At 45.8% G+C, this 288358-nt stretch overlaps 2 protein-coding genes across 2 annotated transcripts; both read right to left on the bottom strand.

Annotated features, from left to right (window-relative positions):
• Positions 1-71066: 71066 nt before the first annotated feature.
• LOC144754218 (E3 ubiquitin-protein ligase TRIM39-like) lies at positions 71067-235988 on the bottom strand. Its single transcript, XM_078641805.1, has 6 exons — positions 235532-235988; positions 222771-222866; positions 221010-221240; positions 186605-186627; positions 115141-115190; positions 71067-72848 (listed from the first exon to the last, which is right to left on the bottom strand). The coding sequence occupies exons 1-6, from the start codon at positions 235946-235948 to the stop codon at positions 72337-72339; spliced, it is 1329 nt and encodes a 442-aa protein (XP_078497931.1). The 5' UTR covers positions 235949-235988; the 3' UTR covers positions 71067-72336.
• Positions 235989-237523: 1535 nt separating this feature from the next.
• LOC144752404 (uncharacterized) lies at positions 237524-264428 on the bottom strand. Its single transcript, XM_078640336.1, has 3 exons — positions 263735-264428; positions 241623-242399; positions 237524-238125 (listed from the first exon to the last, which is right to left on the bottom strand). The coding sequence occupies exons 1-3, from the start codon at positions 264426-264428 to the stop codon at positions 237524-237526; spliced, it is 2073 nt and encodes a 690-aa protein (XP_078496462.1).
• Between the last annotated feature and the right edge of the window lie 23930 nt (positions 264429-288358).

Here is a 288358-nt window from a genome sequence, read left to right as displayed (position 1 = left end):
ATTTAATTGGTATTATTAAAAATTCTGACAAAGCTTCTACCCAAAAAAAAGAAAAAACAACAGCACTTTTGCATACCATATACGCTTCTCTTAGCCAAAAAAAAAAACACAGATATATTTATACTCATGATGCATTTTTTTGTTTTTTCCCCTCCCCCATTTCCCACCCAATAGCTACCTTCTGGTCCCCCCATTCGGTTGACTGCCGTTCCCTTGGCAGTCAGTGAGCGGATAGAACGCTGATAAGATCCAGGCATAAGATACTAATCGTAGTAACACAAAAAGAAAAGAAAGAGGCCCATGCTACCCAATGCTCGTTCATAGGAGCAATCGCTTAATTACCACAGAAAACTTTTATAGCTATCTAAAATATAACTATAACTGACGAGTCTACAAAACCGTATGTGTAGAGCATTAGACACTAACTTAGTTATTAGCTTAATCATTTCCCCTGTCGCCAGGAAGCAATAGCGCTTTCAGCCTCATTTGCTTCCAAGAAAAAATAGGATCGGCCGTTTTTAATCACTTTCAGTTTTGCAGGTTCCTGCAAATAGACTTGATATCCAAGTTCTTTAATCGGATCGATGAATTGCTTCAATTTCCATCGTCTTTCTAGCGAAAGCTTGCTTAGGTCAGATCTCACAAAAAAAATAGTAGAATCAATGGTGACTTGAGTGTTAGGCCTTGCTTTTAAAGAAATAGCTTGTCGGAGCAGGTAGTTACCTATGTAAATCAAAATCGGTCGTGGGAATTTACCACTCTTATCTTTTTGAACTAGGGGTTGAACTGGATCTGAGAGTCCCAATCCCAGTCTGAGAGGTCGGGAAAGGCCTTTTGGAATAGTTGGGTAATATATGCTCTCGGGTCCGCCCCCTCCGCTCCTTCAGCAATTCCAAAAACACGGAGATTCTGTCTTCTCTGTCTATTTTCCAAGTCTTCCAGCTTATTTTGCATCTGAAGTAATTGAGAAGCATGTTTATTCACCGCTATTTCCGAGCGCTGTGATTTCTCCTCTGTCACCACTACTCTTTGTTGTAGTTCCTCTATATCTTGAGACACTGCCCCCAATTTGCACGCCATCTCTTGCAGAGAGGTTTGAGTTCTGTTGTTGTCCTCCCTCATTTGCTGGTAATGATTTTTAGCTTCTTGTTTCTGTTCATGTAGGAGTTGTAAAATTGTCTGGAAAGAAGCAGACACCTCCCCTTGTGGAATCCATTCAGTTGGCCCGCTAGATAGAGAAGAAGCGATATTTTCCGGATGTATTTCTTGTATAGCCTCTTCTATCGGAGTAGTTGCTGCCTCACCTGTAGACCCATTTGGGGTATCCGGCAAATCTTGGGTTATGCTGCCACTACTGTTATTATTGCTTTTGTCACTGCTGCAGCTAATTGACAAAGAAGCGGAGTTGTCTTCCGTGAGTATCGTATTAGGTACAGGGGGGTGTGGCTGGTCCAATAGACTCTTCCCCAAAGACTCTGCTGGTTCCTTACTCAAGCCAGCTTTATCAAAACTATCGGTCTTTGCTTTTATCACCTTTGTCACACTAGAATGAGTAGGGCTGAGTGGTACCGTAATCTGCTTTAAGTCTTTGGAAATAGTGTTTTGATCATTAGGGCTATTACCAGACAGTCTCATTGCCATAGATTTAACACCACCCTTAGCCTGTACCCATTGTCTGATTGGACTATTCTCAGCAATCAATTTCATAACATTTGTTTTGGATTTGCTTGTGATTTTAGTAACTTTATTTTTATTTTTGCCCTTTGATTTCTTAGTAGTGAGGGTTTTATTTTTGTTTTTAGTCGCATTACTTCCTATATCGTTAAGATCCACATATTCTTCATCTGTCTCAGCGATATCTGTATTGTCAGTGTTTTCAGCTCTCTCGCTTTCTTCCACACCTTCAGCGCTCCCCTTGTCTGCAGGCATGCTAGTCGTGTTAATTATTTCAGTATGAGGGGTGCTCACATTAGTATTGGTATCAGTGTCAATATCAAGGTTAATCACCTTGTTCAGAGCTTCTGAGGGTTCGATCTCTCCTTTAGCTAGAGTAGTAGATAGATTAATCACCTCTTCCTCTACACCAACCAGCTCCGCAGTGTCTAATGTAGATAGCATAGTTACATTATTTAAAATATCATCGTTCTGTGCTGTAACACTACTGCTTTGAAGAGAGTCCTCTGTTCTCATTTGAGCGCCCTCGTTTAATAATGGACTTTGTGCTGTGTCATCAACCGTGCTATCTGCTGCATTATCTTTCAAACGAGTTGGGTTTTTCTCCCCAAGTTTACCTGAATTCAGTTGCTCCGCATCTGAAGCTGCACTCCTCGCGTTATTGAAGCAAAAGGATTTTTTGCTTGTTGTAAAAGCATTAGTGACCGTAGCTGAGACTGGCAGGGTGACCGGTGTAACCGTCGCTCTCCCGCTAGCCGCTGTTGTGCGGGTTGTCCGTGTAGGAGGTTTCGGCGCCATCCTGCCGCTGCTCCCGCTGACGCTCGTCTCCTCTGGCTGTGCTGTTGCCGGTGTTGCGGGGGAACGCAGGCCAAACCAGCTGACTGCCGTCAATCTCGATTTCGTCCACCGCGTCAGACTCAACCAGCTCGGCCTGCCACTCAAGGGTTCCCGACGTGGTGAAGCCGCAGGTTTCTTTGTGCTAGCAGACTGTAGCAGGCTCCGGATACGGATCCCAATCCGCTGTAGCTGTAGCTGCAGCATTCAGAACACCCTCCTCTGTCCTCGATCCTTGTAATGCGAGTAAGTCTTCATTCGATTTTCTCCTTACAAGGCGAATAATTCAAACAGCAACGTAGGCTTACAACTTCGCCGCTCCAGTTTGTATTGCTATTTTCAGGCCATTAGCTTAGTATCCGCCTGGACCCGTTTCAGTGCTCTCCACTCCGGCGGTGTCAATCCGCCATCTTGGACCGGCCAAAAAAAAAAAACGCCCCGATGAGTATGTATCTGCCCGTCCTTACACAATTTAAGGAAGATCCCCCTGAGGCCAGTTTTGAGGAAAACACAAGTTAGGACCTGCAGAGTGGCCGTGATAAAATGCCTCAGTGGGTCTTCGATCAAACTTTCCTGCAAAACAATTAAATTCCTGACATTTGCAGCTCAAGAGCTCGAAAAAAAAGGCTGCAGCAAAACAGGAGCAGGGTCATGTGGACATTTTGCAGCTGGACCCAGATTTTTCTTGATGGTTCTTGCAGCCTCCTCCCCTTTTATTATAAGTCACTTTAAGCACTTTATTTGAGACAGGGGGACAGACACACTTAATCAAGCACAAGTTCTAACGAGTGCTGCATCCTTGTTATAACAGTCGCTGGTTGGCCCCAATCTTCTAATGTGAGGGCCATCCTTCCCCTTTTTAAAACAGTTTTTCTGGTTTTTACTTAGCATGTACACCTGCGTAATGCTGTCAAGCACATGTGGGTATGTCTGGTCTTTGTAAAGTGCTTTTCCTGTTTTTACTCATGTACATTTGTGCAGTGCTGCCCAGCACGTGGGGGGCATGCTTTACTCTATATGTTTTTGTTTACCACATGGTTGTACGTTCCACTTTTTTATGATTTTAACAAATAAAATAAAATAATTTCTTCTTCCCAGGTGAAAGCGTATGTTCCAGGACTTAGCAGTGAGGGGTTGTATGGCAGAAAAAGGCATGCTTTTACCACTCATGCCATTACTCCATAGTCTTTACAACAAATGCGTCTTTGCCACACATTCCTTTACCACACATTTTGTAACAGCGGCATGCCTTAGGGAAAATTCTGGACTTTGGAGCGGTATAATTTACTATTACAAATTCAGTCTGCACAACAGTAGGGAAAGCGCTGGACTTTACAGTCCAACACCGCTTTCCCTAAGGCATGTCATTTTAACGATATGCGCCATAAAGGAATGTGTGGTAAAGACACATTCATTGTAACGGCCGCATTGTAACTGCAGCGTGTGGTTTGGCCATCAGGGTAAAGGCTGTTTACGGCAGAGAGGTTGAAGAAGGAGCGTCCTCCACTGTTCCTTTGGCGGATGCGAGTGAGAGGGATGGGGAGTACAGGTGTCTGGAGGGTGGTGGAAGTTCATGCAGTGGTTGATGTACATAGGTCCTTGGATGTGAAGGGCGTTGTGGGTGTGGATCAGCATCTTGAATTAGCATCCCTTCTTAATGGGGAGCCAGTGGAGCTTCTTGCCTGGGGGGGGGGTGGTTGGTGGAAGGGGGAGGGGGGACGGTGGGGGGGGAGGGGGGGCCCGTTTGGGGAGATCGAGGATGAGTGACCATTTTGTTTGTTTACCCTCTGCCTAGTCTTGAACATTCAGGGGTACACACATGACACTGTAATGCTATTCAAGTGTCTTAGATAACTAGATAATGTATGGTTTTTCTCTCTGGCAGCATCACAGACTGGAGGAGGGCTGTCATTAACCAACATGGATTTTCAGGTCTGGCTTGATATTTCGGTCGACTATCAAACCTATTTTCCGAATGAATGTACCACAGGCAATTTTGGCTTTGTGTAAACTTTTCAGATTGCCAACAAATATTTTGCGAAAAGGTGTTTACAATTGTAACCATGAAGACTATCTAATCCTGTGTAACTTTTACTTCTGGCTACATTGTGTTGATTTTCATTTTTGTACCCTTGGTAACCAATGATTTTTAATCAATATAAAAAAAATCTGATTTTTTTGAACATACACACCCATGTTTCGCTTATCTGTTCTCTAACTTTAATATACTTACACAAATGATTGATTCATTGATTAACAGAATTGTTTTTGGATTACTCCAATTGGAAGCCACTTTCATAGAGCTTACCTGAATGTAATTTTGTAATTGTCAAAAAAATGCATTTGAACAAATCCCTTGTAGGCACACTTACCTGCTCAGTTGATTGCCCAAGCCTCCAAGGGTGTATTGGGTTTCCCATTTTCTGTGATTGCGTTATGAGAAAGCCTGTAGGCAAGTACTTGTTATATGGAATTCAGAGGTTACTGTAGTAGGCTAGGGCTTGTGTTAGTGATCTACATGGACAAACGGGGTGATAGATATGCACTTTAAGAATAATCCTGATCAGGCTCTCTTAGGAGCTTAGGATGTCATTTTATGACTGTACGTCCGATGGTTGCCTGGTGGGAAAGCTTCTGCTCTGAAGGAGGCCTCAGTTGGTTACGGTGATAATTCATTGAGAACGGCAATTGGCCCGATTGGTTCATTAGGTAAAAATAATTTGGCCAATACCTGTGTATTATGAAAAGTTAAGATAAATACAATAGGCTCGACATACTGATTATACAAAGCATACATTGAAATCAAAAGGCATTTAAGAGTGGATTGCTATTTCTCTGTATTAAAGCTACAGACAGGTATTTTGACAATCAATATGCCAGATTAACTTTACAGGGATGATTTTGCTGCTGGTTACTGCCTCTGACAAACGCTAGGGAGAGAAGATTTGCACTGTAACAATTCTTGCTATAATCTCTTCTTAGATGTCTGACAGCATCTTACAATAAAAAGTCCTTAAATAATACATCCATTTATATAAATATATATCCATATAGATACATTGGGTCAGCTCTGTTCTGCCGCTGGGCTGTCTGTCATTTAGACTCTGCTTCCATCCATGACAGTGTACTGCATGGGGTAATGGATTGGCCGGTTTCAGTCATTGGCTCTTTTGCCCTGTGACTGAGGGTATTTTCTGATCACGCGTACACATCCGCTTGGAAATGAGTGCCCGTCAGAATCAGGGCTGGTTGTTCAGTCCTTTAGTTTAGAATTTTTTCCTTTTATAGTTTAATTTTCACTTCTTTGCTTCCCCTCTTTTCATTTCATTGTTTCTTAAGAGGACATTACAGCTCTCCAGGCAGTGCTAACAAGTTGCTTGTTTGCCGCTCATTTTATATGCTGAGCGCCACATTCCACGTGGCCACCTTCTTTAAACCAGTTCATTATGGAATGATACTGCCTACATTATATAATTATTTTAACATTCCAATGTGGCCAATGTATCGGTTCTAAATGTGACAGCCACGCATAAACTTTAAAACAAGGAAATACTATTTACAATACCTTTGCAAGATGGACTCCCGCTGCTATGTTTAGTTTTGCTATTACAAACATACGCCACCGTATATAGAAGGCAGTGTGTTTTCCTTTTTTACGTGTATTCTTTTACTTTATCTTGTGAATGTTCTGGAGTTTGTGTGTCTTTTTTGTGGTTGTGTAATAGGGTGAATGGAAGGATGAGTCCGTGGATTGATGGATGGATGCTTGAGTGCCAAGAATAGCAACAGAGTGCATGTATGGTGAATTATTGGGTCTACAGGCATCAGTGACCCATTGCTAGTGCTAATGCTGGCTTAAGAAGTCCTTTCACCTTTCTTCTATTCTCCACTTCCTGTGACTTCATTTGGGCTAAGATGCCTCTGCGTGAACTTTGGACTTAATTCTTGTATCACCTCCCAGGTGACAACATGAGATCTATTAGCAAGTAAATGAGCAATTACATTTATAACATACACAGTACTACTAGTTAGTCGCTGAGTGATATGGACAGCGTAGTCAAGAGGATTTATGAGCATCACTGAGGATGGGGATGCCGAGAAAGACACTGTGATGATGCAATCAGACTGAGTCTAGGGTTCCAGATTCCCAGGGCTTCCTTTGTCCTCATGTCTTACTTGAATCCTTGCTGTGCTCAGGCTGATCATCACTGCTAGGAATACAGCTCTGTGGTAATCAGTATTCTCCTTAGGAATGCAAAGTGCTTTGTGGGACACGTAGTTTTCTTTTTACAATTTGCTATTGTCAAAAAATCCTACCATGCAAAGTCCTGGTGGGTAAAAAGGCAGATAGGACGTTGGCTCAATGGGTCACACATGACACTTGTGGACCTATCAGCTGTGAACTTTGCATGCTAGGATTGTTAAAATTAGAAAGTTGAAAATGTTATCAAAGTCTCACAATGAACCTCATTGTCGCCTAAACAGTCAGAGGCGCCTGATGGTGGAGCCCATGACATGGAGATGCTTGGCAGCTCTGAAAAGGTGACACAGTCTGTGCTCAAAGATTATTCTGGCTGCGGTGATTCTGTTGCTTCCATAAACATCGCTGTCGTCATCCATGGGCACACAGCCCTGCCGCTTCTGGATGAAGATAGTGATGACATGTGTACATTGGATGGTAATTCTTGTTTGTCATGTACAGAGGCTCAAGATAGGGTTGTAAGAATCCTCATGCATAATAAATAAGGCTAGTTTTGGAGAAACTAATCGACATCTGTCACGCATGTAACTGCAAAAGGTCAGCACTGGAAAAGCTATTATGGAAAAGGCAGGACAATCTAGGCAAGAAGCCACTTTTGTACATGGGTCTAACTTAGGGAATAGAACAAAAGCAGCGCTAGGATCACATTTAATCACTTTGAATGTGATGCTGTGTCTCTACCTTCTTTTACAAAGAATGCAATGACTTCTCACTTGTAATGAGGAGGACGTGCAGCATCAGTCAATCACTTTGTGCTCTTGTAATATAGAGATAGCTGTTTTTGGTGCCCCTCCCCCCATGACTGTCTTCTATAAAGATTCCCTCACTATCACATTCCAACAGAGGCACTCCTCTCTACACAGCCCCGGTCTCACACACAATACTTTTGTTTTATAGCGCTGCTCATGCCAACGCTAGGGAGTCCCAGCACTTTACCTCACACACATGTTATACAAAGGCTGGTAAATTTGGGGGTCTCTAGTTGGCAGAGGTAGCTACCTTTGTACAAATAGGGACCCTTGTGTCTAGTCAGGGTAAGAGGGTACACTCCTAAAATAACCCCTGCTCACCCCCTTGTTAGCTTGGCACGAGCAGGCAGGCTCATCTCAGAGTCAGTGCGTAAAGCATTTGTGAACACATACAGTAACCCAGTGACAACACTACAGATGGACACCACACAAGCTGTAGTATGAAAATAAGTATTTATATATAGACTTAACAGAAGACCGCAAACGACAAAAATCCACAATACTGTTCTTTTAAAATGGTAGAAATAGCTTAGTTCTCTTAAGATGGTAAATGCAACACTGAGTTCAATGTACCTTTGGATGCGTAACGCCATACAACAAAAGTGTTGCAGGGAATGTGATGCGTCGGTTCCTTACACGGAAGAAAGGGGATGCGTCCGGTCCCTACTGCTGCGTAGGGGATGCGTCGCTTCTTCTCTGCAAGGGGAGGTGATGTGTCTGTTTTATACTGCATTTCTGTGGCAATGCAACCAGCAGCACCGTGATGCAGTGAAGATCCGGTGCAATGAAATAACAAGCATTTGCAATGCAAAAGGTCTTGCATTATTAAAGTTTGAGCTATTGGCGTTGCTAATAATAATGGAACACCAATAGCTCAAACATTCACTAATGCGAGACCTATTGCATTGCAAATGCTTGTTTTATAAGCGGAGACACTGAAGTTGTAAAGATACTACAAGTAAAATACTGTGCGTTTAATCCCTGTGTTACACATAGGGATTAAAAAATTCCATCCAGAGTGTTTTTCTGTTAAAGGCACGTACATCACTGTTTTAGCATTTCCAACATAGGCTAGTTATAGAATTGCCTCAGATAAGTGGCTAAAGTAGAATTGTTGCGATCAGGACGTACCAGAACTCATTGGGGGAGAAAGAAAGAAGGAGTATGTGACCCTAGAAAGCTACAGACTTAAAACATGCAGGTATAAATGTCAGGTGTGTCGCATGGTCTGATTCGCACATTTGTTCTTTGCTTTAACTAACATGAAATCAAGAGTACTGTAAGATAATACAAAAAAGTCAGATATACAAATTGTGTATGTCAGTTACCTTATCCCTTCCCTGTAGATCACCAAGTTCTCCCCGGTCATCCGGTCAAAAGTACTCTACATTTCAAAAGCTATCTGCCCCCAGCTCAAGATCCAGAGGCGACAACCCAGCCAAGTTAACCATACGCTTAGCCATTTACCTTCCATTTATCTAGCAAAAACATTCTTTTAAGAAAGGTTGGTGAGTAAAACATGTAATGCATTGGCTGAAAGGTTGGCAGGTTTGGGTGTTCAAGTGTAGAATCCACTGTGCTTTGCAGCTTGCATGGTAGCTTTGTGAAACATTGATTTTTGAAATATTTCCATCAGCACTACCGTGGAAAATAGATGTAAATCAAGTGCTAAGAGGGACTATTTGACTTGTCTGCATTTGTTGGCGTTTCCTAGTGAAAACGATATGCCGCATGCGTGAATGCTACACTGGTTACGTGGTGGACATAGGCCAAACTGTCTTGAGGATTTAGAGACCACATTTGTTATTCAATTTTTACAAGAGGCGGTTCGTGTCTGTTACAGGGAGTCCAACAGAGTGGAATCTTAGCAACACTATATATTGCTGCTAAGCAGAATACAGTGAAGGGTTGCTGAGGCCTGCCCTACACATGAAGATCTACAAGCACAAGGCAGCATCATTTGAGAAAAGCAAAAGTAAATCAGCACAGGTCTACTAAGAGTGCCTTGAGTGACCTCCACAGCGCCACATGCTCCAGTCAAATCGCAGTCTAGGAGGTCTGGGACTACCCATAGAACAGGAAGGACAGAAGTGCAAAGGTGTCAAAGACATGTGTGCAAAACAATAATGACTGAATCAACACGCAAGAAGGGGGTTTACTTCCAGATTTTCAGTATTAAAGCCTACAAATAAGTTAGTGTAGAAACATCTTCTCTATGTAAAACTTTTTAATGCTGAAAAATGATGGTTCTCGTGGTCCTAATACTTGAATATAGCAATAATGCTGAAGAGTACTGGTGCGAGTCATCCAAAGACGGTCCTGAATACAATGTTTTAATGATGAACTGTACTAGTATGGATACTCCTAGGACGAACTAGAATACACTTCTTTTTAATAAAACAATTTATTTAATTAGAGAAGGGCTGCACCACGAAAAAATAAGAGCAAATGGTCATGGCATTGTCGTCAACATCCTTTCTTATATGAAGTTACCTACACAAATTATAAGGCAAGAAACATTAGTTTAGTGGCGAGTTGTTCCGCTGCACGTGGCCGGACACAAGGACGTCATTGTATTGCACTGCGGGCGCACGTGTCTAGAATGCATAGTTCTGATGCAGCGCTGATGCTCGGGATCTTGATTGCAAAATCCTACTTCTAAACTGACAGTGGGGTCATCTCCTCTGAACCGCACGGTCACCCCATGGGACTGTCTGGGCATTGGGGTGCGGACTCAGTCGAGGGAAACAGCAGGAGGAAGGAAACGGCGGGAAGAGGGAAGAAACGAGCGGCAGAGGGAAGAAACGAGCGGGAGAGGGAAGAAACGAGCGGAAGAGGGAAGAAACGAGCGGGGGAGGGAAGAAACGAGCAGAAAGGCAAAACAGAGCATGACACGAAGCAGAGAAGGCACAGAGCAGAGAAGGCACAGAGGGTTGCAGGTGCAAGCAAGCTGGACAGGAAAACACTGGCAGGGGGAGCTGGCATGAGGACGTGATGTGGCCACGGACAGGCAAAGGATGAAAGATGCTCTCATTCTTGGTAAACTGAGGGCCAGTCCCCAGCAGGACGAGCACAACACACAACAAACCACAAGACCGACAAATACAAGTGGCGAGTTAACCTTACTCTGCAGATCCAACTTTGCACAAGAGACTCAGAGACACTGGAGCACACTGTGGTGATGTCAATAATGCATCCTTGCTTTCCATCTAGGCTGGCGCTACAGAAATACTGCAACATTCACACATGCATATAGGGCTGAATATTAGTCACTCTTTCCTCTTGTTCATTAGGCACACAGAATCTGACCCCACGAGGGTCCTGGAGACCTGTAATCAAGGCAAAAGATGTGCAGTTGGTCACTTGAAGAGCAGTGCAAAAAGGACAGCGGTCTTTAAATCATGGGAGCGAGGCTTGTACTCAACATCGCAACGTAATGAACAACTACAGTCATAACGCCACTCTCCCAGACGGCAGACTTTTAAACACAGATTACAACTCGTTCCAATATAGAACTTTCACACATTTATTCCAGTTGATGGGCCTCATTACAAATGACATGGATCGAAATTAATTCATGTTTTAATGCATTAATTTCGCTCAATCTGATTAGGACTTGTTTGGGGGTTTCCACATCCAATTTTACTATATGTGGGGAAGACTGGTCATACAATACTCCCTTGCTAGAAAAAAAGCTTCCCTTTCTTAGTCCCCCAAAAACCTACCTCCCCCCGCTGCACTCACAAGTCCGCACATACATTTACAACCGGATCAGAGCTGCTGGTACATGCAGGCGGTAAAATCCCATAACATGGCAAATTAAGTGTAGTTGGACAACCACAAAGGCTGACTCCATGCAATAATGTAACATTTCATGGAGTTCAACTCCTAATTGCATGGCATTAAGGTCACTTACATTTCAACAGAGCTCCAGTAGTTCAAGTTCAAATATCTTTATTCGAGTATACATTATCCATAAAAGTACAGACATACACATAATCACGTACATAGTCCATCATTATTAAAAATCAGCGTTAAAATATTCAAATAAAATATTACTAGGTTATCCATATCTTTGATGACGACGACGGTATTAAAGTGACAGTGTGCAAGGTGCGATATTTCCCTTTGGAGCAGCTAGGAATGAACGAATCACAATCTCAGATAGATTACAATTAGCAGCATCAGATAAAGTGCAACTGTGCACAGTGCAAGATGTAAGTGCAAGCAATACAAAAAACAATAAATACATATGGTACAGCCTAATCCGACAATCATCAATTCATAGAAGAACATGAACGAATGGCCATTTTCAGAAAGGTACACACTCGATATATAATGTCATCATCTTCAAGCTGGAGAATAGTTTTGTATGCTACCTTAAAATCCTTTATGCCTTTGGCTCTGAAAAACGGTATCAGTAGCTGCATGCTGTAATTTTGATAAAAAGAGCAAAAGAACAAAAAATGTAACAAGGACTGTTTCCCTAGGTTGCCACATGGGCAGGCCAAATTCTCAATATTGGGTTGATAGCCTATAGGGAAACACAGCAAATACTTTATTGATCCCGATCTGAGACGAAAAAGATGGCTACGCTCCCAGCGTGTAATATCTTTTAAAAGGTAACTAATGGGTAAGCACGAAGGGGGTCCGCCATCACCGGTCATTAAAATATACTGTTTCACGGATACTTTGGATGATCCCTGGGCGTATCTTGCATCCCCATAGTGTTTGTATAACATTTTGTGAATAATCTTTCCGTCAATTCCATCTAATTGGTCAGGATTATTAAAGATATCCTCAAGATTAACCGCAATCAAATTCGCCGGTACTAGGGCCAGCCAGGGGATATCACTACCCTTATCGTATTTTAGGCAATCAGCCAAGATTTCCCTAGTCAGGGTGGCTGCTGGGTTTTTCCAAACCTTTAGCCAGAACAGGACAGGGCGTGACCTAATATGGTCCTCCAGGTAAGACATTCTTAGCTCATTATGGCATACAAAGGTGGGCGATGAGATTGGTAAGCCCAAGAGCCTCCTACAAAATCTATTTTCCTCGACCTGAACGCTTTTCAAGTTTATGTGGCCCCAGATTTTAGCCCCATAGGTCATGGTGGGTACACATTGTGTCCTATAGGTTTTAAGTAGGGACAGTACCACCTCAATTCTTTTTGGTTTGGGGAGATTTAATACTGAGTTTATAGCTTTTAGAAATTTTGTCCGTCCATAGGCCAGATGTGGAGTCCAGGACCCATTGTCCGAAAATTGTATGCCTAGGTAAGGAAAAGTGCGAGTGCATATCAAAGAATCTTGGCCCAAAGTAATGCTATAATTAGAACGTTTCTTGGGGCCACAGCACATTAAAAAATATTTTTTTAAATTTGTGCAGAGATCCAAACTGTTCATAAAATCAGCAAATTCCCCAACTAAAACTCTCAAAGCATTCGGTGTACGACCCATTAAAACAGCATCATCTGCATATAATAAGGCAGGCAATTTATTACCATTAATTATGGTGACGTCGGGGGTTTGGTTAGACAGAGCATTGTGAAGTTCATTAATATATAAAATGAATAAAAGTGGGGCGAGAACGCACCCTTGTGTAACACCTCTACCGACCGCTATGTCTCCTGACACTGCTCCCTCCATACTTCTCCTTATCCGAGCCTTTAAATCTCTATGCAGATATGCTAGAAAGTACACCAAATCTTTGTCTAGACCATAATCCAAAAGACATTGCCAAAGCCTCGATCTATTAACAAAATCAAAGGCGGACGAGAGGTCCATAAATGCCAGGTAGAGCGGACTGTGTCGAGCGATGGTATACTTCCCTATTATTAAATTAAGGTTCAAACACTGTTCCACAGTACCCAGGTGACTTCGAAACCCCAACTGACATTTATTTAATATATTTTCGTCCTCTGCCCGGTTCCTGATCTTATTAAATAAAACTGTCCCCAATATTTTAAGAGTATTGTAAATTAACGAGATAGGCCTATAGCAGCTTGGATCAGATCTATTTCCTTTTTTAAAAATTGGGATAATTACAGAGGTTGACCATGTACTATGAATTTTTGTTGTGATTAAGTTGTTAAAAACATTTAATAACAAAGGGGCCCAGAACTCCGGCTTGAATTTTATAAGGTCGATGGGCAGCCCGTCCGGGCCTGGGGCTTTATTTTCCGCACTCTGAAGTATTGCCTCCTCGACCTCACTTAAGGACATTTGGATTTGGGTGGGCATAACATTTTCCAAAATGTCTTCACATTGGGGCGGGGAAGCATATATTTTTGAGAAATGGGCGACCCAAGCTTCACTAGTAATATTACAGGTTAGGGAGGTGGATGGATTCCCAAAAGCTCTCAGGGACTTAGTGGCAGACCAAAAATTATTTATGTTATTATGTTTAGCAGCGCAGGCCAGTTTGTTCCAATATTCCTTTAAGACCGTGTCACGCCTAAGTTTTATTACACATTTATAATTACACCTTAAAGTTCGAATAAGGGTAGGATCTCTAGGGGAAAACGGACAAGGCTGCTCTCAGGTCCCTATTGGCTCTGGAGCAGATATTGTCAAACCACCTAGGGTCAGATTTGTGTGCGGCTGCCGGTCTAGAAATCAATTCTTTAATGCCTGCGCATAGTAGAATAAAAGTGGAAACTGCCTCTGGATTTGGGGTCTGCCAGGGTAAGACAAGTCTCACAGAGAGAAGGATACGTTTTTACCATCTTCAGGAAGGTCTCCCTGTAATCCATACTCTTCCATTTGACTCTTAGGTTGTCGGTTGAGAGCTCTAAGTTTCCCGCTCCCAGTTCTCTTCTAATGTTAGGACGCGGGGCTACCCTTAATGAGACCGCGATGGGGTTATGGTCTCCAAAGGTAGATGACCTAACCTTCGCCCGAGTATGTGATCTTGTAGTGAGGGGGATATGAAGACAGTCTATGGTTGAGGCTCGTCCTAGACCTCTATAGGTGGGAAGTGGGTTATCAATGGTATTTATGGCTGCAATATCCATCACATTTAAAAAACTGCAGCTTGATCTCGTAGCTCATAACCTCTCTTACATGGATTGTATGGAATAAACTGGGGGGGAACTCCCAGTAATTCCTTTTCCTATCTTTGCGTTGAAGTCGCCCCCAGGCATATCCCTGCCGGTTTATACTTTCCCAGTAAATTATCCGGGTCCTGAATGAAGTTAAAAAGGTGAACAAAATTAACATTTGGTGTAGTTAAAAAATCATTATTATAAAAATTAATAAAACAAATGGAGGCGCCCCGTGTATAGATTAAAACTTGGAAGTTAATATTCCCAGACGGAATTGATTTAACTCTACCACCTGCGGCAATACTGACCCATGTTGATAAACCCCCAGATGGTCTACCATATTTGGAATTAGGGGGGATGATGTTAAAACACTCGTACCCTTCAAAGTATAGCTCTTTGGTTGCCCAGGTTTCTTAGAACATAAGGATGTTGAATTTGTTTATCATGTTAGCCCAATCTTCTATGTTTAATTTTGAAGCCAAGCCTGCCACGTTCCAGCTTAGGACCTTCAATGTTGAGTCAGAACAGTCAATTAGATGGGACTGTTTTTCCCCGGGGCTATTGATAAAAACCTCCTCCGCTACCGTGGTGGCCAATCTGGTAGAGTGAATTTTGAGTAAGGGTCAATCGAGGGTGTCTAGGTCAGAGATAGCCGAAAATCGATTTACCCACTGATAGGAAGGGCTAAAGAGTGGATGCTGAATAGGTGGTGGTTTATAAAAGAACCCTAGGGGTAAGGCACAAATGTTTGTTGAAAAAAGGCTATTGGTTTCTTTGATTGCCAGTATGGATCCAACAGTCCTAGGCCGCGAAAAAATAATAACAATGAAGTCCCCCCCTAATGGTTTTCACCGCGGGTCCCACCCAACCCACCCTACATACCATAAAAATGTTGTGCATGTCAGACCTCCTATACTCTTTGTGTTTAGCCATCCAGTCCACACATTTATTCCGCAGTTGTTCCCAAGATTCTGATGTATTTTTCTCTAGTGGGGGTGCCCCTGCGAGAGTTGATACGTATGGGCAGGATGCAGGTGGTAAATTTAAAACATCCTTATTTGGTTCGTTTTGCCCCTTGAAACCAGTATCGACAATACTCGTGCTGTCGGTCCACTTTGTACATCATCAGGGTTTACATTTTGGGTGGTACCAGGTTGTGTTGTTTTATTAGAATCAATTAAAGTTGGCAGCGACTTTACAGCTTGGGGCACTTGACGAACCAGTGGCATGTTAAGAGGGGGATTTACCGGGATGTTAACCTGTCGATTTGCCTCGTTATATTCCCTACACGATGGTGTAGCCTTGGTAGTTAAGGATTCCAGGCGATCTAGTCGCTTCCATAACTTATCAAAACTTTTGTCCACAAGCCCTTTAACACGATCGTACAATGTATCAACAATGATATCTATGGCAGTGCCCCCAAGTGTGAAGTTTTGAAAAAACAGTTTGCGTAGACTTCGTCTGGGTGGAATTACTTTGGGTGACCACATGAACTAAATCAATAGGATCACTACTTGTGACTGGATCTACAGAGTTCGTGGTACCCCTAATCCACGTGTTTAGCGTTGTACGTTGAGAGTTCAAACGTGGGGGTTGTCTTCGTTTGGGTTTGGGGCAGATTGGTTTCAACACCTTCCTCTTCTTTCTTGTCCCACATACTTCTGGGTTAGGGGATGAGGCCTGGTTGGCTGTAATCAGAGGTTCAATTGGGCTACATCCAGTTTCAAGATCGTCAATTGATCCTATAGAGCCATGACCTTCCTTGTCCAGCAAATTCTCTCCTATTAAAATTTGTGGCGTTCAGTCGCTCTATGTCTCGCTGTCTGTGCCTCACTTATTTCTGTAGTATCAATATGATCACAAAAAGGGGGTGCTGATGGACAGAGTATCTGAGTTAATCAGAACACTCCTACCCAGTCAACAGATCAGGGCTTGATCCATCACCGTTTTTTTAGCTCACTGCACCATCCCAGTTCAGAACCTGGCTACATGCAAATTAGTCTGTCCCTGGCCCAGTGCATCATGGGAACAGGGCAGACCAAACTACCAAGCCAATTCTTCACTGGAAAGGAAACAAGCTTCCGGTTCTGAACTGGGATGGTGCAGTGAGCTAAAAAACGGTGATGGATCAAGCCCTGATCTTTTGACTGGGTAGGAGTGTTCTGCTTAATTCAGATACTCTGTCCATCACCACCCCCCTTTTTGAATCGTTTTGGCCACCACAAGTGTGGAAGGGTATGCTCAGATGTGAGTCCCTTGCTCACTGCACCATCAGGATTCAAGCAAGCCGGGCCGAAGACGGCTGTTATGCCAGAAACCGGTCCCCGGAAGCTTGTTTCCTTTCCAGTAAAGAATTGGCTTGGTAGTTTGGTCTGCCCTGTTCCCATGATGCACTGGGCCAGGGACAGACTAATTTGCATGTAGCCAGGTTCTGAACTGGGATGGTGCAGTGAGCTAAAAAACGGTGATGGATCAAGCCCTGATCTTTTGACTGGGTAGGAGTGTTCTGCTTAATTCAGATACTCTGTCCATCACCACCCCCCTTTTTGAATCGTTTTGGCCACCACAAGTGTGGAAGGGTATGCTCAGATGTGAGTCCCTTGCTCACTGCACCATCAGGATTCAAGCAAGCCGGGCCGAAGACTGCTGTAATGCCAGAAACCGGTCCCCGGAAGCTTGTTTCCTTTCCAGTAAAGAATTGGCTTGGTAGTTTGGTCTGCCCTGTTCCCATGATGCACTGGGCCAGGGACAGACTAATTTGCATGTAGCCAGGTTCTGAACTGGGATGGTGCAGTGAGCTAAAAAACGGTGATGGATCAAGCCCTGATCTTTTGACTGGGTAGGAGTGTTCTGCTTAATTCAGATACTCTGTCCATCACCACCCCCCTTTTTGAATCGTTTTGGCCACCACAAGTGTGGAAGGGTATGCTCAGATGTGAGTCCCTTGCTCACTGCACCATCAGGATTCAAGCAAGCCGGGCCGAAGACGGCTGTAATGCCAGAAACCGCTGCCCGGAAGCTTGTTTCCTTTCCAGTAAAGAATTGGCTTGGTAGTTTGGTCTGCCCTGTTCCCATGATGCACTGGGCCAGGGACAGACTAATTTGCATGTAGCCAGGTTCTGAACTGGGATGGTGCAGTGAGCTAAAAAACGATGATGGATCAAGCCCTGATCTTTTGACTGGGTAGGAGTGTTCTGCTTAATTCAGATATTCTGTCCATCACCACCCCCCTTTTTGAATCGTTTTGGCCACCACAAGTGTGGAAGGGTATGCTCAGATGTGAGTCCCTTGCTCACTGCACCATCAGGATTCAAGCAAGCCGGGCCGAAGACGGCTGTAATGCCAGAAACCGGTCCCCGGAAGCTGGTTTCCTTTCCAGTAAAGAATTGGCTTGGTAGTTTGGTCTGCCCTGTTCCCATGATGCAATGGGCCAGGGACAGACTAATTTGCATGTAGCCAGGTTCTGAACTGGGATGGTGCAGTGAGCTAAAAAACGGTGATGGATCAAGCCCTGATCTTTTGACTGGGTAGGAGTGTTCTGCTTAATTCAGATACTCTGTCCATCACCACCCCCCTTTTTGAATCATTTTGGCCACCACAAGTGTGGAAGGGTATGCTCAGATGTGAGTCCCTTGCTCACTGCACCATCAGGATTCAAGCAAGCCGGGCCGAAGACGGCTGTAATGCCAGAAACCGGTCCCCGGAAGCTTGTTTCCTTTCCAGTAAAGAATTGGCTTGGTAGTTTGGTCTGCCCTGTTCCCATGATGCACTGGGCCAGGGACAGACTAATTTGCATGTAGCCAGGTTCTGAACTGGGATGGTGCAGTGAGCTAAAAAACGGTGATGGATCAAGCCCTGATCTTTTGACTGGGTAGGAGTGTTCTGCTTAATTCAGATACTCTGTCCATCACCACCCCCCTTTTTGAATCGTTTTGGCCACCACAAGTGTGGAAGGGTATGCTCAGATGTGAGTCCCTTGCTCACTGCACCATCAGGATTCAAGCAATCCGGGCTGAAGACGGCTGTAATGCCAGAAACCGGTCCCCGGAAGCTTGTTTCCTTTCCAGTAAAGAATTGGCTTGGTAGTTTGGTCTGCCCTGTTCCCATGATGCACTGGGCCAGGGACAGACTAATTTGCATGTAGCCAGGTTCTGAACTGGGATGGTGCAGTGAGCTAAAAAACGGTGATGGATCAAGCCCTGATCTTTTGACTGGGTAGGAGTGTTCTGCTTAATTCAGATACTCTGTCCATCACCACCCCCCTTTTTGAATCGTTTTGGCCACCACAAGTGTGGAAGGGTATGCTCAGATGTGAGTCCCTTGCTCACTGCACCATCAGGATTCAAGCAAGCCGGGCCGAAGACGGCTGTAATGCCAGAAACCGGTCCCCGGAAGCTTGTTTCCTTTCCAGTAAAGAATTGGCTTGGTAGTTTGGTCTGCCCTGTTCCCATGATGCACTGGGCCAGGGACAGACTAATTTGCATGTAGCCAGGTTCTGAACTGGGATGGTGCAGTGAGCTAAAAAACGGTGATGGATCAAGCCCTGATCTTTTGACTGGGTAGGAGTGTTCTGCTTAATTCAGATACTCTGTCCATCACCACCACCCTTTTTGAATCGTTTTGGCCACCACAAGTGTGGAAGGGTATGCTCAGATGTGAGTCCCTTGCTCACTGCACCATCAGGATACAAGCAAGCCGGGCTGAAGACGGCTGTAATGCCAGAAACCGCTGCCCGGAAGCTTGTTTCCTTTCCAGTAAAGAATTGGCTTGGTAGTTTGGTCTGCCCTGTTCCCATGATGCACTGGGCCAGGGACAGACTAATTTGCATGTAGCCAGGTTCTGAACTGGGATGGTGCAGTGAGCTAAAAAACGGTGATGGATCAAGCCCTGATCTTTTGACTGGGTAGGAGTGTTCTGCTTAATTCAGATACTCTGTCCATCACCACCCCCCTTTTTGAATCGTATCAATATGATCTGCACATTGAGGTTTTAAGGGGCCCAAGGACAGTCTTCTCTCAGCTAGCTCGATTTCACTGCTAACCAAGTTCATTGCCTGTACCAGCATGGTATTTAGGGATATTATTTTGCGCGCTGGGGTGGTGGCGCTGCGTTTGCCCATAATGTCACAGCTTAATTTCAGATAATTGTCAAATAGTAAAGCACGCCACTCACCGCTTATAGTCCAATTGAAGGTTGCGCTCCGATTGTTACAGGGTTGGCCCAGCCCAGCCCCGACCGGCCCCGGACGGCCACAGACGGCCCGCCCTTTGCCAGGCTTAGCCCAGCGTCTCCAGTAACCTTCAGAAAGAGTTAAGAAACGGACCTATTCGAACTACACATGGATATTACAAGCATTTGCAATGAAATAGGTCAAGCATTTACGTGAGTTCGAGCTATTGACATAGTTTTTAAAACATAAATAAAAGGCAGTCATTTGCAATCTCAATAGCTCAAACTCGCATAAATGCTAGACCTAATTGCATTGCAAATGCTAACAGCTGTCCTGCAGTTCCCCCGGGGCACAAGCAGGCATCCACTTCTGTCAGGACAGCTGATCGGAGCAAAAAGACAGAAGTGGATGCCTGCTTGTGCCCCGGGGGGACGACATTAAAAAACCAGGTTAGACTAGCCTTCCGCGAAACACACGGACTGCGCCACAAAGTCACATGTACACAGCAGGCAGATTCATGGGCATCTGCAGAAATTTTTCGGGGGGGGCCTAACCTGGCAAACGAAGGGGCGTGGCTGTTAATCAATAGGGGCGGGGCTAAAATGGCAGACAATCAGGATCGGGTAATGCTCAGGCCAAGCTGAGAAAAAAAAGTGGTGAATTCTGCATTTGAAACTGGACAACAATTAGAGCACACTTATGAACCTTAATATTACCTCCCCCCCCCCCCCGGCCGCTAAAAACTCATACATTCCCAGATCCCTAAAATGAGCCCCCTGACACCCCAAAACCCATACCCACCTGGAACCCTAAAATTAGCCCCCTGGTACCCCAAATACCCACCCTGAACCCTAAAATTACCCCTGCCCCCAAAAACTCATACCCGCCATGTACCCTAACATTACCCCTACCCCCAAAAACTCGTAATCGCCCTGAACCCTAAAATTACCCCTGGCTCCCCAAAACTCATACCCACCTTGAAACCTAAAATTATCACTGCCACCCCAAAACCCATACCCAACCTGAACCCTAAAATTACCCCACTGGCATCCCAGAAGCTGAACGCAACAGGGCCGATTTACAAGCCCCTTGCACCACTTTTGCGTCACTTTTAACATGGGAAAAGTGACGCAAAAGTGGCCCAAGGGGCTTGTAAATCTGCCCCTACAAGCTTACACTACATTTGCATATTCGTAGGGGGCTGTCCTCCTTGACGTTTCCATGCATGCAAGTCTAAAACACCGTAACCTAGATATGCAGCCTGTAGGTAATGCTGGTGATGCTGTAGAATGCATTAAAGTTACTGGAACTTACTTAACAACTGCTGCCTGTTCTTCTGATACTATTCAGTGGAGTCGGGCTGATCAGCAGCACTGTCGTCCTGGCATCCAGCCCCTCCCGAAGGTCTCACTTTCTAGATAGGTATGGGTCAAACGTCTCCTGGATTCTCCTTGCCTGGGTCTCCTCTGCTTCTTCGTCAGTGCCCTTGGATGCAAAAAAAGACAGATCCCTGGCCCTGTTCACCATTTATCTGGTGAGCAGCGCCGTGGATGTGTATTCCATACAAGTGCACAGACAGCAAGGTGAAAGGGATGGCAGTGCAGGTGACACTTTTCCTTTGTAAAGTAATTCCTGCTGGCTTCATAGCCCAGGGTGTGCTGTCTGTGCACTAGTATGGAATACACAACTATACAAGTGCACAGACAGCGAACCCTGGGCTATGATGCCAGCAGAAGGAATATGCTACTTACCAGTATGCATCTGTTCTTGGCATGTAGAGCTGCAGAGTTGTACACTTAGCAATAGATCGCCACCTGGTGTTGGGCTCGGATGATTGCAGGTTGTTGTGTTCTTGGAAGAAGTCTTTGTAGTCACGAGATAGGTGACTCCTCCCTTGGACAATACTGCGCATGGTCATCGACTCCATCCTCAGATTGTTTTTCGCCATGATGGGAAATGATGGAGTTAGTAGAAGTAAAGAGAAAGGATGTCCATGCGTGTGCATCTAAGTAAGATGAGTACTGGAACGGATACAAGTCCCGGGGAGGCGGGAGGGCGTGTACAACTCTGCAGATCTACATGCGAAGAACAGATGCATACTGGTAAGTAGCATATTCTGTTCGAGGCATATGAGCTGCAGATTGTACACTTAGCAACGATTGTGCAGCAGTGTCTCCCCTAGCGGTGGTCGCTTGTATCCGTTGCAGCATACTGAAATAGTGTTTTAAAGACAGCTTGGCCTACTGCAGCTTGCTGCTTGGCTTGCATGTCAACACAATAGTGTTTAGTGAAGGTGTGTATGGTAGACCATGTTGCTTCTTACATATGTCCTCTAGTGGTAGGTTTCCTAAGAAAGCCATAGAGGCTCCTAGTTTGCGAGTGTAGTGCGCTCTAGGAGGAACTGTTAGTGTACGTTTAGCTTTTTGATAGCATATTTGAATACACTTTACAATCCATCTGGCAATTCCTCCTTTAGAGATGGGATTGCCTTTGTGTGGGGAAGAGAAAGATACAAATAGTTCTTTTGTCTTTCTCATTTAGTCCTGTCTGTTTAGTATAAAAGAGCTCTTCTAACATCTAAGGTGTGTAAAGCCCTTTCCGCAACAGAGTCTGTTTTTTGAAAAAACACTGGTAACTTTACTGATTGGTTAAGGTGAAAAGGAGTAATCACTTTTGGCAGGAATTTTGGATTGGGTCTAAGAACCACTTTGTTAGGATGTATCTGAAAGAATGGTTCTTCTATTGTGAATGCTTGTATTTCACTAACTCTTCTGAGAGAGGTGATAGCAACAAGGAAGGCAGTCTTCCATGTTAGGAATTGCAGTTCACACTTGTGTAAAGGCTCAAAAGGGGGACCCATAAGTCTTGTAAGGACCTCGTTTAGGTTCCATACTGGTGCTGGTGCAGGTGGTAACCTCGGTGGGATTATTAGTTTTAATCCTTTCATAAATGCTTTTATCGCAGGTACTCCAAAGAGAGATAGATGCTGTCTATTTTGTAAATAGGCTGCAATTGCTGCTAGGTGCAGTCGTATGGAAGAATAAGCCAAGTTGGACCTTTGTAGGTGTAGAAGGTAGCAAATAATATTTTGGATGGAAACATCCAATGGATCAATGTGATTGTTGTTACAGTATATTGCAAATCTTTTCCACTTAGCAGCATAACATGCTCTAGTGGTGGGTCTTCTAGCTTCTTTAATTATATTCATACAGTCTGGTGGTAAGTTTAAGTAGCCAAACTCTAAGACCTCAGGAGCCAGATCACCAAATTCAGTTGGCTTGGTTCTGGGTGCCTTATTTCTCCATGGTTCTATGTTAACAGGGATGGCGTGAGCCGTAATTTCTGATGTGGAACCAGTGAGAGATCTAGTAGCGTGGTGAACCACGGCTGACGTGCCCATGTGGGGGCCACTAGTATTAGTTTGAGAGACTGTTGTCTGAGCTTGCGTACTACTAGTGGAATGAGTAGGAGAGGCGGAAAAGCGTACGCAAATCTGCCTGACCAGTTCATCCACATTGCATTCCCCTCCGACCGTGGGTGTGGAAACCTGGCGGCGAAGGTTGGGCATTTTGCGTTTTCATGTGTAGCAAACAGATCTATTTGTGGCTGCCCCCACCTTTGGAAAAATGGTTAGAGAACCTGTGGGTGCAACTCCCATTCGTGAATCTGTTGTGACTGACGACTCAACAGATCTGCTATTTGATTGTGAATTCCTGGAAGGTGTTCTACAGTCAGGTGTATGTTTTGAGGGATGGCCCATCTCCAAATGTTCTGTGCAAGCTGGGACAGTTGCAGAGAGTGCGTCCCCCCCTGTTTTTGTATATAATACATAGCTGTCATATTGTCCGTCCGGATTAGAACAGCTTTGTTTTGTACTTGTACTTGAAAAGTCTTAAGTGCTAGGAAAATCGCTAGCAACTCTAAATGATTGATGTGGAACAGTTTTTGTTGGCTGTTCCATTGGCCTTGAGTGGTATAGTGCAGGAGATGGGCTCCCCATCCTGTGAGGGATGCATCTGTTGTGAGCACTATTTGTGGAACAGGGTCTAGGAACGGCCGTCCCTTTGTCAAGTTTTTGGTGTTCCACCATTGCAGAGAGCGATATGTACAGCTGTCCACCAACACCAGGTCTGTGAGCTGACCTTGAGCCTGATTCCATTGTTGTGCTAGTCATTCTTGTAGTGGGCGCATTTGCAGTCTTGCGTGAGGAACTATGAAGATGCAAGATGCCATCATGCCTATTAGTTTCATGAACACTCTGGCTTGGAGAGTGCTGGCATTGAAAAAGGGAGACTAAGCTCTGAATGCTTTGAATCCTGGCTTAACTGGGATACGCTAGAGCTGCCGATGTGTCTATGGTAGCTCCTAGATATTGGTGAACGTGCGAAGGCTCTAGGTGCGACTTGGTGTAGTTTATTGTAAACCCTAAGTCGTGTAATGTTTGTATTGTTTGTTTTGTGTGGTGTACACACTGGTTGAACGATCTTGCTTTTATGAGCCGATCGTCGAGATAAGGGAAGACATGTATTTGTTGTCTCCTGAGATGTGCTGCTACTACTGCTAAGCACTTTGTAAACACTCATAGTGCTGTTGTGACCCCGAATGGAAGGGCTTTGAACTGATAGTGTTGTCCTTGTATGACAAATCTTAGATACTTCCTGAACGCAGGATGTATAGGAACATGGAAATAGGCGTCCTTTAGGTCTAGTGTTGTAAGAAAGTCTCCCTGTTCTAGTAATGGGAGTACTTGTTGTAAAGTGATCATGTGAAAATGATCCGACTGTATGTAGTGATTTAGGGGCCTGAGGTCGAGAATAGGTCTTAATGTCCTGTCCTTTTTGGGTATTAGGAAATACAGGGAGTAGACTCCTGTTCCTTGTTCCTGTAAGGGGACCACTTGAATAGCATCTTTTTCTAGAAGTGCTAGAACTTCCTGTTGAAGCAGTGTTATGTGTTCTGTGGACATTGGACGCTGCCTGGGTGGTATGTTTGGGGGGGTTGCTGTGAGTTGTAGGCAGTAACCATGTTGGATAATTTGACTTACTCACTTGTCTGTTGTGATGAAATTCCAGACAGGTAGGAACTGTGATAGTCTGCCCCCCACAGGAGTGGAATGCTGTAGGGGAGGCAGAGGGAAGTCACTGTTTGGGAGTGGAAGAGGAGCGGTTGTTATTACCTCTACCTCTTCCCTTATTGTTGTTGCCTCTGTACCCTCCTCTAAAGTAGCCTTTATTAGAGGGGGTTTGTGTATGTGTTTTAAAAGATGATGTGTTATCTGCGCCGGTTTGCTTGGAGCCTCCTCTATAAGAGGAGCGGCGAAAAGAACTTCTAGTCTGGGTGGATTGTAATGCACACATAGACTTGGCAGTGTCTGTGTCCTTTTTCATCTTCTCTAGTGTGTTATCTACTTCATGCCCGAACAACTGGTTCTGATTGAAGGGCTGGTTTAGGATGGTAGTTTGTACTTCTGGTTTGAAACCTGAAATGCGTAACCATGCATAACGCCTGAGAATGACACTAGTATTAACTGCTCTGGATGCTGTGTCAGCTACATCTAGTGCGCATTTAATTGAGGCATTCGATATTAGTTTGCCTTCTTGTAAAAGCTCTGCTGCCTGATCTTTGTATTGATCTGGTAGGTGTTCCATTCATTTTTCTAGTTGGTTGCAGAGAGCCCTGTTGTAGCGTGAGAGTAAGGCTTGTGTGTTTGCTATGCGCCATATGTTTGTTGCTTGCGCAGCAATCCGTTTCCCTGACGCATTAATAATCTTTGATTCTTTGTCAGGTGGGGGGGGGGGTGTCACCAGAAGTCTGAGAGTTGGCTCTTTTACATGCATTTGACACTACCAAAGAGTCTAATGGCAGATGTCCCTTAATGTAGACTGGATCAGCTGGTGTTGGTCTATACTTTTTCTCTATTCTGGGATTTAGTACCCTACACCTTACTGGAAAAATCTCTGGTGCATGTTTAATGACCCCTTTGATCATAGGTAGTATTTGAGTAGACCTTTGTGACTGCTCAAAAGTGTCTAATAAGAAATCCTCCTCAATGGCATCAGAGTGCATTGGAACCCCGTGGTAAAGTGCAGCTCTGTTTAAAAGATGATTGAACCCAATACTATCCTCTGGGATATTCTGGGATGACATCATCTTCATCTAAAGGGTATGTATGTGGCTCTGTTACATCATCCCCCCCACCTAAGTCATACTCTTCGTCAGTGTGGTGTGATGATGCAGGAGATTGAGCAGGAGAAGTTATAGGCTCAGTATAGGGAGTGATAGGAGAGGAAGAAGGTGAAGGAGAGGAAGGGTGCATTGGAGAAGTTGCACAATCCTTTTTGGCAGGAACCACAGTTGGGAGTGGTGTGTCTGCTGGTCTTTTCTTATGAGGAATTGCTTCCACATGTCCAGTTTTTGGATTAATATAGACTTTTTTCTGTTTAGGATCTGGTCTAAACAGATCTTCCTCTTCTATAATTTTCCTCTGCGTCGATTTCTTCGGTGCCGATAGTGGTTGTTTAGTGTTTTTTACCTTAGGAGGAGTGATTGAGTCCTGTGGCAATTTCTTCGGTGCCGAAGGTGGTTTAGGCTTGTCTGTATCAGGCCTTGGAGTCTTTGGTACCGCTATCGAAGATTTCGGCGTGGAGACAGGTTTTGTTGGGCCTGCAGCGCCGGAATCTAGCTTCCCTTCTTTATTTTTGGAACCGGATGGTTTCGGAGTCTAAGCTTTCAGGTCCGTTACAGTTTTTGGTTTTGGCACCGATGTCTGTTTAGGTTTGGGTGCCGAAGAGTCTTTGGGCGCCGAAGGGCGTGTTAGTTTCGGTGCCGAAGAGTCCTTCGGTGTCGAAGGATGTTTCGGTGCCAATGGAGGAGGTGGAATTGGCACATGTGGTTTTTTTCAGTGCCGAGGCGCCGGAAGGCGTAGTCTTTTTCCTCGGAGCCGAGCCCGAAGGCCGGGCGTCGGAGGGTAAATTTCGGTCTCGACTGGGCCCCATGTGCGGAGTGCTGACCGTTGCCTTTGGTTTGGGCAGTGTCTGTTGTGCAGGGGCAGAGGTACTCACGGGTTGTCGAGATGGAATCGAATCGTCCGAGTCCTCTGCTCCCGATATGATCTGGAGATCAGGCGAGTCTTCCTCGGCGACGAGTGGAGCCTCGTCCTCGGAGAATCTTCGAGTGGGTTCTCGTCCTCGGAGACGTCTTCTTCGACGATCTCCTCCTCAAAGATGCCCTCTGGTGCTGGCGCTGATCTTCTCATCTCGTGTCGACGGGCCCTCCGATCCCGAATGGTCTTCTATGATCGGAAGGAGCTACAGGCTGTGCAGGTCGACTCGTCGTGTTTCGGCGATAGACAGAGGTTGCAAACCTCGTGATGGTCGCTATGAGGGAATTTTGCTCGACATACCGGGCATCTTTTGAATGGAGTTCTGTCCATGAGGCGTAGGCCGTACGGCGCCGATAGGCCCAACGGCCCGCGTCGACGCACCGCAATGTAGCTGGTGATGTTGAAAAGTTTATTCGATGTCGAAAGTTGTTTGTCTAAAGTTTCACGCTTCGAAAATGCCGAAAAGAGTCTTTTCTAGCCGGAGCGGAAAACTATTATCTGGACCCAGTGGCGGAAAAAACCAATCTGAGGATGGAGTCGATGACCATGCGCAGTATTGTCCAAGGGAGGAGTCACCTATCTCGTGACTACAAAGACTTCTTCCAAGAAGACAACAACCTGCAATCATCCGAGCTCAACACCAGGTGGCGATCTATTGCTAAGTGTACAATCTGCAGCTCATATGCCTCGAACATTCCTATACAAAAGAAAAGCGTCACCTGCACTGGCCATCCCTTTGCTCCTGCTGTGCACATCTTCCCACTCCCACGATGAGGCAGCTAGAAGTGGTGATTTGTCATTCTGAGGGGTGTGAATGTTACAAGAATGTGTGTGCCTGTCAGACAGCTTCCCGGCATAGCACACACACACAGCCGCACCAGAGTACTTCACAAAGGTCTTTAAAAGACCATTTACTTGGTATTGAGGCTTTGTTGGGTTTTCACCCCTACTTCGAGCCCCTGCATCTTCACTCTGCACAAGGCTTTGGCTGGATGAATTAGCCCATCCTCCCGAAATTTGAGGGAGACAAGTTGACGTGATGTTTAAAAGAGGGGTGAACGAGTGTTTGAAGACGCAGAGTGGTGACCGTGATGGGGCAGACATTTAATGCAGTTTCATTTTCAAATGGGTTTATTGTACAAATCTTATTTGACAGACTCGCAGACAACAAATGCTGCTGCCTCTCCATGGCATCTGAAAGTTTTTTTCTGGAAGTTGGGTCGACGAGCTGATCGGGTTCTTTTCTTCCTTCATGTGATGGTGATGAGTAGGTTGCAGGGCGCCTGCACTTGTCGCCTCTGCTATTGGTAGGCCCCTGTTTCCATCTGAACACCGAGGATCACCCTTTTACTCATCCATCCATCCACCCTTTCACCCTATCCATCCATCCACTCTTCGACACATAAATCCATTAACTCATGCATCCAGCCATTCACCCGTTCAGTCCTACATTTACCCATCCCCCTTCCTCTTTCAATTCCCCTTTCACTTAGCCATCCTTCCATCCACCCACCCACCCATCTACTCATCCACTCATGAATCCATCCATTGAACCGATCATCCATCCATCCCTTCACTCATCCATCCACCGTTTCACTAATCTATCCATCCTTTTGTCCAGGTACCCGCCCTTTCACTCACTCATCCCAACCTTACATCCACCCTTTCATTCATCCATTCATTGTTACAGGGGCGTAACGCAGGCCCCTGCAGCCCCCGCGGTGCGGAGGGGCCCTCACACTCCAGGAGCCCCCGTCAGCTGGGGGGCACTAGATTGAGCCTGGAGGGGGCCCCTTCACGTACCCTGCAGGGGGGCCCCCTCAAGGTTCGTTACTCCACTGCATTGTTACAGTTTAAAATTTCTGGTTTGACCTGCCTTTGATTGCATATTTTATCACCTGTTTTGTGTTTTAAACTTGTGGGTTTCCCTGCCCATGATTGCTTGCATTTAACCTGTTGAATTGTGGGATTTGCAGTCCAACCTCTGTAGTTTGTCCCTCTCATTCCTTGGTGACAAATCTGTTTAACCTCCAAATGTCTCCTTTGCTCTGTGCTAAGGCCTGTGTGTTAACACAGTTCAGACCGGAAAACATGACGGCCGGCTAGAAGCGGGTCGCGGGTGTCAGGGGTCGTGACGATGTGAGGAAGGAGTGCTGGGGCAGAGACCGGCTGGATAAGGAACGGAGGATCAGAATTGTTTGTTAGCTCACCTTTGTATTATGTTGTGAGCGGATATCTGGTTTTCTGTATTCTTGTGGACATCTTCTGCTGCGTTTTTGAAACGTATGGCGGATGAAGCTGGAGGGACCGGACTGAGTTGCGTGGAGGCGGAGGAGGAGCCTGAATCTGCAACAGAGCCGGGGAGTGGTAGTTGCAGCAGAGCGGCGCTGGAGCTTGGTAGAGGGCGTCGAGCGGCGACAAGGATTCCCTTGAGAGGTGCCGGGGGTCATGGGAGAGGAGAGGAGCCTCTGGCGGTGGTTTCGACTGGGGTAAAGGGAGCAAGGGGAATTGTGAAAGGATCCCCCCACCCTCATGTTCGGTTGCTAAATCGGAGATTAGGAATATAGCAATAGCTGCAGAACACCCCAGATACACGCTAAGAAGCACGAGGAAGGGGGGAGGCGACACATCGCTGTGTAAGCTGAAAGCCCCAGCTAAGAAAAACTGGAAGTTTTGCTCTGTCAAAGAAGGGAAAAACCTGTAAAGGAGGGGAGGCAGACACTAAAAAAGGAAAACAGAAGGATCTGGAATATAAGTTAAAGACGACCGCGTCTCTGAATTCCTATTTCAAACCTATTCCAAAAGTACTAATATTGAAGGCACACCCTACACTGTCTAATCAGGATACTGACATTGAAAAGGGTAAAAGGGGTACAGACGGCGGCTTGAAGAATTCAGAAGTGCGGGATTGGTCTTTGCCTTTAACCCCTAATCGGTTTCAAGCTTTGACGATAGAGATGGAGGAAGAGGGGGAGAATGCACAGAATAATGGCGAAGTGGGTATTACAGGCACCCCACCGCAGTTGGATGCAGTGTCGCTTGTTGAGGGTCTCCCAGAGGTGGGGAACTGGGGGGGGGGGGTGGAGAGGCCCTGGTGATAGCATGCAGCCCAATGAGAGATCAGAAGCTTCTGGGAGAATCTGGGGTCGATCCCGAGTTAGATAGTTCTGATTCTTCAGTTTTAGCCCTTCTTAAAAAATTGGAGAAGGATATTCATCAGGGTTTTGAGGCTTCCAATAAAAACCAAGAGAGTATAAGAGCTTCTTGCAGTTTATTGGAGGCTAAGTTTGACAAATTAAGTGCCCGTACTGAATTGTTGGAGTCTGAAGTGATGCGTGAGAGGGTTTTAGATAATCATAAAGAGATTGAGGCCATTAAATTTAAAGAGCGAGAGAGCGATGATCGAGTCGATAGGCTTGAAAATATGCAAAGGCGAAATAATCTAAAAAGTCTGAAGTTACCGGAAGGAAAGGAGGGATCTGATATAAAAAAATATGTAGTGCAATTGCTTAAGGCAGAGTTACAGCTAGAAGAAGCAGAAGAAGTGTTATTGCGTGATATTCAGAGGATTCATCGAGATACTTTCAGGCTGAACCCAAACCGCTCTAAACCCAGAAAGATACTGATTAATTTCTTGACATATAATTTGAAGGAAAAAATGTTGGCTACCGCTCTTAAGAAGAAGAGTATAATGGTTGACGGAATTTCAGTGGAAGTAAGGTCAGATTTATCACCGGCTACAGCCAACAGGCAATGGGAGTTGGGGAAGCGCATGGAACCATTAAGAGCATTGGGGGCTAGGGTCCAATTAAAATTCCCAGCTTTCCTAAAAATTATGTGGCAAAACAAAATGTATTCGTTCCGGGCGGTTGAGGAAGTGGGTGCCTTTTTGGAACAATGTCAAGGGGAGTAATTGGTAAGGCAGAGGGGGAGCAGATTAGTGAAGGTCGGTTCTCTGCTCGGTAGTAGTATTGATGTGTAGGGAGAGTTAGGTAAGGTGTTGTGCACCGCCACTACCGACACCCACAAGGCCAAGGCCATGGGTGTTTTGGTTGGGTTTTCCAAGGGTGGGGGGTGGCAGGGGGGAGATGGGGGGGAGGGCAAGGGGTAGGGAGGTGAGATTGGAGGGGGAAAGGAGGGAGGGGGAGGGGGAAAATAATGAAAATATCCTCAGAAGCATTCTTGCCACCATAAGGTGGGAGTTGTATGTCAGCTGTTATGAGTGGGGTTAACTCCATGGAATTAAGGTTTCTCACATGGAATGTTAATGGCTTACGAGTAAAATCCAGGAGGCAATTAATTTTAAAATATTTGGAAGATTCCTCTGCGCATGTTATTATTTTACAGGAGACGCATTTGACCAATAAGGAAAGTAAGGAGATTTTTTCAGTTCAACATTGGATTGCTAGCGCATTTTTTACACCTCAGGAAATAGTTACAAAGGGGGTGGCAATTCTGATTAGGAAGGGGGTCAAGGTTGTTATAGAAGGTAAGGCAGTAGATAAGAGGGGCAGATGGGTGATTGTGAAATTAAAGGTGGCAGGGGAAATGCTGGTGGTTGTCGGATATTATGGGCCGAATTTAGATGATGTGACCCCCTTGGATGAGTTGGCTGGGGAATTATTAGGTTTTTCAGGAAAAATAGTTATGGCCGGAGATTTTAACGCAGTGTTGGACGGTAAGCTGGATCGTTCAGAAAAAAGTAGAGCTATGGTAAATGGTAAAATGTCTGCCAGAATAAAAATGCTTATGGCACATCCAGGATTGTGTGATATATGGAGAATAAAAGCAGGTCTGCAGCCAGGATACACGTACTACAATAAAAAATACAACCATAGGTCTCGTATAGATTACTTTCTGACTGACGTAAGGCTAAAAGATCGGGTTACGAAGGTGGAACATCTCGGCGCCCATATTTCAGACCATTCAGCCGTTCTAATGAATTTAAAACTGGGAGCAGAAGGTTTGACTTCAACTTGGAGGCTGGATTGCACAATCCTCTTAGATAGGGCCTACTTAGAAGTTCTTAGTGGTGAAGTACAGGTGTTTTAGAGAAAAACGAAGGGTCAGCTAAAGTGGAGATTGTGTGGGACACCTGTAAGGCCTTTTTGAGAGGGAGACTGGGCGCTCAGGGTGCTAAGAAGAGAAGGTTATATCATAGGAAGGTTTTGGACTTGGAGGAGGAAATTCGTTCATGGGAGGCTAAAATATTAAGACAGGGGAACCACAAGATGAAAGAGGAGGCAACAAATAAGTTGCTTGCATTAAAGGTAGAATTAACAACAGTGTTGTTTCAGAGAGTTAAGGAAAAGTGGGAAGTTAGTCAGTTGGCTCATTTTTCCTATGGAGAAGGGTGCAGCAAACTTCTAGCATGGAAAGCTAAAAGAGACCAGGTACGGAATCAGATAAAAGAATTTTAAAAAGTTGATTCTGGTGTCACTATAACGGATAGCAGGGGGATAGCGGAAGCTTTTATTGAGTTTTTTCTGAATGTATATAGGGAAGATTTATGCCCAAGACACTCGGAGATTGAGGGATGGTTACAACATATGGAACCTCTTTCAGGTAATCTAATGGGGGTGTTAAATAATGTAATATCCCAAGCAGAGGTGGTAAGGGTTATTAAAGAGAGCAAGAGAGGAAAGGCACCAGGGCCTGGTGGTCTTCCGGTAGAGGTATATAAAGTGCTGGCAGATGTCATTGCTCCTATATTGTGCCAATTGTTTAATCAGATATTTACTGGTAATGCTGCTATACCTAGCTCCTGGAATGAGGCAACAATCTCTCTAATACCTAAGCCAGGAAAGTCACCTAGATATATGGATTCATATAGACCGATATCACTACTAAATTGCGATTATAAGCTTTTTTAAAAAAATATGGCAGATAGATTAAGTAGGGTTATCCCAAAGCTGATCCACCAAGACCAAAAAGGTTTTAAGGGGCGCTTTTTAAAAGAGTTACCTTTTTCTCTCATTGGTATTATAGATATGGCCTCTGCTCATAAATCTCCCTTGGCGGTGATTGCTTTGGACACCGCCAAGGCTTTTGACCGGGTAAACTGGGTTTTCTTAAAGGCACTCCTGCAACATCTTAAGTTAGGGAAAAACTTTACTGAGTCTCTCCTGTCCTTATATTGTTCTCCGACATCGCGTGTTCTGGTGAAGGGGATATTAACCCAGCCTGTTAAAATAATGCGTGGGACAAGACAAGGGTGTCCTTTATCACCCTTGCTATTTAATTTATACATAGAACCTTTAGCCTGTAGAATTAGGAGTTCGGATAGGATACCCCCATTTGTGTTCAGGGACTGGTCAAAAAAAATGGGCTTGTATGCAGATGATCTTATTTATTCTTCTAATTTGTACCAGTCTTTGGAGGGTCTTGTAGAATTAACTAAAGAATTCGGAGCAGTTTCAGGTTATGAGATAAATCAGGACAAAACTGAGATTATGACCTGGAACTTGAATGCAGAAGGGATAGCCGATAAGAAAGAAATGAGATATTTAGGGGTTAGGATCACCCAAAATATTGAGGATCTTACTAAAGTGAATTTCTTCAAGATAAAAAAAGAAATTTTGTCCACTCTTAGGGGTTGGATGCACTTGCCACCGTCTTTGTATGGCCGTACTAATTTAATTAAGATGGTCATCCTGCCGAAGGTTACGTTTTTGTCTGAGACTATCCCCCTTGGGTTTAAGAATGAGTGGCTGGCAAAATTGCAGAGTGAGATAGCCTCATTTATATGGGCGTCAAAGGGGTTGCGTCTCTCCTGGAAAAAACTAAGGAGGATAGTAAGCAAGGGAGGTTTGACGGCCCCGGACTTGCAAATTTACTCGTGGGCCTTCTGTTTAAAAAACTGTAGGATGTTGCTGGGTACCCTGACCTCATCGACGATTGGAGGACTGTTTGGTGTAATGTTAAAGGGCTGCGACTATAAGGATTTTGATTTTCTTTATAAATTTGCAGACCCTACATTTTTAAAAAAAGGTTAGACTTAAGGTCCTTCGGGATTTCGCGGAGATCTGGTACAAGATAAGGAAGTTATTAAAACTACCGTATTATAGTTATATGGCTCCGTTGTGGGAGTCTCCGGGGTCTCCGCAGTGGACAAAGGATGCTTTGGCTCTCCCGCTAAAGAGGGCGGGCCTAATCCAGAGATGGAAGGACTTGTTCCAGGAGGGCAAGTTGGTGTCTTGGGGCCAGTGTCAGCAAATGTGGGGGCATGTTTTTTCAAGATATAAGTATTTGCAGATTCAGAGTTGGGCCAATAACTCTGACAATACAGTTGGTGTTCAAAATGACTTTGAAGTAAAGCTTGGTTCAGAGGGGGTCTTCAAGAAGGAGGTGGCCATGTGGTATTGGATGATACTGGATTTGGAAGATGGTCCTTTTCTGCTTCCGGAGGTTTTGTGAAAGGAATGCTTGCCGAAGATAGCGACGGAGAAACAATGGCAAGTAACAATGGCTATGCTTTACAAAATTGTTAAACCTGCAAACTTAAGGCGAAACCATTTGTTTACGATCCACAGGGCGTACTGGTCCCCCCGCAGACTTTCGAAATTTAAAGCCGGCGGTATGGTGGAATGTCCAAAGTGCAAGACCCCCAACGCAGATGACCTACATATGTTCGTGTTTTGTCTGAATATATGACAATTTTGGCTGGATGTAAGTAGCTGTCTGTCTCAAGCCCTGAACCTTCAGATTGAGGTAAGCCCCGAATTAGTAATAACGGGGAGATATGATTTAGAGAGAAAAAGCATGAATGATAATGCGAAACTTATTTTTTATGCTATTTTGTTAGCCCATAGAGAGTTGTGCAAATTGTGGGTTTCGCCGCTCTCCCCCAAAGTAATGGACTGGATATTGGCCATGAGATACACTGCAAAGTTGGACATTTCAGATCACACCAAGAAAAGACAAGGTTTTTGGCTACCCTTTACTTTTCGTTTTGGGTGAAGTAGCAGTTGGAGAGGGTGGGAAATAATGTAAATAACAAAGGAGGAGGAAAAAAAATAGAAGTCCGATGATTAAGCCTCCGTCTATCTCGCTGGTAGTTATTTCTTTTTAATCCAGGTCGATACTAGAGGATGAGGTGGGCACGCTTGTTGGGTCAGTTGGCTCGGAGTGGATGGGTATTTTTGGAGCGGGAAGCTGACTCAATAACAGGTGAGGCTTATGCTTCTTTCCTCCTACCAGCATATGAGATAAAAAGCCCAGTGGTGGTTCCGTTGGTAGAAATGGGTGGCGAGTAGACGAATGAAGATTTAAAAAAAAAAAAAAAAAACACACAAACACAGTTCACCCCCAGCCACCATTTTGTGTTCACAAGCCAGTGAGGCCAGCCCCCTTGCCCCCCCCCCAGCTACTGGTAGGGCTAAGGCCTTTATTGAACGTAGAGATCAGGGTTTTTGAACTGATTGGGTGCTTGAACTAGGGCTAAGATTGGCTGTAATGTTCTGGTCTCCAATTGGTTCTAGATTTTTAGGCCTAGTGTTGTGATTGGATAGTGTTAGGGCTAGGGTTCCCATTGGCTGAAGGGGTCACCCGATTACTGGGGCTATAAAAAAGGCCAGGCTTAGGGCGTCTCCGCCCGGGCGTCGAGGGTAAGGGTAGTTGCCTGTTTGAGCCTGGTTGGTACTAGGGCCAGAAATGCTGCCCTTTATCTCATTTAGCTAGGTTCTCAACATTTTGGAGCAAGTGTGGCATGTTGTTTATTTTTTTTGCGTGTGTTTAAGGCGGAAGGTGTATGAGTCAGGGGAGGTGGTGCAGCATGTGGGTGATGTCGTAGGTGCTGAATTGCTGTATCTGTGTTAGGTGTGGTGGAACAGTAAAAGCTTGGCATTGGAGTTTGTTCCTTTGTGTGGTTTGAAAGGTGGGTATATGTATGTATTTTGTGATGGTAAGTATTATGAGGTGTTGTGCTCTGATGATCTTGTTGTGCTGGTGTTTGTGATATGTTTTGCTTTTGAGGTGTAGTGAAAAGGGGTGCCGATGTATATGTTTCATGCACTGGATTTGGTTGTGTAGTATGGTTTGTGAGAGGAGGTTGTGATGTAGAGGGGGTGGTGATGTGTTTATGAGTAGAGTGTATGTTGTGTGTAGGAGGGAATGAAGTAGAGGTGAGAGTGTTTATCTTAGACTGGTTTGTTGCAAGAGTTACAAAGTGTGGTGGTGTGCAGTGTGTGTGTGTTGTGTGTTAGTGTTATTATTGTAGAAGGGAGAGGAGGGTGTTTGTTGGACAACTGATGGAAGGATCATTAGGTTTGTTAGTGATAAAAGGTGGTCAGATAGGTGGAATTACAGCAGGGAGAGTGTGTCTGAATAGGATGTAGTTATGTATGGTGTTGATTGGTGTTGTGTTAGTGAGGAGTGTATTGGTTAGTGGTATAGGATAGAGTTGTGTACTGTTTGTGGGTTATGGTGGATATGTGGGATAGTAGGGTGTGTAGATGTGGTTTGGTTTGTGGTGCATGCTGGTCCATTAATCTGTGCATAGTGTTGTGCATGGTGTACATTTGGTGTGTGTGTTGCTCTGTTTGTAGATGTGGATGGTGTGGGCTGGGTTGTCAAGGCTGTTCTTACAACTGGTTTACCACACAGGAGCAGAATGACGCTAAGTCCCAATGCCCCTCTCAGAACCCCCTGCTAGGTATGTTTTTTTTATATTCCTTCGCAAGGTAAGTACTAAGGGGATAAAGGGGTTGGGATTGAGAAGAGACTGCTCCAAAACTCCGCCTGTACTGCTTCGTCTGTTCTTCTTGTTCAGGCTAAAAACATTTACTTATGTCAACTATAACTGTTTACAATGAACTTACCTTATTTTGGGTGAATGAATAACTTATCTTACCAGGAAATAGTTTTGGGCTTGCCTCTCTTCTTACTTCTGTTTAATTATTAGTGTTTAATCTAGAGAAGTCTTCACTCTATTCACTTGTTCATTTCCTTAGAGGTTGTTCAGCTGCTACTTTGTTCTGTTTGGTCATAAGAGAAAACAAGGTACGGTGTGTTAACTTTCTTTTCTATTAGTTACTACTAATTTGGATTTTCTTCCCTATGATATACTCACAAAAACAAGTAGAAGTGAAGACTTTAATTGAGGGGGGTCTGTGATTCTGTGCCAAGTCTTCCGTTTCTCTCCTTATTAACCTTTGATATCACCAGCCTTTATATTGATGTTTAGTTAGAATGAAGGGCTATAAATATCTTGATTAAATGTTGCCTTTTAGAAGGGAACAGGGTCTGCAAATGTGCTTTAGATTCTTGACAGATTTTCAGTGGCACTCAAGAGCTGCCTGCTCCTAAAGAGTTGAACACTGTGCGAAATGAAAGATGCACGCGTAAACTCTTCTCATTAAGATTTAGACAAACTTGGCTCTTGGAACTGCAGAGCCCAAGTCTGTCTACTGCTAATAAATCTTTCTGCCTTCAAACTTAACGAGCGGCACGAAAGAAAATGTGTGCAAGTATTTATTTTAATTTCCTGAAGTGAAAACCCATATCAGCACAGAAACGAGTTGAGCTGACGTTGGGCATTCTAATATTTATTCTGTTCAGAGATGCTTTGGAATATTAACTCCGACACGGTGTGTAGAAAGGTCATGTAGAGTCGCCGCTCTAGTGTTCACGCTACGTAACGACTTAGCGTGAGCAGCGGCCATTTTGGAGTCGCGCGCCCTGTAGCGCGATCAGTCAGGCGCCGGAGAGGTGCATAGGTAGCACGCTCGGCGCTCTGTGTGCCCAGTTAATATTGCCTAATAAATAACGCAATTACCCTCACTAAGGTGCCTGTCCTTATTTCAAGCAAGATATTTACAATGGCGACGAGGGAGTAAGGAAAAAAAAAAACGAGTTTGAGACGGGGACCCACAGGGAACAGTGGGAAGTGAGGAAGATACACGGACCCTGGCCATCTCTCCTCACCACTGCCAGAGGACAGAGAGACCTACCCGTCGGACAGCACACTGGATAGTGGGGAAGCACACAGAGCGTGGCAGAAGCGGCTGCACACCGCTGCAACAAGCATTGATAGTCGTATAAAGGTACGAGGCACACCAATTAAGCTCGCCAAGCGCTAGAAGGACTGCAGGGTGGCACAGGAATCCAGTCCTGGATGAGAACCCGGCCGGATAGTAGCACTGGCGGACCCAAGGGACGTAGAGAGTGGTGAACAGGGAGACACCCAGCTCCAACCAGGCGTAGTGGAGGAGAACAGCGCACCAGGCAGCCCCAAATCCCAGAGTGGCACGCCGCAAAGGCGGGAAACCATGTGCACCCAATCGTCCTCGGCGCCGATTCCCTTCCTGCCAAAACCGGGTGAGCCCCTAATGAAGTGGGAGGACTAGAAGGAATACATCACTAATTACATTGAAGTCCTGGAGGATGAGAATGAAGAAGCCTTCACAAGCGTCAGGAAAAGAAGAATCTTACTACCGATTTGGGCCCGGAGGGGATCAGGGTGTTCAAGAACCTGGTACCCAAGCAGAGACAATCTAGTGACGACTATGTATATGCGCACGTCCTGGAAAAGATCGATGAACATTACCGACCGGCGGTTTGCGTATCAATAGGCCGATACAATTTCCAACAGCGGAAGCAAGAGCAGGGCGAATCTATCGATGAGTATGTAGCGGTCTTAAAAAAGTTGGCGTCCACGTGTCAATTTGGAGGACTTCATGATGACTTTATCAAAGACCAAATAGTGATGCATACGACGATGAAATCAGTACAGGACAAGCTGTGGTCCAGTGGGGACACCACGTTGAAAGAGGCGATTGCGATGGTGAAGAAGGCCGAATTGGCACGGAGATGTGCAGATGCGGCGAAAAGAGAAATGGCAGCAAAGCCTATGGTCAACAGAATAGAGGACTAAGAGCAAAAAGGCGGGAACAGGAACACAGGTTCGACCTACAAAGGACCCAACAAATGGCAAGGAAAGCCGGGACCACCGGGAAAGCAGACCAAAGGAAACAAGACCTCGTGTTACCAGTGCGGCAGTTGGGCCCATGAGGCGAATGACAAAAGATGCCCGGCCTTCTGGGCTAAGTGCATGTTCTGTGGAGTAATGGGACATTATGAAAAGGTTTGTCGGAGGAAAATGGCCCGCAACACGGTGAAATTCGTCGACGGAGACCAGGAAGAAGGGGAAGGGGAATGCATTGAAGAACAAGTCTTGAGCGTAGGTGCCAGGAGATCGAACAAACCCGCGCTGAACATGTTGATAGGTGGAGTGATGATTAGCATCGTGGCGGACTCAGGATCACCGTACACGTTAGTACAAAGAGCGGTGTGGACGGAAAAATTCTTACCCCATTTAGGCCCACATCTAGAACCACCGGACATCAGACCAGTCACGTACCTGGGAAACCGCATCCCCATAGCAGGCTATCGACCCCTAACGTTCGAATTCAGAGGACGCAGTGCAGATTGCAAACTATATGTGACAGAGAAAGGCCCATCGGTATTGGGCTGGATGGACCAAGGAGACCTGGGCATCAAGCTGGACGCTGGCGGAGCAGTGCAGGTACTATGGACAGAACCTGAAACGTGGCCAGACATGGAAAAGTGGAAAAGAGACTTCCCCAAGGTATTCGGGGGAAGAGTTGGAAAATTGGAGAAGTTTTCGCACAAGATTATCCTCAAGATGGATGCCACACCAGTGTCACATAAAGTGAGGAATGTACCGATAGCAGTGAGGGAGGCGGTACAGCAAAAGCTGCACGACTTGGAAAGAAACGGCATAATTGAACCAATCACATGTGCAGAGTGGCTTGCCCCCTTGGTGGTGGTGATGAAACCAAACTGCAAGGTCCAGCTGTGTGTGGACCTGCGCGAACTTAACAAAAACATAGTTGTAGAAAAGTTCCCGCTACCCCGCATAGAGGAAATGCTGGCGAAAACCAAAGGAAAGAAATGGTACTCCACCATCGACTTGACGTCGGCGTACCACCAGATAGCGTTACATCCAGAGAGCAAGAGGTTAACGTCGTTCATCACCCCGTTCAGGTGTTACCAATTCTGCAGGATGCCCTTCGGGCTAGCGTCGGCAGCCGCAGTCTTCCAAAAGCTGATGCACCGTCTCTTCAAGGACTTGGAAGGGGTCCAATACTTCAAAGACGACATCCTGGTCATGGGAGCTGACCAACGAGACCACGACGCCAAGTTGACCAAGGTACTGAGGGTGCTAGAAGACAAGGGACTGACTGCTGAGTGGGTGAAATGCCACCTAGGCATGGCATCTGTCACCTACTTAGGGCACGAAATAGGTGAACGAGGGATCACACCGAAGGAAAACGTAAGAGCAATATGTGATGCCCCACCGCCCGCCAGCCAGCAAGGAAGAGGTCAGGTCCTTCCTGGGCATGGCTGAGTATTATAGCAAATTCATACAGCATTTCGCTTCCAAAACCCATCACATGCGGATGTTGACAAGAGAAAAAACGGCGTTTGCATGGACAGAAGAAACTCAGAGGGAATTTGAAGGCATCAAGGAAGATGTGACCCACGCCATACCCCTCCGAGGGTACGATCCACAGGGGCGGACAGTGGTACAACAGACGCCAGTGACAAAGGACTCGGTACGGTCCTTATGCAAGACAGAGGTGGAGGAGTGATGGAGACCCTCAGTTTTGCGTCCAGGGCCCTGACAGACACTGAGAAGAAGTTCAGTGTTATTGGAAAAGAGATGTTGGCGGTGGTTTGGGCCTTCGGAAGATTTCGCCAGTTCCTATGGGGCACAAGGTTCCAGCTAAGAACAGACCACAAGCCATTGGTGCGGGCCCTCACGTCCAGCGGGCACGCGAGTGCCACCCCGAGAATAGCGAAAATGACTAAAACTACTGGAGCATCGTTATGACGTGGAGTACATCCCGGGCAGTAGAAACAAAGTCGCTGATTATTTGAGCAGGGCAGCAGCCATGGAGTCAGCGGAAGAAGAGAAGGAAGAAGGGGATGAAATGGTGGCATTGATGGAGGACCCGGAGAAAGTAATAAGCAACCAAGAATGGAAGGAGGCATACCAAGCAGACAAGAATATCCAAGAAGTGAAAGGGTACATCACCGGGGGATGGCCAGAAAAGAGACATCTCAACGGAGAGACGAGGAAGTACTTTGAAGTGAGAGAGGAGCTCTCACTTGGCGACAAGGGAATTTTTATGTACCGAGGGGACAAAGTGGTACCCCCGGAAGGACTCGTCCCCAGACTTCTAGCCATACTACATGAAGGACTGGGAAAAGGAAACGTTACATATGATATGGGCGTATCGCATCACCCCCACAGAAACCGGGTACAGCCCCTTACAAATTCTTAGAGGTAGAGACCCATTTACGAAGGACAGTTTGGCGTGGAAAGACAAAACGGTGACCAGCAAGTGGTCTCCGGCTGTGGTGCAAGCCAATTTAGAAAGAGCCCAGAGGATATATTCGGAGCACTACAATAAGAGAAGGAATGTAAAAGACCCGCAGTTGGAGGAAGGAGAATGGGTGAGAGTCAAACTGGCTACACTCCAACACAAAGGGGACAGTAAGTACAGCAGACCGCTCCAAGTCAAAGAGGTATTTGGCAGAGCAGCAAGGTTGAGTGACGGGAACGTGTGGTCTCAGGATCGCATGGCTCGATGCAACAAGATAGTGCAATGGCCCCGGAGGGGCGAGAAAATGAAGTGACAGATCAGAGCACATCAGAGAATGAAACAAGCAATCATGAAGGAGAGTTGGAAAGCATGGAACCAGGGTTGGAGCAAGAAGGTGGAGAAAACCCAGGTGCAAACATGACAAGGCGAGAAGGGAGAGAGCCAGTGGACGGTGAGAGATCGTATGCCCACAAAGGTAAAGAGGTGGAGTCCCCGACCAAGGAGGAGAAGGAGGCTACATCCACTCCGGTAAGGTGCACCAGAGGTGGGCGATTGGTGGTGAGACCCTCCAGGTTTCGGGACTATGATATGAGTGATGGACACTGAGGCTGCCACAGACTAAGTTACTTGGTTGGATTAAAAAGGGGAGATATGTAGAGTCGCCGCTCTAGTGTTCACGCTACGTAACGACGTAGCGTGAGCAGCGGCCATTTTGGAGTCGCGCGCCCTGCAGCGCGATCAGTCAGGCGCCGGAGCGGTGCACAGGTAGCACGCTCGGCGCTCTGTGTGCCCAGTTAATATTGCCTAATAAATAACGCAATTACCCTCACTAAGGTGCCTGTCCTTATTTCAAGCAAGATCTTTACAGGTCACGCCCGGGTCTAATTAACTCGGAAGTTCTTTACTAGGAATTATTTCAAGTCAAGGAAATTCCTTTTAGGTTCAAAGATTTACCAATCCCTCATTGAAAACGAACTCTTTTGCCTAATTAAAGTTACATAAACTGTCACTTGAATTAGGAAATTATTATCAGTCTTTTGTTGAACTTTAGAAATACATTATTTTCAACACTAACCTTGTTCTAGGGGAAACACCCATTACATCGATGTAAATACATCGCGGTGCTATCGCACCGCGACGTTTACATCGCATGGTCGTTCACATCGCAGCCTATTAGTCCGCATGGTGCAACGGCGCGATGGCATTAACATCGCATGCAATTACAATGCATGCGATGTTAGAATGCCATTACATCGCAAACGAAAATGGGCTAAATGGGCTTGAGACGTGCTGAGACTAGTAAAAACGGGCGAATGGTGCAACTTTAAAATGATGCAAGTTGTTATTATTTTAACAGAAACGAGCGAATGATAACAGTGTGGCCATGCAAAGGCTTTCGAAGCACTGTTTATGCCCCAGCACTCCTGCCAGAAAATAGAGAAGGCCACAAAAAACGAGGGAAACAGAGGAGGAGAAGCGCGCATTGACTGGAATAAGACGCACTCCCACTGAGCCCAGCGCGCCTAGTTAAAGGCACTGCCTGGGGCAGCAGGCACTTGTATAATTCGCAGGATAGATAGGATAGTTGGGAAATAAATGCGCTGGAAAAAACTATTATTGCCTCTTGACGTCTCTGCCCGACCTTGGCTGGTTTTACCTTCCAAATCCATGTTTCAGAAGTTGGAATGTGGACTAACTTGCAATTAAATTGCATGCAGTGTAAAACACACCGGTAATTCCATGTATTCTTTCCAGCTTCTTTACATGCACAGATTCTGCCGCGTAGTTTCTGGGGTGGGGGATAAGGGCACCAAGAGACCAATCGTTATTTGCTCCCAGCTCGGACCGAGCCAGTGAATCTTTTCTTGCAGCCTGCAGGCACTGCCCCCTAGGAACAGATTTCTGGCACTTCGCTACACAATTGGCAGGAGTAACCATCTTGCCAACCTATTTTTAGTTTCTCTGCCACTAAAATATACGCCCAGTAAAATAGTCAGATCACAACACCCCTCCCCTCAACGAAAGACCATATCCCTCAACAACTTTGAGGAAATCTGACCCTCACAGCGCCTGATATTAAGCATGTTTCTGGCACTGAACCAAGTGTTGCCAGAGTGGAGGCATGATTCACCGAGGCCATTGATTCTCTCATATCACTCTGTCCTGGCTCTGATAAGGGGTTCAACAGAGAACTGTCTTCCATGAAACGAGAAACAGGGTTTAGGAAATGCGTAGGTGCAAGAAAACTAACCAGGCAAGGTACTTTAGCTCCAACACACCAGCCTTCATTAGGAAAACAAAAAGGGGCTTCTGGCCACGCCACATTCCGGAAGCCACTTTATCTAAGCAACTTTTCATAACCAGGGACCCCTCGAGCACCTGTCCAAGCTCCACAGCTGTCATCAACTCTGGGGCACGGGGTTTCGAATCAGCCTCCCAATTATCGTTATTAATTAAATTATTTCAACAAAGCGAGCCGATGTGCACTCTCACAATATTTAAATGTCTCCCTGAGCTATCTGTTGGTTATTGCCTGTTGCATCCGAACTGCTCGGCTCGCAGAGTCCAAATATTAGGGCAGTCAGCCGCCTAAATGCTGATTCCGGAAAGTACAGTACATGCATTTCTGTCCAATATTTTCCAATTTGCGATTGTCCGATAATTGCACTTGCATTGTGCGCGTATTTACTGAACAGTTTTCTGCTAAAATCTACCGCATTGTGTTACTTGTCCTCAGCATTTCCAGTGCCCGTCGTGATGGGAAGGGTGTTCGTTCGGCCACATGGAACTAAAATTCAAGTAGAAATGCACTCTTTTATTGTGAAAATGTGCCAAGTTTTAGGTCTAAAAGCTAATGTTTTTACGTTAGGATCCAAAGCAGGCCTTATTACATTTCTCAACATGCTCAGGTAAATGGCAGAGGGATAAAAGTATGAAGTTTCCCCATTGGTATTGCTTTAGTAATGAAATTGTTAGGCGCTGGCTTGTTCCCTTTGGGCCACTTGAAACTTAAGAGTCTTTGAAACACAGGTTCCTCATGTAAATAACTGTAAAGGTAGAGAGGTTGCTAACTAGGAAGTCCGAGGTGTCAAAATTTTGCACAATGTTTTTGTAGTATCCTGCTAAGAGCTCCAACAGCCTGACCCACCCTTCTTTTGTGAGTTCAGGGGCGGGTTCAGGCAGCAAATAACAAAGACCGCGTTGTTTTGGACTGAGACGTGAGGTTCTGCGGGGTGATGTTCGGGCCAATAGGAAGCAATGCAATCGCGTTGCAAAGGGCTGCGATGTGTTGGCTGACGATATAATGGTCAGGCCGATGTCTTAGACGCGATGTTAATGCTCGCGATCAGTGTGCCCGCGATGTAACGTCATACATCCTTGTTCTAGTGTCTTAAAATAACCGATGAAACTAAACCCGGATATTTCGAGACTACCCTGACTATCTTCCACGACGCTTTGATTTTCAGGTGCTCTTCTAGTAGATTCCTCAGTGAAGTGCACAGTAGAACGTTGGAGCACACCTCACCAGACTGTAATTTCCTAAAAGACTAGACTGCTAAACAGCAGTAAGCTGTTGCAGTGTCAGAATGTTGGCAGCCATGCTGGAGTTTCTACGATGCCAACTAGCGCTCCAGCTTAAAGGATTAATTACTCTTTAAGTTTGGAATGAGAGGGTAGTAGCCACCGAGGAGGTATGAGGGGGAAACCTCCTGTGTCTCCTGACATGGGTATTGCTAAATGAGAAACCTTTCTAAACTCTAACCTCTGACTCCTCCCCTCAAAAACTCTTTTACTCATCCAAAAGCCTCTTCCTACTGCTAAGACCTAACAATCATTTACAATGCAATGGTCTCCGCATTGTTAAAGTTAGAGCTATTGGCATTGCTCATGACATTATTTTGTTTTTTGTTTTTAAAACATAAATAAATGACATTTTTATTTACAATGCCAATCGCTTAATCGCTCGCAAATGCGAGACCTATTGCATTTGCACCCACACACACACACACAGAACCACCCACACAGAGTCTCACACAGAGCCACACAGAGCCACCCACACATACATACACAGACCCACCCACACACACACACACACAGAAGTGCAGCCTACGCAGGCCGAGACCTAAAAACATACATGTGGCATACATTGGAAACGTGAATTATGCATAGCAGATGTGTATTTTTTTTTTTAACAATTATGATGTAGATCCTGGTTTGATGCAAAAACGCACTGAGTTCTTTCTCAGTGTGCAACACGAGCATTTTTAAGCTAAAACTACAATTAGTTTAAATTTAATGTATTTCCTATTCTTCCAATATATGACTGTGACAAGACATAAATTGAATGTTTATTTATAATGTAGGATTTCACATTTATTCTGCAGAACTGAACCTATATGAAATGTTGCCAGGTGGGAGGGCATGGACTGACTGTATGTTAAGCACATCTACCATATGTAAAAGAGGATATTGAAAGTAACTTTGCACTTCCATAAATCAATATAGGAATACTTCCCGCTGTCCGGTTCTTTAATTATATTTGGTAGAACCCCTTTGTGACTTGCAGTACTTATTCAAAATATTTTTATTTTGTAAAACCTCCACACTCTACTCAGCCTAGAAGCATCAAGAGGCAAGGGTGTCACGTTGGGTAGTAAAAGGCGGGTATAATTATTTTGCGTTAAAGGCGGCTTTAATTATGTGGCGTTAAGGAATGCAGCAGGTGCACTTTGATTTGAAAGGCTTCATTAGAACAGACTTTGTACATTGAATCGACCTGGACAGGAAAGTAACTTTCAAGAATGCAGGATGTGCAGTCGCACCACGGCGCAAGAATTATGCGGCACAGTTGTCACGCTGTGTCGAGAAGTCACAAAGAATATGCGCCCTGTTTGTGGGCGTTTAGATCTCCTGCAGTCAGTGGGCACAAGAGCCTATGAGCTCTCACCAATCCCGAGGATGACACGCTGTGTGTAGGTCTGATGGATATTGTTAACTAGAAACTGGCCGGTGTCAAGGGTGGCACTCTGCCAACCCTGGTCTTGGCTCAATAACAATCGCCACGCTGTGACACGCAGGCTACGCCTGTAATTTAAAAGGAAAACCCGAAACCTGTTAGTCCCACAACGTTAAATACGGCTGTATGGAAAGCCAGGAATGGATTTAGATGACAAACGCCCAAGACTGGATGTCACCACAAGACAAGTTATTGACCACTTGGCAGTTAAGTAAAATGTATGCGGTACACAGGGGCTTATTTAAAAGTCCGTTGTGCCGCCGGCGCGTCACTTTTAACGGGTGGGGGGGGAGGGAAATGACATAACGGGTGCGCAAAGGGCTTGTAAATAAGCCCCACAGTTTTTAAAGGACTGCCCTAATTTCACATTCCCCGCGTCTTTTGTATTGCATCCTGCAATGACCACGTAGGCGCCAATCAACCAACACAAGATCACACAATTCAGTTCACGGTGCAACGCTGTGCTTCACGCGTTGCTCGTGGCTTGCTAATGCGGTGTTAAGCCTCTCGTGCCCAGGCCTCTTTACCTGATGTGTGTCGTGGGGAAGGCAGAGAAGGTTTTTGAGGAATGAGTGGCGCTAGATGGAAAACAAGCACTTCAGGGCTGGCCGCTGCCAGCCGCTGAGTAATGATTTTCAGTTCCTTCTAATTGGCGCAGAGCTGAGGCCCTAATGGACGGAAAGCCTCTCTTCCCCGCTGTATTTCCGCCATCTTCCTCGATCGATCGCATCGCAGGGGCTGGCACTGCGGAGCTGCTGAAAGCCGCTTCGCTGGTAATGGATGGCTGCGGGTTCGAGCGGACGAGGCCACCTGCCAGTTCCCCGCAGCCTGCCGGCTGTGTAGTGTAGTTCCTATATTCCCAATAGGCTCTGCGCATTGGAATAATATATTCAGCAGTGTAGACGTAGGACTAAGGTCGACTAGGTCTCTACTGACTATATTAGACTTAAGGTTTGCCAACTAGCTCAGAGGTCACTAGAAACTTTCTCGAATAAACAAGGAGGAGTTTAACCTCCCTGGATAGACAAGAAGGAGTAGTTTCTGTCCTGTAACTCCAGTTCTGTAGTAGGGGTATCTCTGTTATAGTCATAATCTAGTGAATAGTCCCGCCCATGTGCGTGGACTCCGGAGCAATCAAAAATAATCTTAGTGTCAAAAAATGCAGAAATGCATAGACACTTAAGAGAGAATTTAAAGACAGATAATGCAGCCAAAAAAGGCTACACTGTCCAGTACTTCAACTAGAAATTCCACCACAAAATCCACAAAACAGCAAAGCCTGTACCGATTTCCCTTGCTTAACAGCAAAAACCCTCAGGAATGATAGAGAGAAGAACCTGGACAGACAAGCCCCATAGGCTGCCATTATGTGGCTTAAATAGGATACTGTGCCTTTAAGGAACCTTCCAGAACCTTCTCCCAGTATCCCAGAATGCATAGCAGGTCCAACTTAGTTTCAGTTCTTTTTGAAGGCGTAAAAAACGCCAGACCTGTAGCATTATGCACCTGAACAAATCTCCACCGGGGAGGCGGGAGGGCGCTTATGACTATAACAGAGATACCCCTACTACAGAACTGGAGTTACAGGACAGAAACTACTCCTTCTGTAGTAGGGGATCTCTGTGTATAGTCATAATCTAGTGAATAGAATGGCAAGCCCATCCCCACATCAAACGGCGGTGGAGAGTATGAAATCACGCCACTATTGTGCGAACAGATTCCGCAGCGAAGCCTGCCCAACCTGAGCGTCTGTCCTGGCATCAGTGTCCAGGCAGTAATGCTTAGCAAAGGTATGAACCGACTTCCAAGTGGCCGCCTTGCAGATCTCTGCAAAGGGAACATTACGAAGCATAGCTGTCGTGGCAGCTTTGCCTCTGGTGGAATGAGCCTTAGGTTTACCCCCTAAGGTCTTATTAGCTTTGCAGTAACACAATTGTATGCAGGACACAATCCACCTCGAGATGGACTGTTTAGAGGTAGCAAGACCTGTCCTGACTGAGCCATAATTAATGAACAATTGGCCTGACCTACGAATATCTTTAGTCTTATCAAGATAAAACTTCAGCACCCTCCTCACATCCAGGGAATGTAAAGACCTTTCCGCTGGAGATGACGGATTCTGAAAGAACGTAGGCAAAGTGATAGTCTGATTAATATGAAAATCAGAAACAACCTTGGGAAGAAACTTAGGGTGAGTACGCATAACAACCTTAGCAGCATGAAACACAGTATAAGGTTCTTGGCAACACAACGCCTGAATTTCACTCACCCTGCGGGCCGATGTAATGGCCACGAGGAACGCCGCCTTCCAGGACAGGTGCTGCAACGAAGCCTTATGAATAGGTTCAAAAGGCTCCTTCATCAGTCTGGACAGCACCACATTCAAGTCCCACGAAGGCGAAGGAAGCCTGACAGGAGGGAATACTTTCTTCAAGCCTTCCAAAAAATCCTTGATCACAGGGATCTGGAAGAAGGAAGTCTGTGAAGGGCCTTTCCTGTAGGCAGTCAAAGCAGCCAGATGAACCTTAATGGAATGGACATTAAGGCCCGACTGCGCCAGATGCAGTAGATATGGAAGGATGACATCTTCCTTGCATGTCGTAGGGTCAAAGTTCTTAGACTTGCACCAGATGCAAAACCTCTTCCACTTGTAAGCATAAGAAGTCCTAGTGGAAGGGCGTTCAGCCTCCTTCAGTATGTCCATACAATCCTCTGGGAGATTCAGATAGCCATATTGCACTATTTCAGGAGCCATGCCGTCAAACTCAAAGACGAGAGGTTGGGGTGCACCATCCGCCCCCCGAACTTCGTGAGAAGGTCCGGCCTGCACGGCAGCTTCATGTGAGGAAGGAGAGATGGGTGAAGCAGGTCCGTGAACCACCACTGTCTGGGCCATTCCGGGGCAATCAGAATCATTCTCGCCCTGGATTGGGACAGCTTGATGAGAACCGCCGGAATCAGGGGAATTGGTGGAAAAGCGTACAGAAAGCTGTTCGACCAGTTGATCCATAACGCGTTCCCCAGCGTCCCCGGCTAGTAGTACCTGGAGGCGAAGCCTCGGCATTTTCTGTTTTCGGCGGTGGCGAACAGATCTACGTCTGGAGTCCCCCACCTTGCGAAGACTTTTCCCAGAACTTCGTCGCGTAGGACCCATTCGTGGTTTTCCTGAATGAGTCTGCTCAGTTCGTCTGCCTGAACATTCTGCACACCTGGCAGGTGGGTGGCCGTAATCGACAGTCCTCGAGCCAGAAGCCAGTGCCAGATCGCCTGCGCCTCCTGCGACAGAGTGCGCGATCTCGAGCCCCCCTGCTTGTTGAGGTAATACATCGTTGTCGTGTTGTCTGTCTGAACAAGCAGAGAGTTGGTCTGAAAGGACGGGTGAAAATCCTTCAGCGCCAAGTGCACAGCCCTGAGTTCCAGGAATATGATGTGGTACGTGGCCTCCGTCTGGGACCACGTCCCTTGAATCTGCAGGTCTCCGGAGTGCGCTCCCCAGCCCTGGAGAGAAGCATCCGTCACGATAGTCTGTGTGGGAATGTCCTTGTGGAAGGGAACCCCTCTGAGAAGATTCTCCTTCGAGCACCACCACTTCAGAGACTGAAGAGCATGTAGAGACAGTCGTATCTTGTCGTCCCAAGATACTCTCCTCTGGTCCCATTGATCCTCCAAGCACTCCTGCAGCGGTCTCATGTGCAGCCGCGCATGTGGCGTCAGGAAGATACACGAGGCCATCGATCCCAGCAGAGAAGACACCGTCCTCACTGTCGTGGATGGAGTAGACATGAGAGCCTGAGCCTTCCGAAGGAGTGATAAACGTCGCTCCTCCGAAGGAGACACGCTTGCTGACAGCGTATTGATGGAGGCTCCCAAGTACTGGATGCACTGGACCGGAGTCGGAACAGACTTGGACATGTTGATGTGCAACCCCAGCTTGTTCAAGAGAACGCACGTCTTCTGGAAGTGTGCTTGAGCTTCCGAGAAGGAGGAGGCCTTGATCAACCAATCGTCCAGGTACGGGTAGACAAACACCTTGTTCTTCCTCAGGTGTGCCGCTACCACTGCCATGCACTTCGAGAACGTCCTGGGTGCAGACTTCAGCCCGAAGGGAAGCACCGTGTACTGATAGTGATTGGTGCCGACTTGAAAGCGCAGAAACTTCCTGTGTTTGCATGCAATAGGCACATGGAAGTATGCATCCTGTAGATCTATGGCACACATCCAATCTCCTCGTTGCAGCTGAGGGTAGATCTGATGCAACGACAGCATGTGAAACTTTTCTCTGCGAATCCACTTGTTTGCCTGTCGCAAGTCCAGAATGGGCCTGAACTCGTTCTTGTCCTTCTTGCGGACGAGAAAGAACCGAGAGTAAAGACCTCTTCCTCTTTGTGACAGAGGTACGTCCTCTATCGCCCTTTTTCTCAGCAGGATGTCTGCCTCCGCCTGGAGCTCGCGCAGCTGGAACTGCGAGCTGACCGGAGGGATCGATGGAGGAGGGCTGATGAACCGAAGACTGTATCCATTGCAAACAATATTCAGCACCCACTTGTCCTGAGTAATTTTTCTCCACTCTGCCAGAAAAAATTGAACGCTTCCCCCCACCGGAGCGGGTAACGGACGAGGGGGAAGTAACCGCTCAGGGTCGAGACCCGTCCGGGCCCTTGGTCGCGGTAGAGGACTGCTGTCTACCTCTACCCCCCCTGGCATTTCTGGAAGGGCCTTCTGTACTGCTGCTGTTGTGGCTGCTGCTGATGCTGCCCAGAAGACTGTCCCCTTCCTCGACCCTGCGACCCGAACCGTCGCTGGAACATGCGGTAGGGTTTCTTCTCCTTGGGCTTCTCCAGGCCCACCGCCGTCAGGGTCTCAGCCTCGGCTTTCATCCTGGCCATTTCATCATCCGCGTGTTTCCCGAAGAGGGTATCTCCGGAAAACGGCAGATTCGCCACACGTTGTTGCGCTTCAGGCTTAAGGGACGTCAACCTGAGCCAAGCATGGCGCCTCTGGTTTATACCGTGGCAGTATCCATGCGCGGACAGCAGGGAGATATCTGCCGCGGCACTAATGGCCTGGTTAGAGACCAGCATCCCCTCCTGGACGATCTCCATGAAGTCCTCTCTGCGGTCGCGAGGAACGAGGTCCGCAAACTGCTTCATCGAGTCCCACAACGAACGGTCATATCATCCCAACAGAGCCGAGTCACTGGCGGCCTTCATCGTTGTGGAGGACGTCCCACACTCCTTCCGTCCAGCCGAGTCCATCCAGCGGCTCTCCTTATCAGGAGGCACAGTGGAGGCAGGGGAGGTGGCATGGAGCTTCCGAGCCGCTGTCACGATCACCGAGTCCGGTGTCGGGTACTTTCTCAAGAAAGCTGGGTCCGACTCTGGAGCTCTGTATTTCTTGATGAGCCTGGAGGGCGCAGACTTCACCACCGCCGGTGTTAGGAAGAGCTGTTCCGCAGGCTCAAGGAGCCCTGGCACCAAAGGCAGTAGGGGGCGAGACAGGTGCTTCTTATGTAATGTCTCAAAGATCACCGAAGTTGAAGGCGTAGGAGCTGTAACCTTGATCCCCAACTTCGCCGCCCCACGCAGGAGAACCTCCTGAAACGTACCAATGTCATCTACTGGGGACACCCTCGTCTCCGGTGAATCAGACAACGTTGGCGAGTAGGAACGGGTCCCCGAGGTAGAACGGGACCGGGACCTATGCCTCCTATGGCGATGCCTGGATCTCGATGAAGACCCGCGACCACTCCTAGATCTGTCTCGTTTACCCGAGCGAGACCTAGATCTCTTGGGCCTGGGCCTGTCCGTAGGCCTCTCCGGGTCAGACGCCTTAGGCTTCGGAGGAACCTTCGACTTAGGAGTCTTCTTCGGGGGTGTCGGGTACTTGGGTATCGACACCGATCTCGGCGGAACCGGTGGAGGAGGCGTAACCGGAACCGGGACCTTCGGAGCCGGCAGGGGAGGCAACGGGGGAGGGGTCGGAGCCCTCGGAGGCGGACCCCTGGGTAAAGGAGGCGGAGTAGGCTTCTTCGGGGTATACACCGCGGAATACGCCGTTCCCGGCGAGCCATCACCATGTCCAGACTGAGGGGAGCCCCCCACAGTCCTGGGCCTGTCCGTATGACCTCCTGACGCCGAAGACCGGTGCCCAGACATCGAATGCGGGCCCTTCGATGGCCATCTGCCCTTCGTCGTCGACCGTTCCACACTCCTCGACGTCGACCGGTGTCTATGCCTAGACGTCGACCCCGACCAGATGTAGGAACCGCGGAATCTCGACGACGAGCGGTGGCGTCTCGACGGCGACCTCGACCTCTTAGATCGCCTCGACTTCGACCTCTTAGACCGCCTCGACGTCGATCTCTTAGACCGTCTCGACGTCGACCTCTTAGACCGTCTCGACGTCGACTTCTTCGGCGCCGGAGACCTCTTCCGTCTCGACGGCGACCTCGACGACGAGGATCCCCTCGACGGCGATGACTTCGACGGCGAACGGCTGTGTCGCCTCGACGGCGAGCGCCGACGCCGGGTCCTCCGATGTCGTCCACTCGACGCCGACGAAATCGACACCGGCTTCGACGGCGGCCGGAAAACGTCCCTCGACGTCGACGGGCGACGTTTTCTCAACCCAGAGCCCTGGGGAGACCGGGGACTGGCCGTGGACCTTCCTCTCGACATCGTGGTCAGAGCAACTGACCCAGACGGAGAATCTGGACGAGAGCTGGACTTCCTGCCCCTGGGGAGCCCCCCAGAGGCCTCAGCATGGGCAGAAGGAGCCCCTCCTGACCCACCTCGAGCCTTCAATCTTCTTTCTTCAAGTCCCTGAAGTCTGATTTTTCTCCTGTCCTTCAGGGTCCTTCCAGAGAAGCCTCTACAGATCACACACTCCTCAGGGATGTGGGAAGAGGGAAGGCAGAGGATACAGACCTCATGGGGGTCTGATTTGGCCTTCTTCCTGGAGCACTCCGGGCATTTATCAAACAATGCAGGCATTATTGACAATAAAAGAGTGCAGAAACCCAAGAAGAAAGTCACCAAAGTACTCTGAAAGCACAAAAATCGAATTTAGTGCAAATAACACCAACAAAACCCTTGAAAAGGGAGAGCACAATGCTCCAGGGTCCTGCTTGCAGGAGCCGGAAAAAAGAACTGAAACTAAGTTGGACCTGCTATGCATTCTGGGATACTGGGAGAAGGTTCTGGAAGGTTCCTTAAAGGCACAGTATCCTATTTAAGCCACATAATGGCAGCCTATGGGGCTTGTCTGTCCAGGTTCTTCTCTCTATCATTCCTGAGGGTTTTTGCTGTTAAGCAAGGGAAATCTGTACAGGCTTTGCTGTTTTGTGGATTTTGTGGTGGAATTTCTAGTTGAAGTACTGGACAATGTAGCCTTTTTTGGCTGCATTATCTGTCTTTAAATTCTCTCTTAAGTGTCTATGCATTTCTGCATTTTTTGACACTAAGATTATTTTTGATTGCTCCGGAGTCCACGCACATGGGCGGGACTATTCACTAGATTATGACTATACACAGAGATCCCCTACTACAGAAGGGATTAGCTTCTGACAACCATAAAACATGACAACTTTGCTCTCCCTGAATAAGAGTGTATCTCTAGAGTCGTGTGAAAACAAAAGACAGCTATTTCACTCAGTCAAATGTGCGTACTTAGTTTCACCAGATTGCAGAGAAAAGAGAGACTGGCGTTTTCAATAAAAGGTGTAATTTATTGAGCAGTCTTCTTCCTCATGCAAGATTGTAATACTCATGGTAAAGTAAAGTGCGTACAGTAAAAGTAGGATTATAAAATAATACTGTAAAAGCATTGATATGGTTTCTTAGCCATATGATACTTTAAAATAGATAAAATATATACATACATACATACATATATACATTGACTAATCGTACTCAACTGGTGCTTCTAAATATGCCTACCCCGGTGTACCTGACCGAAGCCTAATACGTGGGAAGGAGTAAGTAAGTAGCAGTTTAAGTTAAGTTTGTTTTGCTAAGAATCTGACTCAAGAATTCTCTTTAAGGGTTTAGTCAGCTCCGTACCTGGGTAAATAGAAAGCAGGAGGTCTGGTATCTCTCTCTCAGGACTCTATATCCCAGTAACCCACAAGGGTAGGCTGGAAACGCCGGAGCTGGATTTTCTCGGCAGGAGAAAAGACAGTGTCTTCCTCAGCGCGTCAAAAGGGAGGGGCAGCGTCCGTGGGCTCTCGCATCAGCTGGGCTCTTGGGCAAGTAGATAGCTGCTCCAGAAACCACCACCGCGTGTTTGCTTAAGGCAACGTTGGTATATTTATATCTGAAAGGTGCCGGGTTTGACGTAAGGTTGGACATAAGACATCAATAAAGATGTCACTAAGAACTGGCCGTTCTTACAGTGCTTTACAGGAGTTCTAGGACGAAATCAAAACAAAAGCAATGGGGATTTCCCAGGTTGCTGGAGGCTTGGTGTGTTTAGAGAACTCGGTGTGCTTTCTAGGGGGCCGGGGAAGTAGTCTTGCTTAATGTGACAGCATGTGCTACGACTGAATTATGGATATGATTACTATACAGTTGTATGGATATTATGGATTATAACCGGACAAGGGCATATAATAGAAATATCGATTCTGGTTTCTAGATAAAAACACTACACCCACTCCACGAATTAATGTCCATCATTACTAAAACTAAGCAATAGTAAACATTTTTAAAGGTGCATGTGTATTCCAACCCACCCGAAAATACATATTTGCATTTGAAATGGTGTATGCAAAATACATGAAAATGATTATAGGTACTGTACGCTTTTCAAGCAGTGTAATCATTCTTTAAAAAAGGATGCATATATATATTAGCTGAATTATAATGCGAAAATTACACATGAAATGGCTCTTAATACAGAAAAGAAGTGCAAGACCATTCCATCACATATAAATACAGTTATTTTGTAAATATGCTAGAGGCTGAGGTAATGTATTGTCTCTAGAGTTCCTAGAAATAGAAGCTCTGTTCTCTAAGAATAGTTCTACTTTAAGCAGAGTACAAGTGCCAAAAAAAAGGTAAATATTTTGGAAGGGAAGGGAAGGGAAGAAAAAAGTTTGTTTTTTTGTGGAAGGAAAAAAAAAACAATTTCGCTTTCAGGGCAAAAAATAGTTCCAAATATTTTCAGTAGCTTTTTGTTTATCAAAGCTGAAGGCCGAATTCAGAGTTCATGGAACGCTGTGTGCTTGTTTGCTCTAAAGTTATTCTTTCTGTTCAGGGGAGAACATCATTTCAGACAGACTTTCAAAAAAGCAGTATAACGCTTCAGGTGAAAGTTCGACCAAGTTGGAAAATGCCGCAACTGTGCAGTCGTGAGAATGATTGCCATCATCGATGTCTTGATCAGCATTGCTCACAGAAGGTCGTACCTGGGTGATGCTGCTCTCATCTCGTTCTTCACCACCCTTTAATCGTAGTGGTGAAGTCTCAACGAATGCCGTCATCAGGATTGGTAACCGCTGGGGACAACACGATGCATGAGCCGTTACAGGACTTAGCAAAGTATCTGTATCCAATGGTACTGCTGATGGTAGTGTAAGACAGACGTCCAACACGCATTCTTCTCCGCATAGCATACATCGAAGCACAGGTAAGATACAATTCTGCCAGATGGGTCTGAATGAAAGAAACCAGGTCATATTCAGATCTTAGCCGGGCTAATCCAAGGACTTTAGTTATGCGGTCCCAATAGCGTATAGCTAGGATCGTTTCTTCCATTGTTGCTGGAATCTTGTCTGCGATTTGGCTTGCCATAACGAAGCAGGAGAATCAAAAATAAAATGCCTGCTACGAGTCCCAACAGGAGTGGTAGGCCGCCAACGAAAGAATGGACAAAATTAGGAAAAATGCCCAGAACTGTTTTGAAGGGTGTTAACAGTCCCGAAAAAATTGTCTTAAATACATGTGGGATACCACTGGTATCAGACATATTTAGTATTTGGCTTAACATTTCTGCGAAATGCAGAGGGCAATTTGTTGATAAAAGTGTATGTATCTCTGCCGTTGTCCTTGCAACTTGTAGATCATACGTTTCTTTTGATGACGTCAAGGGCACAGTTGTCTATAAAAGAACAGACTTCATTCTGCTTAAAGTATCAATTCGAATAGAAGAGATATTCAGAAAAGGGCCACATTTTTTCCTCCCTGTCTGGAGTGCTGTTTGGATCCAATACTTGCATACAGCAAGTGACCATGGAACTAACGCTCACTAGATAAGCTTTTCCTGGCACCATGCCACAACATCTGTGGTCCACTATTAGAATGTAGCTCCCGTTAGAAAGCCGTCTAAAGAATGGCTCTATTCGAGTTGCAGGTGTGCCATGCTGGTGACATGAAAGGTTATTTGAAGTCCCCTCACAGGCCCCATGTAGGTTAATACCTGGACACAGAAGTATACCACGTAATGATCTTTTACAATTATTACCACTAAGAAATACATTCTGTTCCTTTTCACTATAACATGTATGTGTGTAAGGTAATTTCCATGATGACTTAATGTACCCTTTACCCAACCTTTCATACTGGCCTTCAGGTATATACTCTTAACAGTATTTAAATTGGAAAGTCGTTATCGGAATAGTTATGATTCCGTGTATTATCCATTCAATGACAGGTCGTTCTGACATTGTCAATGGTAATCTCTCAAGTTTTTCAATGCTCAGAATTGTATATTCCGCTCCTTTTTGTGCCAAGCTGATTTGTGTATCAGTAAGGTTAAAGATAGAGAATAATGACGTTGTGTTGATTAAACGCCAGGGCACGTAGCCTGAACGCAGATTTTGTAACGTCCAGCCAAGCTGTACAATAGAACCTAGTTGGGACTGACCGTGTTGTAACATTAGTAAGTCCTGTTCTATTATATCTATAGCAGATGATACAATACTGTCCAGTGAATATATTCTGGAAGACAGAGTCATTAACCCATTGTCCACAACAGAAAGTGATTTTTCCAAATTAATACGGTCAATTTCCCGTATTTTTTCTGCTGTTTCAATTTGCGTTTCTTTCCAAGCTTCGTTGTAAGCTGCGTATATACCGGCCGCTATGAAACGTTTTTGACGCTGTTTGCGTGGTCCCATTATGAAATCACGCAAGTCAGCACAGTCTTTAAGTAAAGTCAAGTGTTGCTTAATTTCTGCCAGTGTGGGTTTCTGTAGCCATTCGAGGCAGAGTTTCCCTACACTGTATGTTGTAACTATCCCTGGATGTTGTCTCTGGGAGTATCTAGGGTCTGGCCTGGTCAATTTGAACCCCTGTATTTTGTTCAGGAATCTATCTTGACAGTTATTTGTGTCTGTGGGCCAGATCAACCATTTTTTCCAATCAGGATGTGTTCTGTTTTGGTTAAGAATATGAGATACGTCTATCTCAACATCTGTAGTGCTATTACTGTCAGGTGTTGGTTTTGGAATAGACGGTTTGTTTAAATCTTTAATTTTGGCTAGGCCAAGACAGGTTGTCTGTTGAATGGTGTCATTCAAGAATATAATTTGTTCTGGGATCATGCAGACTCTAAATAATGATTCTATACCTTGGACCTGCCAATCTTTAGTACCCCAGATGGTTTTTGTTTCAATGTTGTTTTTCCAAAAATCAAAACCAAATGTAGTCATTTTTTCATAAAATGCTTCTGAATAGATTAATTTAGTGTTTGTCAGCATTGTTTTTATTCCTGTCTTATTTAACATTTTGAAATAAAATGTTTCTGCATCACTTGTGTTAAACCCTGAGAAGTATGGGAATTTCTCATAAAATGTTTTTGAACTGCCTTTTGGTGGAGTTGCACAATGTTCCCATTGATTATAATTAAAAACATTTCTAGATTGAGCAGATTTATGCAAATAGTGGTGTGCAAAGTGGTTGTAGCAGTACATTTCTTCATAATTAGACGAACCTTGCAAGTAATCATGTTCTGTAAATTTAGCTGACATTACTAAATCTGACATCATATCATTAATACTTTCAAAGTCCCAATCATCAGAGAATGTGCTCGGTTTTACAAAGTCACTTAATGAAACCTTGAATTGGTGTGGATACTTTAAGAGCTCGACCAGGCCATACATTTCATAATCTGTTTTGTCCCAAGCTACCCCACCGGGTATTGGATTGGCTGTGACATTCACTGGTAATAGTTCTCTTTTCTCGATGTGAGATGACTTGTGTGGCTTTAGGACCAAGTTGATGTTCTGACTTGCTGTGTCCATTGTACTGTATATTCCCTCAATGAATTTTCCCAAACAAAGTACCATGATGAGCCAAAGCAGGAGGAAAAGTACACCTAACACAATCCAAAATTCAATCCATGGAGAAATCAGATAGGTTTCTTTGAGTTGATGAAAGAGTTCTGTTGCTTTGTCTTTAAAAGTTTTTGTTGTTGGCTGTTCTTCAGGTTCACTCGGATCCTCAGAAAAGTCATCGAAGTTGATGAAGTAGCCAAGTGCAGTTCTGTCAATTGTTGAAATCGCTTCAGGATTTTTATTTGCTTTTGGAATTTTCTTTGTTTCATTAGCATAGTCTGAGGCTACATCGTTGTAGACAGGTGTTTCTTGACGAACTGTTGCAATTTGGGTTTCAAGAGGCACAAGTTCCATGGCATTGTTGCATAGTACTTTTTTATTCACTGCAGGTTTATCAAATGTGATTAGTCTCTCAGTTTGAACCTCTTGTATTGTAGCAAGTTTTCGTGTTCTGCTACATCTTGGGAGTCCACTGGGCCTACTACTTATTATTGGCCACATGATTGTGGTTTTACCAGGTCGATGGATACAACTCGGTTCTCCTTTTTACCAGCAAGGGGCGGTAGTACAACTGATCTTGTTCCGTTGACAGCTAAGACAGGTACTGCTTTTCTGTAAGAAGGCCCAAATTCCTTCTTCACCGCGATTTTCTCTCTGACCAGATCCCCAATCTTTGGAATCCAGACAGGCCTTGCTGGGACAGGAGGTTTATCTTCAGTGGCTGTTGGCTGCAGTTTTAACTTTATGTTGCTCAGGTCTTTTCTTTTTTCATTTAAGTCCTGTAAAATAGCCAAACGATCTTTGATATCAAAGCATTTTTTTTTTTTTTTTACCACTGAAGTCTGACTATCAAGGTCCTGAATATGCATTCTAGTCCCGAATAATAGTTCGTACGGACTGAAACCTTTTAGAGAATTTCTTAGCAGATTGTTAAGACTACGTTGGACACTTGTTAAATGTTTGACCCACCCATCACCCGAACCTAATACCCTCGCCGTTATAGATTGCTTTATGTCTCGGTTTTTTCAATCCACCATCCCGTTTCCCTCAGGAAGGAAGTGACAAGAGTACCGCAATGCAATGCCCATGCTGGTCATGGCCTCCTTATAAGCTCGAGAGCTAAAATCAGGACCGTGGTCAGAATGTAGCAGGCCAATTGCGTATGTGCCGATATAGACTCGCAAATCTTTTATAACAGTTCTGGCGTCAGCCGAGCGCTGTGGCCTACATTTTAAGTGAATCTTGTCTTAAATAATATACATTGGGACACATTTTTCCTGTTTGATTATGCGTATAGATCGCCTTATGCTTTCTAACAGGGGTCCTGGCACTACTGTGGCCGGTTCACTACTGCGATCTCGATTGCAGTTTGGACAATCCTTTGCAAATTTGTAATTTTGCAGGCTCATCCCACCAGTATTCTGATTGTAATTCTTTCAGAGATTCCTTGATCGTCTGGTGTCTTAGACCCTCACCCATGTGTGCTTCTTGAATCAAGAAGTGTCTCCTGTTCGTGTTTAGAATTACTCTATCCCCCACTCCAGGGATTCAAGCAAAAGGAACGGAGTTTGCATCGATTATGTATGTATAATTGAGTGGATAGTTCACCGGTAATGCTGCACAGTCGCCTTTTGAAGATGTTTTTACCGTCAGCATGGTTTCCCCGTCTATGTATTTTTCTGAACGCTTTTTTGTGGCTACGGAAGCCGGTTTAGTTGCTTCCGCTGTGGCTGTCTCAGCCAATGAATTCCCTGCAACGTGAACGCCATCACGCTGATGACTCAGTGTATGTATCACGTGAGTCTTTTGTAGTTCTTTCTGTAAAAGAACTTCTTGTTCCCAAAGCGATTTTTGCTTGATTGTGGCACCTGTGTCATCTTTGGAACCGTTTTGAACCCATTTCTGCAAGTCATTATTGTAGGATTTGACGCAGAATTCGCGATCGGCAATATCAAGCGCCATTTTTAAAGCTATTAATTCAGTTTGTTGACATGAATTGTCTTTTACAGATTGTGACATTGTTACCAGTAGTCTCAATTTACCTCGCAGGTAGCATTATAAGCTTGTTTTCCCCAAACTGAGGGTTGTGCATATCAGTCTGTATATATTACACAGGCGTACTGTTGTAGGGGCAGAATTTCGATTGGCAGAGGATATTCTTTTTCATATGTTAGATTTTTCAGTTTTTTCATGTTCGGGTCAAAATATTATTTCACTTTGTCTGTAGCAAGAGAATTTTCCCATTGTATCCATTTTGGATCTAATGCCACGGTAGTTAAATTGCGTGGGCTTGTTAATGCCTCAAAGGCTGATTCTGCTGTTAAAACAGTAATCCGTCTGCCTTGGGCTCTTTTTGCTACAGCTGTTTGAACCGCATTTACAATGTTTTCCGCAAGACTGAATGTTTTTTCAGCTTCTGTGTACAAATGTGATTTGTAAGCTATTGGTACCGTTTCTCCCTCATTAGAGGTCAGGTACGTGAATCCGCATCTTCCTGGGATGACTCGGATTACAAGGTTGCGTGTGTTATCGCGAGTTTGTAATTTTGTTTTAGCTAACATGTCTGTTTGTAATGATCTCAAAATTTCTGTGTGTTTTTGAGTCCAATTGATTGGTTTAAAATCAGGTTTTATTAGTTCATAGAGAGGTTTAACCCTCTCTGCATAATTTAGAATGTAAGTTCTTCCGAAATTCAGGAAACCTAGAATTGATTGCAAGTTTTTCAGCGTTTTTGGTGCTTGGATTACAGCGCATTTCTCTAAGAAATTGTCTGCTAGGCTTTTGCCTTCACTTGATAATTCATATCCTAAAAACAGGACTGTTAGATGGGCAATTCGTGACTTTTTAAAGTTGAATTTGTAGCCCTCTGCAGCAAACCCAAGTATTATGGTGTTCACTCTTTTCAAGTGAGTATCCAAGTCATCATCTGTTAGATAGATGTCATCGACATAAGATAATGCCTCATCATCATATATTTGTAGTAACTCTGTTACCCTTGCTGAGAATAAACCTGGGCTATTCTTGAACCCCTGTGGGAGTCGACACATTTTTCTGCGAACCCATTATTGAGAAAGCGGTCAAATACCTGCTTTGAGGTGCTATGTTTTGACAAAAGAACCCATTAGAGATGTCTAATGTCGTTTTGTATTTTTTCCGCCAGATGTTATTCATTAGTGCTGCACTGTGTGAGTTTTGTACTGCAAAAGTTTTGCAACATGAATTTAGGTGTCTGTAGTCCAAAACTAGACGGTATGAATCGTCTGGCTTGGAGACAGGAAACAAAGGATTGTTCAGTTGTAGGAGGTGCATGTTTCAATCACCCCCTGGTATTCAAGTTGATCTAAGATCTCCCTGACCTGTTGTTTTGCTTCTTGCTTAATAGGGTACTGCTTTGTGCAGTTGGTTGACATCTTAACTGGATTTTGTGAGAAGGAGAGTCCTCATCCCATCCTACATGATTTTTATATAATGCAGGAGCTTGGGCTACCGCCCACTTTCTTGCAAGTGTATATTTTTTATGAATTGGAATGTGATTTGAGAAGGCAGGCATAATCATTTCTTCGCCATGAGGGCACTCCCTGACAAACTCTGGTGGCCAGTCTTTTTCAGCTGAAAGGATATCATAGCCTTTGGAAAGGTTATCCCAAAATAGACCCCTTACTTTCCTAGTCTTATCTCCCTCTATACGTAATGTTATTTTGTATATCTTGTGGGGTTTGCTAACTCTGGTATCAGCAGTTTCCACCTGAATGTATTCATTCGTGTCCACTGTCTCCAGATGTTTCATCAGGATCTAGCGAGCTATGGTCACTTCTGCTGCGCTGTCTAGCACTGTCTGGGCCCACTCTCCGTTTTTCAGCTGTGTCCTCAGTATCCTCGGCATTCTTGATTACTTTAATACTGGCTACCTTCTTTTTTGCAAATTGTAATTTTTTACTTTGATGAGCACGTTCCTTGTCTTTGGACTTGACAAGCTCTTCCCTGTGTTCTGACCGTCCTCTTCTTTCTGATTTCTGCGAGGAAGTCTGAAAAGATCGAGAGGGCCGTGTATCAATATCTTGATATCTATCAGGTTTCTTCAAATTATCCCTATTTCTAAGGTTGTATCTTTTCTCAGAGGGCTCCCTCTGGGGAGACTTGTGTCCTTGGTCCGGAGATCTTTCTCTCCGCCGAGGAGACCTTCCTCTGGACTGGAATCTTTTTTCTTTGGGAGTGGATTGTTTATTTCCATCCCAGCTCTTTTTTGGAGTGTTTAGATTATTTTTAATAAATATCTTTTCAGGATTTTCAGTTAGTTGGGGTTTTACTGGTTTCACACCCACACCTTCCTAGTTCTTCATATGATTTTTCTATGATTCTGGCAAGTTCAAATGGTTGTTCTGCTATGTCTGTTTCTTTCAATTTCTGGAGGAAAGTTATATCCTCCGTTGCCAATTGAACTAACTCTCTATATGCCTGTGTTAATTCTTTTATTTTAACTAAGAGTTCTTCGCTTGACATTTTATCGATGTCATGATGTGGTGTGTAGCTGGCTAGAACCGGCCACGTTGCTCCTGGTCTACCTAGTGGACCGAGCCTGGTGATGTGATTATTATGTTTTAGGGCACCTTTAAACCAGAGCAGGTGCTCTTGGTATTTTAATGGGATTTCCACCTCCTTGAAAGGAATGTACTCATCCGGAGGTTCCTCTATTTTGTAATAGTGGAATTCGTGTGTGACAGCGTTTGCTGCTGGAAAGTTTATCCATGAATAGAATACCTCGGTCTGCCGATATTCATGTGCCTCAATTACGAATATGACTGTACCACCTCTCGATGTTAGTCCATTTTCTATAAGTTTAAGTGTTATAGTTTTTCTTATGTTGACCGGAATGAGTATAACATTCGGGTCATTCTGTAGGAGACTTGTGTCATCCTCTAGGAGTCGAGCTGCTATTCTAGCTGTCTCCCTTTCGTCTTCACTTTCTGTCATTTTTACTAGCAGAAAGGTTTTTGTTGCAGATCAAGTTTCAAGGAAACAAAGATTAGGTGCACAATATTTTGGAACACTGTATCCTTCAACGTTGAATAAACCAAAAACTATACATAGAAATCTCTTCCTACTAAGTTCCGGCGGATGTTAACCTTTTACCCACTCCAGACGTCTTTTGGAGTATTTACGGGAAAAAGGGTCTGTGTGAAAAAGCACGACTGAGTTACTCTAACGTCTTGCGTTAGATTTATCGCCTTACCAAACGTTGGGCGCCATGTAGTGTAGTTCCTATATTCCCAATAGGCTCTGCGCATTGGAATAATATATTCAGCAGTGTAGACGTAGGACTGAGGTCGACTAGGTCTCTACTGACTATATTAGACCTAAGGTTTGCCAGCTAGCTCAGAGGTCACTAGAAACTTGCTCGAATAAACGAGGAGGAGTTTAACCTCCCTGGATAGACAAGAAGGGATTAGCTTCTGACAACCATAAAACATGACAACTTTGCTCTCCCTGAGTAAGAGTGTATCTCTAGAGTCGTGTGAAAACAAAAGACAGCTATTTCACTCAGTCAAATGTGCGTACTTAGTTTCACCAGATTGCAGAGAAAAGAGACGGGCGTTTTCAATAAAAGGTGTAATTTATTGAGCAGTCTTCTTCCTCATGCAAGAGAAATGAATTGCCACGATTGTAATACTCATGGTAAAGTGCGTACAGTAAAAGTAGGATTATAAAATAATACTGTAAAATCATTGATATGGTTTCTTAGCCATATGATACTTTAAAATAGATAAAATATATACATACATATATACATTGACTAATCGTACTCAACTGGTGCTTCTAAATACGCCTACCCCGGTGTACCTGACCTAAGCCTAATACGTGGGAAGGAGTAAGTAAGTAGCAGTTTAAGTTAAGTTTGTTTTGCCAAGAATCTGACTCAAGAATTCTCTTTAAGGGTTTAGTCAGCTCCGTACCTGGGTAAATAGAAAGCAGGAGGTCTGGTATCTCTCTCTCAGGACTCGATATCCCAGTAAACCGCAAGGGTAGGCTGGAAACGCCGGAGCTGGATTTTCTCGGCAGGAGAAAAGACAGCGTCTTCCTCAGCGCGTCAAAAGGGAGGGGCAGCGTCCGTGGGCTCTCGCATCAGCTGGGCTCTCGGGCAAGTAGATAGCTGCTCCAAAACCACCACCGTGTGTTTGCTTAAGGCAACGTTGGTATATTTATACCTGAAAGGTGCCGGGTTTGACGTAAGGTTGGACATAAGAAGTCAATAAAGATGTCACTAAGAACTGGCCGTTCTTACAGTGCTTTACAGGAGTTCTAGGACGATATCAAAACAAAAGCAATGGGGATTTCCCAGGTTGCTGGAGGCTTGGTTTTGTTTAGAGAACTCGGTGTGCTTTCTGGGGGGCCGGGGAAGTAGTCTTGCTTAATGGTACAGCATGTGCTACGACTGAATTATGGATATGATTACTATGCCATTGTATGGATATTATTGATTACAACCGGACAAGGGCATATAATAGAAAGATCGATTCTGGTTCCTAGATAAAAACACTACAGCTGTGCTCAGTGACTGTGCAGCCAGGGAGGCCTGCCGAGGGGTGGCCACCAGCCGCCACCCTCCTCCAGCAGATGACAGACGCCTGCAGGAGACCGAGGCAGCGCGGCTTCCGTCGGAGCTCTGTGGAGGCAGACCAGGCCCATCCATGGACAGCTGTGGTGCTTCGCCTCAGAGCCCGGCGCGAGCTTCCTTTGAGGTTTGCACTATCCAAGGGCACGCACGTAACTCGGAATTTCAGGAGATAATGTGTGAACTACATAGAGGGAATTACTGCCAACTCCAACTTGAGCAGTCTGCACTTCATGCATTAACTGATGAATTTGCACAACGAGGGGGCGGTACGAGGGAACAGACGCACAACGAGGGAGGGCAGGAAAGCAAGCACAACAAGGGGGGGGGGAAACTTACCGGCTCAGGGGGTGGGTGGGGGAGTCTCTGTCTGTTGCGCAAGCCTCTCGGTCAGACAACGCCATGCACACCACCATCTTTCTCTGAGGCGAGGCAGGAATGCCTCGGAGAAAGCACAGTCATTTTCGTATTCGGGGCGTGGTTTTCGTTCTCTCCTCTTCCCGTTGCCTAGAAAGAACCCCAAAAACACCCCCCCCCCCAATCCCGTCTTGAACTGAGTGACGCCCCTCTCCTCCAATGGCTGGCCTCCGTTTAGGAAGCTAGCCAATGGAGAGGAGGGGCAGGTTCAAGCCCTCATACTGTAAACATAAAATCTCAGTGTACGCTAGGCCGAGACCTAAAAAACAAACAAACAAAAAAAAACGTCACTCTTTTATCCCTCCACTATCCTTTTCAATCAAAATTAACAGACTAACATGTTCACTTCTCAAATTCCATATTCAACTATACTAATATACTGCCCAAATAACTGAATAACATTTCTACTACTCAAATTACTTCATATTTATAGTACACAAATTTTCAATACTAATCCTTTATGGGTTCCGCAGTGCATGCTACTCGCCAGAAAAGTGCTTCAACACCCATCAGGGGTAACAAGTGCTATATGAATGCAAATCTCTCTTCCCCTTTTATCCCTCCGCTATCCTTCTCACTCCAAGTAACAGACTAATAAATTACTCCATATTTCACCATATTAATTCACCAATAATCCTTTATAGGCTTCCTGAATTACGTGCGTCAACAAACGATAAATAAATACAAACCTTTGTCCTCCTCTATCCTTCTACTATCATTCCAAATAACTGACTAACCTATCCACCACTTAAAATGTACTTGCATGTTTCACTATACTAATTCAACACTAATACTCTATGGGTCCCAGAGTAGTGTGCTACTCGCCGAAAAAGCACTTCGACGCCTCGTCAGGGGTAGTAAGCGCTATATAAATGCAATTACAATACATTACAATTCATCAATCCACCCTTTCACTTATCAATTCTTCAATCCATCCATCATTTCACTCATCCGTCCACTCATCCCTTCGCCCGTCATCCACCCTTTCACTCATCCATCCACCCTTTCACTCATCAATCCATCATTTCACTCCTCTATCCAGCCATCCATCCACCCATCCCTTCACTTACTTACTCACTCACCTTTTTACATTAATTATGAGACCCATCAAGAACTCCACCCTCGCTGTAGTTCCTAAAGCAAGGGGTGGGTTGGAGCAGGGTTCACTATGCCCCAGCACATAGGCAATCTGAAAAAGTGGAAGTTATGAGTCATGCATGATGCACAGTACCTTGACGTGGGGTGACCTGGTGTTGTTTCCAGAGCTAAGTGGGATGAAAAACTAGGGGGGGTCTCTCCAAAAGGGTGTTTGATGTAATAAAATGCGAGGCTTAAAACACATAAGCTAAAAATCTGTGCTTAATATAATGTGCCGCTCGACTGGTATTTTTGTTGCTGCTGTCATTGCATCGTGCACATGAGCGTGCGCAGGAGGGGCAAGGGGAGGCACTCCAGGGGGGCAAGTGCCCCTCCTTGCCCCCCCCCCCCCTGCAGACGCCCATGGGCAGATTGTCTAAGCGAGCACTGGAACAGCAGGGCCCACGCCCTTCCCGATCAGTAAAAAGTCCAGCAGTCTGTTAGCCTACACCGTGCACCTGACGATGGATGGGCTCTGTCCGGGGGCGACTTACCAGCACTCCGGCTATTTAACACAACGCAGCAACTTGAGTTATTCGTAGGGCACGCAACAAGTCACTGTCGCGCTCATAAACGTCACACCTTTAATCTGATAAATTTGCGGAGGGCTATGCCAGGATGGTGTATGGAGGAATTCTGTTAGTAAGCGACTCGGGGAAAACCGGATGGATTTCAGGGCTGTGCCCGATGGCAAAATGGTCAAATGCCATGTTGAAGATTGGTTTACTAAGCAGAAAGTGCATCAACTGCCGACCGACTGGTCTCAAAAGTCTATGGTGCAAGTGGTCTAAAGGCCAACTTCCTCCATGATGGCGCGGTAACTGCTCTAGTAGGCAACCCCCCTCCGCTCCCCCCAACACCGCTCACGGATTCTGAAAAGCTCACATTGCGGCCCTTGGGGATTTAAGACGCAATTGTGAAGCGACGGATGGATCATTAAGATACCAGGGCAGTTTAATTCATGCAGGGAAACCAGGACGGACCTATCTGCAATTCGGCATATACCACCCAGGGACATCAAGCTCCCAGGTACAGCACATTTACATCTCAGAAATCCTGCTTCGCCAGTACACCAGCCAGACGATTGAGCCAAACCTCTTCCAGTTACAAAACACTAATCATGCATTGGCATACTCTGCACACTCAATAGGTAAAGCAGCACAGCATTTGCAGTGGAAAAGATCAAGGTTCTCAACCGTGCGGTAAAGGAATCAGAGAGCTTGCGTATATTTCAAGGCAAGTTAGGGAATCGCAGAACCACAGGAATACTGGGTCGCCTCTCGGTGTCTGCACGTAAAAACAAAACCCACTCCAATGTACAACCCGAAGAGGGGTTTACTCCCATCCCATTAAACACACCTTTTTGTACTTCGAAGATTAGAAAGGTGTCCGATCTCAAGGCTGGAACTGTAATACCCTGCAGTCACCATGGCCAGCGTTGTCTGGCTAAGCTACCCGTGTCTGCCATTGCCGATGGTGTGGATAGCTACTGCTGTAAAACCCGCTCCATGTTTTCTCTACAAGGGAAATCGGATTGTATTTGGATGCAAGGAGGCTTACAGGCTGCAGACGCCTGTTTTCAGAAATCAAGGGGGCCGGGCAGGCCGAGAAGAGCACAGGTTCAGCTTCTACCCGTAAGTGCGCTGTGCACCTGGTGCTCCGTTGCTGCTTGCGAGTGGTGCGCGCGCGCCACAGAAGACGTGCTTTCAATTATCGCGCCCGTGTCTGGGCACGATAATTGAAACCACGTGACAGCCTATTAATGTCTATTACGCGCACTAAGCGTGTAATAGACACCAATAGGCCGTGGGCGGAGCAATGCGCCCAACTTTGGCCAATAGCGTGCAGTCTTTCATTAACAGACGCAGGCTAAGGCCAATGGGGTAGCTGAAAAGGAAACGCACAAGCGTGTGCGATTTCTAGGTAAGCTCAGATTCCATTTTTCACCCACAAAATGTCTTGCGCTGCACAAGTACTGCTGCGCAGTGTACGGCTAGGCGCTAGACCTAAAAATGGAGTCTTCTTGATGCGACACGATGCGTGCACGCCCGATGGCCATGCGGCGACTCGACGATTCTTCTGAGCCGCGACACGCTTCTCCGGTGATGTGACGGCGTCTTCTGCGACAGCTACACTCTTCTCCGGTGATGCGAGATGCTTCGGCGCTGCAACAGCGGCGACACCCTTCTTCAGTGATGCGGCGACAGGCTTCTCCGGTGATGCAACGGCATCTGCTGTGATGGCAACACTCTTCTCCAGCGATGCAAGGCGCTTCAGCGAAGCAGACAGCCGCGATACCCTTCTTCAGTGATGCGACGACAGCTGCTGCGGCTGAGACACGCTTCTTTTTCAAGAGTCGCGCTTCCAGCTCCTTGCGGCATGCAGTCCCTCAGGAGGCCCAGCACAATAGTAGGCACTTCAAAAGAACTCTGGGGAACTGGTTGGTGAAGTCTGTTGTCCCTGAGACTTCAGAAGAAGGTTAGCTCCATCTCAAGCCCTTGGAGGTCCTCTACAAGTTTTTTTGAAAGTAGCACAAAGTCCTTTCTCCATTCTTTGGCAGTCAGGCAACCACTGCAGGCCAATCACCCAAACAGCACTCAGCTTAGGCATAGCCTCCTCCTCAATTTCTCTGGTTCCTCTCCTCAGCAAAGGTTCTTCTTGTTTCCCAAAAGTGATCTATACTTCTGGGGTTTGGGTCCCCTCTTTTATACAAATGTGCCCTTTGTTCTCTGAAGGCAGAGCAGCCTTTGCCTAATCCAAACCTGCTCTGGTCAGTCCTGGAGCACTTTGTTGACATGATTCCTTCTTTCCTTTCACAGTGTAGGCCAGGGACATCAGACGCACCACAGGAGGTGGAGCCAGCATTGTGGAGGGAAGGCACAGCCCTTTTCTGGTCCCAGGTGCAACTCTTCCACCCATCTACATGCAGATCTCTTTATTCAGCCCTGTGCTGACTCACCCTGTCTCCTGGAATCCCCCAGCCCCTGTCACTCAAACTTGAGACAAGGAATACACAACCTAGCAGAGGCAGGCTTGGATAGTTAGGCAAGGATATATCTACTTTGTAAAAGTTGTATTTTCAAACACAGAATGCTAGAAACTTCACTAAAAGATGTATGTTATCATTCTGAGTTCAGGCATACTTAACTCAAATTTCTACCTGGTTTCCTGTGTCAGTTAGGATTATAAGATGTAATAATCAAACTGCCCATTCCGGCCTATGGGGAACAGGTAGCCTTGCAATAGTGATTAACGAATATGGCTGTAATTCACTATTAGGACATGCCACACACACACACCAGGGCATGTCCTACCTTTTACCTACAATGCACCCTAGCCTTCGGCCTACCATAGGGGTGATTAATATGAAGAAAAGGGGAGGTTTAGGGACTGGCAAATGGGTGCACTTACCCAGTGAGCATGGCAGTGTCAGACTGCACACAGGCTCTGCAATGGCAGAGCAGAGACACTTTTGCAGGCTGCTTCTGTGGATGGCACAACCAGTGTTGCAAGCCCACCAGGAGCATTTGATTTAAAAGCCCTGAGCACACTCAGTGCACTGTACTAGGGTCTGACAAATAAACCAAATCAACCAATCATGGAATCACTAATCCATACATCAATTTACTATAGGGAGAGCATATGCACTTTAGCACTGATCAGCAGTGGTAAAGTGCCCAAACAGTTCAGTAATGTCCAAGAGAAGCAATGAATCTTGTGTGTGCAAATCACTCTATAGGAAATGTTACACAAACTAATGAGGATTACTGTTCTGTGATCAGCATGTACTCTTTCTTTGCAGCAGGTATTCAAAACCTCTGTGCTACTTTATGACGAGTCAAAACTGTGACGAGATAAAACTCCCATCTCTCTCTCCAGCAGAAACATTAATCACCTGGGTTATCTTGGCATTCTTATTGTTGCATGGAACCTGCTAGACACAAGTAAAGATCAGATGCTTATAAAATAAAAAGTTATTTCTGAACACAACGCCTCTCCCGGGTCATCGTAGGTGCAGCTGCACCGGTCGCACTCTCCTATAGCTGCCCTGAATCTGGGTTACATACAGGGTTCATTTGACAACTGACTTGTCTCTTAGTTCACTAATAATAGCACTGTCACAGGGGCAGGAATGGTTTCTAAGGTTATGTATACAAACAATCACTTTTAGTAGGTACTTGTCAATGCAGCGCAATAATGTGACCTATTATTGTCGAAGCTACATGGTGTGAAAGAAAAAAAAATTTGAATTCTGCAGAGACTTTATCATATCTTACATGACATCTTACGGTTGGTGTGTGATTCACATGGCACACATTGTCTGGGCTTGTATAAAAAAAAAGTGTATAGGGAAAGATATGTAGGGGTCAGTTTCACAAGAGGCTTCTGGTTGTCATGGCAATAGATGACACATGCAGGTATTGGTGATAGGTATTTATTAGGAGCAAGAAATGCCTACCTACAACTAAATACACGAAAATACTTCTGCCGTGTAACCTGCAAAGTGATTCCCAACAAGACAGTTACTACTACCTAATAACATAGCAGAGCTGAGGAATAAGAGGGCTAATGTTCCCCAATGACTCAGAAAATCCAGTTATTATATGTAATACAGTTAGCATATAACATAATAAAGTGTGCGAGTCACCGTGGATGTGCACTAGCCGTATGCTGGAATATAAATATGGTACTGTAATTATGCAGTCATTAGGTGTACAAATCACCCCGACGCACACTTTAGCATACCTCTCTCAGCCCCATGGTGTGCGAATCACCGACATAGGGCACACCCTTTTCAAAACATGCCGCTTGTAGTTCACAAAGTGTGAATCAGTGACGATGCACATTTCTTTACTCATGATTCAGCTGCCGACACTGCCTCCTCCGCTCCTGGCCTTTCCAAGATCATGATGCATTAATGGAACATGCGTGCACACGTAGCACGTGCGTCATTGACTCGCCCGCAGGCTGCACTACGGAGGCAGCAGTTCAGCGCCACGTGCACAGAGCATGCACCGTTTAGATGCACGAGCCTTGACGCCAGACCTGCACTCCTTCAATTATGCAGCATGTGAACCTTTACTGCTTGTAGACGTCCTGCTACACTATGCCAAGGACATTCACTACTGGAACGCACAGAAGGGTCCTCTTTTCTGAAACCCGCAATGTCTCAATACTGTTTACTCTCAACGCTCAATGCTGCAGGCATCCAGAATACGAATGAAATTACAGGCTCCCAGACATCGCCAGCTTGTAGAAGAGGACACAAGCAGGTATTGGGGTGATAGGCATTTATTAGGAGCAACTGTATGGAGTAATCACACAAACAAACAACCTTCCAATTGTTGCACCCACACCCAAATTCCATTCTAGAACAGGTGGCATCATGTTACCAAGGTGTTGGTAACTAAAATACCACAATTGTGAAGAAGATTCTTCGGTAACTTGGTGTTTAAACTAGGGATCGACAGTTGAGGTGTGGGCTCTTCACATCGGAGGTTGGCTGACATCTATACATTCATAAATCTACATGAAAGAAACCTTTTTTTCCAGACACTAGAATTACTACCCTCTCCCAAGAGACTGATCCCCAAAGGGAGACTTATTTTTATAAGAGTCTCTGTGCTCCTGGTCACATGTTATCACTGCAAAAGGGGGCGGGAGGGAAGGATGAGGGGCTGAAGCTCCCTGCAGCTCACAGTAGCCTAAGCTCAGTTTTTCTCCAAAGACACAAGTACGGGTAAAGCCTTTCTGTGAAGCGGGCCTGCGGGAAGGTGTAGAGAATCTCCATGGAGTCAGCATTGTACAGGGACAGCCGCCCCCCCTCGTAGTCCAGAAACACTCCCAGCTTCTGGGGCTTCTTACAAGGGGATAGATAGGTCTCTGGAGTGGTGAGAGCCTTGTACTGACCATTACACACCTGCACAGCCCAGACTCCCGTCTCAGGAGACCGTGTGAAGAACCCCTTCCTGTTCACAGACTCTGCCGCGACCCCCGCATGCCACCCTCCTCCCTCCTGCAGCAGCTGCACCTCCCAGTAATATCTGCCGGAAGTGAACCCCTCGCTCCCCAGCACACAGTGGTAGTAGGTGAATCTCTTGGGGGTGTCTGGCAGAGTCTGTGCTGTGCCTCTGAATCTCACACGTCTCCGCTCCTCAGACAGTAGGAGCTGTTGATAAGCTGTGTCAGGATCCAGAGTCACCATCACTGCAGAGAAAAGATTCATAATTAGAGATTAGACAGAAAAAAAGGCTATAATTACTGCTTTCTGTTTTACATATGATTAATATAAGCCACATCCGGAAGGAGCAAGTAGCGCTAGAGAGCGCACTGCACTAGACTGTTCACTACACTAAAGCGTACATTTATCTAAAGCGCACACTTCACCAAACAGCACTACATAGACAGGACATTATCCTACACACTACACTGCACCATGCAGAGTACAACACTACAAGACACAGGGCTAGACTGTACACTGTACTACACAAACACTGCAGCGGATAGGACACTGTACTACGCAGTACACTATCAGATGGTACAGAGTAAGAGAGCTAATGGAAGGTATACTGTACTAGTCAGTACACTGCATGAGATGGCACAGAGTAACACATACTAGAACGTATACTGTACTTGTCAGTAAACTGCATTCAATGGTGCAGAGTGACAGAGCTACTAGAAGGTCTGCTGTACAAGTTAGTACACTGCATTAGATGGTAAGGTGTGACAGAGCTACTACACTGTATACCGTACTAGTCCGTACACTGTATTATATGGTACAGATTGACAGAGCTACTGGAATGTATCATAGAATAGTCAGTACACTATATTAGATTGTACAGAGTCACTCTACTTGGGGGCTAACAAGTTGGAGATTATGAGACTGCAGAGGGTCCAAAATGCAGCCGCTAGAACTCTTCTTTCATGCCTACTACTTCTAGTGCTATGCGCAGATTACATTGGTTGCCAGTGGCTAGACGTGTGGAGTTTAAGTCCCCTTGTACTGCTTTCAGGATTTTGAATTCTTCCCCTGCTGGGATCCTAGCTGGCTTGCTCTCTTCCTACACCCCCACCCACCATCTACGCTCGATGGACCAACACCTGGTAGTTGTTCCCGGGGTTAGTAGAGTTTGCGCCGGTGGGTGTTCTTTCGCTCACGGGAAGCTAAACACTGGAACCTCTTCTCCCTGAGCCCATCAGACGCATAGACAATTATCTGGCTTTCCACGAGGATCTCAAGACTCATCTTATCCCTTCACTGTAGACCGCTCTTGCAGTTCTCTCCCGTTCTGTTTACCAGTTGATTTTATTTTTTTTAGCTTATCAGTCTTCACTCTTTTAAAAAAAAGTTTTTGCCATCAGTTGCCTTTTGTTGCTTTTAGGGCTGGGATGCTCTTTTGCTGGGGCAGCAATGCGCTCTTTAAAATTACCTAACATAACATAACATAACAGAGCCACTTGAAGGTATACTGCACTAGTCAGTACACTGTATTAGATGGTACAAAGTAACAGCTATACTATAAGATATACAGAACTAGTCAGCAATCTGCATAAGATGGTACATAGCTACTTTATGGTATAATGTACTAGTCAGTACACTGCATTAGATGGTACAGAGTGACAACGCTACACCAAGGCACATTGTACTAGCCAGTAACTAAGGGGTTCTTGATTGTTTAATTAGTTAAAATCGTTACAATATGCTTCATTTTCATGTATCGGGTAAGAAAAACAAAAGAAGGAAAAAGAGGATAAAATTAAGATTTTAAGTTCGTAGCCAAAGTGCGTGTTCTAGGTCAGATATCTGGGTTAGCTAAAATCTATGAAATCGTAAAAGCAGCAGTCCAGGCTGAATCTAAAGTGCTAGTGCATAGGGAAAACAACTGCGTCTATGGACCAAATTTTCTCATATGAGTGGTGTGGTTCTGAAATTCAGGGCCCTACTGTTGTCCCGGTATCGAGGTCTGATACCCGTGTCCCGAAACATCAACGTACCATGACGAATTTGGTGTCGACGAACCGATAATGATTAGGACATCATTCCTATGCATTTGCGTCATGATCGAGGTATGCTAACGCCCCTGAATCGTAGTTTCCGTCCCTCTTGTCTTGTGTCTTGCCCTCATGATAAGTCAATTAAAGGTCGAGCTTGATCTAAAAGGACACGTCCACCTTCCCTGACTTCCCCCTGACCTGTCCCAACTGACTCCCTTGCCTCCAGCCAAACCTGTTTGGGCAGCTCCTCGCCCAGTGGCCAAACACGATAGCATCAATGCACAACATACCACAAACCATTCACCGCGTACAGATCATGTTTTCTACACACATACACACCTGTCCACGCTCCCTGTTTATGGCCAGTTTTATGACTAGGAGGTGCCTTCTTTTATTGGGGCTTCACCGATATCTGATGGGAGTTCCGGGCCTGGCTAGGTAATCTATCACGAATTGGACATCTAAAATACGGGCTTGCCTACATGACTTCGCTCTTTTGTATTATTGTAGAAATATGTGTATAGCCATATCATAAACTCAAGAATTCTTGCTTGCAGCTATTATTTCTGTATATAAGGAGAAGGCTGGTTCTGTAAAAACGAACAGTCTCCTGAGAACACATGACCCGTGCTTGTCGTGCTTCTAGGACACCTGTTACTTGGTAGCTGCCAATAAAACTTGATCTCTGACTCGACTAGAAGACTCCGTGTTTCTGTGGTCCGGAACAGGGAGAACTCAGAGGCCTTCGGGTGTTATCCCCTGGCACCAAACGGGTTCCTAAAAACCCGTTACCTCAGTTGGCGCCCAACTCGGGGCGGTATCAAGCGGCAACGGTCCAAGCCAGATGTTTGTGAGGAGCTTCGTGTGAAAATTCCAGAGGACGGCCAGCCACTTCAGCGACCCCTGTATGTCGACGTGGTTCCGAAGGTCTTTGCTGCGAGGTTCCCCGCGTCCCGACGGCTACGAAGGACTGCTGCCCTGACTATCGCCTTGTTTTGGACCCAGTGATCCTTGGTAGAGCGAAACGATAGACGAGTCTTCTAGCGACCTCACCGATCTTCAAATACTTCAGTTCTTAGTTTGTCCTTAGTTTTTGGTATCCTTGAGATACGCTTTGATTTGGTACTTGCAAGCCCCAAAGCCGAAGGACTTGTGTATTCACGAGAAATATCGTAACAGATAATCCTTTGAAGTTTGAAGCTAGACTAGTGAGCAAAGATGCCTGGTTTTAGCAGACTTGGAAACTTGTTTTGTCTTGGTTATAGTAAGGACTCCCGATTAGAGGATTCCTGTCCGGTTCCTCCGATTGGAACTCCAACATATGAGCTCTATGTAAAGCACGGCGTAGGTCCTATCACATATAATGAAGTGTGGATAAAATACACCCGCAAGGATGGTGTTTTAAAATGGCCCCAATATGGTAGTTTCGACTCAGAAATATTAGATAACCTAGAGGTCAAATTATTTAAGAGAAAAGCCCGGCCGGCGATGTTTGACTCTTTCCGCTTATGGCGCAAAGAAGCCAAACAGAAAGAAATAAAATTAGCAAAAAGGAATAAAAGAGGTATGTCAATGGTGCAAGCTGCCGTTGCATACAGGGATAACGAGGAAGAGCAGGAAAACGAACAAATACTTAGGAGCAAGAAACTAGCAGTAGATAAATGCTACCCGATGTTACCAAATAAGGGACAAGGTCAAGAGGAGAGATCCGAGAAAGATCCATTAATGTCCCACTTATTAAGCTCACCTCCACCGTATGCGTTAGACGCTACTACAACGCCAAAGCATTTTACTATACCGCGCCCCGGCGCACGTAACCCAGCTCTTGCACGAACGCCAGCTCCTCTTCAGCTGGTTTCTACTTCTCCGGCGCAGCCTTCTCAAGGGCCGCCATCTTTGCTACCTACTCCATCTACTTCTACGACTTTGCCTACAGCTCCAGCTATTGTCTATGATACTACGTCTGCTCCTACTTCAACTTCCTCTGCTATTGCCTCTACTTCTTCTCTGCCTCAGCCTGTTTTTTCCGATGCACTTGCTCCTCCGCAAGGTTCTCCTTCTATCAGACAAAGAGTGACAGGTACCGTCACTGGTCTGCTTTCACCTTTCTTCGGGTCGCCTAAAACGACCCCTAATACAGAACATAGACAGTCCCGTAGTCAACTGCCTGATTACGAGGAAAGAAAAGTGCTGAATGAACTAGCCCGTAAATGGATTACGGATACTGTTAGATATGATGTTCAGTCTGTTATGGAAGTTTTCCGTCAATGGAACGCACCCACTCAGAGATACGTATTCGAAGAAATGTGTGTATATCTGGGCGAAGATGTGAAGACAAATGATCCCAAATACACAATGAACGAACTATGGCGTACACGCTTCAAGTTCTATGAAGGTATGATTATAGGTGCAGATGTTGAGAAAGCGATAGAGTTATTGCTCTCTTATAGGAGTAAGGGAAACGTCTCTAGATCATGTCACGAAGACGATGCACCAGACGGGAAAAGAGCGAGACAGTACCCCATAAGAGAGGTTCCTCCGGTTTGGAGGGAAGGTGATGCGAATGCGAATCCACCAATTCTGCCTCATTTCCAGCGTGTATGGGTACATGTCCCCTGGAAAAGATCCGATGTTTTAGCACTCAAGCAGACACTGCCTGATCCTCGTAAAAACCCGACTGGGTATTATAAGGAGTTATCACAAACTGCAAGCTCATGTATAATGAATTTAGCGGATATCGACATGTTGTTTGGGAACGTTGTTCCACATCCTCTATGGAGCAAAATACGTCATACGAACCATGACCAAGAACTAGGTGACTCATGGGCGAACATTGCCGCTATAGATGCTAGACAAATTGGTGGTTCTAAACCTGAGCCGTTAATAGCTGAACTTCCCGGTAGAATTATTGCGTACATGAAAACGATAATGCCTGAAGTACGCGTAAACTGGGACAAGCTATCTGCGTGCAAGCAGAAGAAGGATGAGAATGTGTCTGACTTTTTCACAAGATTTGAGGAGACTTTCACCGATCATAGTGGTCAGGATATGGCTACCGAGGGTGGTCAAAGATTGTTTGTAGACAAATTCGTACATAATTTAATCCCTGAACTGTGTAATAAACTGAAAGATTCAGAGAGTGCTTGGGCTGTCTCTACGTCAGCGCAAATTTTAGCTACAGCCCAGTACTACGAAAATAGGCGCAAAGACGAGCTAGATAAAGTCGACAAAAAGACAAAAGATTTAAAAACTAAAGTTCTTCTCCAGCAAGCCTATCCGCCTCGTACGACTAGTCAGCCCAATTACCAACAACAACAGCAGTATTCGAGAAACGCGCAAGGAAACGAGTTTTCCCATCAGCGTATTGCTTATGGCCCGAATCAATGTGCGTATTGCAAAGAAGAGGGTCACTTTAAAGGTAATTGTCCGGCTCTTGCGCGACGTTTGAGCGGTGCTTCAGGTGTAAGGGGAAGAGGTGTTCAACATGCCCCTAGAGGTAGGGGCGTGGAAATTTCACCCAGAATACAACTTCTTTTCCGCCTCAGAATTCGATGAACAGCTTTGACCAACAGAATAATGCGTCGTCCAGGTCAGCTCAGAACTATGCTGACGACTATTACACCGAACACGAAAATGAGGGTAACGATTGCTAGGACAGCCATGGACAAAGAGAGGGAGTTGTTTCAGTTCCAGTAGATCAGAATGGACCTTATGTCAAGGTAATTACCTCAGGAGTGTCAGAGCCATTTCTGCTGGATACTGGTGCTACAAAAAGTTCTATCATGCACTCGAAACTTCCTGGCGCACCTTTGTCTGGCGAAATGAATGTTTCAGTAGGTTTCTCTGGCGCCCCTGTTAGAAACCCGATCTCCAGTCCTATATCTCTTTCTATTGGCCCGTGCGAATTAGAAGCACCCCTCATTCTTACAACAGGTTGCGGTGAAAATTTGTTAGGTTTGGATTTGCTAAAAAGGTTATATGCGACTTTGTACTGTTCCCCCTTGGGAGTACAACTTACTTTAGGTAAGAAAGTCATTTCTCCAATGTATTTGTCAAAGGACAATATTCCGACTGAATTGTTATCACTTCCTGATATACTTTGGGCTAATGGCTCTAATGATGTAGGTCGTTTGGAGATAGCACCGTATGTCATAACATTGAAAGCCAACGTTAGGTTGCCACGTATTCCCCAATACAAAATATCTAGCGAATGTGAAAAGGCATTATTGACGATTGTTTATGACCTGATTGATAAAGACGTCATCGAAGAAACAACAGGAAATGTTTGTAACAGTCCAGTTCTGCCCGTCTTAAAGCGTACTGATCCTTTACAACCGCCTGTGTACAGGTTCGTGATCGACCTCAGAGAAGTGAACAAGATAGTTATCCCACAGTTTCCAGTTGTCCCCGACATTACTGCTTTATTGACGATGGTTCCAGCTTCAGCAAATTGGTTCTCGGTGATCGACCTGAAGAACGCTTTCTTCAGCATCCCGATTGCCGAGGAGAGTAGATATTTTTGGATTCCATTTAGGAGGACGAAGCTTCCGCTTCAAGTGCGCTCCTCAAGGCTACTGCGAAAGCCCATCAATATTCAGTCAGGCCCTGAAAACACAACTAGACACGATTGTTCTACCGAATGGTTCAACTCTGATTCAGTACGTAGACGATCTGCTGATCGCTGCAGACACTGAAGAAATTTGCAAACGAGCTACGCTGTCATTATTGCATCACTTATGTAACATGAAACACAAAGTCTCTCTTTCCAAACTACAATTTTGCCGACAAGAAGTAACCTACTTAGGTCACATCTTGTCGAAGGAGGGAAGGAGACTGACACCAGAAAGAATACAGGCAATTGCAGAACTGAGTGCCCCAAGGACACAGAGAGAGGTTCGAGCCTTCTTGGGCATTACATCGTACTGTAGACAATGGATACCGAATTTCTCACTACTAGCTAAACCCTTGCTGGCACTACTCTGCAAAGACACGCCAAATCCTATGCCTTGGTCTGAAGATTGCCAGACGAGTTTCCACGAGTTGCGTGATGCATTATGTTCGGCTCCTGTGTTGGGAAACCCCAACTACAGTAAGCCTTTTACATTATATGTCCATGAGAAGGAAGGTTGTGCATTATCAGTTTTAACACAACATTTTGGGGACAGACAGCGCCCATGCGCGTATTTTTCGGCAACTCTAGACCCTGTGGCTAAAGCCCTACCAAGTTGTCTGAGGGCTACCGCCGCAGCAGCTGTCTGCATCCGACAATCCGCTGGATTAGTCATGAACAATACTCTGATCGTTATGGTTCCGCATGCAGTAGACATTTTACTAAACAGGACGAAGACACAACACCTTACTAGCGCTCGACTATCCAGTTACGAACTTACACTGCTAGCAAGTCACATCCACATAAAGAGGTGTGATACACTGAATCCCGCAACGTTATTACCCATTCCGACAGAAACAGACAAGATTGATAACCATGACTGCTGTTTTAGGACAGAAGAAGAGACAAAAGGGAGAGTAGACTTACAGGACACTCCCCTTCCTGAATGCAACGATACTTTATGGGTTGATGGTTCATGTTTCAAGCTGCCGAATGGTGATACGACTGCAGCATATGCCGTAACGACATTACACACCATTATAGAGACCGCGCGCATTTCCCATAATTCTGCACAAGCTGCAGAGCTAATTGCGCTTACCAGAGCATGTGTGTTGGCGAAAGGAAAGCGAGTGAATGTGTACACTGACAGCCAATACGCCTTTGGTGTGGCTCACAGTTTTGGGAGATTGTGGCGTGAACGTGGGTTTCTTACGTCACATGGAGCAAAGATACAACATGGTCAGTTAGTTAATGAACTCCTCGAGTCACTGACCTTGCCACTACAAGTTGCCATTGTAAAATGCAGTGCACACAAAAAGATTCAGGATGATGTTGGCCGCGGGAATGCATTTGCAGACGAGGTTGAGAAAGAGACTGCAAGGAACACAATGAGTCGGATGTATGTTGTAGGTCCCGCTAGATGGATTACTGATGTGGGAATGTGTGAGGACACCATCGAAAGCGTGAAATCTATACAAGCCGAGGCAACTGAGAAAGAGGTGAATGAATGGAGAGAAAGTAAGGGTAGGTTAGATGCGAATGGTTGTTGGGTCGAATTGTCAGAACACCAGCGATGGCTATTACCTAACGCCTATGTACTTGCAGTAGTAACAATGGCTCATGGATTTGCGCACATCAGTTCGAAAGGAATCTGTAAGGTATTGGCCCAAGTATGGCAAAATAGCAATATCCCGAAATATGCAGAGAATGTGGTCAGAAACTGTATGGTGTGTTTGAAGTACAATCCCGGTAGGGGAACCCCAACTCCAGCTGGTCATTTTGCGCCTCCAACGTATCCGTTCGAGGTTTTGCAGCTCGATTTCATTCACATGGAGAGATGCAACAATCTGAAGTATGTGCTCGTTGTTGTTTGCGCTTTCTCCAGGTGGGTGGAAGCATACCCCCTTAAGGACAATACTGCCTTGTCAACTGCCAAAGCTCTTGTCAAAGAGTTCTTCCCGAGATTCGGCATGCCTAGAATCGTCTGGAGTGATAATGGAAGTGAATTCGTAGGACGCGTGATGAAGAGAGTGTGTGAATGTTTAGGCATACAACAAAAGTTCCACTCGGCGAATCACCCCCAATCAGCTGGATTAGTAGAGTGCTACAATGGCACTTTAAAGCTCAAATTAGCCAAGATCCAAGCCTGTACAGGACTTAAATGGCCTGACGCCTTGCCCCTAGCACTCTTGTCAACCAGAATGACAGTCCATTCCAGGTTAGGACTTAGCCCCCATGAGATAGTGTTTGGCCGCCCAGCCAACGCCTGGGGCGTGCCAAGGCCAAAGAAACTCCGCGAAATAGAGCACCCCGTACTGCTTGACTATTTGTGCGAATTAACAACTAAATTGCGTGTTTTACACCAACAGGTTCACAGTTCCTCTCCGCCAGCCTCTGACGATCCAGGTCACTCCATCGCACCCGGCACATGGGTCTTGGTGCGGAATTTCCAGCGCACAAACAACGGACAGCCGAGGTGGACCGGACCATACCTGGTACTTCTTTCCACGAGATCAGCTGTTCGGGTGGAAGGCAAAAAGAACTGGGTGCACGGGACCCATTGTAAACGGGTCCCTCTGCCCCTTCCATACGACCGGTGGGTCAACGAAGGAATTGCCGACTCCGAGACAGAATCCATACCTCGCTTCATCCCTTTCAGCGATGCACGTTTAAAAGAAACTGGTACCGAAAAGGAGAGTGATCATATTTTACAAGGACTTGTGCCACCGTCTATGCAGTTGGACACTACCGAACCTGAGACATTGTTTGAAGACCACACCGTACCTGGGAAACAACAATATAATCTAAGGTCAAGACAAAGAGACAAATAAAAAGCAAACCAATGTGATTTCCCTTCCCCCAAGAACTATTTTTGATTTTTTCAGCTCTCTCACTCTCAGGAAACTTGCTCAATTTTGATTTTCGAACCGCCATCCGGTTCTGCTGCTAGGGTCGCGGTTGAAGTCTGGGGAGTGCAACTGGGGACGTTTAGGTCAACGGTTCTGGTTGGTCCAAGGGAGTTACCCCGGACTGAACAGAGCGCACTCCCTGGCAGAACCAACCTACCACCACGGGCAGCAACTAGAGGATGGAGTTTCCTAGGGTAAAGAGACCTACCAGACTCACGAACTTTGAAAGACAATTATGCACTGTACTAGCCAAAAGAAGGTTTTTGATAACATGTATTTTAATGTTGTGTAGCATGACGATGTTTTTGACTGGTTACACTCTATTCGTATTCCAAGTTACTTTTTCAAATGACACCCGGCCACCAACTCCTCCTACTATCTCTCCACACTACTTTCACCCTCTACCTGAACACGAGTCTGCCAGAAGACTCGAATTTGTAAATAACTCATTCATTCAACTTCTACACCAACACCAGTCCATAATGAACACATCGAACTGTTGGGTATGCTGACTCATGCCGCACACGACGGATAAGGGTATCCCATACTTCATCCTGCCATTCAGTTATTATGGTTCTCTGTGGGCTTTCCAGACCATGTTCCTATTCACCCTAGAACCATACCCGACCCGTTCTACTGAGAGTGATTCCAGTAACAAGGCACTAGTAGCAGGGATAAGAAATATGAGTAGAGAGTTTGACACCTATCTTACGATTCCCAAAGATGAACTCACTCCGTACACTCGTTGGAACGTAACTAAATATGGGGTTTACCTGAGTAAGAGCCAGACAGCAAAGAAATCCCGCCCAGTTTGGATAGTACCCAACCAAGGTCACTTATGTTTACAAGGTATCGGCAGGGATCCCAAAGCACAATTAGGAAAGAGTATATGCACGGAAACCTATGTGTTCGCTTCCCGAACTTCCCCTATACTATTAGCAGCCAAAGGCACGTATTTCGTCTGCCATGACCAAGCCTACACCTGGTTGCCCCCTGACTTCTCAGGTACATGTTTTATCTCATTTCTGCTGCCTCCCACCTACACGGCCAGAGCAGATTACCATCGGACAAGGACAGCTAGAGGTGTCGTGAGTAAAGACGACACCGCGGGTCAGGAATTCGCAGACTTCGCAAAGGGTTTTCTGCCATTTTGGGGGCCTATGGTGAACAGCAGGAATATTCGCCAGTTATCGAGGATAGTTGAATCCGCCGTGATTACAACGGCCGGAGCCCTTGGCAATTTGACGACCGAACTTCAGTCGGATCGACTTATGACCCTTCAGAACCGAGTTGCCCTAGATATCATACTCGCCGATCGTGGTGGTGTGTGTAGAGTGATCCAATCCAGTTGTTGCATTTTCATCCCTGATAACGCACCGACAGTGTACCAGGCCATCTCTAAGCTACACGAGATATCTGGTTCCCTTCACGTAGAAAAAGGGGACTGGTCCTTACTAGGGTGGTTCTGGGAACTGATCGCTACCTGGGGATGGAAAACACTGATCTTCATTGGGATGATCTTAGCACTTCTGTTTATGTTCTGTCTGTGTGTACAGTGCGCTCCTGCACTATGTGGCCTTTGTGCTACCTCATGTGTACGGAAGCCTGTGTCAAGGGACGAACTGAGCAACAGAATGATGCTACAGCAGCATCTCCACGAATTCCTTCATACAGACTTAGACTCGGATTAACATGAATTATTGCCTTATATGAGGGCAAAAGGAGGGTCTGTGGTTCTGAAATTCTGGACCCTACCACAAACCATTCACCGCGTACAGATCATGTTTTCTACACACATACACACCTGTCCACGCTCCCTGTTTATGGGCAGTTTTATGACTAGGAGGTGCCTTCTTTTATTGGGGCTTCACCGATATCTGATGGGAGTTCCGGGCCTGGCTAGGTAATCTATCACGAATTGGACATCTAAAATACGGGCTTGCCTACATGACTTCGCTCTTTTGTATTATTGTAGAAATATGTGTATAGCCATATCATAAACTCAAGAATTCTTGCTTGCAGCTATTATTTCTGTATATAAGGAGAAGGCTGGTTCTGTAAAAACGAACAGTCTCCTGAGAACACATGACCCGTGCTTGTCGTGCTTCTAGGACACCTGTTACTTGGTAGCTGCCAATAAAACTTGATCTCTGACTCGACTAGAAGACTCCGTGTTTCTGTGGTCCGGAACAGGGAGAACTCCGAGGTCTTCGGGTGTTATCCCCTGGCACCAAACGGGTTCTTAAAAACCCGTTACCTCAGTGGGTCCTTTAACCTAGTATTTATTTATTTTTATTTATATTTAAGTTTATAAAGCGCGCAGCTACCCGGAGGTTTTCCGGCGCTAGAACCAGATGAGAGAGAGCAAGCTGAGAAGCAGCCAGGCAATTACAGGTTAAACACCAAGTTTTCACCTCTCTACGGAACTTAAGGTAGCAAAGTTCGATGCGCAAAAAGAGGGGAAGGGAATTCCAAAGGGAGGGAGCGAGCCAGGAGAAAGAGCGGCCACCCATTCTAGCGCTCTTAATTCTGGGAACTAGGAACCTGTGCTGATTAGATGAGCGAAGAGTACCGGGAGGACAGTAATGCTGAACCAAGGAGTTAAGGTAGGGTGGGGCTCGGCCAGCATTCATTCTGTGCATTAAGCAGAGGGCCTTAAATTTCGTACAGCTTTCAATACGAAGCCAATGCAGATTACGTAGGGAATTAGAGGTAGAGGATGTATTGGGCAGTTTACAGAGCAGCCGAGCCGCCATGTTCTGGACTGTCTGTAATTTACGGATCACCTCTTTGCAGGCCCCCAGGAGAAGAATATTACCGTAGTCTAGTCTAGAAGTGATTAAGGCCTGGACTACGGTTTTCTGTGTTTCCTGGGGGAGCATCCAAATGATCTTTCTCAACCATTTTATGATGGTAATACAAGTAGAGGAAGTTTTAACTACATGGTGCTTCATGGATAACTGGTCGTCAATAATGACGCCAAGGTTACGGGCTGTTCTAGAGGGAACGGGGAGAGTGCCCATTTGCGAGGGCCAATGTTGGGGCCCCCACAGAGTAGTGTTATGGCCAAACAGAAGAAGCTCTGTTTTCCCACTGTTCAATTTATTAACGTGCATCCACGCAGCGATGTTACTAAGTCCTACACAGAGGGAAAAAGAGGAAGAGGGAAATCCTATCGAGAGAGAATAAATGATCTGGGTATCATCGGCGTAGGAATAAATAGTGAGCCCAGCTTGCTCCGCAATGGTAGCCAAAGATCTGACATACAGATTAAAAAGCAAGGGGCTCAAAATGGAGCCCTGCAGGACACCATAGGCCGATTTATAGGTTTGAGAAACAGATGAAGAGGAAGAGACTTGAAAAGTGCGGTCTGAAAGGAAACTAGCAAGCCAGTTGAGGGCTGAGCCGGTAATGCCAGATGATTTAAGGGCATTAATGAGGATGGGGTGGGAAACCGTATCAAATGCGGCACTCAAATCAAGCAAAATGAGTGCCACGGTTTCCTCCCTATCCACTCTGCTTCGGATGGTTTCAGAAACCCCCAACAGAGTAGATTCCGTCGAGAAGCCGGACCTAAAACCTGATTGAGATGGATGTAAAATGTTCCTAGATTCAACATGTGAGGTGAGTTGTGTGTTAATAGGTTTTTCCAAAATTTTTGAAAAAACAGGAAGGAGTGAAATGGGGCGGAAGTTAGATGGATTATTTGAATCAGCATTTGCCTTTTTTAGCAGAGGCACTATCATTGCATGTTTCCATGCAGAAGGTACTATGGTTTCTCTAAGGGAGGTGTTAAGTAAGTCCAAGATGAGTTTAAGGGAAGAGTTGTCCAGCATTTTTAGAATTTGAGGGGGAAGTGGATTAATGTTCCTTTATAGTGATAGGTTAAAACCTTTGTGTTAACTGTCCCAGCATTAATTGTGTGTAAATACGGTTCAACACAGCGTTTGCAGGTATTTTCCTTGACTCAGGATGCGGGAGTTGGCTAGTCTGACGTGCACGGTTGGTCTTCTAGTCTTGGTCGGTTGAGTTTCCTTCCTTGCTATGCAGGCCATTAAATCATTGTAGCTCTGGCTTGGCGGCCAGCTAGTTGCTGCTGGTAGTTTTAGTAGTATCTGTAAGAACGACCCGAATGGCGTCAGTGAATTTCTCTAGTCTGGCCTTGGTTTGTGCTGTGTTGGCGGGGAAACACAGGTCTGAGACTTCTCTGCAGTGTCTAAGGCCATGAGCCCTGCAAACTGGGATTACCAAGCATTGTCGCTCACTTGCCATCTTTGGACAACAGCACAGTAAGTGAAGGCAGGATTTGCGTTGGTATCTACATAGACAACAAGCGATTGAGTTGTCCTGCTGAGCCCAGGATAGAAGTCCACGATAAGTAGTGTAAGAAGTCTCATGTATGAGATTCTCTTCTAAACTTGAATTGTCAAGGCTTGATCATAATAAGGCGGAGGTTTTCCCAGGATATAGGAGGCAACCAGTTTAGAGAAATTAGGTTGGAGGCTTAAGCTTTCCAGGCCCCTTTTAAATGAAATGTTCTTAACCTGTGCATTCACTGACTTTTTCCAGGCTGTGACCGGGATGTCCTGGATTTGCAAGTTTTTAACTTCTATTTCAAGTAAACTTGTGGCCGCTGCCAACTGGGCCTGCCATGGGGAGCCTGCCTCTTCGAAGATTGTTTTGATTTGAGCTTTCAATGAGGGTGCTGAGGCATGCAGAATGCTGTTGTAATATTTTATTGTGTCCCCATAACATAGGAGATCCGGACGAGCGAGTCCCAGCTCCAGTCTCACTCTGGCTCTCCTGGCCTGTCAGGGAAGCATTAGAACTTTCTTGTAAGCAGAAATATGGAAATACATGAGGAACCAGTTGAATGCGCCAGGAAAAGGGAGGGGAAGAGTTTGTCTCTCAAGACTTTCAGGATGGGTTCTGCGGTTTGACTATGTAGCTGCTGGTTTAAACATTTTAAACTGTAAATGATGCCGACCCCCTTGCTTATTAGATGCTTGAGATGGGCCACTGGTTTTACCCTGTCTGCTAGCCTGACTCCAAGATACTTGTAACTCGTGCATGTTTTAATTTGCTTATCACCTAGGCGCCATTGGGCAGTTTTCTTTCAAGGGTACTTCCCAAAGATGAGTATCTTGGTCTTCTCCTGGTTCGCCATGAAATTGTTCTTTTGATTGTACCTGTGGAGTGAATTAAGGGCTTTCTGTAGGCCGGTCTGCATATGGTCCATTATTGCGATGTCATCGGCATACTGAAGAATTTGTAGCCACACTATCCCCAACTTTGGTGTTACTAGACATGCACCTTCCCAGGCTTTGCTGAGGTCTGCTGTATAAAGATTAAAAAATAGGGTGTGTATGGGGGAGGAACAGCCTTTTGTTTCAGATCATTGTTGGTTAGCACCTTTGCTGTTGCAGTAGATGATCTGGTCTTTATGTGGACCCAGGTTCCCTGATGTAGTGCTGTTATTGCGTTTAGTAACTGTCTGGGGATTCCCCAGTAGTCTAGGTTTTCCCCCAGTTTTCCTCGATCCACCCAGTCAAGCTGTAGTCCACAAAACCGCAAATGAGAGGTGGTTGATCGGCTGTGTGTTGCTTGATGTGCCAGGTAACCAAGTGCTAGGATGTTATCCGCGGTAGAACCTTTGGGCCTAAATCTTGACTGAAAGAGGGGAAGGCTGTTATTTACCAAGGCTTCTAGTTCTTTCAGTAGTATTCTTGCATACGCTTTAGCTTCTAGGTCTGATAAAGCAATGAGGCGATAGTTTCCCGGTTTCGTGTAGTCCCCTTTTTTGTAAATTGGGAAGAGGATGGAAGCTTTCCATGACGATGGAATTATTAAGGTGGCGTAGGCGTGCTTGAAAAATGGTGTAAGCTGTCCCAATCAGTACTCATGTGAGGCTTTGAACACTGATGCAGGGACCCCGTTAGGTCCTGGGGCTCCATCGGTCATCATTTGTTTGATTAAATCAGTTACCTCAGCAGTGTTAGGTGTTTTGGGGACCTTGGCCTGTTACTAAAGAAGATTGTTGTGGGTTGGTGTATGGTGTATTCTAAAAGTTAAAGTATAGCTGTTTTGCGTACTTAACCCACTCGTCGGCTGCCACTCCATTCTCTTTTGTCTGACTGGTGATACTGTGTTAGTTGATGTATTTCTAAAGTTGAATGTGTCCCCTTTCTTTGAGGAGAGTGAATATTTTCAGCCATTCGGACTCAGTCTTCTACGATCTTATCTGCCAAACTTCCTTACTGTGCTCTGCGCGAAGGGCTGAGATTGTGTGTGCGCGCAAGTTTTTGTTCAATTTTTTCCTTGCTTTCAGGGCCTTTGAAAGGCTACGTTTGAGAAGGTACAATTCCCTTGGTTTGATATGTAGGTTAGTGGGTGGACGTGGGTGGCCTGCGTCTGGATGATTCCAGAGCTACCACATAGGACTTGTTTTAGGAGTGCTTCCCAATGCCCTGGGAGGTGGACGGTACATATTGCGGTTGAATTTGACTCTTGGGCAAGCGATCTGAAATGACGATGTAATCAATTGTGGACTTGCCCCTAAAAGAGTTGAGTGGGAACCAGAGGGGTTCCTCAACCGCTTTAATGGCATGCACCGAACCCAGGCTGCAACTTTGAAAGAGGCCCTGCAAGAGGGCAGACTCTATGGAAGACAGGGGGTGGGTTTGCGAGTTCCCCAGCTCCTGAGTTCAGGTCACTGACAATAACTTGAAAATGTGAAACGTATTTGTTTAATAAGTGATACATTTTTGTTGACAATGCTGGTTTTCTTTTTTTGATGAGTGGCAGGGTTAACATAACAGTTAATTAAAAGTAGACAGAATGAGTTGTTGTTGCTATTTAGCCCACTGATGAGGGCTGCTTGCAGATATGTGGTGCTGGTTGCAATTGAAGTAATCTATTCTGTGAGCTTGGTTTATGAAAGGCAGCCAGATGCTTGCCCAAAGCTATTGCGTTTTATGGCTGCGGTGTGAAGTTCATGTAAACCTAGAAGAATTAAAGGTTCAGTAGCCCAGGTCTCTGGTAAACAAAGGATGTCATTGTTTGAGGGTATTTATTTGCTGAGTTTGAACTGAGGATTTTTTAAGACCAGCTACGTTCTAGCATATGATTGATAGTTGCGAGTTGATCTCAAGAGTTCTGGTGCTGATCTAGTTGCAGTCAGCCTTTGTGATTTTAATGTTGCCGTCGTGAGAGCAGGCCTTCAGATCGGGTCAGATTGCACTGTCCAAGAGTTTGCATCGGCTCATGGGAGGAAACTGTCCTATAATCAAGTATGCTTGTTATCCTGTATGCGTTGTAGGATGTTCGCTTTGCTGTCAATTTGTTCCCTGGATCGCTGCCAGACGTTTCTCTTAGAATGGAGTACACTACGTTCATTGGCAGGAGTACTTTAAACATGTAAAGATATTTCTCTGGTGCGGGGAGTGCGGTGTCTATGCCCCATTCCACCATGACCGATATCTCTTCTGGCATTATCCCTTCCCGGATATTGCGGTTCAGTCCGATCGAGGTCGATTCCCCATGAATACTGCCAGGTAGGTCAGGAACTTGACCCAGGCTAGTTCGTCAGATTGTATTTGGGCCAATGTGGGTATATGCGTAAATAAACCAAGTATATTGCCCATTTAAAATGTTATAGTGGCCCTCGATGCAATATCTGGAGGTGAAGATTACCTCGTGAGTAGGTTTGCTGGCTTGATTCTCCATGAGTGCAGCTCTTGGTCCAGTCTGAGCAAAACTTGAGTTGGGATTCGAACCGACGTCTTGATAACTTACTTCTGGGCTGAGAGTGGGGCTTTGGAATGGTAGGCCAGAGATGATGGATCCAGAGTAATGGGTGTCCTGGTAGTTGGATTTTGTTCCCTGGACAGGCATGATTGAATGGTTTGCTCAGGCTTCGTGTTAGTTGCCTGGCCTTTTAGGCTGTACAATTACCGCGTTCAGAATTGGGTAAGATGAAGTGTCCGTCACATCTTTTACATCGGGTGTAGTTGGTACTGGTGATATTGGTTTGTTTGGGACAGACGTTTTGGCAAAAATTGGGTAGGTCCTAGCTATATCGTTGTTAGCTTGTGATGTTTGATTCAGAGTTATTGTAGGAAGGCAACTCGAGGGCTTTGGCATTTTTCTGCTGTTTCTTAAGTATTTTCCTTGGCCCTTCGAGAGAGGCTCTTCTTGCTTGTTCTGGTTAGGGGAATTGTCCTAGATTTCATCTCTTAGGTGTAGAATGCACGGGCTTAGGCTTTATCGTGATGGGCCGGTGGAAGGGTTAATGGCCAAGGGTGGGACATGAATTCTGGGCTCCAATGTGGGGCAGCCAGGAAGGGTTGTTGTGGAGTTGGTTTGGGAGCCAGCTCGTGATTTTGTTAGCTTGGAGCTACTATTGAACAGCGGATTAATGGTACTCCCTGTACCGACTAGTGGGACCTATATGGCTCATTTTCTGCCACAGCCTAGTGTGGCTGCGGAGCCAGTGCATGTTGAGTGGGGGGTGGGGTGCGAGTAGAGCTCCCATCAGTCTCAGGCTGCTAGTTTCTGCCTACCCGACAGGAGCTCACCCCCACCCGAACAGGGGCAGGGAATCTAGGACTAATGGGCCGCGGAGATACACACCACACTCCATTTACCTCTGCGCCGGTCGCTGACAGTTATAGTTCGATGCAGGGCTTGTAGTCCCTTGCGCGATCCCAGAGATAGATAGATAAATAGATAGATATGTATGTTCGCTCCAATTCCTTTACTGCCTCGTAAAAGACCAGACTGCAGTCATCGGTTGTAGAAATTGTGGTTTATTCACCACACAACATTCTTCAAACTGTAACCATATGTGTTCAAATTATAAATAAAGTTCAACAACAGAAACATGGTTGTCCAATTACGTCATTCCCTCTAGATTCAATGACATCAATGATGCACTCACTTAGTTTATAATGCGGCAGCCATCTTAACAGTTCATTACTATCATTTAAAAAGGCACTGTATACCGGCATAATTCATTTAAAATGCATGAATTTTCAGAAATAATTAAGCCCTGTATGGGCAAACTCACAGCTATTATTATTACTTGGTCACATTTCTATTAATTTCTAATTAAAGAGGACATATATCTTCTACACCATCTCAATATTGAAATTTTACGAAAATAAGATAAGATTGAAAATAAGATTATATTCATATATACACTTTTATGCGATTCATTATCGCTGAGTATGTCGGGTGTCTATACACTTATCTTCTTGCCTAATGTGTTCGCTCAGTGTTGCTAAATTTTTTCCAACTTTTTCATCTTCTATTTTAGTGGTTTTAAAGAACAATTTAGCCTTGAATAGGCATGTGTACTATTCAATAAATATGTGACCAACACAATTTTAGTTTAGAAAATTCATCCAGACAAGTTTGAGTAAAATTAATCAAAAATGCGGAATGTATTGGGTCTGCAGGCTATTTTCCTAAATGTATAGCTAGTTCTTCCTCAGTGTTGAGACTGAAAGGTGTTCTGGTTTTCAGATCAATTATGAATCTTGATTCAAGTCTCCTTAGTTGAATCTCTCTGTCCCCTCCACGATCTTTAACGGGGACATGATCAAGGCAGAAAAAACTGAGCAGACTGCGGTCACTATGGTGTTCTTTGGCAAAGTGTCTCGCAACAGGATAGGATGGGTCATTGTGTTCAATTGCTCTGGCATGTTCAAGGATTCTACGTTCTGCCAATATAGTGAAGATTGCAGGGGCATATTAGACAGTATACACAGTATGGTGTAGTGCATGTGAAGAATTTAGTGATATTTTTACTGTGCATCTTTGCCCGGTATTTTATATGTTGTAATTTTGGAACTTGTGCTACACGCTTTACAGTGAGTGCATGGGAAGAATCCAGTTTGATTTCCCAATCTAGGTGTTCTCGGGACTGAGTAAAAATGGTTATGTATTAGGTGATCTTAGTGATCTACATCTTTTATATGTTATCCTGGGATAATCGGATATATCACCCCCAATTATTCCATCTGCCTTCAAGATATGCCAATTGTGTGATAGTGCACTTTAGATTGGTTTCAAATCACATGTGAAATATCACTTATCACTATTGCTCTGTTTGCATTTGTCTTTCAATAGACTGTGTATGGGTATTCTTTGGACCTTATCAAATTTCTTTTGCAGAACCTGATCTGAGTAGCCCCTCACTTTGAATCTTTGCATTGACTCCTGGGCAGCCGCTTCGAAGTCTTGTTCTAATGTGCAATTTCTTTTGAGGCGTAGCAGCTCGCTATATGGAATGCTGTTTATTAGGTGTTTAGGGTGACAACTACTTGCTTCCAGAATAGAGTTCCCTGCAGTAGTTTTACGAAACAGTGAGGTACATATTTTAACCTCCTGTATAAAGACTTTGAGATCTAAGAAGTCAACTTCAGTTGCACTTTTATTACCGCTGAAGTGTAAGTTCACAGTGTTGTTTTTCAGTTGTCTAATATAGGCTTGAGCCTCAGTCCGAGAGCCTTTCCAAAAAATAAACAGATCATCATTATATCAGTGCCACCCGATGATTGAAGAGACCCATTTCTGATTCTCATCAGCCCAGGCGACCTGCATCTCACACCAGCTGACGAACAAGTTTGCATAGCTGGGGGCGAAGCAGGTCCCCATCGCTGTCCCTCTGATTTGCCTGTAATATTGTTTCTGGAACAAAAAAATATTGTTGTTCAAACAGAAAGTCATGAACTCAATTAACATGATGTTATGTGATGAGAACTGTAGAGGGTGACTTTTCAGGAAGTATTGCACTGCTTGGATACCTTGGTGGTTGGAGATATATGTGTACAATCCTGTTACATCGAACACAATCATCAGCATATCATATCAGCATATCAGGTTCCCATTCAAAATTTGAGATAATCCTAATAAAATCGGATGCATCTCGAATGTAAGAGGACAAAGTTTTAATAAAATCAATCAAAAAGAAATGAAGGTATTGGGACATAGACTCGGTGAGACTCCTTTTGATGAGATAATGGGTCTGCCCAGAGGTGATATTGCATTCTTATGTATTTTGGGCAAGTGATAAAATGTTGGAGTCACTGGTTGCTGACATGTCAGAAATGTATGTTCGTTGTTGTCAATCATCCCTTTTGATGCCCATTTATTAAGCAGTTCATGATATTCATTTATGATTTCGTGATAGTCCTCTTTGCTGATTTTTCGGTGAAAATCAGGACATTTGGTCAAATGACTGGTGGCCATCATCCCTTGGAACCTGCCCATCACGAACTCAGCACGTAACTTGGGCGTGATGATCGACCCCTCACTTTCTATGACACAGCAGGTGAACAGGACTGTCGCCACTTGCTGGGGTGTTATTAGGACTCTCAGGAAAATTACCCACTACCTCTCCCTGCAAGAATGCAAACAGATCGTGGTTGCCTTAGTCGCCTCGCGGCTGGACTATTGTAACACGCTATACTCAGGCGTAAATAAAGGCCTTATACAACGCCTGCAGTCTGTCCAGAACGCGGCGGCCAGATTTGTGCTCGATGCCCCTAGGCTTTCGTCCTCTACAGCTGCTAGGAAGAGCCTTCATTGGCTCCCGATCCAGTCCAGGATCTCTTTTAAGATCATGTGCCTGGTCTATGGGGCCCTGTCCGGCGAATGCGCTGGGAGCTGAAGGCTCTGCTGGCTCCCTATGTCCCTTGCAGGAGCCTTCGCTCCTCCAGCAAGAACCTCCTATTGGTACCTCGATTTCGCAGAGCCAAATGGGGAGGAAGGGCCTTCTCCTCCTTGGCCCCTAAACTGTAGAACACCCTGCCCTCTGAATTAAAAACTCAACCGTCCATCTCGCTGTTCAGGAAGGCATTAAAGACATGGCTATTTGCCGAGGCATATCTGTAACCTGGTTCCCGGCTTCTACTGCACTCTTTCTGTTAGGCGCCTTGATGCCCACCGGGCTAAGTTTGCGCGGTACAAGATTGTTTTCATTTAATTTAATTTCATTTTACTGTAGCAGGTCGTATCTCATAGTGACTCAGTGCAATTAAATTCTATGGAGATATATACACACACACACATATATACACACACAATTATATATATATACATATGCATATACATATATATACATATATACACATACATATACATACATATACATATACATATACATACATATACATATACATACATATATATATATACATATACACACATACATATATATATATACACATATATACATACATATATACATATACACATATATATATATACATATACATATACATATTACCTACTGGCGGTCGCCAGTAGGTATATATAGTTAGGATTTTTTCCCTATGGGATTTTTGAAAATTCTATGTCTAATAACTTTGGCGTTTGTGGACGGAATTGGCTGAAATTTTCAGGAAAATGGCACATTTTGTTTCTGAGCAGCCCTTGAAAATTTGGGGGGGGTTCGTCAAGGGGGGGCCGAGAAAAAAGGGGGGTCCCAAAACGTGTTTTTAACATTGAGTTTTCCATAGGGCGGTTGGCCTCACTTTTAGCCCGAAGGGCTGAATGGATTTGCACGAAACTTGGCAAAATTGTAGGGACTGGTAGCCCGATGTGCCTTTTGTAGGTCTCAATATATGTGCTTCAGTGGATTTTGAGAAATTAACGTTCAAAAAAAGATATATATCTGTAACAGCGGACCGGGCAGCGCTCCAGTTCGCGTACTTTTCGCGCAACGGAGCTTTGTGAAGCGAAGCGGATTGGTTCTCCGGCGTCTGTAAACATTCCAAACAGTCCGTAGCGGCCGCCATCTTGTCTCTCGGTAGGATCGAGAGACAAGAGGAGGCCAAAGCGAAGGGGCAAATGACCATAAGGGGGCATAGTAGATTCTCGCTGACCCCCTAGGTTTGATGTGGAGGTTTTAAAAGGGCCGCGCGGGGCAAAAAAAAAAAATAATAATAATAAAACGGCTGAATGGATTTGCACGAAACTTGGCAAAATTGTAGGGACTGGTAGCCCGATGTGCCTTTGCTAGGTCTCAATATATGTGCTCCAGTGGATTTTGAGAAATTAACGTTAAAAAAAAGATATATATCTGTAACAGCGCTCCGCTTCGGAGCTTTGCGAAGCTGATTGGTTCTTCGGCGTCTGTAAACATTCCAAACAGTCCGTAGCGGCCGCCATCTTGTCTCTCGGTAGGATCGAGAGACAAGAGGAGGCCAAAGCGAAGGGGCAAATGACCATAAGGGGGCATAGTAGATCGTCCCTGACCCCCTAGGTTTGATGTGGAGGCTTTAAAAGGGTCTCGCAGGGCAAAAAAAAAATATATCGTTTTTTTAGTTTTTTTGCGTGGAGTGCGCCCGGTTCGCGAACCGGGAAGCGTTCTGGGGAGCGTACTTTCTTGAAAATTAGTGAAAAAAGTTAGAGTAAAATAATAATTGTGAGTGATCAGATGTAGGGTAGCTCTGAGAAGAGCTTTTGGGTTTATGGTACATTTAGGTACTTATAAGTAGGTACCAATGCACAGTCTTAAATTCAGAGTGAAAATTCTGTTGCCCTCATCTGAGAAGTGAACTCCATCTCCTCTGTAGATATCTTGCATGTAGTAACGCAAGTTATTGTTGTACAGGGAGCCCATTCCATGGTCTCTCATGTAAGCTGAAACAGATTTGTCTACATGCTTCCTCGATTTCTCAATTTGTGGACAAAATTGGTTCGACCACCTCCATTTTTGTCTTTGGCATATATTTGAATATACCAAGGCAGTCTGAGGAAAAAGTGCCATCAATTGCTCAAAGGTGTCCTTTAAAAGCATTTCCAGACCTACCCCAGTCAAAGTGCCCAAATCATTACCTCCACAGTGCACAATTAACAGGTCAGGTTTTGGCAAATGCATAAAGGTTTTCACCAATGGTATCAATTGGTGACATTTTAATCCTCTGTGGCCAAACCACTTAATTTCCACATCTTGTAAATTGAGGTTAGGTAAATTCCTGTTTTCAGCGTACCTCTGAGCCCAATAGATGTAACTATGTCAAACAATCCAGACAGAAAACATGGCGAGAGAAGGTTCTCCTGCAGTCAGATGAAGTGTGGCAATGAAATGGCAGTTGAAAAAATGAGAGTGTAAAATGAAAAAAACTGAGGAGTTTCTGTGTTAATGAAGCAGTAAGAGTGATTGGTGGATTTTGATTGCTGAAAACAGAAAGTTAGGGTGCATGGATGAGTTCGTTGAAAGATGTATTTTGAGTGGCGAAGAAAAAATCATTAAATGAAAGATTGCACTGGATATGCAGGTGCACTGAGAGTTCAGAGTTCAATTGCAACATTGTTGTGTGAACTTGGAAACACCAGAGGTCTTGCAAGAGGTGGTTGCTATGCAGAAAAAGCAGAGAGGGGGAAGAGGGGGGAAGGGTTTTGATTTGAAAAAAAGTGAGGGAAGAGTTTTGATTGGGTGACATGAGAGATATGTGTGAAGAATTACAGCATTTCTGTGCTTTTGATAGCTGCAGACTCTGGAGTGCATACCTTTTGCTCTGCTGAAGACAAATTGGTGTGTTTCTGAGACTGTTTTGAAACTCAAAGTATTTGCTAAGGTGAGAAAAGATTTCTTTAATTTAGATAGAAAATAGTGTGCTTTAAGGAGAAAATTATGAAGAAAGTTGTGTTTTTCAAATGTTGCTTTGTCTCAAGTGTTTTACAAATAGATTTTGTTTCTTTGAGAAATTGTAATTGGAGAAAATGTGAAGTATTAGTACTGACAGGGTTTTTATGTGCATAGGAGCTGTGGAGTGTTTTCAAATTATGACTTGTAAATCGTTTTTGAGAAAAAGCAATGGTTTTAATATTGATGACAAGGACATAATGGTGTCTGCTTCTTTATAAGGTAATTGAGAGTCTCTGATGTTATTTTTCCCATTTCAATGTAAGAAGTTTGTCTGTGGAGCAAATTGCTTGTAAATATGCTCCCACCTGTGCATGGCAAATTTAGATTTTGAATGTTTGCGTTACATAGGCATGTTAAAGGTGACTGAAACATGCTGCAAAGGCAATCAAAAAACGCTTTTATGTGTCTTAAGGACATTTTAAGTCATTTCCCCATGTGCAGTGTTTTCAAATTATGAGTTGAAAATCGTTTTTGAGGTAAAGGAATGTTTTCAAAATTTATGTGCGCCATATGCCCCCAAATTTCTTTTTCAGGGGTGCAGCAGGGTGTTCTTGAGACACCCCTGCACCCTCGGAAAAATTCGTAATTTGCGATGAGGTAATTGCTAATCGCAAATTGCACCTTCATTCCTATGGGCCTCCTGCTGCATGGAAATGAATGGGTAATTTGTAATTAGCAAATAGCTCATCGCAAACTAGGAATGGTAAAGAATCGCTATTTATTCCTTAAAGTTCGCTATTTAGGAAATGCAAAAAACTTTGATGATACATATGGCGGTTCATCTCTAACAAGATAAGAAGCATAGGGATAGATTTATGATGACTGGCGCATCACCAGGGATGTGTTAGTCATTCTGTGCCGCTGTTCCGTCACCTATGGTGTGCTGCATTTACAATGCGGCGCATCATGGGGCAAAAACAGCACAGATGCGTGATGTATCTGTGCCGTAAAGGTGGCGCATTGCTGGAGTTGTATCGCAAGTGTGATGAAGCTCCAGCAAGGGTCGGGGGTGCCCCTGTCGCAGGGTTTCTGTTCTCACACAGAACTGTGGACAGAGGATTGGAACCTCGGCGAATTAGGGTGCCCCAAAACTCACCTTAGTAATCAAAAACCCCTTAGCAAGCTAGGTACAGTGTCACATTGGATATAACAAACTCTCAATGTTTAGACAATCCAGAATATGAACTTATAGTACCTCAGGATACGTGGAATTCATGAACAGTCGGTCGTTATATATTTCTTAGAAACCAGAACATGGAGTTAAGAAGAACACATGTGTATTTGAAATGTTTATTTACTAATGCCGTCTTCTCAGGCGTAGTATCTTAGATAATACAAGTACACATATTATCAGTAGCAAAATTACCAGCATAGTTACTAGTACATAAAAAGCGAATGGTGACAGTATGTTAACATGCTGTAAATGAATAAGAGTTAGCAAGACTTATAAGCAGCCACGGGCCGTGGAGGGAGTTACGGTGGGGCAGGGAGGCGGGGAGGGGGAGGGGCAGGGTGGAGAGGGCTCCACCCTGCCCCTCCCCCTCCCCGCCTCCCTGCCCCACCGTAACTCCCTCCACGGCCCGCGGCTGCTTATATCTCACCCTCCCTAATACACATATTATATTATTTGCTAAGAAGGTCTGTTTGTGTTGGTTTAGGGCGTGCCCATACTTTAGTGTCTTAGATTTGAAGGAATCACATCAGCATACACCAGCTCTCTCTTCATGTGAACCGCATCAACTGTTGTGTATGTGTGTTCGGCAAAGCAATATAAAACCCGCCTCATGCCCAGAATTGGCAGAAGTTGCACTTATGTTATGAGTATGAAGTCGTGGAGATCAGACCTCATAACAATTCTGTATCGTGTTGTTCTTGAAACTTCAGCACTCGCTGTACAGATATAGTTTAACAAGCAAAGCAGATAGTAGAGCAATAACATATTATTCTCATGTAAACCACGATGAACTACTAGGTTGAAAGCTAAAGCAACAACTAAGTGTCGTGTGCAGAAGTTGCAAAAAAGGAAAAATGGCGTTTAAACCGGTAATGAGCCCATGCTAACTTAACACGGTGTAAAGATATCCAGGACCTAGATGACACCTCCCCATGATCCGGAAACGAACTGAATAAGATAATAGAAGTGCCATCTCATGAGAGCAGATTGCAAGGTTATATGTGGACGGTCCGCAAGGTAAAGCATTAAAAACTAGGAAAATTTAATGCTAAAGAAAAATAAAACAGCCAAGTACTTTATCGAGTCTTAAGCCAATAGGCAAGCTAAATAATAAAAACTTGACAAATAAGTCAATGAATTGTCAATGAAATGCTAGTACTCAGCATATCAAACATGAAAAAGGTCTATGACATAACTGTGTATGCAAAATAAGCTGCAACAGCCTCCAATAGGAAGTCACCGTCTTCATCCGAAAAGAGTTCAGCCATCCAATTTAAAAGCGGAAAAGAACATACGTGCTCTCCCAGCACCGGATCCTCTATCACCATCAGAGGACAGCTCGGTGGGTTTTCAAGAAAGCTCTGTTCCAAGAAAGACTGTGTTGCCGCCAGTAAATTCCAGGGACCAATTAGTCCATGCATCAATGCCACAGCCATAATCCTTTCGCCAGGACAAACCAACTCGTGAGTAATGATAGGAGTCATCAGCTGATTAAAGTCGACGTCAGGAGAAACCGGTCCGCAGAGACACAAATCAATGGCCCAATCGAAATCACAGGTCAGGCAGTGAAATACAGGCTGGACACAGGTGAAGTAGGAGAATCGAAAAGATAATCCATATGCCGTGCTTAATATCGCCAACGGCATTGTGCCATAATATTCTAGCATGCGATTGCGGAACAGTGTCAGCAGCTGCAGGGCGGGAGCTTGCACAGGAGGGACATCCATATTTAAAAATGTAAAAAAGCACTAGAGCGTCCGCTGGTAATGCAAGTAAAAATGGGAATCCACGAAGCAGAGTGGAAAAAATAGAATGAAAGAAAGCAGGGATGACTCCAAAGATTTTCTCAAATGAAGTCACGAGACCACTGGTAACAACTTTAAAAAAGTGCGCCAGGGCCTTTGTGGAGGACGCGTTAAAGATAGTCCGAACCATCTTGCTGAAATGGAAAGGCAAATCTGTATTGAAAAGGGTCTGCACCTCTGTACGGGTGTTCGCTATGTGAAGCACGAAAGTTTCATGGGCCGAACTCAAGGCCACCTCTCTCTGAGACAAAAGAGCTCTTATTCTTGCCATGCCGTTGAAATCTGCTCCCAAGGTTGGTATTTGTGGCGAGATTGAAAACTCCCTATGTTCATGTGTGGGAGGAAATAGAACATTTCTGCAGCAAATAACCCGTTCACTTACTGTTACGATAAAAGGAATACTTTTAATTAACCCAGAACAATCTTCATTATTGAGCATCAAATAACTACCATTTTCCAACAACTTGAACGTGGGGATGATAGCAGGAACTGGCGTGCCTTGCAACACGCAAGCCATATTTGGTCGGTGTTTGTTGCATGAACCGTGTAACTGTATGTGCCTACACATTAGTGAATGATGTGGCGTCTCAGTGCATTCCTCTCCATTCAGATAAACTTCTTGATCATCTTTGAAACATCTGTATGTGTATGGAAGCGACCAGACCTCATGAAGAAAAGCACTACCTAAAGGTTCATAACGACCTATTGGTATATATTTCATACAATTTGAAAACTTATATAAAGCAAAAGGCAGCGTTATTAAACCGTGGATAAGGCACGTTGCCAAAAAACCCGCAATCCTCTGCTGATGATGTCACTGAGCATGTCATGAATGATGTAATATGTGACATCATCAGCAGTGGATTACGGGTAATAGTATCTCTAGTTTACTCCCTTATAGCTGTCTTTCTTTTAACATAAGTGTCTGTTTCCTTCCCTTATACTTACTGTTCTTTTTTTAAAAAAAAAATTTTGGTTCACTTCCGGTTCGCATACCGGCGAGCGAACTGGGAAGCGAACTACGAGAAATAGGAGGTTGGCACAGTTCCAAATATTGTACCAATTTTTTAATAACGGGGAGGTAGTTCTGAAAAGAACTTTTTTTTTGTTGTTTTATATTTTTTTTATTATTTTTCTGAATTTTTTTTTACTTTTTTTGAATTTTTCTGAACAGTTTTATATTTTTTTGGGTTTTTCTTGGAGGGGGCAATGAAAACGATTCATTGTAAAGGGCTCAACAGGAGCAACAAAACAAAAAAAAAGTATTTATTATTTTGGGCGTTTCGTACAAACTTGCATATGATAGTCAATAGCTCTGTTGATCAGAGTGATGCTTCTTTCTCCGTAGCAAATGAATCCATCCCAATGTACGCAGACATGTTTTACTTCACCAAATCTCATTTGTATATTTGGCACTATCTCCCTGCCCTCTGGTCCCGTTACTACCGGTACAACAGATCTTCTGGCCATAATAGGGAGATTATCTAGGTCGTTCCGAAACTGTGCAGCACTGTAGTTGTTAGGATGCCACCTAGTCATATGGCGATGCATTGTGTAGTTTCCGAAACTGTATTTTTTCTCGGTCCCTCTGGACAGTCTATCTTGACATATAAGGCAAGTTACGTATCTTGCATTTACTTTTTTCTGACCTTTGGGAATTTTAAAAAATTGCCAAATGAAGTTTTCTTTCCGGTGAGACGTCCTGGGCTCCTCAGGCAAAAACTGCCTCTCTTCGTGCTCGTCGTCCTGTTCCTCTTCTTCCTCTTCTTGTTGAATTATAACTTGAGCAGGTGGTCCACTCTTCCTTGGATGTGGTGGAGGTGGTGGGGAAGCACCAGCTGAAGCTACTAAAGAAGCCATTGCTCACTGGTAACAAAGGGTCTTTCTCTCACAATGATGAAAGTCAGAGTGAGGAAAGAAGGAGGGATTTTCATCATTTGGGAAAAACAAGAGTTCTCAACCAATGAAAAGTGTTCACTTTAGATTATATGACCTAGTCTTACATCATTAGGAAACCAAAAGTGAAATGAACCAATGAAAAGTGTTATTACCAAGTCACATGACCTGCTGTGTTTACGTTAAGCGCTTTGCAGGGCCTCCCGGTTTGCTTCCAGAAACCTGCGCTTTGCGACTCGCTTCGCGTACCAGTTCGCTAACGTAGCACGTCATATGACGTATCACGCGACAACGTGAAACGTCATGCGGACGGGAGGCGTCACGATGTTGTTTTCTAACGCGGCAGTTGCGGTAAAGAAACGTTTACCGGCTCGCGGTCTATTTCGCGGCATCAAGGTCAGCTAACGGGAAGCTTCCCGATTCGCGAAGCGGGAACGAAGAAAAAAAAAATATTTAAAAAAAAAATTATTCATAAACATAAAATATATTTTTGGATTTAAAGAAGAATACATTTTACAGCTACAGATATTAGCTGTTAAAAAACCAATGAAATTCACTGAAAAAACCATAGGTTATAGACCATATATAGTTAGGAATTAGCATTTACAAAACCTTGAAAATTCACTGAAAAAACCATAGGTTATAGACCATATATAGTTAGGAATTAGCATTTACAAAACCTTATTTTACTCACACAAAACCATTGAAATTCCATATATAGTTAGTTGCACTAACTATATATCGCGCACCCGCAATCCACTGCTGATGATGTCACATATTACATCATTCATGACATGGTCAGTGACATCACTGATGACATCTCAAATGACATCACTGATGACATCACTGATGACATCTCATTTGACATCAATGACCACATCACTGATGATATCATTCATGTGACAATACAATGCATCTCCTCACATTTTAATATAACCTCTGTTTCACCCAGTGTTAAATACAGAGTATAATTTTTGAAACCATTGACACACCAATACTAGTTACTACATACGCACTCACTGATTCCTATGTCTACACACACATTCACTCATTCACCCATACAATCATGACTTAGTCATGACTAAGGTGCTCCGGCACTGAAACGCGTCGGGTGATGTTTGCTTGTAAGACCATGATTTAAATAAATCTTCGTCTGCTGCTGAAATAAGTCGGGTCTGTGTTCGTTTCTGCCGTGCAAGTTGGAAAAGCACGGCTCGGGTGCGATATATATATATATATATATATATATATATATATATATATATATATATATATATCACGCAGTTTCCGTATCCAGAGCAGAAAACCACAATCCAAGTAATCAAAAAGATACGGACACGGACCACCATATTAGTGCGTCTTGTTTATTTCAGTGCTGAAGCGTCACGACGCGTTTCGGTCCCACCTTGGACCTTGATCATATATATATATATATATATATATATATATATATATATATATATATATATATATGGAAAATAATTATAATAGCCAGCTGGCAGTCGATGTGAACCCACCGGAGAGAAAGAATTGCTGCAGCGCGCACTACAATTCCCAGGATCCAAAATTGAGGACACTTACCTATGAGGCTCACCGGAGGGCAATAAAAGGATTATGTAAATCAGTGAAAGTGCATGCTGCAGAGACCCGTGACTGTCACGCTTCCCTCAGATGAAGGAGCAGGAGCTCTGAAACGCGTAAGGGATTACTGAAATAATTGGGATGTGAAAGCCGGTTTTAAAATAAAGAGTTCTGTCGAACTTTCCTTTGAGGAGTGGCGTCTTCAAGCTTCAGGGCAAACTTTGTATTATATTATAATATATATATATATATTCACTGAAAAAACCATAGGTTATAGACCATATATAGTTAGGAATTAGCATTTAAAAAACCTTATTTTACTCACACAAAACCATTGAAATTCCATATATAGTTAGTTGCACTAACTATATATTGCGCACCCGCAATCCACTGCTGATCATGTCACATATTACATCATTCATGACATGGTCAGTGACATCACTGATGACATCACTGATGACATCTCAAATGACATCACTGATGACATCACTGATGACAACATCCAGTGACAGTATGTTTCTGTAAAGTTAAAATATGTCTTACATATTGAAGAATGAGTGGATGTATAAGTGTCTGGATGAAGAATTTAGTAGGTGCGTGACTGACTGTATGAGTGAGTGATTAAATGTGTCTCACTGAATGCATGGGTTAGTAACTAAACTGTCTTAATTTGTGCATCATTATGTCTGTTGTTCTGTAAACTGCTGCATGTGTTGATCATTAGCTATACGAGAGGCTATATGTGTTATTAATTGGTTGCCCAAGTATTTCTATGGGAGATTGAGTTTGTGTGGGGGTGGCTGGAAGGTGTGTGACTCTATGCATAGATGTGTGAGCAGTTTATTCACTAGGTGTATGAGTTCAAGAGTGCATGTGGAAACAGCTACATGGGCAGTTGACTGTGTGCATGAGTGTATTGATGAGTGAATGGATATCTCAATGCTACATGTCATAGTAAGTACATATGTAAAACACAGTACATGTGAGAGTTGGCATATATAAATAACTGTGCATGAGAGCCACTGAATGAGTGAGTGGTTGTATCGATCATTGTGAACTTGTATCAGGGATTGTATAAGAGAGTAAATATGTGTTAGTATATGTTTCAATAAGTAAGGTGTGTTTAACTGTATAGTTGAAGAAATGGAGGTGAGATTGTTTCTTTGCATGACTGACTGGGTGTGTGAGTAACTCCATGGATGAGTGGCAGTGTGTGAGTGTCTGTATACACTGAGTGTATCTAAGGTTATATTAGAGTCTGAAGAGGTTTATCGTATTAGCACAAGAATGATGTCAAATGAGATGTCATCAGTGATGTCATCAGTGATGTCACTGACCATGTCATGAATGATGTAATATGTGACATGATCAGCAGTGGATTGCGGGTGCGCAATATATAGTTAGTGCAACTAACTATATATGGAATTTCAATGGTTTTGTGTGAGTAAAATAAGGTTTTTTAAATGCTAATTCCTAACTATATATGGTCTATAACCTATGGTTTTTTCAGTGAATTTTCAAGGTTTTGTAAATGCTAATTCCTAACTATATATGGTCTATAACCTATGGTTTTTTCAGTGAATTTCAATGGTTTTTTAATAGCAAATATCATAAGCTGTCGAATGTCAAGTACGTGGTAAGTGAAAACATTTTCGTGTTTATGCACACTGATCTGCTTTGAATGGTGCCCCCCCCCCTCATTTCTATTAGGAGTACTCTCTCTTTGCAGATAGTGAAAGGTAGTTAACGCAGGCCTTTGCCCCCGTTGTAATCCGTCGTGCCTGCTTCTCTCTCCATTTGATTGATTGTTATCCAAGTATTTACTGTTTTAGAATTAGTTCTCTTTGGTTCATTCTCTATTTACAAACAAACACAGAGTCGCAATACTCTGTTTAGTCTTTGCAGATAACGAAAAATCGTGTAAAAAAAAAAAAGAAAAGGAATCGAGCAAAATCAGTAGGCCACTAATGGGATCTCTTTTTGACCTCGCTAAAATAGAAACATTAGGAACAACCCCTCATGACAAATACAAAACTAGTGAGATGAACTGAACTCCACACAATGATGGCTGCAAAACAGCTCGGCTCCGCCACCCACCCCGCCCAAAATAACGATAAAGAACGGCTGCCATGATTGGTTGCGGAATGACCACGACGGAGCTACGAAATGGTGCTGCTCTCATGCTAACCCCAGCTTCAGTCTGAAACATCCAGAAACACTGTAGACTACCAATTCGATCAGTTCCGGTAGCGCCCCAATGTAACCCGGTAGAGAAGAACTAGCCCTCCCCTCTTTGACTGATGGTTCTTGTTGCCTGTCCCTTCTGTTGTCATTTAACAGAACTATTTAGCCTGCTGAAAGGGGTTGTGTTCCGACCGCTGGTTGGTGGAGACATTTTGACTATATTCTGGACCTGCGTTGTCGCGTAATGCGTCATATGACGCGCCGCGTTAGCGCATCCGGAAGTCATCCGGGGCGCGCAGCGCGTAACGTAAGCATAACAAGTCATGTGACTTATTAATAAAACTTTTCATTGGTTCATTTTACTTTTCTTATTGTAATGATGAAAGGCTTGGTCATATGACCTAAAAATTACGCTTTTCATTACTTCCGAACATTATTTTTTCTTAAATATATGTTATAATGTTCCAGGCTAATGTACTTTCCCGGAAATTTTACAACTGTCCTGCAAGTAAAATATATAATTTTTTCGAGAAAAAGAGCGTTTCTTCGTCCCATGACGGAGCCGTTGAGCAAAAGAGGGTCGACCTGATGTCTTAGTCGCCGATACGCCTGAATATGAGATTCTTATCGATCACTTTATGTTGCAGGAATAGAAAACACAACAGCCCTTGACCATTTATCTTTACTGCGTTCCTTCGTATTATACCTTTTACCCTTCATGTAATTGGTCTGCTTTATTTCACTTGCCTTTTAATGATTCTAAAACAGTCACTATTATTAAAAACTTTACCAATGTATATACTACTACCATGTTTTCTTTTAAAAACCTTTATTGTGAAAATTTCATTATACAAATACGAGCCTATAACCACGTGGGCCTGCCACAGAGCAAACTGTAATCGTATATGATGAATAGACATTTACACTGTAGAGGAACGTAACGGGCGGGCCATTAGGTTGCAAGAACTAAGGTGTCTAACAGTTACGGAATCGGTGGACGTACATTTTATAATTAAAATACGACAGGGCCAGTTACAATAAAATTATCTAGATATACATTTGCGGGCAAGTACCATGGGTGACGTTAATTCGAATTTTCAACAGTACAGTAATCAATAACACATCAGAACTTAATATCAATAGGGATGTCGAAATAGTCAATCAATTCTCGTCCCCGCCCGCCATGTGCTTCAAAACTGCATACGTATCTCGTGATTTCAAGGTTCTGCAACCAGTACACAACAAGGAGTTACGAGTCCCATTTATTCCGGCGCCATTTTGGGCGAGGACGGGCAGGTCCAGGATATAGTCAAAATGTCTCTACCAACCATCGACTATGATGATGTTTATATGCTGTATTTATTAGAGTAACACTCATCTGTCCACATGAAATTAATTTGCCACAATCTAAACATGTCATTTTAATCTTTCCAAAGTTCTTCTAAATATTTGGGACCGTTTCCCTTGCCTCTGAAGCTCTCAGTGCCACTTCTTTGATGAATGTACTAGCAGGTCAGGGGTTCTCCTCCAAATCTCTCTTTTATGCAGCACTATAATTAATTGGTGCCACCTCTCCATATGACGATGCATGGTATAGTTACCACAACTAGATTTTTTTTCGGTTCCTCTGGAGAGTTCATCGTGGCAGATGAAGCGTGTAACGTACTGGGCATTTACCTTTTTTTGCATGTACAGGAAAGGAAAAAAAAAATCGAGCGTCCGAGTTCTAAGGTGTCCCAGGGCCATTTTAGTGGACCAGGCCCAAATCCAAAGAACAGGCCGCCATTTTGAGAGTCCTCTTGCAGCCGCCTGTCGCTGTAGCATCAAGAGCAGCCGAAACTCAGCTGAATGGCAACTGAAACGGTAAAGGGCCCCCTACTACAGCAGACGAGCCTCCACCTAGGAAGGCCCATTCACGCCGGCTCCCCCCCCCTTCGGGCACCCCACGCCGTTATTCGGAGCAGTATTGTAGGATGGCCACACCAGTGCGGCAACTTGCTAGACATCACCTCGGTGGTAACCGAATCTCAACGCCTTGTGGTGTCTTCTATTCAAAAAACATTGTTATGCTGCCTTCGACCTATTCGCCGCAAGTGCGCACACAACTCAACTGCATAGCTTGCTAGACACCACCTCGGTGCCATCCGGATCTTGGAATCTCAGCACCTTTTGGTGTCTTCTCTTCAGAAAATATTGTTGCGCTGCCTTTGGCCCCATTCGCACATCAGTCCGCTACTGACGCCATCTCACAGGCTAATGGGGCGCCCCACGCCGACTTTCAGCATTGTAGAATGACCACACCAGTACAGCAACTTGCTAGACATCACCTCGGTGCCATCCGGATCTCGGCGCCCCACTGCAGATGAAGTGCCTCTCAACTATGAAACCACCACGGTGACATCCGGATCTTGGCACGTTGTGCTGCCTTCGGCCTATTCGCACATCGGTCCGCTACTGACGCCATCTCACAGGCTAATGGGGCGACCCACGCCGAGTTTCAGCATTGTAGGATGACCACACCAGTACAGCAACTTGCTAGACATCACCTCGGTGCCATCCGAATCTTGGCATCTCAACGCCTAGTGGTATCTTCCATACAAAAAATATTGTTACGCTGCCTTTGGCCCCACTCGCACATCAGTCCGCAACTTAGACATCACCTCGGTGCCATCCGGATCTTGGCATCTCAGCGCCTTGTGGTGTCAGTCAGAAAATATTGTTGCGCTGCCTTTGGCCCCATTCGCACATCGGTCCGCTACTGACGCCATCTCACAGGCCAACGGGGCGCCCCACGCCGACTTTCAACATTGTAGGATGGCCACAGAAGTGCGACAACTTACTAGACACCACCTCGGTGCCATCCGGATCTTGGCGCGTTGTGCTGCCTTCGGCCTATTCGCACATCGGTCCGCTACTGACGCCATCTCACAGGCCAACGGGGCGCCCCACGCCGACTTTCAGCATTGTTGGATGGCCACACCAGTGCGGCAACTTACTAGACACCACCTCGGTGCCATCCGGATCTTGGCGCGTTGTGCTGCCTTCGGCCTATTCGCACATCGGTCCGCTACTGACGCAAACTCACAGGCCAACGGGGCGCCCCACGCCGACTTTCAGCATTGTAGGATGGCCACACCAGTGCTGCAACTTGCTGGACACCACCTCGGTGCCATCCGGATCTTGGCGCGTTGTATTGCCTTCGGCCTATTCGCACATCGGTCCGCTACTGACGCCGCCTCACGTGCCAACGTATTTTCTCCGCATTTTATACCCTATGCCGCATAACAGGTCATGTGACTTGTTTATAAAACTTTTCATTGGTTCATTTTACTTTTGGTTTCCTAATGATGGAAGGCTTGATCATATGACCTAAAAATAACACTTTTCATTGGATGAAAACTTTTTTTTTTCCCAAACGATGAAAGCCCCACCTTGTTTCTGGATGTTTCAGACTAAACTGGCGTCAGCATGAGAGCACCACCATCTCGTAGCTCCGTCGTGGTCATTCCGCGAGCAATCATGGCAGCCGCTCCCCACCAGAAGCCTGCAGGAGTCGGGGCCCCCAAAACTTTTGATGAATTCTCAAGGCGGAGGGGACGCTTTCGAGAATGGGGTCCAAGACCTAGCAGACAAGCGTCCGATTTCCAAGGTGTCCCAGGGCCATTTCAGTGGACCAGGCCCAAAAATGAAAGAGCCTGCCGCCATTTTGAGAGTCCTGTGACAGCCGCCTATCGCTGCACCGCAAGAGTGGGCGCAACTCAGCTGAATTGCGGCTTTTGACACAGTGGACCAAAAACGGACGGAATGGCAACTGAAACGGTAAAGGGGCGCCCCACTACAACAGATGACACTCCACCTGGAGAGGCCCGTTCACGCCGCCTCCCCCGGGGCGCCCCACGCCGTTATTCGGAGCAGCATTGTAGGATACCAAAACCAGTGCGGCAACTTACTGGACATCACCTTGGTGCCATCGTTCTGCTGCCTTGGAACTATTCGCACAACAGTTTGCTACTGATGACCCACCCCCCGCGACGCCCCACGCCGTTATTTGCTGGGTGGCAACTTACTAGACATCACTTTCGTGTCATCTAGATTTCGGCGCGTTCTGCTGCCTTGGAACTATTCGCACAACAGTTTGCTACTGATGACCCACCCCCCGCGACGCCCCACGCCGGAAATCTGGACGTTGTGCTGCATTGGGACTATTCGCACAGCCGACCGCTACTTCGTTGTTTTTCCCTAAAAATGTTTATATGTTATTACTATTTTTGTTTTCTTGTATATATTTATAAATTATTAAAGTTTTATAATCTTACTACTTTGTCGGAGTGCTATATATTTTTAATGTGACACATAATTGTAAAAACTTTGATGTACAAAGAGTCATCCCTGGAATCTTCCGCTTCACGCTCGGTCCCCTCCCCAATCACAATACAGGATGGTTTTCAGATAATAGCAACGCTTCTGCTGTGACGGATCTCATCGAGTGTGGGCCTTGATCTACTATAACTCCTTTGAAGAGGGGTGATTCTTTACAGCTGTGGCCATAAACTACATCTGCAGGGCTAGCTGATAGCCTAGGACCGGCCTGGACAATCGGACACAGAGGAAAAGGAGTGTCAGAGGGTGCGGTAGTGAATAGGGCGAAAGGGAGGTGTCGGGCGGGCACAGGGTGTGATTCTCAGGGAAGAGCAGCGCAGATGGGGGGAGGTTTATTACCCATGCATAAGACAGAGAGCGGGGGTGACCACTGCCTGGGTGAGATGCTTGCGAGGGTGGGGAGCCATGCTAAGGATCGACAGCGTGCACAGAGTGGGTCTGGTCAAGGCATCTAAAATGGCTGCCGTGCACGACAAAAGTGTGGCATTGGAAAAAAGACAAGATGGCGCAGACAATGTTTTTCAACACTTCCTGATTTCCTTCGAATCGAACGTTAACAGACGTTGGGGCATATTACCAAAGTTAAGCGATATTTATCCCTAACGATGCATTGCAAAGATTTTTTTACCGTCAGAAATTATCGCAGATAAACCTTGCTATTATCAAGGTTTATCGCAAATACGATAAAAAACGACCGCAATGCATTAATATCGCTGAAAACTCAGCGATATTCATGCATTACCGAGCTAATGCTCTTAGCCATGTTATCCACCTCCCATTGCATAACATGGCTAAGAACTGCTCAGGGCAGCTGTTACTTTTTGGAGATATTCGCGCTTATCTCGAATATTTCCAAAAGTTGATAATAGGAGATAGCGATGTTAGCGACTGTTTCCAGTCGCTAACATCTTGGCATGCCCACTTTGCATGTCATTAGTGATAAATATCACTCACATGCAAAGTGGGGCCCAAGATGGTCGCTATCTCCTACTAGCCGTCGCTAACTGGTGTTAGCAACAGCTAGGTAATACAGATATAATTTTATCTCCGCGAAGCGGAGCGCTGTTACAGATATATATCTTGTTTTTGAACGTTAATTTCTCAAAATGCACTGAAGCACATATATTGAGACCTAGCAAAGGCACATCGGGCTACCAGTCCCTAATATTTTACCAAGTTTCGTGCAAATCCATTCAGCCGTTCGATTATTATTATTATTTTTTTTTTTTGCCCCGCGGGGCCCTTTTTAAGCCTCCACATCAACCTAGGGGGTCAGCGAGGATCTACTATGCCCCCTTATGGTCATTTGCCCCTTCGCTTTGGCCTCCTCTTGTCTCTCGATCCTACCGAGAGACAAGATGGCGGCCGCTACGTACTGTTTGGAATGTTTTCAGACACCGGAGAGCCAATCAGCTTCGCTTCGCAAAGCTCCGTAACGCGAAAAGTACGCGAAGCGGTGCGCTGTTACAGATATATATCTTTTTTTGAACGTTAATTTCTCAAAATCCACTGAAGCACATATATTGAGACCTAGCAAAGGCACATCGGGCTACCAGTCCCTACAATTTTGCCAAGTTTCGTGCAAATCCATTCAGCTGTTCGATTATTATTATTATATTTTTTTTTTGCCCCGCGGGGCCCTTTTAAAACCTCCACATCAAACCTAGGGGGTCAGCGAGGATCTACTATTCCCCCTTATGGTCATTTGCCCCTTCGCTTTGGCCTCCTCTTGTCTCTCGATCCTACCGAGAGACAAGATGGCGGCCGCTACGGACTGTTTGGAATGTTGACAGACGCCGGAGAACCAATCAGCTTCGCTTCACAAAGCTCCGTTGCGCGCAAAGTACGCGTCCTGGGACGCTGCCCGGTCCGCTGTTACAGATATATATCTTTTTTTAAACGTTAATTTCTCAAAATCCACTGGAGCACATATATTGAGACCTACAAAAGGCACATCGGGCTACCAGTCCCTACAATTTTGCCAAGTTTCGTGCAAATCCATTCAGCCGTTCGGGCTAAAAGTGAGGCCAACCGCCCTATGGAAAACTCAATGTTAAAAACACGTTTTGGGACCCCCCTTTTTTCTCGGCCCCCCCTTGACGAACCCCCCCCAAATTTTCGAGGGCTGCTCAGAAACAAAATGTGCCATTTTCCTGAAAATTTCAGCCAATTCCGTCCACAAACGCCAAAGTTATTAGACATAGAATTTTCAAAAATCCCATAGAGAAAAAATCCTAACTATATATACCTACTGGCGACCGCCAGTAGGTAATATATATATATATATATATATATATATATATATATACACACATATATACACATATATACACACACACATATACCCACACACAATACACATCTGTACCTGTCTCGCTGTCTCTCTCTGGAAGTCGAAGTGATGAATGTCAGTAGCATTACTCTGAATTCGATGGTACAAAGCTACTAGAAGTAAACAGTACTACAATGGAACATAGGAACAGAGATTCTCCATGGTAAACTGTACATGTTCCGTGAAGTAAATTAGTTCCCGATTGTGGAAAAATGTAGTGTTTGCTACTGGTTAAATGCACCTTGACTTTAAAATGCTATTGGGGCAGAATTAACTGTTCTTATATTGATCAATTATCCACTATTTTTAGGTAACGGTTTTAAATATATGTGAGACTCTGGGGTGTAGATTGTATTGAGTCTGGGTAGGGAAAAGTTTTAATGTTTATATAGTTGAAATTGCACCACCTACAAGTAGTCGTGGTGGAATGATACAACCATGAAATGTTGTTTTAGTTTACTAAAATGGTCTGTTATCTATGCTTTTTCTTTTTATGAACTACAAATGTGTGTAATATTTAAGAATACATTTCTTGGAAAAATGTTTCGGCAGCCATTTTATGAAGCAGAGCCAGTCCGGGGAAATGATTTACCCATTTAGAAGCATAGAAGGGGTCAGGGTTGGAGTAACTTGACCCCACGGATGTTTTGTAGAGGAGTATTAGACCTTCCTTATGAGTTTTAGAAAGCCTAGATTCGTTTTTTTCCCCACGTGGGTGGAGTCACAACCCATCACAGTGCACAGCGCGGCCCCCAATGTAACATCGCGATGAAGGCGTGAATCCCACATGAACAAATAATTAGGACCCAAAATAAATAAAAAAAATATATATATATACATTCAAAGTCTCACTCATACATTAATGCATGTACTCACAGACTTGCACATCCACTCACAGAGCCATACATCCACTCAGAGAACCACTGAGAGTCCCTCACCCGCTCAGCAACCCACTCAAAGTCATACTCACTCACACAGACCCACTCAGACTCATGCACTCATTCACACAACTACTCAGAGACCCACTCAGATACTCAAGCCATATAGAGACTCACATCTAGTCACAGTGCCACTCAGACGCATGCACCCACTCACAGTCACCCACCCATTTAGAGACCCACTCAGAGACTGAAGCATCCACTCCTAGATCTACTGTAACACTCAAGCATTCACTCACAGACCACTCAGACTCATGCACCCACTGACAGACCCACTAAGACTATTATGTAGTCACTGACAGATTCAGTCAGACTCCTACACCCACTTACAAATCCACTCAGACTTACACTACCAGTCACAGACCCATTCAGTCTCATGCACCCACTGACAGACCTACTGAGACACTCATGCACCCGCTCAAAGAAGCACTCAGAGAGCTATGCACCCAGACCCATTTACGAAGTTATGCTCCCACTCATACAGTGATGCACCAAGGCAGAGACACACTCAGAGACTCCTGCATTCACTGACAAACCTCTTCAGACTCCTACATCTATACACTCACCCACTCAGATACACATGCACAAACTAAAATACCCACTCAGAGACTTATGCACCCAGTCGGAGACCCACTTAGAAACTCACAGAGTGTGTGAGTGTGTGAGTGAGTGAGTGAGTGAGTGAGTGAGTGAGTGAGTGAGTGAGTGAGTGAGTGAGTGAGTGAGTGAGTGTGTGTGTGTGTGTGTGTGTGTGTGTGTGTGTGTGTGTGTGTGTGTGTGTGTGTGTGTGTGTGGGTGTGTGTGTGTGTGTGTGTGTGTGTGTGTGTGTGTGTGTGTGTGTGTGTGTGTGTGTGTCTCTCTAAATGGCCACGCCCAGATGCATCGATGCTGCGCTTACCAGAAAATGATTTGGTGCGGTCCACTGGGCTTGAAGTGACTAAAATAGCAGACATGGATTTAGAGACGTGAAGGAGTCATGGAAAAAGACAACGATAATGTAGACATCGTCGTTGCCCAAGAGTGTGGAGGGGAACAATAAAACTGGCAGCTATCTACAAGGTGTGGCAGGAGGTGAACAGAGCGGTGTCTGTATATTGTAAGGCGCAGGGGGTAGCAGTAGTGAAGTATGTGGGCATTGTGTAGGAGTACTCACAGCTATTTATACATGTTAGTGTCCATTCACCTATGCTGGGAAATACACTTTAGTTAAAGCGGGTGACAGAGGTGCAGAGAAGGCGTCGGATGGGCAGGCCAGACAACCAATAGGTTGGGGGTGGGCACAAGTACCATCTCAGGGTTCTTTCGGGTGTTGGACTCAGGGGAGCTAAGGAAGAGGCTGCACTGCCTTTAAGCTATGTCTGCAATATAGTAATACAATATACAGCATATATATATAAAATCATATTAGTAGGTCCGGCAAGAAGACGAAGGTGTGCCCAGCTCGCTCTTAAATAAAGTGACTATGACAAAAATAAGGTGTTCATAATGATTCGCTCTAAAACAAACAACTTCTGAGTAAATTTTCTCCTCCATAGGGAACATCTCAGAATACAGCAGTAATGGTGTAACCTGAAATTACCATTCCCCACAGTATCAGTATTTCTAAGAGTAAAATCACGGCAGTAGAATTTCTTAAGATTCTAGGAAGGAAGCAAGAGTCATGCGTGAAACACGTCAGTAGATCTATCAACTGTGGAGATGTTCAATGTTGAAAAAAACTCACCATAATTCACAGTCATGCAATCCCAAAACGTCTTTTAAAACTTCTAGAAAAGTTAGAAAGTAGAGCTACAAACCAAGCAATTGGACTCTGATTTGAGAACTAGTGCATATTCTCATTAAAAAAATAACATAATTTATTTTGCTTGTACAATTTTGAGTTGAACTGATTAATAGTTGATCTTGGGCTGTGTGTATAGTTCGACGTTTTGCTGTATTGCCATGTTATGAGCAGTATTTCAAGTATATAACTATAACAAACGATGTCATTTTCATCAACTAGTATCAAACATCTATAATAAGGCCAATTATATTTACCTTTATAAATCTTGAACACCTCTGGGCACTGAGGATTCACATTATTACACCTGAAACAGCACATAAATCATGTTGGTCTTACAAAACAAACACTGTATTTAGGATAACATAAGTAACACCACGTACACCCAGTTATTTGAAATATATAATACTGTAATCACAGGCGCACCTGTGGACCAGAGCACAGTGTGTGTTAATATTACACACAACAATCAAAGCACCAGTGATACATGGAAACCCAGTTACAACCTGCAGGGAAGTGACTGGGTGAGAATAACAGGTGAAAAACCAACTAAAAGTGCAAGACACCACAAACCAGGCCCAAGCGGATTGCAATGATGAAGGGCAATAGACTGGTAGCCAATATAGTCTGTCCACTGTTAAAAATACTATTTCGCAAAGCTCAATTCAAACTGGTCCAAGCTCATTATCGCCACACGAACTGCCTGACGGCACTTAAAATAAACAGGGTGCATACAGGGAGTTCTCTACAATGACAAGATGCCATGAAACAGCTGAATTTATGAGTAGGAGGTGGTACTGTCCTTCAGAACAAACATACTAGTCTGAGTTAGAGACAAGGTTGCCTCGGTGCACTGGAAGGCTTCCTGAGACTATGTCCAGTGCTCGCGGCAGATGAAAGAAAGGGCAAGATGAAAAGAAAGTTCACTCCACTGGGAAATAAACTAGCAGTACTTTAAAATGTCTTTATTTCTGTGTCTTGTTATTAATATCTAGAGTCCTTGGACTTTTTCCAAGTTATGCACCTTGGAATCCCTCAAGTCCTGCACCTTGGAACATCTGTAGTACTGGACCTTGGAATCTCTGGTCCTGCACCTGGGAATCTCTCAAGTCCTGAAGCTTGGAATCAGTGTTTTCCTGTACCCTGGAGTCTCTGAATTACTGTAACAAACAATATCTGAAGTTATGCACCTGGAATCCATTAGGTTGTTGTTAAGATGAGCATCAATTGCATGTCCCAGCTCATGAAACACAGGAAGCAGTAAAGGTAAGGTTTCTTTTTTTTTAGTTACAGGAGCTTCATAAGTGCAGGATCATACACATACCAGTTATAGTTGACTGCCGTTACGGCATAACAAATCGCACTATATTCCCACATACATATCCAAAGATAACCCCCGCGAGCACACAACAGGAGGTTTTCCAAGGCAAACAAAGACCCGGGAAAGGCATGTCTGAACTTAACAGCCTTCACATGTAAACATAAATTAACATACTCGCAACCTCATGAGGAACACCTCGCGCGCTCGCATGGAACACACCTTCCCCCTTGAAAGAAAATATTATACACCACCAAGTCCTGTCCACACCAAAATTCTGCAACACTTGATCAGCGATGCTTTCTCAACATGACGCGTTTCGACCGGGTCTTCCTGGTCTTGATCACATAAATTCCAACTAAGAACAAACTTAGCAGGTGGACTAAGTTCTTTGGGACTTTCTCAAGTTGATGACATCAAAAGGCATACTCACACTTTGTTTAGCTGCATCCAAAAATACATTGCTCTTAAAATGTCACAACTTGCAACATTACCCTTGAACGAAGGAACTCTGTTGAGGTTTCATACACTACCCCCCTCAACACGCACAGCATTCCTAAACGTTTGTATGACACGGATGGGGTCCGACCAAACACTCTCTTTCCATCGGTTTTGGATCTTTTAATGCGCACATCACCCCAAACGTTTACTTTTTACTTGTTGAGAGAACCCCTTCTGCCACCCATGTCTTGCTTCATTTAGGATTTATAATCCTCCATTTTGCATCGGATTTCATTAAAATTCAACTCAACATCATCAACAGTAGGGCTACGCTTGTTAAACCACCGTGGCACTAATTTCAACCCGGGTTTACGCCCCCTAAGCAGTTCCAAAGGACTAACTGAAGTAATTGCATTGGGAGCTGTTCTATAAGCCAGACGCATAGAAAGTAACACAATTTTCCACATCATACTACTTTTGGCACTCGATTGGACTGCTTTCTCAACAACACTGTTAAATTGTTCCACTTGACCATTGGTATCAAGATGGAACACAGTGATTCTCCTATTATGACACACCACACTTCGAAAGATAATCTTCAAAAAATCTGCTGACAAAGTGTGGTCCATGGTCGGTGACCAACTCTTGGGGAATTCCCTCCCTGCAAAATACACTGTCCAGAAATTCAACTACAACCTCAGAGGTAACATCCTTCATAATTTTGACCTCAGGCCACTTAGAATAGTAGACAATAAGAACCAAACCATAAGACTTTTGTTTAGGCAAAACAGCAAACGGAAGAATAATATCAAGATCTAATTTTCGCCAAAGACTATCAGGTAACTGAACCGGTTGCGTCTCAGTACAAAGAGCTTTTGCAGATTTATCACTCATTGCACACTGTTGACGCACCCTTACATGCTGCTCAACACAAGCATCAATACCTGGCCACCACAAACATTCTTTGACCCTTCTTCTTGAACTGAAAATTCCTAAAAGTCCTTCATGTGCTGGACCAATAATAGAGTTTCTTAATCTGAATGGATCCGCCCCCTGACAACTATGCCATTTTCAACCGCCAACTCCTCACGCACTTTAAAATACCCAGACAAATTATTTTGAATTTTCCTTTCTTCTGGCCATCCCTGAACAATAAACTCAGCGACAGTTTTGAGTTCAATATCTTTCTCCATTTCAACTAACCATTTATACTCTTGAACAATAATTTCCAAACAAACTAATATCCTTGTATGTGAATGCTACTTCACAGTCTACTTTGTCATCTCTCTCAGAAGGAGCAGTGGCTAACGGCAACCTCGACATGCAATCAGCGTGTACATTATTTTTCCCACTCACCTACTCCAATCGATAGCGAAAGGTTTGCAATCTGGAAGCTAACCTTGCCAAACTAGCGGACATTGTACTATCTACACCTGGTGCCATCATGTATACGAGAGGTTTGTGGTCTGTTTTTATAATAAACTTGGTTCCCCATAGGAAAGTTCTGAAATGTTCAGCACCCCAAACACATGCTAAAATGTCTTTTACAATTACGGAGTAATTATTTTTAGCATCACGCAAATCTCTAGATGCATAGGCAACTACACATTCCCTGCCGTGGTCTCTTTGGAGGAGCACACCACCCAGACCACTATTGCTGGCGTCAACCATTACAATACTTTGTTTGCCTATCACAAAGCGTTTTAAACAAGTGCATTGATAACACATGCTTTCAACTGGGAAAAAGCAGTGCTCATCTCTTGGGTCCACTTAAAAACAGCATTTTTCTTTAACAAACTCCTGAAAGGATCCACCTTTGAAACATAGATTAAGATACATTTTGCATAGAATTCAGTTAAGCCAAGAAACACCACCAATTGTTCTTTAGTACTAGGGGTAGGTGCATTGAGTATGCAGTCAACATGGCTCTTATTGGGTTTAATACCTTCCCCACTAAGGTTGTGCTCAAGATACTCTACTTAAATTGTTTTTAAATCTGCACATCAGGGCGTAACATGAGACCTTTAGATGACAAAGCAGAAATTACTTAAGATTGAAATCATGTACCTCGTGGTCTTTACCAAAGACTAGAATATCATCTTGGAATGCAACCGCACCAGATAAGCCTTTCAAAGTTTCCTTCATAAGTCTCTGGAACACTGAAGCTGCACTTGCCAACCCAAATGGCATTCTACAGAACCTAAATAATCCTTCTGGTGTAATGAAGGCAGTATAATTCTTTGATTCATCATCCATGACAACTTGATGATATGCACTAGTAAAGGTCTAAACATGAAAAAACATTTGCACCAGCCAGGGTTGAGACCATTTCATGTAAATTTGGGAGAGGATGAGCATCTACCCAAACGGCACTATTTAGACTGCGCAAGTCCACACAATCGCAATTCCTTAGAATGTTTGACCGAAATCACAATGGGAGAAACTCATGGTGAAGATTCTACAGGTTCAATAATGTTTTTACTACATAAATCTTACAACATATCTTTAAGCTGGTTTCTGCAAGAAAGAGGAACATTGTTCACTATGATGCACAGGAATCGCACCTTCCATGATTTTAATGGAATGTCTAAATCCTTGGCAAGTCCCCAACTTGTCATCAAACATGCTAGGAGATAACTCTTAATTCTTGTATGACTTTAGTGGAATCACAATTGCCAGAATTGGAGTTTCCTATATTAAATACTTGGGGGCAGCATTAGGATCCAAGATCCTAAGGTTGGCCCATCTCTTCTTGATATGGCCAACCTAAAAGTGATTGCCCCTTCTTGGATACATAAACTTTACCATGTGAGGAATGACCAGAGAAAACTAAATCTGCCCAAATGAAACCAACCAAAATCAAATTTGTGCCCAGTATTGCCACGTGGCTGATGGGGACATTAGCGACATTGTTACCTTTGCATGAGCTTAGGCGCCATGATGCTGCTTTTTGCGCACAACACTACATGCTTGTGTTTATCATGAATCCGTTTGTCTTTGACCTAAGAACACGTTGATGTGCACATCTTTCTGTTCCTGGAGTTTAGTCTGAACATTGTGGACATGGTTAATAAACACTGCCACTTGTTATTCTGTTCTGGTCAGGCCCTAGCACCTAGACCGAACATACCGGTGCAGCTGCTATAGGCGGGAACTCATATTTTGCTATTATGGGAATGCGCGCTTAGGTGGGACACATTTAGAGTGTCAGGATCTAGCCCAGCCGCGCCTGCCTGACCATTGAACTACAATTCCCATGAGGCCATGGCAAGTGGCACTCTATGTATAGAGGGCGGGTCTGGCCTGGCGTTGTGCGTGATACTGAACTGTTTGTTCCCTCGAGGAGTCGAGTTTCCAGATTATGTGGATCGGATGGCTGGTCCTTTAGCGCATCAAAGACTCTGGGGCGCTGTACGCTGTGAAGGTACGGTGAACTACGCGCATGTTGCTTAATGTGCGCTCCTATTATTGCTGGCGGCTCGCGTCGCTTCGTTGAGTGCCGCGTTCGGCATTCAGAACGAGATCGGGACAGTATTAAGAGTGGGCACAGTAGTGGAGAGGCTTCTCCAGCTCGTCTTAGTGTTCGTTCCTGATTATCCTGGGTACCACCTATTCGAACCCTGATTAGGTCAAGAGAGCGGAATGCAGTGTAGATCCACGCATTACCGTTACGAACATATGCATGAAGGAATGCGTGTTTAAAGAACCTGTGGAATACAGATACCAGAGCGGAAGGCAGTAGTGTTCTAGCTACACTTTACCGTATTTGGGGGATTTTGTTGAGAGTTTTGTATTGGAAACCTTGAGGATTACAAGTGCCAAAGCCGAAGACAGTAGTGTGGTTTACTACGTCTTGCCGTATTTGGAGCACACAAGTAAAAACCCTTGACTTAAGACTCTTGTGGTCGATGTGGTGATTGAAACCCTTTGACTCTGATACTTTTTGTTTTACGTTCAAAGAAGGAAGGATCTGCTTGTGTTTCTTGTTCACTTCACTGATTATAGCATCAGGGCCTCTGATGTTATTTCTAGAGGTTGTCAGCGCTCTGATGAATGGGGCCTGATGACGGAAAGTTCTTGTTTAAGGTTGTTTCTCTAAGAACAGTGGGTACGTTCTAGTTTGCATTCAGCAGATATAGAGAAAAGTATACCGGTAGAGCTCACTAACCTATGTTTTATGTTGATTAGGAGTGGACGAGAATATCTCACTATTGAACCCTCTGCTGAGAGACAGGAGTCATAGTCAGCTTGCTCAAGGTGAATAGAGATACCATTAGTGAGAATTGATGAGAGTAGAATGCATACTTGAATGTAATAATTTGTGTGCTTTCTGTTACAGGTTTCCCTTCCCTGCTGTCCCCTTCCTTCCTTCCCTTGCCCGACCACTCGAACACCCTGTGTATATCTGTACGTCAGTGTGTTGGGGAGGTCCGGAGGTGGAACATACTTGCTACTACCGGATTCCGCGGAGTGTGACCTGACAGAATTACGCACCCAAGAATTTTACTCCGCCTAGTTCGGTTGTGGCAAGCATGGCTTCCATGGAGGATGTATTACATGCCTTGGTTCTGGTTCAGCAAGAGCTGGCCTCATCTAAGGCTGAGACAGAGGCTCTAAAAGATAAGGTAGAACAGCTTACGAAAATCCATTCAATGCATCTTCTCCAGCCTCGCAGATTCAGGTTAATGTACCTCCTCCCATTCCTTTAGCTAACCCCGAGAGATATGCAGGGGATCCTCGTAAAATACAGGTGTTTTTGACACAAGTACTGCTACATTTCTCTTGCAAACCCGCGTCATTCCCGACCAATCATTCCCGTGTAGCGCTTGCTATTTCTTATCTTGTGGGAGATGCGGCCAATTGGGTGGTACCGTTGGTTAAGAACAATGATGCGATACTGTCCGATTGGTCTGCCTTTAGATCTGAATTCGAACAAGTATTTGACAGACGTGCCACTATGTTCAGTGTTGATAGAGAGCTGCTTGATCTGAGGCAGGGAAAAGGGGATTTGATAACATATCACTACTTTTAATCGTTTGGTGGCTGAGGCTGAATGGCCTGAGGAGAAACGTATGTCTTTGTTCTACCAAGGGCTGCGTGATGAATTGAAGGATGTTGTGGCCCAGATCAATCCTCAACCCACTTCATGTGTGGATATGATTAATCTGGCTTTGAGACTTGATAGTCGTATGACAAAGAAGGGGGGACAAGGGAAAATGGGAGAGAGGTTCCTATAGATATGACAGTTTTCCTCGCAAAGTCCTTGGCACTCCCGAGACCAGTACAGAACCAATGGAGATAGGAGCCCTCAGAGCACCTCTATCCAGAGAAGAAAGAGAAACTAGAAAGGGTGCAGGGGTTATGCATGTACTGCAGGAAAAAAGGGCATTATGTAAGGGAGTGCCCAACTAAACCCAAAAACTCCAATAATTGGAATAGGAATAAAAGAGTGGCAGTTTCCACCACGATTAGTGATTCAGAAAAAGATGGGTATCAGACAAAAGGGGATGATAACAGTCTGGATTGGAAGCTCACTTCTCTGTCTACGAATGGGGTAGAAGAAAATGAGTCACACATTGTGGTCTCAATGAATTTGGAATGCATGCATCAGAACCATCCAGTACTGGTTATGTTGGATTCAGGGGCAACGGGTAATTTTATAGCCGATGGGTTAGTGACCCGTCTGGCGTTGCCCCGAGTACCGAGAGAGAATCCTGGAGAGGTGTCAGCGGTAGATGGCCAGCCCTTAGTTCAAGTTCAAGTTCAAGCATTTATAAAGCGCACTACTCACCCAGAGGGTCTCAAGGCGCTGGAGGGAGGGGTTTACTGTTTATCGAATAGCCATGTTTTCAGTTCTTTTCTGAAGGAGATGTGATTCTGAGTAAGGCGGAGGTGGGTGGGGAGTGAGTTCCAGGTCTTGGCAGCCAGGAAGGAGAAGGATCTGCCACCCATGGTGGTTTTTCGGATGCGCGGGACTGCGGCGAGGGCTTGATTGGATGATCTTAGTTGGCGGGTGGGATAGTAGAAGGACAGTCGGGTGTTGAGGCATTCGGGTCCTAGATTATAGAGGGCCTTGTGTGCGTGGGTAAGAAGGCGGTAGGTAATTATTTTGTTGACGGGAAGCCAGTGGAGGTTTTTTAAGTGACCAGTGGTGTGCTCTTGGTGTGGGATGTCTAATATGAGTCTCGCTGATGCGTTTTGGATGCGCTGGAGCTTTTTCTGCAATTTTGTTGTAATTCCGGCGTAGAGTGTGTTGCCATAGTCCAGTCGACTCGTGACCAGTGCATGGGTGACAGTCTTTCTTGTTTCGAGGGGGATCCAGCGGAAGATCTTTTTGAGAATGCGAAGGACGTTGAAGCAGGAGGACGATACGGCGTTGACTTGTCTGGACATTGAGAGGGAGGAGTCTAGAATGAAGCCAAGGTTACGTGCATGGTCTGTGGGTGTGGGCGCAGATCCCAAAGCGGAAGGCCACCAGGAGTCGTCCCAAGCTGAGGGGGAGGATCCTAGGATGAGCACCTCCGTTTTGTCTGAGTTGAGTTTTAAGCGGCTCCGTTTCATCCATTCGGCTACTTCTTTCATCCCTTCGTGAAGGTTGTTTTTGGCGGTGTTGGGGTCTTTGGTGAGGGAAAGGATTAGCTGGGTGTCGTCGGCGTAGGAGATGATGTTGAGATTGTGTTGACGTGCGATGGAGGCGAGGGGACTCATGTAGACGTTGAAGAGGGTGGGACTGAGTGAGGAGCCTTGAGGTACGCCGCAGATGACTTCGGTGGGCTCTAAGTAGAAAGGGGGAGTCGGACTCTCTGGGTTCTTCCGGCTAGGAACGAGATGATCCAGTCCAAGGCTTTTCCTTGTATGCCGATGTTGTTGAGGCGTTGTATGAGGGTGTTGTGACAGACAGTGTCGAAGGCGGCGGAGAGGTCGAGTAGAATGAGGGCCACTGTTTCACCGTTGTCCAGGAGTGCTCGGATGTCGTCGGTTGCCGCAATGAGGGCGGTTTCGGTGCTGTGTTTGGCTCGAAAGCCGTTCTGTGAGGGATCCAGGGAGTTGTTGGATTCAAGGAAGGCTGCGAGTTGGCTATTGACGGCTTTCTCGATGACTTTGGCCGGGAAAGGGAGGAGGGAAATGGGTCGGTAGTTTTTCAGTTCTGAGGGGTCTGCTGTTGGTTTTTTCAGAAGGGCGCTGAGTTCGGCGTGTTTCCATATTTCTGGAAAGGTGGCGGAGTTGAAGGAGCAGTTGATGACATCGCGGAGTTGGGGAGCGATGATGGAGTCAGCTTTGTTGAAGATGTAGTGGGGACAGGGGTCAGAAGGTGAGCCAGAGTGGATTGAGTTCATGAGGCGAATGGTGTCTTCAATGGTGATTGGGTTCCAGGAGTTGAGGTAGTTAGTTGGAGGGGTGGGATCTGAAGGGGGTGGGGTGAGTTGGTCATTGGGAGTATTCTTGAAGCTGTTGTGGATGTCGGCAATTTTGTTGTAGAAGGAGGATAGCGCATCGCAGAGGTCTTGGGAGTTAGTGATGTCGTTGGATGCTGCGGGAGGGTTGGTGAATTCTTTGACGATATTGAAGAGTTCCTTGCTGTTATGAGAATTGTTGTCGAGACGGTCCTTTAATACTGATTTCTTGGCGGATCGAATCAGTTGGTGGTGTTTGCGGGTGGCTGTCTTGAGGGAGGCCATGTTGTCTGAGGTTGGTTCTTTTCTCCAATTCTTCTCCAGGGTGCGGCATGTCTTCTTGGATTTTTTAAGGTCATCATTGAACCAGGGAGCTTTTTTGCCGGATGATTTCGACTGGTGTTTTTTCAGGGGTGCTAGTTCGTCCGCACTGTGGGTAATCCATTGCCTGAGGTTGGTGGCCGCTAGGTCTGGGTCCGTTGCTAGGGTGGGAGTGTTTTGGCTGAGTGATGTGAGGAGTTGGTCGGTGGTGATTTTGTTCCATTTTCTTCGGGGAATGGGTTGTGGACGGTTGTTGGTCAGAGTTGTTTTGTAGCTGAAGTGAACACAGCTGTGATCCGTCCAGTGGAGAGCTGTAGTGTGATCGAAGGAGATGTGCTTGCTGGAGGTGAAGATAGGGTCGAGCGTGTGTCCGGCTATGTGAGTGGGGGTGTCAACAAGTTGTTTGAGTCCGAGATTGGACAGGTTGTCCAGAAGGGTGGTGGTGTTGTTGTCGAGAATGTTGTCAAGGTGGTAGTTGAGGTCTCCTAGAAGAATGTAGTTCTCGGAGGCGAGGGCGTGCGGGCTGACGAAGTCAGTGATGTCGTCGCTGAATTGAGATCGGGTGCCTGGGGGCCTGTAAATGAGGGTTCCTCTAAGTGTGGTCCTGGGGTCGGTGTGGATCTGAAAGTGGAGGTGTTCGGCGGTTGCAAGATTGTCGTCAGAGCTGGATGTAATTTTGATGGTGTTTCTATGGACGATGGCGATGCCTCCTCCAGTTTGATCGGTGCGGTCTTTTCGAATGATCTTGTAAGTGTCCGGTATGGCTATGGCGATGTCGGGGGCAGAAGATGTATTCATCCATGTTTCAGTAAGGAAGGCGATGTCAGGTGACGCAGTGTCGATTAGGTCCCAGAGTTCGGTTGCATGTCTGTGGACCGAGCGGGTGTTCAGTAGGATGCATTTCAAGTCGTTGGGTTCGGAGCTGTGCGTGGAGGAAGTGTGTTTGGTGAGGGTCCTGGGGCAGTTGAACTTACAGGAGAGGCAGGAGAATGGGCCGTGGGTACGTCCTGGGGTAGCTTCGCAGCAAAGTGGGGTGCGTCCGGCATTGAGGGCGAGGAGAGTAGCGGCATCATAAGTTACTCTGGGGGGTTGGGAGCGGCATAGAGCAGGGGGACGGGCGCTGGGCGCGGTCCAGGCGCGGACGGGCGCAGACGGGCTTACCTTTGGCGCACCTTCGGCGCGACTGGGGCGCGATTGCTGCGCGTGAACGCTGCGCGCTACGGCATCTGTCATAAGTGGGTGGGGAGGGGGGAGGGGCGAGGGAGGATCAGATGGGAGGCGGGTGCGTGGTGGAGGGGGCGGGCTCAGGGCAAAACAACAACAACACAGCAAATGGCGGCAATAACGCGAGTGCAGACCGGGTTGGAGGAAAGAGCAGAGGTTTTTACCAAAATGATTAAAGCAGTGAACAAATGCAGCTTTGAAGCAAAAATATTACAAACATTCAACTAATGTAGGCACAGTCGAGCGCACAAGCAGGCAGGCACGTTCAAGCGCTTAATGAGGGCAGCAGCGCTATGCAGGCAAAAGTTAAAGTACAGTGCAGCAAGCCACTTAAAGCGTCAGGAAAGCTCAGCAGCGCAATGCACACGATACCAGGCAGCTCTGGGCAGGAGTCAGCGAGGGCAGGAGGAAGCGACCGTTCTCAACGAAGTCGAGGCGGTCACTAGCCCTTAAAATCCGGTCGCATCACTGAAACAACAGGTGAAGTAGTTTTATCAGCAGACACCATGGGCGAGAGACACTCAGAGGTATTGATGTTAAATATCATAGACGCTCCTCAATATGAGGTTATTTTAGGAATGCCTTGGCTGTGCTAACATAACCCTACCATAGACTGGAAAACCAAAACTTTTCAGTTCTTGTCTGAGACTTGCCAAGACCACTTTGTCACCTGTCTTGCATCACATGTGGCGGTTCCTTTTTTGGCAGCTACTGCTGTTGAGAAAGAAGTATTGATTACTGATGAATATACTGCATACAATGATGTATTTAGCGAAACTAAGGTGAAACATTTGCCCCCTCATAGGGAGTATGATTGCCGCATAGACCTGGTGGACGGTGCTACCATACCCACCTGTAGAGTGTACGCTTTGTCCATGCCCGAAACCAGACATCTGAAGGAGTACTTAGACCATTATTTGGACATCGGGTTAATTAGGCCTTCCCGTTCCCCGGCAGCCTCTCCTTTGTTTTTTATTGCGAAAGCCAATGGGGACCTAAGGGCTTGTGTGGACTACTGCATGCTGAACAAAAACACCTTCCGCAACAGGTATCCTCTTCCCCTCATTCCTGTTCTCCTGGATCAAGTAAGGAAAGCTAAGATCTATACCCGGTTAGACCTGAGGGGAGCATATCACTTGGTCAGGGTACGTGAGGGGGATGAGTGGAAGACTGCGTTTAAGACACAATATGGCCTATATGAGTACTTGTTTATGCCGTTCGGCCTTTGCAACGCCCCGGCGGCATTCCAATTTTTCATCAACGATGTCTTGAAGGAGTATGTAGATCATTTCGTAGTGGTCTACATAGACGATATCCAGATTTATTCCATAGAGGAATCGTGTCACACAGAGCATGTTTGTCGAGTGTTGGATAAACTGCGCGAGCATCGATTGTTTGTAAAATTGAGCAAGTGTGAATTTAGGGTGTATGAGGTGGAGTTCCTGGGGGTGATGCTCAGTCCAGGGGGCCTGCAGATGTCTGAGCGGAAGGTACAAGCTGTGCAGGACTGGCCCGTTCCGAAGAACGTGAGGGAAGTCCAGAGTTTCCTGGGTTTTGCGAATTACTATCGCAGGTTTATACTCCATTTCTCACAAGTGGCAGTCCCCATTACTAGGCTACTGAGGAAGGGGACACCTTTTGTTTGGGCCGATGAGGCTGGGGAGGCATTTGACTATTTGAAAAAGGCATTCATTACTGGTCCTGTGCTCTCCCATCCTAACTTGGAGCATCCATTTGTGGTAGAAGCGGATGCTTCGGATGAAGCCATTGGGGCTGTTTTATCACAGAGGGACCAGCATACAGGACAGCTGCACCCTGTAGCCTACTTGTCAAATAAGTTAAGCCCTGCTGAGACTAACTATACAATAGCTGAAAAAGAACTCCTAGCTATTAAGAAGGCCTTCCAGGAATGGAGACACTACTTGTGGGGGGCATGTCATACAATCACAGTGTATACGGATCACCGTAACCGTCAGTATATGAAGTCGGCCAGGCATCTTAAGCAGAGACAAATGCGTTGGATGCTCTTTTTTGCAGAATTCCACTTTGTGGTAACTTTTAGGCCTGGCTGTGAGAATCGTAAGGCGGACGCCTTGTCTCGGCAGGAATTGCCGGCCGTGCCAAGGAATGAGGATACCCATGCCATTATACAACCATCTAGAGTGGTGTGTGTTGTACGTGCTGAATCCTTCTTAGCGGATGTAAAGGAGTGTAAAACCCCGGATGCATGGGAATCCTGGGCTGCCCGGAAACTAGGGCAAGTGTTGAGGAAGGGCTTGCCGTTTCATGACAACAAACTGTATCTTCCCACAGTTGAGCTACAGAAAAAGGCTTTTACATGGTGTCATGTGGTACCCATGGCTGGACATCCTGGTATACGCAAGACTATCTGTCTAATTCAGAGGCATTTTTAGTGAGACTTTGACTAAGGATGTTGCCTTGTGGGTATCTCGTTGTGAGGAATGTACAAGAGCCAAGGGAGAAAACACACAGAAGAAAGGTGTACTTATGCCCTTGCCTACCCCCCCAACGTCCTTGGCAGAACATCAGTTTAGACTTTATAACTGGGCTTCCAACGGATACTCGGCCATTTTAGTGGTGGTGGACAGCCTTACGAAAATGGGACATTTCATCCCTTGTAAAAATCTCCCCACTGCTGGACAGACTGCTCAATTGTTGGCTAGTAACATCATCCGATGACATGGTATCCCCAAGGTAATAGTGTCAGACCGAGGCCCTCAGTTCATAGCACGCTTATGGCGGATGTGGTGTAGGGCTTTGGGTATAGATTCAACTCTTTCCACTAGTTTCCATCCTCAGACCGATGGTCAAACGGAGCGGTTGAATCAGACTCTGAAAAAATATCTCAGGTGTGATTCCAAGGGGGCTCATGAGTCATGGGTTGAGCTGTTATGGATGGCTGAACTGGCCTACAATAATGCCTGGCATTGTTCTACGGGGATGTCTCCTTTCAAAGCCAATTTGGGATATGATGCAAATACTCTGCCGGTTGATCTGCCTGAGGATATCAGAAACCAGCCCTCTGTTATGACACAGGTACAATTACTGCGGAGGGTGCATAAGGAAGTCAGATCACATTTGGTGAAAGCAAAACAGGTGTACAAGCGGTGGGAGGATCATCGTCGACTGCAAGGGCCCCAGTTTGTGGTGGGGGACAAGGTCTGGCTGCCCACTAGGAACATTCGGTTCAAGCTCCTTAGTGTATTTCATCCAAGATACATTGGTCCCTACCGTGTTGTTCGGCAAATCAACCCTGTGACCTACAGGCTGAAGTTGCCTGGGTCGTTGCGCATACACCCTGTAATCCATGTCCATCTGCTGAAACCGGCCCTCGCGTTCAGGAGGAGGGTGCCTCCGCCTGTGTGTGTGATGGTGGCCTTGAGTATGAGGCGAAATGCATTCGGCACTCCAAGTTGCGTAGGGGAGTGCTATGGTACTTGGTGTCTTGGAAGGGGTATTCGGCGGAGGATGATTCGTGGGAGCTGTGGAGTAATGTTCATACTCCGAGAGCTGTTCGGTCTTTCCACCTGGGATTCCCTGCCAAGCCTGGTCCTAGGAGGCGCTTGGGAGGGGGCATTCCGTCAGGATCTAGCCCAGCCGCGCCTGCCTGACAATTGAACTACAATTCCCATGAGGCCATGGCAAGTGGCACTCTATGTATAGAGGGCGGGTCTGGCCTGGCGTTGTGCGTGATACTGAACTGTTTGTTCCCTCGAGGAGTCGAGTTTCCGGATTATGTGGATCGGATGGCTGGTCCTTTAGCGCATCAAAGACTCTGGGGCGCTGTACGCTGTGAAGGTACGGTGAACTACGCGCATGTTGCTTAATGTGCGCTCCTATTATTGCTGGCGGCTCGCGTCGCTTCGTTGTGTGCCGCGTTCGACATTCAGAACGAGATCGGGACAGTATTAAGAGTGGGCACAGTAGTGGAGAGGCTTCTCCAGCTCGTCTTAGTGTTCGTTCCTAATTATCCTGGGTACCACCTATTCGAACCCTGATTAGGTCAGGGGAGAGCGGAATGCAGTGGAGGTCCACGCATTACCGTTACGAACATGCGCATGAAGGAATGGGTGTTTATAGAACCTGTGGAATACAGATACCAGAGCGGAAGGCAGTAGTGTTCTAGCTACACTTTACCGTATTTGGGGGATTTTGTTGAGAGTTTTGTATTGGAAACCTTGAGGATTACAAGTGCCAAAGCCGAAGACAGTAGTGTGGTTTACTACGTCTTGCCGTATTTGGAGCACACAAGTAAAAACCCTTGACTTAAGACTCTTGTGGTCGATGTGGTGATTGAAACCCTTTGACTGATACTTTTTGTTTTACATTCAAACAAGGAAGGATCTGCTTGTGTTTCTTGTTCATTTCACTGAATATAGCATCAGTGCCTGTGATGTTATTTCTAGAGGTTGTCAGCGCTCTGATGAATGGGGCCTGATGACGGAAAGTGCTTGTTTAAGGTTGTTTCTCTAAGAACAGTGGGTACGTTCTAGTTTGCATTCAGCAGATGTAGAGAAAAGTATACCGGTAGAGCTCACTAACCTATGTTTTATGTTGATTAGGAGTGGACGAGAATATCTCACTATTGAACCCTCTGCTAAGAGACAGGAGTCATAGTCAGCTTGCTCAAGGTGAATAGAGATACCATTAGTGAGAATTGATGAGAGTAGAATGCATACTTGAATGTAATAATTTGTGTGCTTTCTGTTACAGGTTTCCCTTCCCTGCTGTCCCCTTCCCTTCCTTCCCTCGCCCGACCACTCGAACACCCTGTGTATATGTGTACGTCCGTGTGTTGGGGAGGTCCGGAGGTGGAACATACTTGCTACAACCGGATTCCGCGGAGTGTGACCTGACAGAGAGGGAACTTTCCATGGAGAAGAGCTATATGCACCTGTGATGTAGAAATACAATTTATGTCCTGAGGTATGGGGTCTGCTGACCAGAGTTTTTCTCTTTTATAATAATAATTCTAATTACCATGGGGGGCAGAAGCTTAGGCACTGTAGTCCTTTCTCTGCAGTCAATATAAAATTACTTTACCCTTCATGATTTATGGGCTAACTGCTAGGCTAACCGTATTGGTATTAGGCATCTTTCTGCTCGTTGTGGCTCGTATACTGCATTTAAGAGCATGTTAGTTGAAATAAACATTTTAAAATAATTTCGTGTCTCCGTTTGATCTTATTGTGAACAAGTACAAGTAGGTGTACGAAAAGGTGTGTCTTGGTTGCACGATTCCTGAGAGATCAGGGAGTGTTGTGTTCTGGGTTGTCCAATCATTTGTTACTCCTGTTATGTGTAGGAGAGTGAGTGAGACACTATAGCTAGTCGGTCTAGGGCTTGTGGGTACTAAGGTGTTAGGAAGGCACAGCCCCTATGCACTAAGGTCCCATAATCTGGCGCATAGTTCTGCGGATGTGCAGAATCCACGCAACATGGCACCACCAACGTTTGGTCTGGTACTTATCTGCGAGAGCTGCTGAGTAGTGCTTGTGATCGTCCACAATACCCTCTCGCCGGTATCCGGAGATGTCCAGTGTGCATTAGGTTATCCTCCTGTATTTCAGATTATAGATTTTTCAAGCTTGGATTTTAAAAGATTTTAGTTCTTTGTTCTATTCCAGATATTGCGCTACCGTTTCTTCCTTATCTTTGATAGAATAGCTGTAGCACTAGCAGATCCCAATCATGCTGCTCTTACTACGCACTGACTCAAAATGGAGTCGCAGGAGCTACTATTATCTTTGTAGTGGAGGCGAACGCTGCGTATCGCTTCAAGGTTTTTTATTCTTGGGTGACCTTTCCTGCGGTTAATCCCAATGACGGCTTCTTTCATAAATATACTCATGCCCAGATTCCCCAAGTATATACACCATTTCGGTCAATTGAAGTTCCGTTGTCAGATTGGGAACATACTATATGGTTTAATGGTGCCCTACCTCACCCGGTTACATTGGTCCATTTAGGTTCTGTATCGGTTGACGGGGCCAGATGGCCCATTTTGGCGGGATTTACACCACGTGTAACAACAAAAAGGGAGAGTAAGGGATTAACCACTAATTGGAGGGCAGTCCTCCTGGTCCCCTATTCTGTATAAACACTGTAGTCAGGTGTCGCAGCACACCCAGATGGCACTCGGCTGTCCGGGTGGGACCCCGATGATGAAGCAGGTCAACAACCAAGTTGGTGACTGAGGGGTCTTCTAACAAAAGAACAATTTTCTTTTGATTTCTCCATCTCCTCACACGCCAATAGGACCTACGCCTTGGTCCGATGGTTATACTCCTTTTGTTTATAGGGATTTACACCACACCCTAATTTTTGTGGTGTTACACACGCAGAGCTAACTGAACTTTATGCCTCTATAACCCATGTCCATCAGAGTGTGATACAATATGTTCTCAAACTACACAAGCGGCTCCGATTGGAGCCCCTCAACAACAACATTCACATGGTGGCTTGGTGATAAGTCCCCTCATGATTAATTCAGTGATGGGCAAATGTCCTTAAAATAGGGACGACCTGCCGTTCTGGGTTGGTGAAAAGTTTGAGCAACTTGAAGCTGTTTTCCCTAACACAACACCGGTTGAAAAGGAATATGTTACCAGTATGCATCTGTTCTTGGCATGTAGTGCTGCAGAGTCGTACACTATGCATTAGATCGCCACATGGTGTTGGGCTCGGATGATTGCATGTTGTTGTCTTCTTGGAAGAAGTCTTTGTAGTCACGAGATAGGTGACTCCTCCCTTGGACAATAGTGCGCATGAGCATCCACTCCATCCTCAGATTGTTTTTCACCATGATGGAAATGATGGAGTTCTAGAAGTAAAGAAAAAGAAAGGATGTTCATGCGTATGCATCTAAGTAAGATAATACTGGAACAGATACAGTTTCCGGGGAGGAGGGAGGGTGTGTACGACTCTGCAGCTCTACATGCCAAGAACAGATGCATACTGGTAAGTAGCATATTCCGTTCGAGGCATATGAGCTGCAGATCGTACACTATGCATCGATTGTGCAGCAGTGTCTCCTCTAGCGGTGGTCACTTGTATCTGTTGCAGTAGTTTGAAATAGAGTTTTAAGTACAGCTTGGCCCACTGCAGCTTGCTGCTTGGCTTGCACATCCACACAGTAGTGTTTTGTGAAAGTGTGTATGGTAGACCATGTCGCTGCCTTACATATGTCTTCTAGGGGGATGTTCCCTAAGAAAGCCATAGAGGCTCCTAGTTTTCGTGTGGAATGCGCTCTAGGAGGAACTGGTAATGTGCGTATTGCTTTCTGGTAGCATATTTGTATACATTTTACAATCCACCTTGCAATCCCCCTTTAGAGATGGGGTTGCCCTTATGAGGTGAAGAGAAAGATACAAACAATTGTTTTGTTTTCCGAAAAGATTTAGTTCTATGTAGTAGAGAAGAGCTCTTTTAACATCAAGGGTGTGTAAAGCTCTTTCAGCTACCGAATTAGGGTTTTGAAAAAACACTGGTAACTCCACGGATTGGTTTAAATGAAAAGGAGTAATGACTTTTGGTAGGAATTTAGGATTAGTCCTTAGATGTAGTTGTAAAAATGGTTCTTGTATTATAAAAGCTTGTATCTCGCTTACTCTTCTAAGAGAGGTAACGGCAATAAGAAAAGCTGTTTTCCATGTGAGAAATTGCAGTTCACATTTGTGTAGAGGCACAAAAGGTGGTCCCATGAGTCTTGTAAGAACATTGTTTAGGTTCCACACTGGTGAAGGTGGTAACCTAGGAGGAATTATTCTCTTTAATCCTTCCATAAATGCTTTAAAAGCAGGTAGGTTCCAGACTGGTGAAGGTGGTAACCTAGGAGGAATTATTCTCCTTAATCCTTCCATAAATGCTTTAATAGCAGGTAGTCTAAAAAGAGATAGATGTCTGTTTTGTAAATATGCTGCAATTGCTGCAAGGTGCAGGCGTATGGATGAATATGCCAAATTACATATTTGCAAATGTAAAAGGTAGCAAATGATATTCTGGATGGAAGCATCCAGTGGATCATTTTCATTATTGTTGCAATAAATGGCAAATCTCTTCCATTTAGCAGCATAACAAGCTCTGGTAGTAGGTCTTCTAGCCTCTTTAATGATATTCATACAGTCTGGGGGCAGGTTAAGATAACCAAACTCTAAGATTTCAGGAGCCAGATCGCCAGATTCAGTTGATTTGGGTCTGGGTGTCTGATTTCTCCATGGTTCTGTGTTAACAGGGAAGGTGTTATGCGTAACTTCTGATGTGGAACTAGAGAGAGCTCTAGAAGCGTGGTGAACCATGGTTGTCGTGCCCATGTGGGAGCCACTAGTATTAGTCTGAGAGACTGTTGCCTGAGCTTGCGTACTACTAATGGTATTAGTGGTAGTGGTGTAAAAGCGTATGCAAATTTGCTTGACCAGTTTATCCATATCGCATTGCCCTTTGACAGCTGGTGTGGGAACCTGGCAGCGAAGGTTGGGCATTTTGCGTTTTCGTGTGTGGCAAACAGACCTATGTCTGGGTGACCCCATTTGTGAAAGAATGGTTGAAGAACTTGCTGTTGTCGTTCCCATTCGTGAATCTGTTGTGTCTGCCGACTCAACAGATCTGCTATCTGATTGTGAACTCCTGGAAGGTGTTCTGCTAACAGATATATCTTTTGAGGAATGGTCCATCTCCAAATGTTCTGTGCGAGCTGGGACAGTTGTAGAAAGTGTGTGTCCCCCTGTTTTTGTATATAATGCATGGCTGTCATGTTGTCAGTCCGGATCAAGACAGCTTTGTTTTGTACTTGGCGATACAAAAGGGGATGATGGACAGAGCGTTTGAACAAATCAAACACTCACCCCCAGTCAACTGATCTGGGTTTAATCCATCACCATTCTTTAGTTCACTCAGCCACCCCAGTTCAGACATGGCTATATGCAAATCAGTCTGACCCTGTGCCTTATGGGAACAGTCCAGCCCGAACTGCCAAGCCATGTCTTCCCTGGACCGGAAACAAGCATCCTGGGACCGGTTTCGGATTCATAATCATTATCAGCCAGGCTATCTTGAATCCAGTGGCCAAGTGAACAAGGGACTCACGTCTGAGTATACCCAGCCAAACTTAGGGCGAACAAAGCGATACAAAAGGGGATGATGGACGGAGCGTTTGAACAAATCAAACACTCACCCCCAGTCAACTGATCTGGGTTTAATCCATCACCATTCTTTAGTTCACTCAGCCACCCCAGTTCAGACATGGCTATATGCAAATCAGTCTGACCCTGTGCCTTATGGGAACAGTCCAGCCCGAACTGACAAGCCATGTCTTCCCTGGACCGGAAACAAGCATCCTGGGACCGGTTTCGGATTCATAATCCTCATCAGCCAGGCTATCTTGGATCCAGTGGCCAAGTGAACAAGGGACTCACGTCTGAGTATACCCTGCCAAACTTAGGGCGAACAAAGCGATACAAAAGGGGATGATGGACGGCTGTAATGCCAGAAACCGGTCCCCGGAAGCTTGTTTCCTTTCCAGTGAAGAATTGGCTTGGTAGTTTGGTCTGCCCTGTTCCCATGATGCACTGGGCCAGGGACAGACTAGTTTGTATATAGCCAGGTTCTGAACTGGGATGGTGCAGTGAGCTAAAAAACGGTGATGGATCAAGCCCTGATCTGTTGACTGGGTAGGAGTGTTCTGATTAACTCAGATACTCTGTCCATCACCACCCCCTTTTGAAAATATTGTTTTGTACTTGAACTTGGAAAGTTTTGAGTGCCAAGAAAATTGCTAGAAAATCGAGGTGGTTGATATGGAGCAGTCTTTGTTGAGTGGTCCATTGGCCTTGAGTTGTATAATGTAATAGATGCGTTCCCCATCCAGTGAGAGATGCGTCTGTTAGTACTATTTGTGGAACAGGTTCGAGGAACGGCCGCCCTCAAGTCAAGTTTTTGGTGTTCCACCATTGCAGAGAGCGATATGTGCGGCTGTCTATCAACAGCAGGTCGGTTAGTTGCCCTTGAGCCGGATTCCATTGTTGTGCTAGACATTCCTGCAATGGACGCATCTGCAGTCTTGCATATGGTATTATGAAGATGCAAGATGCCATCATGCCTATTAGTCTCATGAACACTCTGGCTTGCAGAGATTGTTGATGTTGGAAGGCTGTGACTAAGGCTTGAATGCTCTGTATCCTTGCTGGACTGGGATACGCTAGAGCTGTAGACTTTTTTATTGTGGCTCCTAGATACTGATGTATGTAAGAGGGTTGCAGGTGCGACTTGGTGTAGTTTATTGTGAACCCCAAGTTGTGTAACGTTTGAATCGTCTGAAGTGTGTATTGAACACACTGATTGAATGATTTGGCTTTTATCAGCCAATCGTCCAGGTATGGAAAGACATGTATTTGTGTCTCCTGAGATGTGCTGCTACTACTGCTAGGCACTTTGTGAATACTCTTGGTGCTGTAGTAACTCCGAATGGAAGGACTTTGAACTGGTAATGTTGTCCTTCTAGTACAAACCTTAGATGCTTCCTGTGGGCAGGATGCATAGGAATGTGAAAGTAGGCGTCCTTTAGGTCTAGTGTTGTAAGGAAATCGCCTTGTTGCAACAGTGGGAGTACTTGTTGCAAAGTGATCATATGGAAATGATCTGATAGAATGTAGTAATTGAGGGGCCTGAGGTCCAAAATTGGCCTTAGGGTCCCGTCTTTCTTGGGTATTATAAAATACAGCGAGTACACCCCTGTTCCTTTTTGTTGTAAAGGAACTATTTCTATTGCGTCCTTTTGAAGAAGTGCAAGGACTTTTTGTTTGAGCAGAGTAAGGTGTTCTGCTGACATTGGACGCTGTCTGGGTGGTCTATGTGGAGGAGTTGCTGTAAGTTCCAGGCAGTAGCCATGCTGGATAATTTGTCTTACCCACTTGTCTGTTGTGATTAAATCCCAGACAGGTAGGAACTGTGTTAATCTGCCCCCCACAGGAGTGGAGTGCTGTTGGGGGAGCAGAGGTGAGTCACTGTTTTGTGGTGGAAGAGGTTCTGTTATTGTTGTTACCACGACCTCTTCCCTTGTTATTGTTTCCTCTGTAACCTCCTCTATAATAACCCTTGTTTGAGGAGGTTTGTGTATTTGACTTGAAGGATGTTGTGTTGTCTGCCCCGGTTTGTTTGGAGCCTCCCCTATAAAAGGAGCCACGAAAATAACTTTTAGTTTGTGTAGACTGTAAAGCTCCCGTAAATTTGGCAGTATCTGCATCCTTCTTCATTTTCTCAAGTGTTGCATCTACTTCTGGACCAAATAATTGGTCTTGATTAAATGGCTGATTTAAAATGGTAGTTTGTACTTCCTGTTTAAATCTTGAAATGCGCAGCCACGCATGTCTTCTAAGTATAACTAGTATTTACGGCTCTTGATGCAGTGTCTGCTACATAAAGTGCACACTTTATTGATGCATTTGAAATTAGCTTACCTTCTTGTATAAGGTCATTTGCTTGAGCCCTGTGTTGGTCAGGTAGATGTTCCAGTAATTTCTCTAACTGATCATAGTGAGCTCGGTCGTATCTTGAAAGCAGGGCTTGTGTGTTGGCTATACGCCATATATTAGTAGCTTGCGCAGCTATTCTTTTGCCTGATGCATCAATTACTTTCGATTCTTTGTCTGGTGGGGGCCCCTCACCTGACGTCTGTGAATTAGCACTTTTTCTAGCATTGGATACTACTAATGAATTTAATGGTAGTTGTCCTCTAATGTAGGCTGGATCTGCTGGTGCAGGCCTATATTTTTTCTCAATTCTAGAATTTAAAATCCTTGTACGCACTGGGTCTTTAAATATTTCAGGTGTGTGTTTGATGACTCCTTTAATCATAGGGAGAATTTGGACAGATCTCTGGGATTGTTCAAATGTATCTAACAGAAAATCTTCCTCAGTCTCATCAGAATGCATAGCGACCCCATGGTACATTGCAGCTCTGTTCAACAGATGCCCAAAACTAATGTTATCTTCTGGATGAGAAGGTTTTGACGGGTATAACTGCGGGTCAGGAATATCTGGTGCATCCTGTGTTTCCCAATCTACATCATCTGTAGGATATGGGTAAGTGTCCTCTGGGTCTATCCCTCCGCCTAAACTATACTCATCATCGTTTTGAGGTGAGTGTGGAGGTATAAAAGGAGAATTTTGACGAGAAATATGTGGCAAATTAGATGGAGAAGGAGGAAGTATAGGAGAAGAAGGGTGCATCGGAGTCTTTCTTCTTCTTGGCAGGTACTACAGGTGTAGGTATCGTATCTGCCTTCCTCTTCTTGTATGGTGTAGTGGATACAGCACCAGTCTTTGGGTCAATGTAGATCTTCTTTTGTAGAGGATCAGGATGGAAAAGTTCATTCTCCCTTGGAACCTTTGTCGGTGTAGATTTCTTCTGGTCCGAACGAGGTTTCTGTTTGTCTCTCGCCTTAGGAGGTATTACAGTGACCTGTGGCGTATTTTGCGCCACCGACGGTGTTGTTTTCGGTGTCGTAGGCTTTGAGGGCTTGGGCACATCGGAATCAGGCCTTATCGGTTTCGGTACCGAAGACGATGGCTTCGGCGTCGAAGCTGGTCTCGTCTGCTTCGAGGCGGACGCTGGCTTCGTTCCTTTGTCCTTAGAAGTCGACGGTTTCGGGGCAGAGACTTCTTTCGGTTTCGGTGCCGTTGGAACTGGTGGGATCGGCACTCGCGGCTTACTCTGTAAGGAGCTGCAGGAAGGCTTACGTATTTTCTTCATAGCCGGGCTTGATGGCGGGGCTGTAGAAGTGTCTTTTCGGTCGCGACTGGGCCCAAGAGGCGGAGAGTTGACCTTTGCCTTCGGTGTGGGTGTTGTATGTTGTGCAGGGGCAGTAGTACTCATGCGCTGACCCCATGGTATGGAGTTGTCGGAGTCGTCTGCCCCTGATACGATCTCGAGATCATATGAATCTTCTTCTGGAACGAGCGGAACCTCCTCGTCGAAGATGTCCACCGGTTCCGGAGCTGATCTCTGCATTCCGTGTCTACGGGCCCTCCGATCCCTGATTGTCTTCGTGGATCGAAATGACGCTCAGGCTATACAGCTGGAGTCGTCGTGGTCTGTCGGTAAACACACATTACAGACCTCGTGGTGGTCACTGCGTGGAAACTTTGCTCCACACGTAGGGCATTTTTTGAATGGCATCCTTTCCATGAGGTGTAGGCCTCAAGGCGTGGCTCGGCCCAACAGCCCGCGTCGACGACCGGAATAGAGCTGATGGAGTCGAAACAATGTTATTCGATATCGAAGGTCCTTTACCAAATGTCGTAAATAGTACCACATGGGGTACAGTTTTTGAGGCGTTGTATTCCCTTTGTTTTGGCACACCCTCTATGGCAGTCCTACCTACCGTTAGGAAGAAGGTACCGGATGAACACAGGGCTGAGGCAGCCTTGAAGTAAAGGATGAGACTGATAGGAGTTCTCTATCATCTCTGACATGATTCTAGTGGATATTAAAGGGGGGGTGCTGTGAGTCTACAAATTAGCAAAAATTCGAATTAGCTGCGAATGCCAATAAGCAGCACAAGTTGCCAAAAAATTATAGCTAAAGTCTCGAAATCTTTGCCACGCAATAATTTGGGTGTCCAACCCTTTGTACAGCCACAAACGCAACTTAAAGCTCCCCCTGACAAGGAGGAGGTCCCTTCTTTCCTAATAAGAATAAAAATAAACAACAAAAAACAGCAGCCGAAGCAGGGGTCGCGTGCTAGTTCACCGACACCTTTGGCTTCTGAACGTACATATGATTTGCGTGATCATTCCTGACTCTAGTGTTCCTTGCAGGAATCATCGGATCAAAAACTTCAGAATGGAAAACCAGGCAAGACCACGCAACAGCGACGTGAATTGCCATGCCAGTTTGACATTAAAGCCAAACCGGAGGGACAGCCACCTTTTTGTGGCCAATTTCAAAAGAAAAAGGTTGCCGCTGTAACAGCAAAATATGCCCCAGTCGGTGAGGACCCGTCTCCTGGATTGGAGATGGGCTGTGACACTCCTCGACAGCACGGCGGAAGTTACCATAGTGCGGGAGACACTGCGTCCTCGTCTGGAAGCGAATGCAACGGACACATTCATCACTGTAGAAACAGCTGATACTAGAGTTGCACCCCCCGGACAGACTATATGAAATTGGTTTACAGACTGAGGGAGATATTGAGCGTAAAATGAAGGGTATCTTTTGGGATAACCTTACTTCCTCATATGACATTTTATTGGCAGCAGCGGACTGGCCTCCTTCGTTTGTTTTGACTTCTTCAAGAGGGGAGGATGTTATACTACTGAGCTTTTAGAAGTAAGTTCCTGAAGAGACAAAACCCGCATATGCAGAGGCTTGGGCTTTGGCAATTGCGCCAGCCGTCTACCGTAATCAGGTGCGTTGGGATAGATTTTCACCTGCTGAAGAAATTCCGTTGCGGTCAATCGCACAGCCGCAGGCGCAATACCCAATCAAACGGGAGGTGAAGGCCACCGTTCGTGATATTTTAACAGAGTTAGAGTATCAAGGTGTAATTAAACCCTGTGTATCGCCCATAAATAATCCTCTTTTTCCGATATTGAAACCGGATGGTTCTTATCGGATAGTTCTGGATTACAGAAATGTAAACAGTCATGTTCGTACATTTGCAATGCAGAACACTCCCAGCTTGGCGTTGATAAACAATATAGTCCGTAAAAAGTATAAAACAACTTTGGACATTACAAATGGTTTTTACAGTCACAATGTGGCTCCTGAGAGCGAAAGCTGGACAGCATTTACCGCTGTTGGCAATCTGAAAAAATTCACAAGGTTGCTAATTGTCTATAGGAATAGCCCAGGTGCATTCTTCGTGCGCGCGGTGTCTTTTACAAGGGATTGATCCGGATGCTCTCTTTTACGTCTGACATTTATTTGACTGATGACGAGTTGATTCCGCATCAGGTGAATGTTGACCGCATTGTTGTGTCGTTTTCTGACATAGGCTACAAATTTAATTTTGCAAAGTCCCACATTGCCTTTTTGGCTGTTCTCTTTTTGGGTTAAGAGCTCAATCACGAAGGAAGGGGGTTAGCCACCCCCTTTCTGGAGAAATGTGCGCAATTGCAACCATCTTCTACATTAAAGAAATTACAATCTTTGTTGGGCTTCTTGAATTTCGGAAGAACATATATTCCAGATTATGCTCCGTGTATCAAACTGCTTTATGCATTGATACAACTAACATTCTTCCAGCTGGCTTCCGGAACATACTTCAATTCTTCGGTCGTTGCAGTCAGACATGCTGGAGACCAATTTTCTGTTAACTCGTGATAACACTAGTAACTTAGTTATACAGATTGTGCCTGTAACTTTGGGTTTTTCTTACCGGACGTTTAATGAGGGGGATACAATCCCCATTGCATACAAATCACATTTGTACACTCCTGCTGAATTGCGGTTTGCACCAATTGAGAAAATTCTTACGTCTGTGCAGATCGTGATCCTAAAGGAGCACTCCCTTGCACAGGGAAAACACATTTTGATGGTTTCACCAATTCAAGCGATGGAGGCGGTGACCAAAGCAAGTGTACCGAATTAAAAAGCTTTGCACCCACGGTGGATTCAGTGGGCAAGTTCTTTGATGTCTTCTGAAGTCACTTTCATCTTTGACCCTTATTTGCAGATCCAGGAATGTTTACAGTACGAGCAAGTACAACCTGCGTCGCAGTTTCTTCTTCCACTTGAACAGTATAAAATAGTAATCTACACAGATGGTTCGGCTTAACCGGCCGTAGGTTCATAGCATGATTACCCGGCTACAGGTGCCATTGTGGCAGGTTCTATGGCTGACCGTGAATTCCTTTCATCCTTGATTCACACACAGTCTCTGGGAGACTGCACGGCACAGTTGGCTGGGTTACGTGCTTTGGCGTTAGCTCTTGAATTTGCTGATCCTACAGTTTCTACTCTAATAGTATGCAACTCTTTCTACTGTGTACAATCATATAATGACTATCTTTCCTTTTGGTCTCAAAATCAATTCCAAGACTCAAAAGGTAGGTCAATAAGCATAAAACACTTTGGATTAGAGTGGCAGCTCTCAAGGAAAGCTTGCCGCTCACACGTTATTCATACTCTTGGCCATCAGCGTGTGGGAGCACATGCTGTTGGTAATTCTTTGGCTGATGAAGGCGCAAAATCTACAGTAGCCACATGTTTAGTAGCAGCAGTTACAAGGTCCATGTCTACAATTGATTATGATAATCTTGAGGCAATAGCTGCCACAAAAGATGGGATGGCTTTCCCAAGCGGTTTCCCGTCTAAATATTCATATCATATGTCTTCGGAACAAGTTCCCTTTGCAACAATACTGTCCGTTGGGGAATCGGCTGATCCTTAATGAGGACCGCAGACTTTCAAAAAGATCTCTGGGTGGGCGGACCCCGTACAAAATGCTCTTTGGCATTAAAATGTTTGTGCCGGACGTTGATGGCCTAGACTTTGCGGCGGTGGCAGCCATAACTTTTGACGTATGTTTATGTTATGGGTTCTTATATAGCGCGTGACTCACCGAGTGGCATCTCAGCGCTTACCAAAGGGATTCCATAACGAGAAGCGGAAAAAAACATTTGTGAAAGGGCAAGCTTAGAACAGGAAAGTTTTTAATTGCTTCCTGAAAGACATACAAGTACTAGATTTTCGCAATGCCACGGGTAGCGGGTTCCAGTATTTGAGTGCTAAGTATGAGAAAGCTCTACCACCTGTGCGGGTTAACCGGATACGTGGGATCTTCAAGAGAGCTAGTGCATTAGATCTTAGATTGCATGTACACGTTTGTTCAGAAAGTTTATTTTAGAGGTAACGTGGCCCCTCCCCTTTAAGAGCTTTAAAGGAGAGGCAACAGATCTTAAACAAAGATCTTTTTATCACCAGAAGCCAGTGCAGTTGTCTGAGCAAGGGGAGGGATGGAGATCCAGGAGGACGGTTTAAAGCCAATCTGGCGGCAGTGTTCTGTATTACTTGCAATTTTGCCAGGGTGGTGATGCCTACTTCGGCCAACAGGGCGTTTCCGTAATCTAGCCTGCTATCCATTGCCTGCACTTCAGTTCTACGATGTTCAAGTGGTAGATAGGGAATAATTCTACGTAGTAGACACAGGTTATAATAGCAGGACCCTGCAATTTTTTTAAATTATTTTTTTAACATTTTTATTGAAAATAAAAAGTGAACATTGGACATTTTCAAGGTTACATTGCACTTAGCAATCATACATAAATAATGTAAAGACATGAGGTGGATACATTACATGCTTGCAAACTGAAACAAGTATCTTAATTGGCATGTCCCAGCAACAAAGCCCCACAACCCTGGACATTTCAGTCTCCCCTCCCTTAACCATCCGAATCAGAGTCACTTTCTGACTGAGGAGGTTCACAAATGTCCCCCCTATATTCATTCCAGGCGCCCCAAAGTGCCCCCCACTTTCGCAGACATTTCCTATTCAAATATACTGTCCTTTCGGCAACCAATGCGGAGTCTAAATCCGTGCTCCAGTCTCTAAGCGCCGGAGACACAGGGGATCCCCAGGCCATGGCCACATTCCGTTTAGCGTACATAATACCTAACGTAGCCCAAGCCTGCTGGTGATTACTGAGGTCATTCGGCTCCCAGATGTCCAATAGGCACAGTTGTGGCTCAGGGAGCAGTGAAACTCGCAACACTTGGGATATAGTTCTCATTACCTGGGTCCAATAATTAGCAATCACGGGGCACTCTCAAATAGTATGATAGAACGTCCCCTCTTCTCCGCAACCTCTCAGGCAATATTGGTGTGTGGCTCTTCCTATCTTATGTAGTGTGACCCTAGTGTAATATATACTGTGTAAGACTTTCAACTGTACCAGTCGGAGTCGTGATAATATAGCAACCTCCGGTGGAGAGGAGAGTGCGGTTTGCCAGTCCGAGTCGTCAAGGTCATTCAGTTCTAAGGTCCAGGCGGTTTTAAGTCTGTCCATGGGGTCAGGCATGTTGTTAATTAGCTTACGATAAACCAATGAGGTCGCTTTCTCAAGCATATGCTCCGTAAGCAATCTATCCTCTAGAGGAGTGGATTCAGGCAGCTGTCCCTCCGCCGGTAGTACCGAACGCAGGGCATGAGTGATTTATAGATAGCGGAAACATTCCACTTCCACCAAACTGAATTGGGCCGCAAGTTGGTCGAAAGTAAGGATTTTACCTCGTCTGTAAATGTAAAGTCGGCCGAGGCGGCGCAACGCCCAAAGTGGTGTCATCTGCGTGATTGTGTTCTGACATTTGAGACGTGCTGATGCCATGTGCCAGAGCTTCACCGTGTGGGCCGTAGGGCCTATCAGGGTAGCTACACTCCGGGGATCAGAGCGCAGTCATCACTCCTCCAGCCCCTAGGTCATATCTGTCCGCCTTAAACGCGGGCTCCGTCTGTGGTGCATGGAGCCAGTGATTTATTATTTTTAGTTGTAACGCCAAATAATACAACTGGACATCCGGAAGCGCGATACCCCCATCAAACCACCCTCTCACCAACTTTAGTCGGGAGATATGTGGAGGTTTATCCCCCTGTGAGAAGTTGGCCTGATATGCAGTGCTCACTATTCTAGTGATCACTATGTATCAGTCCAAACAACCCTTATTGATGATTGGTTGTAAGTCAACCTTATAGACCAGCTATCCTAGTAGCATGGATACGAGCAGTCTAAGGCTAAGACTCTAGAGGGCGTGTTAAGCCAGCTGTTTTACCATCACATTACCCCTTGAACACCCAGTGAAAGGACACTACACAAGTTGTTATGAAAATAAACAGTGTATTTATTTATAACAAGTCTACCCTGGCTCTTTATGAGACAGGGAGCTAAGCACACAACAAAACTCTTATAAAAATACTTAAGTTAGCACAGTATACACAAATGCCCGAGGGGCACGAAAAACCATATACTCTGAAAGTGGAATGCGAAATTACTAGCAGGTAAGTACAGTACTAATAGGCTTTGGAATCGCTAGGACTTGACTATAGAATCGTTAGATTACTTCTAGGAGGCCCAGGGGACTCGGGTGCAGAGTGTGCACTCTCACGCGGGATGCGGGACAAGGTCTATGATAGCTAGTAAAGTTGAAGTTAGTGTTCACGGGCGAACCCGACCTGGTAGGGAGAAAACGACAGTGGATCCTGACCCTTGGATAGTGAGGCTATGCTGGGGCACCGAAATGCCGAAGTTACCTAGCCCAGGGGCTGCAGCTGCATAGGTCTCAAAAGACGTCGGGAATCCTTGTAGACGAACCAGGAGCCTGGAAGAAAGATGCTGGCAGGCGACCAGTGAAGAGAGTTCGAGTTGATCCAAGCCTGGATCTTGAAGATGGATGATACCTGAAAGCAGAGGGGACCAAGTTCGTGACTACTAGCCAGTAGTCAGGTGGCACCAGGAGGGCACCGGATGGTAGTCACCTCGGCTAGGTGAGTGGGCGACGCTGGGCTCTGCAGATCTTACGGACCAGGAGGCGTTGTCGGCGACCAGGATGGAGGGGCGAGCTGTCCCACGATGGATGAAGCTGTCGGCATCGAAGAACCCAGGATTGGGCAACAAAGCCTTGGCTAATTCAAGCCCACGCGGTGGACTCAAAATGGCGTCTTGAGTGGACCAGGAGGGTCCGGGGTGCTCCTCTTCTGGAAGGGAGCAAGAGCCAGTCTGGAGCAACCAGACCAGCAGCAGTGATGTCGTCGGGCGTCGTTCAGAAGGCCACAAGCCAGCGGGCTAGTAGCCAAACAACGCGGTGAGCAGCAAAAAGCAGAAGGGCCCCACGCCGATCGTGGAGATGCTGGGGGGCTGCTCTTCGGTGCTGGAGCTGCTCAGGGTTGGGGCTTCTCGGACCCCAAAGCACTCGCCAGGAGATTACTCGGCGGGCTTGCTGTGAAGAAGTCGTGCAGTCTTGGCAATAGTCGGTCCCTTGAGGTCTCGTCACACTCACGGTTCTCAGCTTGGCTGTAGAGGTGAGTAGAGGTCGGAGGTGCCAGGGAAGCCGGGTCTTGTCGAGCTGGGCAGTCGGATTCCGGAGGAAGGACTTACAGCAGACCGCAGTGTTCTTAGGATGGTGCCTGCGGATGCAGGGTGACTACTCCTTAGTCACAAGGGAGAATCTTGAAGAAGAAATCTTGAGGTCCTTTCGCAGAAAGTCGTGTCTTGATTCCAAAGATGATCTAATTTGGAAGGGGGCCTGCTCCTACCTTTATCTGGGAAAAGGGGGCTGGCACGCGACTAAGTCCTGCCCTATGGGTGGGACCAGGAGGGGGGTGGTTACACCCCTCTCCTTTGGCGGGCTTTCCCCAGGCCAGGGGCTGGAGTGCCCCTGGAACTGGTTTCAGCCGGCCTATGCACAGTGAGCACCGGGGTGCCACTTGCAGTCACCTTCCTCTGTAGCCCTGCCTACCTGGAATACACAAAACCCTGTCTGGGACGGTGCTGGCACCGCCCCTGGCAGGAAACCCTTTGTCCTTGCCTCCTGCTCTGGGAGGACTCCCAGCAGCAGGAGGGCAGACTTGTGTCTCGGTGGCAGCATCCATTTTGTGGATGCTAAGGCTCTGTCTGACTTTTAACCGGGGTTACAGGTTACATACATGTCGTGTCCCTCTAGAAGGGTGGAATGCTAACCCCGTCGCCAGAATTGGCGAGGGGTTAGTATTCCAATTCGTATGACACCTTACTCGACATGTTTTGATAAAGCGATACCAGAGTTGGCATATAACCGCGAGGATTATAATGCACTTAAGAGTATATGGTATGCGATATCATGGAAACGGCTAAGGGATGGATCCCGAAAGCCGCAGACAGGCTCAGCTCATGCCAGAGCACCATCTCACACGATTCCAAGCACTCTGCCTTCAGGATTGTTAAGGCCTGCCATAGGAGTGACTGATAGGAGATCTGTGTGTCCATTTTAGGGTTAGATATAGGTATACTATATCTAAAGCAAAGGGTGATTACACCACCTTGCCCCAGCTGTCGTGCAGCCAGTTGTGTCAGATTTGGATGGCCAGCCAGGGGTGGCATAATACATGCTGCAGCCCCTGGGTACACCTATGCCCTGGGTACCTAAGGTACACTGTACAGGGACTGATAAGGTGACTCAGTATCCAATTAGATATGTACCTAAGGTACATGGAATCCATTTTACAGAGAGAGCAGTAGGCCTGGGGTCCTGAATAGCAGGGCCCCAGGTCAACTAAGTCAGAAAACCAGCAAAACACCAGGCAAAAAGTTGGGGGCAACCATAGTCAGGGATCTACCTTCCTACACCCCCCCAGAGTAGATCAGTGACTAATGAGTTGATGGACTGGAAATATTTCAGAGGCACCAGAAACGGGGCATTTTCTAGGATATAAAGAAATCTCGGTAGTGTCATCATTTTAAACAGAGCGGCTTTTCCTAACAAGGTCAGCGGCAGGGAATGCCAATGCCTCACATCTGCGCGGAGTCGCTCAAGTGGTGGCAGCAAATTATGATGGTAAATGATCTCTTGATTCGGTGTCACCCATACCCCCAAATACTTGAAGGGTTCAGCAGTAACCCTCAGGGGGCAGTCGTTCGGGAGGATAGGTGGGGGCCCACTGAGGACGAATAACACCGACTTGGCCCAATTGATGGTGTAACCCGAGGCCCTCCCAAAGATCCTACATATGTCAAGGAGAACCATGAGAGAGTGCCTGGGACGAGTCAGATAGAGAAGAATATCATCAGCATACACCGATATGCGGTCCTCCCACGATTCAGTCCAATAAAGACCTTCCAGCAATATTTTTAACATTGTCTTTCATGTGAAGCATAGCGTCCAGCTGGATTCCTAAGCTTTTCACTGAAGTGGACGGCGCTGGGGCTTCACCCAATTGGGTAGATAACCATTCAACTGTGTTACAGGATCTACAGACAACTCACAAGATGACAATGCAGTACTGATCCCAGTCACTGGCTGGCTACCTAAATTCAGAGATCTGATCCTGGAGAAGATTGGGGACAAAAAAAGAATTTGGTCCATCCTAGCGAGCACCAGTACCAGTACTTGGATCAAAGGATATACGTACCGTCATTTTGGCTCCATTGCCTGGTCGCAAAGAAGACTGAAACATTTCTATTGAACATGTCAAATGACACCATCTGGCAGATACGGAGTAGTATGCACAGAAACATTCCACGAGAGAATCTCTCACTTTCTACTATGACTTCACCAGCGAGTACATCTGTTGTGATGAGCAAGATTGAAACTTCTGCAGATATGCAGCAGATTCAGTTATTGACGCCAGCTTAGTCTCCGCCCGTGTTTCACCTTCTCTGGAAATGGCAGTGGCAGTTCATAATTCTGTGCCTCATTCATCTTTTTGTGAAGACCGACCGCCGTTACATCGTCTGGATCCTGTGGGTTATTACACAGACAGAGACAATTTTTCTTTGCCTTCTTGGTCTTCATCATCTGATTCCACTAGAGGAACCACCAACACTTCTTAGTATTTATTTTTTTTTTTGCATCAAGAAGGACTATCTTGTCCCTCAATGGATCTACATTTGGATGGTGCTCATCGTGGTGTTCCTTTTCATGTGGATTGGGTTTGTGACAGTCTTTCCTTTTTATTAATGGCACTATTTGCCTGAACGCTGTGCAGTCCACCAAGTAGATGGTGTCCTAGCCCTGTTACAGTCATCACACGTGTTAAAAAGAAACCAACTCGATGTGAATATTTGTCCCTTTCCTGTGGTTAATGGGATTGTTTGGGATAATGTCCCTAACGAACTTCTGAGTCCGACAGACTATTCGCATGCCAGACGTCTTTAGAGTCCCTTGGGTGACGTAATCACACCTGGGATGCATTCTGATGACTGGGACGTTAATGCTGTACATTCTTTGTTTTCAGATTTGAAGTATTTTACTGCATTCGAGACTGAAGATTTATATTTGAATTCTGCTAATTACGGGGATTTATTCTGTTTTCAGCATTATGTTCATTTTTACACAAATCAAACACTGTTAGAAATCTGGCTAATTATACCACACAGGAACATTGTCCGGGACCATCTTTGACTAGTTTTCATATACCAAGGTATATGTTTGTATACTACAATGGATATACCCTGTCTGACACGAAATCTTATTACTATAAAAAAAAATGCCCAAACACAAATAAAATTAATGTTGACTGTCGTGTTGGCCCTTTAAAGTTTTACATAGAATTGTGCTCCTATAAAATTCTTAGTTGTCACAGGGTTCTTCTCCAGTCTCTGTACTGACAGTTGCTGGGGAAGAAGTCCTGTGTAGGTTGTTCCCTACCTTGCTCCTGTACTTTTCCTACAATAAATCCTTTTAAACCATACTCTACTGTGTGGACTCAACACTACAATTTTGGCGACGAGGTCCAGGAAGCACCAGGAAACCCCCAAACCCTTATTACTACATCTTCAAGGAATTTTGAATTTTTCACCTATTTACAAGGAACTGAACCTTCATGTGGAAATGACTTCTCTGATGTTCCTATAATTACTCATTGAAGAACGCCGTGTTCGATACCTGCTTTACCCTCCTTTCTTGCCGTTTCGTGAGCACCATAGAAGTGAAAGACAAGTATAAGTTTTCCCCTGCTTCACGTAAGTAAAGTTTTTTTTGGGAGTTCACTGACCCTTGCGCTACGTATGGAATTTAAAGAGAATTGCTATTTACAAAGGAAAGAAAGATCTATGTTCTAGTTCCTGTAACTCAGGGACATTTTCTAATGTTACTCCTGATTCTCAAATTATTCATAATGAGGATCATGGTGGTTTTCTTATTTCTGAAAATATTTCTGAAAATGTTCCTACTCCTGTTAGTACCTCTAATGTTGAAAATGTTCCTACTCCTGTTGGTACCTCTAATGTTGTAATTTCTGATGACATTAACAATGAGTCTATTTCAGGATTTGGAAATGTATCTGTTCCTAATGATGACGTTCCTGGTTGTATGGACAATGTAACTATTTCAGATGTAGCCAATAGGGACAGTTTAATTTCCACTAGAAATGTTAGTAATACTCACTTTGCAGGTAAAGGTTGTTCTTCAAGTCAAAACTCCAACAACACTATTGTTAGAAATTCCATTCGCTCTGAAAATACTATCATTGGAAAAAAACGTGTTTGTTCTAAACCCATTTGGTTACAAGATTTGGTTTGTGACTGAAATAATTTTTGTTTTATAAGGAAGAAGATGGGTCGTGTTGGCCCTTTAAAGTTTTACATAGAATTGTGCTCCTATAACATTCTTAGTTGTCACAGGGTTCTTCTCCAGTCTCTGTACTGACAGTTGCTGGGGAAGAAGTCCTGTGTAGGTTGTTCCCTACCTTGCTCCTGTGCTTTTCCTACAATAAATCCTTTTAAACCATACTCTACTGTGTGGACTCAACACTACATTGACCCACACTAAATTGGTATATTCTTCGACATTCATAGCCCAAATGGCAAAAAAGGGTTATGAGCATTGGAAAGATATAGCCGATTTGAAGTCAATATGGGGTACCAAAAACTTGCAGGCAAGGGGGACTGATACATTACATTGTGCTTGTTTGATCCCATTTCAAATGCTATTTCTGAATCAGATGGCCCAACAAACTACATGCTTTGGCTTGGCCACAGCTAAGAATTTGAATTCTCTTTCTATCCCATCCCGTCCTTAGCACTTTATGATAATTGGAAAAAGTTTACAAATTATTCTGTGAATGACTTGCATGAGTTAATGAAAAAATTGTACATTTAATTCCTCCCATAGTGATCATTTAGACTGGTTAATATGGCCCATTAATGCAAACTCGTGCCAGTTACGTTTTTCCAATCTGTCCGAAGGTTTCACTTTGATTAAACCTGACCCACGTTTTGCTCACAGACATTCAGTTACTACATACTCAGTGAGCAAATTGTGCAATGGTTGGATCATCATTGTCAGCTGTTTAACGGCATCTGTCCTGGCTATCTGGTGACATTGATCTGGGTGATTTTCTTTTACGTCCAAGATCCTCATGTCCCAAACGCTTTGCTTATTTGGCCTATAATGACCTGTGGAAGCTTTCTCAGGCAGAGGCAGCGTTCAGATTGCGACCGCTTCACCAAGACAATTTACGTAAAGTACTTGATGTGGTTAATAACAGCATTAACACTTTCTTCGCGGATTTGTACGTTAGACAATATTGTATCATCTGTAATTAACATTGTGCAATCCGATGTGTCTGTGTTATATCATGGTTAAAATCAACTGAGTTCGGTCTTGCAATTTGGCAGGACTTTGCAAACTTTGAAAAATGGGAAAGTACCATGAGATTATTTATATAGTACAGCTTTACTTTTACCTTTTGACAGACAAACAAAGGTTAATGCCTATGAAAGACTTGACATACACGTTACATATTGAAAAATTGAACAGCTTCCTTTCTCGATAGCGGAAACGGATTCTTCAGTATGGTTATTACATGGGGTGATTTCCTTACCTATTTCTCTTTTTCAGTTTAGTGCTTGTAAAAAGCATTTTCCTATAGGTAGATTCGAGCCTTTGGGTAGTAGTTTCTTACACAAATTGTGTGAATTACCATTTATTTATCACTGTTTAATAGAGAAAAAAGAGGTTTTCCTTAACGGGGAGGATTGTGATTCAAAATTGAGACATGCAGCAATATGCAAACAAGTCCATCTTCACAGCGCTTGTAATGTGTTTGCGCCTAAACTAGCTTGTTTTTTTTAAAAGGAACTCCAGTCCCATCAATAATTCCCTCGCCCACTTTGCTTTCTAACGGTAGTTATCTCATTTTGAATAACCACAACTGCTGCAGCTTACGGGTAGGCATTCCTTATATAGTTAGTTTCCGAACGGGTTACTTGTTGTGGCAATGTTCTATTTCCACCTCCGCATGGGGTTGTAGATAGTACTCTCTGGCCTTCCATTCCCACTTTGAAAACATACTTCAACAAATTAAGTAGGCTCAAAGTGCTATTGTTCCAACAAGAAGTGGTTCTCATATCAGCGTGAGAGACCTTCGAATTGCAAGTGGCTAGCACCTCTAGCGAGATTCATTCTCCAGTATTTTTCCAGCGCGTTTGGAGGTTTCCACTGATCCTCTTGCTGGTGTGAGGTGTGCTGGTGCTCCTGCTCCTGTTACGCAATGGATGACCATTCTGTAGTGCTGCAAAGACCAAAACAGTTATGTCTGTACCGTGATAAACTCCCACTGGGTTTTGGATGAGGGCCTCTTGCGACGCTAAAAATGGGCTTCTTTCACACCTTTTGTTTTGCCTACTTTACTTGCGTGCAACCTGTGTTCTATTGCCGTTGGTGCCCTTTCTACTGGGCCTTGGATGTCTGCCTCTCCACAACAGAGAGATGTCCCGGATTAGGTTTTGTTGGTTGGTCCCTTGCTGGTCCAAGACCAGGCCTGTTCTGGTGACATGTGTAGGCTTGGAGGTGCTGCACTTGGAGTTCTGGAATTGTGGGATACTTGTGAGGAAGCGGAAGACCCACACCAGGTCTAATATCTGGGTTATGTAACTTTACATTGGGACAGTTTTTGTTGACATCATTGGACAAAATAGTGTACCAAGCACATGAATCTACCAGTACATGAATGCTCACACCATTGATTGTGACATTGCAAGAAGGATATACTGTGCCACTTCCCTCTGAGTTCAACATAGTATTCACATCATGTTCATCATTCTCAGAAATGTTGTCATAATCATCAGCAAAACGCACAACACTCTCCTGGGAGCCTATCTGCATACTCTGCTGAAAGGTCCTTTCTTCCCGCATTTGAAACAAGATCTTTCAATAGCTGGACAATTTTTAGAGTTCCCTAGATGCCCACTGCTACCACATCTATAATATGCATAAGGACCTCTTTTATTGTCTTGACTTACATCTTTGGGTTTGTCATTCCTTTGAGTATTACTACATTTAGAAGGTAATTTTTTTTGTTTTATCAAAGTCTTTGGAAAAAACTTGTACTTCACATTTCTCTGTACTTCTTATTTCTTGTACACTTTTCTCAGCATGTTCAATTGCTTTGGCAATTTCAATAGCTGCACTAAGAGACACATCAGGAGTAGTCCATAACCTTTCCTGAATGTTCTTATTAGTCCTCATTAATATTTGGTCCCTTAGTACTTGTTCATATGAAATATGTTCAAAATTGCATGTGACAGCAAATGATCTTAACGCAGAGACATACTCGTCAATGGACTCATTAGCCAACTGTTTCCTGGAATAGAATATAAATCTCTCCATAACAGTGTTGGTTCTCTTACCATACCTCAAACTTAATTGTTTAGCTGCATAAAGATATAAATTAATGTTTCCAGGATTGACAAGAGCCAGATTTTAAATTCTTTTAAACCCATACCACCTGAACAATGTTTCAAAAGAGCCAATTTCCTTTCTGGTTCACACTCTTACCCTTCAAGAACCTCAACATATGCTAAAAACACAGGTTCCCATATGTCCCAAGCCATGGGTGGTTCACCAGGAGACGATAGAAAAGATAGAGGTGGTACAATTCCTGACATACTAAGACTATTACTTGTAAAAGCCCAAAAGAAAAAAAATTACAATAATAAAAAGTAGTCACTGTTGACTGTTAACCGGAATGAATAGTGTATCACTGTGATAAGATACACATATAAACTGACAGCAGTACTCTTTCAAGGGCATGAAACCTCTTCTTGCATAAATATGCACCTGCGCCCCACAGTTATTCTGAATAAAGAAAATGTTACCATAAGTGAGAAATGTCTCATTACAATGCTCTCTGGGACGAAATGCAGGCAAAACACAAAGAGAAACAGCGTGTGTCAGTTTCGCGCAGTGCCAAAGGGGTTAACCAAAGACGCTCCTTCAGTTTAAAAAAACAAAAAAACAGCTTGGGTCGATTTCAAACTATGCTGAAGGGATTAGACCACACACTCCCTCGGTTTCTAATTTGCCATGAGCCAATCTCCCTGGATACAACAGACTCTGTGAGCCAATGCAGAATAATGAGACACTCCACTTCTTTGATGCAGCAACTTCTGTAGACCAATAGTTGCTTGTTGTGGTAATGAAAACAAATTCTATGTCAGTCCACGGAGGCTCAGATTATGCTTCTCTTAACTTTACTGGCAAACAGTAGCCAATAAACAACTTTAAAGCATACCTGGAAGTACAACCCCCTTCATAGTATGCACCAATCACTATCAGTCCATAGTGTATATATCGTACATCAAGAATACATCACTTCCTCTTTCTTTGCTGCTGCAGCAGCGAACTGAGTGTTTTCCTCATGGTCTTGGACTGCCGGCCACCTCCCCCCTTGAACACCGACCGAATTACCCAATTCAACCAGTCAACACATGGGGGTCTTTGGAAGTCAAGGGGGGGGGTACGGGGCCCCCCCCCCTGGCCGTATTTATTAAAATATAAAAACAAATCAAAAATTTTAATCAAATAAACATTTCTGACAATTATTAAAATGCACACTTTTCAGAATATTAGATTGACATCCGTTTCGACATGGTATGATGGGCTAACCTTAACAAATAGCTAATACAGCGTGTCTCCTAACGTAATCTAATCATCCTGAAAATTAAACTGCATTCTAATATTTCCATTACTTTTTTAATAACTTTTAATAACTTTAATAAAGGCCTACGGCAAGGTCGCCAACCGGTGTCAGATCCTTTTACAGCTGCGCTCTCGCGTTGAAGATGCGCATGCGCAACCCAGGGCACGTTACACCCACGTGCGCTCCCCGAACTCCATTTAACCATAACAGGAGGGCCCAGACACTCGCGCACCTTAATGACGTCATAGTGTTGTGAGGGGTGGCTACCAGCCTGAGGAAAGCGTAGACTCCCTCCCCCGCACCCTTTAAATTAATGGAGACCATCTCCTGCCCCTGAAGTTCTGAGAGAGACCAAATGGCCCCTCCCGCGGGCGGCCCCTTTCGTGAATGGGTCCGCCCCCCCCGTAAGGACCTTAAAATGCTGCTCACCGATTAATGACCTTACCGCCAGACACATATAATAAATACGACAATGCTATTCTAAAAGGAAAAAAGGCATAAGGATAAAATTGTTAACACACAGCAAAGCATAAACATCTACATATATAGTTACTCCTGTAAGCGGGAAAAAGGGGCCTAAGGAAAGAATTGGTTAAAATCACGGCACTGCACCCACGTTTAACTTCTGTACTTCCTTCCAGTAAACAGGAAATTCAAGGCCTACTGGATCAAGTCCCCCTTATATCTATGTTCCGGCACATTGACAAAACCTGATACTCACCATTTGCCAAGCCCCAAGGTCTGCTAATAAGGGATGGAGGGTGGGGAAAATTAAACGGCCCCACGGTGGGGCGAGGAGCGAGCCTGGGGAGCGCGGGCACAAAGAGGCCGCTTCCCGCGCTCCCCAGGCTCTTAACCCCTTCGCTGCCGCGACCCCGCCCCCTCGCCCCGGAAGCACACCAGTACTTCCGGGGCGAGGGGGGCGGGGAACGCGGCCCCGAAGGGGACGGGTTATGGGAGGGACCGGGCCCCGCCATGCTTGCGTGGGGGCCTATTGGCCCCCCCTTGTATCATGGTCTTGGACTGCCGGCCACCTCCCCCCTTGAACACCGACCGAATTACCCAATTCAACCAGTCAACACATGGGGGTCTTTGGAAGTCAAGGGGGGGGGTACGGGGCCCCCCCCCCGGCCGTATTTATTAAAATATAAAAACAAATCAAAAATTTTAATCAAATAAACATTTCTGACAATTATTAAAATGCACACTTTTCAGAATATTAGATTGACATCCGTTTCGACATGGTATGATGGGCTAACCTTAACAAATAGCTAATACAGCGTGTCTCCTAACGTAATCTAATCATCCTGAAAATTAAACTGCATTCTAATATTTCCATTACTTTTTTAATAACTTTTAATAACTTTAATAAAGGCCTACGGCAAGGTCGCCAACCGGTGTCAGATCCTTTTACAGCTGCGCTCTCGCGTTGAAGATGCGCATGCGCAACCCAGGGCACGTTACACCCACGTGCGCTCCCCGAACTCCATTTAACCATAACAGGAGGGCCCAGACACTCGCGCACCTTAATGACGTCATAGTGTTGTGAGGGGTGGCTACCAGCCTGAGGAAAGCGTAGACTCCCTCCCCCGCACCCTTTAAATTAATGGAGACCATCTCCTGCCCCTGAAGTTCTGAGAGAGACCAAATGGCCCCTCCCGCGGGCGGCCCCTTTCGTGAATGGGTCCGCCCCCCCCGTAAGGACCTTAAAATGCTGCTCACCGATTAATGACCTTACCGCCACAGGCCAGGTAGTTAACCGACTATCTGGCCCCCCCCCAAACCGCCTACACTGAAAGGTCATAACTTCCTAATCCAAAAACCCTCTACCCCTGCTATTTAATTCCCTATCCCTAGGGCATCCCTGACTCTGTCCACCGGACCCCCCACCCTGTGAGTAGACCCTCTAATAAAAGTCAACCCCTCATTATCAACCGACTGTTAGTCTACTTGGTCCTGCGATGACCCCCTGTGGGATATGAAATAGTTTCTCAAACCAAGTGTTGATCCTCTTTATCGAGTGATTCTTCACTGAGTGACTCCTTGCACTCGCCTAGTCCCCCCCCCCCCCCTTTACGTGCAGCCTGGTCCTATCACCGTTACCCCATGTCCTAACATGAATGAGGGTGTGGGGGGCACGCCTCTCGAGGCTCCCTGCAGATGCTATGACCGGGGGTATCCTGGTACTACCATTCTACCCTTCCCACTGGTATACTGTACAGTCTGCTAACCATCCACACCCAGCCATTACGCCTGGAAAGTGTTAAGCGCATTATACTACTTTTACCATGGAAGTCCCCCCTTCCTGAACCGGGGAAACGAGGCGTTGTATAGGCCTATCCTTCCTGGGGTTGCCGAGGCTAGGACTGAATACCCTTGTGTACTGTCCCATCTCTACCGTTGTCACTTACCACTTGGTGATCAATGCATATCTGACACTGGTGGCCCTGCGTGCACAGGCGCCGTTACTGAAGGTATACATTTTTCTGTGACGGCAACTACTGCCATTTTTTGTGCAGCCACATCCTGCTACATTACTGCCGCCAGCCCCATATAAGGGCTTACACACTGAAACCATCCACTCTGTGTTGGCACCTCCTGCGTTTTTTAATCGCTCGACCATCACACTTGCGTTGTTTGCCATCCTCTACCTGACGTCAGCATCCCTTGGGCTGTCCACCTGTAGTAGCTTTGTGATGCGGAGCACTCCAGATATCCACCGTGTACCCGGCCATACATAAGTGGAAAAGATAAACACAAACCATTAGTGTTTCTGGCGATAACTGCAGTACATGTGCTAGTCTTACATTGCCATCCCTTGCCACGTTTGAGCTACGAGTAGCGTCAGATGCCTACTCCTAAACACTTCCGACTAAGTGTGGAGCATAGCCTCAGTTTGTGTCCCCTGTAGCGTGACTGTATTAGTGTTATGAAGAGTACCCTATAAAAATGGCCTTCATTACCAAATACTACCCAGTGTGTAGTGTAGTGACACAAAGCATGGAGTCCCCAGTGCATACCATAACGCCCTCATGACTCCTTAAGGATGATTAGGATATCAGTTAAAATTGAACAGTCCGTATTGCATTGGCACCCACCCAATCACAACTTGATGAGATATACGTGTTCTAAGTAACGGACCCCTTGCGCCTGACTGTTGACTTGGATCATGGCTGACAGTGGTAAACGCGTAATATAACTAAGGGGCAACCATAACCTATATATATTATTCTCATGATCCCCAACTGAGCATCATTGCCCTAACAAGTTGCAAGCAGCAGGTGGCCCTCCCGCTGCCAACACCTGATTGTCCAATCAATTCATAGTATACCGCCACCTATTGTAAATCATGATGCAACATCAGTTTCCACAGATCAGGGTTTAATGTGTTACCGTTCATCAACCCATTCTGCCTCCCCCAGTTCAGCCATGTTCATATGCAAACCTATCTGACCCTTCTGCCCATTGAAGAGCACCAGCAGTATCAGAGATTGGACTCAGGCATTGTTACGACCAACTCGAGGCCTAACACCTAGGCGAGTACGCACGTAAGTGTACTTGAATCAGCCAGCCCACAGGTGACCCTGAACTAGTATTGTCACTAATACTGATAGATATATTTATTACGTAGACCCCACTGCCATGTTATGGTTATAAGTAGCCTTAGCTCGGTCTGTGGGAGCACTGAGATCCCTCCTGTTGCACCAGACAGGATCTATTATTTTATGAAGAGTGTGGACGTTCTGATGCGATAATAAATTCCCGCACCCAGAAAGAAATATTGTGGGGTGGCGGGGTCAGTACAAGGAGGGTGTTAAACAGGGATCAGAATTACAGTGCCCGCCCCCCAATTATGATTACATTGTCTATTCAGCAAATAAATAGCACCACGACTGTCTTGTCGCTGATTCAGAAAGTAAAAAACAAGGGGAACAGTAATTGTCATCCTAATGTCACAGCATTTAGCCCCATGTGTGCAGCTTTTCATGCTCCTCGCACTCAACCAATCTGACAAATGATCGTTTAACGTGTTCTAGCCCAAATGTAGGTATGCAATGGGCAGCCTCTCCGAGAGTAGCATTAACATATTAAATGTATTTAGACCCAGTGCATCTGAATATTATAAACAATTTGGGGTGTTGATTCCCATGCAACTCTGTCATGGATACCGCCCTCCTGGGCCTACCTTGGACATTCTTAATTTGAAGAAAGATATAAAGATCTTCCAATTGCAGCAGGCAAATATTTTGTGGCCCTGAACCAACACACCAAACGTAAGCAGGGTGATAACACCAGATATTCTTACTCAGGTTTCGGAGTGGCATAAGTGACCGTCCCTAACCCATAGATCGACCCCAGAGCATATATCTGCCCAATCCCTTACACCCGCATGAGGAAGGCGGGGAACTTAACATTTAAATAGTCTCCCTGACGCAATTTGATATGATCACGCTGATATTAGATACTCAAATGCTACACGATCTTAATAATTAAATGGTCAGATTAGAATTAACATATTAAATGCCTTTAGATACAATGCATCCAAAATATACACATTGTTTTTTAAAGCGTTTTGATTATCCTGCAAATCTGGCATGGATACAGCCCTCCTGGGCCCACATTGAACATTCTTGATTTCAAGAAAGAGATAAAGAACTTCCAATTTCATCAGGCAATTATTTGTGGCCCTGCCATTCTCTTAATTAACTTGTGAGCTAAAAAGAAAACCCCCACTGCCTTATTGCTACCCCAGTAGCAGGTGGTCACCCTGGCCAACTATTTACTGAACCAACTTGCTTGTCCTTTACCTACCCAAACTATTCTATTTAACAGTCCCACTGCCTTATTGCTATTCCCAGTAGCAGGTGGTTACCCTGGTCACCAATTTCCTGGACCAACTTGCTTGTAAACAGGTGTGATACGATGTGGGATAGTACTGACACCTGCAAACATGGTTTGCTTCCCTTACTTATTCTCGGCCGGCATCCCCTGACAGCATTAGAACCTCTACTCTGCCTGGTAAGTAAAGTGATTCGTCGAGAAAATGAAATAAGTAAAATATACGTATATATTTGAAGGCAGTCTGAGATGCCCTTGCTTCAACCAATATCAAACCTTGAAACATACATACGCTCAGGAAGATGTGCTCGATTTGTCACTCCAGAACTCTACTCCCCATGCCCCCAGAAGCAATGTATTTCTATTTCTTGTGCACGTTCACTTCGGTTTACTTTTCTTAGAATTGACTCACACAACCCCATTGCTACCGTGCCTGTGTTATTACAGAGCCACAAACCGAGCAATGTTTCGTTTATAACCTTGCCTCCGTTGCCATATAGTGGACAACCCTTAGACCCCTTATCATCCATTTCTTTATAAAAAGTACGGTCCTGTGTCAAATGGCACAGTTTCAGTTCTACCAACACAACGGCGTACTCGCATCCCCAAAACAAGGGGGGTGTACCAGCTGAACTAGTGTGCAAAACATTACCCAGCAGATTCCTTCAGCTTAACAATAGAACAAATAGTAATCGGCCACGAGGGCCGGACTGTCTTTTCCAAAGGATAATAACCATGGCACGTATCTGTGCACGGATCCCCTTTAATCTTTTATCAAATGGTCGCCAGAAAGCATGTGTAAGCAAGGTGGCAACGCTACCCCAGATTGATAATTACTGTAAACAAAGTGAAAAGCATAACAATATTTTGGCCGTCCTCATGGCCTCTTCCGCCGACTGGGATGCTAAAAGGTTGTTTGGGTGGGCCTGGCCCACCCGCTAGAACCGGGCGTGCGCCTTGAAGTTCAGAAAGCCTATACATACATCCTTGAGTTAAGGATGCATTTCCCTTATAGAATGCAGGAATTAACCCCCTCCCCCACAGTTTTCAGGATGTTCCTCCACCTTCCCCCAGAGGTTAGAAGTCGCACAAGAATTTGGGGTGAACCCACCTAGAGTTGAGGAAGACCCTCGTCTAGTTAACGGAGATCACCAGACCTCCAAGGAGACGAGTTCAGCGAGACGTCTGTCCTAGAGCCCAGAGTGAAATCAAATTCGGACCGACCATCTTTAAAGTCTAGCGATCAGGATTACCGCAGTCGTGAGCACTTCAAAGTATTAAAATAGGGCTCCGTAGAGCTCACGCGACTGCCCAGAAATAATGGGAACTAGCAGCAGTTTGGGATGATACAAAGAGCAGGTTGGCTAATGACTTAATTTACTGCCAATAAACATCATGACATCTCACTCGCTTCTTCTATGTGGCTGTCATGTGCAGAAGTGACAGTCCGGGCATCGAAAGCCTACGCCAACCTCCGAAAGAAGTAACTTTCGCTGCCTTTTATTTACAAGTAGAAGTTCAATGTGATACTCCCTCCCGCAGAGCAGTCGTCTCACCTGTTACGCAGACACCGAAGTACATTAACACTCCTCCCGGTCGCACACCGCTCCCTGCTGCAACTACACATGAGCCCGGCTGCAAAACATGCTTCGGCCCCCATATTATTTCTTAAAACTGCACTGCTCACCAAAAACGAGTCCGTGGTGTCTATTCCCAAAACAGCACAGCTACAGCAAGTAAGGAATGCAAGGCAAGACTGAAGCCCCCGCCCCCGTGTGTGAATGCGGGATGATTTAAAACTGTTTGTGATTACACGAATCACCCCACAGGTTACTACAGAGAGCGGACATGAAAGCGAGCAACACCGCGGGAGCATCTATTACTCGCCCCTCGACCGCCACCATAACCTAGCGCAAATTCATAACATAGGGCAAGTTAAAATTGTGCTCCACATCGGGATAAAACACCCACCACCATGGGGTTATGAGCACCACCCTCTTATCTAGAGGCAAATCGAATGTCCCGGTCCCTGCAAACAAAGTAAGCCCATCGGTCCTCCACCTCACCAAGAAAACAATAAACTCCACCCCACTGGGCCAAACAATAATTCTTCACTCTAGAGCGGGATACTCACACCACCGTTCGAATGTCCCGCAGTCCGTTCAGGATGGCCATGTACCAGCGATCCTGCCGCCCACGTAGTGTAGCTTCCTAAGTACCAGCCCGCTCTTTGTGCCTGCCGTTCGATGCTTCCACCGCACCGCTTGCGAAACGAAGCGCCGGTCGCAGTCCCCAGGTCAGAAAGCTGCTCGTCCGATCGCTGACTGCCCGCTTCTCCGAGTCCCGAACCTGCCGCTCCAACTTTGCAACCTGGAACAAAAATTACAGAAAATTAAACGGCCCCACGGTGGGGCGAGGAGCGAGCCTGGGGAGCGCGGGCACAAAGAGGCCGCTTCCCGTGCTCCCCAGGCTCTTAACCCCTTCGCTGCCGCGACCCCGCCCCCTCGCCCCGGAAGCACACCAGTACTTCCGGGGCGAGGGGGGCGGGGAACGCGGCCCCGAAGGGGACGGGTTATGGGAGGGACCGGGCCCCGCCATGCTTGCGTGGGGGCCTATTGGCCCCCCCTTGTATTTTCTTTCGTAAATTGATATGCTAATGACTCTCGCGCGATCTTTTGACCTGTGTAATCATTCATGCTTCTGTGCGCGCAGTAATAGTAATGCTTTTGAACTGTGATTGATGTCAGTTATTTATGGTTTGACGCTTTGGCGCTTTTCAAGGACCCCTAGTGTGTGGGGCGGGAGCGGCGCAGACGCGTTTGAGGAGCAGCAGTCCTCTTTCTAGGGCCACGAATCTCGCACATGCGAGGAAAACCGAATCAGAACTTCACTACCGATCGGTTTCTCGAGCATCGCGCACCACAGCTGCACCGTTCCTCAGCCCTTGGAACGCCCAATGGGGCGCATAAACGTTTACAGAGCTCTGCTCTAGAGGAATTGAAAGGGTGGCTCCCTTCACAATAATAATTAAACAATTGCAGCGCACATTTTTTGTAATCATTAGGGAGAGTGACTTATTCTTTCAGTTTCAGGGACAGTCTAGTTAGGGTAATTTCTGATCTATTCTCCTGCCAGTTACATATTACACCCTTGGGCTCTGCCCCCTGAAGTTCCTCCACACCTCCTATCCCACGATGGCGTATTACACCGAGAAGGATGAACAGTGGGTTAATTACTATGACTATTACAATTATGGTGGCTCTGAAGAGGTGCCTCAGGAGCACCAATTGGAGGAACAATTGGTTGAAGCCCTGGATACCCATGTCCAGGGCTGCGTGAACAGAGCGGCAATTAAAACCTTTACAACCATATGCTGAGCCCCTGGAAAATGCCAAATGCAGGCAGCTTCGACACTCCTCTGTCGAGAGCCTTGCGCAGGTGGCGTCTACGGTTCTGGACCATGGTTGTTATGGCGGGTCCCTCCATAGAGAAATTCTACTTTATTGGCAGGAGACACGGAGTCGTCGTCTCCGGCGGTTCCAGATACCTCCAACACAGACAACACGGTGGAACCTCCCAAACCGGCCAAAAAGAAGCGCAAGACTCACCACATCAGCACAGCTCCACCTACCAAAAACCTCCTGTTCCACCCAAAGAACATAGTACAACCACGTTCCGCGGAATGGGTACCCTGTGTCGAAGTCGCACATTATGTGCAAGAGAACCTCGCCAGAGTTTTGAGTGTGACGTGCACGCCACTTTACGCTCTGAATGCCCAAGACCAGCCTTACTAGGCAAAGTAGTACAGAGAAAATTGGATCCGAGTAATGATTATTTAAAGTCAAATAACACTTGAAACTATGTTTTAAAACACAATCACCATTAACTTTGAATCAATTGAAAAAGAATTTTTATGCAAAATTTCTTCAAAAAGCTCTCATCGTATTTATTCATACAGAGTTATTAATTGATCATTTTACGATTCGTTTTTCATCACGTGTAACCAAGTTACTTCAATGTAATTGTTGAGTCATTACATTTTAGAGTGCTCTCGTGAGGAAGGGAAAGGATGTGTGTAGGGAGTGAGGGACAGGGTAAAGGTGCTGTGACATATTGAAAACATCATATTAAAATCCAAGAACGCCTTTACAGTCAAATTTATGAGAGAAAGTTCCCGAATAACATCACACATAGGTTTATATCAATTTCATAAGTTGGGTCCTATGGTGTGTGGAATTGGCGTAGTTCTACGTTTCGACCCCCGTAAAAGTTAAAGGGTTAGTTCAAGCCTCATGCTGGGGTCTTCATCAGGAAGGTAACTGGGAGAGCCTAAAAATAATAATAATACAAAGACTGGTTTCAGTTCATGAGGTGATTGTAAAGATAGAACCTGAGAGGTAAGGGGGGATTGTTACCTACATCAATAGACGATAGCTGTCTGTACCGTCTTCTTAAAAAGGGCCATGGTGAGCTCCTCAGGTTTCTGTAACAAATTAAAGGAAGTCTCAGAGGACTCAAAATGGACTTTAAACCTAGATAGGGGCAGGGACGGGAGAGGGACTTACTTGGGCGGTATTCTTCTTGGCCAGTTATGGAGCATCTGCTTACACAAATTCGACAGGTTTGCTGCTCGTGTCCCGTACTGTGGATTAAATCCTTCTGCAATGTTACAAACAAAAGGACGCCATCAGTAATTTGGCGGGCGTGGAGCCGGGCTTAGTGGCTGTATAAGAAGCACACATATCGAAGAATGTGCGCTTGTAAGGTTCAAATTAACATTAAGAAACAAAGGGTCATAGAATTCCCTTTCCTTATCAGTCATGATGGCGCTTCACATATGCCAACAGAAGTAAGTTACCTCTATGTCGGGAAACTGTGGCCAGGAGTTCGCTAGGCTGTCTTTCAGCGTCTGTCTCGCCTCGCGGTGCAGCCGCTCATTGCTAATGAACAGAGAGGGCTCGTCACACGCGGGCCAATAAGGGTGGACTAACCTGGAACACTGACGTGCTGACGGGCTCTGTTAAGGGATCGGGTAAAAAGTTCCATAATGAAAAAGGGCGATGTGTCTGTTAAATAGCTAAGATCTCTGGTATATTAGAGGTGAACAAACTTACGACAAAAGGTATTGCTCCAACAGCGATTTACAGACAATACCTTAGTTAGAAAGCACACAGGGTTGCTGTACCATCTCATGCATATTAATGGCATAATCATAAGGTTAGAATTGGCAGCAACTGTGAATACACGATTTCCAATGAATTCATTGTAAGCGTACAGAGCCTTGATTCGGAATAATGCGACAGATTGCATGGTGCCAACAGCGATTTCCACAAAAGGTGCATTTGTAAAAAACATACAATGGTCTACAGGCAAAGGTTGTAGCATCTCATACATAGAATGGCATACTCATATGGTTGGAGTTAATAGCTAGAGAACAATGAAATGTCCACATAGTCATGGTATGCGTAAAAAGTCTGGATTGGAAGGAAAAAGTCTATTCTGGATTCAAACCAGCCATTTGTGCAAAATTGGCATCAAGTTCGTTAAGCCCTCCACTTATGGTCTGAAATTTGTGCATTCATTTACAGTCCCTGGTATCGAGAATGGAATTCAGACTACCCCCACGAGGTCCCAGCGTGATTTTCTCAAGTACTAACCACCTGATTGATTCAGGAGCATGGTCCTTGATTTTGAAATGGTCAACCAGTGGTGCCCCCATTGTGGAGCAGCGGATCCTGCTGCAATGTTGGAATATTCGATTTTTTACTTTTTGTTGTGTCTGTCCTACATACATCAGGTTGCATGGGCATAGAATCGCATAGATGACGCTACTGGTGTTACAGTTCGTGAAGGACTTAAGGTCTACCGTGAGGTTGTTGTAGCAGATTTGTTTGGTTTCCAAACAGGTGGAACATGCTTTGCATGATGTACATGTATAGTGACCCACTATTTCTGGTAAGTTCCATAAACTCTGGATCGTTGGTGCCTGTGGGGTATCCAATAATGATCGTACCACGTAGTCCCTTATATTTCTCGCCTTTCGGAAGGCATGCATTGGAGGTTCCGGGCTCTCAAGGGTGTCTGCCACCAGGTCCCAATGTTTATTGACAATTCTTCGTATGTCGTTGCTTTTAGTGCAGAATGTAGTTACACATATCATACGTTCATGGGATGTAGTCCGTGTCTTGGGTGTAAGTAACATCGACCTATCCTGAAACCATGCTCTTTTTCGGGATCTCTTCACTAGGAGCTTCGGATAGCCTCTGTCGATCAGGCGGTTGATGAGGTCGTCGGATTCTTTAAAGAAATCTTCTTTAAGGGAACAGTTTCTCCGGATACGGAGAAATTGCCCGAAGGGCAAATTATCCCTCAGTCCTCTTGTGTGATGGCTTGTGTAACGTAGGAGGGAATTCCTTTCAGATGGTTTCCTAAAGAGAGTGGTGTACAGACTTCCCACCATCTCTTTGATACTGATGTCTAAGAAATCGATCGACTCTCTATTCATGTTCATCGTGAATTTTATGTCATCCGATTGATTGTTCAACCATTCCAAAAATGCATTAAGGTCCTCCACTTCCCCTGTCCAGATCATAAAAACATCATCTATATAGCGATGCCACGTAGTAATCATCTCCTGATATGGGTTGTTTGATGACAGGATGCAATGCTCTTCATATTCTCCAGAACTGGACCCTGGACCCTAATATGGCCTCTTTTCTGACGAGATGTTCTAAAGATCTGAAAAAAGGTTTGGACAGAGCCTGGAGAGGGTGGCAAGATAAGTTAATAGATATCTCTAGACCGATCACTAAGATTCTGGATGCGGCGGTACACACCAAAGATACTTATAGCCTTCTTGATGTTACGGAAATTCTGGAATGGGCTCAGAAGGCACTTTGTTTTTTAGGCAACGTTAATTGCACAATTTCAACCAAGCATAGGCGGTCATTCTTAATGCGCATCAACCCTCAATTGGCAGACATGGCCACGATGGAAGCGGGCACTCTTGCCAATTGACTTTTATTTGGCGACAAATTTGTGAAAGAATTGGCAAATATGCCTCAACTTTCTCTGCGTCGGATAAGGCCCAGGCCAACATTAAGGTCTTTCATACTGGCCTTTTTACTAGGGCCGGTAGCCTCAGAGGTCGGGCGCCCAGTCGTGGATTCAATCAGGCCTCCAGAGGTTTCGAACAGAGAGGCCATGGCGGACTCCAGAGGTCCAATTTTTACCCGACCAGAAATCAAGGGGGTAGAGGCAGACACCAGCAAGGAGGCTACCGAGGACAGGGAAGCGACAGACTCCTCCTATTCAGGTAATTCTGCATCAGTAAGGGAATGTCTACACAAATGAAGAACCTTGACTTAAGAACCTTGGGGACTGCAGACAGTACAAGGTTTTCAGATAGATTTTTATGCCACACCTCGACAAACCGACAGACCACAACATTTTTCCTGACTAGAGAGGTCTTTTATAGACAGCGAAGTGGCATCATTGATGCAGAAAAGGGCAATTGTACAGACTATACCTCACCCTCACGGTTTCACCAGCACAGTGTTTCTTGTCCCGAAGAAAGATCAGCGCTTTCATCTTGTACTAAATCTCAAAGAGTTCAATTCTTGGGTAGTGTATCACCACTTCAAGATGGAGGGCATACACTTACTTTGAAACTTGCTCTTGGAAGGGGATTGGATGGTACGGCTAGACCTCAAAGACGCTTACTTAGCGGTCCCTATATTTCCTCCCCAGATGCGATTCCTTCAGTTCAAATGGGGAAACAACTGGTACGAATTCTCCGCTCTGCCATTCGGACTATCGTCCGCCTCTTGGTGTTTCACCAAGCTCCTAAAACCGGTGATTCAATTTTTAAAGAAGTGAGGGGTCAGGCTTATCTACCTAGACGATATCCTGTAATGGCTCAGAGTGTGAACACAGTTCTTCAACATCTGGCATGGACGACAACTCCTACAAGAGTTGGGGTTTATCATGAGTCCAGCTCGGTCCGACGTCACAGCTTCTCCTTCCACTGAAGAAACGGATTTCAATCAAGAAGAAATTGAGGTGAGTGCTGTGCTCTCAGACAATATCCTTACGGACTTTAGCCAGGTTAGTGGGCCTATTAGCCTCGTCGATCCAGGCCATTTTCCCCGGTTCCCTTTATTACAGGGCACTCCAGCGATTAAAAATCTTACACTTACGCAGGGGCCTGAGTTACACGGAACAAATTCGGTTGAGTCATGAGGCCAGGACAGAAATCTCATGGTGGTTGGAGCACATGGATGCGTGGAATGGCAAGGCCATTCTTGAGTCAGTCCCAGAAGTAGTGATAGAATCGGATGCCAGCTGATGGGGCTGGGGAGCCCGCTGTGGTTCACTGGAGACTAGGGGCATATGGTCCCCAGGGGAGCGGAGACTCCACATAAATTGTCTAGAGCTGCTGGTGGGCTAGTTTGCGATCAGGACTCTGTCTCAGCAGAAAGCGAGCTGTTGCATTCTCCTGAGAATGGACAATGTCCCGGCAGTTCAATATATCAATTGACTGGGGGGCACCAGGTCACGGTTACTAGTGGAAATAGCCAAGGATTTGGGAATTACTACCTTCTCCACCACATTTCAGTGACAGCGGAGTACATTCCGGGCAACTGCAATGTGGTTGTGGATTGGAATTTTCGTTTTCTACGAGATTGCCGCGACCGGCGTTTTCAACCCAGGATTTTCCGACAACTGAACGACAAGTGGGGTCTTTGTGTGATAGACCTCTTCACATCCAGGCTCAATACACAACTGCCTCTGTTTTACAGTTGGAGACCAGATCCTCTGGCGAGCAACTCGGACGCATTCCTTCAATTATGGACGACGGGTATGCTGTATGCAGTTCCTCCGTTCTACATGATTCCGAGAGTGTTAGTGCAGATCCGCAGACAGGAGAGAGGAGGTGATGCAGATATCCCCGTGTTGGAGAGCACAAGCGTGCTTCCAAGTGGCGTTGGCTCTTTCAAGTGCGTCTCCAATACGTCTGCTATACTTTCCAGAGATCTTGACGGACTCTCTGGGTCAACCTCATCCTCTGGTACTTCAAGATCAGTTGCCACTCATGGCGTGGAAACTTTCCGGAGACGTTGACAAGTGCCGGGAGTTTCGGAGAACACACTGTTTTTCTAATCCCAATCATGGGCCCCAGCTACACACAAGGGATATGAATCAGCTTGGCGTAAGTGGGTTAGTTGGTGTACTGAACAGCAAGGGGATCCCGTGGGATCCGGAATCCATAGGCTTGTTAATTTCCTGTCGGAACTCGTTCTCGTCTTTCTTTCGGACAAGAATCTTGAATACAGTCCTGTTCCTTTCTGTGCAAGAGGAACTGGCTCGATTTCCCTTTTCTCCAAAAAGATGTATGCCTGTAACTTGCGTAGCATGTAACGGGAGTGAGTCGGAGGGATGGACGGAGGAGGGCTGATGAAACGTAGAGAGTATCGATTGCGAACAATATTTAGCACCCAATTGTCCTGAGTTATATTCTGCCACTCTGCGAGGTAATTTTGAATGCCCCCCCCCCCCCCAACCCCCGGAGTGGGCAACATATGAGGGGGGAGTAACCCTTCAAGGCTTAGGACCAGCGGGAGCCTTGTTCCCTGTAGACTGCTTGTTGGACCGTCCTCGTGACGGTCGTTTATGAAACAGTTGTCGCCAAAACTGTTGCTGTTGACCATACCGACGGCCTTGCCCACGCTGTAACCTCTGAGAGGAGTACCGCCGTTGGAACAGGCGGAAGGTCTTACGCTGCTCTTTGGGTTTCTCCAAACCGACAGCCTTCAAGGTTTCCATCTCAGATTTCACATGTGCCATCTCCTCATCTGCCTGCGTACTGAAAAGAGTCGAGCCAGAGAACGGTAAGTTCGCTATGCGCTGCTGAGTCTCTGGTTTTAAAGAAGTAAGGCGGAGCCAGGAATGCCTTCGAAGAGCCACGCAGTGACAATATTCGTGGGCCGACAAGTGACGTATCCGCCGCCGCACTGATGATCTGGTTAGAGACCATCAGTCCCTCATTCAGTATTTCTTGAAAGTCCTCCCGCTTGCCCCTGGATAGGAGATCTACAAATTGGTTGAGCGATTCCCACAGGGAGCAGTCATACCTCCCAGAAGGGCAGTCAAACTAGCCGCCTTCATTGATGTGGCTGCCGAGCTGCAGACTTTCCTCCCCACCGAATCCAGCTTACGGCTTTCCTTGTCCGGTGGTACCGAAGACAACGAGGCCATAGCATGCTGCTTTTTAGCTGCCACCACAATGACAGAGTCCGGGGTGGGGTGCATCCGGGGAAAGACATGATCCGAATAAGGAGCTCTGCACTTCTTCTAAAGCTGGGAAGGTGCAGATTTCACCAAAGAAGGCGTCAGGAACAGCTCCATAGCGGATTCCAGCAGGTCAGGTCCCAGCGGAAGTAAGGGGTGAGATGACTGTCTCTGTTGGAGTGTTTAAAATATTACAGATGTTGAAGGTACTGGAGCCGACAACGGAATACTACGTTTAGTAGCCCCTCTGACCAAAACCTCCTGAAAAGTGGTGAAATCATCAATAGGAGACACTCTTTGCGGAGGAGAGTCCATTAGCGTGGGAGAGTATTGGTCTGTACTCGTCGAGGACGTGTCACGGGTATACCAGGAGTGTGATCTCCCATGACTGTGGCGCCGCCAAGATGCGTCAGACGAGGTCTTGATCTTGGTCTGCTGGGCTCCGTGAGAGGCACTGGCGAAGATGCTGTTGGCCCAGGCGGAGACGGAGGTAACACTGGAGGATGAGGCGGAGGAGAAGATGGCGGAGGAGGCGTAGTCTGCCAAGGAGGCTTCCTCGAAGGAGAATAAGTACGGGAGTAATCCGAGTCCGAAGAAACAGCCACCCTTCTTTTTTGTGCCCTAGACTGCCTCCTCAAACCTTGATGGAACACTCGACAGAGAGCATCGGCGGCGTCTGGAACTACCTGCTGAAGATAACAGGCTCACAAGGGAGCCCGTCGGGGAGTGATACCTTAAAGTCGAGCTTCTTTGATGGCTTCTCGACGTCTATCTTCTCGTCGACTTCGACCTTCTTGACGCAGACCGTCTCCTGGGCGTTAACCGTCTCCTCGACGCTGAACGCCCACTTGACGCTGAACACCTCATCGACCGTGATCGGCGTGGTCACCTGAACGGCAAGTGCCGGTGCCTTGAACTTGATCGACGGCGATCGTGCTTTGACGTCGATCTATGCCTCAACAGCGACCTCAGCCGAGATCTTGCCGTCCTTCCCCTCGACGCGGAGAGTCAACGCCGTTTTGATCCAGGGCCCTGGGTCGACGGGGAGCAGATCGCCGCCATACCTGCTCTCGACATCGTCATATCAGTTTGACGTCAAAGTGGACCGGCGTCGTTTTTCAGCCTGTTTTCAACTGGGGAGCCCCCCAGAGGGCGGCGCATGGGTCTTAGAAGAGGACTTACCCTCTCCTTGCCCAGAGGTCCCAGTAGAAGATGCCGGTCATCTCTGCTCCATTCCTTGAAGTCAAGTATTCTCCCGGTCACGCGGGGTGCACCTAGAAAAGGTCTTGCAGATGGCGCAGGTATCAAGGATATGAGAGGCAGGCAGACACAGAATACATACTCTTGTGTGAATCCGACTTTGCCTTTTTCCTCCCACAGTCAGGACACTTGTCGAATAAGGATGGCATTATGACAAGCAAATTGTGGAATTTCTGCCCACAAAGTACAGCAGAATCAAGAGAAAGGTCAAAAACGTGAGTGAAGTTTTAAAAAAACTCACTTTCAAGCTAGAAATATTGAAAAAATACCAATAAAGGTAGAGCTCAATGCTCCAGGGTCCTGCTAGCAGGAGCCCGAAAAAAGAACTGAAAGTAACTAGCCTTTGGCTGTGCATCATGGGATACCGAGGGTCTCTGGAAGGATTCTTAAAGGAACGGTATCCATTTACAGACACATAATGGCAGCCTATGAGGGTTTGTCTGTCCAACCCTTCATCTCTATCATTAAAAAAAAAGGATCTTTGTGAAGGGGCTTTTTCCTATGTGTGAAACTCTGTAATATAGTTACATTTAACTGTTACCTGGTTATCTTTTTCACTTCAGGATGAGGTAATGGCCAGAGTAGCCTAGTTGTTTTTAGGCTGCATTACTGTCTTTGATCTCAAGTGTCTCTGCTGGACTGCAGAAGAGGACAATTTAAGAGAATATATCTAATGAAGTGCTCCAGGGTCCACGCACATGGGTGGCACTATTTACATGATTATGACTATCACAGAGATCCCCTACTACAGAACTTTTATAACGGTTTTAGAAATGCCACTTTCAGAAGTTGGCATTTGTGTGCTATGTGTCTGCCTGCCTGATGTGGATTGTATGTCTGGCTTTGGAGTGACAGGGGCTGGTGAGGTGTGTGTGTGGCTCCAGGGAGGGCAGGATGAGTCAGCGCTAGGCTGACTAGAGGATCTGCATTTGGAGTAGTGGGAGGAGTAGTCCCCTGACCCTGAATAGGTCTGTGCCTGCCTAGGTGAATGCTGGCTCTGCCCCCCCCTGCAGTGTGACTGATGACGAGCCCCCAACCTGACAAAGGGACAAAGGGGAAGAGGAGCCTTGTCAACAAAGTGCTCCAAAACCCCACAGAACCAGTTTAGGCTGGATCCCCCTAGCCCAGTGCCAGGGCAGACAAAGCAAATGTTAGTATAAATATTGGGGCTGTGACCCCATGAAAATGTTGTGCTATTTTTAGGCTTACTGGGTGGAGAGGGGAGGATTGCTGCTGCTGGGCCCCAGGAGGAACCGCCACAAGGGACTGCCACCCTGCTGGAGGGCCCTGTGTGCTGGCCTGCCTTTAAGGACTCTAGGGCTTCGTGAGCGCTTTTTATTGCAGCCCAAAAGGAATGCTGGTGCCTGGCAGCGTGCTTCTGCGAAGACTGCTGGGGAAATCCCAAGAAGCGAAACCGGAAGTCAGGAGTCTGTTGCCTGACCAGAGGCAAGAACGTCAAAGAAGCCAATCCCTGCCCGGCGCCAGAAAGAGGAGCGTGATGCAGGAAACGGCTGCCAGCATTGAGGAGGGGCTCCCTTGTTAGTGAGGAGAGCTTCGCCGCTCAGCCCAGACTGTCCTCCACAGAGAAGTCCTGTGCCCCAGGAGAGGGACCCAGCGAAATCTGGAGAGGCCGAAAGCGGTACCAGCCGAGGCACATTGCCGGCCATGGGAGAGGTCGGGGGGTGGGGAGGGGGAATGAGAAGGAAGGGAGATACACTCCCCCCTCCCCCAGTGCACCTGGGCTTTGCTGCTTTTGCAGCCCTATCTTCGCACCACAAGGTTTCTGGACATGGGCATTTTGAGCCCAGTGAATGGCCAGTTGGCCTGGAGTCATGACAGTGTGTAGACTAAGGTGCTGTGTGCCCTTTTCCAGTGTTACTGTGGGGCACTTTTCATGCTTGTGATGCCTACTGCGTAATGTGTTTATGCTTCGGAGGTTTATGCACAATGTGTTTTATGCCTAATTGTGATGCAGACAGAATTTGTTTGTTGCCCATGCTACTGCTGAGTACAGTATTCTGCCAGTAGTTACTGGTTGTGTTTTACATGTGTTACTAGTGCTTTCTAAAGGTTCTGGAGTGGACCAATTGGCCCTGTCCTGTGTATATAATCCCCTGTAAATATTGCCTAGTGCCAGTTGGCAAGTGTATATGTGTGATTATGATCTACTGTGTTTTGGATAATACAAGGGCTATTATTATATAACCTTGTGTGGGGTTTCTTTTGTGGTGTGCCTAGTGTGTGTATTGCGCAAACGCTTTACACATTGCCTCTGGGATAAGCCGGACTGCTCATGCCAAGCTATCAAGGGTGTGAGCAGGGGTTATCTTCAGCGTGTAACTCCCTTGCCCTGACTAGAGTGGTGGTTTCTGCCTGGCTGAGGCGCAAGCCTTAGCCAACCAGAAATCCCATACTAACACTCTACATCACAGTTTCTCTGTCTTCTTATGGCTAAGTCTCTCCCTTTATGTCTGTATTTTGGTACTTCCATCACCCTTTCTCTCACTCTTCGTCTCTCTCTCTCTCTCTCTCTCACTCTCGCTCTCTCCTTTCAAAGAAATCGACTTGCTTATGACGACTGCGGAAGGTCATCTTTATTTTCATGTTTGGCTAAGAATCTACCACCAACCTCGATAATTTATATTCTTTTTAATAAATCAGAGTATAGGGTTACTATTCTCAACCGATTTGATGCCTTCCACTTCCAGGAAGGCCTTGAGGGAGTGGACTGACTTTGCAAAAAAATACGCGATACCAGCAAGATATAATTCCCCTGAATCACGAAGTAGGGTAGTAAACAGGGATCAGGCGCAGGTAGCTCTGGATCCTTTATCTGCATCAAGGGATAGTTCAAAAATAATGATAGTTGTCATTGCTAGGGTAATAGATGAGGCCGAGAATCATCCAGGGCAATTGGTGGTAGATAACGAACCAATGAATCATAAAGGTCTAGATAAAGTTTATCCCGTAGAAACCTGCGAACCTACTCAAGCGCAAACATCTGTGCAGAGTAATGACATTAAATAGAATATAGTCGCATGGAACAGTATTAAAGCCAGTCCTGTCGTTCCCCCAGGAAAAGATATAGGGGCACGAATTTCATCCCCAGCAGAATGGACTGCCTCTAGTTTTAATGTAATCTCTTGGAATACCGCCGGGCTAGCGGGCAAAATTAGTGACCCGACTTGGTTAACTTTTATAAGATCCTTTCCGGTGATATGCCTCCAAGAGACATGGCTGGTTGGGAACAATGTATTCATAGAAGGGTATAAAACTTTCTTTGTACCAGCCGTCCCGTCACGAAGCGGTAGAGCCAAAGGGGGATTGGCTGTGTACATCGATTTAGCACCAACATGCACAGTTAAAAGATATCCCTTTTGCCCCTTTTGTAACACTGACATTCAAGTGCTGATGGTCAAGAGAGGGAAAGAATCATTAACCCTGATCAATTTTTATAATGCTGTAAACCAAAAAGGGGAGTGTAGGCTTGTGGACCTAGGCAATTTTCTTAGGAATAACCTGGAGAGCCTTTCACATCATATTCTTATTGCAGGGGACCTCAATGTACATCCCTGCGGGAACACAGTGAATACTGTAACGGGTTTACTGGGTTGCCACAGACTGAGAGGCTTCCACTTTGATCACACTCGCCGAGGTAACTTGCTGAATGATCTCTTGAATGAATTTGACCTAACCTCGGCCATGTCTTTGATGGATGACCACACTCTTCATGATGTACCCAAATGTAAAAGCCAGACGGGGGGATCCTATATTGACCATATACTTCTTTCTGGTATCCTTGGTACTTCTATATTAGGTTTTAAAATTCAGGAGAACCAATTCAGCAATCACAATCCAGTTTGTATTCAACTGGGTGGTTAGATGCTAGAACCTCGTGGGAAGAGGTTAGATGGTGGGGTTCTAAAATGCACAGATGGTAAACGACGTTTAAAGTGGGCAATGGTAAACTCGGACCAATTGTACGAAACAATTAATAACACGTGTGGCACTGAATTGACACTGTGTGTCTTCAGTACCTGCAGCCCAGGAGATCCTGTCAGCTTTTGATGGTATTCTATCAAAAGTTGGGGCAATGTTAACTGTACCTTTTGTGGGGCAGGGTCGTAGTGGCCCAAAGTGGTTAGATCACTCTTGCTCTAAGGCAAGTCGTGATTTAAAGGCGGCCCTAAAAGCCAGGCCTAGAGACCCGTCACGAATTAGGGCATCACGCCTTTATTATAAAAAGGCCTTAGTTAAACGTAAAACAGAAGTGAAGGCCTCTATTTGGGAAAACTTGTTAGACCCCAAAATTCTTGGAAATAGTGCGAAGTTTTGGGAAATTATAAACAACCCGCTATTTGAATCACCAGGCGATTCCTCTATGGGCACTAATATATCAGAAGAAGAGTGGGTCTCTCATTTTAGCTCTATTTTTAATAGTAAAATGCCACAACCAGAATTCAAAAAAGGTGTTTTAGAAGATAACCCTCTGTGCTTTTCTATTTGTGAGGTTGAAAAGGGAATTAAGGGCTTATCAAGTAATAAAGCTCCAGGGCCTGATGGTCTGCCCCCGGACCTTTTTAAATCACGTGTATCTTTGTGGGCGCCTGTTCTTACCACTGCGCTCAACACAGCCATTGTACATGGATGCCCTAGGTCATGGGGGGTCTCCACGATAGTCCCAGTGTTTAAGAAAGGGGACCGTAACAACACCTCCAGTTATAGACCAATATCTTTAATTGACTCCGTGGTTAAAGTAGCGGGGGGAGTAATTCTGAATAGATTAACAGCCTGGGCGAAAGAGTATAACAATCTCCCCGATTCAATACGGTTTCAGGCCCGGTCACTCCACCATCTCACAGTGTCTCAATTTGTATATGGTCCTGGGAAAATACACTTTAGCACGTCAGGGTACAATTCACATGGCCTTTATGGACCTCTCATCAGCCTTTGACTGTGTCAATCGGGCTAAGCTTTGGGAGGCCATGGGCAACATGGGCGTGGAGCAAAATCTTGTTAATTTGCTGGCGGACCTACACCAGGACACGAGGGCCAATGTACGCTACTCCCAGGAGTTAAATGTAACAAGGGATTTCGGAGTGTATCGGGGAGTCAGACAGGGCTGTATTTTGGCCCCGTTTCTTTTTAATTTATATATTAATAATCTGGAGGAGAACCTTTTAAACACTGGTGCAGATTACCCCTATGTTGGGCGTAAAGGGTTACCGGTTTTACTTTATGCGGATGACGCCGTTTTGTTGGCAAGGACGGTGTTAGATCTGGGGGTCTCTAGTTTGTGGTGGATTGGGGATTACTGTTGTGTTAAGGGCAAATATTATACACATTGCCTTGGGGATAAGCCTGCCTGCTCGCGCCAAGCTACCTAGAGGGAGAGCGGAGGTTGTCTACTGTGTGTATTCCTTCACCCTGACTAGAGCCAAAGGGTCCCTACTTGGTCTAAGGTACTTACCTCTGCCAACTAGAGACCCCCAGATCTAACATTGTTGGACAGCGGTGCGGATTCTGAACTAATAATTGCACTTGACCTACAGTGATTTCTTGTACATCATTAGACTAGTTTAGCAGCACAGGTTGCGCAATATTTTTTTCTTTTGGTGAAACCTTTTAGTTGAAAAGGTTAGGAAGCATCATGTCTCATAAAGCGCCGAGCGTGAGTGTAGAAGTGGAAGTGGAAGTGGAATTTGAAATCCAGGAGTTGTTCATCTATAACAAGGAGCAACTGAAAAAATTCTGCAAACAGCTTGGATGCCCAGCAAAGGGCAGCGCAAACAAGGAAGAGCTACAGAAAGCTCTGAGGTTCTGGTGTGAGGCCAAACATGGTGATCCAGAAGCTGCTATTGGAGAGGGAGGCACACAGGAGAATGCTTTTTTGTCCAGTGAGTTGCCAGTGAGGAAGGCAGCGTCTAGGGCTGGCAGCAACCACTCCAGTAGGATTATTTCTCCAGAGGAACTGGAGGATAATCAGAGAGCTAGGGCCCATGAGATTGAGCTTTTTAAACTCAAATCCCAAGCAGAAGAGAGGAGACTGCGCCTTGAAACTGAGAAAGAGGCGGAGGAGAGAAGAAATGCTCTCTCTTTGGAGGAGAAGAAACTCCAATTGGCTCATGAGTTGAGCATGAGGGAGCTGGACATTAAATTCAATAAGGTGGAGTACAGTTCTAATGGTGGCAGCGCACAACCAGTACAGGCCGGTAAGGTATACATACCAAAAGATCTGGTACAGAATTATCAGAGGGGTGAGGATATTTATGCGTGGTTCAGAGCGTATGAACTTGCCTTAAAGATGAATGAAGTGCCTGAGAAGAATTGTGGGGCAGGATTGTGGAAGCATTTTGAGGCCTCTGGGAGGGATGTTTTAGCACCCTTAGAAGCAGCAGGTACTTTATCCTACCCCGCTATGAAGGAGGCTTTGTGCCTCAGGTATGGGCTCACTTCAGAACAGTACCGCCAGAAGTTTAGGAACTTCAAGAAGCTTGATTCAAGTACTTGGGTGGAGTGTGTGAGTATGTTCACGCGTGCACTGGAAGGTTGGATAAAGGGCAGCAAAGTTACTGATTATGTGGGGTTGTGTCACTTGATTAGTTGGGAGCACTTAAGTAGTTTATGTGTTCCAGAGCTGCGCCAGCATCTTTTAGATAGCAAGTTAACTGATCCCAGTGAGCTTGCTAAAGAGGCGGACCGCTGGACTAGTACCAGGGTCCACAAGGGGGTGGTAAGTACCCCAGCCAAAGGTGGACAGGGTGCCCAGCAGAAGAGTGGGGGGGGGACACGGGTAATCAAAATGAGTCTTCTAAAGGGCCCCAAAGTAGTTCCCAGGAGAAGGAGTCTCAACCCCCCCAAGTCTAAGAAGTCCGGGCCCCATAAGGGCAAGCAGGACAACAGGTCCCCGCCTACTTGCTATGCATGTAGGGAGGTGGGGCACATTGCCCCCAAATGTCCAAAGAAGAACTCAGCACCCACTGGTGCTCCCACACCGGGTTTAGCCAGTGTAGCTTTGGGAGGGGATTTTATTTCCAGTGAGGGGGAGGGGTTAGCAGTGATGACCCTTGTCTCTTTAGGAGACCAAGAGATGGCCCAGGAAACTTTGCTACCTCAAAACACTAAGAAATATGGGCAGAAGGTGACCATCAATGGGAAAGAGATAGAGGCTCTGAGAGACACAGGGGCCAGCGTGACATCTGTCAGGTATCAGTGGGTGTCTGAAGAGCAAATTGTTCCCAAGGTACTCCGGCCTGTGGTGGCATCTGACAGTTCAGTGCGCTACTGCAAGTTGGCAAATGTTCCATTTGAATGGGGAGGAGTCTCCGGTACTTTGGAGGTTGTTGTAAGTGATGCCTTGCCTGTAGATTGTCTATTAGGTAATGACCTGGAGAGCTCTCCATGGAAAGAGGTGGAGCACAGGACTCACTTGGAAATGTTGTGTTTGCCTGCGTGGATCTGTGTGTCCACCCGTGCAATGACAGCCAGAGAGGGCGGATTAGCAGAGCTGGAGCCTGGAACAATGGCCCAGGGACCTGCCAAGAGAGGAAGGGGTAGAGGGCGCGGGAAACCAGCCCCCACCGTTCCCACGGTCCAGGAGGAAGCAGACCCTGAGGGGGATGCCCTGGAACCTACAGGGGAGCAGGTGGCCGAACTGGGGGAATTGCCTGAGCTGTCCCAGTAGCAGCAAGAGGGTGGTCCCTCCAGGGAGGAATTCTGCCAGGCTCAGAAGGAGTGCCCTTCTCTCATTGGTGTGCGGCAGCAGGCTGCAGACCAGGCAGCAGGCCTGGGATCCAAGGATCATTGGATCTACTGGGAGGATGACTTACTTTATAGTGAGCCTAAGTTCGCTGAGCCCGGTGCAGCCCGTGTGCTGGTAGTACCCGAGCGCTTCAGGAACTTCCTACTGGGTCTGGCTCACGACGTGCCTCTCGCAGGACATCTGGGGCAAGACAAGACCTATCACAGGCTTGTCACCCATTTCTACTGGCCCCAGATGAAGAAGCACGTCGCTGCCTTTTGTAAATCTTGCCAAACTTGCCAGGCCAGTGGCAAGAGCGGAGGGAAGTGCGTGGCACCCCTCCAACCCTTTCCTGTGGTGAGCACCCCTTTTGAGCGGGTGGGCATTGACATCATGGGGCCCCTGGACCCCAAGACAGCCCTAGGCAACAGGTTTATCCTGGTCTTGGTGGACCATGCCACTCGGTACCCGGAAGCCATCCCGCTCAGGACAGTCACAGCCCCAGTGGTGGGCCGTGCCTTGATGGGAATCTTTTCCCGTGTGGGGTTCCCCAGAGAGGTGGTCTCTGACAGGGGGACAAACTTCATTTCTAAGTATATGAAGTCCCTGTGGAGTGAGTGTGGGGTGACATACAAATTCATCACTTCCTACCACCCTCAAGGAAATGGGTTGGTTGAAAGATTCAACCGCACATTGAAGGGCATGATTATGGGCCTGAAAGAGCCCATGAGTCGGAAATGGGACGTCTTGTTACCATGCCTGTTTGCCTACAGGGAGGTGCCTCAGAAATCCTTAGGGTTCAGTCCCTTTGAGTTGCTGTATGGCCACCCTGTCAGAGGGCCTCTCACTCTGGTGAAGGAGGGGTGGGAGAAATCCCGTGGGAAAACCCCTCAGGATGTGTTCAGCTATGTGCTGGCCATTCGCAACCAGACCAAGCGCTTCAGGAAGCTCGCTCAAGAGAACCTGGAGGCTAGCCAGGAGGAAATGAAGAGATGGTATGACCAGAACACTTCTCTGGTTGAGTTCCACCCTGGTCAGAAAGTGTGGGTGATGGCGCCAGTGGAGCCTTGTGCGCTCCGTGACAAGTGGTCTGGGCCATATGAGGTGGTGGAGCGCAAGAGCGAGGTTACCTACTTGGTTAACCTGAAGACTCCCAGGCAGCCCCTGAGAGTGCTACATGTGAACCGCCTCAAACCCCACTTTGAGAGGTCAGAAGTGACTATGCTCATGGCTACAGATGCTGGAGGGGAGGAGGATAGTGATCCTTTCCCTGACCTCCTGGCAGTCAAGGAGCAAGATGGGTCAGTGGATGGTGTGGTCCTCTCCCCCACCCTGACCCCAGAGCAGCAAAAGGACTGTCGCCAAGTCTTGGGTCAGTTCGCCCCCCTGTTCTCCCTGACCCCAGGTGTCACCAAATGGTGCGTCCACGATGTGAACACTGGAGATAGTCTGCCTGTGAAACAGAAGTTTTACAGGGTGGCTGACAAGGTCAGAGCCAGCATCAAGGAAGAAGTTTCCAAGATGTTGGCGCTAGGGGTTATTGAGCCCTCCAGCAGCCCCTGGGCTAGCCCAGTGGTCTTAGTGCCTAAGAAAGCTGCTACCCCAGGTGGCACCCCAGAACTCCGGTTCTGCGTGGACTACCGTGGGCTCAATGCGGTCACCAAGACTGACGCGCACCCCATCCCCAGAGCTGATGAGCTGGTGGATCGGTTGGGAGCTGCCCAGTACCTGAGCACTTTTGATTTGACTTCAGGGTACTGGCAGATTGCCTTAACCGAGGGGGCCAAGGAGAGGTCAGCATTTTCAACGCCAGAGGGGCACTTCCAGTTCCGTGTCATGCCCTTTGGGTTGAAAAATGCCCCTGCCACATTTCAGAGATTGGTCAACCAGGTACTGGCAGGGCTGGAGCAATTCAGCGCAGCTTACCTGGATGACATTGCTGTGTTCAGCTCCACTTGGGAGGAACACCTGCAACACCTCACTGAAGTGTTGAAGGCTCTGCAGAAGGCAGGCCTCACTATCAAGGCCAGTAAATGCCAGATAGGGCAGGGATCTGTGGTGTACTTGGGACACCAGGTGGGGAGCGGCCAGGTGGCGCCCCTACAGGCAAAGATTGATACCATTCTGGCTTGGGAGCCCCCAAGACCCAGACTGAGGTGAGAGCCTTTTTAGGTCTCACCGGGTATTACAGACGGTTTGTCAAAGGTTATTGCACTATTGTGGCCCCTTTGACAGAGCTGACATCTAGAAATCAGCCCAGGAAGGTGAATTGGACTGAGGCCTGTCAAACTGCTTTTGACACCCTCAAAGCTGCCATGTGCACAGCACCGGTGCTTAAGGCACCTGACTTTTCCAGTGAGTTCATTGTGCAAACTGACGCTTCAGAGCAAGGCGTGGGAGCAGTACTCTCACAGATCAATGATGAGGGCGGAGACCAACCAGTGGCTTTCATTAGTAGGAGGCTAATCCCCAGGGAACAGAAATGGAGTGCCATTGAAAGAGAAGCTTTCGCTGTGGTCTGGGCTCTGAAGAAGCTGAGGCCCTACCTGTTTGGGACTCACTTCCGTGTTCAGACCGACCACAGGCCCCTCAGATGGTTAATGCAGATGAGGGGTGAGAATCCAAAACTGTTGAGGTGTTCCATTTCCCTACAGGGGATGGACTTTACGGTGGAGCACCGCCCTGGTTCAGAACACGCCAATGCTGATGGTCTGTCCAGATTCTTCCGCCTTAGTGATGAGGACTCCCAAGAGGTTGGGTAGTTCTCCCCACTTTCAGCTGGAGGGGACACGTGTTAGACCCGACACCCTTGGCGTGGTTTTTCCCCCCATCTTTTTGCCTCTGACTCATGTATTTTTGATGCTGTGCTGGATTTCGTTTTTGCTGGTTTAGATGCTTTGGACACTCTGCCACTGCTGATCAGTGCCAGAGTGTAAGTGCTCCCTCTGTAAATTGTCATATTGATTGGGTATACCTGATTGGCATATTTGTTTCACCATGAAGTCCCTAGTAAAGTGCACTGTGTGTGCCAGGGCTGGTGATGACAGATGCTACTAGTGGGCCTGCAGCGCAGATTGAGCCACCCACATGAGTAGCCCTAAAATGGTGTCTCAGGCCTGCCAGCGCAGGGCCTGTGTGCAGTCAGTGACTGCCATGTCCGCCTGGCCAGTGTCCCCACTGGCTGGGCCTAACCCTTCCCTGTCTGTGCACATCAGTCACCCCTATGGAAGGCTCAAGGTACCCCCCTGGGCAGGGTGCAGTGTATGGATAAGGTAGAGCATGTACTAGTGCAGGTCACATGCTCTGGTAGTGAGCAGCAGCCATTTTGTGTGCTCACTGCTGTAAGGCTATCTTGCTCCATAGAGTAACATGGGGGAGGCTGGTCCCAATGGATACCAGCTATCTTCCCATAGGAACAAGATGGGACATAAGTGAATGATATCCCTGAACTCAGAATTTAATAACACATCTTTTAGTGAAGGTTGTTTTTAAATCCTGTGTTTGAGAATAGTACTTTTAGAAAGTGTCTGTTCTCTTGTCTAACCTTTCTGTGTGCCTGGGCCTGTTTGTGGATTGACTGTCTGGCCTGAGTGTGACAGGGGCTGCAGAGCCCCCAGGGAATTGTCTGAGTCAGCCCATGGATGAAAGGCAGCATCTGCTGCCAGGGAAGTGGGAGGAGATCGCACCTGATAGTGACAGGGCTGTGCCTGCCTGACCACAAAGCTGGCTCCACCCCCCTGCTGGGTGACTGTCACCTCTGTCCCTGATACTGAGAGAAAGAAGGAAGCCAGGAAACCCCCAGTGCCTCAGCTACACCCAGAACTGGTTTAGACCGGGCTCAGGGCCCACTTGCACAAAGACTTCAAAGGACTTCAAAGACTTTTTGGGGTATAAGAGAAGGACCCCTGACTACAGAAAATCAGATTCTACAATCAAGAGGAACCTCTGCCAGAAGAAGGACTGCTGAAGGAGCTGATGGAAGATTGCCTTGCTGTGTGCTTTAAGGGCTGACCTATCCTGCTATCAAACTGAAGGAGAGGAGAAGAAAGGGACTTTGCTGTGTGCTGTGACCCTGCCTGCTTGAAACTGCCAAGACTTTGCTGTGTGCTGTGTCTGCAACTTGAATCTCTAAGGGCCTGAGAAGAGCTGGCCTCCTGTTTTGCAACCCAGGAACATAAAGGTTGTTAAGGACTACAATACTGCTGTGTCCCCCTGAAACTGCTGCGGGCCGAGGAGATCGTGAAACTGCTGTGTGCAGTGAACATCGGGGACTGCTCGACTAAGCCTTGCTGTTGTGCCCCGGGTAGCGCGCTGGCTGCTCTCTGCTCTGATTGAGAGTGCCGCGCTGACTGCTGCCTGCTGTGCCCCGAGATCGGCGTGTTTATCGACACGTGCTTGTAGGGGCCGAGGGGTTCTGAAGCTTCCCCAGCGCAGCGCGGGTTAATTCCGCTTGCCCGCATAATCACCGCCACGGGCCCGGGCCCTGAAATTGACCTCGAGGGTCTGCTCGCAGCAACGAAGGGGCCGCGCTGTGGTTGGCTGCGGCCGGAGGCTGGTCGAGAAGTGCCGCGACCGGATTGGCCGATTCCCCCAAAGCTGGGGCGACGTCACGGAGGGCTCGGCAGAAGTGCCGCGACCGGATTGGCCGATTCCCCCAAAGCTGCGGTGACGTCACGGAGGGCTCGGCAGAAGCGCCGCAACAGGATTGGTTCCCGTCAACGAGATCGTCGAGTAATCACCGCCGGGACCGGGGACGACTGACCCGACCTCGCTGAGGGATTCAGAGAAGTGCTCGAGCCCCCGGCCTGCTGTCTCTGCTCCCCGCCGCTCCCCAAAGGACTGAGAGCGGGCGGAGAGCCTGCTGAGACCGGCCGGGCCCGAGCACGAGTGAGCGCTGTCAAGCGAGGTACGCCTGAGGCAGGAAGAAGTGCCGTGTGAGGGAGAAGGTGTCCCCCTCAGCCTTCGGGTGAGACGCGCTTGTAGCGCTTAGGATTCCTGGCGGTAGGGGCTGATTCCTGTGGCCACATTTTTGCATTGGCATGGTTTTCCTTGCTCGTTTTTAGAGCTTAGATTAAAAAAGTCAATATCCCTCGTTTTTGGGTATTGAAAGGATAAGGGACTTGAGACTATCGTTTTTGATAAAGAGACTTCCTGAAAGTAACTGCAACCATCAAGATTAAGTACCACATGTTCTTAAAGAAGTGATTATCGTGCATCTGCTTTATTTTATTGCTGAAACTAGATAAAGATATATATTTTAATAAAAATATACTTACCTGTGTGGATTGGGGATTACTGTTGTGTTAAGTGCAAATATTATACACATTGCCTTGGGGATAAGCCTGCCTGCTCACGCCAAGCTACCTAGAGGGAGAGCGGAGGTTGTCTACTGTGTGTATTCCTTCACCCTGAGTAGAAGCAAGGGTCCCTACTTGGTCTAAGGTACTTACCTCTGCCAACTAGAGACCCCCAGATCTAACAGACGGCAAAAGGGCTTCAATCGCTACTTGACACCTTTAATAGTTTTATGAAATCCCGAGATCTCGCCATTAAAAACACAAAATCCTTTGTAATGAACGTAGGGAAAGGTTATAAGAAGACGTTCTTATTTCATGTTAATGGGGAGAAGATTCCTACCACAAAAACCTTTACATACCTGGGTGTCCTGTTTGACAACCAGTTGAAATGGGGCCCTGCAGTCCAGAGGAAAAGGGGGGGGAGATAACCCAGGCAAATGCGACCCGGGCAAATGCGGCCATTTTTAACTTTGCTAGGAAAATGGGCAAACGCCGAATTGCTGCATTGTTAAAAATGTATCAGGCTAAGAGTGTGGCGATAGGTTGCTATGGAAGCGAGTTATGGGGGCATATGGCAGTCAACGATCTTGTGGTGGCAGAAAATAATTTTCTGAAACAGCTGCTGGGGGTCCCAAGGGGAATGGCCAGCTTTATAGTGCATGAAGAACCAGGCATTTCCTTTTTAAGTTATACCATAGCACTACGGCCATTAACTTGCTGGTTAAAATGCTGGTTAAATAAAGATCTGCCACTTAATCAGCAACCTCTGAGAGAAGCACTATCCTGGGATAATATGCTTAAAATCCCGTGGTTAAAATATCTGAAAGATTGCTTCTCAGAACTGGGGCGCCCGGAGCTCTTTGTAAGTCCAGCCTCTATCAGCAGAGCTGATGTTGATTATGTGAGGAAAACCTTTTCCCTCTCACGGTATCTGCATCGTGAGGAGGTGGAACTGAATAAAAGTAGTGTCCGGAAATATGTTGTTCTGAAATCTACACCAAACATGGAACCTTATTTGTCCTGGCCGATGTCTGGCTTTGATCGCTTCCTGTTAATCAGGTTCCGTCTGGACCTCTTCCACCTATTGCTTGCTGTTCCAAAGGGTAACCACCGAGGTCAAGTGCTACCGTCCTGCGGCTGCGACAATGTGTCTCCGCAGGACTTGGTGCACTTTTTATTTGTTTGTCCTTTTTATGATATACCTCGGAGGTTTTATCTAAAGCCTCTTCTTAAAAAATGTAACTTTACCCAGGTTAAACCTGCACTTTGTTATTTACAGTTGCTAACTTACGACTGCACTTTATTTGTAACTGGATTTTAAAAACTAGCCCCAAGATTTAGAAATAGCATGGAGGGCTAATTGTCTAGAATGGTCGTTTTTAACATTGCACTGTACATGATCAATCGTGATTGATAATTCTGGATGTGGTTTTTAGTTTGATCTAATTTTAACTTTTTATTGAACTGTGCTTTTATGGTTGTTTGTATGAATAACCGAATAAAGATTTTTGAAATTGAATTCTCAAATCCATGCCCAAAACAAACGCAATTACTTTGTGTTATCTGTCTCCATCTTGGGTTATTTTAAGTGACCCAGAGGTCGCACCTCCGTTAAGGCTTTGAGGAGATGGTATTCTTAGCTTCACAACAGAAGACATCATTGAGAAGCATCATGTCTCAAGATACTCTATTAATATTAACTTAGTCAGAATACCTGGGTGTCCTGTTTGACAACCAGTTGAAATGGGGCCCTGCAGTCCAGAGGAAAAGGGGGGAGATAACCCGGGCAAATGCGGCCATTTTTAACTTTGCTAGGAAAATGGGCAAACGCCCAATTGCTGCATTGTTAAAAATGTATCAGGCTAAGAGTGTGGCGATAGGTTGCTATGGAAGCGAGTTATGGGGGCATACGGCAGTCAACGATCAAGTCAGAAACAACTTGCCAGAAACAACTTGCCTAGTAACATTTAAGTGCTGTGAGGTTGTTGCTGGGCAGACTAGTTCATGCCTGTCTGTGCTCTCTCTCAATTGTTTAATTTTTATTTTGGTTCCTTGGTTTTATTTAGTTTTTATACCTGTTGTTCGCATATTATCCTTTCTGGACAAAAAAGGGATTGAGGAGTCTATCCCGGAAACCCTTGGGCTCCAAGACAGTCTACAGTGAGGATAATCAGCTACGGTCTAAAAACAGTCATTTATACATTGAAGTGGGAAGGGAGCTGATCTGCAGGCAATCGTGTGGTCGGGTATGTTTCACCGCACTCGGTCTGCTGTGTGATTACTTTCCGATCTACGAGTCTGTACCTTGACCATTAATCAGAACTCTGCAGTTGTGACACTCACCCTCTGAGATGCACGGAGTCCTGTGTGGATCTTCATCACTCCACCTTATCTCCTCTTTCGCCTTTTGAAAAGATCCTTGGAAACTTTTTTTTAATAGATATGTTTGAGCTATTAGTTAGGAGCAGCTTAGGATTGGCATCGAAGACCAGCTATGCACGACCCCTAAACCTGACAGAAAACTTGAGGGGAGAAGTTTTATGAAGATAGATATTTGTGGAGGACTAATACAATTATTTCATCAGTCAAACAAGTTTCCAGAGGATGCCAGCGAGTATTTTCAGGACTCAAGGATGCTTTTCAAGGGACTCCAAGATTTCTGAGATCTCAAAGTTTTATGAGGATCTCAAGATTTCTCGAAACAAAATGAACGGTTTGAAAGAACTTGTGAATATATTGTGGATTTTGAGACCAATGAGAATAGAGCCGGTACAGTTTGGATCTTTCAAAGTACTGGACTTAAGTTTATGAGGAACACAGGTGGGTTGTATTGTTTACAATCTGAGATTCGACATATTTCTTCTGCAGGATAGGGACTTGTGTGAACTCAGCAATGGCCTTTACACACTGCAGCAGCAATACCTGCTCCTTACACACTGAGAGGAGGATAATAAACCAACCTTACCTGCTCAGGGTGCTTCTGACATCCTGCAAAACAGAGAAAGAAACGTAATGGAATTAGTTTCCACAAAAGATAATGAATGTTGGCATTAATTTAGGAGTTAAATGTATTTGGAACCATAAGTTTCATGGAACACTAATAACTAGCTCTAGTTGGAGGACATTGGGACGGGTGCTACCCCCACATCCTCGTATAAACTCTGATATTCTGTCAACACAGGTTGTGATATTCTGAATGGAAATCCCATGACGGCAAAATCTGTGATATTCTGAATGGGGTCACATGACACAGCAGAGACCGCAATACTCTGAATGGGAAGCATGACACGGCACATTCGGATATTCTGAATGGGTTCACATAACACAGTTACGTTCTGAAAAAGGACTCATGACTCAGCACTCTTTGGTGCTATGAATGAGTTCATATTACACAGTCTGATATTCTGAAACTGTCACACGACATCAATATTCTGAATGGTAATATATGAACCAGGACAGTGTGTGATATTTTGATTGAGGTCACATGATAGACACATCTGTAATATTTTGAAATGGGTCACATGACACTACATATTCTAGTTCGTATCACATAACTCAGCACATGGTGACTTTCACATAATAATGCAATTGATAAATAACCTCCTCCCATAAACGTGCCATTTTACAAGATCTCATTGGCGATAACACACAAACTAACAGCACAGCTCCAGAAGTAATTTAGGAAGGATCTCTACCCCCTGAAAACCCCAACTTTTCACTTTTTGACCACTGGTACTGTGGAAAAGTAAATTTTGCCATGTCATATGTGCCTACGTGTTCCCCATGTTACGTTATATGTGCATGATCGATATGCATGTATTCCCTTCTGATCGATTAAAGACGCAATTACAGTTGTGTCCATCTCTAGTATGCCAGTTTCCAGTTATCGTGAATACAACGAATATCAGGCCTATGTAAAGCTACGTTGCCACGTTTTTCAGTGTGCACGTTAATTCATTGAATTGTCCCCGTTTCTAGGCCTCAAAAGGGCCCGGACTCAGATTCAGCTCCTGTCTCCTGAACCCTCCTCGAGGAGCGATACAGCCCCCACCTGTATCCCTGACCTTTAGCTTACTTTCATGCCTCGCAGTGCCCGGCTCGGCCTGGCTCTGCCTCCGAGTCTGCCAAGAGTATGTTATGATTCTAGTTATCAGTCCAGCCCTCCTTCTCTGCATTCCTAAGCTACTGAATCACATCAATAGTTTCCGTCATGGTCTAGCCTTTATGTCTCCATGTAAGAGAAATACTGTATTCATATTCATAGAATATTCCTCGCACATGCAATACATTTAGAATAATGCATGCACCAGTCTTAGTGTCTGTTAGCCTTTACCCTGATAACTTTTGGATTCTATCAACATGTTCTCTAAACACGAGATACTAGATAGGCTTTAGGTACATGTCGCTCTGACCCTCCAGACTTTCGTCTCCTCTTCTAGCGCAGAAGTCATAGCCCCCAGTTTTCCCTAGTAACACGTCATTGTCAGTTTGCGCGCACCACTAGGTTAGAGGTCCCAGCTGCTCAGGTAGCCCCCTCCATGTTTCCGCCCCTTTTATGACATATTCTGTTACGTTTGCATCACATGTCTATGTATACGCCCTGTACACGCCTTCTTGTTACATCATTTCTGCCCTTATCTTTCGCGACTGCTACAAACTCCGCCTACTGCTACGCCTACTGTATTGAATACAATGTATTTGTTTAACTATAAATATTGTGCACTGTTATTAAAGTTTGCTAGCCATTCCCAGATCCTGCCCCGGCAGCTGCCGGGCCCTGCCATCCTATTCCCGTACAGGCTGTCCTGTTCCTGTCCTTTATGCCTGTCCTTTATGCTTGATTAAAGCCTGTCAACTCCAGCTACCTCGAATCTTGACTCTTATTTATTGAGCTACCTGTTTATTGATTATAGTCAAAAATAGATCCGGTAATTAATTATTTATTTACCACATAATGGCGCCCGAATAGGGACTTGCCCTTTCCCCACGCGCCGGAGAAGCCACGCAGGCCCCCTGATCCTCTGCAGCCGTGACGGAACCATACCGGCCACGTGCAGATATTTCTGCTTCAAGTATCCCTCAGGCCCACGGAGGAGACGGAGGTTGCGGTCCAGCATCCAGACGAGGCGGTGGAGGAACGCGGCGAGTCCCGACCAGAGCCCAAGCCGAGAGTCCAAGGTCCGAGGTATCCGGAGGCCCACCTGTAATGTAAGTTCGTCCGTCCGTCGTCGTAGCAGTCCAGTCCAGTCCGAGGCCTTCCGTTCTTGCTGCCCGGTGAGTACCGTTGCTGGGGTAGTATCTAGACAGGGTCAATTAATTTGTCTCTGGTCCGTGGGTTTGGGTACACAGATCCAACACGAAGTGTCCACCTAGGTGGATGCGGGTCCTGACGTGTCTCTTTATGGGACCGGTAAGTTTCGTACTGTTTTAGCAGTGCATCCAGTCATTCTAGTAAAGTTTCTGTTCTAGTAAGTTCTGTTCTCGAGAAATTCATGTGTTCTGTTTTCAGTATTTAAATGTTATTTCATGTGTTTTCAATGTCGTGGTATGAGTGATTTGTTTTCTTAAAGTTATTATTGTGTTTATCGTGTATTGTATTGTGTCCAGATTCCAGTCTAAGTTATGCCTCTGTTCACGAAATTACGTCAGTTAAAAACCAGAAAAGGTCTGCTCGAGGAAGCAGTTCCTGTCCCGCCTAGGGACAGTCCAGGTCATTTTATGTATCATAAGCATGGCATAAGTGCCATATTATATCTAGACTTATGGGTAGAGTACACCAAAGAATTAGAGGAAAAATATAGATGGCCCGTATCAGGTACGTGGGATGCCGAGTGCATCATGCGAGTAGAAGAAGTATTATGGAAAAAGAAAGCCAGACAGTCCCAGAAAGATGCCATCGAGTTATGGCGTAAAGAATCTCATAAAAGAACTGAAAAAGAAATCAGAAAGACAGAATTAAGTAGAGAATCCTTAGAAAGAGCCCAAGAAAGGGAATTAATCGAAATAGGTGAACGAGTTAAAGCCGAACAGTCAGACAGACAGAGAAATGCCCTCATTAAGGGTATGTATCCTCTTCTTGCCGAGGGCTTGCCAAAAGCAACCCCGGAAGCACCATGTAATTTTCCGCCGCCATTAGTTCCGATTAAGCTACGTCACAAACCGACCGCAGCTGATATTTTTCTCTCGTCCTATTTGGACGACAGTCCCAGAATATGCAAATCCTGTTCCGCCCGCTCCTGTAAATAATGTAATCCCTGTTCCTCCAGCCACCGGGACACCTGTTACAGCACCTGTTACGGTACCCCCGGTCCAGCCCATAGTACAAGTGCCCGCTACATCGGTCACTCTGCCAACACGAAGAGTATCAGTCGACGATTCCAGTTTAGGGGCCGCGGGAGGAGGTCCTCCTGGTACCCCGCCGCCACACAAACGTGTAACATTAGTCGAGTTACATGAACGTGCGTTACAGCGTACGCCCAAACATCAGTCCGTTGCAGATATCAAGCGAGCTCTTACCGAATGCCGTTATGGTCCAGTCCCAGGCGATGATAATATGGTTATATATTCATTGCGCGTAAGACGGGTGACCGAGTATTTGGACACCCTACCGAATATGAAAGAAGATCTAGACAGAATATATCGTTTCATCCGTACAGGAGAGGATCCAGAAAGTATTGGCGAAATCATGTCTCTAAGGAAAGCTGAGACTCAGCTCATGCTATTAAAATTTCTAATTAATTGTTTAGTAAGGGAACAAGATTGTCCGACTAAAGATCCGACCGAAATGAAAGTTCTGACAAGGTGGAGTGATAATATAGCCGAGGGTAGACACAAGACACTCAGTAGTATAGAGAGTATGTACAAGAAAATTCGTAAGGAAATAATAAGGTTACACGACAATCGCAAAGCAGCACAAGTAAGCGAGAAAGAAGACAACACTGATACTGAAGAGGTAGAAGACGAGAATACCGCCAGAATAGCGTATGTAGGTAGATCTAGACTTCCAGACCGACATTCACGTCTAGAACACAAGAAAGTTTTTCATCTTCCAGCACCAGAACAAGATTCGCTAGAACAAGTATTTCAAGCTACCGATCACATTCTGAAATCACGAATCGGTTATAGTGAACTTAGTACCATGCATGAACAAGAACTAGCCCGATCAGCAGTCCGATGGACTACTGATTCTACCACTTTTCCAGACGAAATAGTGGCACAAATGTTTCTGAAACTGCCCCCAGCCGAGCAGCGACTGGTGGGTATGTATATGATCCAGCACCTCATTACACTGTATGAGGGTCAACATTCTGATCCAGGTCCGTTACATGATGTTCTGAACGAGTTACTCCAGTATAGATGGAAAGGTTTAGGTACCGATTTAATTAGTATCATTCTAGAACAGCGCCACAAATATAGAACGTTTCTGAATCCGCATTTTGTTCACGTCTCACCTCCAGAAAGTAAATCATTTTACATAGATAGACAGCATCCGTTACGAGAAGTGCACCCAGTTAGGACAGCGGGTGGTGAAATGCAACGAGTATTTGTTTACACCCCTATTACCAAGATGGAACTCTTAGAGATGAAGAAATTAATTCCCTGTCACGACAAAGATCCAGCAGGGTTCCATCGAGAATTAAAAGACATGCTCCGTATGGGAGAATACACGTATCCAGATATCATTAAAATGTTAAAGGTCCTGTTGCCCGCAGGGGTATATGAGAAACTCAAGGAAAAAGAATGGGAGGTGGGAGAGAAAAAGATTGATTGGACAGCTCTAGAAGCTGAAGATAAAATATGAGTACCAGGTACCGGTCTTGGGGAGAAATGTAAAGAATTGCCCGAGTTATTGATTCAAGTTTTGCCAAGATTACTAGCCACGAAAAAGGAAGATTGGGATGCAATCTCAGCATGTAAACAGAAACAGGATGAAGACACTAGTGATTTTTATTCTAGATTTGAGAAATGTTTCATTATCAACAGTGGTTTAAAGACAGGTAGCGAGTCATACCCTCATCTTTTCGTTACTAAACTAGTCGAGAATTCAAGTCCACAAGTTAAAAATCGAGTATTGAAAGTCGAAAGTACCTGGCAAGCTAGTACCCCGTCACAAATGTTACAGATGCTCCAGTATCACCAGAACAGAATCAGGGAAGAGCAAGAACACGAAAGGAGACGTATGAAAGACACGAAAATGAAAGTACTAGTTGCACAATCTGTTCCACAAGACAGTCAGAAGAGGGGTCCGAATCAAGCCAGTCATCCTGCAGCTCCCGTTAAAGGGACATGCAATTACTGTAAACAGCCAGGTCATTTTATAAACGAGTGTGCAGTTCTGAAACATAACATAGCAACTGGTAAAACTAAAGAAAGACCACGTCCGCCTAGACAAGAGCAAGTTTCACAGACTTCTCAGTCACCACAGAATGCACAACAGACAGCTCCAGCACCGCAGCCTATCGCTGCAACACAGCATGTTACACAGCAGATGTACCAGTATGCCCAGACAGAGTATCCAGAGTATCAACAGTATTCATGAAATAGCCTAGAGAGGGAGGTAGGCTTGCCTCTCATCGAGATACCTGTAGAACAAGAGGGTCCCTATGTACACAGTCAAGTATTAGGGAAAGACAGAAAGTTTTTGATTGATACAGGGGCAAGTAGGACTACTATCAGTCATGACGAGGTTCCAGGGGCTCCGCTCTCAGGCTCTAAAAATGTTTCCCTTGGATTTTCAGGAAAGCCTATTGTTAACGAGATTTCAAAACCAGTATCCCTAGAAGTAGGTCCATTGTCCCGAACTACTGATTTGTTACTTACGAAGTCATGTCCAGAAAATTTGTTAGGCATTAAAACATTAAAAGAATTAGGTGCAGTAATTTGTTGTTCCCCAGAAGGAATACGTTTGTTTTTAAGGGACTTTAAAGGTCACTATGTATTACGCGATTTTGATCCAAGATTATCAAATGTACCACAGCATTTATGGGCGCAAGGTCCAACTGATGTAGGTTTTATGCAAATCACACCCCATCGTGTGACTCTCAAGCAAGGCATAGTCTTGCCACGAATCAGACAGTACAGATTGCCACCTGAGGCTGTAGCAGCCTTATCCAAAATTATTGATGAGCTCATTGCTCAAGGAGTGGTTGTAGAAACTGACTCCAATGTATGTAATTCTCCTATCATTCCAGTCATGAAACGTACTGATCCAAATGCACCTCCAGTATATCGATTAGTGATTGACCTTCGAGAACTTAATAAATGTATCATACCCCAGTATCCAGTAGTCCCAGATATTTCATCCCTATTAACAGCCATTGATTCTGAAGCTACATTTTTTACTGTAATAGACCTCAAGAATGCATTTTTCAGTGTCCCCATTCATCCAGACAGCCAGTACCTTTTCGGTTTTTGTTTAAATGGAAGGAGCTATAAATTCACACGAGCTCCTCAAGGTTTCACAGAAAGTCCTAGTATTTACAGTCAAGCACTTAAGAGACAACTAGACAACATTCACATGCCAGCTGACACTGCCCTGCTCCAGTATGTCGATGATCTACTGATCACAGCCCGTTCTGAACGTGACTGCGAGCGAGCGTCACTTACAGTTCTGTATTTCCTAGCCGAGATGGGGCACAAGGTGTCCCCTTCGAAGCTTCAATTCTGTGTCCAGCAAGTGATCTACTTAGGCCACTTACTGTCCAAGTGGGGTAGGCAGTTGACACCAGACCGTATCCAGTTAATAGCGAGTCTTCCACAGCCCAAGACACAGAAGGAGGTACGAGCTTTTATTGGCCTCACTTCTTACTGCAGACAATGGATTCCTCAGTATGCATTTCTAGCCAAGCCACTGATACAGTTAACGACACAGGAGGCAGCCGTATCGACTGTCCTCCCTTGGACATCTGAACATACACTTAGTTTTAATGAATTAAAGAAAGCCTTATGCCAAGCACCTGTTCTAGCTACACCGAACTACAGTAAGCCTTTTACACTTTTTGTCACAGAACGTAATGGTACTGCATTATCTGTTCTCACACAAGATCAAGCAGGACAGTACAAGCCTTGTGCTTATTTCTCGAGCACATTAGATCCAGTAGCCCAGGCTTTGCCTGCGTGCCTCAAGTCAGTTGCAGCCACAGCTCTAGCTATCAGACAAAGTGATTCCATAGTATTAGGACACTCCCTGACAGTACAAGTTCCACATTCCGTGGAAGTTCTTTTAAACCGAACACAGACTCAGCACTTGACAATTGCACGTTTAACAGGTTATGAACTGACACTGTTCCAGCCACACATAGAAATCAGACGCTGCACCGTTTTAAATCCCGCTACTCTGTTACCGTCAGTTACTTCAAATCCTGCCACACATGACTGTGTGGAAGTTGTTAACACTATGACCAAGCCAAGACAAGACCTGACAGATATTGCATTACCTAATCCCGACCTGACACTTTATGTGGACGGTTCATGTATGAGAACTAGTACAGGAGAACTAGTAGCCGCGTATGCAGTGACTACTGAAACTGAAGTTATTGAAACACATCGTATTGACACCCTGTCTGCTCAAGCAGCAGAGCTAGTTGCTCTGACCCAAGCATGCATACGTGCCAAGAACCTGAAAGTAAACATATATACAGACTCACGTTACGCATTCGGAGTTGTACACGACTTCGGAGTGCTCTGGCAGGAGAGAGGTTTCATGACTTCTCATGGAACCAAGATTCAGCATGGTCTCCTCATTCAAGCTCTGTTAGATGCAATACATTTACCGACAGCTATCGCTATCATGAAGTGCAAGGCACATACGAAAGTTACTGATATCATCTCCCAAGGTAACGATCTAGCAGATCGAACAGCCAAGCTTACAGCTCAGACACCAGACATTCCAGTTAACAAGACACAGACATCCATTCCAGAACAGACTACTTGTATGACAGTTAAGGACCCTACACAAGATGTCATAGACATACAGTTACATGCTACTCCTGAAGAAATCAAGAAATGGTCCGAACAAGGAGGGGTCCAGACAGATCAGGGATGGGTGACGAAGGGAAAAGCCACATGGTTTCTCCCCGACTCTATGGTTCAAGTCATTATCAATACCGCACATAGTCCAGCACATCTAAGAGAAAAAGCTATGTTAGACAGTATTCAGAACCTTTGGTTCAACAAACACTTACGAGCTGCAGCCAAGCAGAAAGTCCGTACCTGTATGATATGTTGCCAGTTCAATCCAGGTAAAAGTGTCCCGGTGGAACAAGGTGGATTCCAACCTCCTGGCCACCCTTTTGAAGTCCTCCAGATGGATTACATTCAGATGGAGCGATGTCGAGGTTTCAAGTATGTCCTTGTAGTTTTTTGCGCTTTGTCCAGGTGGACAGAAGCATATCCAGTTCCAGATTACACAGCAGCGACCACTGCCAAGCAGTTGGTTCGTGAATTCTTCCCCCGTTATGGACTCCCTAGGGTCGTGTATTCTGATAACGGCCAGCCATTCTCATCTGAGTTAATGAAGCATGTTTCCCTCTTGTTAGGGTACCAGTGGAAGTTCCATTGTGTGCGCCATCCAGAAGCAGCCGGTCTCGTAGAGAGACATAATCAGACCCTGAAAATCCGTATTGTCAAGACATGTAAAGAGAAAGGTGTAGACTGGTAGTTGCCCTGCCAGTTGCTTTATTCTTCATGAGGATGGTTGCACATTCCAGATCAGGTCTGTCCCCTTATGAGGTCGTATTCGGCCGCCCCCCAAACATGTGGGGTACACCTAGACCCCGCAGTATTACAGATGTTTCCAGTAATATGTTGACAGATTACCTAGCTTCCTTGATGTCTGCCCTACACTCTTGTCGTTCACAGGTTGCCGCTGCATTTCCAGATAATACCGAAGTGAAACCGCATGAGGTCATCCCAGGTGACCTAGTACTGGTCAGGAACTTTGATCGTTCAAGTCCGCTGGAGCCTCGCTGGAAGGAGCCGAGACTAGTCCTTCTGACCACCCGCACGGCCGTGAAGTTGGAAGGCCGCAAGGGTTGGGTCCATCTGTCGCATATCAAGAAATTTCATGGAATCCGAAAAAAGACTTTTAATGACCATTCCAAAGACTGTTCCATTTCTAAAGACTGCCTGAAACAAGACTCTAAACCAGACATTAATCTAAATCCCGAACTGAAAGTTCCTCTGTTAGAGAAAACTCCGCAGCAGGAGTATAAATTGAAACTCAGGTCTAGTAAAATAAGTCAGCCAGTTTAATTGTCTAAGTCCCCCTCGGGTGAAACGGTTAGGCAGGTATCTGACATGTATGAGATAGACCCCCATAGTGAGAGAGTTAGTCAAAACTCTATCAGATGTATCGTTTTTCTAAGTTTCTTATTGTTTTTAAGTTTGATGGTTACCTGCACAAGTTATGCATTGCATTTATGTTTTCCAATTTCTCATGTAAATAAGTTTTCTAATGCTACAGTAGAGCACACATTTAGTGATCTGCCTCCTCACGAGTTATCCTATCGTCTTGCTATGCGTAATAACACATTCATTAGAATGTTACATTATTCACACCAGACCAGCAATGCTACTAATTGTTGGGTGTGTGGTCGACTCCCCCCTTTCCAGACACCGAAGGGAGTTCTGCCACTCTTTCCTTATCCGTTTTCACATAATGGTTCGTGTGGAGCATGGTCCACGTTAACGTCATCTTCAAATGATATGTCCCTTCTGAATAGAACATGTTTTCCAGACAAGCAAGGTCTCTCCCATAGAACAGGGTTAGATCTAGAAAATGAAGTTTATAATTTAGGTAATTATTCTTCGAATTTTATGGTCCTGAATGTTCAGTCTGATACTACTCCAGATTTACCTGCTATTTCAGTATTACCAGTTAAAGGCGAATTATGTGTCAGAAAGAATGGTTCCGCACATGTAGGACATAGTGATTGTACTACTACTGTCGAGTATAGTGACAGTGGGAAATCTATTTTCAAAGCCTCACGTCATTCTTATTTTGTTTGTGGTCAGACCGCATATGTTCGTCTGCCCCTCGATTGGGATGGAACATGTTACATTGCCTTCCTACTGCCACCAGTTTTTCTAGCCCCATCTGATTATCACAGAAACACACATCTAGTACACGTCAGACCTAGAAGGGAGGTCGAGTCCCCAATTGTCGATCAAACTGAAACTGCTCTAGAACAATATCAAGATTTCAATAAAGGTTTTTTCTTCTTTATAGGACCTATCCAGAATAGTAAGTTAATACGTAGACTAACCAGAACCCTTGAAGCAGTAGTGAATGAGACTACTTCTGCTCTAGGTAACTTAACCGAAGAGCAATCTGCTATGAGATTTGTCGTGCTCCAAAATCGTCTCGTTCTTGACGTCATACTGGCCGATAGAGGAGGAGCATGTAGAGTCATCGGATCTAGTTGCTGCATTTTCATTCCTAATAACGCGCCGTCTGTTTATTCAGCTATAACCAGACTTCATAAAATTGCCCATCAGTAACACCAGAATCCAGGCACCTGGACATGGTCCGGTTGGCTCTGGAGTATTATATCTGCCTGGGGATGGAAAGTATTGTCATTCCTAGGTATTGCAGTAATGATCATTTTCAGTTGCTGCCTCTGTATACAATGTGGCCCTGCGATTTGCGGCATTTGTGCTACCTCTTGTATTCCTAGTCCTAAGTCCCGTTCCAAGACAATTCGAGACGAGCAAATGATGCTGTATGAAATGATAGATGGTATCATGAATATAGATGTTTCCTGATGGAAACGTAGGGCACAAGGAGGGAATGTGGAAAAGTAAATTTTGCCATGTCATATGTGCCTACGTGTTCCCCATGTTACGTTATATGTGCATGATCGATATGCATGTATTCCCTTCTGATCGATTAAAGACGCAATTACAGTTGTGTCCATCTCTAGTATGCCAGTTTCCAGTTATCGTGAATACAACGAATATCAGGCCTATGTAAAGCTACGTTGCCACGTTTTTCAGTGTGCACGTTAATTCATTGAATTGTCCCCGTTTCTAGGCCTCAAAAGGGCCCGGACTCAGATTCAGCTCCTGTCTCCTGAACCCTCCTCGAGGAGCGATACAGCCCCCACCTGTATCCCTGACCTTTAGCTTACTTTCATGCCTCGCAGTGCCCGGCTCGGCCTGGCTCTGCCTCCGAGTCTGCCAAGAGTATGTTATGATTCTAGTTATCAGTCCAGCCCTCCTTCTCTGCATTCCTAAGCTACTGAATCACATCAATAGTTTCCGTCATGGTCTAGCCTTTATGTCTCCATGTAAGAGAAATACTGTATTCATATTCATAGAATATTCCTCGCACATGCAATACATTTAGAATAATGCATGCACCAGTCTTAGTGTCTGTTAGCCTTTACCCTGATAACTTTTGGATTCTATCAACATGTTCTCTAAACACGAGATACTAGATAGGCTTTAGGTACATGTCGCTCTGACCCTCCAGACTTTCGTCTCCTCTTCTAGCGCAGAAGTCATAGCCCCCAGTTTTCCCTAGTAACACGTCATTGTCAGTTTGCGCGCACCACTAGGTTAGAGGTCCCAGCTGCTCAGGTAGCCCCCTCCATGTTTCCGCCCCTTTTATGACATATTCTGTTACGTTTGCATCACATGTCTATGTATACGCCCTGTACACGCCTTCTTGTTACATCATTTCTGCCCTTATCTTTCGCGACTGCTACAAACTCCGCCTACTGCTACGCCTACTGTATTGAATACAATGTATTTGTTTAACTATAAATATTGTGCACTGTTATTAAAGTTTGCTAGCCATTCCCAGATCCTGCCCCGGCAGCTGCCGGGCCCTGCCATCCTATTCCCGTACAGGCTGTCCTGTTCCTGTCCTTTATGCTTGATTAAAGCCTGTCAACTCCAGCTACCTCGAATCTTGACTCTTATTTATTGAGCTACCTGTTTATTGATTATAGTCAAAAATAGATCCGGTAATTAATTATTTATTTACCACAGTACTTGGACCTCTCCTGTGATACAAGCCGTCCAAAAGACATCTCACCCACTGTAATCGCTGTTACAATGGAATTAAGAACTGCTTTTTAATATATGGCCAGCTCTGCTTGAGCAGTTAGGGTAAGGGTCTCTGGGTAGGTTGCAGAAGACATTGATAAAGACTATGTGTACACTATGAGTTTTGCATGAGTGGATTAGGGGGAGGGTGGAATGCGTCTGTTGTGTGTTAATCTAAGGGGACAGAATTTTGTATCTAGTGTGTGTCAATGCAACCCAAGATGGAAAGAGCCTTCCAAACAAAGAGGTAGTTTAGGAGTATATTAAAGTCCTTTGAAGCTGTCCAGGTTCCCCTGAATGGAAGGAGGGAGACAGGTGCCACTTTGAAGTGCAGGGACAGTCCCTGACCACTTCCAGCGTTATTCTCCTCCAGAAGAGTTGCTGTGGACAGGTTTGTGTAGTAGCAGTGGAGGAAGGCCACTCCGTCTTTTGTGTCTCAGATTCCACCAAGGCACAGCCACTTCCACACCCACTTACTGCCAGGTTTGAGCAAACAAACTCTTTGGCCTGACCATTCTGGGCAAATAAATACTTTTACATTTAGGGGTCTCTAGTTGGTAGAGGTAGGTACCTTTGAACAAATAGGGACACTTGCGTCTAGTCTGGGAAAGAGGGGGTACACTCCTAAAATAACCCCTGCTCACCCCATTGGTAGCTGGGCACGAGCAGACAGGCTCATCTCAGAGGCAGTGTGTAAAGCATTTGTGAGCACACACAGTAACCCAGTGACAACACTACAGATGGACACCACACAAGTTGTAGTATAAAAAAGGCATATTTATATAAACTTAACACAAGACCACAAACAACAACAATCCACAATACTGTACTTTAAAAATTGTAGAATTAGCTTAGTTCTTTTAAGATGTAAAATGCGACAAAGAGTTCAATGTACCTTTGGAATGTCTAACGCTATACAACGAAAGTGTTGCAGGGAAGGTAATGCATCGGTTCCTTACACGCAAGAACGGTGATGCGTTGGGTCCCTATTGATGTTCAGGGGAAGCGCCAGTTCTTCTTTGCAAGGAGAGGTGATGCGTCAGTTTCTTACTGCGCTTTCGTGGCGATGTGGCCTGCAACGCCATGATGCGATGAAGATCCAGTGCAATGAAACAGAGATGGCGTCTTCTCTTAGATGCTCAACGATTCTTCTGAGCAGCGACAGGCCCTGCGACACGCTTCCCAGTGATGCGGTGGCCTCTGATGAGACGTCGATCCTCTTCTCCGGCGACGCAAGGCGCTTCGGCAACGATGCAACAGTTTGCAGTGGCGACGCGCTTTCCCAGCGATGTGACGACAGCAGCTGCGGCACACTCCTCTGATGAGATAAGATGGCGACGTCAATCCTCTTCTCCGGCGATGCAAGGAGCTTTCGCGTTGTGAAGCGACTGCAGCAGTTCTGAGACACGCTTCTCCTTCGTGAGTCGCGCTTCCTGCTCCTTGCGACACGCAGTCCCTCAGAAACCCCAACACAACTGCAGGCAGTTCCAAAGAACTCCTGGGGAGCTGGTGGGTGAAGTCTGTTGCCCCCCGAGACTTCAGCAGGAGGCAAGCTCTTTCTCAAGCCCTTGGAGATCCTTCAAGTTGATGAAAGTACACACACAGTTCCTCTCTCCTTTCTTTGGCAGTCATGCAACCACTGCAGGCCAATCCCCCAAGCAGCACTTCAGCTTAGGGATAGTCTCTCCTCAGTCTCTCTGGTTATTCTCCTCAGCAAAGGTTTCTTCTTGTTTCCCCAAACGTGATCTAAAGTTCTGGGGTCTGGGTCCCACTTTTATACACAGTTTCTCTTTGTTCTCTGAAGGCAGAGAGGCCTTTGCCTAGTCCAAACCATTTTGGTCAGTCCTCGAGCACTCTGTTTACATGGCTCCTTTCCTTTCACAATGCAGGGCAGGGACATCAGACGCACCACAGGAGGTAGAGCCAGCATTGTGGAGGGAAGGCATAGCCCTATTCAGGTCCCAGGTGCAACTCCTCCATCCGCATGCAGTTCTCTCTATTCAGCCCTGTGCGGACTCACCCAGTCTCCTGGAATCCCCCAGCCCCTGTCACTCAAACTCCAGACAAGGAATACACAACCTAGCAGAGGCAGGCTTGGATGGTTAGACAAGATAATACCTACTTTCTAAAAGTGGTATTTTCAAACACAGAATGTTTAAACCAACTTCACTAAAAGATGCATTTTATCATTCATGCATATTAAACTCACATTTCTACCTAGTTTCCTGAGTCAGTAGGATTATAAGATGTTATATTCAAACTGCCCATTCTGGCCTATGGGGGAACAGGTAGCCTTGCAATAGTGAAAAAACGAAAATGGCTGTAATTCACTATTAGGACGTGCCACACACATCAGGGCTTGTCCTACCTTTTACCTACAATGCACCCTGCCCTTATGGCCTACCATAGCGGTGACTAATATGCAGAAAAGGGAAGGTTTAGGGATTGGCAAGTGGGTGCACTTGTCCAGTCAACATGGCAGTACCAGACTGCACACCGGCTCCGCAATGGCAGACCGGAGACCCACATTTACAGGCGGATTCTGTGGGTGGCAAAACCAGTGCTGCAAGCCCACCAGCAGCATTTGGTTTACAAGCCCTGGGCACACTCAGTGCACTGTACTAGGTTCTGACAAGTAAACCAAACCAACCAATCATGGAATCACTAGTCCATACATCAATTTATAATAGGGAGTGCATATGCACTTTAGCACTGATCAGCAGTGAAAAAGTGCCAAGAGTCATAAAACCAACACAAACAGGTCAGACAAAATACAGGAGGAAGGCAAAAAGTTCAGGGATGACCCTGCAAAAAGGGCCAAGTCCAACAAATACATTATCAGGAAATGCTTGAAACTCGCACCAGAGATGGATCTCTGGAGCCCACATCTAGGTCTGTACAATTTGGATGAATATTGTCTAGAAACCCGGATCAGTGCCAGGATTCTCTTTAACCACCGTCAGGAGCATAAAGCATGTCTGGTGTGCAATACTGCAGCCTCAGAGCCAGGACACCCGATTGCAGACTTCCTGGGTGGGAGCCCTACAAGGAGAGCTGTAGACTGCGTAAAGGCAGTAACTACCTGCTGGACATAGGGGGTTCGTGGACTGCATTCATACAGAAAGCCACTTTGTGTAGGCATCCATCAGCACAGCTGCCTGGGAATAAGGTGCTGTTCAAGGCACTTGGCTCCTAACCTTGATGGAGCTGCTGCATCTACCTTGAGGGTACAGTCTAACTAGACGAGGTACAAGAAGAGTGCTCTGCAAAAGGGTGGAACGAGCAGAAAGGGTACGTGAGGAGTGCATCTGCAAGAGGAGATACAAGCAGATGTTGTATGAGAAGAGCACCCTGCATGAGGAGGTACAAGTAGACTGGGTATGATAAGAGTGCTCTGTAAGAGGAGGTACGAGCAGAAGGGGTACGAGAGGAGTGTCCTGCATGAGGAAGTACGTGCAGATTGGGTACGAGAGGAATACCTTCATGAGGAGGTACAAGCAGAAGTGGTACAAGAAGAGCACCATGCAGGAGGAGGTACGAGCAGAAGGCGTATTAGGAGAGAAATTAGTTTCTTGCTAATTTCCTGACAGAGACCAGAGATCCTGCACAAGTCACTCAGAGTTGAGGCAAAAAGGCAGGTGAATGCTCGAAACCAGCCCATGTCAGGGAGAGGTTCCCTAAAAATGTGTATCCTTGAAGGGAAAAGGCAGCTGCCCAGGAGGAGCAGGCACCATTGTAAAACCATCCTTATGGCTGTAACGTATGTTAAGGCACTGCAGGAAGGTGACCAATGTGTGGAGGGTCAAAAAGGGTTTCCAGGCAATTGTATAAACAAAGAGAGTTGCTGAGGGAACAGGACTACCGTAACAAAGTATCTGGCATCGGGCTACAGTTTTGTTGTATTGTGTACTGCCATGTACCCATGTCTGAGTGTCCAACTGCATGTGAAACTGGTATCCTGGCATTTTGTGTGCTCATAAGGATAGGCCTTTCCATGACAATCTGAGGTTAGTTATAGAAAGAGGTGGTGGTACCGTTCTGAGATTTCGGATTCATTCAGCTTCAAAAGTAACTTTTTCTATGTCTGAGAAGATTACAGTCTCTTGACCGCACTCACTGGGAGGGCTGAATGGGGGTGGAGGCAAAGGGGGCCGAGTGTACACATATACATGTATCTTTGTCCAGTGGCAAACAAAGTCTTCTGAACCTCAGTACTTGGACCAGTGGGATCCAATTTGGATGGTGCCTGGTTTAGCATAGCACAAGGTGGAGGGTGGGTAAAGCTTCCTCAGGCAGTGGTTTCTGTGGCTGGAGGGTGGAGACCCAGATACTTTCACGAAGGAGGATGCAGACAGGGCTACCTTTAAAAATTCAATGAGGTTCTGGTTAGCAAACGACGCCAGATTTGTTATCCCAGTGTTGGGAGGACCAGCAGTTTGTTCATCAACATGAGGAAGTTTCAAGACAGGGTTTGCCCTTTTGCATGTCAATTGCTACTTCAGGAAGGCCGATGACCGCCAAGTGCAGTGATCCACCCTTCATTGTGTCTTTGTTTTGGACACTATGGCTTGGAATCAGCATCATTGCTACCTTCTGTGAGATAATCACCTTGCAAACAAGCTGTGTCTGCCAAATATCCAGAAAATGACATTCGAAAGGGACCCACTGGAAAGACAGTTACAAAACCTTAAATAAGGGATCCACGTCCCCCGTCTGGAATATTGAAGAGACACCCAAACCACCCCACTTTGTTCAAATCTCAAGTTCCTCTTGGGGAGTCCTTCTCAGGAGTGCTCCGCAGAGTACAGAAAGAGCTGCTCTGTGGCCAGAGCGGTTTGAATAATAGCCTTTCTCCCCTAAGGAAGGGAGCATTGCCTGCTGGAGAAGAGGAGGGTCTGTCTAGTACCTAGAAGCCGTTCTGTACAATCAGAAAGGAAATGAGAGCGCCCGGCCCTGCAGGAGGAGGGATTGTTCAGGAGGAGAAGCCCAGTGTGTTTCTGGGGTGAGGAACACTCAATAGAAAATGACTGTCAGCGGAGGCAAAGCCAGGACTGACCAATGTTGTGATGGTCTCCTGATCCCCCCCTAGCAGTTCTCCTAGTGAACTGCAAACACATTCAAGTGAGAGCTACATCATGTCATCTGGCATCCCTGCCATGTGCTTGAGATACTGGTGCTGGCAATCCCCGTTGGGACTTTTATAGAATAGGAGCCGTTGTCATTGCTGATTAGGACACCATGACATGGATAAGAGGCAACAACTGCTTCACTTTGCTCCTATGCCACTGCGTGTATCACCCGCCCGAGGCAGCCTCTGGAAGCCACGTTGGGCTGGACGCCAGCGGCGTGAGACCTGTTGCAACAATGATCCCTGCTATTGGTCCATGTCCCAAGTGAAGTTGCTACCACGGTACTGTACCATGGACACAGCTGTTAGAGAAACAGGCTTGCAGAGTGCATCTCCCAGTGCAACACGAGCCTCATTTCCACTAGGCAGGCATAGCTTGAAGAACCGAGAGACTGAATGCACAGTATCTGAACTGGGCAAATGGTGAATTTTCAAGCAAATTTGAGAATGCACGAAGGTGAATAAAGCAATTGCAAAAGTGTAGTTATGACATCAATAAAGAGATTTCAAATGATGACATATGTAGCTGCTTATTCACTATAACCAGGTGCTGACAGACCGTGAGATCCATCACTTCTTCATTTCATGCAGAGAAGAGGCGCCTTACAGCAGAGCAGCTCTACTCACCCGCCCTTCTCAGAAGGGACAGTGCACCTTTCTCTGCCCTACATTGTGCACAACTAACTGTAAATGCACATTTCAAGCAGGTTAGAGGTGACATGTTTCTTGTTCAAAAGTCATCAGCACCTGGGCAACAGTCCAAGCGTTTGTCTGGTCTGTGCAGGTGCCCCCCTTGAGATCAAAAACACACACAGACACACACACACACACACACACACACACACACACACACATTGACTGAGAAAATACACAAAAGGAAAGTGTAATGTGGCTAAGATCGCAATCATGATGAAGTGGGGTAGCGGGAATAGGAACCCGAGCCTTAGGGGTCTGAGGCCAACATTCTAGACCACACATGAAATCCTCTATGAATGCTGGAGCTGGCCGTTGGTCCTGTCCACATGCCTTCCTCACAGGGAGCTCTGGTCACGTGCTTGAGGACAGGGTAGGCCCCAAAGAAAGTTTCCCTTGAGCTCTGCCAAGATCAACAACAAAGGGTATCTCAGGGAAAAATGCCCCTCAAACTGGCAGTGTCATCACAGGGATGTGGAATTCCTATAGCCTGAAGTCACAAAACCTTTGGCTGCCAGTTTACAGTGCAAAACCAAAAGGGGATGATGGACGGAGTGTTGAACATTGCAAGCACTCACACCCAGTCAACTGATCTGGGGTTAATCCATCATCATTCTTTAGCTCACTCCGCCACCCCAGTTCAGACATGGCCATATGCAAATCAGTCTGACCTTGTGCCTCATGGGAACAGTCCAGCACGAACTGCCAAGCCATGTCTTCCCTGACCTGAAAAAAGGATCCTGGGACCGGTTTCTGGCTATTCAGCAGTCATCAGACAGGCCAGCTTGAATCCAGTGGCAAAGTGAGCAAGGGACCCACGTCTGGGCATACCCTGCCAACTTAGAGCGAACAAAGCAAATCAAAAGGGGATGATGAATGGAGTGTTGAACATTGCAAGCACTCGCCCCCAGTCAACGGATCTGGGTTTAATCCATGCCAGTTTACAGTTTCACATTATGGATCAGAGAGAGGCATTGCCAGCAGTTAAGGTAATATTTGTGTCCATGTGTTAATGCTGGTCACACTTGTATTGATGGTTCATTAATGCAAAACCTTTATTATTAGGGTGAGGACTCCAAGTAAATGTTGTGAGCTCAGACTGCACTACTGACAGTGGTTCCAGTATACAAATGTGTACACACATTTTCAATGTTCATCAATGAGGCTATGTATAATGCTCCCAGAATGCTCAGATTAGACGAAAATATTTGTAGAAGCTTGAAACCAAGATTGATGATTCTTTGTTTTCAAAATAAAATGTTCACGAAAAAATGCAAAAACATTTCGCTAAAGTACTGTAAAATTTTAGGTACCATTTCTTTGCAGCATCTTTGCTACCATTTCCCAAAAATGTTCATAATGGAAAATCAGTGTAACCAGTTTTAATAAGATTATGGGAAGCATTAAAAAATAAACAATCATTGGTAAAGCCAGTAGGTCTGAAATTGCTGGTCAGCCTTTTGGTTTTGTCAAAACATGACTTTTTATGGCATGATTTTTGTAAAACCTTATTGGTGTGGGAGCTGTCGGGTCCGCGCCATTATAATTAACATTGGCAAAAGCAAAAATTGTTTTAGCACCAAAAAAAACAGGTATTGCTACAGTAGTTCCTGGCAATGAACAAAACAACTGTTTGTCGAAATGCTCCTAGTGAATGAACAGAATGCGGTCACTCTCAGTGAAGTGAGCCGCTAGGCAGAGAGTGAGAGACAGAATTTTAATAAACACCAAAAGGTAATAGTTCACGCCAGACCTAATTAGGTGCCCAATTATTAAATAAAGTCTCAAAAGTGCATCCATGTCCTTGCATTTAGTGCAGATATATGGCGTTCATGAATTCAAAAGACTTTACATAAGTAGGTCAAGAAATAGTACTCCTAGGAAATATTTGTGAACTGCAGTTTAGCATGAGCAAATATGCAGGTGTAGATTTGCTCATGCGAAAATCGGAGTGTTTGCAAGTTCACTTTCACTCCAACCACTCTTTCTAAGTCCTGGAAGACGTTTTAGGTCTGCCATTGTTGGGATTAAATTTCCAAACCTTCTCAGTATGGGAAAAGATTAGAAAAGAGTTGGTGAAAACCCCTAAAACATTCGAGTTAGTAGGTTAGCACAGACTCAAAAGGGCATTCCAACCCTACTTAGCCCCAGTATGTAGATCTGTGGAAATGTCGCAACATGAGGGAATTGCTAGTATTTGATCCCCACTATGGAAGGAGCTCTGGCATATTCAGAGAGTCTATTTCAGAGCTCTTCTATAATGAGATTGCCGCTATATTTTGTCGCCGCGTTACATGGCACAAAAGGGACAGGTGGATTTTGTTACAGGACAAGTAGATTTATGAAGCAACCTGCCCCATGTAAAAAGAAAATGTGTAGACAGCGCCTTCTGGAACTTGAGTATTGGCGCAGAACCGGACATGTGAGATTATGTGAACCACGATACGCATATCGTGCCTTTCAGTTTTCTGTGGTATTTCCTCTGGTTGTGGTCTGCGTATACTATAAAAAGTAGAAGAAATGGTATTCGTTCATTAGAGTGCACAAAGAGAAGAAAGCCAGACTTTAGGGTCTCTGCTCAGGAACTTAGCAGCATACATTCAGACGTATGGGCGACAACTGCCCTCTGTACGACGACACAGACCCAATCACTGATGCAAGCAGCACCTTATTGTGAGAGTGCCTGGATCAGGGGCTTGTCCAGCACCGCAAACGGCTATGTGCCTACTGCCCGAGCCATGGTGGCCTTGCAAAAGCACCAGCCTGTCTCAGAATATCCAGGCATTCCCCTATATTCCGATCCACGTCTGGGCCCTATAACACAGAGAGCAAGAAAGTCTACAGACCCAGTAACTTCATCCCAGTCACTGATTGGGCAGCTGTAATAACATGCATGAGACCATTAAGATATGCAGCACCACCCGCTTCTGTATGTAGCAATAGGTAGCGCATAGAGCTGAGCACCCAGGCACATAGATTCTAGGGTAATCACATGGGACACTTTTAAATAATTTGCTCAGAAGCTGCTGTTTGTCCCATTGGAATGTATTGTGTGCCGGCCCCTTCACCTCCTGTCTCACCTTCACAATGCCTGCTACTCCTGTTCATTGTTTTCCCACTCAGTAAGTGTCAGCACAAGGGGTGGGGGTGGCAGGAGGAACGGTGGTGCCCTGAGCTGCTGGATGATCCGCGGGAGCCTATGCCAGGAGGCCTGCACTGTTCTGAGGGCCCCACCTTGGAGAGTTAAGTCACTCTCACAGCACATTCCATCCCCCCTACCTTGGCTTGGGCTGCGCTCTCCCCATCTCTCAGACACGCCTAGAGTGGACAGGGGGAGTGGGCAGCAGGGAGAGGAAACCCAATTGTTGCATTTTCAGCCTGGGCTGCGATGGAAGGCACGACTCAGTGATGGAGCAGGGATAACAAAATATTTTTTGTACCCCTTGAAAATTAATGACCCCATAATTTTTAAGATACTGATTGAAATGCATACATTAATCAACAAATGCACCTTTCGTAAACAGAACACATGGGCAACATGCTAAAATTGCAAATTCTAATTCATTTACAAATGTGAAATAAATTAACGTTAGAAATATGGCTTGCGTAGTAAATTGCATGATAAATTGCATGATTTATGTTGCATAGAAAATTATATTGTGGCAAAGAACGCAGATGATAAGTAAAATGGCTTTAAATGTCGCTTCTGCTAGGTAATACCCAATACAGGTTTTAGAATGTGGGGTGGTAAACAGAAGGCCTTATTTTCTATTTCTAATTTGTTGTGTTATTTCGTTCTCATATTAGTTCTATTCGGGCCTGGTAGGCCGCGCCTGGAAAATGGTGGTCGAAAACGAATGAAGTTGCTGAATGGCTCTGCGCATGCGCAGAGAGGAGACTTCAGTCATGTGAATGCGGCCTGTGCTTGGAGTGAGATGTCAAGCCCAGCCTGACCTGCAGCAAGAGTCGTGCCAAAAGCTCAGCACGAATGCATAGGAATGATGGTAGAATTGCGATACAGAGGATGAACTAATGTGTGACCCACAGAGTCAATACAAAATATAATAACCAATTGAACTACCTTTTGGACATTGAAGATCATGAGAACTATTGTATGTGTTATTGTTTGCAAACCGGTTCCAGCAAGGAGGGCTATGAGGTGACCATCACCACCCCTCGAAAGGACCAATTAACGTGATTTGTGCCCCCATACATTGCAACTTTTGCGTGTAGAGAGCCAGAGAATGGGGTACAAGAGGGTCTGCCCTTAACCTGTTGCCGTCGCTTCACCTATCCTGATGCTGCGAGAGACTCGGTCATTCTGGACTTTGAATTCTGACTGTGGAAGGAACGAGATTGTTGCGGGAGTTGCTACGGGAGGAGGCCTCGGCGAGGAGGAGGGTTGGACAGTCAGTCAGGCTTAGGAGTCCTATCTGGTGATCTGCGGTTCATCCATCACTCCGGGTGAATTATTCTGGACATCACCCTATGGCCAAGTTTAATGAATATTTTCTATTCTAAAATATTCCTTGAATTCCGAATAATACTCTTAAATGTATTTTGACTAATAAAACTTTACTTTGGATGTATTTATTTAGTTGTCTGTGAGTAAGTAAGTAAGTAAAAATGGATTGTTTTTGATTAATTAAAACCATTACAAATACATTCAGGTAAAACGTTTTGATAAAAGGACTTTTCAATCAATGCTCTGTTAACCCCTTCCATGCGTTGGACGGCCGGTGGCCGTCCTCGACGTCACAGTGGGCGTGTGCTGAGGATGGCCGGGGGCCGTCCGAACCACGCCCACGCCATAAATCACCCGCACCGCGGCGGAATTTTCGCCGCGGTCAAGGGGTTAAAAAGGTTTTTAAGTATCGGTGCACACGTGCGTACGTTAAAAGTACAGAGTGTTCAGAGTCTTTTTGTTGGAGGCCTGTGAGGAATTATACGCTAGTTGTAGTAACAAGCATCTTTTGCTTGGATGCTACTAAAACTAAGAACTTGACAAGCTTCCCATTCAGTTGTGGATCCAGTGGGTTGAAGCATGAGAGTACTGCTTGTCTCCATGTGCGTATGCCTCGTTCGTTAAGTGAGTTTTTAGCAGGTCAACCCTTTCCTTATTAAGCTTAACGCAGGAGCATAGTATGTGTTCAATGTCTTCCTTTCCAGCCCCACATAGCCGGCATGAGTTCCCATAGTTCTTTCTTAGCTATGGTGGAAGATGTGGTGTGGCTGGCAGGATTCCTAGCCGATGCTTTAAAAAGGTTTTAGACTTCCTTGAATACCCTAATTCAAAGTATGCCTGTGATCCACATGATTTATAATTGGATAGAGTCATCCAAGCGTGGCTCCTGTGTGCAAATGCTGCTTTGTCTTCTACAAAGGAGTTTCTGGACAACCTTATTAGTGATGAGTTTAAAGTGCAAATGCGTTGTTTGGATTTCCCATAGGTTGGCCAATCCCGTTATGACGAGCAATTCCTCCAAGTAAGCTTTGGCCGGCGAGGTAGGTGTGCTACACAGTTCCTGCCAGAGCTGGCGATTCGGTGTGTTTGCGGCAAAGTTCTTAATTTTGTGCCAGCGCTTGATGTACGAGCCTCGCCCTGCGAGGAGTTGTTTAGTTAGACCAAGCTCGAGCCGAATCTGTGCTGGCGACGCATAAGGCGGTAAGTTTAACATTACTCTATATGCTTTTGTCAAAATGGTGTCCAGTAATCGAGCACCCCTGCCTCTCAAAACCTCACCGCCATATGTAATTGATGATGCAATTTTTGCTTCTGCTACCCGGAGAAGTGGAGCGAATGTTGGACCGGTCAGTTTTGTTTTAAGTTGTCTTAGCGTGATCGCAACTGCCATTCCCTTCCTTTTAAGTGCTTTGAGCGGATTCATGAAATGACCCCCCTTGTCGATCATAACACCTAGGTATTTATACACCTCACAGTTGGTAAGTGCAATTTTACCTAGTGACCAAGAGAGGGACCGCCTAAGTATGGACAAAGTTTTAGGGTTTTTGCGGGTTATCCCTTCTCTTGTTATGTTTAAAGGTAATGGGTATCCGGTGTTATAGAACATTGTGGCTTGGATCTCCCAGGTTTTAAAGATTTCCTGTTCTTCCCAGATTCTGTTTGCTATTTGGATGGTCCTCCAGGTGGGTTTGGTGGATTCCATTCTTTGTGTTTTATCCATCCTAATAAATTCTATTCAAAGCAGATCTGCAGAGCATATCTTTCAGTGCTTGTATTGAGCTTAGAAGTTGGAGAATGTTCCCTCTGTTCAGGATATCGAAAGGTCCTTTTGATTCATATTCATGAGGTGAAGGTAATGATGGTAGAGTTCCCTGCTTGGTCTGTTGGCTTCGGCCCCAAGTGTTTTTCCATAGAGCCGATTGTAGAGTGCTGAGTTGATACAATAGGGATATCGGAATTAGTGGATCTTGATGCCTGTGGCATGTAGAGCGTCCTGGGCCTCGATCACAGTTTAACGAGAGGCCCAAGTGCCCAGTTGAAACAGTGCTCGCCACAATAGGGGCTCTCTGTGTGGAATGTGTTATCATTTAGTTGGATTTCCTCTCCTGGTGTCTTAACTGGACCATGACTGGGCGTGTGAACTAGCTGTTCGATTTGCCTGGTAGAGGTACAAGGATCAGTGCCCATGTTTAAAGAAGATCCCTGAAATTAGAACACAAGACCTACTCGGAGCTACTACCCCTCTCAGGACCCTGCCCAGCCCTAGATGGCCGTCACCCGACCATCGGAGTCCCGACTGTGACTCATAACATGCCCAGATCAGACACCGAAGGTAACCTTTAACCCTACATCTAACTCACTCTCGGCTGATCTGATCTACCTATCCCCCCTCCCGCATACTCCCTTTCAGAGACTTGATCCCCCTGCGCACAGTACCCCCACTATGGCTCTTGACTCACCAATCCCCCATACCCAATCCCTACCTAAACATCTGAAACCCCATACCCTGAACTCATACCCTATTAACTTCCCCCCACACCTCTCTGCTAAAATGAGACGAAACTTCAAACAGAAACGAATCCGACAACACAGAGAAATACTATTTACAGACATCTACTACTCCTCTTCCAAAGGTCTGATTAAGATTGAGCTAATTTTACTCACAGAGAGACCAGAAGACTGGATCTCCACACTCAGAACGCAACTTTACATCGCCAAAACCACATCCACACCACACTACACAGCTGCAAATTAACATACCTGCTCCCTAATCGCTCTTCTAGAAGAGGGATCACATCCGTGACCATCTACACTAACGGCACTGTCCTCATTCAGGCAAACAATGAGAACCTTGAAGCTTTCGACTCCCTCTTCCCCTCAATTCAATCCACTCTCCCCCACCTGCCTCGCCCCGCCCCGCCTCAACCCAACTCTCGGCTACAGCTACAGCTAACCTTGAAGCTTTCGACTCCCTCTTCCCCTCACTTCGATCCACTCTCCCCCACCTGCCTCGCTTCAACCCAACTCCTGCCTACAGTTTATCGGCCCCAACAGGAAAATCATTCCACACCACCACATGCCCCCACCGCACAGCTCCCCAGAGTCTCCCCTCAACCGAGTTCTCCTACCAAGCATGCTCCACAGGTCCCTAAGGAAAACACAACCTCATCCCCCTATTGGACCCACCCACCGCAACCTCACGAACGAGCCCCGCTGACAGTGACCCCTAACCTCACTAGTTCCCTCACAGATCTCCGAAACTCAGTCATTTCATGACCCAATCCACCTCCCTCCTAGGATCTCAAAAAGGGGCAACCTGTCCTACACAATAAATAAGAGACAACACTCCTTCAACCCGACATACACCACACAAGGGAATCCCACCACGAGGCCCCCAACCCCTCCCAAGACTCAATGGTGCAACGACTCGAGTCACTTGAAAATCAGATAGACTCGATCTCCCGGGGCCTAATCGAAATCCTCTCCAACCTAGGTAAAGCACACAGATCCCACCAATCTCCTCCCTGGGTATCCCCCACTGCGAACACCAACAGCCACAAGAGCCCCTCCTGGACCTCAGAAACCCCTGAAACTCCGCCTCAGAGACCTCCAAGAAGGGTCACGGAACCCTGGCCACAAAAAGCCACAAGAACCGCAGTCCCTCCCTTAAGGGCTCAGAGTAGCTCAAATACCAATACAAAACCCTTGACCTGAAGACCCACTAGAACAGTAAGAGCCATGTCCGACAACGAAGCAGCCATTCTAGCCTCTTCTTATGACACATCCCCCTTTGACTCCCCTAAATCAAAAATCCAAGTAATCACAGGTCTCCGAAAATACCTTCCCTGCACAAACCCCCCCGAGACCGCCCGTCCTTACCACCATACCTAGGGCGCCCAAAGAAAGGACCGCTAGCAACAAAGAGCTTTTCACCAACTGCTTGATCATCAATTGCAGGTCGGCTTCTTTGCATGCAACTGAACTAGAAGAGGCCATCCTCTCGCATGACACTGACATTGCGTTCTTCATGGAGACCTGGCTCAATGAGCTATCCCCACCATGCTTAGACATGCTTGTACCCCTGGGCTTCTCCCTCATCAACAAAGACAGAAAAGACCAGCGAGGGGGAGGGGTAGCTATCATCCATAAAGACAACATGGTCATCACGGAAATAAATTCATACGACTACAACACATTTGAATGTCTCTCAACCAACATTAAGACCGAAGACAATGGTTCTTTACTTTGTCACCTTCTCGATCATCCTCCAGGTAAAACCTCAGCATTCGGAAAACACTTATCCGACCTGATAGCTCAGGGTGCACTCAGTGATACCAATCTAATTCTTGGCGACCTGAATCTATGGTGGAATGAGACCAATAACCCGCTAATCCAATCGCTATCCAGTCTCCTCTGTGACAACAATTTAATCCAGTGCTGCACAGAGGAGACGCACTACAAAGGAGCCACCTTAGATGCCATCATCGCTCAAAAAACACAATCACTATCAATCACATACTCCTCGTCGACTGCTCAGACCACCAGATGATCTTATTTCATATCAAAAAGATGGAGTCCGCTGCACTCCATGGTAATTATGATAATCTTGACGATAATCAATAAGATTCAATCATTTAGGGTGCTCAGGGTGAACCCCTATCTGTCCGGGAGGGGCAAAGGATCAATATTAGAAGGACCTTACAGGCGTAAGGTGAGAAGCCTGAGCACTCCTGTGTGCTATATAAATGCAAATTACACAGTGGTATTCAAAAGTTCAACGTTTTATTCACTTTGTAGTTTGATAAATGTGATTCATCCTTCTGAATCAAAACGTATTCTTTTAAGTGAAGATGATTCAAGTTAAACGTTGTTTGATTATTCCATAATCACAAAGGTACAATACATTGTAGTAGTGAATATGAACAACATGAGTCAGTATCCCCGATGCATTTCGAGCTGAAGAGCTCTTCTTCAGGGGGTCAAAGAAAAAAGTGGATCACGGACACGGATACCTTTTTTGGTATCCGTGATCCACTTTTTTCTGTTCCCTTAACTTTATTTATTCACCTTTCCCACTCGCATTTCCTCTCGTGATCCCCTACTTCAGTCCAGTTTCTATTTCACATGCCCTTAATATTCCACACATGCGCAAACCTTTCGATACTTCCGCACTTCACGGGCAGCGTTTTCTTCGTGTTTGACGCACTTTGAACCTACGCGCTCACCGCGTTACACTTTTGGTAAGTTACATCTCTTCACAGACCTGATTTGACTTTTTAATAAGGGGGCACTAAAATACTAATGTGCACATTTCGTTGTTTGTTCGTTGACACGCAGTTTTAACCACTCTTTCACTTGAGCGTTTATATCGCATGGCACAATCACCTGCATGCAGTTTACCTATATTTTTCTTCACATTTAACATTTATCGCCATAACCTTTCACAACACCCTTCAATTTCGGTGATCCTCGGGTGTACTTTCAGTCACCAAATAGTCTTTCGCACTATTTTTCTCGCTCTATTTTTAGATCGCATTTTCAAACCCCCCGTTCCTCACTTCCTTTCCAATGTCACTTTTTTATCCGCCATTAGTAGATCCAATCACCATCCCATCCTTATTTATGTTATTACTTTTTCGTCACTCTGGACCGGATTAGTAACCTCGAACTTTCCTCCTTTTTCCTAGAACACATTGACCCCCTGAAGAGCTCTTCAGCTCGAAATACATCAGGGATACTAACTCATGTTGTTCATATTCACTACTACAATGTATTGTACCTTTGTGAATTTGGAATGATTATGGAATAATCAAACCACGTTTAACTTGAATCATCTTCACTTATAAGAATACGTTTTGATTCAGAAGGATGAATCACATTTATCAAACTACAAAGTGAATAAAACTTTGAACTTTTGAATACCACTGTGTAATTTGCATTTATATAGCACACAGGAGTGCTCAGGCTTCTCACCTTACGCCTGTAAGGTCCTTCTTATTTCATATCAACCAACTTACTCTCTCTCAACCACCTCTGCAAGACCCCCCCAAAATGGTTGAGAAACTTCTCAGGTTCCCATGGGAGTCCTCGAAAAACAGATAAGCTCACTTCTCCCCGACACCAATGACCACAACTCCACTAATGACCTCACCAATTGTTACAATGCAAAGCTAGTGGCCATGCTTGACAAAATAGCTCCCCTAAAGCTCAAAAAGAGCAGAGCCATCCCATCCAGATCATGGTTCAACCCCGACCTCAACTCCGAAAGGAGAAAACTAAGCGCCAAAGGAAGAAAGTGAAGAAATAACCCTACCTCCATCCTCCGCGATCAACTCAAATCAGCCATTAGGAAGTAAAATAACCACATCAAAAACTTTAAAAAAAAATAAATAAAAAAAAAAAAAAAATTCCGCTCGGCACTGGACAGTGCCAAAAACAGACCCAAAGAGCTATATAGCATCATCAGACAACAAACCTCCAAGCCCGTGCCCTCCTCTGTACAGGCGTCCAAAGAACTAAAAGACAACTTCGCCAATTTATTCAATGATAAGATCACAAAAATCTTAATCTCAGTGGACGTCAACAACACGCACCTCTCGAAGAGCATCGCGGCGGGGTCGATTGATCTTTCTCCTGGTTCCTCTCCCAATTCCTGGCTTAGTTTCCGTCCCATTCAAGAAACTGAGATAATGACGTTGATCTCCACCTCCAAACCCTCAGCTCATGTCCTAGACCCCATTCTTCCCCTACTGACCAAAAAAAACGAAGCACGCCTTGGCTCCGCTTTGGAGCACGATCATAAACAGCTCCCTGAAAAACGGAGTGGTTCCAGACTGCCTTAAAATGGGTCAAGTCACCCCCCTGTTGAAAAAACCCGGCCTAGATGCGACAGATCTCAACAATTTTAGACCTGTGTCGAACCTCCCCCTTCTCTCAAAAACACTAGAAAGATGCATGCTTCATCGACTAACCCAGCACCTGGACAACATCAACCTCCTGGACCCCCACCAGTCTGGCTTCAGAAGAGGCTGTAGCACAGAAACCGCGTTTCTCAACCTCATCGACAATATCAATGGATCAATAGACTATGACCAATGCTGCCTCATTCTCCTTGACCTCTCAGCAGCATTCAATACTGTTGATCACAAACTCCTCATAAGGGCTCTCCAAGAAAGAGCTGGTCTGGCGAGGTAGTCCTCAAATGGTTTTCCTCCTTTCTTCACAATCGCACATAAAAATCAAAAACTTCACTTCCGACCTCCAGAATGCCAATAAGGGTGTCCCTCAATGCTCGGTGCTTTCACCGCAACTCTTTAACATCTACATGGAACCTCTCTCCAAACTACTCAGAAAAGCAAACATCCGCTTCCATCTCTACGCTGACGATACTCAGATCTATCTGGAAACTAGCTCTCTCAAAGACATACAAAGACTTAATGATGTCCAACACTGGTTGACAAGCAACCACCTGAAACCAAATCCTGATAAGACTGAGACACTCCTCACCTCGAATAAGGAAGATAACCCCCAAATTGCCGAATGGTTAAAGGCAGTCGATGCGCTCAACGGGAATCTCACTCTAGCAGACTGTCATATCTCTAGGCATCACTCTAGACCCAAAACAGAACATGACGAGACACATTAAGAATTCGGCCAAAAGAGCGTTCCTGAACCTCAGACTACTGAACAAAATAAAACCCTACATTTCGCTCAATGATCTCAAACAGGCCACCCAATCTCTGGTACTGTCAAGACTGGACTATGGGAACGCAGTCCTCTCAGGAATTCCAAAATCACCTCTGGCTCCCATCAAAACAACTTTACATGCAGCCGGCCGCCAGAATGATCACTGGTATCAAGAAATTCAACCATATCTCCCCTGCACTCAAGGAACTTAAGTGGCTTCCAGTCGAAATGCGAATTAGCTTCAGAACAGCCTGCCTCACCCATAAAGCCCTTCACACCGGCAAACCTGAGTACCTGGCGAAAAAACTCATAAAATCGGGCCAGTCCAGGAACCTGAGAAGCTTAGACTCCCTCCTACTCATCCCACCTAAAACTAGAAGAAAAAAAAACTGCGATTGATCTTTCTCCGGAAGCGCTCCTAAAATTTGGAACTCCATTCCCCCACACATCAGAACCATTGCCTCCTTTGTAGAATTCAAAAGCCAACTCAAAACCCTGCTCCTCAACCGCTCCCTAGGAAGTGGATAGCGTGGGGCAGATAGCAAACATCGAGCTCTGCTCCAGCTCCAAGACGCCGAAGAACCCTGAAGGCAAAAGTGTCCTCCACTACAATGTGTTGCTCTTTATTGTTGCGCTCCTCTGTTGATAGGTCGCTCTTCTATTTTGTATATGATGATTATCTGTTATGTACCTACTGTAAAAGCGCTCCGATATCCTGAAGTCTGGCCAGCGCTATAGAAAATGTTGTCAATAAATTAAATAAATAAATAATTGTAGCAGCCGAGTTCCACTCCTGGGTTGAACAATGGTGCGGAGTAGTCTTCCTTGCCCCAATTGGTTGCAGTGTTCTGCCATCAATGCTGTCGTCCTGTTTCAATTTGGATTTAGGTGTTCTTTTTCCTTTGGAGTCGGTTCGACTGCTGATTGAAGACTGTGCTGCCCCCAACAGCGGCGTTTCCTCTTTTGTCCTGTTTGCATTGTCCTTGTTTCCCATGGGGTGGGTTTTCCTTCGCTGGTTTGACATTCCCTCAGCTTCGGGGACATGGACTTTTGTTTTTTGTTGTTGCGTTTGCTGCAGTGGTCGTTTTGCTGTGAATATCGGTAACACTTTTGTGAGGCTAGGCAATGGTATTTTATTTCGACCTTTCCTCCTGAGTTGACAAAGTCGTTTGGCGTTCTGCTTTGGTGTTTGCACCTTAGGTAACAGAATGGTCCCAGAATGCGAACTGCCTTCCTGACAAGTTGAAAGACTTATGTCAGGTTTTTTTCCCAATGGTGGTATCCCTTTTCAATGATTCATTGGACACTGCTTCTTTTAAGGTTGCCTTCGGTTTCTCTATAGTTGGGCCCTTTGGCAAGCCATCTTTGAGAGTAGAGACGATTGAGGGGAGTGTTGATAGTTTGTCTATAATGGGTCCACAGCTGCAGATCAGTTTAGCTTCCTGCTGGGCTCGGCTGATTAGGAGGTTTAGTTGGCCTAACTTTTCATCTATTTCCCCCACAAAAAGAGCCAAAGTATCTAGTAGTGACAACTGCAGGTCCATTTTATCTGACTGGTAATGTAGTGCGTCAACAGTCCGTTGCATTGTGTTTAGTAGAATGTCCCATGTGTTCGATACATGTTCCCCCGGTTGAATTAGAGAACCTGAGATCAGAGTGGGAATTTGGGACTTTTTGCGTGGAATTAAGTTGCTGGACACGATTTCTTTGACGTGTCCTTGTGTCGCGATTTGTACTGATACTGGCTGTGGGCGGTGGCTGTTTTTCAGGAGTTTCCTATGCGTAGGATGCTAGTAGGTCCGCCCACTCCTGTGATCCCAGATAAGAGAGGGCGTCCGGCCCGCCTCCCCTAGAAGACGGGGAATCAGATGTGGTTTCGGAGGGCTCTTTGGGAGGACCTGGGAGCCCCATGATTCAGCACCTGATGGAGATTGGGCTGATTTAATGGCCTCCATATGTAATATAGGATCATGGGGGGGGAGGGGGGTTTGTGGGAGTCTGTTTTAGACAGGGCCTTAAAGTGGTGATCAAGTTCTTGTGATTTGTTCAGTTTGTGTCCACTTAAGACCTCCTGCCCTAGGTTTGTGACGTTGCCAGTCTGTTGTAGACTCTTGTAAATTTTGAGCTTCCTTCCATGTTTTAGAATCAGTTAAGACAGGTATGGCATTGCTCGTTCGGGAGGGGACTGGGGTCGGCAACTAGTATGATCCTTGGCTTGCCATTCCGCCTACCCTTCTTGGAGGACAAGTGGGCTATTGTTTTTTTTTGTTTTGTGTTTGCAGGTATTTTCTGGTGAGGGCATAGTGACCACAGGTTGGGCCACTAGAGTTTCCACTGTGACTTGTTCTATAACTGGTATAGACCATGATTATTGTGGTGATTTTTGTGGAAAAAGGGGGAGGAGTGGTCTTGAAGGCCCTGGTTTTGGTCACTGGTGGAAAATATGGATGAAGCTAGATCTTTTAAAAACTGGAATTTTAAAGATTTTTTTTGGTTGGTATAGGTAGGGGCTCCAGCTTCCTAGATTTGGTACTGAGTTATTGGTGGCCTCTGCTTTGTGACCCTCCTCCTCGGCTGTTCCCAGAATTGGTTTTACTTTTACCTTCTACTTAGCCTTACAGATGACAGCCTCTGGCTGGCCCCTTTTTCTGCCAGACCTCATATTTAGAGTATAGAGTGTATTTAAAGTCCTCCAAGTCCACAAGCGGCTCTACTTTACATATCTGCTCAAAGAATTTAGATTAAAATGTGTGTTAACTCTAAAATGAGTCTGTGGTTATTTTGAAATAAAGTGGATTTATATATGTTAAAAGTTTAGTTGCGATTAAGCTGGACTTAAATCGCCATCAACTGATTCTACTAGTTGGTCCATCATCCAAATGGCAGTGTACTTTGATGCTTAAACTGATGGAATCTTATGTTAATGTGTAAAATGTTAAGGTGGTAATAGCCGTTAATATAACAAAGTACTCTGTCCGTCCAGCAGCTTGTTTTCCTTAGCTTTAAATCCAGGGTAAGGAGAGTGAGTATAAGTGTACGGTGTTATGGGCCCCACCGACGTAGTAAAGTATGATTGAGGCTGTGTAGACGTTCTCCTGGATTAGTGTTAAGGAAAATTTTATTTTAGCCACGCTGGATCATCAGTCAGCGACTCACACACACAGGTACACATAGTGCTTCACATTGAGTAGTACTCACCAGGCCACAGCCTCAAAGAAGTTTCACCATGACACACACAAGCAATACGAGAGTGATATTCACCGTCTGGACGATCCCTCGTGACTATGCCTCCACCTGGTGAGGCGTGATTGGAGGTTGTGACCAGCTCAGCCCAGCCTCAGGTCCCACCCGTGACTCCTGAGCCAAAGTAGACACAGCTCACTTGCTCTGAAACTGCATGAGAGAGCATCATGCGGATTGGCTCGGTCAGGCGCTGCCACCGCTCCTTAGGAGATATGGAGGATGTGCCTGTAATCTCCCGGGGTCCTACATTGCACAGGTAGGCAAGGGTTCAAGTGCGCATGTTGGGATGGTGTGAGCAAGGCACACGTCCAACCTGACATGCGCACTTCACCCCAAGAAGGTCGGCAGCTGAACCGGTCTGTCACAAGCTTCCCACCCACGTCCGCCTGTCAGGCTGTAAAGGCAAACTTTGCCGGGCAATGCCGCATGCACTGCCGCAAGACCATCAATATGCTTCTCATTAGGTTATTTATTTTTATCTTGTTTTTATCATGTTTTGCTCCTTGGTCTCCACATATTACTGTCACTAGAATTGCTTGGTTTGTTGCAACCTCCTGAACATAAGAAAATACACAAATAAAAAACATAACTAGTCTTTATATGGAGATGGGTGGAGACCCTGGAATCTAGTCTTCAACCAGGTTATTGCATCACCATCACCAAAGCTCTCCACTAGACAGGAACATCTGTAGGCGATGATCCAACAACGGACTTGGCGTTCCAAAGCCCGGGATGAACCACTGGAAGAGTGTGTGAGAGTATGAGTGTGTGCAAGTATGAGTGAGTGTTATTGCTGGGTCCAAGGGTGAAATAACCCATATACCATGGAAAGTGAATGTAACAATGGGTTATAGACATTTAAGTGATACTGTAGAAAGTCACATTAAATTCCCCCGTCTGTATATTGTACTCACAAATAAAAAGGGGGCAGTGTAAATAATCCACCCCCCCCCACATCTATGTTTTGGGCGACTGTCCTAGGGCATGGGGTTACTGTGCATTGAACATGTCAGGAGATCTTGTGCATTACCCTTACGCATTCAACCCTGCACGCAAAGTATGAATCTCTCTTCTCAGCCTTGAATTTATCAAACTGTGTCTCACCTTCAGGAGTTCCCACGCTGGCTCCTCACACTTTTTTTCTATCTCTGTTATCAGGGCCTTGAGAGAAGTGATTTGATTGGACAGTTTGGTGATATTTGCATTTTCTACTATGGTTATATTCTTCTCCATTTCCTCCAGTCTCCTGTGTAGTGTTTGCTCGTTCTCTTTTAGAAGCTGCCGCAGTTTTTCTAACTCCGATTCAATTTTCTGCTTCTCAGTTCTTAACTTCTCCTGTCAGAAGCAAAGTAATGTTGGTTAGATATTAAGAAGCTTCCTACAGGCCCTGCCATCTTTGGTTGGGAGTGTTGAGGGGGAGGGCTAAGGTTCTTTCAAACTTCAGGACACAAACATGCTTTTCCTCATTTCTAAACAGCAGTCTCTCCAAGTACCTTCCCTTCTATCTTCTTATTGTTCTTGTCACACTCTTTCCATCTCCCCACAGACACCTCATGAACCTCAGAGAGGTCAGAATTTATAAAGCTGCAGGGAAATTCTATCCATGGGGAGGGTGCAAGGGAGAGAACCCACCGCAGGCAGAGACATTAAAAAACCCTGAGACAGGCTGAGCGGAGAGACTGGCTGAAGACAAGTGTGACAGACACGCGAACATGTAAATGAGGTGGAGCCAGGAATATTGGGATGGGAAACCGGAAATGTGGGAATGTGTGGAATAACCCCATGTTGCCGGGACAATGGATGTGCAGAAGACATGGTGATATTAACCTACTATGTCCCTCATTTAGAGTGATGAGGTGGGTAATTTCACACTTAAAATGATACCAGTATCAAGGATTCGGCTGTGCAATTGAGAATTACCAGATATATCAAAGTTACCGCACCAGTTTCTGCAGGTAGATCACAATTTCCTGTAGATGATGGGCGAGGAGGTTGGTTAGACATCTCATCCTATCCTAGGATAGGAGGATGTGAGTTTTCAGGTGAGGTGCATTCACCTCAGCAGAAATAGGAGGGTTTCAGCACTGGAGAGAGGTATGTCTCTCTGCCGTCACCAGTAAATACTGTGGAGTAAGATAGGTCTTCACTCCTGGTAGAGGCTTATGTCCTCTATCTGTCCCGAGCATACAGGTGGAGGATTGTGCTCCTCTGATGCGTCACTATTATACAGGGATTGTCCTCTTGTGCTGTGTCACTAATGTACTGGAAGAGGGTTGCACTCCTGTTCTGTGTCACTAGTAAACAGGTAGAGGGTTGTGCTCTTGTGGTGTGTCACTAATATATAATTCAGACTAAAGCATATACATCCCCAAACACACATGCACACAAACGTGCACATGTATTGGCAGATTATGTGGCTCAAAATACATACACAGACACACACAAACTCACCATGCTCACGAAAATACACAACCATAGAGATGCACAGGCATGCATGCACTCCCACAGATTACTCCAGAACCATCCATACATAAAAGCATACTTTACCACTTAAGTATGAACATGTACACACAGACTGGTATATACTCCCTGCCAGATAATGCCACACATGTACATACATATAATAATGCACACTATTTAAATATGTAAGTATTACGTTCCAGTGAGTATAGTAATTTATATTTGTGTTTAGCTACAATGTCCAACAGCAGTGATTTCGGTTACCTAGTGTGTATCATGACCCAGTCTGTAGAGCGTCTTATCAGCTTTTGTGTGTATTAAACTTTAAAAAGGTACACACAAAGACACCGGCAAATATAAATACAGAGACAGAACTGACAGCAGCCAATCACTGCAGCCACTCACCCTCATGGCTTTATATTGTTCCTCCTCCTTGACTTTAGACTCCAGCATATTTTCCTCCTCTTTCTTCAGAAGGCGCTGCCACTCTTGAAGTTTTACCTGCAGAGATGGGAGCGCAAGAATTAAGAGTAGATCCGTAGAGTGCGGTCTTCCTTACAAAACAAAATCATTACAGTACCAAGCATACCTGCTCAGACTGCAAGTACCACCCACACATATAAACACTGTATACATCAGTTGAACGTATCCAGACTGTAAGAACCAGCCCCAAGTATCACAGTCAAGGACAGACCAGGGGCATCACCTCTTTGTATCTTTTTGGATCTGAAGGACCCAGGGTCAGAATTCCTGCTCGAGGTAAACTAGCTACATCACTGGCACTTGCATCTACTTGATAAAGACATTAGTATTTTATGCCAAACCCCATACTTTGTCCTCTTGACATTTATCAAGCACTAAGTGAAAGCATCTGTCACCACCTAGCCTGGGCGGGAGATCGGCCCAGAATAAACTGGGAAACACTCACTTTGCCGCATGACGAGGGGGATTAGAAGCACCAGACTTGGAGCTGTACTACTACTGTGCACAGACACAGCACACGCCACTGGAGACACCACCTGCCATATATGGCCCACTTAGCAATAGAGAGAGACACAACACAACCCATACCGTTGAGTGGCCTAACAGAGGGGACCTCGACGGGCCATACTGAATTAAACTCAGCCAAGAGTGCACAACTCGCCTGGGAGGACATCAGAATATGTTCAGCCTGCCCTGAGCTATATGGCCTGGAACAACCTCTGACCCAAACACCCACTTTACTCACTCACGGCTGCCCCTCAACAGAATAAGAGGGTGGAGGAAACGAAGAAAGATTTATTCCACATTGGCGCCTTTATATACTTGGCCACAGTCGGCAGGCAGACAACCTACACTGGCTGATATACACTATACAGGATTGTCCCAACAGCTAACGCTAAATGGGAAACAGCCCTGGACCGCACATTTACTGAGTACCAATGGCTCTATTGCCGCAAACAAATGAGCATATTTCCTCCATATGGTCGACTAAGACTCCTCCTCTTCAATTTTTTGTATGAAGCTTACAGCACCCCATGTAAACAAGCCAAATATGGTGCAGCATCTTCAACCAACTGTGTGCGCTACTCGGTTTCCTCCACCTTACCTGGCACTGTTCCTAAATTGCAGCATACTGGGTGCAGATCTTTGAGCGTGTGTCTGCAATGACAGACATACAAGTAACCCTAACCCCAAAAATTGACTTTTTAGGACACACCAGGTGATGATTACCTGCAATAATCAGATTTGTCTCTCTAGCACTGCTGCTAGCGAAACCCAGTGCACCTCCCCAGGACCTGTGAAGCAGCTACAGCTACATCAATGACTGGACCAATGTGGGAGGATGATGGAGCCAAGCCCTGTTAGAACTGGGGGTCTCTAGTTGGCAATGGTATACACCTTTGACCAAATAGGGACCCTTGCCTCCAAGTCAGGACAAGGAGATTACACTCCTAGATAACCCCTGCTCACCCTTCAGTAGCTTGGCACGAGCAGACAGACTTATCTCAGAGGCAGTGTGTTAAGCATTTGTGAATATACACAGCAATACAGTGAAAACACTACAGATGGACACCACAGGTTTTATAAAAATAAGGATTCTTTATATAGACTTAACACAAGATCACCAACGAAAAAAATCCACAATACTGTACTTAAAGATGGTAAAAGTTGCTAAGTTCAAGTTGATGATAAATGTGACAGTTCTCACAAAAGTACCTGGAAGCGGAACGCAAAATAAACAAAAGGCTTGCAGATTGGGAGATGCGTTGGTTCCTTGCGTCGGTTCCTTGCTTCAGGGGAAGACGATGCGTCGCGTCTCAATAACTGTACAAAGTAAGGGATGCGTAGATTCTAGTCCTGCAGCCTGGGTGTGATGCGAGACTTCAGGTGCGATGTGAGAAGATGGCGCCCTTGATGTGACGACGTGAAGACTATGCGTGCACGCCCGGCGGCTGTGCGGCGAACTCTGTAGCTTTGGAACCGCGACAGGCCCTGCGACACGCTTTTCCATCAACGCGGCGGTCATCTTGCGGTGGCGACCCGCTTCTTTGGTGATGTGGCGGCAACCTCGGCGGCGGCGACCCGCTTCTCCAGCGATGCGATGGCAACAGCTGCGACACGCTTCTCGATGCATTGCGCTTCCAGCTCCCAGCGACACGCAGGCTTTTGGAGGCAGAATTCCCAGCAAGGAAACTGAGGGGAGCTGGAGGTGAAGTCTTTTGTCCCTGAGACTTCAGCAGGAGGCAAGCACAAGTTCAAGCCCTTGTAGCAATATTCTGCAAGATGATGAAAGTTCTTTGAAAGTTCCTTCTCCTTTCCTTGGCAATAAAGAAGTCACTGCAGGCCAACCCAGCAAAAAGCACACTGGCAGAGGGGCAGTGCAAACTCCTGCAGCTTCCTTGGTTCGTCTCTTTGGCAAAAGGTTGGTCTTGTTCCCAGAAGGGATTTAAAATTCTTGGGTCTGGGTCCCAATATTTATACCCCAAAATCCTTTGTCCTCTGTTATGTTATGTTATTTGGGTTCTTCTATAGCGCAACGGCTACTCCAGTAGGAGTGTCCCGGCGCTTTGGCGAAGAAGTCCTTTAGGGAAAGGAACATAACTGCAGAATAAACGGGTCAGCGAAGTTAACTGGTAAAAAGCCAGGTTTTTAATGCCTTTCTGAAAGACAGCAGACTAGGGGCCTGTCTGAGAGAAATGGGAAGCTCATTCCAAGCGCGCGGGGCCAGGTAATGAAAAGAGGGCAGAGGGGCCTTTGCCTAGTCCAGTGGTTCCCAAACTGTGCGCCGCGGCACCCCGGTGCGCCGTAATGAGGTGCCAGGGGCGCCGCGATGTGTGAAATTGCAGTCACAGTGTGGGGGGGTGAGTTAGAAATGCCACCTTAATCATTTTGAAACATGTCTGGCCCAAGAGCGACGTGCAGGCTTAGTCTCTGCAATTGCTTGAGAGGCTGGGGCCTGTGTGTGAGTGTATGTGCGCGAGTAATCTGGGGAGGGTAGTGACATGCCTGTGTGAAAGGAGGGGATGTGTGTGTGACTGGAGTTACAGGCTAATGAACCCAAGTGTGTATGCACGCGAGTTTCAGGAGGGAGATCTTGCTGTTGTGTGTTCATGTGCATGGCAGCATGAGTGTTAGAAGGGAAAAGGTGGTGACAAGGCCGGCTCTAGGGCGGTGCGATTGGTGCCATAGCACCGGGCGCTGACTTGGGGTCGGGGCATCATTCTTACAAGTATCTTATCATTTTGAAAGCACCTTCTTCAGCCTTCTTGGCCTCGAGCAATTTGTCAGGCATCAATTAAAATGTCAAAAGTTTGGGAACCACTGGCCTAGTCCAAACCAGTTTTGGTGCACTCTGTTTACATGACTCCTCCTTTCTTTTCACTGTGCAGGGCAGAGACATTAGATACACCACAGGAGGTGGAGCCAGCGTTGTGGAGGGAAGGCACCGCCCTACTCGGGTCCCAGGTGCAACTCGTTTCTCCCATCTAGATGCAGATCTCTCTTTTCACCATTGGGCTGACTCATCCCGTCTCCTGGAATCCCCCAGCCCTGTCACTCAAACTCCAGACAAGGAATACACAACCTAGCAGAGGCAAGCTTGGATAGTTAGACAAGAAAATACCTGTCTTCTAAAAGTGGTATTTTCAAACACAGAATGTTAAAACCAACTTTACTAAAAGATGTATTTTATCATTAGTTCAGGCATACTAAATTCGAATTTCTACCATGTTCTCTGAGTCAGTTAGGATTATGAGATGTAATAATCTAACTGCCCATTCTGGCCTATGGAAAACAGGTAGCCTTGCAATAGTGAAAAACGCAAATGGCTATAATTCACTATTAGGACATGCTACACACACAAGGGCGTGTCCTACCTTGTACTTACAATGCACCCTACCCTTGAGCCTACCTTAGGGGTGTCTGATATGAAGAAAAGGGAAGGTTTAGGAACTGGCAAGTGGGTGCACTTGCCAAGTCGACATGGCAGTCACAGACTACGCACAGGCCTTGCAATGGCAGGCCTGAGACACACTTTACAAGCTGCTTCTGTGGGTAGGCCAACCAGTGTTGCAAGCCCACCAGCAGCATTTGATTTGCAAACCCTGGGCACACATGATGCACTGTACTAGGGTCTGACAAGTAAATCAAATAACCCAATCGTTGAGTCACTAATCAGTACATCAATTTAACAGGAGGGAGCACTTTCACTGTAGCAGTGGCACAGTGCCCAAAACATAACCAGCAAAACATATCAAAAACAGAGGAGGCAAACAGCAAAAATGGAAGGGAGACTCACGCCAATGATGCCAAGTCTAACAAGCCCCTAGAGCGCCAAAATCACACAGCTCAATAACGGTGTCTGATGGCCACTACCACAGGCAGGATCTGGTTTGAGCATAATTATTAAAACTTGTCAAGCACAACGAGTCATCCCCGGGGGATCTCTCGGCGCCTTGGCGGCACAGTCCCGGACACTCAAGCCCCTAAAGCCATTAAAACATCCATGTCTTCAACCGTTTCTTAAACTGCCCCAACGTCATAAATGCTCTGATCTCCTCCGGTAATCTATTCCAATAGAGGGGGGCGAGATGAAAGAAAGCACGCCCTCCCATTTTAGGTTTATTGATCTTGCACGGGCATAGTAATTTCTGATTGCTCGATCTGAGCTGGCGACCCAGGACATAGGAATTACCTTCTTCCTTAAGTATACAGGTCCCAACCCTTGCGTTGCCTTAAACACTAACGTCAAGAGTTTAAACACTGCTCTCTTCCTGATAGGTAGCCAATGCAAGGATTGCAGTAGGGGTAGAGACTGGGTACGGCCTGGCTTGTTAAGGGCCAGCCTCACTGCGGTGTGTTGCACCACCTGCAGCCTGGAAGTTATGTCCTCCCTTACACTTAGTAGATGCATTTCCATAGTCTAATCTACTAACTAGTAGTGCCTGACTTAAGGTTTTTCTATGGGATCCATGGAAAGAACTATCTGAACATTTGCATAATCCCGAAACAAGTGCCCGAGAGTGTCTTCACCTGATCTTCCAGTGAAAGTTTGGTGTCTAGCAGGATTCCCAGGTTCCTTGCCTGCTTTGTAGGAGTGGGTGCCTCCCCAAGTACAGAGGGCCACCAGTCTGCCTTCCACAAATCCTCAGCCTTCCCAAACAGGAGAATCTCCGTTTTGTTGGTGTTTAGCAGAAGGAAATTGTTGCCCATCCAGGAGGCTATGTTCAACATACAGGTCTTAAATATGGCTCTGGTTGCCGCGGGATCCGATTCGAATGGGATCATCACCTGTGTGTCATCCGCATACTAGATACTCTCAAAACCGCAAGATCTAATAATGGCAGACAGAGGAGCCATGTAGATGTTGAACAAGGTGGGACTTTAAGATGGACCCCTGGGGGACCTCTTTATCCAGTGGCGTGGTCTGTGACACAAACGTGTCCAATTGGACACAACGTGTTTTGTTGGTCAAATAGCTTTGTAGCCAGGCTAAGGCCGTCCCTCCGACAACAATCTCTCGTAGCCTGTCAAGCAGGATGCTGTGCGAGATGGTGTCGAAGGCCGCCGACAGATCCAGGAGCACCAGCATTGTTGGAATCTCCCTATCCAGAGACATCCTAATTGTATCTGTGACTTCCACCAGGGCAGCTTCAATGATATGTCCCGCTCGGAAGCCCGATTGGAAGGGATCCAACAGATCATGTTGTTCCAAGTAACCTGTGAGTTGTTGGTTTATCAGCGTCACCATGACCTTAGAGCAGCATGGAAGAAGGGAGATCGGCCTATAGTTTTTCATGTCTGCCGAGTCATCCGACACCTTTTTTAACAGAGGTTTAATGTGCGCCTTATTCCACTTCCTTGGAAATGTAGCCGTGGCCAAAGAGATGTTAAAGACTTCTGAGAGTGCGGCAGATAGAACCGGAGCCAGGTCTGACATAACGAACGGAAGACGACCCAGATTGCGTTGCCGCGAGTACCGACTCGGTTCGCTTAATGGTGATGGTTGCAAACGTGTCGAGTCTAGGTGATGAAATATCCCTCCCCTCAGATTAACCCCTTTGATGCATCTCCATCCTTCAGAGAGCTGTAGATTCTACCAATCTTCTCCTTGAAACGGCTGGCCAGATTATCGCACAGCTCTTGCATGGAGGGCGGGTGAGGGGGGGACAGCTTACTTTAGGATTATTGAACTCCTTTAGTATCAAAGAGTTCCTTTGAGGAATTTTTAGCATACTGTATTAGAGTACCCAGATGATTCCTTCTTACTGCATTACAGCTTTTTAAATATATTCTGTGTCCCAGATTATAGGACAGTTTATCCTCCGGTCGTTTAGTCTTCCTCCAGTTTCTCTCACTTCCTCTACAGCGTGCCTTTTCTGTTTTAAGATCTTCCGAGTGCCTTTCCTGTTTTAAGATCTTCCGAGTACCAAGGGGATGGCACCCTCCTCTCCTGCGTCCTCACTACTCTAAGAGGGGCGATGCTATCCAATGAGTTTCTAATGGAATCCTCCCATCTTTCGAGGGCCTGGTCACACGCCTTTCCCTCTTCAAATACCAGGGTTTTGAAAGCCACACCAAATGCTTCGCGAGTGACTTTCCTTCAAATCCTGCAAAGGTTATCACTACGTTAAAGCTGACTTCCGCCCTCTGGCTTACTAAAAGAAAATCTTAGTGCCAGATGGTCAGTCCACTTCAGCCCCAGCGGCGATTCTACAGAGGTCTGGGAAATTCGTAAAGATAGTATCAAGAGTATTACCTGCGACGTTTAGGTTCATAGACTCTTGAAAAAAGACCTAGCGACTCATTGGCCGACAAAGACCTCGAGTCTACATTGGACAACTCTTCCAGGTGGTGGTTAAAATACCCACTCAGTAGGAAGTAGTCCGATTACAAGATATACGGGGCGAGGATTTCCACTAATGCGTAGCAGAACAATTTTTTGCTTTCTCCCGGAGGGATGATAAACTACTGCCCCATCCATCTGACCCCCTAAAGGGACTTCAACCGAAACACCAGTCATTCAATGTAGGTGGTCAACACTGTGTCCACTATTTTAATATAGTGTGGTGCCTGCGTAGCCCATCCCACCTCCTCCCGTTTGCCTGCCCTGTCTAATCTTGTGACAGTATAATCCTCCGGAAAAAAGCAATAGCCTGTGCCGGAGTAGAGTGGGTTTGGAGCCAGGTCTTGGTAAGGAGACCTGGCTTCAGATCTTCCAACAGATCCCACAATTCAGCAGTGTTTGGGGATCGATCTCGTATTGATACACAGACCCTGGAAGGGAGTTTGTGTTGCCTTCCCTTGGTGGTGCTCCCCGTCATATTGCTCCTTTGGTCCCTGGGTGCTTAGGGACTGAGAGAGCAGGGGGACTGAGATTAGTCACAGATAATTCCTGTGCCATCTGCAACGAGGACAGTTACAACCAAGCGCTACCCTCACCCCAAGCCTAGAGCGTTCGCCCTGAGACCCGGGAGCAAATTTTTTGAATAAGTGATGAAAGCCATCCTGTACCTTAGAGAATGTGCAGAGTTTCCTGGCATTAACTGGTCAAGCACTAGAACTGAGCCAGGAAGGAGGCAAACTGGAACTATGACTGGATCAGGCCGTGTTCCTGGAGGGGGGGGGGGAACAACAAAAAGTTGTCAACCGGAATGTGTTCGACATGGGCGACTAATGGGGGCTGATGCAATAACAGATTACATTGTCTGGAATGTTGGTGTATTGATGAAAGCCTTGGTTTAAATACAAAATGTTAATGAATAACTAATCCAACAAGTTTTTATAAGCGTAATAACCATGTATACTGCCTATACCAACAATAAACTGAGTATTTTGGGAATGTAAGCATGAACACAGGTACACTGTCAACGAATTTCTGTCAGTTCATTCTGTGTTTGTAACATAACCTCATTTCTCTGGTTGATGCTAATCAATGCAGCAGGTACATACTCTGCAGGCATCACTGATGTTTCACCCAACACATCCTGGTTTCACTCTTAGTCATTAAAACCTGGTTCACTCCCTCCTCCAAAAACCACATGCAAGAACTCTTCTATCAGCATCTCCTCATATCTGCTGCTAGACTACTACAGACATCGACTGGCCCAACCACCTTGCCAACCCATTCACCATCAAATATTCTACACCTCAGCATCAAGCACAACTGAAAAGAGGAAAAATAACCTGCAATTTCATCAAAGACAACCATCTAAAAACAGTTCAAGAAGTTTCCAGAACACTTCAGCCCACCACAGATGTCAATGTAAGGTACAAAAAGCCAAACTGCACATAGACTGAATTCTTCCTGTACGCCAACAGCTCAAAACAATCCCATTGCAGGGTTGGCTCTCCAACTTAAACCTATCAGGCTTTACCCCTACCGTCGACGACACATAGCTCTCATTCAAGAGACACTTTGAAAAGACCAAGGAAGCTGGGCTTCAACTGTCTCTTGAGAACGTGAAGCTTTTTTTCATGAAAAATTTCTTCTGAACAACCATAGAAGTCCTCTCGATGGAGGCAGATGCAAGGCCTTGTTCTTGTTCAACAGTTTTCATAGTATCACCCAAGCACATATTAAAGGAAGCATACACAAACCATGGTCTGTGATAGAACACAGGAAGAGTGCAGACCCCCAACCAGGGTGTGCGACAGATCAAGAGCAAAGCAATACCAAAGGGGATGATGGACGGAGCGTTTGAGCAAATCAAACTCTCACCCCCAGTCAACTGATCTGTGTTTAATCCATCACCATTCTTTAGCTCACTCCACCACCCCAGTTCAGACATGACCATATGCAAATCAGTCTGACCCTGTGCCTCATGGGAACAGTCCAGCCCGAACTGCCAAGCCATGTCTTCCCTGGACCGGAAACAAGCATCCTGGGACCAGTTTCGGGTTCATAACCCTCATCAGCCAGGCTATCTTGAATCCAGTGGCAAAGTGAGCAAGGGACCCACGTCTGGGCATACCCTGTAAACTTATGGCAAACAAAGCGATTCTTAAGGGCATGATGGGCGGAGCGTTTGAGCAAATCAAACACTCACCCCCAGTCAACTGATCAAGAGCAGGCACCAGCCATGATCAGTGACAGGAAACAAGCCCAGGAATATAGAAGGCTTCAAACCCAGCACGGTCGGTGGCACAGACACTGCGACAGAGCAGGTACAAGCATCATGCAGGATCTGTGACAGAGAACAGACATGGAGAGAGAAAAGGAGCCAGATTTATACCAAGTCTGCCACAGACAACAGACAGCAACATCGAGAAAGCAGGACCCAGATCTATACAGGGCCAGCCACAGAGAGACACAACGAGAGAGCCGGAGCCAGATCTATACAGGGTCTGCCAGAGAGACACAGGGAGAGATAAGGAGCCAGGTCTATACAGGGTCTACCACAGAGAACAGACAGCGAGAGAGCCTGAGCCAGATCTATACAGGGTCTGCCAGAGAACAGAGACACGCAGCAAGAGAGCCGGAGCCAGGTCTGTACAGAGAACAGAATGCAAGAGAACAGGAGCTAACCCACACAGGGCCAGATAACGGAAAGTAAGGTATTTTTATGGTTCAGGGGAAGGTAGGAGTAAAGGAGATAATGATTATGGGGCTTGTAGAGGTAAAAGAGAAAATGGTTGAGGATCTGGTAAAGGAAAAGGGAGATTGGCTGCCCCAGCAAAGTTGGGCGCAAGGTCCAGCCACAGGCCAGGCTATGCAGCCTACCCGATGCCCTGCACGGCCGCAGATGAGGGGGGATGGCCGAATGTCGTGCACAGAGGTCAGGCCATGTCCCCAACCTCACGTGGCGGAAGGCAAGGCATGAGAGGGGGTTGGTTGAATGCAGGGTTTTGGAACTGGGCCAAGCCAATGACCAGGCACTCTGCCATACCCTGGGTTACACAATGCCGAAGCAGCCAACCCTCCGCCACTCATAGGAACAAACTGGTGCAGATCTGCAAAAAGGAACAGACAGAAATCGAGAGCACGTATGGACACCAAGCAGGGTCTATGGCAGGATCGCAGCAGTCAGATAGAAACAAGGAAGAGCCTGGCGCAGAATCCATGTGACAAACTTAACATTTTACTATTCTGGCAGGACCGGAATATCTTCTTGAGCAAGTCTGCTCGCAAGCACTATGTATGGGTTGTGTCCCAGCAGAGTGCAAGACTAGGTTGGGGATTGAGGTCCACCCAGAGTGGTACTACTTTTAACATGTCCTGCCCATGGCACTACTAAGGGTTTGGGATGGTTCATTGTAGTAGTGGGGTGGTCGTTACCCGAGACCCAGAGAGCAAAGAGAATGACACTACCTGTGTACGTCATATCTGGGCTCCATAATTCCCCTGGTTTTATGTGCAGCCCATATGTTTTTGACAGATTTGTAAGCATGGCCTTACAGAGCTATTAGGCTCAGGTACAGTCAGGCCCAGGTCAGAGTCTTCGTTGGATACAGTGTTTGGGAACAGGCGAGGTGAGGGTGTGTGGTGATGGTGCACCAGTGTATCTAGATACCCTTGTTTTGTAGAGTGTTTCAGATTCTTAGTTGCAGTCAGTGCCCAATGACTCCCTCTTTGCACAATGCCTCACTGCTCCTCATTCCCCCCTCTCGTTAGAATGTGTTTAGGGCCAAGTACAACATTCTGTCATGGATATCGATCCATCTTGATGGAAGGAGAGATTTTTTATGGTTCACTAGAAAGTTCACTGTTTCCTTCCAAACGTCTGGGGTAAAATATGAATCTGACGGGACAACTACACTGAAGCCTTCTCCCTTAAACTGGATATAGGCTGACCCCCTGTGCATATCTAGTGCTCCTCTCTTTTACTCAAAGGAGCTCTGCACACCACCGAAGAGAAAGGCAAAGGCCAGAGATGCGAATCTTGGCTGTCTCACTTCTACAGGTAAGCACTAGATCCCAGGACTTTAGAATAAACTCTGTCCCGCTGCTGAAGGGCCCATGAGCTGGACTGCCCGTCACGAGAGGACTTTCTCACAGAGCTCAAGTCCAGTGTACAGCAACTGGAGGTAAGAAGGCCAGAGACTCCGAGCTTCAGGAGCCTGTAATCACTGCCCACCCCAACGTTCATTCCTCCTGTGAACGAGTCCCCAGGAGTCGGCGTAACTCATGTAGAAAATGCTACAGGAGAACTTCACTCTGACCCCAGTAAAGATGTGTGTCTGATGCACATGTACCCTGCACTTCCCTTTGTAGCCGAGGAACTGTGCAATGTTGGCGAGTCATATGTACCAACGTCCATTTGAGCTTGTGTGATGCACCCTGCATTGCTACTAGTCTGCTGCGGTCACCAAGGGCCATGTGAACCTGGGACTACACTGCATCGTTGCACCTCTTCTGCTGTGTACCACAACCATATGAATGTGTGCTCCACACACTGTTGCTGCACCACTTTTACCATGTCCGATGGCCGTGTGAACCGGTGTGCCACATCCTGCATTGCTACATGTCTTCTGCTGTGTACAACGACCATGTGCCCCAGTGTGCTACACGCACGGTTGCTGCACATTTGTCTGCAGCTCTTCTGCTCTGTACCATGTCAGCCCATGTGCCACACCCTGCATTGCTGCACCTCTTCCACTATGTCCGATGACCACTTGAGCCTGTGTGCTACACCAGGATAGTCGCATCAAGACTTCGGATACTGAATGTTTGCGCCCATGCACGACACACTGAACCGCCACACTGAATCCCTTCAGTCCGGCATGAGATCCCAAAACACCCTCACACACCCCTTATGATCTCTTGCAGCCGCCTCTGTGGGTCGTGGTATACTCCTGTGGTCTCAGCGCTCCGACAACCACATGTTGTGCTCTTGTGCAGCTTCGTATACAGCTCTCACAGGGTGTATTCACTTACAATCCCTAAACACCCCGAGCATACCTTGTGCTTTAGGGCAGCCTTCTCTCGGAGATCCAGAGGCTTCGTCGTGACCCTTGGATAACTACAGACATCCTGCGCTACTTTTGCTGCCTCAATGAGGCTCATAGTGAACAACCGGATATCCATGAAAGCTGACATACATGTGCTGTTTGCCTCTGTGGGACTCGGTGTCTAAACTTCGGAATCCTGACCCCCCCTTACCCCCCACCCACACACACACTATGTGCTCTAAGGCACCCCTCTCTATAGGACCCGCAGGGTGACATTTAAATCCCGTATTACCAGAACCCATTCTCTGTATCCTTTAAAAGACTAATAAGTGAATTCACCTTTGAACCCTGAACTCCCGCCATATACCTTGTGCTCATCTGCAGCTTCTCCTCTGTAGAATACACGTTATAGCATTTTCTTTGGGGCCCACAGGGTGCACTATGATCCGTATACATCGACACACATACATAATGCCCTTCAGCAGCTTCCTATATTAACTTAAACTCTTAAGTGGTACCTTGTGACTCATTGAAATGCACAAGCATTCCTTGTGCTCTGCTGCAGCCTTCTCTATTGGACGCACGAGGTGACCTCGAAGCATCTGCACACACAGCTGGTGCTCTCCGGCTACCCCTTGATGAGGCTCACCAGGTGGCTTAATGACCTTTAATTTCCTCAGAGACACCTTGTGCTCTTCACTTGTGGTTACAGAAGAACACACACACAAACCTTGTACTCCTCTGCAGGTTCTACACAGTCTGAATACGTGAACCCAGCACGCCCAGAGACGTACCTTGTGCTTTTCTGCAGCCTCCTCTATAGGACTTGCTGAGTGTGTTTTATGCTCCTTGGACTCCCGGCAGACCCAGCATATCATCCTCTGATCCTCTGCACAAAACAGCCTCAGCTTCTCTTCATGTTTCTCACACACATTCTCCTCCGGGGGCCTCACGGGGGGCAGAGGAAATTGTTTTAACATTTCAACCACGTCCCCCAAAAGTCTGTTGGGTCGGAGGTTTTTCCCAGGAGATATTTGCCTGCACTGTGGACAGGGGAAGTTTCCATCTCTTCCCTCCCAGCTCTGGGTGATGCAGGAGCGGCAGAAGTTGTGCCCACAATCAATAATCATCACTGGGTCAACAAAATAATCCAAACAGATGGAACAAGTGGCCTCTTCCTTGAGGTTCCCCATCTGAGCTGCTGCCGCCATGATTCTGAAAAGCGAAAGTTAAACTGACTGAGTTTCGTTTGGGAGAGAGGGCGAGGGGTGGGAGAAAAGTAGACCAAAAGTTGTTTGTGTGTGTAAAAGGCCGCTTTATTAAGACACAGGTGCACATTACAAACACAAACCTTGGCAACGCCTTACAAAACTAAACCTCACTAAATAAATAAATAACTACAAACTCAGCCCCCCGAACCCTCCCCCACCCCTAAAACATTTGAGCCCTCCCGCTCCCAACAATACATCAATAACAATATAACAGCATTATAACATTACGTCATCAATAAAACATTACATCATCAATAAAACATTTCGTCATTAAACAAACATACGTCATCGTTAAAACTTTATTCGTCAAACCACAATTGCAATAACAACGGTCAGGTCCTCCATAACCATAAACCCTGCCTGACCCTGCACTCCTGCAGATACCCCCCTCACAAAACTGAACGGTCAAACCATGACCAACATACCCCAGCACTTGTCAAAGAAATACTCGAACTAATACTCAACCAGCAATCTGCCTAAAACCGTAATGATACCCAAAAACACCGCACAGCACCTGTGTCTAGCGACGGATACAAATACAAGAGAAAAACCCCTGCACACCGGTGGCCCACAAAACAGCCTTTTACTTAAAAAAGAAAATTGGAGCAAAACCCCCAAAAATGGGAAAAAACTGGGCAGCGAGGGGAAAAGAGGAACATTTAAAGCAAAAATTGAGGGAGGGAGGGAGGGACAAAAAAGCTATAAGCCCACCTAGCCACCAGGTCACCAAACCTAAAATGGTGGCTGGTAGGCAGTGGGAGGGGAGTTTATAATTGGGCTATTCTGGTCCTACTAGACCAGCCCAAATCTAGAAACTTCTGTTCCTCTTAAAGTGATACCCCTCGCAGCCCTCCCAAACCGCCCGGGGGAGGGGACCTCCCGGCGGTCGGCTCCCTCCCCCAAGCCCCCCTTGGGAGAGAGGGCGAGGGGTGGGAGAAAAGTAGACCAAAAGTTGTTTGTGTGTGTAAAAGGCCGCTTTATTAAGACACAGGTGCACATTACAAACACAAACCTTGGCAACGCCTTACAAAACTAAACCTCACTAAATAAATAAATAACTACAAACTCAGCCCCCCGAACCCTCCCCCACCCCTAAAACATTTGAGCCCTCCCGCTCCCAACAATACATCAATAACAATATAACAGCATTATAACATTACGTCATCAATAAAACATTACATCATCAATAAAACATTTCGTCATTAAACAAACATACGTCATCGTTAAAACTTTATTCGTCAAACCACAATTGCAATAACAACGGTCAGGTCCTCCATAACCATAAACCCTGCCTGACCCTGCACTCCTGCAGATACCCCCCTCACAAAACTGAACGGTCAAACCATGACCAACATACCCCAGCACTTGTCAAAGAAATACTCGAACTAATACTCAACCAGCAATCTGCCTAAAACCGTAATGATACCCAAAAACACCGCCACCCAGAAAGGTAGGCGGGGAAGACACGCCTCCCTTTCTGCCCCCCAACCGCGAAGCGAAAGAGAAACCAGAAAATCAGCGCTGCATGGCCAATGCCCGGGCTAATACCTCACGAATCTCCAACAAGTAAAGTGCCATGCCCACACGGGACAAATGAACTCCATCATCCCTAAAGAACTCAACAGACTCAAACTTAATGTCCCTGTGTGAAATCCTGCTGAAACCAAGGCTCCTACAGCAACGAGACACCTCAGAATTCACTTTCTTCCTAGCCCGATCGACAGCCCTGGGATTCACCGCTCCTCTCCATATCCTGCGAGGGATTAACTCTGTCCAAAAAACATGACACCCAGCCCACCGTTCCTTAATGAGGCCTAAATCTCGTTTCATAGCTCGCAGCAAGACTACACCTTTCGTTGCACATAGGTCATTTTCTCCCAAATGAATGACTAAAATATCCGGGCAGACACCGCCCACCATGTTGTTGTTCAAACAAGGGATCAACTCTCTCCAGAGCATCCCGCCTTTACCCTTCCAAAGAACGTTAAACATTCGATCATTGAAACCAAGTAGATCTCCAAAGTAACTCCTCGCTGCCTGGACTCTGGCCCACTTGACAAAGGAATGCCCCACTATCCAGACCGTTACCACCGAGGAGCGAGGCCCAGCAACGGATCCTGAAAAAGAAAAGAGAGTTAGAATCCTGTGAAGGAGGATGACGCATGCGCCTCCTCCGCCGAGCTCCTCACATAACGCTGCAAACAGTTAGAAGACCAACGCCCCAATCGCTTAATATCACTCTCAGACCAACTTCTGTGAAAAGCTTCAGTGGCTGCACCTATTCTGAAAGAGTGAGTACCATAAATATTGCCATCGAGACCTATGTGCTGTAGCGCTTTGCGCAAAACCATACGTAATTGATAAGGTGTTACAGGGGTGCCATTGATATGTTGGAAAACCAGGACTTCATCGCCACCCCCACACAAGGAACGCCAGCACCGCGCCAGCAGTAGAGGGCAAGTAAGCTTCGGAGCACATGCCTGTAACCACACACCTTTCCCCTTACCCGTCTGATCAGTTTTAGAACTGGCCAACCATACATGAACTCCCTCATCATAACAAAAAACGTCCCTCCAAAACAATCCACACTTATATTTTGAACCCAACAACTCCGATACCCTGAAAGCACCAAAAAACATGAATGCCATCAGCATTGAGAAAAGACATGCCTCAAAATCATCAGAACAAACTAAAGGCAAAACCGTAATTAACCTGGCAAGAACTTGCCAAGATATGGGGGCTCTGGATCTACCAACGTGCCCTTGCTCCCTGGCCCAGCCCTCAAGCATCCTTCTACCAATTTCCCCCGCAGATGGAGGATAGCCCCACCACAACTTCCCCATGAAAGCAATCCCCGCCAGTTTCCCAGCAATGGTTACTTTGGTCAAACCCTTATCCATGAGGTCCAGTATAAAGTTGACCACATCCTCCGACCGACTCGACAGATCCTCCCTTCTGACAGCACCAGATTCCAGAAATTCCTTCCACGCAAGGGAATACGCAGAACGCGTGGACACAGACAGAGAACCTACCACCAATTGAACGACCCGACCTCGCCGACGTGCCACAGATGACTCGGCATCGGAGTCGGGGATCTGTCCGCATCCCTCGCCAGTCCACGGAATCTCCCCCACTGTGAACGAGACAGAGCATCCGCAATGTCATTGTCCACGCCAGGAATGTGTAAAGCACGAAAATGAATATCGTGTTTCAAACAACCAAGAACAAAAACTCTCATAAGTTTCAACACCTGTTCGTCCCTGGCCGATTGGCGATTCACTATCTCCACCACCGCCATGTTATCCACACGAAACAGCACTTTCTTGTGCGCCAATTCCTCCCCCCACAGTGTCAAGGCGACCAACAAAGGGAACAGTTCCAGGAAAGTGATGCTGCGACCTCCATTCAACCATTCATCGGGCCAACGTTCCGCACACCATTTGCCATTCCAAAAGAGCCCAAAACCATCACTGCCAGCAGCATCCGAAAACATTTGTACATCCCACTGAAAGTCAACCTCTCTGACCAAGGGGACACCATTGAAGGAGTTCAGAAAAAACTTCCACGTTCTCAAATCCTCCTTGACACCAGCAGACAAACGAACACGATGGTGGGGCAAATGGTGACCTGCCAAAGCCCTGCCCAGTCTCCTACAAAAGGTCCTGCCCGCTCTCACCACTCTGCAGGCAAAATTCAAATGACCCAAAAGCACTTGAATCTCTTTCACCAACACTTTTCTCTTTGACAACATCACATCCAGTAATTCAATCATGTTGACCCTTTTGTCCTCGGGCAGTCGAGCAGACATAACCACAGAGTCTATTTCAATACCCAAAAAGGAGAGGACAGTGGCAGGGCCCATTGTTTTCTCGGGAGCCAAAGGAACTCCCAAATCCTCCATGAGCCCTTGGAATGTGTCCAGAGCCTTCTGGCACTCCGCGGAGCCCGGGGATCCGACAAAGAAAAAATCATCGAGATAGTGTGTTACCAGGGTATGACCGGACTGATGGGAAAAATACCATTGCAGAAAAGTACTAAAACACTCAAACAAGGCACACGATATGGAGCAGCCCATCGGCAGCGCCTTGTCCACGTACCATTTACCAGCGAACTGAATACCTAAAAGGCTCCAATCGTCCGGGTGGACAGGCAATAACCGAAAAGCAGACTTGATGTCACACTTAGCCATCTCAGCGGCTGCGCCCGCTGTCACAACAAGTGACATGGCCACGTCAACCGAAGAGTAAGAGACAGACACTGCCTCTGGGTCAATGAAATCATTAACAGACGACCCTTCAGGCCATGACAAATGTTGAATCAGCCGAAACTGTCCCGGTTCTTTCTTCGGGACAACTCCAACCGGTGAAACAATCAAGTTATGGATCGGCCAATCGTGAAACGGGCCAGCCATCCTCCCTTCATGTACCTCCTTATTAAGTTTGTCTTGTACCACTGTGGCATGTTCAGAAGCTGATTTTAAATTGGCAGACCACCTCCGTTCCCTAGAACCTAAGTAACCGAGTCGGAACCCAAACTGAAAACCTTCCAACAGTGTAACTTTTGCTGACTGATCTTCGAAACCATGGAGGGCAATACGCAGCTTTTCTAAATTAACTGGCGTACGAGCTCTTGGACCCAGCACCCTTAGCACCTCTGTATCCCCTTCCCCCTGAAAATTGTGAAGTCGTATTTGATGTTCCTGAAACCGTTTGCTTTCCATGTGTACCCTCCGATGGCTGATTGTCCCAACACTTGGACAACGGGTGCTTCCTACCACAACCTGAGCATTCATGTTTAAATTTACAATACTCCCTGGTACAGGAGCCCCTATTAAATTCCCAACAGAAACCAGACCCTGAGTGCAAGGTTGCAGTGGCCCCCACCCCTCCCCGGGTGGGCTTCCCCTGAAAGGGCCGGTAAACTAACGGCAAACCACTGGCCGTAAAAATGGTTTTCCCCCCTGACGCTGACCCCATTGTGTGTTGCCACAAGTCATTATCCAGCTCCCCCCACTTAGCCTCCGGGTCCCAAGCCATCCTGGCCCTAAATTCCTCATCATATTGAGACCAAGCAAAACCACCCCCGGTGATCTGGGCCTTGCGAATGACGTCCATGTATTTAAAAAGGGACACGCTGCGCTCAGGGAACTTTTCGCAATATACACTGGCATAAATCAAAAATGCAGCTGTCCAGTTTTCAATAGATAAAGGCACTCTGGGGCGTTTTGCCAGCTCAAACTCCTCCTCCTTAGACCCCTCTTTAGACCGGACTTCCCTGTGGAGTAGCTTCAGTAGTTCCACATACTCACCGTTCCAAATTCGTTCCTTGGTACTTAACATGAGATGAGCACCTAACGGTTTCGTAACCCCCATGTAAGGCAGTTTCTTGATTTTTAATTCTTTACTGGCCACAGGCTCTTTAACCTTGCTGGAAGCACCAGCCATAACACCACCTACCACCTTGTTCGTAACGTCTACCACATCATCTGTACCAACTGCTGTGTCTTTTACATAACGACCTTTGACCAGACGGCCATCACCACTAATCACTTCGGTTTCACCACCTGTACCCACAGACACCATCGTAGGTTTGGCCTGTGTGGCTGATTGCTCACCTGGCAACAGAGAGACCACTCTCGATGGCTCCGCCCGTGTCTCCGAGGTCAATGCATCCGGTCTGCGAGGCGCCCTACTCGATGGGCCGTGCTCTCTTCTCCCTTGCACTTGACTTTGGACCACTGGAGCCTGTAACACACTAGAAGAAACATGAGAGGGCACCCCCCTTTCCGGATCCCGCACTTCACCTTCTTCAGGACTCTCTTCGTCGTAGTCCAACACCACTGAATCGACACTGGTATGCAACAAATCACCACGGGTCTTACCCAACCCGGTATCAACCACCGTACATTTAAATGATTTTGAAACTCCAGGAGGGGGAGCAGACTGTACGCGCCTGTACCTCCCTGTGCGTTGACTCTGTAGCTCCTTAGCCGCCGGCAAGGCCTGCCACCTATACCTGCTACTCGTTGGGGCCAGCGGGGTCACGCCAGACCCTCGTGTGCTGGCCGCGGCGGGATCCCTCGGTGGAACAGAGAGGGCCGCGCTAGGCACTCTCCTCACTTCCCCTTGGCGAGATGGGACTGGACCGCGCCCTGCCAAGTCTGGACCTCCGCACCTATCCCTGTCCTGAAAAGAAAAGGTTTGGACTGGTGTGCTAGTGTTCCTACAAACTACATTCAAACCAGGCTCTGTCCCCCTCCAAGCACTATCCACACTCAGCATCTGACCCCTCTCCAAAGAACGTCCTCGAACAGTAGATCTCAAAGGCACCTCCCTAACCGGAGAGCCACCTATCACCTCTTCATCCTCACTGCAATCTAAATTATCCATTGCTACCACAGAAGAAGAAGGCTGAATAGGAGCTCTAGAACGCCACTCGTGGCCCGCACCCTCCTTCCGACAACTCCGCTGCGCGAGACCTGCTGCGCCAAAATGCTCCCACCCTGGGGAACCACACATAAAATATGGGCCTCTGGTATCACCAGTCAATAGCGGAACTGCATCCCTGGGCCCTTGTACCACCCCACCACTCACAGGGCCAACCCCCCTACCATGTTCCAACATCGTGCCCTGAGAGCCCACACCCCCTATGTTCAGTGCACCAGGTGTGCAAAGCCTTCCAGTGTTAAATACCACAGAAGAACTAAGAACTGCTGGCCCTGTACCAACAGCATATCGTGGGATACTATGGTCAGGAAGAAAGGATACGCGCCCCCCCATTGATATACTCCTGCCGTCTCTCTGAAGACTGTCATCCCCTCCCAGAAAAGCAGAAGACCCAAAATCCCCCGAACGTGGAGCCCCCTGCCCCAAAGCTACTCCAGAAAGCGAACCTCCTTCGCCCATTTGGGCCCATTCCCCCTCACCCCTAGAACCCCCCCCAACAGACAGAACATCACCCACTGAAGACCCAGGCGTGGAAAATAATAAGGGGCTACCAACATTACCCCCAACATCCACCAAATCAATATCTGCGCCCTGCCCAGAAACCACCTGCCCAGAAGAAATTGCCAGGCCCACTGAATCCCTCCCAACATGAGGTAACACCAAGCCCGACTCCCCCTGCTCTCCAACCTGCCTCACAGAAACCAACTGCCTTGAAGGGGTTAAAAACATTCCAGTTGCCGCCTCATTCGAAAACTGTGACTCCTCGACAAACCACTGAGCGTCACGTGCACCAATTTGAACTCGCTCCTGATCCGCACCTGGTAATGCAAACTGAACGGAGCCTCTGCGCGCACCACGCGCAGAAACTACCTCTGCAGGCTGAAAGCGCCGCTCGACCAGAGGGTCCGAAGCGGAGCGCTTCTTGCTCCGTCCCCGGCCCCCTCGTCCCCGCCTCCCTGACGATGAAGGGACAGAACCCAACGGCTCATTTAAAGACATTACTGCCGCCCGCGCCGCTGAGGAGGGAAGAAGCGCGCCTCCCGACACCTGCGTCTGCCCCACCATAACGCCAGACATGCCCGGGGCTCCCCCCGCCCCTACCGCCACACACGCATGGGGAGCCGGAGCAAAAGACGCCTCCCTCCCGCCCTCCACAGAAGCGCTGCGCGACGCCGGGGCTCCCACCTCCCCCGCAGACACACGCGTCAGCTGCTGAGGGGCCGGCTTCCTAGTACGGGACCGGCCCCTATCGCTTACCTGGCTCGGGCGTCTCTTCTTCGGCGACGAGCACGCCAATACCGCCGCAACTACGCCAGCTGAAGCCTGGCGCTGGGGTCGCGCCGGCCCACCTCCTGTCACCAAATCCATGCGACCTGCTTCAGCAAGCAGGCGCATCGCCTCGATCACACGGGCATCCTCCATTGACAAAGATACTGATATAATAAACCTAACAAAAGGCCTAACAAAAACCTCACACCACAAAACCCTGACAAAAAAGCTATAAGCCCACCTAGCCACCAGGTCACCAAACCTAAAATGGTGGCTGGTAGGCAGTGGGAGGGGAGTTTATAATTGGGCTATTCTGGTCCTACTAGACCAGCCCAAATCTAGAAACTTCTGTTCCTCTTAAAGTGATACCCCTCGCAGCCCTCCCAAACCGCCCGGGGGAGGGGACCTCCCGGCGGTCGGCTCCCTCCCCCAAGCCCCCCTTCTCTTCCTTTTGAAAAGTGGGTGTGACGATGCAGCGTAGGCTGGGATTAGCTGACAGTCTGTAGGCTCCGATGGACTGTAGTGTCCTGCCAGGACACAGTCTAGTTGTTTGCAGTGTAACCCTACACTAAACACACACCCACCACAGACGTCACTGGGTCAGGTGACGCGGTTAATAAAAGAGCCTGAGCGCACGTGCTCGAGGCCAGATCTACTATCTCCTAACTGGTGTCCTGTGTCATGCATTACTCCACCATGTGGGCCTAGGGCCCCAACACTACATTGGCGACGAGGTCGGAGCCGTGCCCTAGCGTGCAACGGCCGAAAATCAGGGGGAAAAGAAGGAGAATGCTGCCGAGTGAGGAGCAACCCCCCTGCAGCAAGAGATGAGTAGCAGAGGCCCGCGGGGCGTGCACTGAGCCCCGGGCCGAGAATACGAGGCAGGAGGTGACCGGGAGCCCACTCCGCACCTCCCGTGCCCAGCGTGTGTGCCCCCCCTGCCTGGAGGCGAAGAAAGAGCCGTGCAGAGCCCACCTGCATCGGCCGCCACCACTCGGCGAAACCTCCGCGGAGCCCATCCGCGTGGAGGAGAAAAGGCCCGTCGGACGAAGGTGAGCGGAGGGGGCCACGAATGCCAGGAGCGACCCCCTCTTATACTGCACAACTGCGGTGCCCACCCGCATGGCCTGCGTGCAACGCGGCCGAAAATAAACTCCGAATAAGGCGGAGCCAGCGGAGCTCACCCGAGGCCTGCCTGACGTGTCCCCCGCCGTGTGCATGAAGTACGGCGAGGGTGAATAAACATTAACTGTGCCCCCAAACAGTGAGAGCACTGCCAGACATTGTCCCCGCAATACAGCAAGACTCGCGGAGCCCTCCCACGGCCTGCCTGCAGCGCCCCCTCCCCCACCGCGTGTGTGAAGTGCGGCGGAGGGGTGAAAGACTGTGCTGAAGAGCGCCCGCAGCGTGAGGGGAGCTGCCAGGCGCTTAATAGCCGAAGCGGAGCCCACCCGCGGTCAACCACAAGTGCCCATGTGAATACTGCCAGAGCACCCCCAGTGAAGTGCGGCCGACCCTCCCCCGCCCGGCGCAGCGTGTGAACGGAGCGGCTGCTGCGAGCGGCGAGGAGAGCAGTGAGGGATGTCAGCTGCAAGAAGGAGAGCCCGTAGGGAAGCGGACCGTAGAGTGGGCAGTGACGGAAGCAAGAGCTGGAGTAGTGTCTGCCCCAGGCATTAGGGTGGAAATAGGCAGCCCGCCTTGCGATCCAGTGCCCATAAGTGTATGTATGCCCGTAAAAGCGGCAAAGATGACCAGCGAGTGCACCCCCTCCCCTACGGACTGTATGCGGCCAGGAGGAAAAACACGGGGAGGTCCGCAACATGTGGTGAGCTGCCGGGCATAAATATGCAAAGCGGAGCCCTCCCGTGGCAGCGTCAACACGAACCCCACTCACACACACTGCCTAGAAAATAGACTACATCCAGTTTAGTGGGGCGTCGAGATACGTGTGGTACCGTAGCCCCAACTAAAAGATAACAGAAACGCTTACCAGGGTCCAGAAACGAGGCCCGCAGCAAGAGTGAAGCTCCTAGGGCCGATCAGAGCCCTGCCGGGAATCGGGAGGAGCAGCAGCGCCATCTGGTGGCCGTTTCGCGCTACTGCGGGGAGAAACAGTATTTTAGGCTCAGCACACGCCTAACACAGGAAAACGGGATTGCTGCAGCCTACGGCAAACATGTACAAAAGAAAGTTGGTGTGACCTGCAGGTACAGACGGAACACTGTAGCACAAGACGGACTCTGTACAGCCAGTAAGGGAAGGACACCGATCACCAAGGGAAAGAAAATAAAGAAGCAGCAACCAGATTCTACCCCATTGCACTCACAGGGAGTCTTACCTTGTTCTGACAGTGTACAGAGCCTGACAACAGAAAAGGGGCAACACTAAGGCCCAGTGGAGACTGCCAAGCAGGACAGACTGCCAAAGAAGGAAAGTAGAAGCACAGCAGTGCACCAAGAAAACAGAAGCACAAAGTAACTGTGCAGCAACACGCAAGGAGTGAAGGAACTCCATGCACCAGACAGCACCAGCGTAAGCCTGCAACAACACAATAAGAGACTGAGCAAACCGTGTGCAGGAACACTGCCACGCCCAAATGACGCCACGTCAATACTCAACCTCCTGAAGACAAAAGGGAGACCGCGCAGAAACAAGCCAGCAACGCAGTAACACGCCACGAGGCGCAGGAACGCGCCAGAAGCACGGAACCGTACCACAAAGCGCAAGAACGCGACAGGAGTGCCAGAACTCCACACCCGCACGACAGGACCGCACAGCACTGCGCCAGAACGTGCCAAGAGCGCCAGGAACCAAGAGCGCCAGAGTGACGCTACACAGCGACACACCACCGCCACGGGACTGCGCACAAAGTTCCCCAAAAGAGACAGCAACGTCTCGCAGCAACCAGAGCGCCATCATCAGCACGCATGGTGACATGCACCAGAGTTGCACCAGGAGCGGTGACGCAACCCTCCTCCGCGCATACAAAGTGCGCCAACGCCAAAACACCGTGACGGTGAATAGTGACCACAAAGAAAATAACACAGCATGACAACTCATGCCCAAGATGAAAGCCGACCACCCAGTCTGGTCACCAAGGAAAGAAAAGCAGCAACAGAGAAGATCGCGACAACTGGTCCAGTCCGAGAAGAGAAGAACACCATGCCGGAGAGCTAGGCCCAGGCCAGAAAGAAACAGGTGGAGTGCACGCCGCCTGGGGAAGACTGGTCGGGAAGGCCAACGACAGCAAGAGGACCAGACAACGTCGCAAGAAGGAACATGGAAAGGAAGGGCGCGACGCCATACAGAAAAGGAAGAAGGGACAGGAAGATACGATGACAGGTCTAGTCACCAAGCCAAGTGAAGACAGTGTCCTACCACATGGACAAGACCAAGGGGACGACATGTAGAGGGCCCACTACATGGAAAAGCCTGGTTAGCATGAGTAAGCAAGAAAGAAGACCGGACCGCGTCGAGGAAGTGAACGAAGAGGAAGAATGGAGTAACACAACATCACTCCACAGAGGAGGAGAGAGAACCACAGCACACAGGAACATCGGTGCTGTCCAAGGAGCATTGCAACAGTCAGCACACAGAAACATCGGTGCTGGCCAAGAAACATCGCAACATCCGTGTGGATCCCAGTAACCCCTACAACCTGCATTCGAAGAGACCAACCACTGAAGAACTGCATGGGTGCCCCGTGAACCTGAAGCTTGCCGAAGCAGAGCATACCTGAGCACTAGACAATCCACCCTTGTGGACTACACAAGACTCGACTGTGGCCATGTCCGAAGTTCCGCAGCGACCCGCACAGCCCACGCGATCATGTGGCAGTCCAGGGGACAAGGGCCTCGGCCGCATGTCCTGTGAGAGAGGAATCCGGATGGGAGAGGTGCAGCAGCGGCAGCTCCACGACAGGCAACAGGAAGCATGAAGGCCCCAGGTAAACACCTGGCACCGAGAAACGGTCTGGTGAAGACACTGAACCCATGTCCTAACGGCAAGACCATCCTGGCGGATGACATCAACACCCCCGAGGACATCATGAGAGACTTGGCGGTGAGTCCGTTGGCAGTTCGGCAGCGACGCCTTTGCGCGGCTCATGCGAAGCCCGCACGGTCCACCCGGTCCCATCGTGTCCGGCAAGAGGGTCCTCCCAGCGTCTCTAGTGAGAGAAGAGTCCAAGCAGGAGAGGCCAGTCTTCGAGACTCCAGTGAGAGAGGAGTCTGGCAAGGAAGGCAAGTCGGAAGTTACTTGGCCGGACGGAGATGTGAAGGCATCAAGATCAGCAAATCCAAAGAAAGACCTCTCGTGCCATAGTCGTCTCCTACAACCAACAAGCGTTGTCATCCACTGGACTAGGAACACCTGCGAGACCCCTCAAGGGTCACACCCACTCTGCTCCCAATGCCCCAAGTGATGAACACTGTATATAAGCGTCAACACAGCAAGACAAGGATGATCTGAAGTACACCGCCGAGGTGAAGCTCATCTGACTGACTTTGTAGTCCTGGAACTTTCAACATTCTCCCAGCTGATCGCCTGAAGAAGATCTGTTGGGGCTATCAAATGTTATTGTTCTGTCTTCTTGCAGGTTGGACATTTGTTTTTCCTTTCATTAAAGTTGGGGAGGAATGTAGTGTCCTGCCAGGACACAGTCTAGTTGTTTGCAGTGTAACCCTACACTAAACACACACCCACCACAGACGTCACTGGGTCAGGTGACGCGCTTAATAAAAGAGCCTGAGCGCACGTGCTCGAGGCCAGATCTACTATCTCCTAACTGGTGTCCTGTGTCATGCATTACTCCACCATGTGGGCCTAGGGCCCCAACACTACAGACAACACCAGTGTGGATTGGCTGAATCTGCTAGACTGTTGGTTACTGCTGAGGACAACTTAACCTATAATTAGTTTAGAGTTTGCGGAGTTGTATTGGTTGATTAAGCTCAGCGCAGACTCGAATTCGCTGACAGCCTCTTTATTCCCATTGGTTGCAGCTGAGGGCAGCGAAGGCTCGGGTTGGTTAACAGTCTACTGGTCCCCATTGGTTAATGCTGAATATGGAAATCTCGTCCAAATTTCCCGCACAAATGGGCCATAGTTCATTACTTCACGTTGTGTTCTCGGCTGCTTGAGAAATAAAGCATAATAGGAAGGAGGAAGACTTTAAGACAAACAATGAGAAAGGGAAAAGACACGAGTAGATTTAAACAAGCATTTGCAATGCAATCGGTCTTGCCTTTGTGACCATATGAGTGTTTAGCCATGCATTATATTAACACAGATTACTGCAATGGAATGTGTGGCAGTGATTATAAGTGTGGCAGTAGATGTGGCATTGAAGTGGTATTTGAGCACTCAGGAGTGGTCTAAAGATTAATACATTAAATTATTGATAAACTTTAATTACATGTATATTAGTGGAGCCTACAAAGAGTGTTGTGTAAATCAGTGTTTGAGGTGCACAGCGGAAGAGAAAGGCAGACTTGGAGCGGAGGGGGGCGTTGTCTGGGGGACAGGTGTCTAATAGGAGAGAGGAGGGTAAGTAAGTAAGTAAGCAAATACTTTATTTGATTTGGTTTAAATCATACAAAGAGCGGGTTAACCGCTAAAAACACGTAAACACTTGTGATTTAAAATTCATGTATAAACACTAGTTAGTTAGTAAAATTTCCGTTTAAAACATTTGGATTATTAAAACAAAGGGAATCAAAGGAAAATAATACAGTTAGTGCCTTTTAGTCTAATGGAGTTGATCTGGCTTGAGGAATCTGATTCTTTTACTTATATTTGCTATAAAGTAGATGTCTAAGCATTTTCTGAATCAAGTTCTGTGTCTTTCCTTGCCAGCGCTTTTGCAGCTAGTCTTAAAAGCTTTAGTGATTTACATGCCAATTGCACTGTTGATCCTCATAAACATCTTATTACTGCGGATCTGCATGTCCTTATCTGCTCTTTTTTAAACAACGGCCGCAGCAGTTTTTTCCGTTCGGATAGTAGTGCCGGGCAAATACAGAGTAGGTGGGGCACTGATTCATCTCCATGTCCGCAAAGGCGACAGTCCGTTGAAAGCCAGGTGCGTTTCCATTTAGGAGTTAAATCTTTAGTGGGATACACTCCCAGTCTCAGTAGAATTAATTGCTATTTCATTCGGTTTATGAAATGTTCCAGAAGGTATGGTTGGGGCTTTAGCTTTTTATATGTCGGGAGCACCGTCCATGCATTTGTTTTCTTGGACAACGTGGCTTTATCCTGATCGTGGGACATTTGGATGACTGTTTTGTTGACCAATTGTTTAAACTCCGAGTAGGACGGTGTAGTATGCCATGCTTCCTCTAACTTCAAAGCCTCAATGGATTTTTTTAGGAACGAATGAATCGAATTGGTCAATTTTGATTGCTTTTCGACTTCCAGCCAGCAATAATGTACCAGGGAGTCGTCCTCTGCTGCTCGCATTCTCCAATAATATTTGACCAGTGCTCCCTGTCTTGCCATGGTCTGATTCTTTAGCCCAAATTCAAGTCTTATCCGGTCTTGTGAGATATGGCGCGGGATGTTGAACAGTTTTTTGAAGAGACTAGTTTGGGCGATATTTAAGGATGTTGCATCCTTAGCATTTAATAGTTCAGAACCGTATGTTATTGCGGGTAAAAATTTTGATGCCACGACCTTTAATAAGTGAGTAGTGGAGCTGTCACTGAGGTTTTTTTGCAAGGTTTTGAATGCAAACAGTAGTTGATTAGCTTTTGTTTTCCGATGTTCTTGGTGTTGCTTGTAATTAAGATGGCTATCCAAAGTTAATCCCAAATACTTGTATGTCTCCTCGCGGTCCAAACTATTGCTGTTAATCGTCCGAATGAATTTTGGTATTTTTTTCTTTGGACTGGAAAAACACATGACCTTTGTTTTTTTAAAGTTTATCTGTAGTTGGTTTAGGTCTATGTATTCTGCCAATTTGTTTATTAGTCGTTGTAGGCCTCTGGGCGTTTGGGAGAGCAATACTATATCATCTGCGTGTTGCAGACTTACTATTCTCACATTCCCCAGTTTAGGAGGATCGCCTAATGTTGAACGTAGGTGGTTGTCTAGGTCAGCTGTGTATATAATAAATAAACAGGGGGCCAGGACGCACCCTTGTTTTAGGCCATTGATGGTAGTGATTTTGTTTGTTAGGCTTCGACCATCTCCTATTTTTATTTGAACCCATGTTTTCGAATAAAGGTCTATGATTGCATTTAGTAAATTTGTAGGTGCGCCCCAAGATTCCATTTTTGCCCACAAGGCTTGTCTAGGGACCTTATCAAAGGCCGCCTTAAGGTCCACGTAACATGCATACAATACTTTGGAGTTTGTGATGGATTGATTGGCCAGGAGTGTGACGGCAGAAATGTTTGCTAAAGTGCCCATTCCGGCTCGAAAACCTGTCTGTGTGTTGGGGATCAGTTTGGTGTTATCTACCCAATCTTCTAGATCCTTAAGCAGGTTTGCTGCATTGATTTTTGCCTCAACGTCTATAAGGGCTATCAACCTATAATTTAAGGGATTTGCACGAGCCCCTGATTTAAATATTGGGTGCAACATACTTCCTCGCCAGGAGTAGAGAATAGTGTGAGATTCCGAAATGTTGTCGAATAGTATGGCCAGGTGTTTGGACCAAAATAGTAAGTCTTTTTTAAATAGGGCGTTCGGCAGACCATTGGGTCCCGGCGCCCCGTCTGATCTCTATTTTTTTATGATATACATTACTTGTTTTTGTGAGATCTGGTTGTCGACAACTGTATGGTCTGACCCAGATGTTTCCAGATGATGTTGCTGCAATTTTCCTTCCTTTTGTTTTTCTTGTGAGTTGCTATGATAGTTCAGGTGCATGTTGCTGGTCGTGTGGTGTGAAGCCTGCGAGGTTCGTTGCGCTGTTTCTACCTTCCTCTGCTCTCTTGTTGGGGTCTCGCTGATGGTGCTATGGTGTGTTTGTATCGCCTTCCCTGTTTCATTTTCAGTGATAATTCTGGGGGCCGTTTGTGAATTATATATATTTTCTATGTGATCTCGCCATGCATGCTCGGTTATATCAGAGTTAAAATGCCGATTTTTTCCGTTAGATAAAACGTTAATCTGGGCCCAGAACTGCTTGGAATTTTGTTGTCGGCTTACATAGAGCATTTTTGTCCATAGCTGCTCATTGTATTTGCGTTTAGCGCCTCGAGTCTCTTTTTTCAGGTCACATTTCATTTGTTTAATTGATGTCAGAGCCTTCCGGGAAGGTTGTTGACCGTGAGTTCGCAGTTGTCTCAATGCTTTATTTAATTTTTAGTTTTTTGTCCTTAACGCTTTTGTGTACCATTCTGACATGTTGATCCGGGCCGCTTTTTGATTTTTGGAGCTCTGTATAAACGTTCTGTGCAAGCTGTCGATTAAGGACTCCCAAGTCTCTATCCCCATTGGTTTTGCACCAGTAGTTGTCAGAAAATCTGTGCAAGACTCCATGATTTTGTCAACACTGTTTTCATTCCATGTTAACCGATTTAAATTGTGCAGTCGAGTAAAATGCGTCAGCGCATTTGATGGCAAAGACTTTTCCCTGAAATCTATTAGTGTGAATGATTGGGGATAGTGGTCACTTTCTACTCTTTCTATTATTTGAAAGTTTGTAATACTGCGGAATAAATCTGGGTCGGCTAAGGTGAAGTCAATGGTTGCTGCTGATTTTGCCATCACTCTTGTGAAAGCTGCGGGGCTATCTTGCGGGCCTCGACCGTTTAAGGTGTATAGTGCTTGTTTGTCTAACAGTGCAGCGCATTTCTTGCCCGATGTGTCAAATCTTGTTGTGTTATTGCTCCTGGCTGTTATTCCATTTGGAAGGCTTTTCTTTTGGGCTTGCATCACGTTGTGGAAAAAGGGTCAGGCAGATCAGGTCGATTACCCCTTTTCAAGGTTTGCCCGGCGATAGCCGCCTCTCACCCCACTCAAGGTTACCAAATGAAGAGGCAGGCGCTGGAGACTGGAAGGCAGGAAACAGGAGTTTATTCCGACGGAGCAGAACACGTCAAATCAGACAACAGGGTATCTTCTCGAGGTGCTCTAACCGCATCTCTGAGGCCTGGCCTCTTATACACAAGTTTATGGCTTTATTACATTTATGACATCCGTGGTATTGCTTTGAAGTACGAAAAAGGCATCTTTGGAATCCCCGGTTCAGGCCCGTTCTCACACATATCTACAGTAGTGTTCCCCACCCAAATCTCAGCATGATAGCTATCGCGCAGCTGGACATTCCGCTGGGAACAGGAATGCGGGCTATCGGTCGGATCTAGGGGTGTGAAGGCATTGATTAATCCCCGCTCCTTTGATGTGAGGCGAGGTCCTACTGTAGGGGGCAATAAACTGCATCTGTTGGGCTAGGTGATGGCCTGGGATCAGGCCGGACAATCGGGCAGGGAGGAAGAGGTTATCAAAAGGGCCTGTTCTATGAATGAGATAAAAGAGTGAGGGGGTTCAGCACGGGATGTGGCTCGGAGGCAGGGTCGCGCTGGAGGTGCGTTTATGGCCCAGGCAGGAGAGACCGGGGGCTGTTGGGGCGCGGGGGATGCTTGCGAGGCCGGGGGGTGAGGGGGAGAGACGCGCTGGCTATTGGCAGTGGGCATAGAGACCATGGTTTTCAAAAAAATGGCTGCTGCTGCAAGTGTGCGTGAGTCTGAAAGGGGACAAGATGGCGCCGATAATGTTGACATCGCAAACCAGATTTTAACAGTCCTCCCTTTTCAACATATCTAGCCATTTTGTCTAGTCGATATCGATCTTCATTAAATCCTTAACCTCGACGTCGTACAATGCTCTCATGCGTTCCTTGTCAAAGTCCAGAGTCTTTGGGCAGATACAGTTTGCACATAGTGAGCACAAAGGCGGCAGACATTGAATTCCTAGGCAGAACCCACATAACACAACAATGGGTATCAGTATAATTGTAAACAACATCCACCCCCAGTCTTTTATTGTACTCCAGAACCAACTCCCAAGCGACCATTCTTCTTGTTCCTGATGAACCTCGGAGGAAAGTCTGTGGAGATGTTCGATGGCTTTGTACACTGAGGGCGAATTGTCCGTTACGTAGGTGCAGCAGCTGGACCCGATGATGCGGCATGCCCCTCCACGATCTGCTAGAACCACATCTAGAACAAGGCGGTTCTGAAGAGCCACCAAGCGGACTGCTTGAAGCTCGGCTGTGTTATTTGAGAGGATGCCAGCTGTAATGTTCATGGTTGTTTCAACGGCCTGGGTCAAATGTCGGATGGCACGGCTGTTTGTCATTGGACCCCAGAGTGGAACAAGTCCCTTCATTGCGTCCAGGAACTGTGCTCCGGTAGAGTCGGCTTGGTCAATGTCTCTCTCTCGTTTTTGTCGGTGGTGGCTTGCAGATGCCACATAGGTCGGAGGAAGGATGAAGGCAATGTAGCAGGTACCTCCCCAGCCCTTTGGGAGCCAGGTGTAGGCTTTCGTACCGCAGACAAAGTACATGTTTGGAGAGGTGACAAAAGAGGGTGGGTCAGTTGTGTCCAAGGTTCTGGTGATGTTGCAGGCACTGTGACCTACAAATTGTGTCCCGAGGCCTTCGATGCATACAAGACCCGAGACATTGACAACAGATAGGGCCACAGTCAAGGTGGCTGCTGTTCGTTTCCGGAGGTAGGAGAAGGTAGGTCTGGCCGGGTTGTTGAACACCTGCATTTCGACACGTTCTTTGGCTGGGATGTCCAAGTGAACAGAGGTGTTGGGCGTCAGAGGGCAAAAGGGTGCAGTTGTTCTTTTTGTTTCGTCCGGCCAGGCCCCATGATAAAAGTGAGACATGGTTTCGCTGGAGATTACTCTATCTCTGTAGCTCTCCTGCAGGAGAATCAGCCAGGCGAGGCAGGAGCCGTGAACAGAGAATGGCGAAGGAATGAATGGGATGGAGTGTCCGGTGGCGTGTGGCAGCAACCCACAGATCCAGCAATTGGTGGCATTGGCGGTAAGGTTGTGTTGGTGCAACAGTTGTACGAAGGAGTTGTTCCAGAACTCCTTACGTCTTTCTCGGAGTTGAGGTGAAAGAGAGATCAAGTAGTGTTCTTTCACAGTGACAGGTAGTACAGTGGCTAGAAGTGTCTTATGTGCTGGCGAACCTTCTTCCAAGATCCAGAGGGTGGTCATGAGGAGGAGGCAGAAGAGAAGGGTAACAAAGAAGGCAATAGTCTTTGAACTGTGCATTTTGTCAGTCTTTGGGTTTCTGTAGTGGGTCTTTGGATATCCGGTCGCTTCCACCATCTTCACGTCGGGTGCTTCCATCATCTTCGGATCGGGCGCTTCCATCATCTTCAAGGGGGCTCGGTAGTGGGCAGAACCACAGACTTCGTTTGGCTTCTCTCCTGGCAACCTTAGTAGTGTTAGGGCACCACTCTGAGAATATAAACTTAGTCAGCGGTCTACTTAGCCGAAGCTCCCTCCTTTCGTCGTAGGTTGTACCCTTCTCTGGATGGCACAGTGGGGTCGGGATATGTTGCCAGTTCAAGCGCGTCTGTTTCCGGGTAGCAGCTCAGGGATGGTCGATCTTTGTTCAGGAGCTCTTCTTGCGTGGTCACGCCTTCGGTTGTTGTCAGATTCGACGAGATCTTCTTGCAATGGTGTGCGTGCAGCCAATTGCGCTTTCCCTCCACTCGAAGAGCTGTTCGGGTGGTGATCAAAACTTGCCAGGGGCCCGTCCAGCGGGGTTCCAGACTCTTCTCCCACTGGAAGTTCCGAATTAGGACAAAATCTCCAGGCTGGATGGTATGTCCGGGGCCCCTGGAAGCATCAGGGATGGCCTGCAGCACCTGATGATGAATAACAGACAGCGTTTTAGTTAGGTTATACAGATAGTCAGACATTAGGACGTCCGGGACGTCGTGAATAGATGTCGGTTTGGGTGCAGACCAGATACTCATGGGTCGGCCAAAAACGACCTCGTAAGGGGTCAAGTGGTGTTTGGTGGGGGTGGAACGCATTGACAACAATGCCAGGGGAAGAGCGTCTGGCCATTTTAGTCCTGTGGTAGCCACTATTTTTGCCAGTTTTAGTTTCAATGTGGCGTTGTGTCGCTCGACCAGTCCAGCAGATTGGGGGTGAAAAACTGCGTGGAATTTCTGTCGTACCCCCAGCCCCTTCAGGATAAGCTGGATAACCTCGGCTACGAAATGGGGGCCATTGTCACTCCATAAAATACGACAAAGGCCGTAGCGAGGGAAGAACTCTTTCAGTAGTACTTTTGCAGTGGCAATGGCAGTGTTGTCACGCGTCGGGTAGGCTTCCACCCATTTGCTAAAAGTGCATACAACGACAAGTACATACTTCAGTCCTTGACATCTCTCTAACTGGATATAGTCCATCTGTAGGACTTCAAATGGATGGTTGGGGACCCCAAACCCTCCCCGGGGTACGACAGTTCCTTTCCCAGGGTTGTGTTGCAGGCAGACTAGACATTGCTGGACTAATCGTTTGGCTGAGTCTGCAATTCTATCATTATGCCAAACTCGGGAGACAAGTTCGGTCATAGGGGCAGATCCTATGTGTGCAGGGGAATGAGCCATAGTCAGTATGGGGATCAGATACGAGTTGGGTAGCAACCATTTGTTCGTGTCTTTTGTCCGCCAGCAGCCTTCATCGTCTTTTAATCCCACCCGTGCCCATTCAGTCAATTCGTGTGGTGAGCTGGCCATTTGGATGTACCTAATAGTTTCCCTAGCGTCCGTCCATTTTTCTGCTTGTGACCTAGTCACGTACATGTGAGTCGTCGTCCTATTCTCAGCTGTGGTTCGGGCAGTGATGTCGGCCAGTGCATTTCCCTGTCCAATGATGTCTGTCACCTTTTTGTGTGCTTGGCATTTGATCACGGCAAGTCGTTTGGGGAGGAGAACCGCTTCAGTCAAAGCGGAGACTAGATCTCCGTGCAGGATGGGTGTGCCATGAGATGTCAGAAATCCCCTCTCCTTCCATAAGAGCCCAAAATGATGAACCACCCCGAAGGCATACTGGCTGTCCGTGTAAATGTTTGCTGTTGTCCCCTTTGCTAGGATACATGCTCGTGTGAGGGCAATCAGTTCTGCCGCCTGTGCGGATCGTTGCGTGATGCGGGCGGTTTCAACTACAGTTCGGGCTGTGGTAACTGCATAGGCAGCTGAGGTGGTGCCGTCGGGGAGTTTAATGCAAGAGCCGTCTACCCATAGCTCTCCGTCAGGGTTTGGGAAGGCAGTGTCTCGGAGGTCAACTCTACTCCTAGTCTGTTCGTCCGTGAGGGTCACACAGTCATGTATAGGGGGGACATTTGGGTCATTTTCGGGCAGAGGCAACAAGGTGGCTGGGTTCAGCGTGGTGCATCTTTTCAGCGTGATGTGGGGTGCAAGCAGAGTCAGTTCGTATCCAGTCAGTCGTGCGCTAGTCAGGTGTTGCGTCTTAGTCTGGTTCAGGAGGGTGTCAACAGCATGGGGCACTAATACCGTGAGGGAATTCGAGAGTACGATCCCCTCACTTTGTCGGATAGAGACAGCAGCGGCAGCTACGGCTCGAAGGCAGGCAGGCAAAGCTCTCGCTACGGGGTCAAGAGTGGCAGAGAAATAGGCACATGGTCGTTGCTTGGGGCCGATGGTTTGAGTCAGGACAGACAAAGCGGATCCCTCCCTTTCGTGAGTGTAGAGAGAGAAGGGTTTGGTATAATCGGGGTTCCTAGGACTGGTGCAGAACAAAGGGCGTCTTGAAGTACTTTGAAGGAGAATTGGCATTCGGGGGTCCAAGGGAGCAGGAAGGGGACATCTTTAGCTAGTAGAGAAAGCAGTGGCTTTACAATGAGGCTGAAGTTTGGCAACCACTGCCGGCAGAAGGAGGTGAGGCCTACCAGGGAGCGGACTTGTTTCTGGGTCTTTGGGACAGGGGTTTCTAGAATGGCCTGGATTCGATCGGGTGTAAGCTTTCTCCCGTCTTTGGACAAGAGGTGGCCTAGGTAGGTGACCTGGGGTTGGCAGAATTGCAACTTCTTCTTGGAGACCTTGTGGCCATTTTCCGCAAGGAAGTGCAGGAGTTGCACAGTGGTAGTGACTGCAAGTGGAGTGGTGTCGGCCGCCAAAAAGATATCATCGACGTATTGTATCAACACCACTCCATCCGGCAGCTGAACGGCGTCCAGCTGTCTCTTGAGGGCCTGGCTATAGATGCTGGGACTTTCTGTGTAACCTTGGGGAGCTCTACAAAATCTATATGAGCGGGATTTTAACGTGAAGCCGAAAAGGTAGCGGCTGTCTGAGTGGATGGGGATGGAGAAGAATGCATTCTTGAGATCGATTACAGTGAAGGTGGTGGCTGTGGAAGGAATCAGGGTCAGAATGGTGGTGATATCCGAGACTACGGGGTACTGAGGTACAACCACTTTGTTGACCTCTCGAAGGTCGATGATGAAGCGGTACGCTTTCTCATCTCCCTCACCCTGCTTCTTTACAATGGGTAGGATAGGGCTGTTGCAAATATTGCTGACTACTTCCTCTACCACTCCTGCCTCTACCAAGGACTGAATTATCTTTACCAATGCCTTCTCACCTTCGGGCGATATCCGATACTGTGGGAGTTTTGGGAGTATCGCATCTTGGCGAACAGTTATGTGCACAGGGTCAATCATCATGCGTCCTACGTCAGCGTCAGTTTTGGCCCGCAGATACAGAGGTAGAGAGTCGAGTAAGGATGAGTCAGCGTCAGAGATGGAGAACATGTGTCGTAAGGGATAAGGTCTGAGCAGAGTCGGGTTATCGTACAGAATGACTCGAACTCCGTCCTGTGAACACCTAATAGTAGCTCGGAAATGCTTCAGTAAGTCAAGTCCCATAATGGCATCGGGGGTGTTGGAGGAAAGCAGAAACGTCGTGTCAGTGGGGTTACTGTCCAAGTCGAAGGAGATCGGCGCGGACAAGGGATTAGTGGAGGGCGTTCCATCAAAACCTATTGATGTTATGTGTGAGCCAGACAAGGGTGCCCTTGGAATCAGTTGTTTAGATAACGCACTACGTGTCGCACCAGTGTCTACCAGAAATGGAGACTTCGTACCAAGGACCTTAGCGGTGACATAAGGACCTTGCTGGTCAACATAGAGCTCGACTGGATCCCTCCCTTGCCCTTGGCAGTCCTATGCGAAGTCGCGGGCATCGTCACAGTCAGCCTGCTGGCATTGGTTCTGTCGGGGGTGGTCAAAAGTGTTCGGTCTGCCTGGTCTGTCATTGCTAGCGTCGTTTGTGTGCCCTCGTCCCTGTCCTCTATTTTTCGGCCCATCCGCTACGTCTTTTGTGTCTCTATTTTTGTACATTTCTAACAGGACCGGACACTGGGACTTCCAATGCCCAAATCCCTTGCAGAACGCACACTGGTTGTCGTCAATGTCTGTCCGTCCAGCATAGGGCGCGGGGGTACGGTCTTTTGGGGGTGGATTTCTAGGGGCAGTCGACTGGTAGTGTCCTTTGTACGGTTCCCTACCTATCGTCGCTCCTTGCAATTGAGCGATCATTACTCGTTCTTTCAAGTCCTTTTTCTTTCTCTCAGTCGCTTTGTCGTTCTCATTCTTTTGTCGTTCGTAGTATTGAGCCATCTGAAGGATAGCCGCAGGTTTGGAGGCAGCCCAACTACTTTCACTAGTCTGCAGTCTCTGCGAGACTTCTGGAGTCAGGCCCTTTACGTAATTCTGGACGAATAAGTGATGTCCGGTTGCAGAGGTCATGTCCTGGCCGCTGTAATCGGAGAACACCGTTTCGAACCTGGAAAAGTATTCTGATACGTCTTCCTGGGGTTTCTGGCAGCAGGCCGTTACTATCGACCAGTCCAACTTCTTTTCTGGGACTATCGTTTTGAGTTTTTGTACGATTTTGTCTGGCAGGTCTAGAATTGATTTCAAAGGTTTCTGTCCGGGCTCTCGTTGCTTGTCTATGCCATCGAGTTGTAACCAGGTATGTCCGAACAGCTCAAGGTGGTCGACTTTCCGGATTAGCCTCCACACATCAGCTGGTAGACATAGCCCGAAGAACAAGTCGATGTCCGCTAGGGTCATAATCGTCGACCCCAAGACGGTACCTAATTCTGTGTAGAAGGCAGTGGGGTTCTTTCGTAGATCGGGCAAGGACTTTCGGAAAGTCAGGATGTCTTGCCGATCCCAGGGTTGGTAGACCCAGTTGTACACTACCCTCCCCCTCGCATCTTGGTGGTTAATATCGTCGTGTGTTCCCTGTCCTCGTGAGGGGACCCAATAAGGAGCTGCTTCTCTTATCGGCATCATGGTGTTAGTTCCCTCGGTTTGAGGTACAGTCGCTACAGGGGTCGTGGTACTAGCTTCTAATCTTTGTAAAGTGAGGTGGCGGAAGGCTTCAAGCGTGCGCGTGAAGAGGTCCGTCACATCACCCTCGCCCTCGTCTCCAATGTCGGTTTCTATACAGAGTTGTTAGGCTTTCAGGACCTTTGTTCCGATACCGGTCTTCATATGCGTTAAGGGTGTGGTAACAGAAACGTGCAACAAAGTGTCGTTTGTGGTTATCAGCATATGTATTGCATATATCTGTCACGTAATCTTCGTTTTCTTTCCGTTCTACTAGCGTCTTTACGATTTTATCAATCCCTGCTCGTTCATTCTTACTCAATCGATTTAATCTAGCGGAGTCTTTCTTCTCAGTGTCGGGGTCATCTACTATTGCTGCTTGCGCTGCGCTGAGTACAAGGGGCTCGGCCGGTGCAGAGGCCGTGAGGACCGAGGCTCTGGTACCGCTCTCATCTGTGCTTGGGGGTTGCGTGCGTTGCACTAGGGGTTGGGAAGGGGCGTATGGAGGGGGCATGTAGATGATCGGGGGACCTAGCAGTAGATCATCGTTCGCTCGCTGCTTCGAAGGTAGCTCAGGGTAAAGTGTGGCGGGCGTTCTATCGGGACATTGGCTTGATGTTTCAGATTCTTGTTTTAGTTTAGCTTCCTCTCTTTCTCATATTTCTTCTTTCAACTTGCTCGCGGCTAAATGAGCTGCTTTTCGTAATTCTTTTTCTAGTCTGACTTCATTTCTTTTCTTTCGCTGTTCTGTTTCTTTGCGCCACATGCCAAAACTATCAAGCATAGTGGGCGTTGTTTTATTGTTACAAAGGGCTGTTTCCAGCACGCTTATTTTAGTATCATCGAAGGATCCTATCAGTGGCCACTGACTTTCCCGATCCCTTTTAGTATATTTATGCCATAATTTACTATAAGCTACGGCGACTAGTCCATACTTTAAAAACATATCCTTATTAGGGGTGCCTTCCAGAGGAGCCGGATGATCCACCTCTAATAAGCGGTCCGGGCTGAACCAACTACTGAACAATGGGGAGAAGATAGGCATGACGGGTTACAATGGGGACAAAAGTCTGCACTACCTATCCTTCACTACTTTGCGAAGACTAGGCAGAATATTTCTATTCTACAGTACTCGCAAATAGGGAATACCCAAAGAGAGAACTAATTCCAAACAGTCAATGTTCGGACAAACAATCAATCAATCAAATGAGGAATAAAATAGGCGCGACGGGTTACAATGGGGGCAAAAGCCTGCGCTACCTACCCTTCACTATCTGCAAAGAGAGAGGGAAATTCCTGTTCCTCCCCGTTTGTAGGCAGAGAAGATCCTTTCAGAGAACCAATTTCGAACAGTTAATGCTCGAACAAACAATCAATCAATGGAGAGGGAAGTAGGCGCGACGGGTTACAACGGGGGCAAAAGCCTGCGCTACCTACCCTTCACTATCTGCAAAGGGAGAATACTCCTATCCTTCCCCGTTTGTAGACAGAGAATCTCTCAGAACCAAACAATCAAATGCGTAATACTAGTATTTTCCAAGACAATCAAACAATCAATTCGCAATTCGTCGTGTTACACGACCTTACCCGGACCGCATGGACAGTTTCTCGTCTTCCGCTTCCAGCGCCTGATCGTCCTCTATTCTCCGTAATTGCTGTGGCACTCCTGATGGTTCCCAGTCAGGACCGTAGATCACTCGAGAGAGGTCTGCTCGGAACCGGTGAAGTTCGGATGATCGGCTGCCAGACGAGGGTTTATCGGGCAGGAGCTCTTTCCCGATCTTTGCAGTCGTTCACACTGTCGTTGGGACCTCTCCCACTGGATCCACGTGTCGCTGATGGGCCCCACGTTTGGGACGCCAATTGTGGAAAAAGGGTCAGGCAGATCAGGTCGATTACCCCTTTTCAAGGTTTGCCCGGCGATAGCCGCCTCTCACCCCACTCAAGGTTACCAAATGAAGAGGCAGGCGCTGGAGACTGGAAGGCAGGAAACAGGAGTTTATTCTGACGGAGCAGAACACGTCAAATCAGACAACAGGGTATCTTCTCGAGGTGCTCTAACCGCATCTCTGAGGCCTGGCCTCTTATACACAAGTTTATGGCTTTATTACATTTATGACATCCGTGGTATTGCTTTGAAGTACGAAAAAGGCATCTTTTGAATCCCCGGTTCAGGCCCGTTCTCACACATATCTACAGTAGGGGTCACCACCCAAATCTCAGCATGATGGCTATCGCGCAGCTGGACATTCCGCTGGGAACAGGAATGCGGGCTATCGGTCGGATCTAGGGGTGTGAAGGCATTGATTAATCCCCGCTCCTTTGATGTGAGGCGAGGTCCTACTGTAGGGGGCAATAAACTGCATCTGTTGGGCTAGGTGATGGCCTGGGATCAGGCCGGACAATCGGGCAGGGAGGAAGAGGTTATCAAAAGGGCCTGTTCTATGAATGAGATGAAAGAGTGAGGGGGTTCAGCATGGGATGTGGCTCGGAGGCAGGGTCGCGCTGGAGGTGCGTTTATGGCCCAGGCAGGAGAGACCGGGGGCTGTCGGGGCGCGGGGGATGCTTGCGAGGCCGGGGGGTGAGGGGGAGAGACGCGCTGGCTATTGGCAGTGGGCAGAGAGACCATGGTTTTCAAAAAAATGGCTGCTGCTGCAAGTGTGCGTGAGTCTGAAAGGGGACAAGATGGCGCCGATAATGTTGACATCGCAAACCAGATTTTAACAACGTTCATGTTAAAGTCACCGGACAATATTATTTTGGCGTGTGGGTGTATTGCTTTTATAATTTTGATGGCGGCGGCCAGTTGTTGGATGTGTCTCCCCTTATGCTTGTGGGCTGGGTGGATGTAGATGTTCATTATTATCAAAGTGCAAGTGATGTTAACTTCAAATTTAATGCATTGCATCCAGCTCGAGTCTAAGTCGATGTTTTCTTCTTTCCATCGGATTTCTGTGGCCGTATATATTGATAAGCCACCCTTGGCTCTTCCGTGTACTGACTCCTTTTTAGCTGGGTTTAAATGTTCTTTATAGCCTACGATCGGAGTATATGTTGTCTGCCAGGTTTCTTGCAGCAGCAGTATATCGTACTGTAGAATAAAGTCTGCAAAGTCAGTTTCCCCTATTTTAGATGCTAGGCCATTCACGTTCCAGGAGCAGATATTAATGTCCTGCGCGGAGTTTGATTTTGTTTGGGATTTTGTTCATACGGCTCCTAGTTGTGTAGTTGGTGATCTCCAGTTTTGGTTAACCTCTTGTTGGGTTTTGTCTGGGTGTGAGATTGTAATTGTGATTTGTCTTGTGAATATGACATCATCCTTTATTTGATCGTGAGTCCCTTTTAGGATGCCCTCTATGCGTTGATGGTGTTGTAGGGGACTTGGGTAACGGGGGGGTTCCACCTCTTTTAGTTCTATACCCCATTCCGCGAATACCTCCTTATGCCTCAAAATCTGTTCAGCGACTGAGTAATTTATCCAGGTGGCTATTGTTTTTTCGACTCCTATTTGACTAATGGTAGATTTGAATTCAATTCTTACCAGGTCACTGGATGTTATATGGCTCAGGGCTGGTATGGATTTGAATAGCTTTAGAATTGTGCTTCGATTTAGTATGTCGTGGGTTCCTCTCGATTTGTAGTGTGGAATCAATTCTATCTCACTTTGAGCCGTGAATGATTGTTTTTTATTATTATACATCGGGACCCCTGATAATGGTTCTGTTAGGTCTTGATGGTGTATATTGCCGAGCTGGACTGGTTTGACTTGATCTTGTTGTATCTTTTCAATGTGCTCAATTGTATTTTGGAGCTTTGGGATGTTTTGTATTTCATTATTATGATTTAATGTCCGCGTTTCACCTTTCCCGCTTGTTACTATGTCCTGTGCCTTGGCTTCTTTTTCCTTTGTAATTTGGTTCTTTGAGGGTTGCATTGTGTCGATTATTACGACTGCTTTGTTTTTTTCCTTGTCCTTTTCCTTCTCAGCCGACGACTTGAATATGTCATAAATTTTATTAGTTGACAAATTTCCATTTTTTGTTTTATTTTTGCCGTCATGATTTATTGTGATTGCGGATTCTTTTAATGCCAAGTTTTTATGATTCGTCGTGCTGATTGGCTCACTGCCACTTTCGTTATTTTCATCGGGTCTTTTCTGGGTTGGTGTCAGCGAAGCTTGTGAGGTGACTTTATGTTTTTTTTGCTTTTCCTTGCTTTCCTCAGGCGTTTGCGTTCCCGTTTTGAGAGGGGTTTTGCGAAGCTTTCTTGTTCCTTGCTTTGTGCTGGTTCCTTCAATGAAATGCTTTGATTTGGGAAAGGTGTTGAGCTTTCTAATTGCGGATGTTCCTCTGTTCATTCCCAGTCTTTCTCTATGACTGGCAGGTTGTTTCCCTCTTGCAATGGTTTAGTATTGAAGATTAGGGTGTCCTTTTTAGTTCCGTCTGCCTCCTTAAGCTCTCCTTCCGTTGAAATTGTGGAATTTAATTGTGTGTCCCTTACTACCCCCAGCAACTCTGACATTATGGTCTGGACGGTTGCAAGCTTGTCTATTATTTGGTGGCAATGGCACGTGTAATAAGTGAAATCCCGTGCTTGTTGTACCTTTGTTATCATGGCATTTAAGTTGTGTAGTTTTTGATCTATTCCCTGCACATATAGAGCTAGTGCATTAAGTAGCTCAACTTGAGTGTTCAGCTTGTCAGCATGATAAGTAGCTGCTGATCCTATCGTCTTCATGGTACTAAGTAACTGATCCCAAAAAGGTCCTGTTGATGTACTTTCTCAATGTTCCTTGGGGTATTGTCCCTCTTCTTTCTTAGTGCATCGCCCTGGTGAGGGTGGTTTTTGGGATTTTGAGTGACTAAGTAGTTTGGTTGATTCAGTTTCGTGGGGTGGTCTGAAAGGTGATTCATTTATCTTGCTTTGGCATGACGTCTGCATTAAATGTTGTGCTATTTGAGGTTGCTTGCTTAGTTGTTTCGGATTTGTGGCAAGTTGATCCTGTACGTTGGTTATTTGGCCCGTGAACTGGACAGGTGATGGATTTAATTGTGGGTCAACAGGTTTGTTTGGCATTGCGTGCGAGCTATCAAAGCTGTCATCACTGTCCTGCTCTAGCGTCGGGTTACCATCCTGGCTCTGTTCTTCACAAGGCTGCCAAGTAATTTGTTGGTCTATTTGGAACTGTTGGAGCTGTTGGTTTTGCTGCCTTAGTTGATTTGTTTGTGCTTGGTGGGTCCATTGTTTAGGTGTAAGTTCCGACTCATGTTTAAATCCCTGTTCGTTGTGTACTACGGCCTGAATGGCCTGTTGGCAGAGGCCATGATGAACCAGTGGTGGGCTCTTGATAGAATTAGTGCAACTTCCATCCTCTGATTCGGACAACTTAACAACCTTATGCTCTGTGTCCTCAGTGTTTATTGACCTATTGACTTCATCCTTATGTGTCTCGTTGTCTGCACTGTCCCCCCCTGTGCTTGTATTCCTTGGCTTCTTTAGCCTCCTTTGCCTCCGTTGCTTCTTTGGCTGCCTTGTGCGTCTTTTGCTTCCCTGGGGATAAACTGCGACATACTTTAAAAAAATCAGTAATGAGAGCACGTTTGCTGCTTTTGATGTCAGTTTTAATAGTTTTAGTGGGGGAGCCGGTTGCCCTGGTGGGGGTTTGGGTATTGTTGTAGGATTGTGTTTGCTTCTTTTTTGTTTTGCCCCCCTTGTCCTGTTTGTAGTCTAGATCCGAGAGCTGTTCCAGCTCCCTTTCTCTTGGCTTACTGGGCTTTTCCGATTCTAGTTTGTACTCGGTTAAGTCTTCTATTAAGTCCTCTCCCAGCTCTCCCACTTTTTCTGGTTTCAGCTGTTGACCCCCCGGTGCCCCCCTTATTTTCCCTGATCTCATGATGGACTGTTGCGTGTTCTTGCACGACAAGTTTTCTGATTCAGGGGCGCTAGGCGGGTGGCGTGTTACTACTACTTCCAGGGGCTCCTGGTCCTCTGGTGCGCACTCTGGGGGACCGGCGTGGCCTGAGGAATCAGCGTGCCTTACCTTGACTTATGCGGGGAGATTACTGGAAGGTTGCTGGTGCTAGTGCTGGGGCTGGGGTGCTGGGGTGTCTTGCTGTGTTGTTGTCTCTTATACGTCCAGTGTGGGGGTGTCTCATGTGGCCATTTCTTCTGCCACTACCACTGACACTGACAAGGCTGCAGCTCTGTTATTCTTGCCTCTTCTTCTGCAGAGGCTCCTTAATGCTGCTCCTGTCGCCGCTGGTGCCCCTGCCGCTGTGCTTTCACGTTAAGGATCTCGCTGCTAGAGGCGCTGGTGGGTGTGAAGGTTCGCGGCTCCTGCCGCTATGGAGCCCTCACTGTGAAGCCCTGTAAAGCCTTCCTGCCGCTATGGACGCTCGCGGCTGGAGGGAGGGGTAATTTCGCGGGTGTTTTTTCGCGGCTCCTACCGCTATGGACCCCCGCTGTGTGACGCTTGTAGTGACGCTTGTGGTGCGCCTGCGGCTCGCTGCTGTGCGAGACTGCTGCCGGGGAGCCTGCTTGCGTCCTCCGCCTGCCGCTGTTCCTTCCTCGGGAACCTGTTGCTGTGGCTGGGGCTGCAGGTACACGGAGTTTACCCCCGCTGCCGCCGCCGAAGGCACACAGGCTGGCCGAAGGAGTCTGGAGGCTAAAGGCTGGATGCTGAATCGCCCCTCGCCGAGAAACAAAGGTGAGTGAGACGGCGTCCTCCTCGCCTCACCTCTCCTCGGCACCTCGCTCGTTCCTGTTCAGCAGAGCAGAGGGTTCTGTCGACTGAGGAGAGAGGAGGGGGTGAAAGATAGGAAGAGAAATACAAGAGAAAGAGAGTGGGCCAATTAAAGTGAGAGAAAAGACAGCATATGATTGGGGAGAAGTGATGGTTCCTATTATAGTTAGGGTAGTGCCCACTGCGAGGTCGTTTAGTGCAAGGGGCTCAGTGCAAGTACAGTTCTGCTAGGGCAGTTCTCACTTTGATGTCACTGAAATCAGGACAGGTACCAGTGCATGGTAAGCTTCTAGTTCGATGCCAGTGCAGTATGCGCCATTAGGATGATTCCATAGCAGTATGGAAGAATTTAAATGCATAGCCACTGCATAAAGTCCAATTCTAGTGTGCTGGCACTTTGACTTTCACTCTGGCCTATCCCTGCAGTGTTGTGCTGGCAGTGTCCAGTGTCACAGCAGCACTTCAGCTACCAGTACCATCACTGCAGTGAAAGCAGCTCTAGTGTGATATCACTATGGAATGGCAGCTGTCAGTGAATGTGTAGGCACAGGAATTGTATTGCCATGCAATAGGTCTCGCATTTGTGAGAGTTTTTAGCTATTGGCATTGTAAATGACAATGCCTTTAATTTATCTGTTTTGCTAATTAACACAAGGGGGCAACATTACATTTATACAAAGGACCAGGGGTCAAGGGGGTATTTACCTCCACCCAACCGCTGATCCATTTTTCAGTCTGAACCCATCCTAGGTACCCAAAATATTCAAATACAAAGTAAGTCAGAACACTCCACAAACATATTCCCTTGATAAAGCAAAGGTGAATATAAAACACATCAGAAAGTAAGTGAAAAGGTGAGAAAGTACCTCACGTGTGTTACGCGTCACCCACCTGTACTCCAGTTGTTCCTTCTCTGATGCTGAGTGGTCCCAAATCCCTCCAGAATCTACCAGAGCGACAAGGAATCTTAACTCTTGTCGTTCTGACAGGTCTCGGGAGGAAGGGAGAAAAAGGGAGTGATAGACAAGAGAAACAAGAATCCTTGTCTATGTTGCTGGGCGTGTCTCTCTGGGTAATCTCTCTGGGGAAGTGTTTCTGGATTTTCCTTGTTGGAGAGATGTGTGAGGGGTTATATGGTTCACCTATAGAGATATAAATAAACTCAGACTTGCATTTATCTCTACTACTTGTCTACATATAAATATATATTCAAATATATACAGTTGCCTACCACATACTAACATAAATCACAGGAAAACAGATTTTGATTTGAAGGTTCTCTTTGCGCCCTATTTCTTTTGGCAAGCTTCAGTAGTTATATCTAAATACAATGATGATTAAAATTAGCAGGGTAACATTTACATTGATACTTTTGCATTAGATTAAATTGTAGTCACCAACAAATCATACCTTTCATTTACTTGTTAAATGTTCCTTTGAAGACGAGAGCTGAAATAAAGTAAGAAGAAACAAAACAAACACCTACTCCAAATAAAGTCTTTTAATTTCCTTTTGACTTCAATATGCTAATTGTTCAAAAAGCCTTATGCATTTCCTTAACATTTTTTAAACAAAATCCAAATGTTCGCAGAGTCTTTAGAAATGTCACAGAGTCTTTAATGCTCTTTTCCTTTTAGTTTGTGATGAAATATTACTTGAATGCAAGTCTTTTAAAAGAATCGGTAATGAACTCTTACCACGTTATTGTAGAAATCAACGATTGTATTTCAAATGTTACCAAGCCTGGCCTTGAATTGTTTGTTGACTGCTTAACAAGTCTCTTTTCTCTCTTTCAGGATGTTGGAGATCAGGTTGCAGTGATGGACCGAGGTGGCAAACGCAAAATTTGTGTACCCCTCGTGAAATTAATGTCCCATAACAATAACATTTACTGATTGCATGTTTTGTGAAATTAACCAACAATAGAGTAAAGTGCACACATTATTTTTATTTTTTTCACATGGGGAGAACTAACTTGCTTACATGGTGCAAATTAACCTAGCTAACATGTATTGTTATTATGTTGTGAACTAATGTGCAGCTTATTCGTAAATAAACGCAATTTAAATGTGCTTATTGTAATCATTTATGTGATGGAGAGGTCGAAATGTGAGTATACAACGCATTTATGTGGCTTATCTGCTAGGTAACAACTAATTGGGAAACATTAGTAAGGTGGGAGGTAAACAGAACAGGTTTGAATTCACAATTTAACATAAATCTGTGTTTGTTTTTGCAATAGTTCCAAAAGTGGCCTCTGAGGCCTACTCAGAAAATGGACGGTCGGGGAAACTGTGAGCAAGAGCTGAACTGCGCAGGCGCGCCAAAACCTCCAAGTCAGAGTGAACTGCCTGTGCTCGAGGAGGTTCAAGGCTGATGTGGCCCGGAACCTAGGATGTGTGCCAAGCATGGATGATGTCGTGCTCAGAGCCTGGGAGAATATATGGATGTTGCCACTCAAGGATATGCCTAGGCCAAAGACTGTCCTAAAACAAAGCCCCTTTCTTTTTTTGCTGACACGTTGTGAAATTAATGCTGTAATGGTGAGATGATGCTCACCCACCCCGAAATTTGCCAATGAGAAACTGAATAAGAAATGTTAGATACTTTTTAGATAGATTAAGTTAGGGAATTAAGGTATAAAAACCCCTGGATTTGTCTAGTTGGGGTCGCTTTTTCCATTTCCATCGGAGATGCTGCCCGATTGCGGACCGATTCCTGGATGTAAGACTCTTATGAAATTATTTGTTTGTTTTGCAGGATTGAAGGATAAAATGAGGGTGTTAGTTAGGGATGTTAGGAGAGAATGACTTTGGAACTATCTGTTCTTTGCTAATCTGTAACTGTTTTGTAAAATAAAGCGATTTTTCTTGAGCTCAAATAAAATGATCATTTGAAATAAAGTTGATATTTTACTGAATAAAGTTTTACTAATTACGTAAATGTCAGACATGATAAAGTTTTTGCTTTAATTAAAAATTAGAGAAATGAAGAAGTAAAAGTTGGTCTTTGAATTCTTCCTACGCCTAATTTTCATTCTAACAGATCCATTGCCACTATGGTGGTGTGTCTGAATAATTTAATCTATGGTTAAAATGTTAAATTTGCGGGTGTAAATAATGAATAGTTAAATAGGTTTAGATGCTCCACCTAAATGCAACAGCGTTTCTCCAGTGTGATTCACCAGAGCCTTGAAGCCTAGTGTAAGTGAACAGGGTAAATGCGCAGTGTTATGGGCCCCACTGGTGCATGATTTGTGTGTTTTAAGGTTTCGGGAAATGGTGAGTATTGATTAGAAATGATTTCTGGAGCCGCGCTGGAGCAGTAAATAACTTGGTAGCAGAGTAGTGGTTGTTAAGGAAATTAGCTAGGGTTATGGTAAAGCACTATATAGAGTTTTGATGTACAGAATTGTGATTAACATCTGTTGAGTTTGTATTATGTTACATGTAGTCCTGTAAAGGCTTCATAGAGTAGGGTGAAGCCAGTGCCTCAGTCTGCAGGTGGAGGAAGTGTGGCAAGGTAGTCGCACAGTGAATTAGTCTGCTTCAAAAAGGAGTATTGCTGAATACTGCGGTGGTATCGTTGTATATCACTGTCTAGGGACCTTAGGTGTGAAAGGATAAATGTATAGTGAGGACAGTCTATGAAATTTCAGCCTTCAAGTATAGGGATCATTCCGTGCTTCCCGACTAAAACTTACTGCTGGGAGAGTAATAGGTCTTAACCCAAGCTTGATTGAAGGGTAAAGGGAGTGGCGTCTCTCTTTTGCTAACAATAGAGGAATTCTGTGGTGGGTTAGTGGACGCGCTGCCTACTGGTAAAACAGAGTTCATGTATATATGAATAGGGTTTTCCGTATGAACGAGTGTAAATGATATAGCAATACGCGTTCAAGCGAAACTCTGGGACTGTCTCTAAGGAGGTGAAAAAAAAGATCTCTGTATGTGCTTTTCTAGAGAAGCGAGATCGTTATTGCCTGATAGAAGAGTAAAGCCAGTAGTATTGCTTTATCGGCGAGTCTAAAAATTCTGAGGAGATAAGCACCGTCTATTGCGGTTACAGAATACTTGTGCGAATGAAAATTCTATCACTTTATTAGTGAAACAGATTAGTGGATTTGTTTTGTGTAAGTTACTAACTGATTTTGTAAAATATCTTGTAAATATGGCTTCTTGAAAAAAACCTGTAAAGGAGGGGTCAGTCGGCGCTGCAGAAGCCGGAGCGCTGGTGACGTCGAAAGTGTCGCGCTGGGATGGGTCCACGTGACCAAGACGGAGTAGGAGTTGATTAGTTCACCAGAGAAAGCAGCAAAAGCTATTGGTTAAGCACTATAGTGACGTATCGTGTTCTAACTGGTGCATTAGTGTGAACCGCGCTGTGATAGGTTGGTGTTATGGAATCAACAACAGAATAGTACGCGATCATTTGAAAGCAGGAAAGTTTACAGAAAAAGTCATACTAGTATCATGACGATGACAGGAAGAAATCTTCGTGGTTCAAAAAGCTGAAAAACATGTTTGTAAAAGACAAAGAGGTAGTTACGAGAGAGGGAAAAGTACTTCCTTCACCGAGAACGCCTGCTTCCTATATGTTGACAAAATATGGTTACCATACGTGTGTTTGGTTGGAAAATTGGGTACAATATACAAAGGATGATGGTGGGCTGGCATTTCCAGAATGAAGGTCATTTGATGTAGCAATTCTAAGAAATTTGAGAGACAAAATGTTGAAACTTGAACCGAGACCCAGACCAACTCAATTTGAAGCGCTTGTTGAATGGGAAGATGAGATGCATCAAATGGAGAGTGAGAGGTTGAGTAGGCACCTCAGACTGAGAGGGAAAGGCAGAGATTTGTGGGGACAAACACATGAGTCTAGAATGCGAAGATGGAGGGATGCAAGTATGTGCGATGGTATGTACCCAGTCAGATTGGTAGAGGAGTATGAGGGATGAAAAAGTACAGAAAAGAAAAAGAATACAGAATTGGCAAATCAAAGCTATGGTGAAAGTGAATCAGAGGATGCTGTTTTAGAAGAAATATTAAATAGGAGACCGCCTTCATATCAGCCAAGTTCTTTATGGACTACCCCAAACGCCCCAATGACGGAAGAAAAAATGGATGAAACACCAAGACAACCATCAAATTTTAGAGATTTCCCTGAAAGGGTAGAAACAAGATATATCCCAGGTACACCAATAGGAGAATCTAGAATTACAGGTACTCCTGTACAAAGTAATGATTCACACAGAATTGTGTTAAGTCTGGAAAGACGAACTAATGAACAGCCAAATATGTCTGATTATGAGCGTTCTGCACATGAATTGATCCAAAACCTTACTAGAAATATGGAAGCTGTAACTGTACCAGTAACGATAGGACCTGTAATACCGGTATTTGAGGATCAGAAAATAAAAGAGCCGAGATTAACCATTCCATTACAACAAAGTTTACAAAGAGCCAAAGAGAGTACTTGTCCTGATTTATCAGAAATAAGGCAGAATATGAGTGTAAATCCAGTTAACTTTTAATAAAAATTTGACATGCGGCTTCCAGACAGGAGCAGAATCTGGTTCTGCGACTCCAGAGAGGAGTGCAGACAAAATAGATTTAACGCAAACGCCCATGGGTCCATCAGACAGAGAATTAAGTGAATGGATAAAAACTTTAAAATTAAAAGAGCAGGAATCAAAAATACTGGATGTAGCCAAATTAAAAATAGACATGGAGGAATTAATAATTGGAACAATTGGGACAGACAGATTAAAAACTTACCAGGATGATGAGCTCATGTTTTTATGTAAAAGTATAACATGGAAAGCAAAGACAATGTATGATCAATTTGAAGAAGTGGCAAGCGAAAATGGAATAGATTTTTCAAAAATAAAGTCATTACAGAAATCTTATCGGGTAGATTTTGCAGAAAGAGACATTGAAAATACGAACACTGCAGGAAGACAAGTTCAGATAAAAAATGTGATTGTATTGTTGCGCAAATGGGGTGATGTAGGCAAATGGAGGGTCAAATGGGCAAGGAAGAAAGAAGAATATAGTGATAAGTCTACTTTAGCTTTCCCCATTAGAGAGAAGGGAAAAGTGGCAACTGAATTCCCTATGAGAGAAATTCCTGGAGGAGGATATGTACATGTGCCCTGGAGCAGACAAGACATATTGTCATTTACGAATGACTTCCCCAGATTGAGAGAAAAGCCAGTAGAATGGTACCGGCAGGTTGACCGATTTGTAAAAGTGTCTAAGGTACTGTGGATTGATTTGGATGGATTGTTTGACATAGTAGTGCCAACAGATTTATGGACAGAATGTAAGATATCAGTGGATTGGCCAAGGGAGGAGTATCCCAGAAATGAGAAAACGAGAGCTCCCTCACCAGATGTAATGAGGAAATATGAGCAAGTGATAGTATGGTTGAAAAACAAAATACCTCCAAAAGAAACTGATTGGGTAAAGATAGACAGAACAACACAGGAACCGAAAGAAACTGTGCATTCATTTTACGAAAGGTTGTTGTTAGTTTTCAAACAGTACAGCGGATATGAGGAGTTAAATGAGAAAGATATGAGTCACTTTGTGTATAGATTTGTATATGGATTGAGACCAGAAATCTCAGACATGATTAGACAAGGCATGATGGATTGGCAGTCGAGTTCAGTAGATAAGGTTCTGAGACAAGCACAATATTGTAGTGAAGAGATTGATGCAAAACAAAAGAAGCTGAAAGAGAAAGCCATGTGGGCACAAGTAAAAGTAGCTGAACAACAAGTAGCACAAATGGAGAATAAAAATGTAGGGAATCAAGGTGTGTTTAAAGGTAAACCTAAATTAGTGGGGGATATTGATGGAATTGAAAAAGAAAATGCCATGTTTCAACTGGTGCAATTGGTGAAGCTATATAATGAAATGTGATTAAATGTGTGATAAAAACACGATATATATTTTTGATTGGATAATTCAAATACTGTTGGTGCACGCTGGAGTCCTGGTCACGTCTGTTACCAGGCCTTACATTTAGCTATTTAACAGTGTGCAGGCACTAATCCAACGCGCACACATATCGCTCAAACTTGGTAAATCTGATCCATGAGTGCAGTCCCCACACACATACATTGTTCATACGTACTGCACAACCCGGGGTACTAGCACCAAGTTAAAATGTCTTTTGATTCCATTGCGGCAATCACAGATAATCGCGCAAATACTAAAGTTTATACACAGGATGAAGCCTCACAAATTTACAAACTCATTAAAGAAACTAAGACTTTTGATGCTAAAGGAGGCTCTGTTACGCAGCAGCTTAAGCAACTAGAATATTTAGCAAGGCGTGAATTGAATCAGCGTTTACACGCATCTACATTGATACAGTATCACCGAGTTAAGCGGATTCCGAGGGGACTTCGATTGGCAATACGACCCATGCTCTACAGGCTAAACAGTAACCCCAAATTCATGGAAAAATGGTTTGAAATATTGAACAAATGTTCTTTGGATTTAATACTCTTACTAATTGAAGAGCTGGCTAAAACCATCCAAGAGTTGGAGGAAGAAATTTTCAATGTTAAAAGAGAGCTCTCAGCTAAAATCGAAGAGGAACCATGGTCTAAAATTCTAGAGGACATAGACACAAGACTTGATAAATACGGAAAGGAACTTCAGGAAACAAAATTGCGCAAGTTCAAGCGAGATACAATAGATTACAAGCTCAATGAAGCTTATACCTGGGCTGAGATTTACGCAAAAAGACGATACACTGGCAAGAAACAACCAGCAGCCTCGTCCGATGAAAGTGTAATGTCCGACAATGACACGAATACGTCAAGACAACCTATCTCTGTACAACAACATCAAGCGTCGAGTTCACAAGCATCCACTGCACCAGATCAAGCATCGGGATCTGATGCTTTTTTAGAAGCTGGCCAGTCAGCAACCAAGCCACCGGATCCACCAACATCACAAATGAACGAAAAAAGACGCGAAGAGGAAAGGGAAAAGGACAAAGAGAAAGAATCATCGAAAAAGACAGGATTACGGAGCCAGACCAAAATCTCGTAATAAATATCTCAAAGTATTCTCTCTCTGAGTTCGAAGAAAAATTGCTAAATAAAGGCATGTCATTTGTCAGTACATACCATACAAACGAACTTGAAACTGAAGTAGCACTTTTCAAATTTATGAGGATCTTGCGTCTTAAGCATTTTTTCACAATCTTAAATCCGATTGAAACTTCGGAGACTTCAGAAACTCAATTTAAACCAAAGAGTAACTTTTTAGCACCTGTCTCACACAAAACACTGGACACATTTGAGACTTTGGTTAAAGCTGATCTGAGTAAAATACATTACAAAAGGAAATCCAACAACTTAACAAGAGCAGAGCGTAGCGCACTTTATGCATTGGCAAAAAACAGTACCATCAAGATCCAAAAGGCCGACAAAGGAGGAGGTCTGGTAATAATGGACTCGGATTACTACACACAACGGGGTTATGAACATGTTCTAGACGCAAATACATACGCGAAACTTGAGAAAGACCCGACTTTGGAAATTGTGAAAACATTGGATATGATTTTAGAGAAAGCAGAAGAACAAAAATGGATTAATAACACGACTAAACGCTTTCTAAGACAAATGTACCCAAGAAGACCTAGGATTTACTTTCTCCCGAAAGTGCACAAAAACTTGGATAATCCCCCTTTCCGACCGATAGTGTCTGGATGTTCGTCAATTTTTGAAAACCCAGGTATATTTATTGATGCTCAGATGCAGCCTTTCATTCGAGAGTGGCCGACATATCTGGAAGACACTTCCGACTTCCTCAGAAGTCTTTCTACAATCCCAACAGACAACTGCATGGAATGGACACTGTGTACAATTGACGTCACGTCATTGTATACTTCAATCCCGCATAAGCAAGGTCTAGAAGCTATGGAGTGGGCACTATTGAGAATTGATAAGCCTGTAGAGTTGAAATTGATGATCATGCAACTACTAGAATTCTGTTTAACAAACAGCTATTTCACATGGTTTGATGATTATTATATCCAATTGTCAGGAACAGCAATGGGATTTCCGGGGGCATGTATCTATGCCAATGTATTCATGGCGAAATTTGAATTGGACTACATTCTTGAAGACAGGACCTGGCAAGAAGGGCTCGTTTACTACAAACGTTACATAGACGATGTTTTCTTGATTTGGAAGCGGTCAACATCAGAACTACAGGAAAACATTAAAACCTTAAATCTAGCTAATCCGAGGATTCAATTCACTCACAGCATCAGCAAAACAGCATTGCCATTTTTGGATGTTATGGTAGAAATAGCAGAAAGCTCCATTCAAACAAGCTTGTACAAAAAAACCACAGATAAGAACACAGCTTTGCTCCACAGCAGTTTCCATCCAGCCTCTCTGATTAATAATCTCCCAATTTCGCAGTTCATGAGGATTAAAAGAATATCAACGAACGATTTGCAATGCGAAAAAAGTCTTGATGAACAAAAACATAGATACCTTGACAGGGGATATCCTAGAAAATTGCTTGAAGCACACCTAAGTAAAATCAAGTCAATCCCAAGAAAAGATCTTTTGCAAAAGAAACCCAAAAAGACCAATCAAAGAATGGTTTTTGTATCAAAATTTTCAACAGCCTCCAGAGATATAAAAAGGATCATATTGAAAAGATGGGAAATTCTCCAAACAGAGAACGATTTTGGCACATTGTTCACGGACAAACCTTTGCTCGCATATAAAAGAGCTCAAAATTTCAAAGAGATCTTAAATAAATCTTTGAACGATGGGAGACAACAAAATGAAACATACAAAGGCACGATGAAGTGTTTCAATTGTAAAAACTGCAATAATGCCATACTTGGGAATATCCTCTTGCACCCACGAACAGGAGAGAAAATACTACTGAGGCACACAACGAACTGTAATTCAGAGCATGTGGTCTACTCGATCAAGTGTCCATGTGGTCTTCTGTATGTCGGAAAGACGGATAGAAAATTTAAAATCCGATTGTCAGAGCACAAAAGCCGGATACGGAATAAAAATCTCACATCTCCATTGGCAAAGCATTGGATTGACGCAAGGCACACGCTTGCACAATTAAGATTTCAAATAATTGAACTGATCCCACAGCGTTTGGGTCACGATAACGCCAGAACCCTCCTCCAGAGGGAGGCCTTTTGGATTCGTAAATTGCGAACAATGTCCCCAAGTGGGCTCAATGATAAAATGGAAATGGTTTGTTTTCTATGAACATTGAAAACTAGGACCCCTCATGATCTCAATTTCACGGTGCTACTAATATCACCTACACACACTTTTCTCCCGCAATACTGATTAGCATAATACAATTAGGGTGATCTATCTTAGTACTATACAAGATTGTAAATAGGCAGGACACTCGCACGCAAGTTCCTCCTTTGGATCTCTAATAAATGGACTACGCAGCATCAGATTGCCAATAGGCAGTTCACGAAAATACTTTTTCTTTGTTACTTTATGTCTGTTTCTCACTATTGCTGCACTGACTCTATTCTTTTTTTGAAGGGTTCATTTCTTACGGGCCTCCTAAACAACATTCAGAACTTCTATTTATCATATTCTCTAACTCGAGAGTGAGGCTTAAGGGATTCAGCTATGGCGCTTCCTTTTAGCGCGGATCAGTCCGTCATTTATTTCGCTGTTCGATACTCCCGGCGAGTCAATAACAAGGTAAAGGGACTAGTCGTGTACATGATTGCACGGACGCGGATGTCTTTTTGTAACTGCCGGTCGAGTTTCGCGGTGAGTTCCGCTTCCCCACAACAGTCGATAATGTTCATAATCGACGAGTTGGTTTTTAAAGCTGACAACCGCTTATTTTTTTCACAGAATGCTGTGACCCCTCGCGTAACTGCTGCCTTGCAATACACACCGAACTTTGACAGGTAAACGCATTTCCCCGTACTGTGGAGGGCCAGTTTCAAATAATTTTCTTGAGCATGCATTATTTAAATGCTCATCAGTTTTCCTTTTCTTTAAACTTCGCAGACTAAAAACGCCTAATTTCTAAACCAGCAGGTGAGCTCAGAATGACTTTTTCTGTAGCAACATACGTCTACTGTCTAATTCTAGATTTGTTTGCCTCACTGGTATACACTCTGTTTGTCCGCTTATTTTCAGTTACTTCAATCACAAGCACTCAGGTAACTAGCACGTTCGTGCTTTCTCTGTACATAAACACATCCGTGGTTCATAGAATATTGTGTTTTCTTAAAGTATTTACTCATTCCCTAGATTATACGCCATTACGCGCCTCGCTATTCATCGAATCCATGAGTGGGTTCGTCTGCTCATAGTTGCGGTAAGATTAACGTTAAAAACATTACATGTAGATAAACATTGCCCTCCCAAGCACTGGAAGTAACTTAGTTTTCTTTTTTTCTGTTTTCCTTTTTTCTTTTCTTCATACAGACCCCTGACGAAGGGGCACAAGCCCCGAAATGCATTGGGTTTATGCAATTTATGATGTTATTTAATTTGATGTTACTCATGTATTTTACACTGGACCATATTAATTATTTGTTGGACTTTGTTCATGATATTCACTTGAAATGTTATGCAATTGGTGAAGCTATATAATGAAATGTGATTAAATGTGTGATAAAAACACGATATATATTTTTGATTGGATAATTCAAATACTGTTGGTGCACGCTGGAGTCCTGGTCACGTCTGTTACCAGGCCTTACATTTAGCTATTTAACAGTGTGCAGGCACTAATCCAACGCGCACACATATCGCTCAAACTTGGTAAATCTGATCCATGAGTGCAGTCCTCACACACATACATTGTTCATACGTACTGCACAACCCGGGGTACTAGCATCAAGTTAAAATGTCTTTTGATTCCATTGCGGCAATCACAGATAATCGCGCAAATACTAAAGTTTATACACAGGATGAAGCCTCACAAATTTACAAACTCATTAAAGAAACTAAGACTTTTGATGCTAAAGGAGGCTCTGTTACGCAGCAGCTTAAGCAACTAGAATATTTAGCAAGGCGTGAATTGAATCAGCGTTTACACGCATCTACATTGATACAGTATCACCGAGTTAAGCGGATTCCGAGGGGACTTCGATTGGCAATACGACCCATGCTCTACAGGCTAAACAGTAACCCCAAATTCATGGAAAAATGGTTTGAAATATTGAACAAATGTTCTTTGGATTTAATACTCTTGCTAATTGAAGAGCTGGCTAAAACCATCCAAGAGTTGGAGGAAGAAATTTTCAATGTTAAAAGAGAGCTCTCAGCTAAAATCGAAGAGGAACCATGGTCTAAAATTCTAGAGGACATAGACACAAGACTTGATAAATACGAAAAGGAACTTCAGGAAACAAAATTGCGCAAGTTCAAGCGAGATACAATAGATTACAAGCTCAATGAAGCTTATACCTGGGCTGAGATTTACGCAAAAAGACGATACACTGGCAAGAAACAACCAGCAGCCTCGTCCGATGAAAGTGTAATGTCCGACAATGACACGAATACGTCAAGACAACCTATCTCTGTACAACAACATCAAGCGTCGAGTTCACAAGCATCCACTGCACCAGATCAAGCATCGGGATCTGATGCTTTTTTAGAAGCTGGCCAGTCAGCAACCAAGCCACCGGATCCACCAACATCACAAATGAACGAAAAAAGACGCGAAGAGGAAAGGGAAAAGGACAAAGAGAAAGAATCATCGAAAAAGACAGAATTACGGAGCCAGACCAAAATCTCGTAATAAATATCTCAAAGTATTCTCTCTCTGAGTTCGAAGAAAAATTGCTAAATAAAGGCATGTCATTTGTCAGTACATACCATACATACGAACTTGAAACTGAAGTAGCACTTTTCAAATTCATGAGGATCTTGCATCTTGAGCATTTTTCACAATCTTAAATCCGATTGAAACTTCGGAGACTTCAGAAACTCAATTTAAACCAAAGAGTAACTTTTTAGCACCTGTCTCACACAAAACACTGGACACATTTGAGACTTTGGTTAAAGCTGATCTGAGTAAAATACATTACAAAAGGAAATCCAACAACTTAACAAGAGCAGAGCGTAGCGCACTTTATGCATTGGCAAAAAACAGTACCATCAAGATCCAAAAGGCCGACAAAGGAGGAGGTCTGGTAATAATGGACTCGGATTACTACACACAACGGGGTTATGAACATGTTCTAGACGCAAATACATACGCGAAACTTGAGAAAGACCCGACTTTGGAAATTGTGAAAACATTGGATATGATTTTAGAGAAAGCAGAAGAACAAAAATGGATTAATAACACGACTAAACGCTTTCTAAGACAAATGTACCCAAGAAGACCTAGGATTTACTTTCTCCCGAAAGTGCACAAAAACTTGGATAATCCCCCTTTCCGACCGATAGTGTCTGGATGTTCGTCAATTTTTGAAAACCCAGGTATATTTATTGATGCTCAGATGCAGCCTTTCATTCGAGAGTGGCCGACATATCTGGAAGACACTTCCGACTTCCTCAGAAGTCTTTCTACAATCCCAACAGACAACTGCATGGAATGGACACTGTGTACAATTGACGTCACGTCATTGTATACTTCAATCCCGCATAAGCAAGGTCTAGAAGCCATGGAGTGGGCACTATTGAGAATTGATAAGCCTGTAGAGTTGAAATTGATGATCATGCAACTACTAGAATTCTGTTTAACAAACAGCTATTTCACATGGTTTGATGATTATTATATCCAATTGTCAGGAACAGCAATGGGATTTCCGGGGGCATGTATCTATGCCAATGTATTCATGGCGAAATTTGAATTGGACTACATTCTTGAAGACAGGACCTGGCAAGAAGGGCTCGTTTACTACAAACGTTATATAGACGATGTTTTCTTGATTTGGAAGCGGTCAGCATCAGAACTACAGGAAAACATTAAAACCTTAAATCTAGCTAATCCGAGGATTCAATTCACTCACAGCATCAGCAAAACAGCATTGCCATTTTTGGATGTTATGGTAGAAATAGCAGAAAGCTCCATTCAAACAAGCTTGTACAAAAAAACCACAGATAAGAACACAGCTTTGCTCCACAGCAGTTTCCATCCAGCCTCTCTGATTAATAATCTCCCAATTTCGCAGTTCATGAGGATTAAAAGAATATCAACGAACGATTTGCAATGCGAAAAAAGTCTTGATGAACAAAAACATAGATACCTTGACAGGGGATATCCTAGAAAATTGCTTGAAGCACACCTAAGTAAAATCAAGTCAATCCCAAGAAAAGATCTTTTGCAAAAGAAACCCAAAAAGACCAATCAAAGAATGGTTTTTGTTTCAAAATTTTCAACAGCCTCCAGAGATATAAAAAGGATCATATTGAAAAGATGGGAAATTCTGCAAACAGAGAACGATTTTGGCACATTGTTCACGGACAAACCTTTGTTCGCATATAAAAGAGCTCAAAATTTCAAAGAGATCTTAAATAAATCTTTGAACGATGGGAGACAACAAAATGAAACATACAAAGGCACGATGAAGTGTTTCAATTGTAAAAACTGCAATAATGCCATACTTGGGAATATCCTCTTGCACCCACGAACAGGAAAGAAAATACTACTGAGGCACACAACGAACTGTAATTCAGAGCATGTGGTCTACTCGATCAAGTGTCCATGTGGTCTTCTGTATGCCGGAAAGACGGATAGAAAATTAAAAATCCGATTGTCAGAGCACAAAAGCCGGATACGGAATAAAAATCTCACATCTCCATTGGCAAAGCATTGGATTGACGCAAGGCACACGCTTGCACAATTAAGATTTCAAATAATTGAACTGATCCCACAGCGTTTGGGTCACGATAACGCCAGAACCCTCCTCCAGAGGGAGGCCTTTTGGATTCGTAAATTGCGAACAATGTCCCCAAGTGGGCTCAATGATAAAATGGAAATGGTTTGTTTTCTATGAACATTGAAAACTAGGACCCCTCATGATCTCAATTTCACGGTGCTACTAATATCACCTACACACACTCTTCTCCCGCAATACTGATTAGCATAATACAATTAGGGTGATCTATCTTAGTACTATACAAGATTGTAAATAGGCAGGACACTCGCACGCAAGTTCCTCCTTTGGATCTCTAATAAATGGACTACGCAGCATCAGATTGCCAATAGGCAGTTCACGAAAATACTTTTTCTTTGTTACTTTATGTCTGTTTCTCACTATTGCTGCACTGACTCTATTCTTTTTTTGAAGGGTTCATTTCTTACGGGCCTCCTAAACAACATTCAGAACTTCTATTTATCGTATTCTCTAACTCGAGAGTGAGGCTTAAGGGATTCAGCTATGGCGCTTCCTTTTAGCGCGGATCAGTCCGTCATTTATTTCGCTGTTCGATACTCCCGGCGAGTCAATAACAAGGTAAAGGGACTAGTCGTGTACATGATTGCACGGACGCGGATGTCTTTTTGTAACTGCCGGTCGAGTTTCGCGGTGAGTTCCGCTTCCCCACAACAGTCGATAATGTTCATAATCGACGAGTTGGTTTTTAAAGCTGACAACCGCTTATTTTTTTCACAGAATGCTGTGACCCCTCGCGTAACTGCTGCCTTGCAATACACACCGAACTTTGACAGGTAAACGCATTTCCCCGTACTGTGGAGGGCCAGTTTCAAATAATTTTCTTGAGCATGCATTATTTAAATGCTCATCAGTTTTCCTTTTCTTTAAACTTCGCAGACTAAAAACGCCTAATTTCTAAACCAGCAGGTGAGCTCAGAATGACTTTTTCTGTAGCAACATACGTCTACTGTCTAATTCTAGATTTGTTTGCCTCACTGGTATACACTCTGTTTGTCCGCTTATTTTCAGTTACTTCAATCACAAGCACTCAGGTAACTAGCATGTTCGTGCTTTCTCTGTACATAAACACATCCGTGGTTCATAGAATATTGTGTTTTCTTAAAGTATTTACTCATTCCCTAGATTATACGCCATTACGCGCCTCGCTATTCATCGAATCCATGAGTGGGTTCGTCTGCTCATAGTTGCGGTAAGATTAACGTTAAAAACATTACATGTAGATAAACATTGCCCTCCCAAGCACTGGAAGTAACTTAGTTTTCTTTTTTTCTGTTTTCCTTTTTTCTTTTCTTCATACAGACCCCTGACGAAGGGGCACAAGCCCCGAAATGCATTGGGTTTATGCAATTTATGATGTTATTTAATTTGATGTTACTCATGTATTTTACACTGGACCATATTAATTATTTGTTGGACTTTGTTCATGATATTCACTTGAAATGTTATGCAATTGGTGAAGCTATATAATGAAATGTGATTAAATGTGTGATAAAAACACGATATATATTTTTGATTGGATAATTCAAATACTGTTGGTGCACGCTGGAGTCCTGGTCACGTCTGTTACCAGGCCTTACATTTAGCTATTTAACAGTGTGCAGGCACTAATCCAACGCGCACACATATCGCTCAAACTTGGTAAATCTGATCCATGAGTGCAGTCCCCACACACATACATGTTTCAACTGCGGCCAGATAGGGCATTGGAAACACGAGTGTAAATGCCCACCTAGAGTTAATGGGGAACATACATCATTGAATCCGCAGGTGCAGTTTGAGGTAAATCAGCAGCAACCACAGCAACAGCAGATAGCAAATCAGCAAAGTCAGGTGCCGCAACTGCCACTGCCATACAGTGGGAATCAGCAGGGATACAGTGCAGAGACAGGATTCAGCGGAGGTGAGCAGGTAAAAAGACCACAGAGAGCAAGTGCGTGTTCTCAATATTGGTTGCAAGAAGAGAATGGCAGTGAGCCGGATGAAAGTTTCTGACGGTGCCTGAGGGAGGAAGAAGAGTGTGTGCTTGGAGCCACTCTTGAGGTAGATCAGTCAAGTCCATTTGAGAGCGGAAAGGTGAATGATGTGGAAATAACTTTCCTAGTGGACACTGGTGCTACCCGTTCTACTGTTAGGTCAGTGGAAATTCAGAATCTTCCTCTCTCGGGTGAAAACATCCAGGTTGTATGTGTAGCTAACAGACAGATAAATACTCCTTTGACAAAACCAGTTGAAATAGAGATTGGGACATACAAAGATATGCATCGGTTTGTGGTGTATGACAGCAGTCCTGTTAATTTGTTAAGTAGGGATATATTGTGTAAAATGAACTGTGCCATATACTGTTCACCAGATGGCATAGAATTGCAGACTCCAGATGAAGATAGTTTGTACAAATTGACAATGCTCATGATTGAGGCAGAACAGGACACACTGTTTGCTGTTTTTGATAAGGAGAAAATTCCTGTTGAATTGAAAGAGGCAGTAAAAGAAAGTGTGTGGGATTTCACTGGAAAAGATATAGGTTTGATGAAGGGAGTTGATCCTGTAAAAGTGTCTGTAAAAGAAGGTGCAAGTTATCCAAATATACCTCAGTATAAAATGACTGCAGAGGTAATTGAAGGAATCACTCCAGTAATCGATAAGATGATTGAGCAGGGAATTTTGCGAGAAATTGAGAGCAGTCCTTGTAATTCGCCAATTATGGGATTGAAGAAACCAAATGGAACATTTAGAATTGTGCAGGATTTGAGAAAAGTTAATAAAATTGTTGTTCCATGTTGCCCAATCGTTCCGAATCCAGCAGTAATTCTGTACCAAATACCACATGATGCAGAGTGGTATACTGTGATTGATCTATGCAATGTGTTCTTTACTGTTCCATTGCATCCAGAAAGCCAACCAATTTTTGCGTTTCGTTTCCAAAATCGTATCCTAGAATGGTGTAGAATTCCGCAAGGGTACACTGAGAGTCCATCGATTTTCAATCAGTTGCTAAAGAAATCGTTGGAAAATTTGAGCATGCCTGGAGAATCTGTGTTGGTACAGTATATTGATGATCTTTTGGTTGCATCAAAAACAAAAGATGCCTGTGTGACTGACACTGTAGCATTACTGAATCATTTGGCAGAGGAGGGACATAAAGTGTCTCCATCAAAATTGCAGTTTTGCCAGAAAGCAGTACAGTATTTAGGTCACAAGATTGCTAAAGAGATCAGACAAGTCACGATTAAGAGAATTAAAATGATACACGGAATGCAGCCCCCTAAAACTCAAAGACAGGTAAGAATGTTCCTAGGAATGATAGGTTACTGCAGACAGTGGATAAGTGGATTTTCATTGATTGCAAAACCATTGCAGAGATTGACAAAAGCAGAAATTAGAGATCCTATTGTACTGACCAAAACAGAGATGGAAGCATTCGAACAGCTTAAAACTAAATTGTGTGAAGCACCAGCTTTGGGAAAGCCTGATTATGAAAAAGAATTTGAACTGTACTGCAGTGAACGAGAGGGATGTGCTCTGTCAGTATTCATTCAGAGGCATAGAAGAATGAGAAAACCAATTGCGTATTTCTCAGCTGTTTTGGACCCTGTTGCAAAGGCTTTGCCAGGTTATCTGAAAGCAGTAGCGGCAACCAGTGTAAGTCTGGAGCAAAGTGAATGAATTGTGATGGGATTTCCTGTGAGAGTCTATGTACCTCATTCAGTGGAGATTCTCCTCATAAGAGCAAAGACACAAAACATGACTAACAGCAGAATGACATGTTATGAGAAAATAATTTTGGGAGCTGAGAATGTAACAATTGCAAGATGAGTGAATGTCAACCCATCAACACTGTTACCTGATACGGTTGAGGCAGAAGTGAAAGGAGAGCTTGATCACAAGTGTTTGGATGTTCTGGAATATTGCACAAAACCACGTCCAGACATTAAAGATGAACCTTTGCTTGAATCAGATTTTGTCCTGTTTGTGGATGGATCATGCTTGAGAACAGAGAGTGGTGTTCTAAGTGCTGCATATGCTGTTTGTACAGTAGCAGACGTATTGGAAGCATCTTGTCTGAAAGGAATTCATTCTGCTCAAATAGCGGAGTTGATTGCTTTGATACGAGCATGTGAGTTGGGAAAAGAGGTGAAAGTAACCATAGTGACCGATAGTCAATATGGTTATGGAGTTGTTCATGATTATGGACAGCTTTGGTCCCAAAGAGGTTATTTGACATTCAGAATGCTGAGTTTGTAAAGACATTGATTGAAGTGATACAGCTGCCTGAAAAACTGGCTGTGGTAAAATGTTCAGCCCACAAGAAAGGTGAAGATTATATCACCAGAGGAAACAGTTATGCTGATGCAATTGCAAAGCATTGTACAAAAATCAAATTTCAATCAATCGGGAGAAAACTGAAGAACATGTTCCAAGTCCTTTAATGCTAACCACTGTAGTAGAAACTTGGCAGGAAGTGAAGCAGATGCAGGAAGAGGCAGGAACAGAGGAAAAAGATATTTGGTTAAAATCAGGTTGCAGACAAAGGGAGGAAGATGAAATTTGGGTTTACAAAGATGAAAGACCAGTAATGCCTGAAAGCATGATTTCAGATATGGCCCGAATGTTATGTTATGTTATGTTATGTTATGTTATGTTATTTTTATTTGTACCGCGCACAGCTGCCCCAGCAAAGGGGCGTCCTGGCGCTTTGCAAAGGTAGACATAACACAGCATTAAGAGCAGATAAAAGGAAAAAAAGGCACCGCAAGGGACTAGATAAATAGAAAGGTCTTAATGGCTCGTCTGAACTGAAGGAGCTCATCAATGGCCCGAATTTGCGGAGGCAGCGAATTCCACCAGCTTGCCGCCAGAACTCGGAAGGAGCGTCCACCCACTCTGCTGAGCTTAAAACGCGGGACCACAGCTAAGTTCTGGCCGAGTGATCTAAGAGTACGGGAAGGGACGTAAGGGATCAACAGATTTTCCAGAATTTGTGGGGATATGCCCTTGAGGATCTTGAATGCCAGGCAAAGAACCTTGAATCTAATCCTCTGCTGCACAGGGAGCCAGTGAAGAGAGCGCAGGGTGTTAGACACCGCCTAGGCAAACCTATCACCAGTCGGGCCGCGACGTTTTGAACCCGCTGCAATCGGGAGAGTTCTAACTGATTAACTCCCGCCAGTAAGGAGCTGGCATAGTCCAACCTGGACAGAACTTGATGCTTGGACCACCAGTTGTCTTGTGGGTGCATCAAAGAATTTGAGGATGGGTCGAAGTCCTCTAATGATGCCATAGCAAGAAACTGCCACCTTCTTGGTATGGCAGATGAAATTCAGAGAGGGGTCAAGCCACACCCCCAGATTTTTTAACTCTGACGCTGGGAGGGGGGTCACACCCAAGTCCGAAGGCCACCACTTGTCACCCCACAAAGCCACCTGTTTACCAACCACCATAATCTCCGTCTTCTTGGAGTTTAACTGGAGACAGTTGGAATTCATCCAGTTAGCCACTTCCCGCAGACCATCACAGAACCTGGGGGCCTCCAGATCTGAGTCCCCGCTCAGTGTGACCGCCAGCTGCGTGTCATCAGCGTAAGAGACGATGGTCAGGCCCCACCGCTTGACGAACGCAGCCAGCGGTCTCACATAAAGATTGAAAAGGGTGGGACTCAGTGATGACCCCTGAGGGACCCCCTGGTCTAACGGGTAAGATGACGACTTGCCGGGTGGGATCGCCACCTGGAATGACCTATCCATAAGAAAGGATCGAAACCAGCGCAAGGCGAGGCCAGAGACGCCCACCTCCTCCAATCGCCGAAGCAGAATCCCGACCGAGACCGTGTCGAAGGAGCACTGAGATCTAATAACAGTAGTGCCGCCGTTCGACCCGAATCCAGCACGGAACGCAAATGCTCGACCATAGAGAGAAGGGCTGTCTCTGTGCTGTGACCCGCCCGGAACCCGTTCTGAGTAGGGTTCTGAGTAGGGTCAAGAATGTTAAACCTACCAAGATGGTCTGAAAGAGTGGCATTCACATGGGCCTCCACTACTTTCGTGGCCCAAGGAAGAAGGGAGAGAGGGCGGTAGTTTTCAGGTTTGAGGGGGTCAAGGGTCGCCTTCTTCAAAATTGGCGTGACTACCGCCTGCTTCCATCTGACGGGAACCACTCCAGAGGAAAGAGACAGGTTGATCAGAGACAGCACCGGGGTGCGACAAACCGGCGCCAGGGTCTTAAGTTGAGCCGGTTTCAGCAGGTCTGCCGGAGAGCCAGACTTGATTTTAACGCTGAGGGAGTCAAACACCTCCATAGATAAGGGGGGCAGGATAGAAAAACACTCCCCCTCACCTAAGGTGCAACCAACCTGCTGTAACGTCAGGGAACCCGTAGGAAGAGTGTGATAGATGGCTTGCACTTTTTCGTGGAAGAAGGAGGCCAGACCCTCGCAGTGGGTGTCCGAGCATATTTCCACCGCAGTAGCTCTCTTTACCATCAGGTCTTTTAATACTTTAAAAATGAGTTTCGATGGATTAGCCGAGTTCTGAAACTCATGAGCATAAAAGGAAGCATGTGTCTGACACACTGCCCTGTGGTACATCTTGATCTTGGCAAGATAACAGATCTTCAAATCTGGATCATACGACTTCCTCCATAGTCTT

Source organism: Lissotriton helveticus, chromosome 5_1 (genome assembly GCF_964261635.1).
Source record: "Lissotriton helveticus chromosome 5_1, aLisHel1.1, whole genome shotgun sequence".
NCBI classification, from domain to species: domain Eukaryota; kingdom Metazoa; phylum Chordata; class Amphibia; order Caudata; family Salamandridae; genus Lissotriton; species Lissotriton helveticus.
Note: the sequence above shows the minus strand (reverse complement) of the source record. Positions and strands in the feature narration are given on the sequence as shown.

Coding starts and splice junctions, on each gene's coding strand:
- LOC144754218 (XM_078641805.1), bottom strand. CDS start 235,948: ATGGCGGCAGCAGCTCAGATGGGGAACCTCAAGGAAGAGGCCACTTGT. Junction 221,241..222,770: donor AACAATATAAAGCCATGAGG/GTGAGTGGCTGC, acceptor TGCTTCTGACAG/GAGAAGTTAAGAACTGAGAA. Junction 115,191..186,604: donor GTCAGAAGCACCCTGAGCAG/GTAAGGTTGGTT, acceptor GTGCTGTTTCAG/GTGTAATAATGTGAATCCTC.
- LOC144752404 (XM_078640336.1), bottom strand. CDS start 264,428: ATGAACAGAGGAACATCCGCAATTAGAAAGCTCAACACCTTTCCCAAA. Junction 242,400..263,734: donor ACAATCATTCACGGCTCAAA/GTGAGATAGAAT, acceptor CTTCTGTGGTAG/CAATGGATAATTTAGATTGC. Junction 238,126..241,622: donor AGTGGTCTCTCTGTTGCCAG/GTGAGCAATCAG, acceptor TTTCTTTTTCAG/GATCCGTTGCTGGGCCTCGC.